This window comes from Vulpes vulpes, chromosome 12 (genome assembly GCF_048418805.1).
Source record: "Vulpes vulpes isolate BD-2025 chromosome 12, VulVul3, whole genome shotgun sequence".
NCBI lineage: Eukaryota > Metazoa > Chordata > Mammalia > Carnivora > Canidae > Vulpes > Vulpes vulpes.
In genome coordinates this window covers 112663863-112952220 of record NC_132791.1, presented here as the reverse complement: position 1 = coordinate 112952220, position 288358 = coordinate 112663863, and the positions used below count along the sequence as shown (strand labels likewise).

The 288358-nt window shown below is 45.0% G+C and overlaps 2 protein-coding genes, 1 long non-coding RNA gene and 1 pseudogene across 4 annotated transcripts; 3 read left to right on the top strand and 1 right to left on the bottom strand.

Moving 5' to 3' along the window:
- Positions 1 to 93650: 93650 nt before the first annotated feature.
- LOC112920214 (anaphase-promoting complex subunit 15 pseudogene) lies at positions 93651 to 94015 on the top strand (annotated as a pseudogene).
- Positions 94016 to 100619: 6604 nt separating this feature from the next.
- UBASH3B (ubiquitin associated and SH3 domain containing B) lies at positions 100620 to 239310 on the top strand. 2 transcript variants are annotated; one of them, XM_025999032.2, is made up of 14 exons: positions 100620 to 101024; positions 205279 to 205336; positions 206097 to 206283; positions 207542 to 207740; positions 210827 to 210996; positions 215284 to 215492; positions 219759 to 219888; positions 221272 to 221392; positions 222010 to 222132; positions 223625 to 223717; positions 224895 to 225039; positions 231780 to 231886; positions 233401 to 233510; positions 234750 to 239310. In XM_025999032.2, exons 1-14 carry the CDS (start codon positions 100973 to 100975, stop codon positions 234885 to 234887), a joined length of 1842 nt encoding a protein of 613 aa, XP_025854817.1. In that variant the 5' UTR covers positions 100620 to 100972; the 3' UTR covers positions 234888 to 239310. The 2 variants fall into 2 exon arrangements, with proteins under 2 accessions (XP_025854817.1, XP_025854816.1); XM_025999031.2 differs by having other exon boundaries at positions 100678 to 101024; positions 205279 to 205332.
- On the bottom strand, positions 103252 to 108155 carry LOC140594685 (uncharacterized). Its single transcript, XR_011995789.1, has 3 exons — positions 107363 to 108155; positions 105293 to 105390; positions 103252 to 104887 (listed from the first exon to the last, which is right to left on the bottom strand). It is a non-coding gene; the product is annotated as an uncharacterized lncRNA (long non-coding RNA).
- A 10853-nt stretch (positions 239311 to 250163) lies between the features above and the next one.
- On the top strand, positions 250164 to 280161 carry CRTAM (cytotoxic and regulatory T cell molecule). Its single transcript, XM_025998862.2, has 10 exons — positions 250164 to 250255; positions 256996 to 257142; positions 259989 to 260141; positions 262388 to 262531; positions 263500 to 263661; positions 268800 to 268880; positions 271305 to 271388; positions 273164 to 273310; positions 274765 to 274851; positions 277315 to 280161. Exons 1-10 carry the CDS (start codon positions 250210 to 250212, stop codon positions 277443 to 277445), a joined length of 1182 nt encoding a protein of 393 aa, XP_025854647.2. The 5' UTR covers positions 250164 to 250209; the 3' UTR covers positions 277446 to 280161.
- The last annotated feature ends 8197 nt before the right edge of the window (positions 280162 to 288358 follow it).

Here is a 288358-nt window from a genome sequence, read left to right as displayed (position 1 = left end):
ACTGACATGGCAGCAATGGGAATGATGAGAAGTGGACACATTTAACAGTTTTAAAATTTGGAGCCAACTATCCTTGAAAACAAAGCTAAGGATATAAAGGAAGTGAAGGAGAGAGGTGAGCCGGAGTCTCTGATGGCATTTAGATTGCTAATTTGTGTGAATGAATGGATAGGGATGCTTTTTTAGGAGGAGGGCAGGTTCGGGGGGGCGGGGCAGGGGGAGATAATGAACTTGCCTATGGACACACTTAGTTTGACATGCCTGTGGAATTCAATGTGGGGGTGCCTGGCCTGTCACTGGATGTGTGGACATGGAGCTCGGGAGACAATTTGCAGCCAGAAACATAGTTGGGAGCCTTCAGCATGAAAATGAAATGAACAAAGTCACTCATGTATGGGTCAATATTCAAAGAGAAGGATCCTGGCAGCAAACACCTAGGAAAAACTAACATTTAAGGAATGGTTTAGGACTAGGAGCCATCAAGGGTGTCCAGAAAAGTAAACCAGGGATCAGAGAAGCAGGGGTTTGGTCCAAACAAGGGTACAAGGGTTAGAAAGAAATGTACAAAATGGAATTGAGAATTATCCTTAACATGTAAAATGAACATGGGGACCTGGGTGCTCGGTTGGTTGAGCGTCCAATTCTTGGTTTCAGCTCAGGTCATGATCTTGGGGCCATGGGATCAAGCCCCATGTTGGGCTCATGCTTAACTCAGAATCTGCTTGGGATTCTCTTCCTCTGCCTTTCCCCCTGCCCCTCCCCACTCCTTTTCTTTCTCTCTCTCTCTCTCTTTCAAATAAATCTTGTTTAAAAAACATGTAAAATGAACAGAGCTCTCCAATATCCTAGATGGGGAAATAAGGGAGAAGAAGAGATCAAGATGACTCCCAGGTTTCTAGTTGGAGTGGCCAGTTGGCTAGTCCTGTAGAACTAAGAGGAGGTTACATTAACACTTAAACACTAGTGTTTAAGGTGCTAGTGGAATATCCAGTAGAAGAACTGTGGGCAGTTGGAGTTGAGGAGGGCATCTGGATAGCCTTCAAAGTAGTCAGTGCAGAGGTGAGATAGTTACCATCAGGGAGAAGAGGAGTTGAAATCAGAGCCCCAGGGCTGCTCTCATTTAAGGAATAAGCAGTGGAAGAGGTTTCAGCAAAGGAGACTGTAAAGAAACTGACAGCAGGAAGAACTGAGCCAGTCCTTCACAAGAAAGCCATCTTACCTGTAGCAGAGAGTGTTCTGGGATATTGATCCTCGTACATTTTTCTGCCATCAATTTCCTCATCAGCTTTGGACTTGGGAAATCTAATTATATAATGACTTCACACATCTTCTAAATTCATCCCAAAGCTCATCAAAGGCCCTAGGACCCATAGGAATTCTTTAGTTTCCTAATTTGCCTTTGGATAAGGGACTTTTATGGGTTAAAAGAAGTGGACCACTTAATCAAGAAATGGCTCAAATTTACTTCCATATTTGGAAATACTTCAATCATTAGGGTTGAGCAGAAACACACAGCATCCTTCAAACACTGTTCCTCTTTCTTCACATGGTATTGTGAATGGCTCAGCAAGTGGGCCCATCATTTTCTTGCTAATTAATTTAGGTCTAATTGGTTTCAGCCCACACAACAGTGCAGGTTGTAAGAGAGGGCAATAGAAGTCATATTCCACTAACAGTACCTGCCAGCATCAAAGCCTCCACCATTAAGCAATTCACTACAGAGGGAAGAGCTCTTCAGAGCTAAACAAAGTGAATTAAATCCCCCCCTCCCAATTAGCTTCAGAAAAATCTCAAAGTGCTCAGAACTCTGTCAAAGCACCAGGAAGCATTTTATCTTCTATCACCATTCCAGCATAACACAGTCTTGCAAGGAGTTACCAAACATTTACCAGCCTGCATGCTGAATATTGCTTGAGAGGATTTCAAGTTCTCCAAATGACTGCTATCTCCATGGGTGGCACGACCAGGACTGGTTTTGTTTATAATTTTATCCCCAGAGACCAACACAGTGCATAGAGAGGATGCACAATTAATATCTGTCACACAAACGAATGACTGAATGAAAGGAAAGAGAGAGGATGATATGAGGAAGGGAAGGAGGATTGATGTGTAGAGCTAGCCACGTTCGAGAAGTCATAAAGAACCAGTCCCATCACCAACAAGCTGTGTGACCACAAACAAGTCACTTAACCTCTCTGAGACATAGTTTTGTCTTTCATTGAATGGGAATCACGTCTGCACTACTTACCAGGAAGAGTTATAATGAAGCTGAACTCATGAGCCAGAAAGCATTTTGTCCACAGTAAAAGCTCTTGCTATTAACATTAGGGGCTCCACTTTAGATTGTTCTCGATTATGCCCACAGTTAGACCATGCTCCTGTGTCACATAATGGGATTTCAGCCTCACAGAACTTTCGAGCATAAGTCCCGAGTGTATAAAGAAGAAGAATGCAACCGAGCTACTGTCCTTCAGGAACTCACAGCTCAGTGTGGAAGACCAATGTGAAAAAGGAAACTATAATTCAGGGAGGATGAACATGCAATGGGGATGTGGATGAATGAGCAGCTGGAAGTCACGGAGGAGGAAGAGTGATTGTACAGAGCAAGTGAGTCCAAGACTTGAAGTGGTGGGGCGGCGGGGGGGTGGGGGGGCGGTGCAGGGTGCCATGTCACCTGGGTCATAAAGAATAGTTGACACTTGCCAAGTGGAGACAGAACAGGATTTGGGGGCTTTTTAAAAGGATTTCATAAATAATATTTTACTGTTATGTATTTTTCATCCTTCTTTCTACACTCAACATTATGGTTTTTACATTTACCCATATCCGGGGGATACACCAGTATCTATGGGTTTTCTGACTTTTTCCTATGCTTGGAAAGTTTCAAGACTAAAATTAATTCTTCAGGGAACAAAGAAAGGTCCATGGCTGGGGCAAAGGCCAGGAGGCGGTTGAGAAACGGGGTTTGGGCTGACCTGGGCCAGAGTGGGGAAAATACTGCACGATGGAATGAGTATTTTGCATCATGTTCTTTGAACAAATGGGAATCAATGTTAGATCAAAAACAGGGGGGCACCTGGGTGGCTCAGTGGTTGAGCATCTGCCTTTGGCTCAGGTTGTGATCCCGGGGTCCTGGGATCGAGTTTCACATTGGGCTCCCATGGGGAGCCTGCTTCTCCCTCTGCCTGTGTCTCTGTATCTCTTGTGAATAAATAAATAAAATCTTTTTTAAAAATTACAAAAAAGAATTGAAACAACTTTTGTCATTGCTACTGTAAGGCAGCAAAGTAGAGTGATGACAGAGAACTCACAAGCTGATGGCAACCAGTAGAGACCTGGCTCATTCACCGTTTGCTTACAGTTTCCTTGAACAATGCCTTCTGGATTCTAGAAGTAAACCAGACAAGAAAAGATCATTCGGACCTAGAGGACTAAGGGTGCCCTGGACGTGTTTAAGCTGGCTGCGGTGCTTGCAAGGGCAGTACACGAGGAGCAAGGGCAGGAAGCGCATGGAGCCAGGCCGGGCATGCAGAAATCTGTCCCTGTTCGCTCTGACGCTCCTCATTCCCAATAAGTCATCCTTGCACCGCCTTGTCCCACACAAGGTCCCACCCAGCCCCAGGATGGAAGGCCAATTGTGTGTTGCTGTGACAGCAAGTATTTAAAAGGAAAATAAAGAAGTGACAAGCTGTGACATCCTATCATTAAGTAATCATAATTTCCTCCCTATATTACGACAATAGATGTCACTCTCTCATCTGGAAGGCAGGCCACGTAGAGAAACACCATGTCAAAAACCTTTTCAGACAAAGACAGAGGGGGGTGAGTTGGCTGGGTGCAGAATAGACTATTTTGACGGTCGCATCCACCCCACTTCCCACCTCCCAACTCCAATGTGCTTTGATAAAAGTCAGATCGGTAAAGAACTTCAAAGGCTTCCCCGGCTGACAAACAGTAATAAAACAAGAAACTGGAAAAAAAGAAAAAAATCTGCCAAAGTGCGTGGAGGAAGCAAAGCTGACAAGTGTTATGATGGTTCTGTTTTAGCAATCACCAGAGCCACGGCGGGGCACTTCCTCCTCGCGGGAAGCCCCGTCTGGGCTGTCAACTGTGAAGGAGTACAGAAAGGTCAGGTGGCTAAGGGGTTCGACGGGGGCCCGGAGAAGCCATTGCACATTCTTCTGGCCATTTTTCTCCCAGGCCGCATCCCCCCACCACCTCCCCAGGTGCAAGGCCTGCTCCGGCCCAACTGTCCCCTCCTCTGCTCTCTTGCCTCCTTCTTTCCAAAGAGAAACATGTGAAAAGCAAAATCAGTCTGGGCTCCCCTTCCCTTCCTCCATTTAATGGGGGTTTGGGGGTTATGGGAAGCGTGCAGCAAGGAAATAGGTCTGGAATCCAGGACATCTGGCTTCTATTCAGCCCCAATCACCGGCCTTGGGAGCATATTGAAAGCATTTGGCTGTCTCAACAGTCTAAAAGAAGCTATTTATTTCAGACTCAGCAACCAACCCAAACATATGCTTCCATTTGGAAACAATTGGAGGTAAGACAGAGTTCTTTTTTTTTTTTTTTTAAGAGGAAGGTGGAAATAACACAGGACTTTGAGTCAGAAGACTGACCTCCGTTCCATCCGCCGATCTGCCACTTGCTTGAGACAGCCGTGTGACTTTATTTGGCTTCCTTAATCTCTTCTGCAATTTTAGTTTCCCAACTGCCAAGCCATGATCAAATTCCTCTCTCACGGAGTTATTAAGGATTAAAGAGCACAAGGTATCCTAAGGACCTGGTGCGGTGCCTGGCATACGGTTGCTTCCTTCTCAGACACGTGTGTAGCCGCGGCATAGCCAGTGAACACAGAGGTGCCTGTTCAACCTACCTCACCTAGTGCCACAATAATGTTGTGGGCAACATACATCTAAGGGTCTGGCAACTTTAAAGTGCTTGGCAGTTGGAAGGGATTCTGCTTGGGAACATTATTACACCAATAGTGTGTTAATGACGGGTCAAAGCCAATGCGTTGATTCCTAAACCCAACCCAGGGGAAACTGTAGATGAGAAGTTCCTAGACAATCACTGGACATTTAGTCAGCCAGGTTGACGGCCGACTCTGCCTCCATAGTCTCATCATTATCTGGTTCTCTGGCATCTCCTGGAAACTGCCTTCCCCATGGCTTCTGCTTCCCTGAATTAAACTGAGAACGTGGGAGTGTCACTGGCCATGTCTGCTAAAATACAAGGTACGCACTTTGTCTGGGGCATGGTGAGAATTGCTTGCACCTCCCCATGTCTCTGAGTCTGTTCCCAACATGTTTTGTAGCCTTGGTAAAGGTAAGGCCTGAGTCTTCCATCCTGTGGCCAATGGTGGGAGCCAACGTCTCTAAGCTTGATGCCACTTTCAGAACATTGCTAAACCATCAGATCTCTAATCTCTATGATTGAGAAATCCTAAGCCCTAAGAATAAGGGCTCTTCATATCATGTTTCAGAATGTGTCCTCTCACCCGATCCTAAAATCACCTTGTAATTATGTGTAATATCATCGCAGGGCACTGTAGAGCTCCTTACTCAAATTCCTCTGCTTCATATGACAGCTTCCAATCAAATTAGTGAGCACTGCCCATGTGTGGAGTGAGGTGTGATGGAATCCCAGGATAGGAAAGTAACCAGGAAAAGCCAACATTCAGTCATCATGAACCCCAGAGGACGCTCAGGAAACACAGGGAGGTATTCAATGAAGACCCTACATGGCCTCAATCAGTCCCAAGTAACATCCTCCCCTACTGAGGAGTTTGGCCCGGTGAAATTATTCCCCATACCCATCCCATGTTTACCTAAAACAAAGTATCGATCCCTATAATTGTGGAGAAAGAAGAAGACCTGCAATGGAAATATCTGGCCTCCAGACTTGGGCACAACTTGTCATGTCCTTGCCCCAGACTATTTCATGTTTCTGGCTCTGCTCTGGCTTGGCCCCCTGGGTTCTCAGCATACCCATGACATTGAGTGACCTGCTGTCTGACCTGCCTCTGAACCCAGTTCATGCTAATTTATATTTTCTAGGCCTCCAACAAGCTACCAACTAAGTCTTCTGGAAGGACTTCTAGTATCACTAAAATGTCATCAGAGTCCACCATGATTTGTAGCTCAGTGGAAGAAGCAAATTAAGGAAGTACTTTTTCACCTTGCTCTAACTTAGATGCTGGCTCCTCTGAAAAGCCTCCTTTGAATGCTTCTTCCCCTTTCAACTGCTCCCTTGGTCTGAGGTGCACTCATATGCACCTCCATGGTGCCCTCCACTTTCCTGGGAGGTAGTGCTCGTCCTACTGTGTGTCATAAGCATGAGCATGTCTATCTGTCACCATCCACTCTCGTTAGCCACTAAGTCCTTGGTCCAATGTGCAATGTCTTTAACATGGTAAGCATTCAGTAAATGGTTGATGAATGAATAAATAAATGAACTACGTTGTGTTTTTTTAAAGCCTCTGTAAAGACAGGGACTGTAATAAGATGAAAGATAAAAGGGCTTTGTACATGATGATATTAAGTGATTTGGGTTTTTCTTTTTGTGATTTAAAAATATTACTCATACTGCTCCAGCCCAAAAAGAGAGAAGACACGCTTCCAAAATTCTTATAAGGTAAGAATAACACTGACACCTGGCGACAGATACTAAATGAAGCTAAAGAGTCTTACTTTTCAGAATCCCTCACTAGCAAGGGCTCCTTCCAAAGCCTAGACTCAAAACTTATGTTCATAATTTTATATTTTTTTTAGAGTGCAGCCCAAATTGTATAAGCTTCAGGCTTCTTAAAACTTAAGTCCACCCCTGCTGAAATCAACAACCAGTCAAAATAGCACAAAAATAAGAAGACCACAATACAATTTCACTTATGAATATCAACACAAATAATCCTAAATAAAATTGTATCACACAGAACTCAGCTATATATAAAATTATGACTGAGTGGGGCAGCACAGGTGGCTCAGTGGTTTAGCGCCGCCTTCAGCCCAGGGTGTGATCCTGGAGACCCGGGATAGAGTCCCACGTTGGGCTCCCTGCATGGAGCCTGCTTCTCCCTCTGCCTGTGCCTCTGCCCCGCCCCCCACCTCTCTCTGTTTATCTCATGATTAAATAAATAAAATCTTTAAAAAAATTATTACTGAGTGGGTTTTATTCAGAAATACAAGAAAGGTATAGTATCATGAATCTACTAATTTATTGTTATGGTATCTCTAAGAAGATAAAACATATATCTTCATAGCTACCAAAAAGCTGACTTAAAATATAATATTCATTTTTTAAAAGATTTTATTTATTTATTTGAGAGTGAGAGAGAGAGAGAGGAAGGGGGAGAAGCAGACTCCTGGCTGAGTAGGGAGCATGACCTGGGGCTCAATCCTAGGACCCTGAGACCATGACCTGAGCCGAAGGCAGACACTTAACCGACTGAGTCACCCAGGCATCCCTATAATACTCGTTTTTTATTTAAAAAACTAATTAAGGGGGATCCCTGGGTGGCGCAGCGGTTTGGCGCCTGCCTTTGGCCCGGGGCGCGATCCTGGAGACCCAGGATCGAATCCCACATCAGGCTTCCAGTGCATAGAGCCTGCTTCTCCCTCTGCCTATGTCTCTGCCTCTCTCTCTCTCTCTGTGACTATCATAAATAAATAAAAATTTTAAAAAAATAAAAATAAAAAAATAAAAAACTAATTAGGAGAGTGTGGAGGTTCCAAGGAGTTAAAAATAGAGCTACCCTATAACCCAGCAATTGCACTACTGGGTATTTACCCCAATGATACTGATGTAGTGAAACACCAGGACACCTGCACCCCAATGTTCATAGCAGCAATGTCCACAAGAACCAAACTTGTCCTTCAACAAGATGAATGGATAAAGAAGATGTGGTCTATGTATACAATGGAATATTCCTCAGCCATCAGAAGAGATGAATACCCACCATTTGCTTTGAAGTAGATAGAGCTGCAAGGTATGATGCTGAGTGGTCAATCGAAGAAGGACAAACATTATATGGTTTCACTCATACATGGAATATAAGAAATAGAGAGAGAGGGATTTAAGGGAAATAAGGGGAAATGAATGGGAAAAATCAAAAAGGGAGACAATCCATGAGAGACTCCTAACTCTGGGAAACAAAGGGTTGCAAAGGGGGAGGTGGGTAAGAGGATGAGGTAGTTGAGTGATGGGCACTGAGGAGGGCACTTGATGGGATGAGCACTAGATGTTATACTATACGTTGGCAAATTAAATTTTAATTTTAAAAATGTAAATAAATTAAATTAAAAATAAAAAACCAATTAGGAATAGGTAAATTCCCCCTTCATGTTACAAAGGTACATCTAACTTTACTAAAAAGCCAGCGTTCTGGTTATCTATGGCTGTGGAACAAAACAGCCAAAACCAGCAGCTTTAATACCCTAACAATTACTTAACGTTGCTCACAAATCTAGGGGTTGCCCAGGTCAAACTAGGCAGCTCTTGCCAAAGTCTATCTGGGATGTGGTCAGGGATGTCTGGGGCTCGGCCTTCTCCAAGGCTTCTTCACATCAATGTCTGGTGCTCAGGCCATGAACACTGAAACAGCTGTCATGTTCCTAAGCACCTCTCCTGTGTCAGGCCCCCAGGTAGAGACCTCAGGGGTGCTAGATTTTTTTAAGTGGCAGCTGAAGGTCCCTAAAGTGAGCGTGTTGCAGGACAGAGAAATAGGCCTGGCCCTTTTTAACCTTGCTGGGAAAACCAACAGAGTGAATGTTGCTGTACTTTATGGCTGCTGAGATAGCCATAAAGCCCCATCCTGGCACAAGGAGAAGTGACATAGAGTCCACCACTATGAGAGAGTGCCAAAAGTTTACAAACATTTAAAAAACCATCATGGTATCATACTTAAATGGGAGATACCTGAAGCATCCCATGAAAGTCAGAAACAAGACAGGAATGCCCACCGTTAATTATGATTTAGTATTTGACATTGTTCTAGCAAACAGATGAGCAAATCTTTTCTATAAAAGGATGGATAGTAGATATTTAAGGCTTCTCAAGCCAGATTGTCTCTGTCAAAACTACTCAGCTCTCATAAAAAAGGCCATAGGTAAATATTTAAATGAATGGGTATGGCTATGATTCTCTAGAATTTTATGTACAAAAACAGGTGGCAGCTGGGTTTGGCCAATGGGCTATCATTTGTTGACTTCTGTTTTAGAGGTTCTGGCAAACAATTATTTAGAAAAAGAAAGAAGTATAAATATTAAAAAGGAAGAGATAAATCATTTTTTGCAGATTGTATCCTATAAATCTGAAAAACCCAAAAGAATCCACTGAAAAACTGTAAACAAAAAGAAAATTCAGAAAGACTGATGGGTACATAATTGGAGAACAGAAATCTATTGCTATTATACTGTGATATAAGAAATAGATATTTGGTCTTGGTCTGGGTTCCTGACACAAGAGCTTTTAAAATTTTTAGTTTCCTGAGTGATAAGGGTGAAGGGAACATATTTTGTTATTCATAATAAGTCCCTGTCAACTATACCTGAATTCATGCCAGTGAGGTGACTCTTGGGGGGCCCCTAGATAGCTTGAGGGGTGGCGTTGGTTGCCAGAGGAACCAATCATGTGATCAGATGGTTGGAACTTTCAGCCCCAAAGAGAGGACAAGGGATGGAGACTGAGTTAATCACCAATGGCTGATGATTTAATCAATCGTGTCTATGTAATGGAACCTCCATAAAAATCCCTAAACAATGAGGTTTAAAGAGCTTCGAGACTGATGAATGCCTCAAAATGCTGGAAAGGAGATGCTCCCGCAGAGGTTATGGAAGCTCTACACCTCCCACCCCATACCTTGTGTTAGGTACCTCTTCATCTTGGTCTGGCCCTATGTACCCATCCTTTGTAATATGCTTCATAATGAGCCAGTAATGGTTAAGTGAGCTGTCTTCCCTGAGTTCTGTGAGCTGTCCCAGCAAATTATGGAACTTGAGGAGGAAGTCATGGGGAAACCCCAATTTATAGCCAGTCAGCCAGAAGTATGAGGAACTTGGGACTTGCAATTGGCATCTGGAGTAAAGACAGCTGGGGTCTGCATTAACTCAGGGCAGTTGGTATCAGAATTGATTTGAATCATTCATTCACTCGGTTATGTCTGGAGAATTAGACAATTGGTTGTTGGTGTGGGAAAAACCCACCTATTTGGTGTTAGAAGTGTTGTGAATAAAAACAGATCAGAAGAGCTCCTAGAAATACAAACATTAGAAGTTATATTGAAACAGTAGCAACAGAAGCTACTTGAGAACATAACTCAAATACCCAAGAAGCCAGAATTGTGTATTACTGATGAGAAAAACTGAAAAACACTTCTGAAGAATGTAATTTATTCTACATACTCACTTCTGAATATGAAAAATGCAAACTTATATATTACAGTACTTTCAAAATAGCAAAATATTGCAAACAACCAGTCCAGCAAGAGAGAAGTGGTTGCGTTAGTATACGCACATCCAATAGAATAGTAAGCATCCATCGGAGAGTGAGGAAGCCTTTTGTGTATTGTCGTGGGATTGTTTTCAAGATATATTGTTAATTAAACACACATGGCGCAAAACATATTTGTCGTCTTCCACCATTTGTCTAGAAAAGTAGGAGGAGGAAATGTATAGAAACACACACATATATAGGCATTTGCTAAAACATTTGAGGAACAACACAAAAGAGACTAATAACACTGTTTGCTTCCAGAAAGCGGAACTGGATGGCTGGGGGACAGAGGTGGGGAAAGACTTTGCCCCAAATACCCCCTTTCTATGTTTTGATTCTTAAACCATATGAGTACATTAACTTATTCAAACATTACATACCACCTTTAAAATATTATTTATACACTAAATAAAAATCAAATGCTTTTAAATCTCTTAAGACCTTCTGGTTCATTTTTTAAAAAAAGGTGGGGGGGCACGTGGGTGGCTCAGTCGGTTAAGCAGAATCTGCTTTTGGCTCAGGTCATGATCTCAAGTCCTGGGATTGAGTCCCGCATCGGGCTCCCTGCCTAGCGGGGAGACTGCTCCTCCCCCTGCTCGTGCTCTCTCTCAAAGAAATTTTTTAAAAAATTTTTTAAAAGACCTTTGTGGGACACCTGGGTGGCTCAGCAGTTGAGCATCTGCCTTCAGCCCAGGGCGTGATCCTGGAGTCCTGGGATTGAGTCCCACATCGGGCTCCCTGCATGAAGCCTGCTTCTCCCTCTGCCTGTGTCTCTGCCCCTCTTTCTCTGTGTCTCTCATGAATAAATAAGTAAAATCTTAAAAAAAGGAAAAAGACCTTTTTGTTGTTATTTACTTTTCTTCACAAGTTATCACACACCCAAGACTCTGGGGTCACACAAATCTGAACAGGCACATAGAATAGTGGTAAGGCCACAGACTCTAAAGCTTCAGGTTGCCTGGATTTGAAACCCAAGCCTGCCAGTTATAATCTTGTCCTCTTGAGCCAATTAATTAACATCTCTGTGCTTCCATTTACATACCTGTGGATCAGCAGTGTTGAACTCCTTTGTAAGATAAACAGGATGGTCCCTGTTCAGTCTCATAAGCAGGGTCTTGATAGGACTTACGACGTCATAAAATTATGCTGCAGGGTCTGTCAAAACAAGCAAAAGTTACAATTGGAAAGGTAGGCTTATTTCTAGGAAAATTTATCTTAGAAGCTAGAGAAACACAGTCTTTGGCCTTAAAAGTGACCTTACACTTGAGAAGTACAACTCCCTACTATAACTTCCTATCAGAGCTTTACAACATAGGGTAGGATACCTGTTTGACTTTATTTAAATCCATCTGTTAAATGCAGGTGTTCTCAAGCTTGTTTGAAATGGCACCTTCGACCTCTAGAAAACTATTATTATCTTTCAGGAAACTACTGGTCAGAACAGAGCTTCCTAGGGCACCTGGGTGGCTCAAGTTGGTCAAGCATCCAACTCTTGGTCTCAGCTCACGTCTTGATCTCAGGATTGTGAGTTCAAGCTCCAAGTTGGGCATGGAGCCTACTTTAGAAATAGATTTATTCTTCCATTCATCTTTCCATTATTCAAGTACATTGACTTGTCAAATTTAATTGTATTTGCACTTTTCACAGGACAGGTTTTGTTAATTAAATGTACCAGTCAACTTATTATGCAGCCAAGGCCAAAAAAATTAAAAACCTCAACCAACCCCAATAATAGTGACAGACTCCAAAATTTACAACAGTGCATACAGTTTGCTTCATATGAAAACAGCAGCAAAACGACATTGGCATGACCTTTATTAATTAGATATTCTTTATATTTTGTAAATCTTAGGATAATGGGCGGAGCCCTGGATTTAGAACTGCTCCCATTTCTGAACTTTAATTTCTCCATCTATAAAATGAGAGTAATAATCCACATGTCAGAAAACTTAAGTAGAAAGTGTCGATACAAAGTGGTTGGCATTTAGTAGTCAACACATTAATTTTTTTAAAGATTTATTTATTTATTTATTTTAGAGATAGGGCAGGGGCAGAGGGAGATAGAAAATCTCAAGTCAACTGAGCTGAGTACCGAACTCCACACAGGGCTCGATCTCAGGACTCTGCAATCATGACCTTAGGAGAAACCAAGAGTTAGATGCTTAACTGATTGAAACAGCCAGGTGCCCTATCAATACATTAATTTTTGCTTGAGATAATTAAAGATTGCATTTATTTAGGGGTCCATATCACAAACTTTAGCATGCAGCTGAATTTTCTAGAGAGCTTGTTAAAAGCATAGAAAGAAACTCCCAAAATGTCTAAAATGGTTAGTCTGGATCCAAGAATTTGCATTTCTAACAAATCCCCAGGTGACGCTTTTACCCCAGAGGCCACACTTGACGAACCACTGCTTTGGAAGAAAAGAGAAAAATGTGTGAGAAACTGTATACATTGATAGAAGAGGCTATTGTGATACACAGTGCTCTGCCACAGTTCTACTGATGGGACTTTGTGATACAGCATGATTTTTTGGAACAGATTTCATTTCCTAACTCTATTACATTCAACCTTTTGGATTTAAGTTTCAGAAGCACCTAAGAAAAAAGAATCCTAGAAAAGTGCTGGTTGACATTTTTTCTAACACGTAACTTAAAATACAAAAATAAAGCCTCGTTTTATTCAATAGCGTTCAGATGTTTATAAATGCTTGAAAATACATTATTCCATGTAGTACTAACAATCATCTGCTTGGGAGGTAGGCAGAGGGAAAATCTGTATCTGAATTTTATAGGTGAGGACCCATGGCACACAGAGATTAAGTCATTTGTGCACGGACACTAAGCTGGTAAGAGACCCAGAGGTTAAACCTGAGACTTGATTCCCCAGCCTGGGCTGTCCGCACTAAGCCCCACTAACTTACGGGATGATATTCAATTATATACCTATTTGCTCCTATGCAAGGAACTCCCTTTTCCCCTATCTCGCTGTTTTTGTTCTTATCGCTCTATAACTCGCAGCCATAAATGTGTAATTGAACTTTAGTATTCCCGAACTTCTCTTAGGGTTGATTTTCCAACCATCACTCCAAACCTTGACATTTAATGTGTATTCCCAAACTACCTACACCCTCAAGTATTGATGACTTTAAAAATGTATGTAATACAAGACTCAGGATAAATTTCCATGCATTTTAAAGCCTTCAGTCCTATAGTTGTTTTTGTCTCAATAACTAAAATGCATCACCAAGATTCATGTTAAACAGTAACAGTTCATTTTAAAAATACATTGTTGACCCCAAAGACAATGGGGGTATAAATCAAGGAAAAGCATTTGAGGGCGTGGTCTTTGGGACTGCATTTTGGGAGACACAGAGTTGACCAATCAAAAGCATGCTTAGAATTGCAAGTGGTGGTGCAAGCTTATAAAGGCAAAAACCAAAGGTTACACAAGTTGTTTGGGAAGAATTATGATTGGTGCTGTCAGATAACCTGACTTCCTAATACAAGGCTGGCTATTTAGTTACCAGGTGTCCCGTTATTTCAGCCTAAAATCCTATTCGAGGCAGTGATTGAAATGCCTTGACAAGTTTTTAATTTGACAATAGTTCTGAGACTTGAAGCAGAGACAGGTATAGGCCCTGCTTCCTCGATATGCTTCTGATCCCATTTTGAATAACTTTCTTAGCAATGCTTGTCTCACTTTAGAATCTTCCTTCACATTTCCCCCTTTTGACCAAGATCTTTCTGGCAGGAAAGCAGGATCAATTTCATGGTCATGTATCCATTTCATAATGGAACAGTTGGCAACATGGCTCCATATCCATCATGCCCCTCAGATGGGGCAGTTTCATAGTTGGTTGACATTTGATATGTTCAACAAGCATGCTAGGTGAGAGTCTTACGGCCACACTGGGTCACCAAGAGGTTTGGGGAAATAAGGTCTAGATGTCAGTTAGGCTCTCATTTCTTTTAGCTAAAATGTAGATCTGATAAATGGCCTCAAGTCTTTGAGCAATCATCACTGTGACATTTTGAGTAACCAAAACACACACACACACACACACACACACACACACACACACACACACAGAATAAGCAACTGGAAAATAGCACAGAAGGCACAAATTAGAATAATATTCAACAGTATAATTTGTGAACCTGAACATGAGAACCCTTATGTTGCTGAAGGAAGCCAGCTTAAAAATGCCAGAAAACTTAAAATTAATCCATTCTTGGGTAAAACTCATATGTCCTTTTAAGGATTTGGCTAGTTTGGGTAACTTGGTGGTTTCTACTCATACCTATCATGAAGTGTTTAAGTACAACAAGATATATTAACTATGGCACAAACTCCTCCTTGGACTGCAAGGGAATAATCTACAACAATTTTGTTATCCAGAACAACCCGAGCTAGGGAATCGAAAGATCCTTCTGATGGCTCTGGTGGTGGTGTGAGCTATCCTGTTACCCGTTCTGGTAAGATTTCTCATCCTAACTTCTAAGCCTGCTATGCCTACTGCAAGCTGTGAACCTCCAGTTCTAAGGTCAGGGTTGAACTGACCTCCAGAGTATCAGGCAGGAAGGTCACAGCCTTCACTGTAGCCATAGGTGTTGCCTTCCTACTTGGAAAGACCCTGACCAGGGTAATCTTCTACTATTTATAAGGCCATTTTTCTTTTCAAGTGAAATCAGGAATACTGGCTATAGCCATTTTGAGAATAAATAAAGTGGGATGTTAAGTGCCCCCCAAAACATGTGTGCACCAGAGCCTCTCCAAGTATCAAGATATTCATAAGCCCAAGACGGCTGATCATATCCACAAATAAAAATACATCCGTTAGGCACACAGAGCAAACCAGACATGCTGACACTATAGATTCATTAGCAGGCAATGAAGAAGAAGCAAGGTCAAGCCAGAGGTCAATCTGGGGAGGTGCCCAAAAGTTTTATTAAGCTGGCGAGCTTGGGGCCCAATGCAGAGCTCCATCCCAGGACCATGACCTGAGCCAAAGGCAGCCAAGGGAAGCGGGCTGCATCAGAAAGTCTTACAGACTGGTGAATTCTTCTCAGGAAAAGATAGGTCCCTACACTCACATTGCAAGTCTAAGTGAGCCTGGAAACTCCCCCCTTCCAGGAGTTTCTGATGGGGGGGAGGAAGATGGATACAGTGTAGGGTATCAAGAGAAAGCATGGAACAGGAGTTTGGGGGCTGAAAACTTGGACTTGGTAGGCAATAGCAGAAGGCCTTTTATCAAAGGTTACAGTAAAGTTGGGACTATTTTGAGACGCCTGGGTGACTCAGTGGTTGAGCGTCTGCCTTCAGCTCAAGTCATGATCCTGGGGCCTGAGATCGAATTCTGCATCAGGCTGCCCACAGGGAGCCTGCTTCTCTCTCTGCCTGTGTCTCTGCCTCTCTCTGTGTGTCTCTCATGAATAAATAAAATCTTTAAAAGCTCCTTTAAAAAGATAAAGTTGGGACTATTTTAAAAATTAGAGATTTTTAAAGCCAAGTAGTGGATCATTATTTTTTGCTAAAGTTCCAGTGGGGAAATGATGTGTAGATCCATTGATCAGATAGGTTGCCAGATGAAGCTAAGGACTGGGACATTGAACATTATCCTTCCAGGTTCATGGGGTAGAGAAGAGCAGGGAAGAAAACTAAAGGATTTTATAACTTCATAATGTTGGATAGATGTAAAGGCAGAGAAGGGACAACAATAAGTCTATAAAAACCTTTAAGATTTGATCACCACTGGTGAAGAAGTCCTCCTGAGTATAAAATATTTCTATTTTATCCTAAGAATTCCTACACACACACAGAAAAAAAGAATTCCTACACAGAGAAACAATAGTGTAAAGATCTCTGTGAGTCTAGGAGTTTCCATTGGGTGTTTCAGAGTTATTTTTTTCAAGATTTTATTTATTTATGAGAGATAATAAGATTAAGACAAAGAGAGAGAGAGAGAGAGAGAGAGAGCAAGAGCAGGAAGGAGGAGAAGCAGGCTCCTCAATGAGCCAAGAGCCCAACGCAGGGCTCCATCCCAGGACCCTGAGATCATGACCTGAGCCAAGGGCAGATGCTTAACCGACTGAGCCACCAGGCACCCCAGTATTTGACAGTTATGAATTATTGTACTGGCCTGGAATCAAGAGTTGCACACGCTCTTCCAGCTGAGCCAGCCAGGTGCCCCTGGAGCCTTTTCTAAAAAAACATGAATCCACGAGTCGATGCCTTCTAGTTTAGCAGTACAAGGATTGGTTAGCAGTACCCGTTACAGTCCCTTCCAGCGAGGCTGGAGGAAGTTTCTTGTGGAGGCATCTTTTCCAATAAACCATGTCTCTAGGTTGAAGGCTGTGGTGTTCGATGTCTTCATTTCCCAGGAGCGTAGTGTAGAAAGACTGTTCTACCAAAGTGTGATTCCTCTCTATGGATGTGATTAGGCTTTTGCAAAATTGAAGTATGTCCCTTTTATCCAAGGGATAAAGGAATCCAAGGAAGCAGGGGCTAGGCGTGTTGGACATCCTGCCACGAGGAGAACAGATTGAACTTCTATCAGGATTTTAGGAATTTCGTATCAATTTTGGAACATTTTTATTAACATACACCTATGTAAATCAACCCAAAGAAAGTTCAGTATTACTTATTTGACAATGCTCCCTATGTAATTTAATATATTAAATAAGCCTAAGTAGTTCAGTAGATCCTTTGGAATGTTCCAGGGACCCTCTGGAAAAAAAAAAATCCCAGTTTCCTCCAGATCAAAAAGACTTCACTTAAAATTTGGTTTTGAGAAGTTTATAAAAAAATATCAAACTGGTTGCCTGGCTAAATAAGATCACAGAACATTTTGAAGCAATACTTAATTATTTACCTAAGGTGACAAAAAAATTTCAAGAACAAATATAGAAGATTATGTAGCTCAAAAGCCTTAGCTTTTTTCGAATAGAGAGGTCTCAGGTTTTCCAAGTAATTAAAGATGTGATAAAGACAAAAACACAGAAGACAAAACATGGGATCTTTGTTTCCCAGGCAGATTAATGATTTAAAAACTTTGTTCACTATTTCTTATTAAGAACAGACCAACAGGAATGCCTTGGTGGCTCAGCAGCTGAGTGTCTGCCTTCCTCTCAGGTCGTGATCCTGGGGTCCTGGGATCGAGTCCCCCATCAGGCTCCCTGTGTGGAGCCTGCTTCTCCCTCTGCCTGTGTCTCTGCCTCTCTCTCTCTGTGTCTCTCATGAATAAATAAATACATTTTTTTTTAAAAAAAAAAAGAACAGGCCAATAATCTCAGGACATTTTGTTGTTTTAACAGAGAGAAAAACTCTTATTTGGTATCAGTACAATATTGAATTTCATTTTTCAAAAGCTATAAATAAATCAATTCAATCCTAGCCAGCTTTGACCATGCAACATAAAATTTCTTTCTCCAAACTTTCTACAACTTCTATGTCTATTTTGGTTTGTCCCTTGTTCTTTTCATTTCCAAAATAGGACGTTAGGGCAAAATTGCTTTCATTTCCCCCCAGAAAAATGCATTTCCATTCCTCAAATCTTCTTTTACTAAAAACACACATCCTGTGTCCTTGCATACTTTTCATTATATAGTCATTTCCTTTCATCCTTATTGTCTCTAGTTGTGTTATTTTTATGTGTATTAATTAGAATTCTTTACCTTTAGAATCCTTAATTCCCAGCAAAAAACTAAGAAGTCAGCAATTGTAGACTGGCAAATGTATAAATAAATACATGCTTTCTCAACAAGGCATAGTCTGTTGTTTACTATGTTTAATAAAAGACCCAAACATTTTCAATTTCTCTGTAATAAAAGCCCAAAGGAGATAATCCTATGCTCAGTGTTTAAGCTTGTTGTTCTCTATCTCTCTATCTCTCTCTCTTTTTAAGAAAATACAGTTTTATTCATTGCCCTGAGATCCTATAGAAATTATATTCCCCCTTCCTTGTGACTCATGGATGGGGAGATGAGAGCATTAAATGGGGCAATGAATTCTTTATGAATAATCTTGACAGGTTTGATTCCTTGGATTGCTTCAGCACTTAAAGAGTATTGTTTGATATTGGGCAGAGGCTTTCTTTTATCAATCTGGATTTTAATGGGTGATGCAGAAAAAATACACCCAATTTCAGTGGCATTTCTTTGACCAAAGAGTCTCAGGGATAGAAGCCAAAAGGGGTTCAGTGTTACAGTTTTACAGAAAAAAATGGGGATAGACATTAGGTTGCCAAGATTTTCTTGAAGTTTGGGATGCTGGTTCGATATTCAAAAATATTTACCCCTTTTGGGAAAAGAAGAACATCCTGATGGGCTTCAAGAAATGCTCCGCATCACTTGTGATCAGGGAAATACAAATCAAAACCACAATGAGATACCACCTCACACCAGTGAGAATGGGGAAAATAAACAAGGCAGGAAACCACAAATGTTGGAGAGGATGTGGAGAAAGGGGAACCCTCTTGCATTGCTGGTGGGAATGTAAACTGGCACAGCCACTCTGGAAAACTGTGTGGAGGTTCCTCAAAGATTTAAAAATAGATCTGCCCTACGATCCAGCAATTGCACTGCTGGGGATTTACCCCAAAGATACAGATACAGTGAAACAGCAGGACACCTGCACCCCAATGTTCACAACAGCAATGTCCACAAAAGCCAAACTAGGGAAGGAGCCACAGTGTCCGTCGACAGATGAATGGATAAAGAAGATGTGGTCTATGTATACAATGGAATATTCCTCAGCCCTTAGAGATGATGAGAACTCACCATTTGCTTCAACATGGATGGAACTGGAGGGTATTATGCTGAGTGAAATAAGTCAATCAGAGAAGGACAATTATTATATGGTTTCACTCATATGGGGAATATGAGAAATAGTGAAAGGGATTATAGGGGAAAGAAGGGGAACTGAGTGGGAAAAAATTAGAGAGGGAGACAAACCATGAGAGACTCCTAACTCTGGGTAATGAACAAGGGGTAGTGGAAGGGGAGGTGGCCAGGGGGATGGGGTGACTGGGTGATGGGCACTGAAGGGGGCACTTGACAGGATGAGCACTGGATGATATGCTATATGTTGGCAAAGTAACTTCAATTAAAAAAATTATATATATATATATATATATATATATATATATATATATGAAAATCTTGACCTCAACATATGCAAAGGAGCCAAAGGTACCAGGAGAAATAGATGATGTCCCTGACTAGGACTGGAATGGAATGGGGAAAGATCTGAAAACCATCATAGGGCATTAAGAACTCCAACCATTTATATAGTTTAAGTACTCTGAGGAAGGGGATGGGAGAAACTGGTTAAGTTTTGAACTGATAAGATTGCCCTTGTATCTATTGGGGCCTTAGTTATCTCTCCCCTATGATTAGGTCAACTGCCCCCAAAATGCTGTCTGGAAGAAATAGGAAATACCCTCTAGGTCTTTGAAGCAGCCCTGCTGGGGAGATGGGTGGAAGGGGCCCTTGCAAAAGAGGCTGAAGAGACTGACTATCCTTGCCTTGGGTCCATCCTTTCAGTTTTAGACAGTCCTTTAAAAAAAATTTTAAATGCCCTTTTTGCAGTAATAATAAGTATCCTGTGGAGTAGCAACAGAGCTTGAAATAGGGTTTTGTGTCTATTTGCAGGTAGCTGGTGAAGTTGAAGGTTCATGGTTTGCATGGCTTTCTTTTTTATTGTGTTTTTTTTTTTTTAAGATCTATTTATTTGAGATAGAGCAAGTGGGTGAGGCAAAGAGAGCAAAAGGAGCAAAGAGAAAATCCCAAGCAGAATCCCCACTGCTGAATGGGGAGCAGAGCCCCACTCCAGCTCCATCCCACAACCCTGAGATCATGACCTGAGCTGAAATCAAGAGTTAAATGCTTAACCCACTGAGCCACCTGGATGCCACCTTTTTTGGTTTTTGTTTTGGTTTGGTTTTTGTTTGGTTGGTTTAGTTTATTTGTTATCTGCTGCTAGTGAGACAGGGCGCATGGAAGCAGAACAACCATGCACCCTCTACCAGCTGGTCTTAAAACACAGGACCCTAGCTCCAGAAAGTACCAATGAGCTGCCTGAGTTGCTCCATACCAACCAATCAAGATGGAGCACTTTTTTGTATTTCCCTCATTAGCATATTGGAAGAGTGGAAATCTCTGTGGCAATCTGAGCAGGGGCTTTGTCTGTATAAGCAGGGCCTCTACTCTGTTCCTGGAGGCCACTCTAACTGCTCTGTTGGTACCATGTCTCCCTTCAGTTCAACCTGCAGCCCCAGTAAAGCCTAGTCTGTGCCTTTGACCTTTGGGTCCAGCCCCGTTTCTAGTGTCAGGTCCAAGAACCTGACTCCTGTAACATTAGTTGTTTAGCTAGGTTAATGAGATCAGGAGTTTGCATAGTCTGCCAATTTAAATGGGTTCACTTAACAAGTAATAATAGTTCTTCATCTAAGCCATCGGCAAAGGTAGAATTAAAAATAATATAGCTGGCTTGGGCCGCCTGGGTGGCTTAGTCGGTGGAGGGTAGACTCTTGATTTCAACTCAGGTTGTGATCTCAGGGTCCTGAGCTGAAGCCCTGCTGGGCTAGTGTGCAGTGGGGAGTCTGCTTCTCCCTCTCCCTCTGCTCCGCCCCCTGCTTGTATGCTCACTCTCTCTCAAATAAATAAATAAATAAATAAATAAATAAATAAATAAAATCTTTAAAAAATCATCATCATCATATAGCTGGCTCGATCAGTGGCAGAAAGGCCAGAGTGTTCACCAAAGACTCTCTCTAGTCAGTTACAATAATCAAGAACAGATTCATCAGGCCTTTGAAAACCTTGCTGAATCTTTCCCCAATCTAAGGATTTGAGGAAGAAAGCCTTGGGAATAGTTTCACAGTCTTTTTCCCAGTTTAAGGGCATCTGGTTCTGTCTGGCTCTCTGCTTGGAGAAATCTCCTAGTGGGTTATATTAGTGAACTAGTTGCATTCCAGCTTCTCACCCTGCCTTCACCAACTAGCTTTATAATTAGTTGATATAAACCAGAGAAACCAAGGTCATAGGTTTGGATCACAGTGTTAAATTCCTCCGCAAATTTACAAAGGTCTTTGGTGGCTCTGGGAAATTGTTTAGCTATGGCCCAAAGTTCAGCTTTTGACCAGGGTGTGAAGGAAGTTTGGGCAGCTCCTGCCTCCCCAAGTTGAACCTTAAATGGGATCCTGTAAGATTAGCAGGCTGTCAGGGTCTCAGGAGGAGCAGGGGCATTCAGCGAAGGAAGGCTACAGAGAAGGAGATGGTAGGGAAGGAGTAGGAGGAGTGGTGGGGGTGGGTGAGCAGAAGGAAGAGGAAAGGGTTGAGAGGCATTGGCCAATGTTTCTAGATCTGAGACACTCTTGGAAAGGTCTGATTCATTTTGCTCAAGTTTGGGGTTCACAGCCAAAAGGAAAGCAGAACTTAACAGTGCTTCTTTTGAAGGCCTCAGGATACCAATTAGAAGAAGCTTCTCCCTCATTTTGTTTGGTCTTACAACCCTTTTCCAGCTATGTGTGCAAGTAAACTAACTTGGGGATGTCAAAAATGCCCTGTGTGGGAGTTATAACTCATCTCAGGTCGTGTGTGTCCAACGAGTCCAAAACATTACAGCAAGAAGGGCCATATTCCTCAAACCTAAATCCTGCAGCAGTTCCAGCAGGAGGCTATCAGAAGTCCCCTTAGAAGAATTATTTCCCGTAACCGAGTACTCACCAAGAACCTGAAACCAGAATCTCCCACTCAGCATGGGTGAACCCAGAATTCTCCCCTCCGAAATAAGTGAGGACAGAGCCTGAATCCTGATTATTTTCCAGGAGGTGGTGGAGGTGCAACTGCCAAGATGCAATTGGTTAAAGTCAAAAGTTGGGCCTTGTGAGACTTGAAAGGGAGCAGGAACACAGGCCCCGCTACCTCAGTAATCCTCCAGAAGGCGCTGTTTTAAATGACACTCTGCAATGCTCACTGCATTTTGGGATCTTCCACAATCTCATCACCGAGAGATTGTAATTATGACAAGCCCACAGTATAGCAGGGTTCTGATATTTGGTTAGGATGCAACTAAAGTGAGGCCTTCTAGCGTACTAATAATTAAATTTACATGAGACAGATGAACAGGAGGGAAAAAAAAAACGGGTTTTATTACGTGCACACAGAGGCCCAATAATGAAATTGAGACCTAAAGAAACAACCAAAGCAGGCAGCTTTTAATGCTTTTTTTAGACAAAGAGAATTAATTGGTGAGGAATTGGCAGGGTAAAGAAAATAGGCGTTTGGGAGCTTTAATTAGCAAGGAATTCTTAAGTAGAATCTGGGCTGAGACAGTAAATTAGAAAAAAAGACACAAGGTTTATTTCTACACCTTTCCCTGCTTTAAAGTCCCTGTCTCTGGTGATAAGGATGTCTTATTATTTTAGTACAGGGAGGGTGACTTTCAAATGGGAAATTTATTTCCAGCTCTCAAGCTGGACAGAGGAGGGTCTGAGTTTCCTTACAGTGGTGGTTTCCTAAGTAACCTTTATTTAAAATAATCATTATGCCAAAGTGGTACATTTTGGGGCAGCTTGCCCTGGGCCCCTACAAGATCAACTCCTTACTTAAAAATCTCTTACTTAAGGGGCACCTGGCTGGCTCAGTGGGTTAAGCATCAACTCTTAATTTCAGTCAGGTCATAGGCTCAGGTCATGATATCAAAGTCGTGAGATAGAGCCCCACTTCCAGCTCTGAACTCAGCAGGGAGTCTGCTTTTCTCTCTCTCCCTCTGCTGCTCCCCTCGTGCAGCACCCTCCTCTAAAAATAAATAAAATCTTTAAAAAAAAATCTCTTACTTAAACAATAAATAATACATATCTTTACTCTTGTATTGAGTATCTAAGAATTATATCAGTTCTCCTCAAAGGTCATACTGTGAAATCATGAACTCCGAAAAGTTTTGAGGATCAGTTATATATATTTTGTATATTTATATATATTATATATCATATACATTTTATTTGTTATATATGTGTGTATATATTTAAACATAGTGCAATATTTCTGTTGTAGAAAGCAGGAAATTTTTTAGAAACTCAGATATAACCTGAAAATACTCAGGCTGGCTAGATGCTATACCTGAGCAAGGAAGGCTGGACAATGGATATTTTCAGAGATATTTAGAAATACTGACAGGAGGAAATGATGGTTAGTCAGAAATAGAACTGGTTCGCCAGGAGCGTGTCATGTCAGATTAACCCTATTCTTTGCACTCATGGGATACTTGCGCTGAAAACAGATTTTATCAAGGCATTTGACAATGGCTTTCAAAGATATCCTGCTGAGAAAAATAAATAAAGAAATATGTGTCTATGGGAAGATAACTAAGGGTCTAGAAAATGGTGGGACAAATAATCAAAAAGTCAGTTTAAGGAAGACTGGTCCATTAGGAGGTTCCTGCTGGTAGATCCGGAGCCAGCAAATGAAGACTAACCTTAATGTCACAGGAACTCAAGATAGTTGCCTTAAATGTCATGTAAAACCATATAAGAACACTGTTTTTGTATGTCAAAAATGTCCAAATATTCAACCTAATAGGTAGGCAGTTGTCCCATAATAACACCCACTCTTTTAAATCTCTTGATAGTGAATGCTTATTGCTCACTGATATATCTTCAAATCCTCAGTCCATTTTGCAAATTAGCCCCAACCTTCTGGATCCACATCCCATTATTGCTCCATCTATATCCAACATGTCAGCCAAATTGGATTGTATGCCATTCTCCAAATATACCCCAAACTTTCTTGTCTCTGCCTTTGTGTTACAGTCTCTAAAATTCCCTCCCTCTATCCCAGAACCCTCCTCTGTATGGCATACGAGGTGGGAAATCTACTCACAATACACTCGCATGTGAGAGAAAATGAAGCTTATTTATTTTGTGTCCTACTGGGTCCAGTGTTTCTCATCAACCCCAACCCAATGGTCAAGAAGGAAGATGCATCTGCCTAGATTTAGTGGAGCTCAGTACAGTAACCTAAACTGTCCCCCTTGGGAATACTTTATCTCTATATGGAAAATCAAACACCTGAGCCCTCAGATTGCTCAGCCCCCTGCCTCCCTCCCAGCTCTGCTCTGCAGTGGCATCCCAATGAATGGTCAGGAGGTGGGGGGACGCAGGCAGGGAGTGGCTTGCTGGACCACAGGGTGGAAGCAAAGCCTGAGATTCCTGAATGTCTCAACCTCAGGCAGGAGGGAGAAGATGCAAGGTGGAGTCTGTCTCCTCTTCTTCTCTCCCTTCATTTTTCTCCCTTGTGTTCTGTGTACAAGAATCCTGATCTGGGGCAACTGGGTGGCTCAGTCAGTTAAGTATCCAACTCTGAGTTTTGGCTCAGGTCATGATCTCAGGGTTGTGGGATTGAGCCCCAAGTTAGGCTCTATGTCCAGCATGGAGTCTGCTTAATATTCTCTCTCTCCCTCTCCCTCTGCCCCTCCTCCTGCTCGCACTCTCTCTCTAAAATAAATAAATAAACAAACAAACAAACAAACAAACAAACTCTTTAAAAAAAAAAAAAGAACCCTGATCTACTTGTAGGCAGATGGATACCTGAAACCAATAAGAAGAAGGTCGTGTACTCAGAGAGCCTAAAAAATAAGAATCGATACTTACCCTCCTTCCTAACCACTTTGTAACACCTCTTACTGTTAGAAATTGTATTGTTTTGCATTGCTTAGGTGCTTATTGTGTCTCTGCAGGAAAGACATCAAGATGACAAGCACAGACATTCTAGAGGGACCAGACCAGGTGTGACAGGATGAGGAGGAGAAAAGTGAAAAATTATCCAACTAGAAAGTTCATGAGAGGAAGGAGAATAACAAAGGAGGCAGAATGGCTTTGGCAGAAAGAGCCTTTCCTCCAAGAAGCCTTCTTTGATCTCCTACTCTGTACTGGATGCTTCTCTTAATGTGCTTCCCCTTGTGGGATACCCGCAGCAGTCAGACTCAAGCAGTGAAGTCAGAAGTCTTGGAAGCTTGTCCTATGTTCTGGATGCAGCATGGTGACAGCAGGACAAAGGCCGGGAAAGGACAACCTCACAGACACTCTGGCCACTCAGCAGACAACCATCGACCAGAAGGGCCTCCCCAGGGCACTGGCTGACCTTTGGACCTTTGCATGTTCTTGGAGAGAGGAACTCCAATAATGAGTGAGGTTTCATTTCCTGCCAACAAGATGATTGGAGCTTTTGAGTCAGATGCAATTTGATTTAAAGGAAATTAAGAAATCCGATCTGCTTTGCACACCTGGGTTTGTATTCTGGGCTCCATTCTCACTGCAACCGGCGAGTTTATCCTGAGGGAGTTTGAACCTGGGGGTGAAGCTGTGCGTGTGGTCTTTTTATCGAACTCTCTGCTCTGGCCTTCCTGGTGACCAGTCAGCTTGGGTGTGTGCCCAGGCCACTCTGATGGCCTCATTACCCCATTATCTCATATAGGTAATATGAACACAGCAGAGTGATGCACAAGAGAAGGTCTCCTCGGCTCTTCCCTCTTAAGGCTTGCCACCACGTTGGGCACCCCGTACGCGTCAGAGCACCACACAGGGCAATATCTTGCCTGTTTCCACCAGTGTTGGAGAATTAATTAACCTTACTTTTAAGCCTTAATGCATCTGTGCCAAATGATTCCTCTCTTCTCCTTCAGGCAAATAGAAGGTTCTAGATACCCATGCTCTGAGTCAGGTTGCGGCATATAAATGTTAAACAAATGTGTTCAAAATCAAAACTCCCAGAAGTTTCTAAGACCTGTGGAATCCTGAGGACTTTCCCATGCTTCCTTCAAACTCCATTTCCAGCTTCATCTTCCTCCACCTATCCTAATACACCCCTGCACCCCCACACCACACCTCACCGCACTACAAGTTAACCATACCCAGCTCCTTCCTATCCTGAGTGTGCCAGAGTCATTTGCACCTTTGTGCTTCCACACACACGATTCCTCTGCTGGGAATGCCTTCCTGCTGGCCTCCCCCTTCACTGGATAACACCAACTCAAACTTCAAGATCCACCCTCAGACGTCACCACCTTCCCTGCCTCAGGACAAGCTAGAAGTCCCTACTCTGTGGGCTTGGAGCATTTTATGAACACTCTGGTCTGGAACATATATGTTACAGCAACTGGGTTGTCTGCCCTGGTCACTGGCCCATCAGCTCCCACACAAGGAAGGACTTGTTGCCCTGCCCATCTTTGTATACGCAGCACAGCACAGTGCCAAGCACACAGCAAGCACCTGATCAGTATTTCCAGGAGACAGGTGGGATAGAGCACCGGCCAGGCCAGAGGGGGAGCCCCTCGGTGGCCCTGGTGATGCTGCGTGTGGGGGCACCATGTCAATCAAGGCTTTCTCTACTTCTAACAGCTCCCAGGAAACCAAACTATCAGAGGGGCTCGACTTGATCCCAGGTTAACATTCTAGAACAAGAAAGAGAAACTCTTAATTAACAAGTGAGAAAACCATCCAGAAGGCTAGTTTCTGCTGGGGTGATATAGCAGCCACAGACACCAGACGTCACCACCCTCCCCCTCGCCAGGAGTTTGAGCTGCACGACCAGAAGGCACAGCTGGCCAGTCGGCATCCTTGGAAGCCCCCTCTCCCCACAGTCTTTTACAGATTCTGCTCTTGTTCATCGGCTCGGTCTCTATAACAGAAGTGACGCCCCTGGGTATATGGCAGAGTGAAAAGCACTTCATGCTGCAGCCTCAGGTGATTCTCATGATATTCCTAAAGCATAATCCCTGCACAGTTCCGGAAAGGTGGGCTGGAGCCTGACTGACACCGTGAGCCAGGTCGGTAGCTGTTTTCCTCCTCCTCTCGTGCCCAGGATCGGGCTTTGTCCAAACTTCCAGCCTCTGCTGGACACCCCTGAGACATGGGCCAGATCAGCCCCCAACTCCCCTCCAGCTTGGAGACATGGGCTGGATCAGTCCCCAGCCCCCCTCCAGCTTGGAGACATGGGCCAGATCAGCCCCCAGCCCCCCTCCAGCTTGGAGACATGGGCCGGATCAACCCCCAGCACCCCTCCAGCTCACCCTTGGATTCTACTCACCTGAGTGCTTCTCTGGTGCCTCAGATCACAGCTACGAGGAGCTCTTCATCTGTTTCCAATGGTAGTGCCTCCTCCTTGTCCTGTTTCTGTTCAGGGGCCACCTCCACCAGCAACACCAGTCAGAATCTCCCCCATCCACTTTCATCCTGACCCTTCCCTACCAGCCAGCTGGGTCTGCACACCGTCTCCTGCTTCTGCCCTCAATCTCCTGCTCCGCAGCATGAGGGACATCCTCCTGACCCGCCCCACCCTCCCACCCATCCTCCAGACATCTCATCTAGACTTGACACCCCCACCAAGTCCTGAGGGGCTTGCCTGTCTCTGGTCGCTCTCTTCTGGGCCGCTAGTTCTATCCCGGCATTAGTGTCACCCCTGTTTGCAGTGTGGGAGCATGAGACGCTTTACTCCCTGCTAGTGAATTTTGCTTATTGTCCCGCTTTTCAAATTTTTTTCAATATTTTCTCCTACTTCTTCTCCGAGGTGAAATTCAGAAGTGCAGAGTGATTGTGATTTTGATAATGTTGCCTACCCCAAAACTTTGAGTTTCCCCGATGTGAGGCATGTACTAATACATTCGATGCCCCAATAAGTGTGTTAGATTAGGTGTTATCATTAATTCCCAACCCACAAATGAGGAAGCTGAGGTACTACCATTCTCTTCTGGTACCGCGTACCCTGAGTTCTGGCAAACTCCACAGGATAAGGGGCCCGGTCCCCAACAAGACTGCCCTAACTTCAAATGCCAGCTGCTGCATCTGCCCCCCACCCGCCTCCCAGGCCACCTGCACTTCTGACCAACTGGATATACATGCAGGGGTTCTCATAACCTCCTCAGACTTGATAATTCACTTGAAGGACTCACAGAACTCAGAGATGCACTACATTTATGATTGCAGTTTCATTATAAAGGATCAGGACCTGTCGAATAAAGAGACCAGAGGGCAAGGTTTGGGAGGGTCCTGAATGCAGAGCTTTCATGTCCTCTCCCTGGAGTGTCAGGACATATCACCCTCCTGGCACATCAATGTGTCTACCAACTAGGAGGACTCCATTGAGCTTTTTATTGGGGTTTCACTACCTGGGCATCATTTATTGAATCATTGGTGATAAGACCAAACTAAATCTTCAGCCCCCCCCCCCATCCTTCCCAGAAGAAATCAGACTGATAAAGTTCACGTAGGTCATCTTTCAGGAAGGACTAGCCCCCATCCTGAGCTCCCATCCTGAGCCATCTCATTAGCATAAATTAAGATGTGATCCAACAGACCACCAAGAATAACAACACTTAGAAAATCGCAAGGATTTAGAATTTCCTTCTCAGGAACCAAGGATGAAAGTAAGTCAAATTCTTTATTGTACAACCAGTGGATAAAGACTCATTAGTTACCTGAAGTCACATAGTACGTAAATGGTTGAGATGGGTCTCCAACCCAAGAAATATGGTACCGAGCCCACATCTGAAGTATTCTCTTGCAGTAAACATTTTATAGTTGTTTTCAAATGGATCTTGCCCATCGCCAATCAATTTTATTCTGGGATAGTTCAGTTGGGGGGTTTATTGCGATTGAGATCATCTTATTACATTTCTAAATAACTACCAAGGGTATATAAGAAAATCATTGGGTTATATACACTCAGCATACAGTTACTTTACTAAATGTTCTTAGTAACCTCTAACAGTTTTCCTGTGAATTTTCTTAGAATTTCAAAGTGAACAAACATGTCCTACCCTAGTAGGGATTTATCACCTCCTTTCCAGCACTTATGCTTCAGACTTCTCATTACGTCATCTGCTCAGCGCCTGCCTGCTTTTCTGCAAGTACCTGCATTGACCCAAAAGCCCATCCACATTCAAAGGAGAGATCGAAACCATGTGATGATTGTCCTTCTCCGATTGACTTATTTCACTTAGCATAATACCAGTAACTGGGTGATGGGCACTGAGGGGGGCACTTGATGGAATGAGCACCAGGTGTTATACTGTATGTTGGCAAATTGAAGTTAAGTTAAATAAATGTAAAAAAAAAAAAAAAAGACAAAAAATAATAAAATAAAATAAATATTTCCTGGAAAAAAAACAAAAACAAAAAACAAAGGAGACATCGAAAGAGATCTTTGGAACTCAGGAAATTGCTCCCCAGCAGAGGGAGCAGTTGAAGGGACTCTTGAAGGAAGAAGTGGCCATATGGGCAGGGGTGGGTGGGGAGGTAAGTGAGGACAGGACCTAAGGGGGCTGGACGTGTGACTACCCTCAGGTAGGCCAGACACTGATTTAGGTCCACCCGGATTTAGGTAGAAGATTGTAGATGGTTTGAAATGCATGTTGCAGAATTAGATCCCCACACAGGGAAGCTATTGATGCGTTTTGAGCAGAGGAGAGACAAGAAAACAGTCTACACTGAGCAGACGGAGCTTATCGGGGAGCATGGAGCACAGGAGGATTTGGGGCTGAGCTGGGATGCTTCTATTTTCCATTTCATATTCTTTAACATTCTGTGTCATATATGCTTTATAACATACACTGTGCATATGCACGTTATGAACGTCATAAAGTAAATATGCATATAACAGTTGGTAGGTGTTCAAACTTGAGCACCCAGGAGCCCCCAAACATGATTTTCACAATCAAAATTTAGAGACAAGAACACCAGGGAAACAACACATTACCACCAGTAAATCACTGGGATAATACTAGATTGAGGCAATTTACTCCTAAACCATGAAAAGATGGAACAAATGTGAGAAACCCACAGGAATCTCAAAGACTCAGAAACTGTGAAATAATGACAATTCTTTTTTTGGTTAAAAATAGCTACTACAGACAATTTTGAATAGGGTGGTTTAACTCCAAGTCTCTATGTGAAAATGTTTCAGTGATATTATAATATTTATATTATTAGAAATGATCTAAAATAATTGCATGAACTGTTTTAGGCTGATGATTCTCAAATGTTAATCCTTAGGCCAGTGCCAAAACTTGGTAACATTTTCACCTCTTTTGTAACAAAATCATAAAACAACAACAAAAGTAATGATATTTCCATTAATCTAAGTGTTCAATTAAGCGGGCTGTCTTTTTTTCTTTGAGAAAATGAATATACTCTTAGGGGGGCATTATTCCCCTTTAAAAGTAAGATGATAGTAACCATAGGTGATAGATTTTTTTTAAAGTACTTGGCAAAATAAAAACTCGGCAACCACGCATTGCTTTTACTTATTTATTCAAGATTTCTTTGTGGGTAAGGATTTTTTGCTTGATTTTTTGTTTGTTTGTTTGTTTCTTGCTTTAGAATTCATAAACATCTAAAAGTCTGGGAACTGAAGAATAAAGATCACAAGTTGCAGGTGCAAGGCTGTCCACCAGATGGCAGAGCGGCTCTACACTTAACTTCCCTCGTCTGCCTGCTTGTCCTTGGCAAAAATCACCAGTTTACCTTTTGAAAACTGACTTATTTCCTCTTTTTTAGGATTTTCCCTCAATAAATATTTTGACCAGAAGTATTTTACATCTCAGCCTAGAAATGAATTTCTCTTACAGAATTATATTTAGGCTTGTCCTCTAGTTGTGTGTGAGTGTGTGTGTGTGTGTGTTATATAAATCTCTCTTAATAAAACAAAGACCTAAGGAAGCTGTAGCAGAGCCACAGAAAGACCATGTGAGTCAGGGAGAGATGGGATGGATCCTAAACGTTTATGCTTCTGATCCACGACCAACACACACACGCAGCTGAGGCTCAGAATGTGTAGGGACAGGGACATAAGGCACGGGGGAGGAAGGAAAGAGCCCTTGGGTGGATTGTAAAGAATATAATTCCTTAGGTCGGGAAAATATCAGCCACTTAGCAGAAACAAAGAGGAACACCATACTGCCACCCAGTGGCCTGAACTGTTTCCAGATTGATGCAAACAAGACCTTCCTACTTATACTTGGGGTGGTGTCACCATGGCCCCCACCACTCTTCGATCACCACCAGTACCTGATGCAGGTGTTAGGCCTGAACCCAGTGGTCAGCATCTTCGTAGACCTTGGCCATCCAGTCGTAGGCTTGTCTGAATGCTGGGCTGGTGAGGATTTACTCAATGTCTTGCCATCTTGCAGTTCCATTCATGCACACTGAGAGCCAGAGCATCAACCTAGGGCAGGATGTGGTCAACTTCCTCTAAAATCCCCCATGTCAGGGACCCCTGGGTGGCTCAGTGGCTGAGCATCTGCCTTTGGCTCAGGTCGTGATCCCAGGGTTAAGCGTCTGCCTTTCCACTGCAGTCATGATCTCAGGGTCCTGGGACTGAGCCCTGCATTGGGCTCCTCCTCTGCAGGGACTCTGCTTCTCCCTCTCCCTTTGCCCCTCCCCCTTCTCTCTCTCTCTCTCTCTCTCTCTCTCTCTCTGTTAAATAAATAAAATATTTGAAAAATAATAAAAATAAAAAAGAAATAGGGATGTAAATAACCTAAGAATAAGCTTAAGCTGACAGAGTTCAATGAGCTGCTTGTCTGGAGCAGCTCATCTTTTTTCTTTTTCTTTCTTTCTCTTTCTTTCTTTCAAGTCAGAGCTGGTCTTTTGACATAAGGTTTTCCGAATCATTTGATTTTAACTACAGAACTTTGCTAAATATAGAAAATAATGAAATGTTTCAAAGCATACATTTGAAACAGGACAGGTGGCTCAGGTGATCTGTTATTCTGGGAGCCAAAGGAGATGCCCTGCTCTATGCCTGAGGAGGTCAGGTCCCCAGTGCCTCGGACTGAGCTGGCTCCCTTTGCTTAGAATATCAATTGTGCTAGGCTTTCAAGCCCCTTTGACAGCCCCAACAGAGCCTCCATTCTTTTATAGACTCCCTGCTTCAGCCAGGTTAATAGGCTCTTTTCTGCACAGAAATTACTTCCTACCCCAGGGTGTTGGAATAATGCCTCTTGCTGAAATACTTTCCATGCCTGTAGCATTTTTTCCCCACACCCTTCTGTTATAACAGTCTTCATAAGCCACTTTACCAAGGTGACTCCTCTGTGTGGCCTCACCTGCTTTATTGTACTTCTCAGCATATTGAGACTTATTTACAGATGCATTGATGTGCCCTTGATAAGTTTAGCACCTGGCAAAATGCTGGACAGCTAGCTGGTACTTGGTGAATATTTATTGACTTTTTTCCCAATCAATATGCTTCTTATATGTCATCTGCATTTGGTCCCTCCAGCCAATGAGTCATCCTTTTCTTCTATTGTCTACCATTTCTAGTCACCCTGCCTAGCTAATCTGGGTAGGGTAATGAGTGAACTAAAAAGCTAGTGCTACAGTCCTTCTGGGGCTGCCTAGCGTGTGTCCTTGCTTCATAGTTTCTCAAATCATGAGTGTTCTCTCCTGAAATCTGTAACAAAAGAAAAGTGTCTTGTGGTAGCCAGTCTCTAAAATGACCCCAATGATTGCTGCCTTGGATAGTCACATCCTATGTAATCCTCTCCCCCTGAGTGTAGGCTTGACTCATTGATCGACAGCTAGTAAGTAAATATGGTATATGGGATGTCACTTAAAGGTTAGGTTATAAAAATACTATGTCTTTTTTTTTAGATTTTATTTATTGATGATAGATACACACAGAGAGAAAGAGAGAGAGGCAGAGATAGAGGCAGAAGGAGAAGCAGGCAGAGAGAGAAGCAGGCTCCATGCAGGGAGCCTGATGTGGGACTCGATCCCAGGACTCCAGGATCATGCCCTGGGCCAAAGGTAGATGCTAAACTGTTGAACCACCCAGGGATCCCCCAAAACACTATGTCTTAAAAAGAACAAAGTCAGGGGCACTTGGGTGGCTCAGGTGTTTAAATGTCTAATTCTTGATTTTGGCTCAGGTTATGATCTCAGGGTCCTGGGATCAAGTCTCATGGCAGGATCTGCACTCAGCGGGGACTCTGCTTGAGATGCTCTCTCTCTCTCTCTCTCTCTCGCTCTCACTCTCACTCTCGCTCTCAAATAAATAAATAAATCTTTAAAAAAAAGAAAAGAAAGTCAGAGAACTCACACTTCTTGGGTTCAGAAATTACTATAAGTCTACATGTGTGATTTCACTTATATGAAGGACCTAAAGGAGTTAAATTCATTGAGATAGAAAGTAGAATAATGGTTACCAGGAGCTGAGAGGACAAAGGGGAATTATTGTCTAACTGATACAGAGTTTCAGTTTTGAAAGAGGAAGAAGTATTCTGGAGATGAATGGCAGTGACCTTGCACAACATTGTGAATGTACTTAAAGCCACTAAAATGTACATTTAAAGTGGTTAAAGGAGTGGGGCGCCCAGGTGGTTCAGTCCATTGAATATCAGACTCTTGATTTCGGCTCAGGTCATGATCTCAGTATCCTGAGATTGAGCCCTGAGTCAGGCTCTATGCTGACCATGGAACCTGCTTAACATTCTTTCTCCCTCCCCCCTTCCCCTGCTTGCACTCTCTCACTCTTTTCAAAAATAAAGTAAAATAAAATTAAATGGTCAGTCAATTTATGTTATGTATATTTTACCACAATAAAAAGGTAACTTTAAAAACACTGTGTCTTCCATCTTGGTCCTTGTCTCTCTCATTCTCATTGCTTCCCCTGGGAGAAGCCAGCTGCTATGTGGAAAGACAGCCCCAGGGAGAGGCCCATGTGGCAATAAACCAAGGCCTGCCAGCAATCACATAATGGGCTGAGAGGTGGATCTCCACAGGCTTGTCAACAGCCATGTGAGTGAGCCTACCCATGGATGCTCCCAGATGGAGCTCTGGGGTGACCGCAGTCCTGGCCAATACCTTGTTTGCAGCCTGTGAGGAGTTAAATTCATTCCTGGGCCAGAACCACCTGACTCAGCCATTCTCAGATTCCTGTCCCATGGAAAGTATGAGAGAATAAATGTTTGTGGCTTTTAGCTATGATGTTGTGGAGTAATTCGTTACACAGCAATAGGTAGGCTATTAATAGGTCCAGTAGGCTGCATGGTCAAGTACATTTGGGAAATGTTTTAACCTATATACCTCTTTTGTAGAGTCAAAAAAGATAGAGGTGTTAATTTATTTATGTATTTATTTAGGTATTTATTTATTTTTAAGCTTTTATTTACTTATTCCTGAGAGACACAGACAGAGGCAGAGAGAGAAGCAGAGACAGAAGAAGTAGACTCTATGCAAGGAGCCCAACATGGGACTCAATCCTGGAACTCTGGGGATCACACCCTAAGCCAAAGGCAGACGCCCAATCACTGAGCCACCCAGGTATCCCTAGAGGTGTTAATTAAAGAAGAAAAGAAGAAGAAGAAGAAGAAGAAGAAGAAGAAGAAGAAGAAGAAGAAGAAGAAGAAGAAGAAGGAAGAAGAAGAAGAAAGAAGAAGAAGAAGAAAGAAGAAGAAGAAGAAAGAAGAAGAAGAAGAAAGAAGAAAAGGAGGAGGAGAACTGTTTTTCAAGAAAACCCATTAAGGGGTACACCTGGGTGGCTCAGTGGTTGACTGTCTGCCTTCGGCTCAGGGCGTGATCCCAGTCCAGAGATTGAGTCCTGCATCAGGGTCCCTGGGAAGTCTGCTTTTCCCTCTTCCTGTGTCTCTGCCTCTCTCTCTGTGTCTCTCATGAATAAATTAATAAAATCTTTAAGTAAGAAAAAAAAAGAAAACCCATTAAACCTGCTGATCCCAGTGTTACTCAGATTCACTCTTGTTATGGAATGCCTATTAACAATACATAATATAATGCTATTCCAAGAAACATAATTTGGCCAAAAAAATTATATATATGTACATATATATGTATATACATACATAGATGTGCCATTTATATCCAACTTGTAAATTATTTATGATTAATTAGTCATTTTGGAAACCAGAGGAAAGGAGAAGTATTGGGCATTCATCTACAAATAACAGAAAACTGAAATTTTAATAGTTAAATAAAAATACAGATTCATTTTCCTGGCTTAAAAAATCTGGAGGTGAGTACCTGCTAGCACTGGTTCAGCAGCAGGGTGATGTCAGGGCCAAATTCTTTGAGCTCCTTCTCTTTCCCTCATGTTCAATGCCTCCAGGTGGCAAGATCGCCACACCAGCTTCAGGTACAGTAGAAATTTTCAAGTCAAGAAGAAGACAAATAACAGATTGCTGCCAGTTGTGTCTATCCTTTTTTCTCACAGAAGGCAAGTACTTTACAGGAAAACTTTCCACTTGTATTTTATTCCCCAGAACTGTGTTACCTGGCCACTAATATCTGCAGGAGAGGCTGGAAAAGTGATTATCTTCTCTGAGGCTGTGTACATTTCTGCCTTGAACAGAACTGGGATTTATTAGCAGGGGAGAAGTGAATGGATATCGAGGATGCAAAGAATTGCATCTGCAGCAGAGGGCATGAAAGGCGCAGCAGCCTGGAAACACAATTCAGGGTCCCTGAATCTACTCATGAAATAGTTAAACTACAACACGGTAACAAGAAATTAAATTCCTTAAGCCCAGCTGCTTCAGAGGAACAGATATTTAAGAGGGGGATATAGGAAGCAGTGGTGGGGTAGAGAGTTTATAGTGGTAGGATGGAAATCTCTGGGGAATAATTGAGCTGGGAAGTTGTTCTTCTCCTGCCAAAATTCAAACATTCTAAAAATCCCCTCACTTAACATCCTCAGAGGGTTGAGATGCAATGAGAAGAACAGAAATTTCCAGAGCATTGCAAATCCAGGTGGTGAACTTGAAGCCATTTCAGGGTGAATAACCAAGGCCTCTTTGCTATCGGTATGTCCAGATGTGAGGTGAAAAGTGTAGTGGGCACTATTGGGGGCACACAGGATAATCAGAAGTGACCACAAAAGGGGAAGAGGATGGGAGGACCTTGACCATAATCAAAACAGACATTTCCCAGTCATTCCTGACCAAGAGCTTTGTGAATATCCTGGCAAGGTGATATTCAACTGGCCAGAATCAGTTCAGCATGCTATCTTTGCAATTATTGCTCTGTAATTATTGAGTACATCCAGTAATTACTGAGTACATCCCATGGCCAGAAAGAGAATGAGGTGTTTCACCTATATGATCTTTATTTTCACAGTGCCTTTGCACATAAATAAATACTATTTTCCCCCAATACACAAATGAAAATCATAATATTCAGAAAGGTTTAGAAATGTGGCCAAAACCACATTGGTAGTAAGTGCAGAAACAGGATTCTTTTTTTTTTTTTTTAAGATTTTATCTATTTATTCATGAGAGACAAAGACAGAGAGAGAGGCAGAGACACAGACAGAGGGAGAAGCAGGCTCCACGCAGGGAGCCTGATGCGGGACCTGATCCAGGGACTCCAGGATCACGCCCCAGGCCAAAGAAAGGCGCCAAACTTCTGAGCCACCCAGGGATCCCCAGAAACAGGATTCTGACAAAAAATCTGCATGTCTACAAGACCCAAGCATTTTCCACTCTACCCACAGAGCTGCCTCTGATCATTACAACACAGGCCATCTCTACTGAGAATATTTTCTTGTTTGTAATTTGTTGAATAGCTCTTAACTGCCCAGTAAATTTGTTTCCATGTAGTCTTGAACGCTTTACTATGTGATCATTTTATTCTTTAATTTAAAAAGTCTAACTCCTGAGAACTTATTAGAGACTGTCTTGGTCTGCCAGGGCTGCCATTAACAAAATACCACAGAGTGTCTTAAACAACAGAAATGTATTTCTCAAAAAAAATAATAAATAAATATAAATAAATAAATAAATAAATAAATAAATAAATAAATAAGAAAGAAAGAAATGTATTTCTCACAATTCTGGAGACCAGAAGACCAAGATCCAGGTGTCATGGGGTTGGTTTCTTCCAAGTCCTTTCTCTTTGGCTTGCAGACGACTGCCTTCATGCTGTCCTCACATGGTCTTTCCTCCGTGTATGCACATGTCTGTGTCCAAATTTCATCTTCTTTAAGGGTATCAGTCATATTGGATTAAGGACTGCTCTAATAGCCTCATTTTTAACTTAATTACCTCTTGAAAGGTCTTATGTCCAACTTAGTCACATTCTTAGGTATTGGAAGTCAGGACTTCAACATACGAAGCTGGGGGGACAAAAGTCACAGAGACTCTAAGTCAGATTCTTAAAAAACCTTATGTTACGCAGAATATTGACAGATATTATCCATCATCTTGGCTACCAGGACCCATCCTCAAAGTTTTGGTAGTTCTGACTCCCAGGGAATCCTGGGATGAGAATTCTGGTCAGGGATTCCTGGGTGGCTCAGCAGTTTAGCACTTCAACCCAGGGCATGATCCTGGAGTCCCGGGATTGAGTGCTGCATCGGGCTCCCTGTGTGGAGCCTGCTTCTCCCTCTGCCTCTCTCTCTCTCTCTCTCTCTCTCTCTCTGTGTGTGTGTGTGTGTGTGTGTGTGTGTGTCTCATGAATAAATAAATAAAATATTTTTTTAAAAGAGAATTCTGGTCAGAGGATTTATGAGAACATAACACATCATGGAAATTAGGTAATACTTCTTTTTTAAAATACAATTTTATTAATTTATTTGAAAGAGAGAGCATGAGCAGGGGAAGGGGCAAAGGGAGAGGGGGAAGCAGACTCCCCACTGAGTGGGGAGCCCAATATAGGGCTCAATCCCAGAACCCTAAGATCATGACCTGAGCCAAAGGCAGACAATCAACTAAGCCACCCATGTGCCCCGTTTAGGTAATGTTTCCATTTCAATATGAATTAGATAAAAGGGTTTTCAAAAGATTTTACATGGACTCCCCAGCACCCTTCCTGATCATGCCCTCTATTACCATGTAAAACCAATTATAAGGAAGACTTGAAGACCCACTGACATCATCATGTGACAGGTCTTCACTCTTGTGGTAGAAGTGTCTGTTGTTCTTACATAAAGTACTAGAAGGATCTATGAATGCCTTCCCAGAAGAGAAGCTATAGATTTGCAACAAAGACAAGAATACATCATGTTTGCCAATTTCCTGTGAAAAGTACATCTTTGCCCAGAAATTATATGTACTTGTTTTCTGAAGCTTTCGTTAAAGAACAGGGAAGGAAAATCTCCCAGTGTCCAAATGACATTTTTAAATGTAACTTGGGGTGTGATGTCTCTATAAAATCTGCTTCAAATTATGTAAGAGACTTATGTTTGAATAACACAATTAGCCTACAATTTCTGCACTGAGAAGCACAATAAAAGGGGTCAGAACACTTCCCTCCTTCAAGGTGGAGCCCTGATTATAATGGCAGGGATGTGGCTGCAAATACAGCAGCCATCTCCTCTGTCATCTGCCTTCAAAGACCAAGTAAATTGTACCTATTCTGGGGCCCCAAGCCATTTGGGTGATCAAAGACGTCCACCTTCAGAAAGAGGGCAGGAATTGTGCACAGAATGTAGAGGCATTTCTTGACACAACATTTCAATGTTCTGACATTTTCATCTCATTGAGATTAAAGTAATCTAGTTATGATTTGGACCCAACACAGGAGTCCCGCCTTGTAGCAGACCCTAACACAAGCCCTTGTAGGAAAGAGGCAGAAACAGATTCCAGTCTAGGGGTCTTGTCTTTGCTCTTCCAAGGTGTATGAAGACATTGATAAGTTCCATCTTTTGAGGAAAAAAAAAAAAAAGCAAGTCCCTCTATGTAATTATAGGTGAAGTTGGTTGTTTTCAAGGAGATGACATTGGAGGGGAAAAAGTAATATACAAGAAGAGAATGTACAAGAAAAAAATAAGAGTGGCTCCTGGGTGGCTCAGTCAGCTAAGCATTGACTCTTGGTTTTGGCTCAGGTCACGATCTCATGGGCTGTGAGGTGGAGCCCCGCATCGGGCTGTCACTCAGCAAGGAGTCAGCTTGAGGATTCTCTCTCCCTTTCCCTCTGCCTCACCACCCCACTTGAGTGAAGGCACTCTCTCTCTCAAATAAATAAATAAATCTTTAAAAAAAAAGAAGAACAATAGAAAGTTTCTAATGCAACTGTCTATCCATTCATATCCTTTCTGGAGGAGCTCAGTAGCCAATAGGGTCTGTAGGAAAGTGTGAATGTTTCCTGTTCTGATGAATTATCAGGACTCTATGAATTGTCAAATCTCTCAGGGTTTTTATTATTGCTCAACACTAATTAATATAAGGGGTGATCAGAACCACAGAATGTTAGAACTGCAAAGATTCTCCTAGTCCAGTGTTTTTCAAACTCCATTTATCTGTAAAACTCATAATTTAAAAAAAAAAAAAAAAAGGAAGGAGGGCGTAGAGGGTAAGAGAGATAAGGAAAAGAAAAGTAATCATTACTTAAAAAGTAAAGCAGAGGAAAGACTGCGGCTTATCACAAAGAGCTGAGCTTCCACCGTTTTCTCTAGAAAGGCCTCTGAAAGTTCTACAGAACGTACTAGTCTTATGAAGCACAGTGTGTACACCAATCACTTTAGCCCAATCTTTCCCTTGAACGGAGGAAAGACCTGAGATCCCTGTGGGGTAACCACTTGTGCAAACCAAGAGCTAGAACTCAGATCTTCTAGCACCAAGTCCAAGACTTAGAGAAAAAAATTCCCCCCCTTCAAATAGCTAGGATGGAATGGTGAATTCCCTGATAGAAAACATGAGAGTAAATCAAGATTAAAACAATAGCGAAATGGATCTTCAGCAAGACAAAGAGCATGAGAAAGTGTGTTTAGAAGGTTTGGCTGCTGGGGCACCTGGGTGGCTCAGTCGGGTGAGCACTTGCCTTTGGCTCTGGTCGTGATCCTGGGGCCCTAGGATTGAGCCCCATGTTGGGCGCCCTGCTTGGCAAGGAGTCTGCTTCTCCCTGTCTCTCTGCTCCTGTCCCTTCCCTGCTTGTGCTCTCTCTCTCTCAAATAAAAATAAAAAAATAAAAAGCTTAAAAAAAAAAAAAGAAAAAAGGAAGAAGGGAAGAAGGTTTGGCTGCTGATTCATGTGCTGTAGGCACCAGAGCTTCAGAACCAAGGTGACAGTGAAATAGGTTATAACGTCCAAGAACCAGTCTCACACAGCTCCCTACTGACAGAGAAAACTTTTTCTAAGTTGGTTCTTTTGGATGAAGGGTATTAGCTCACAAAAGCTTAAACACGAATTAGCATCTCATCAGCACATGAGAATGTCACAAAGATCAAGGCAGATGGCTGGCCTTCCGTGCCCCGTTTTTACGCTTGGAAAACTCATGATCATACACAAGCTTAGTCAAAATGTGCGCACTGTGATTAATTTTAGAAGGAAAACGTTCAGAAGCCCCACTGAAGCAGGGCCCCTGAAAACTCGTAGGTTTGCAGGGAATGGGGCTGCAGAAGAATCGCATGCCAATAACCCTCTCTTGCAGGTTCCCAACAAGATTTGAGGCTGCTCGGGGCTTTCTCTCCGGGCTTGGACAATACTGCCCCAGGGAGGGCATAGTTAGGCAGCCCCAAAGCTTAGCATCTTACTTCATAGCAAGTGGATGCACTTACTCTGTGTATAAATTCCTTTGGGGGGACTTAAGAAGTATTTTAGAAAGGATTCCCTCTTTTTAATTCCTTACAAAGAATGAAGTTCCGTTACGCGTTGATATCCCTAGGAGATCCCCACGCAGCAGTAGCCATGTCCTCTGCACACCCACAGTCCTCCATCTCCCTCGGTGACACTGTTCTCCTAGCCCTCTGGCCACCTTGTGTGGCATCCAGGTTCTTGCAACAGATAAGAACCTCTCTTTCCTTCCCTCTGTTTCCACTCCCTTCTCTATTCTTTTATACCTCCTATGATCTAACCATCTTCCTCATTCTGATTTCTCCAACTGGTACCTTTGGTAGCTTTTTCCCTTTATCATCCTCTGTAAATAAAACAATCCAAAGGGAAGCAAAAAGGAAGGCCAAAGACCCTGCTCAGTTTCACTCTGTAGACATAGATGTGTTCCCCATCTTGGTGAGTCACAAACTTGCTGTGCATTCAAATCACCCAGGGAACATCGATGCCTGGGCTCCTGCCCAACCACACTGATCTACTTGGACAGCGTGCAGACTGGGAATCAGGATTTCTGAAAGCTGGGATGGGCAGGATGATTCTAATGAGCAGCAAACATTGGGGCTGTCTTCAGGCATGAGACCTGGGTGCCCATCCCAAGTACGACCTTCTGTCTCAATGGCAGATCTGAGAAATTTGGAGTCTATAGGGGTCTCCTCTCCTGGAAGGCAACAGTGGAGTCCACACTGTATAAATGACAAGCTTGAAGCTCAGGCAGGTGAAATCATTGACCAGGGTCATTCAGTCAGTTCACAGTAGACCCAGAACTGCAAAAACTCAGGTGTCCTTTGGAATATTCAGGCAACTTAAGAGTGCCATCAAGACACGGCTGGGTGACTCAGTCTGTTAAGCGTCTGATTCTTGATTTGGGCTCAGGTCATGATCTAGGGGTCAAGAGATTGAGCCCCAAGTTGGGCTCCATGCTCAATGAGGAGTTTGCTTAAGATTTTCCTCCTCCAGGGATCCCTGGGTGGCGCAGCGGTTTGGCGCCTGCCTTTGGTCCAGGGCGCGATCCTGGAGACCCGGGATCGAATCCCACATCAGGCTCCCGGTGCATGGAGCCTGCTTCTCCCTCTGCCTGTGTCTCTGCCTCTCTCTCTCTCTCTATCATGAATAAATAAATAAAATCTTTAAAAAAAAAAAAAAAAAAAAAAAAAAGATTTTCCTCCTCCAGATGCCTGGGTGGCTCAGCGGTTGAGGGTCTACCTTCAGCTCAAGTCGTGATCCCGGGGTCCTGGGGTTGAGTCCCGCATTGGGCTCCCCAACAGGGAGCCTGCTTCTCCCTCTGCCTGTGTCTCTGCCTCTGTGTGTGTGTGTGTGTCTCTCATGAATAAATAAACAAAATCTTTAAAAAAAAAAAAGAATTCTCCTCCTCTCCCTCTGCCCCTCCCAACCTCCCCTGGTGGTGCTCACATACTCCCTCTCTCTAAAAAAGGAAGGAAGGGTGGTTGGGTGGCTCAGTGGTTTGGTGCCTGCCTTCGGCCCAGGGCATGGTCCAGAGTCCCGGGATCGAGTCGCACATCAGGCTCCCTGCATGGAGCCTGCTTCTCCCTCTGCTTGTGTCTCTGCCTCTCTTTCTCTCTGTGTGTCTCTTATGAATAAATAAACAAAATCTTTTAAAAAATAAAAATAAAAAAGGAAGGAAAAGGGGAAGAAAATAGTTTTTTTTTTAAAAAGTGCCAACATACCTCTCCAAGCATTACTATTATCTCACGAACAACTCGTTACAACCACTAACGTTTACAGCGAAAAGTACGTGGCTGCAGCGCTGCCCGCAGACAAGAAAACAGTGCGGGCCGGCAGGTGGCCCCAGCCGTAGGGGAGTCTTGTATTAACCTTCTGCATCTCCACCGTGCTCCCCAGAGCACCCGCTTGGCCTTCCTGCTGATGACACCACAAACTTTTCAGTAGAAAGTGACCCATTCCTTGCCTGAGTGCCTGGGTGGTCCCGACAATAGGTCATTGGCTCAGGTACACAGTCCGCCACCCAGCGCGAAGGCCCTTCCCGGAGTTCCTGCACACTGACTGGCAGCCTGCTGGGGAGGAGGGCACCCAGCCGGCACCGAGCCACCCATCCCAGCCCTGGCTGTGCCCCGGCAAGCAGTGTGGTCTTGGCCGGCCATGCCCGCTGCTCATCTGGAAAATGCAGGCCCATCTCAGAGGACCCTTCCAGCTCTCAGATTCCTGGATTCCGTGATCTGACTCACACAGCAGCCGCACAGAGCCAGGCCGACTCCGAAATTTGCAGCTCCCTGGAGTTCCATAACCTTGACTGAGTGAGCTTCTTGGAGGGGATTCAGAAGTTGTGGAGATTCTACGCACCATTTGATGACAGGGACAGCTATGTGTGAACAGAGAGAGGTGATGTGAGTATAGACAAATCAAAAGTTCAGATTTTCCAAGACATTTCACCTATGGGTTAATTGTTCTCTCCCGTTGTCCCATAAATATGTCTTACTTGTCAGACGATAGTCTCAGATAGTCAGATCACAGAGGACAATCCTTATTGGCATAAATCTTTCAGAGCTGCCCGGGATGCCCACTCTGTTCCTCAGCCTTGACTTACACAGGACAATGCGTACATTCTTATTCTGTTTCATTCTGTAGAGATGAGACATTCATGCATTTCGTCTCAAAATGATGCTTTTTTTTAGGACTCCCTCACATGTATTATCTACATTTATGGTTTTAGGGATTGTTTTCTTTGTCAATGAGCCCTTGAAGAGAGCTGGCATAGTATGCTATGCTGTTTTACAGATGACAAAACTGAGGTCCAAGAAGAGTCTAGTTTTGTTAAGTTCATATGAGAGTCTCTGTTTCAACTCTGGTCTTTCAACTTCATTTCCTATTCACTTCTAATTCAGAACAATAGCTGTCTCTACCCTTAGAAGATTTAGCTACCACTTGATTTGGGGTCTCAGATTTGTCAGATATAAAATAGACCTACTAAGGTGAGACAAGGGTCAAAAACTGGTTCATACTTAGAGTCAATGACTATAAACTAGTATGGAAGGCTCAAGGTTGGACTCAAAACTCGGTTCGGGCCCACTGATTCCGATCCTTTTTTTTTTTTTTTAAGATTTTATTTATTTATTCATGAGAGACAGAGAGAGAGAGAGAGAGAGAGGCAGAGACACAGGCAGAGGGAGAAGCAGGCCCAGGGCATGGGGGACTTGATCCCAGGACTCCAGGATCACACCATGGGCCGAAGGCAGATGCTTAACCACTGAGCCACCCGTGTCCTGATTCCAATCTTTTTCAAAAGATGTTATTTATTTATTTGAGAGATTGAGAAAGAGCACGAGTTGGGGGGTGGGGAGCAAAGGGAGAGGGAGAAGCAGACTGCCCGCCGAACAGGGAGCCGGATCTGGGGCTCGATCCCAGGACCCCGGATCACGACCTGAGCCGAAGGCAGGCGCCTAACCGACTGAGCCCCCTGGGCGCCCCTGGCCTTTGTGGTCCTCTAGCCCTGGAAGCAGCAATCCTTCGCTGACTCCAGTTGCCATCGTTCTGTATGCTCGCTCTTCAGGTGTGGCTCGGCAGCACAGTGTCACCTGGAGCCGACTCTCCGGTCCAGCCCAGAGGCACTGAGTCATCATCTGCGTTTTAACAGGGGCGCCAGGCAGGTGGTGCACACAATCCCCTTGAGAAGCCCTTCCCTGCACTCCCTTCCATCCACGAGGTTGCACAGGCAGTGACCGGTGAATGCATCTCGTTCAGCAGCCTTTGGCCGGTATGCCAGCTAGTGGGGGAGTCGTGCAAGTCGTGGACACCGAGAGTATACAGACGGGCCCCCACACAGAGGCTGCCTCCACGCAGAATGTCCAGCTCTGTACGAGGCAGTGGGCGCCCTTCGGAAGTGGCTGGTTACTCCCTGCGTGGGAGCGCCGGGACCTTCCAGGCCGCTGGCCTTCCTCAGTGGCCCCTCGAGCGGGGCAGAGGCGAGACTCCCAAGGCTGGCATCGCTGAGCTTTCTCACCGCCTGGCCTGGCCTAGGAATCAGGAAGCCACTTTCCGCCCTCCGTCCTCCCCTTGTCACTTCTCTGTTTCCTACTGGCCCTCTCCTAGCCTCCCTCCCTTACCTGATGTGCTCCCGCCCTGCCCACCTCCAACACACACACGCAAACACATGCATGCACAGACACACAGAGTTTTATTTTCAAAGTTAAAGAAATGTAAAGACCATCTCTTTCTGATGAGGACCCGGGAGAGGAGCGGCTGCAAAGACATTTGCATTAATTACCACATTAATTTCTTGTCCCAGGGAAAGCTCAGCAAACCCCGAAGCCTTCCTGCAAGTGAGCACCTGTGAGGCCCGCCGGCGGGTGCAGGAGCTCCGGGGTAGGGAGGCGGCAGCGAGAGCCCTGGAAGGGAGCCCGCCAACGGCTTCCGCGCAGGTGTCCGGCATCACGGGGTGTTAATTGGGTAACAGGTGGAAGCACAGAGGGTGGAACCGGCAGCGGAGAGAACAGGGCAGAAGCCGACTCCATAACCTAATTTTAAACAGAGTGGAACTTTCCTTCTCCTTCGCCCAGTTTGGGCTGAGAAAGCTTAGTGACAACAGGACTTCTCAGCACACCATCGTTCATGACAACTAATATTCACAGCTGCTTTCTAAGTACCCAGCACTATGCCACGGATGTTACACGCTTTATTCCAGTTCCTCAAAGCAATTCTGCAGGATAGGTATGAGAATCTTGATTTTTTTTTTTAAGGATGCAGAAGCCAAGGTTCAGAAGGAGACAAAGACTAGCTCAAGGGCACACAGCTAGCATGTGGCAGAGTATTCTCTGTGCATTAACCCACTGCATGCTACTATCTCCCTGTATCCACGTTCGCACGAGAGGCAAGAAGCCTTGGGACTGTGTGTTGGTCACCCTCATCTGGAGGGTCTTCCCTAAACCTGGAGGCCACATTTAAAAGGGCGTAGAAGGACAAGGGAGTCGATCAAACATAGGAGGCTCGGGAAAACATGAGAGAACTGGCTAAAGCAGGGATCAATAAACGACTGCCTGAACCCCAGCCCACCCCTGTTTTTGTTAGGAGGGTTTTATTGGAACAACGGCCATGTGGCCTGTGGCTCCTTTCATGGGCGACATGTGCAGGGCCGAGTAGTTCCAACAGAGACTGCATGGCTCACAAAGTCGCAAAGCATTTACTACCTGACCCTCCCAGGAAAAGATTGCCAGCTGCTGGGCTAAATGAATTATTGCCCCCAAACTTAATTGCAGGCACCCTGCTCTAAATTAAGACTCAATGCTGCCAAAGAAACTGGGCACATTTTACCCAAAACAGAAAACTCAAGGGCTCATATTTGACATTATGTAGAAATGGATTTGTTTGCAAGCCAATGGGTGGACATTTTTTTTTTTAATTTTTTGCCCAACCTCCAAAATTTTTTGCTCTTAATGTTTATGAGGGAACTTGTAAGGTAATAAGCTCTCCATCACCAGAAGTATTCAAAAAGCCAGATGAACACCCATCAGATACATCATAGTTTGTCTTAAATGATGTTTCTTTACAACTTACGATTTTACAACTTTCAGTATGAATTTCAACGTGACTGATGCGCCATGGGACATTTTCTTGAGTCTCTGTGTCCTCCTCTACTAAAGCTTATCATCCCCTCCTCACCCCATGAGTGTAGTAACAGTTAACTTGTCAAGTGTTGGCAAAAAATAGGCCTTGTACTTATAGGAAGTTCCAGATAACTGAAGTTCAACCTGCTGTCAAGATGCATTCATCTTGGGAGGAAAAAAAGGTACATTCATCCTCATGTGTCCTTTTGTTAACCAAACTCAACAACAACAAATTATTCTTAAAAGGCAAAAAACAAAAACAAACAAACAAAAGACATAGCTGTTATCAAAAACATTAATTTGTTCATTTAATAAATATTTATGGGGGGGCACCTGGGTGGCTTAGCAGTTAAGCATCTGCCTTTGGCTCAGGTCGTGATCCTGGGATCCTGGGATTGAGTCCCACATCGGGCTCCCCACAGGGAGCCTGCTTCTCCCTCTGCCTGTGTCTCTGCCTCTCTCCCTGTGTCTCTCATGAATAAATAATCTATAAAAAATAAAATAAATGAAATAAATAAATATTTATTGGGTGCCACAATGCACAAAACCAAAAGCAAAACTGTAAGTAGGACCTGAAGCCCCAGGCATCTGCTCCTCTCCTGGGAAAAGGGCAGAGGGTCTCCAAACCTTGCAGGATAACAAGCAGAGGAAGGGCCAGAGCCAGGCTCATGGGCAGGAAAGGGGACCTGGAGAAGCCGTGGCCGGTACCTGGGGCTACAGCTTATGTAAAAGGTACCTGTGGTCACAGGAAGAGAGGGAGGTGAGAGAGACCCACACGAAGCCTGGGCCAAGGCATCTGCTGGTCTGGAATAATTCCCCATTATCACCAATGTGGACGAGCCCCAGGCTATTAGGATAAGACCTAATTTCTAAACTGGAGGTTCCAAGGGAGCAGGTGGAGATAACCGCAAATCTACAATAGAGGAAAGAGTGACCGTGGAAAGCAGGGGAAACTCTCGCTCAGAAAGATGCATTTTCAAATCATTCTAAGCTTGTTCTATTGTTCAGACTTTATTGAAAGCGAATTCAGCTTCCAAACATTGATTTTGTCAGCTGTTTTTCAAAGCATGTGAGAAAAATTAACACAGAGACAAGAACCAAGAAGGTCAATCCTAATAAAATGTTACTAGAACAATCTCAACACGAGTTTTAAATTAGTGTACACAGGAGCCTCAAAAAGATACCAGGATAACAGGTCTTTAAAAAAAAAAAAAAAAAGGATGAAGGGCGGCTTAGTTGGTTAAGCATCTGACTTGATTTTTGGCTCAGGTCGTGATCTCAGGGTCTTGGGATCGAGTCCTGTGCCAGGCTCCATGCTTAGCAGAGTCTGCTTCTCCCTCCCTCTCTGCACCTCCCCATGCACTACCTCCCTGCCTTCCCCCCCGTAAATAAATCTTTTTTTTTTAAGATTTTATTTATTTGAGAGAGAGAAAGCATGAGCAGGGGGAGGGACAGAGGGAGAGAGAGAAGCAGACTTCCTGCTAAGCGTGGAGACCAACACAGAACTCGATCCCAGGACCCTGAGATCATGATCTGAGCTGAAGTCAGATGCTTAACCGACTGAACCCCACAGGCGCCCCATACCATCTATGTTCTCAACAAATTTTGAGGTGCACAGTACCAAATGTGTTCACTATAGACGCTATGTTGCACAGCAGATCTCTAGAACTTAATCATCTAGCAAAACTAAAACTCTGTAGTGGTTGAACAACTACCCATTTCCCTCCCACCACTACCCCAGCCCCTGGCAGCCGCCACTGTGTTCTCTGTTTCTATGAATTTGACTATTTCACATATATGTTGAGTCATGCTGTGCTTGTCTTTCTATGACTGGCTTAATTCACTGAGCATGATGTCCTCCGGGTCCATCTGTGGTGACTGACACAAATGGCAAGGGTTCATCTTCAAGGCTGAATAGTATTCCACCATATAAAGACACCACATCTTCTTTACCTGGTCATCTGTCCTCTTTCTTTACTCGGTCATCTGGACACATGTGTTGCTTCCATGTCTTGCTATTTGAAAAAGGCTGCAAATAACATGAGTCTCTATGAGATCCTGGTTTCTAGTATTTTGGATACATGGATACAATACCCAGATGGGGTATTGAGGAACGACTAATTTTTAATAGGGGATCAGAGAAGTCCTACAGAGGTTGTAACACTGGAGCTTGATCCTGAGGGATGAGAAAGATTTTGATTCACAGTATAGGAAGGGGAAGGTATGGTGAACGGAGGGACCAGCACAGGAAGAGGCTGTGTTAGGAGTCCTCACAAGAGAAAACGCTGTAAACACGGAAAATTTCCCTTGGCCTCTTTTATTAGAGAAAAGCTCTTGCAAGAGCAGGTTACTTTACTACGAAGGAATAAGCAGCTGCAACTGGGAGCCAGGATCTCAGCAAAGACTGACTCAGGCCTGCTTGCTCACACAGATGCCAGGCCTGCGATAGCCTGAATGCTGGCATCTTCCAAAATTCCTATGTCAAGACCTAATCCCCAGTGTGATAGTATTAAGTGGGGGAACCTTCAGGGACAATGAGGTCACGAGGGTGAAGCCCTCATGAATGAGGTTAGTGCTCTGATAAGAGACTCCAGAGGGATGCCTGGGTGGCTCAGGAATTAAGCATCTTCCTTCGACTCAGGGCATGATCCCAGGGTCCGAGGATTGAGTCCCACGTCGGCCTCCCTGCATGCAGCGTGCTTCTCCCTCTGCTGTGTCTGTGCCTCTCTCTTTGTGTCTCTCATGAATAAATAAACAAAATCTTAAAAAAAGAGAGAGAGAGAGAGAGAGAGACCCCAGAGAGCTGCCCTGCCGCCGCTGCCAAATGAGGGCACGGAGGAGATGGCCATCTATGACCCAGGAAGCCACCTCTCACCAGACACCTTATGTGCCGGTGCCTTGATCTTGGATTTTCTAGCCTCCAGAACCGTGAGAGATACTTTCTGTTCCAACCACCCAGACTATAGCACTTCTGATACAGCAGCCCAAACTGACTGAGGACGCCGACCAACCCCGTTGGCCTCTGCTGGTCCTCTCCACGCAGGTACAGCATTCAGAACTATGTCCAGCACAAAACCCAATGCTACCAAAGGGAGTGCTGTGGTCTGGCTGTGCCCGGGGCCCCCTATCCCCAGGTGGGAGCTGTGTGTGACACCTTCAGAGCTCAGCTGCATTGCAGGCTGCATTTTCAGCATTTGTCTCCCACATGGCTGTCCTCTCTCTGCCTTTGGTCTTCACCCCACAGCCAGAATGGGTTTCTAGACTGCAATCCCTGGCACGCCATTTGTGTTCACTATCTATTCCCTGGCAAGAAACAACCTAAAAGAGTGGATGAAAATGATAGCAATGATCCATGATTATTATTTCTCATGCTCCTGGAGTCAGACAGGGCTCAGCTCCACGGTTCTCACGCAGGGTCCCACCAGGGTTGCAGCCAGATGGTAGCTGGAGCCAGGATCACCTGAGGCCTCTCTAATTCCCATGACTGGTCCCCCGGACTGGAAAGACCCCACTGTCTGGGGCTCCTGGAGCAGGCCTCCCTGTGTTCACACCATCTCCGCGTGTGGGCCCTCCAGGGTGGGAGACTTCTTGCAGGACAGGACAGAGCTCCAAAGTCAAGAGCCATTGGAAGCTCTATTGGCTCTTCCTTCTGAGCCTTGGAAATCATTCTCTGTCATTTCTACCACTTTCTCTTCAATAGAACTGAGTCACTAAGTCGGGTCCACATTCAAGAGGAGGAGAATTAGACTTCATCTTTTTTGAAAGGAAGAGCATCTGTCAAGAACTGAGCTGAACTACTCTATGAGGTTGCCACCTCAGTGTCCAGTTTGTTTGGCCTGGTGGCCTGTGGGGCCTTTAACTGACTGGAGCCCCTCATGCAAGCGCATGTCCTAGATAGCAGCCCTCGGGATCACAGGCACATCTGAGTTCCTGATGGGATTTGCCCAGCAACCCTGTGACCAACAGTCTCCCCCACTGCCCAGGGCCTTCCCTGTCTACATCTCTGAAGCCTCCCAAAACCCCACACTTCCTTGGTTTGGATTGACCGGTCGATCCAGCCATAGCTTGGAAACCCCAAAGCACTCCCTTCACAGATCTTAATAAAGGCATGCATCCCAGTCCTGCTGTTCTCTCTGCCTGAACGCTGCCTTGACCTCCCTCCAGGCATGCTATGTGCTTTCTCTAGGACCTGTGAGTAATAAATATTTCACTTTCCCTTATGGTCTTCTCTGGAACTGCAGCACGCCATCCGAGATCCCGGGGCTCTACTTAATAAGTATTTATTTTACAAAGTCACAACGGTGTCATCAACTTTGAAGACATATTTTAAAACTATGACACCATCCCAAACTTAATATCCATCCATTGTCCATCACTGTCTTCAGAAGAAACTCAAGCTCCCTTAGGCTTTCAGGGTCCTTCTTGATGTGGACATTGGCTGGTTGGCTGTCAGCCTCAGCACTCAATGCCCCTCTTCCTTGCCACCTCACACTTGAGCGCCAGTCATGCCAAATGACACTCGGGTCCCTGCCTGAACATGCCAGGACATAGCCAGCTTCCATGCTTCGGTACCTGGGCACCCCCTTTGCCCAAAGTGCCCCCATCTCCCATGGCCCCCTTGCCCCCCTGCAGCTTACTTGAAAGCATTCACAAGGCAGCGCTGAGAGGCTCCCTCTGGTCACCATCCCATCCTGGGGTCTGGTGCCTGTCTCGGTTGCCCCCTCACATACGTGTGCACTTGTACCCATACTTCCCTGCAACGTACCTGCCTCATGCTTGTCTGCATCCTTCACAACACAGTGGTCTCCTTGAGCACATAAATCAGGTTTTTTTCAGCATCACCTCCTAGCTCCTGTCAAACTCAGCATATGACAGGCCCTGAAAACATGACGAATGAGAGTCATGAGAGTCACCAGTCTTCAAAAATCCTGCTATGGTGCCTAGAATTCAGACTGATAGATTCTAAAGACATAGATCTTTGTATTTACTCTTTATAAAGCTATATGGCCTTATAGCGCTGTGTTTATTCTTACATATGGGAAAATCATCCTGAAAGCTGCTTAGTCACTCTGATATATTCTTAGCAGTGTTTGGCTAGGGCTTTCTAGAAAACAGAGCCTGATACTTCATGAGATACAAATGTAGGGCAGGGGAAAGGAGGTAAAAGGAAAACAAGACAAGAAAGTTTTAAGGCAATATGTTAGCATTCTGGCTACTGTTCAGGACAACCATAAAGAGACAGAGCAGATCTTTGAGGGTGTGTTTATTTGGCATGTGGGATATCTCCAGGGAGGCTGTGTAGAGGAGACGGGAGAGCAGGGGCATTGGCTAATGGCTCTTCCATTGGTCGGAGGTCACTCCACGGGGAGTTAATTCTCCCACATTTTTTGGAGATTTATTTATTTTAGATAAAGAGAGCACACAAGCAGGGGGTGCAGAGGGAGGAGGAGAGAGAATCTGAAGGAGACGCCGTCCTGGATACAGAGCTTCAAACAGGGCTCGATCTCAGGACCCCGAGATCACTACCTGAGCTGAAACCAAGAGTCGGAGGCTTAACAAACTGCGCCTCCTAGGCATCCCTCCCCCACTCCTAAGTTGCAAAAAAAAGAATTTAAGTTGCAGTAAAGAAATCAGAAGAGATGCCAAAGATGTGTAGTGTATGCAAGCAGCATGCCACAGAGCATGCTACAGGACAGTTGTTCCTGTAAAAATTTACAGGTTTAAAAATTTCCAACCTATGACAGACTGATAATTTTGTAACATACAAATAATTGTGTGACATACAAAACATTTTGTGACATACAATAAAAATGATTTACTTGAGGGGCCCCTGGATGGCTCAGCCAATTAAAAGTCCAACTCGTGATTTCAGCTCAGGTCATGATCTCAGGGCTCTGGTGCTCAGTGGGGAGTCAGCTTGGGGATTCTCTCTCTCTCCCTCTCTCTCTGCACCTCCCATTCATGCTCTCTCTCTCTTTCTCTCTCCACTCTCTCTCTAAAACAGGACCCCACTCATGCTCACACTCTCTCTGATTAAAAATGATTTACTTGAAAAATGAAACTTGTCTCCCCACTCAGAGGGGAGCCTGCTTCTCCCTCTCCCTCTGCCCCACCCCCAGCTCAGGCTCCACCTCCCCTCCCCCCAAACAAATAAATTCATTTTTAAAAAATGAAACTTCTGGGTAGCCTGGGTGGCTCAGCAGTTTAGCACCGCCTTCAGCCCAGGGCCTGATCCTGGAGACCCGGGATCGAGTCCCACATCGGGCTCCCTGCCTGGAGCCTGCTTCTCCCTCTGCCTGTCTCTCTCTCTCTCTCTCTCTCTCTCTCTCTCTCTCTCTGTGTGTGTGTGTGTGTGTGTGTGTGTGTGTGTGTCTCATGAATAAATAAATAAAATCTTAAAAAAAAAAAAACTTCTAAAAACACCTACAAAATACTCTCTGAGTAGTACTGCTAAAGAACATCTGAGTCACTCTTGGCGGGGGCCAGGGAGGAGTGTTAAGACAAAATAAATGTGAAAACACTGTGTGCTTACTGTAGTCGGCCTGTGAGCATCTCTGTGTGTCCAGGTTATGAGATATCCTGCAGTACAAGCGCGGGAAGGACTAAGAGGGGCCATCCTTGCCTTGTACCTGACCTGAATGCAAAAACTTTGGGCTTCTTACTGTTAAAGATGATGTTAGCTCTAGGTTTTTGGTAGATATTCTTTATCAAGTTGAGGAAGTTCCCCCCTCTATTTCTAGTTTATGACAGTTTTTATCATGAATGGGCGGGCCTTGGGTATTGTCAAATGCTTTTTCTGTATCCATCAATAGGATTGTGTGATTTTTCTTTTTTAACCTGTAGATGTGATGGAACGTATTAATTTATTTCAAATGTCGAGCCAGCCTTGCATACCTGGAATAAATCCCACTTGGTTATGGTGTATAACCTTTTTTATACATTGTGGGTTCTGATTTGCTAATATTTTATTAAGGATTTTTGTATTTGTCTTCATGAGAGATACTGGCCTGTAGTTTTGTTGGAAAGTCTTTGTCTAGTTTCATATTAGGGTAATGCTGGACTTAGGAACGAGAAGAGTTCTGTTTCTATTCCCTGAAAGAGATTGGTATAATTGGAGAAAATACAGAGAATTGGTATAATTTCTTCCTTAAATGTTTGGTAAAATTCAGAAGGGAACTCATCTGGACCTGGTGCTTACTGTTTGGGGAAGTTATTAATTATTGATTCAATTTCTTGAATAGATACATGCCTATTCAGTTTGTCTGTTTCTTCTTGTATGAGTCTTGGTTGCTTGTGTCTTTCAAAGAATTCGTCCATTTCATCTACACTATCAAATTTGTGAGCATGCAGTTGTTTATAGTATTCCTTTATTATCCTTTTAATGTCCGTGTGTTCTATAGTGATGTCGCCTCTGTCATTTCTTTTTTTTTTTTAAGATTTTATTTACTTATTTATTTAAGAGACAGAGAGAACACAAAGGGGCAGAAGGGGGAGGGACAGGGACAAGCAGACTCTGCACTGACCCTGGAGCCCAACACTGGGCTCAATCTCATGACCCTGAGATTGTGACCTGAACCAAAATCAAGAGTCTGCTGCTCACATTGAATGAGCCATCCAGGTGCCCATCCTCTGTCACATATGGTATTGGTCATCTACACTCTCTTTATCAGTTTGGCTAGAGGCTTGTTAATTTTATTGATCTTTTCAAGGTACCAGCTTTTAGTGCCATGGATTTTTTTCTATTTTTCCTGTTTTTAATTTCAGTGATTTTGCTCTAGTTTTTATTTTCTTTTCTTCTGCTTACTTCAGGTTTAATTTTCTCTTCTTTTTCTAGTTTCCCAAAGTGGAAACATAGTTTTGTTTTGTTTTTGAGATTTATTTATTTATTTATTTATTTATTTTTCAGGGAGAACAGAAGACAAGCAAGAGGGAGAAGCAGATGCCTGTTGAGCAGGGAACCAGATGCTGGGCTCAATCCCAAGACCCTGAGATCATGACCTGAGCCAAAGGCAGACACTTGACCAGCTGAGCCACCCAGGTACCCTAAAAACATAGATTATTGATAGTAGATCATCTCTTCTAATAAGTGTATTTAATGCTATAAATTTCCCTCTACGCACTGCTTTTGCTGCATCCCACAAATTTGGTAAGTGGTGTTTTCATTTTCATTTAAACAAAATTTTTAAATTTCTTTTGAGAGTTCTTCTTCGACCCATGTATTATTTATAAGGGTATTGTTTAATATTCACTTATTTGGAGATTTTCCAGTTACTGGAAAAACTGACACTGATTTCTAGTTTAATCCCGTTGTGATCTGACAGCAAACATTGCATAATTTCTATTGTTTTAAATCTGTTAAGATCAGTTTTGTTTTGTTTTGTTTTGTTTTGTTTTGTTTAAGATCAGTTTTATGATCTTATCTATGACCCAGGTACCATAAAACTAGGTTAATGGGCTTTTTCTCTCAAAACTTGAACTATTCCATTCCACTCTCTTGCTGCTTGCAAGATTTTTGAGAAGTCAGATATGATTCTTATCATTGTTCGTATATAGGTAAGGTGTTTTTTCCCCTCTTCTTTCAGAATTTTCTTCCTCTTTGATTTTCTGTAGCTAAAATGATATGCCTAGTTATAGTTTTTTTTGGCATTTATCATGCTTGATGTTCTCTGAGATTCCTGGATTTGTGGTTTGGTGCCTGACATTAATTTGGGGAAATTCTCAGCCATTATTGTTTCAAATATTTCTTCCATTCCTTTCTCTTTCTTCTCTGGTATTCTCATAACCTGTGTTATACCTTTTGTAGTTGTCCCATAGTCCTTAGATATTCTCTTATGGGGTTTGGTTTTTGTTTTGGGGGTTGTTTTTTTTTCAGTCCTTATTATCTTTGTTTTTCAATTTTTGAGGATCCTATTGAGATAACCTCAAGCTGAGAGGTTCTTTCCTTATCCAGGTTCAGTCTCCTAATAAGCCTTCAAAGGCATTCTTCATTTCTCTTACAATATTTTTGATCTCTAGTATTTCTCCTTGTTTATTTCTTAGGATTTCCATCTCTTTGCTTACTTTGCCCATCTGTTGGTCTTACATGCTGTCTACTTTATCCATTAAAACCCTTAACATATTAATCATTATTGTTTTAAATTCCCACATCTCTGCCATGTCTGGGTTCTGATGCTTGCTCTGTCTATTAAAATTGTGAGTTTTGCCTTTTGGTTAGTCTGGTGATTTTTTTTCTTGATAGTTGGGCATACTATGCTAGGTAAAAGGTATTGCTGTAGAAAGCCTTTAGCAATGTGGGGATGAAATGTGGGAGGGAGAAGTGTTCTATAGTCCTATGATTAAGTCCAGTCTTTCAGTGAGCCTGTGCCTCTGTGCCTCAGGATTGTGAGCTTCACAAGTGTTTCTAAGGTTTTCCTCCTCCCTGCTTAGTGGGGAGAGGATGACTGGAGTGGGCTAGAATGAATATTTCTCTCCCCGAGGTCAGTTAGCCTCTGGTAATACCCCAGGAGGTTAAGTTCCTATTAACGAGTTTCCCCTGACCAATAGGCATTGTTAAGAAGGGTTATTTCAAAATGGTTCTTTTTCACCTTTCCCTGTCAGAAGCACTTAAAGACTTTTCTCCAGAATGTTCTGTGGGAACCCGATCAAGCTCTTGGAGGTAAATCTCAAAATGTTATGGGAGTCCCCCTATGACTAGGTCTCCCTGAAGTTTTCATTCCCCAATTCATCCACACTGAACCTCCAACAGTTTGTCAGTTACAGCTCAGGGTGTTTGTTTGTTGTTGTTGTTGCTGCTGTTGTTGTTTTTACCCCAGAACTGGTTTCCAGGGCAGTTTCCACTCACGAGTCTTTGCTCTGGGAAGCTATGACTCCCTGTATTCATCTGACTTTCTCCTATCTTGGGGGTTATGGTTTGCCTTGTGTCCTCATCTGTCTTACAGAACCTGGAAAAGTTGATTTTTCAGTCTGTTCAGCTTTTTACTTGTACAAGGAGAACTAGAAACCAACAGTCCTTACCTTTTTTTAAAGTAATAATTTTTAAAGCAATAAATAAATAAATGCAAACTGCATTTTGAAAGTGCCATAAGGGATCCCTGGGTGGCGCAGTGGTTTGGCGCCTGCCTTTGGCCCAGGGCGCGATCCTGGAGACCCGGGATCGAATCCCACGTCGGGCTCCCGGTGCATGGAGCCTGCTTCTCCCTCTGCCTGTGTCTCTGCCTCTCTCTCTCTCTCTGTGTGACTATCATAAATAAATAAAAATTAAAAGAAAAATTTACCTGAAAGTGCCATAAAGTTGAAAAACAAATTACAGCCGGAGAAAAAATATTTTCATTTCACATAATATACAAAGTCAAATTTCCTTAATAGAAAAGTGGACAGAGGGATCCCTGGGTGGCGCAGCGGTTTAGCGCCTGCCTTTGGCCCAGGGCGCGATCCTGGAGACCCGGGATCGAATCCCACGTCGGGCTCCCGGTGCATGGAGCCTGCTTCTCCCTCTGCCTGTGTCTCTGCTTCTCTCTCTCTCACTGTGTGCCTATCATAAATAAAATTTAAAAAAAAAAAAAAAAGAAAAGAAAAGTGGACAGATAACAAGAATACAATTTACAAAATAAATAAAAATGCCTTTTAAGTATTTAAAAAGATGTTTAAATGTAGACAAAGTATTTAAAAACTGCTTATTTAACTAGTCCCTGTTTTTATTGTTATTATTAAATTCCTAAATAAAATAAATCCAAATTAAAGCTTTAAGATTTCATTTTTTATTTCTGATTGCCAAAGATTTTAAAAATTGGATAACATCTTTTGGCAAAGGTATGAGCTTTTCTATACTCTGTTATTGAGGATGTAATGTGGTATAATTTCTTTGGAAAGAATTAGCAATATCTATCAAAACTTAAAAGATATATATCCCTGATACAGCAATTTCAATCCTAGGGCTGATTCCTCAGATAAATATGTGCCCAGATATGTATATAGAAGAATATAAATTGTAGCATCTTTAGTAATATAAAATCTGGAAACAGTTATATACACCATGATATAGCAATATAATGAAGTATCTATAACTCTTTAAAAGAATAAGGTGGTGCATTTGCTTCAACGTGGATGGAACTGGAGGGTATTATGCTGAGTGAAATAAGTCAATCGGAGAGGGACAAACATTGTATGTTCTCATTCATTTGGGGAATATTAATAATAGTGAAAGGGAATATAGGGGAAGGGAAAAGAAATGTGTGGGAAATATCAGAAAGGGAGACAGAACATAAAGACTCCTAACTCTGGGAAACGAACTGGGGGTGATGGAAGGGGAGGTGGGCAGGGGGTGGGAGTGAATGGGTGACGGGCACTGAGGGGAGCACTTGACGGGATGAGCACTGGGTGTTATTCTGTATGTTGGCAAATTGAACACCAATAAAAAATAAATTTATTACTAAATAAATAATAATAAAATAAAATCTTTAAAAAAATAAAAGAAAAGAATAAGGTGGTGCTATGGTATGACCATGGAGAGATTTTGAAGATGCAATATTAAGGGAAAAAATACAGAAAAAGTCTATGTATATTCATAAAAAGGTATTTCTGAAAGGGGAGGAAAGAAAATGTTAACAGTGCCTGGCTCTAAGAAGTAGTAGGCCAGAGATAAATGAGGGAAGACCCCCCCATGTCTTTTCATGATATGCTTTTATTATTTATGAGAGGAAGAAAGTGAGAAGGGGGTGGGACTTCCTACAGTCTGTAGTGTTTCTGACTCCTCTGGAGGAGGTAAAGTTAAAATGTATTCAGAAGATAAGAGAACTGGTAGAAATAAAGGTAAATTTGAGTTATGTAGCCTGAGCCACAGGCATCAGCTGACTTCAGAATGCAGATCAGTAGTTCCTCCCAGAGAGAGCCTTGCACATGTGCGCTGAGCCTCCCAGGCTCTGAGAGGGGTGGCAAGGGGGATTGGCACTGCTTCTGGGGAATGGGGGGTGGTGGTGGGATGATGCTGCAGAAAAGCCATTACCTGGAGGACCTAGAACAAAGGGAGGGGAAAGCACAAGTCCTTCCCCTGGAGGTCATGTACTAATAGTGAGAGCCCAATCCGGCACATTTGTTCATTCATCCATCCATTCATTCATTCAAATACTCATCAGTCTTTCTTTCCAGTCATGTCAGTAAATATTGAGGATCTACTATATTCAAGGGGCTGGAAAATTAATGATCAAAGAGCAAAACAGAGGTCCTGCCTTCCTGGAACTTATAGTCTAAGTAGAAGAACCAGTATGGAGCAAACAATTCTAACATACATTACACAAAGGGTGCCATAAGGGACTAGATAATGTAATAGGTATAACTCTTGGTCCACATACTCAAGGCTACAAGAAATTTTAGACTTCCTTACTTCATCAAAACCAAATTAAGACTAATTTCCAGAATATATAAGCAACTCTTACAACTCAGCAATAAAAAAAACAATTTAATTTTCAAAATGGCCATTTTTGTGGGGTTTTTTTTGAAGATGTATTTTTTTTTATTTTAGAGAATGCGAAGGAGGGGCAGAAGGAGAGGGAGAGAGAAACACAAGCAGACTCAGTGCATACCAGAACCCCAAGATCAGACCCAAGCCAAAACCAAGAGTAAAATGCTTAACCAACTGTGCCACCCAGGTGCCCATCAAGGTGACCAAAATTTTGAATAGACATCTCTTCAGAGAAGTTATGCAATTGGCCAGAAAGTACATGAAAAGGTACTCAATGGCACTGGTCATTAGAGAAATGCAAGATACTATAGGAAACTTCATACCCACTGGGAAGGTTATCATCAAAAAAGACAAATGATAGTAAGTGCTGGCAAAGATATGGAGAAATTGAAATGCTTATCCATTCCTGGTTGGAATTTAAAGTGTTGCAGCCTCTTTTAAAAACAGTTTTGCAATTCCTCAAAAAGCTAAATATAGTTACCTATGGCCCAGCAATTCTAGGTATACACTCAAAAGAACTGAAAAATAGGGACCCATGGGTGACTCAGCAGTTGAGCATCTGCCTTTGGCTCAGGGCATGATCCCGGGATCTGGGGTTCGAGTCCCACATCGGGCTCCCTGCGAGGAGCCTGCTTCTCTCTCTGCCTATGTCTCTGCCTCTTTCTCTCTCTCTCACATGAATAAATAAATAAATCTTTAAAAAACAGAAAAAAAGAACTGAAAAATATGTCCACATACAAACACATACAGAAATGTTCATCATAACATCATTATAAAATGCAGAAACCACGCAAGTGTCCATCAACTGACGATGGACAAAGAAGATGTGGTTTATGAACACAATGAACCATCATTCAGCCATAAAAAGGAATGAAATACTGATACATGATACAGTGTTGGTGAACCTTATGCAAAGTGGAAGAAACCAGACACAGAGGCTACATATTATATGATTCCTTTATTGAAATATCTAGGATAGGCAAAATGGAAATAGAAACAGAAAATAGATTAGTGATTGCCAGAGGCTGGGGGAAAGTGGTGGATAAGATAGGTACAGAGCTTTTTTTTTCTTTTTAGGATGACGAAAATGTTCTGGAATTGCAGAACTCTGTAAATATGCTAAAAAAACACCACTGAATCATATACTTTAAAAGCATGATTTTTGTGATATATGCATTACATCTCAAAATTGTGAGAAAAAAGTCAAATCAAATCTGACCCTGAACTCCCATCTTCCCAGGCTGGTGGGAAATTCCATGTCAGGGCCTATTAAGGCTTCATCGTCTCCCTGAAGGTGCACAAGAATTCCTGAGGCTGACAGGGACCTAGAAAGAATACAAGAATACAAGAATCCTTGTATTCATTTTCTAACAAAGGCTGCTAATCTCCTTATTGTCCTGACCCACATGGTACCTTGAAGCCTTCTGGTTCTGTTACTTACGTGCCACATAAGAGACATGGGCAACTAGGGCCATTCTTGCAACCCTAGTGCTTCTTAGAGCCCAAAAATCCATCCCCACTCAACTTTGAGTTCTTTACACCTCCTTCTGCTCCCTAAATAAGACAAATCTCAAGTCTCTACTCTAGCAGAACCTGTGGACCACTTTCCCCTCCTTGAGCTTGAGAAATCTCTGTCCTGCTTTCCCCTCTCCAAAATATTGCTTCTCTCCTTCAGAAACATTTCACATAATGAGTTAAGATTTTCCCAAAGGGAGCACCTGAGTCTCAGTCGGTTATGTGTCTGCCTTCAGCTCAGGACATGATCCTGGGGTCCTGGGACTGAGCTCCACCTTGGGCTCCCTGCTCCACGAGGAGCCTGTTTCTCCCTCTCTCTCTGCCCTTCTCTCCGCTGTGTTCTCTCTGTCTCTGTCTCTCAAATAAATAAATAAAATCTCTAAGAAAAAAAAAAGATTTTCCCAAAGGACAGGATTAGAGAGTACCCACCTCTCTTCCAGTAAATGAATATAGAGGCCTGTCTTCCTGCTTAGAATGGAGAAAATGAACACTTCTGGGAAAAATGAAATTATGATCTCAACATACACTCCTGGTGTATCTATAAGGTGGAGAACCCCTCTCAGCAAATAATTTGTCTCTCCCCAAGAGATTTTTCCTCATTAGAGGCTTTGGGTCCAGAGAGGAAACCATGGAGATCTTGGTCTACTGTCTCCGAATCAGAGCTGACCTAAGCTAATGATCTCAAGTCCAGGTAGGACAAACTATGTTCATCCAACACTTGTGAAGGAAAGAGGGATGTAGCCGGAGAAGGCTGGGAACTCCATAGACTGTGACTCAGGAAGGAGAGGAGGAAAAGAGGTTGGGAAAAAGCATCCTAAGTTGCCATTAAGTTTAATGGATGCTTCCTGAAGACCATCTGGGAGTTCTTGAGCCAAAGTCAGCAGATGCCAGGATCCTAGGTGGGTCAGGAGCGCATGTGCCTTAGTACCCCGGCCACTCAGTCATGGGCAGGAGCAGCCCCTCTAGAGGTGTGCTGATGAGATCTCCCCATGCAGGAGCTGAAGCCCCAGTGAGTTGTGCTGCTCCTGCAGTAGGTCCCCGGGGCCTGCGAATGCCCACCCGAGAATGATGGCGGGGCTGCAAGGGCAAGGGCCTGGCGGAGGTGTGAGGTGGGGGACAACATGTGGGAGGCAGAAGAGCCCTTCCCTTCCATATGTGTCCCATTGATGAGGAACATAAAAAGGATCTGAGGCTTCAGGATGGTTTTCCGGAGGCAGCGTGGGGTCATGGGAAGACCCCTGGCTTGGCAGTTGGCAGAAGATTCTGAAAGAAGATGAGCTGAGATGAGAAAACTTCTTTGCTTGCCTGGTTACTGTCTTTGCAAGGGCTCCAAGGTGCTCATGCTATAGGTATTTACAGAGTTTTTGATAAAACAGTTCTTTCTGTGTTGCTTCATCAGCAGTCCCTGTCCCCCCATCCCCGTCCTTCCTGGAAATAGAATCCAGGGGCAGGGTGAGCACAGTTTGGGTGGCATGCTCTCCTCTCTGTCCCGGGGGATGTGGTGTTGATTTCTGCGGGCCAGACTGCTGCATTCCTCTCCCGAAAGTCCTTTCTCAGGAGGCCCCTCATGCAGACAAGCCCCTAGAGCTCAACCCGCCGGGTCTCCAGCCATGTCCCTACAGGTCAGAATCCTACACCACCTATTCCTATTTGGCTGCAGGAAGCTAGACACTACTCTGTCTTGTTTTGTTTTGTTTTGTTCTTTTCTAAGTCCCAGGTTCTCTCCAAACACTTCCCAAAGGGAATCCCTAGTAAAAACTCGTTTGAAGAGAACCTGCTCCACTGCCCCATTTCTTACCACTTTTTGAAACAGAGAGAGGGGAGAGGACTTGGCTTCATCCCCCACGGCCACACACCTCCATCAAAGTGAGACTAAAGCCAGAGGCCCTTTTAAGGATTATTCCCTGAGAAACAGAGACAGAGAACCATTAAAAGCTAGTGTCATCCTTCTGTGATGTTGCCAGGCCTTTGCATTGAAGCAGAAAAAATTCCAAATATTTTTAGCATCATAACACGGACAATCGTTTAAGAACAGACACAGAGCCTTGCTTACTGGAGGGAATGTTTTTTCACATGAATGGATGTATACGATACTGTCTTCAGGAAAAAATCTAAGGTTTGTCTTGGAGGGATGCTCTTAATTGACAGGTCAACCAGTGAAGAAATGGGCTACAAAACTTCTCACTGGTAGAGAGACTGAAAATGAACTGGGCACCAACATCCACTACCAACCGTGGTGCCCAAGCTCATCCTCCCCCTAGAACAGGCAACACTGGGCAGACATAAACTTGCTGCCCATCTGGCAAAAGCCCAGGGTGACAGAGAGATCATTAGACTAAGGAAGGAGCCAGAAGTGAGATCTCTTCTGGATGAAATAGGGCTTCCCTAATGGATCTCAGAACAGTGGCTTTTAAAAATCCTGCCTCAAAAAGTTAAAAATACGGGGCACCTGGATGACTCAGTGGCTTAAGCATCTGCCTTCAGCTCAGGTCATGATTTTAGCCACCTGGGATTGAGCCCCACATTGGACTCTGCTCGGCAGGGACTCTGCTTCTCCTTCTCCCTCTCCCCCTGCTCCTGCTGTCTCTCTCTCACTCTCTCTCTCAAATAAATAAATAAAATCTTAAAGAAAAAAATTAAAAATAGAATTACCCTATAATCCAGCAATCTCATTACTGGGTATTTATCCAAGAATACAAGAACACTAATTCAAAGAGACACATGCACCCCTATGTTTATAGCAGCATTATTTACAATAGGCAAGATATGGAAGCAGCCCAGACATCCATCAACAGGCTAATGGACAGAGAAGATGAATGGACACACACAATGGAATACTACTCAGCCATCAAAAATGAAATCTTGCCATTTGCAACAGCATGGATGGAACTAGAGGGTATTATACTAAGCGAAATAAGTTAGTCAGAGAAAGACAATTATTATATGATCTCACTCATATGGAATTTAAGAAAAAAGTCAGAGGAGCATAGGGGAGAGGAGGGAAAAAATAAAACAAGATGAAATTGGAGAGGGAGACAAACCATAGACATTCTTAATCATAGGAAAAGTGGGGGTTGAAGGGACAGAGTAACTAGGTAAGGGGCATTAAGGAAGTCATGATGTGATGAGCACTGGGTGTTATATGATGAATCAATGATGAATCACTAAATTCTACCCGTAAAACTAACAATACAGTATATGTTAATTGAATTTAAATTAAAATTTAAAAAACAAAAATACACATAATGGAATATTATTATTCAGCCATTAAAAAAAATGAAATCTTGCCATTTGTATCAACATGGAATGGAACTAGCCAGCGTAGTATTAAGTGAAATAAGTCCAAGAAAGGCTGTACCATAAATGTCACTTATATGTGGAATTTAAGAAACAAAACAAGCAAAGGGAAAAAAATTAGACAAACCAAGAAACTGACTCAACTATAGAGAACAACTGATGGTTACCAGAGGGAAGGGCACTGCAGGATGAAACAGGCGATGGGGATTCAGGAGCACACTTGTCGTGACAAGCACCAGGTGTCGTATGGAAGTGTTGAATCACCATACCATACACCTGAAACTACTATAACACTATATGTTAACTGGAATTATCATAAAAGCTTTAAAATAGATACATAGACACACAGATAAAATCATGCCATATGTAACAACATAGATGACTCTGGAGAATATCCTGTAAATGAACAGACCAAAGAAGGACAATTCCACCTATAGGAATTGGTGCACGATTCCACCTACAGGGGGGATCTGAACTGGTCAAACTCAGGGGCACCTTGGTGGCTCAGTGTTGAGCATCTGCCTTCAGCTCAGGGTGTGATACTGGGGTCCTGGAATCGAGTCCCACATCGGGCTCCCTGCATGGAGCCTGCTTCTCCCTCTGCCTGTGTCCCTGCCTCTCTGTGTGTGTGTCTCTCATGAATAAATAAATAAAATATTTTTTAAAAAAATTTTAAGGAGGTAGGGATGCCTGGGTGGCTCAGTGGTTGAGCATCTGTCTTTGGGTCGGGTCATGATCCCTGATCCTGGGATCCAGTCCCATGCTTTTCCCTCTGCCTGTGTCTCTGACTCTCTCTGTGTGTCTCTCAAGTATAAATAAATAAATACAATCTTAAAAAAAAAAAATTAGGAGGATAAGGGAGCCTGGGTGGTGTAGTCAATTAAGCATCAGACTCCTGGTTTTGGTTCAGGTTGTGATCTCAGGGCCATGAGGTAAAGCATTATGCCGGCTCTGAGCTCAGCAGAGTCTGCTTGAGATTCTCTTTCCTTCTCCCTCTGCCCCTCCCACTTGTTCTCTCTCTCTCTCTCTCTTTAAATAAATAAATCTTTAAAAGAATTTAAGAGGGTAAGGAGGCCTGGATGGCTCAGCAGTTGAGCATCTGCCTTTGGCTTGGGGTGTGATCCTGGAGTCCCAGGATAAGGTCCCCCATTGGGCTCCCTACAGGGAGCCTGCTTCTCCTCCCTCTTCCTATGTCTCTGCCTCTCTCTGTGTGTCTCTCACGAATAAATACACAAAATCTTTAAAAATGAAAAAAATAAATTTTTAAAAATTAAAAAAAATTTAAAAATTTAACAGGTAGATCTCATGTCAAATATTCTTACCACAATAAAAATAAAAAAAAAAAATGTGACCAGAGACCAGAGTATGTTTGATGAGTAAATACAAGTAGGTAAATAAATACATAAATAAATTTGTTTTTTAAAAAGTAAAGTCCAATACATGTCAACTGGTCATTATCCTGAGCATAATAGCAGATCATAGCACCAGGATCCATAAAGAACCAAATTAAACACCAGTATTTGTTTTTCAAACTCAGTAGACCCTAAAAAAGAAAAGTCAGGCCCCAATAAAAGTAGCTCTACCTTTCCTACATTATCTAGCAAAGCCCTTTGCATATAATAGATACGCAGTAAGTGTTGGCTCTGGGCTTCATTAGGTTTTCCTGACAGTGAACATTAATTTATCTGGGTTTATACTTACGACAGATTTCCTCAGTTAAAACTTCTGGATAAAATCTCTTCGAAAATGTAAACATCATTAAAATTTCACCCCATGGCTTTCAACTCCCTGAGGTCAATCGGACCAGTCCTTTTCATCTTCTGCTCAAGTACAAATTAGCTCTTAGATCAGATGGCTGGTATAGGCCTGTGCTCTTCTTTTCCAGAATAATCGTTTAACGGTGGTTGGAATAACCATAGGGCTGTTATCCGCAGTGCAAGAGAGCGCAGGGGAAAGCTGTGAGCAGCCTTCGTGGGTTGGCAGATGCTGTGATTTTCATCCCAGATTAGCAGTTGTGTTGAGCTATATGTTTCGGCATAGACACATTCCCTTGGCAAACAGACTGTTCTTTTTGATGTATGCCTCCAACAGACTGGTGGCAGCGCGCTCAGGAAGGGAGAGTCAGGCTCCTCCAGGAGTGTGAGCCAGCCCCGGGATGCAGGGCCCGGGTTGAACCTCAAAAAATAAGCCTCAAAAGGTGTGGTTCTGACTCTTGGTTTCAGCTCAAGTCATGATCTGTGGGTCCTGAGATGGAGCCACATGAGGGGTGAGGAATCTGCTTTTCCCTCTCCCTCCCCCTTTGCTTCTCCCCCACATACATATATACATACATAAAATCTTTTTTTTTTTTTTAAAGGTCTGGTTCTGTGGGTGAATGCATAAACAAAAAGAGGTTTTTTGCACACAATGGAACGCTGGTCAGCCTTCAAAAGGAAGGAAATCCTGACAGGTGCTCTAATATGGATGAACCTCAAGGACATGATGCTAAGTGAAATAAACCAGTCACAAAAAGACAAATAGGTAGGATCCATTCACATGAGGTACAGAGAATGTCAAATCCAGGTTGCCAGGGACTGGGTTGGGGGGAGGAGCGGGGAGTTATTGTTTACTGTTAATGGGTACAGAGGTTTGATTTGGAAAGACAAAGGCATCCCCAAGGAGGAGGTGATGGTGGTGGTTGTGCAGCAGTGTGACTACTGAATGTTGCCGAACTGTACACTTTTGAAAAAGATTAAAAATGTCCTGATTTTTATGTCATGCGTGTTTCATGTTCTGGATATTTTGTGACACTTATTTGATCATTTTATGAATCAGAACCTCTTTCTCTCTCCCTCTCCACTCTCCCCTGCCCCCCTTGGTTTTTTCCTATACCTCATCTCAAATTTTTCATTAAATTTGAATGTTTGGTCCATATGTGTCATGTAGAATACTAGATGTAGGTCAGAGATGTCACTATATAGAAAAGCAAGCAAAAGCAAAGCTTACTACCTCCCCGTGTTTCGGAGGTAGTGACCCAGTGATGAACTTTATAACCACCACACTTCCTCCTGGTGGGGAGGCCACAGAGTTCAGTCTACACACTGGCACATGTAAGTACTCTTCCTGCCAGATGAATCAATTGGTTGAAAACATTAATTATTTGAGTAGGCATTTTAGAATAGCTCTGGGAGAAAAAAAAAATCCATGACTAAAAGCAGGTCAAAAAAATAAAAACAAAACAGCATTGGTTCCTCTATTTCTATTTGAACTTGCCCGATGCCTTTAGATAATTCGTCTGACGCTGAGTTCCCCTCTGTCCCCAAAATGAATCTCTTTCTTTGTTCACAGTCTCTTCCCTGAAACTCTCACCCTGACCCACTGTATATTATCCCCAATCTTCCTGAATTCAGAACTTAAGTCTCTTTCCCACCTCATAGTTGGGTAATAACACTTGGCATCACATATGGCTTTGGTATTGCTTTGGATTGACTTGTGTTTCACCTCTTGCACCACAGCATAGTTTTCCCCCAGCATCTGGCCACCATGACCTTGAATTTACAGTTCCACCAGGAACTCAGGGATAGTGTCCCAGTGTATTCCCCACAGCCTTCGGACACCTTCTTACCTCTTCTATTTCTTTGGCCATGTTGCCAAGGTAACCGGGACATCAGCTCCACCAATCTTAGGTACCTGCTGTGTAGACATGATTGCATGGTAGTTCGCATGTAGACGTGTTTCTGGCTGGAATACCATGTGACAATGACTAAACCAGGTAACGTGTCCCAACACGACTTAGATAAACTAAACATGTCACCGGGCAGTCCTAAAAACAGAATTTTTTTAAAACTGAAGAACAAAAAGGGAACATCTTTAAACCAGAAAGAGCAAGAAGAACATCTAGAGAGAAAAAAAATAATCCATATTAGAAATCAGGTAGATTTCTTTAACAGTAGAAGTGAGAGAAGAAGTGGAATTTGGGGAAAATAAGCAAAAGGATCCAGTCCCAGTGAAAAATGAAGTCAAGCCTGAATAGACTGATCCAATTTACCCTGGGGAGGCAGGATAGTATAGTACATATGGGTGTGGGCCTGGGAACCAGTCATTTCTGAATTCCAAACCCAGCTCCTCTGTCTACTGTTTAGGCAAGCTACTCATCCTCACTAAGCCTGAGGGTGCTCACCTGTAGTAATAATACCTAAATCTTGAGTTTGGGAGAATTACAGGAGACAATATTCTCAAGCAATTATTGCAATGCCTGGCACAGAGTAAATTCTCAATTAAAGATAATGATCATTGCAACTAGGCCAAGTGAAGAATCAAGTGAAAAATGAGAGAGAAGGGGGTGCTTGGATGGCTCAGTCAGTAGAGCGTCCAGCTCTTGGTTTCGGCTTAGGTCATGATCTCAGGGTCATGGGATCCAGCCCTGCCTCCACTCTGCACTCAGCATGGAGTTTACTTAAAATTCTCTCTCTTCCTCTCCCTCTGCCACTCCCCACCCACATTGCTCTCTCTCTAAGAGAGAGAGAAAGAGAACTGGGCTGAAGTTTTCATAGTGAAAAAACAGACTCAAGAGCTATCTTTGAATGTGCAATGGGCCATAATGTGGAAGGGGGGCTTAAAAGTGTTTTGCTTTCCTTCAATGGGTAGATTTTAGGTCCAAGGTGAAAGCTAAAGGAAGGGAACTTGTAGCTCAATAAAGAGAAAGTCTTCTTTCTGACATTCCTGGGGACCAGAGTCATTCTGAAAAAAAGGGGATGAGCTTTGGCAGGACTGTTGTCACAGAAGTCAGGACTGGACTGGACGTTGTGAAGGTTCCTTGCAGTGTTGGGATTCCATTTTGTTCTACTGCTTATCGTAAATAGTATCAAATATCATTGGTCATTTTTCTTATTGATCATTTTTTGAGTATCATGGTGGGGTAAGAGGAAAAGAAAGGGGGTACAAGGAAGTAGAGGATAAAGTTCCTGTCTTTGAAATATTTGCACTACCCTTAGGCAAGCAAGATACTATATGTCGTAAATAAATATTTATTAGAGCTGAGTTTGAGGTTAGGCCCATGCTTGTTGGTAGAAATTCAGAGGAATTGAGACAGCCCCAAGGATCCTGAAGATGTACACATTAGAATAAACAGTATAAAACAACAAGATGGTATATGCTAAGGGCTAAGGTTCTTGTAAGAGGTCTACGTGAATTCAGAAGGAGAAATTGGGACTCCTGGATGGCTCAGTCATTGAGCATCTGCCTTCAGGTCAGGTGGTGATCCTGGGGTCCTGGGATCAGTCCCACATTGGGATCCCTGCAGGGAGCCTGCTTCTCCCTCTGCCTGTGTCTCTGCCACTCTCTGTGTGTCTCAAATAAATAAATAAATAAATCTTTAAAAAATAAGAAGAAAAAAATTAAAAAATTTAAAAAACAACAAGAAGAAAAAGAAATCCTTTATTTGAGCAGAAGCATATTTATGCATAAGCAGTGTTGTCTTAGTGAATACTTGGTTCACACCACACTCCTGACTAATCTCAAGAAAAGGTGTTTGTATTCTGATCTGAGGCCTTATTGCTAAGAATAAGGTATAGGACAGAAAAAACAGGCACTTGTCAGATGTCCACAGCCAGAAGAAATGGTAGGTCCTTCTGCCTCCTGGAGTAGTGACAGTGAAGTAGGGGAGATGGGAAAACAGGAAGTGAGCAAAGGGTCCCCTCTAGGCATGACAGTGAATGAAAACAATATTACGGACTAGTTTTTCATTTTTTCAAGTTTGGTTGATTTGTTATTACGTAGGTAGCTTAAAGATGACTTGATAAGTTCCCATTACATCCCACTTGTCTCAATTACATCTTAATTCTTTCTTTGTGAGAATTTCTGTCTTCTTTTTTTTTTTTTAATTTTTTTTTTTTTTAATTTATGATAGTCACAGAGAGAGAGAGAGGGAGAGAGGCAGAGACATAGGCAGAGGGAGAAGCAGGCTCCATGCACCGGGAGCCCGACGTGGGATTCGATCCCGGGTCTCCAGGATCGTGCCCTGGGCCAAAGGCAGGCGCCAAACCGCTGCGCCACCCAGGGATCCCAATTTCTGTCTTCCTTAGAGAAAGAAGAAATGAATGAGAAAGGGAGTAACATTTTTCTAAGCCTGGACATCAGACACTTTACCTACTTTATCCTTTTTTCTCCTGAAAACAATGACGTGAGTGTCATCAGGACCTCTACGTAGAGCAGAAACTGACATACAAAGATGGAAGTGACTCACCCAGGGGAACAGTGAAAAGAATTCAAATTCAGATCTGTCTGGTTCCAAAGCTGGTTTGGAACTATCCTACGCTGTTTTCCCATTATGCTAATGCTGATGGTGAGGATGATGGTGATGATGGTGATGGGGAGGGCGGGTGGGGGATGCAGTAAGCTGAAGAACTGAATTGCCGAATCATTGTATGCTCAAGGTTCTAGAGGCAGAAAGAAAAGAAGACAATGTTAACAACCAACACAAGAGGGACCTGTAACACCAGACTACAGGGAAATAGACCCAGCTGAAAGCAGCCTGCCCACTCTTGAATCCCGGGAGAGAAGCAATCCTGGTAATGGAGTTGCTGCCAATTTAGCCAGTTCAAGATTTCATTTTTCATCCTGATTTCTTTTTCCTTTTTAAGATTTTATTTATTTATTCACGAGAGACACACAGAGGGAGACAGAAACACAGAGAGAGGGAGAAGCAGGCTCCCTGCAGGGCCCCGATGCGGGACTGGATGCGGGACTCGATCCCAGGACCCCGGGATCAAGACCTGAGCCAAAGGCAGTCACTCAACCACTGAGCCACCCAGGTGCCCCTTTATCCTGATTTATAAGTCAACTCTTATCCTTTGGTAAAATTTAAATAAGTCTGTTAACAAGACATTAAGGAGTTTGTGCATCGCCTTCAACAAAACTGCATTTGGTTTCGTCGGTCATGATTTTATAATTATTTTACTTTATTTAGATGCATTTATTACTTAGACCAAATAGAGAAACTTCATTTTCATGAAAAAAAAAATCTTTAAGTAAACAATCCAAGACACCTATTTTGAGTGGGAACAAGGAATGCTCTAGTTTTAATCCCAATGACAAAACCCCAACATTCCCATTAAAGCAAAGATAGTCAAATAAGGTCACTATGCTCCCAGCTGAGCTGTGAGTTCTTAGGGTGAGGGAGAGGGGAGAAGGAAAGAAAGCCAGAGAAGAGGGAAAATAGAATGAGAAACAGATGGCCTTCAATTTCCAAACCCGAAACTTCTTTTTTTTTTTTTGGTTGTTTACTATTTGTAATCTGAACCAAAAACAGGAGGTAAATCCCATTGCCTTCAAGTGACAATTCACAAATCCGGAGGCTGGAAGTCCTGCCAGCAACTTCCCCAGGCGTGGAGTGAGGTAAGAGGGGGCCCTGGGGCGCTTTGCCCCATCCCACATGTGGTCCTGGTCACAGGCTCCTGCTGGTCCCATTGCCTTCCAGTTTAGGGCTTTGGGCTGACTGGGAATCAGCCTTGCTCTGGGCTCTGCCTGTGGGGTTCATACTCAGCCCAACCCACAGTGTGAGGAGTGCACAGACCCCAGTACCCAAATGTAGTGAGTGTGGGTGTTGTGTCTTCTAGTTCTGAAGAGAGAAATAATGTCTTTCAAGTTCTAATTCATCTTTCCAGCTTGCTACCATGCTGGCTTTTCAAATGCAACACGTCCAAAATTAATTTTGCAAACCCCTCTCTTCCTGCCCTCAATTAAGTTTCTCTTTTCGAGGATCCAATTTCTGAAAATGGCAATTTCTTTGTCCTTGAAACTCAAACATTTTTCATTCACTCCCTGTATCCAAGCCATTCTGATCCTCTACAAGGTGTAGATTTACCTCCAAAATATCTCTGGAATCTCGTTTTTCATTTTCAACTGCACTGCCAACATCCAATTCAATGCTCTCACTTGGGTTTTGTAACATTATAATCAATCTCTTTTTATCCCTGAAAATGATCCTGAGTTTACATCAGAGAGAGCAAAAATCCTACGATCTTTCAGTGTTGATGAAATCCATTTTCTATTATGATATTTAAATATAAGCCAACATAAAATTATAAATATTTTACCTGTAGTTATTATACAGTATAACTAAAACATTTTTCATTAAATTATATAGACATGCAAAGCTAATAAGACTAAAATACATTAATTATAATATAGCCTATTGTTTTATTGAAACTAGAATTTGAAAGGTAAATTAAAAATATCTTTAAAAAAAAGAAAGGTAAATTTTTTTTGTGTTTCACTTGCTATTAACTGAATTCTTCCCCCCCCCCATTTTTTTTTTCTATTTGGGGAGGGGCAACAGGGGGCAGGGGAGGAGAGAGAGAATCCCAAGCAGGCTCACACCCAGCGTGAAGTCCAACACAGGGCTGGATCCCACAACCCTGAGATCATGACCTGAGCTGAAACCAAGCATCCGAAGCTTAACGAACTGAGCCACTCAGATGCCCCTCAACTGAATTCTTTTGCTGTTAAGTGTGGCAGGTCCCTTTTGGACTTGGTGTCACATTTTTTTGGGTTTTTTTTTTTTTTTAAGATTGTATTTATTTATTCATGAGAGACACAAAGAGAGGCAGAGACATAGGCAGAAGGAGAAGCAGGCTCCCTATGGGGAGCCCAATGCAGAACTCGATCTCAGCATCGTGGGATCACGGTCTGAGCCAAAGGCAGACGCTCAACCACTGGGCCACCCAGGGGCCCCTGTCACATTGTTTGTTTAAGAATCATCCCTTCTGGGACACCTGGGTGGCTCAGTGGTTGAGCGCCTGCCTTCAGCCCAGGGCGTGATCCTGGAGTCTGGGATCAAGTCCCACATCAGGCTCCCCACAGGGAGCCTGCTTCTCCCTCTGCCTGTGTCTCTGCCTCTCTCTGTGTCTTTCGTGAATAAATAAATATAATCTTAAAAAAATAAAAAGAATCATCCCTTCTGAAACTGTCCCTGGATGATTTTTAATAGTGCGCTCCATAATTGAAAAACAAAAATTGAAATTGTAATGCTTTCTTATTTACTTGCTAATGAACAGTTGCAGGGTAAAATGTGCAGACACGGGGTGCTTGGGAAACCTCTACTTTCACGAGGCTCCATGTATCCAGCTGGTGCTTTAGCATCTAGGATCCCTACACCCCCAGGTGTCTCAGTTCTCTCGCTCAAATATTTTTATTCAATCTGCTTCACCACTTCGGCCCTTTTCTGATGCCCTGACATCATGTTGCCTTAACTCGGTGCCAATGCCATCCTAGCCACAAGTTCATACACTGGAAAGTAAACTCCATAAAGGCAGGTGTTCATTGTTTCTTCCCTTCTTTTGGGGAAAGAAGCGGAACATGCACAGAAGTAAGGAGAACAGCGTGAGGAATCTCTCTGCACCTTTGCCCGCCTACTCTAATCGTCAAGTCCTGGACAGTCTCACTCCGTCTGTATCCTCACCCACGTTCCCTCACTCCCCTGCCCCACTGGACACTTCTTTGTTTTTTTAAGATTTTATTTATTCATGAGAGACACAGAGAGAGGCAGAGACACAGGCAGAGGGAAAAGCAGGCTCCATGCAGGGAGCCCGACATGGGACTCAGTCCTGGGACCTGGGATCACGCCCTGAGCCAAAGGCAGATGTTCAACCACTGGACAGGCATCCCCTGACTGGACGCTTCTGAAGCTAACCCCAACGTCAGATAAATTCATGCATGAATATTTCAGTATGTCTAAAAGATAAGAACTTTTAAAACATAACCACGTATCATTACTATGTCTTAAAAAAAAAAAACAAACCTCCGTTAACTTCTTAATATTGACAAATATCCAGTTAGTGTTCAAAGTTGCAGAAGGAGACCTTCGTTTTGTCTACCGCTGTACGCCCAGTGCTTAGAACGATGCCTGGCACATAGTAGGTGCTCAAGCAATACTTCCTGTGCCGGCGTGGACATTGACCTTCCGTGGAAGAATTCTGTTACGTGGCGTGGTCGTTCAAATACTCCAGAATATTACAACACTTGGAGGTTCTCATTAGAAGAAAATACATACTTTGAAAATGACCCTAGAATTTTCAGAGCTCCCTGAATATGTCCACGGACCCCAGTTGACTGATATGGATACCCTGCCAATGACTCTTCAAGCTCTTCCCATAATTCTTTTGATCTTAAAAATTTAGGGGCACCTGGGTGGCTCAGTGGATGAGCAACTGCTTCAGCTCAGGGTGTGACCCCGGGGTCCTGGGATCGAGTCCTGCACTGGGCTCCCCACAGGGAGCCTGTTTCTCCCTCTGCCTGTGTCTCTGCCTCTCTCTGTGTCTCTCATGAATAAATAAATAAAATATCTTTAAAAAAAAAAAACTTGTAGTGCTCCCCATTACTTGCTAAGTTAAATCCAAATTCCTTGGCCCTCAGTCCCCTGGCTTCAGTCCACCAAGCTCCTCTCTTGCCACTCCACTCCCCAGCCTGGAAGGACCTAGTCCGAGGGGGCTGTCACCTGCCCCTCTGGTGTCCCTCCTGCACCAGCCCTCCCTCCAGTCAGCCTGGACCCCGGGTTCCTCACATTCCCCATCACTGCTGATTGAAATCCTTCCTGTCCTTCAACAGCCTCAAATAGCATCTCCCGCAGGAGATCCTTAATTACATTCCAACTGAATTGCAATATTCTCTTTCTTGAATTCAGCTAACATTGGATTGTACCTCAATTATCAGTTTCAAAATTCTGCCTGGTTCTGGGTGGTTTTTTTTTTATTTTTTATTTTTTGGTTTGTTTGTTTTCATTTTTATCTTTTCTCTCTTCCTAGACTGTGAGATTCTTAAGGGGAAAGCTTCGGCTGTTCTTTTCTGGGTATTCCCTACTAGGCTTGGCAGAGAGCTTTGTGTGGTTCTTGTAACGATTGTTTATTGATTAAGCAGAGCTAGCAGAGGCTAGACATCTCTTTTCTCAAATTCTCTCTTTTTCTCCATCCCCCTTACTCTTTCTCCTCAATTTCCTGTTCACCTTGGGTTAAGTTTAAAAGCCTCTGCGGGTTTGCCACAGGCTTCGGGGAACGGTCTGACTCCTTGGCGGGGCCTAGGAGGCCTTAGCACCATCTGTTCCCTGCCTGTCTCCAGCTTCCTCTCCAACCATCCTGCCAACCACCCCTTCTTGCTTCGGTTCCTGAGCTTCCAGCCTTCGTTTGCCTCTAGCATTTACACATTATATTCTGTGTGCTTGAAACACTTTCCTTACCCTCTTAATTGAGTAGCATCATCTAGCTGTAGACTTACTTAGATATCACCCCCCTTGGGAAGTCCTCCCTGAGTTCCTAAGTCTGGCCCAGGTATCTTTCCTCTACGTTCCTGCAAACCCCAGAACGTCACTAAGAAGAGCACTGATCTCTCTGCACTGGTACTGTCTGTTTGCCTGTCTACCTTCAAGAGCACTGGCACATGTCCAGAAAGCAGGGTCATTGCTTCACTCATTGTTGCGTTGAATGGGAGCAAAGATTATGTGTGTTGGTAGTAATGGTTACATGACGTGTTGTGAAAGAAAACACAGGCTATAGTAAGAAGGGTCTTGACTACCATACCAAGGAATTCAACTTTATCCTGAGGGCAGTGAAGAAACCTCTTTAGCTTGGGAAAGACAGGAATGCATCTCCTGGTAAGATTTCAGAATGAGTGCTTTACCTACAGTGTGGAGGATGGATGACAGTCCAGACTGACTCCTTTCCTAACTCCACCTTCAAGACTGTCACCAGGCTTGTCCTGCCCTTAGGCATTCCACAGTCTGGGTCTCTCCAGAACCCCCTAACCCCCACCCAAAGCTGACTGGCCCTGGAGCTTTGGGGTCTGGTTCTGTGACAGCAGTCATATAACTGATCTGCTAATGTGCTTATAGGGATCAGAGTTCTTCCAGATAAGGAAGTAGGGTGCAGAGAACATAGTCCAGAGTCAGGACACCCGAAGTTGATTTTGGTTTCAATTATAGCCAGCTATGGCACCTGGGGTGAGACACTTGTGGCCCTACCCTCCAGGCAGGGTTGCTGCGACGATTAAAATCAAAGTGACTTTGAGTTTCAGAGAAGAGAAAAAGGGGTTTTTTTCCACCAAGAGGAGAAGGGAATTAGAAATGTTTCATGGAAAAAAAAAAAAAGAAAAGAAAAGAAATGTTTCATGGCATAAGTACCATTTGAGCTATGCAAAAGCCTAGATCAGAGTACATGGGAATTTTTGAAGGGTTTATTCTCAGGGAACAGAAAATAATTTAAATATCATCTCAAGATTGTTATAAACTGTGTGTTCTTTACCTACCCTCCGCCCCCTCCCCAAACTCATATGTTGAAACCTAATTCCCATTGTGATAGGATCTGAGGGTGGGACTTTGGGGATGATTTGGTCATAAAGGTGAAGCCTTCATGAATGGGATTAGTGCCCTATGAAAGAGACCCAGAGAGCTCCCCTGCCCCTTCTGCTATGTGAGGGCACAGCAAGGAAACAGCCATCTAGGAACCAAGAACTGGGCTTTCGTCAGACACTGAATATGCTGGTGCCTTAATCTTAAACTTCCTGGCTTCCAGAACTGTGAGAAGTAAATCTCTGTTGTCTGTAAGCCACCCAGTCTATGGTATTTGCTTGGGTTAAGACAGAGATCCCGAGGAGTAAGATTTGATCTCAAAATATTTGTCCTAGGGATCTAGACATCCTGGCTTCTGAACAAGGCTCAGGTGGTGCTGGTTTTTACTGTTTTGGCTCCCTTTTGCTTATGCTTTTAGAAGACCACCCTGCCCTGAATTAATACACTATTATCTACAACTCCATTCCTAATTTAATTGATAACATGACAGCCACTTATTAAAAAATAGATTTATTTACTTACTTACTTATTTTTATATAGAGAGAGCACGCACAGGCAGGGGGAGGAACAGAGGGAGAGAATCTCAAGCAGACTCTTCCGCCCTGAGGGCGGAGCCTGACACAGGACCAGATCTCATGACTCTGCAATCATGACCTGAGCTGAAACCAAGAGTTGGTGCCCCAAAGGACTGAGCCACCCAGGTGCCCCCAGACAGCCCTTTTAACATTAATCATGTTCTAGGCTCTTGCTTGGATTTGGGTCAAATTCTGATTATCTTAACACAGGTGTAAGAAATCTTCTAAGTGAACAAATGTGTGGATGAGCTCAAACATGGCTGAGCTCATGTTTGTTCTACTGGATTCTAAGTCATATGGTGGCATTTTCCAATTCTATCCTTCCATCTGAGAGAAAGGAAGACACTACCACATTCAGGATCCACAGGCTTCTGCACACCTCATACTCTGGATGGAACCAAGTAGGAAAGCCAGATACTTCCATTCATCTAAGATAATACGTTTTTAGGGGGTGCCTGGGTGGCTCAGTCATTTAAGTGTCTGCCTTGAGCTCAGGTCATGATCCCAGGGTCCTGGGATTGAGCCTCACGTTGGGCCCTCTTCCTGGTAGGGAGCGTGCTTCTCCCTCTCCCTCTGCCTGCCTCTCCCCCTACTTGTGTTCTCTCTCTCTCTCTCTCTCTCTCTCTCTCTCTGTCAAATGAATACATAAAAGTCTTTTTTTAAAAAGGTAGTACGTTTTTCGGTATCTCCTTAACTGACCAAAGCACTGAGAAATGCTCATGATTTTTCCAACAGTGTGATTCCAAATTTCCTTGAGAAACAAGACAATGCTTGGGTTAGTGGAGGGGTGGTATGTCTAGAACATTTCCACTCTTTTGTGGATCATTCTTATTCCAGTTCTGTTAAGGTGCAAATTTCATCAGAGAATTGTCTCCTTCCACCTCACACACACTCACCACTTCTCTCCTGAGCCAGACATAGAAGAGAAGGGAAAAGTCAGGGTTTGGAGCCAGAATCCCTGGGGTGGAACCCCTGTTCTGGCACTTACAAGCTACGTGATTATAGGTTAATCTGTTCACCTCACAGAACCACAGTCTCCCACTTGTCCAATGGGGCTAACAATAGTAGGAGACTTTCTGGGGTCCCACATAGTGTCATGAATGCAGAATGACTGTAAATGGTGGTGTTCAAATGCTCATGCACTTGCCATTATCTCTCCTTTTTCAACCCCTCTCTGTCTGCATAGCTCAAGTGCAACTGAGGTAGAGGCTGATGAGTTGATGAAAATGAAGGACTAAGAACCCTGGGGTAATGCACGATCCAAGAAGATGCTGGGGATGATGTGATGAGGGTGAGCAGAGTAGAGGCTGCAGCAAGCATAAGTAAATGGGAAACCAGCCCCCCTTCCTTTGTTCCTTCCTCCCCTCCCACCTTCCTTCTCCCCCAATATAGCCTTACTTGAAGAAAGTGATTAGAGAGCAGACACTGCATCTTTCATCCAGGGCCTCTGCAGTCAGGTAAGAGGAGGGTGGGAAAAGGGGGCTTGCAGGGACAAGTGGGGGCATGAGTGGCCCTGCAGGTCATGAGCTGGCATCAGCAGTGCCCCCTGTGGAGAACCCGATGTGTACGTAAATGGGAAATGGCTGGAAAGTGCAGGTGTTCTGTAGAAAATGCACTTGCTGGGGTTGTTGCACCAGATGCTGTTCTTCTGGAACCCTCTTGCAACAACATGTCTTCTAGTCATTTCTAGAAAACCCTAAGAGTAGCTTACATGTGTGTGTGTTTCAGTTACAAGGTATTTCATTTATTTTCAACAACTTTATGCTCTAAATGGTATGATCTCCATTTTACGGGTGAAGAATCAGAGCCCCAGTGGTTACGTGACTTACCCAAGGCCACCCTTCAGGAAAGCAAGAGAAGCCAAACCAAATATCAAGCCCAGAGACTAAACCCAGTGACTGAGGGCATCAAACCATAGGTGCTGCTCAGAAACCCTTGAACTTGCACATGAGGAAGCAGCCTTCGTGGGAGGGGAGATAGTCTTGAGCCACCACCCCTGTGGCTCTTTCCCACTCTCCTCCTGTGCTCTGCTAGCTCTCTTCTCTCTCCAGAGTGTCCACCGGCCCACACCATCCCCCACAGCTGCAGTTCTATGACCACAAAACACTTCCCACTTCACATCCTGCCACAGCCCTAGAAGAGCAAGAGCCACCACAACAAAAGGAAGCAGTTGAAGTAGCCAGTCCCACTGTGTCTCCTTCCTTCTCTCTTCCCCACACAGCCCCTCCATGTCTACCTTCTACATACAGCAAGGCTTCTAAAACTCCTCAGACTCACAGTGAGGGACGTCAGTTAGGGGGCTTCTGGAACTGGCTTCTCTCCCATCTGATGGGCCCAGGAGATTTGAAGTTACCAGGCATTTTCAGAAACTTACTTATTTTCATTTCTGACCCATCATTCCTGCAAAACCCCGCACCCAGCTTTCATTCCATGGTTGTTACTCAGAGGGATCAGTATTACACAGAGAACTATCGCCCTCAGGTTTTAATGAGTAAGAGAAGGAAAACTCTGGAATTTGCAGGTGCATGGGCCCAGACTCTGTTTTTGCCCAAACCTGTTTGTTTCCTCTTTTCCTGTCCTCCCTCCCAGTCTAATCCCGGTATTACTGGCCATCAGCAAATCAGCTGGACTGAATCCCATTGTAAAGCCTGACTCCTCTCTCTACAGCAAACATCTGCCAACCAGATGCCCTTTAGGGGCAGCCTGACTTTAAGTGTCATGTCTTATTGTCAGGTCATGTCAGCTGACGTTGGGTCAGAAGATACCGTCACCTGGTTTATAGGTGGCTACATACCTTCCCCTGGGGCCTAGCAAGGCTTATTTCCCACCATATGTTTCTTGGAGAAGAAAGCCAGCCTGGCTGCCTCCACCTTGTCTTCATTTTTGAGGTGTGTGCTCTCACTTCCTGAGTTGAAAGGGGCCTTAGCAATGAGGAGAAGCTAAGAAAATGAAAGGCGCCTATGTGAACATCCACAGTCCAAGTCCTTATGAGCGACAGCCTTGCCCTTCAGTGGCTCCCCATCCCCCCCACCCCTGGTAGTGGAGGCAGGCATGTACCTCACATGTAAGCATGGTCATTTCAGGCATGTCGTAAAGGTGATCCCCCAGTGTCCTCATCTGTCAAATAGCAGCAGTACTGCAAACTTCTCAAGGCTCTTGGGGTGTAAATTTTTTAAATATTTTATTTATTTATTCATGAGAGAGACACACAGAGGGAGGTAGAGACATAGACAGATGGAGAAGCAGGCTTCCTGCCTGATGCAGGACTCAATTCCAGGACCCTGGGATCATGACCTGAGGCAAAGACAGATGCTCAACCACTGAGCCACCCAGGCAATAATTAATTATTCAGGTGTAATTAACGTGATAACTGTAAAGCACACACAGATGAGAGCTGTCCCAACGCCTTCAGTACCCTGAACAACGAAGGAGTCCTATGTGCTGCCAGAGCCAGCAGGGCCATGAATGAAGAAATAAAGAAATGTAAGAAACAGTGAGTGAATAAATGAAAGTAATAGTTTTTTTGGTCCGCATAGAAGGAATGATGTGCTCACTCACCTTTTATGGGATTTTATAGTCTGCAGGGCACATGTACACACTGCCTTATTTTAATATTCAAGGCCTTTTACATAGCTTTTTACTCGTTTCTTTCTGCAGACTGGAAATGTGAGATCCAGACTTGTCTACAATGAACGAGGTGAGAAATAGCAGAATGGTAACTCGAGCTCAGGGCTTCCCCACTGAAGCCCAGCACCACTGCCATTCTCTGGCATGTCTATACCTCCTGTTGAATATTTGGGTTTGAGCTTCAACTTCACCTCTTCAGCGCCAGCCTTCCCTGTCACTTATCTTCGCCAAGTGTCCTCCTCTATCTCACCCTCTTTCCTACTCACCTGTTTTACATCCTTCACCTCATCACCACTGCTATTTGACATCATCATTGTTGTTTTTAAGTCTATAAGGCATTCTCTGTGCTGACTTTGACCTTCATTCTTTAATAAAAGAATCACAAGAGACTTAGGAAGCTAGTACACTTTTATCTCTGTGTTACCCATGCAAAATCGAAGTTTATGGAGTTTAGGTTACTTTCAATATTTTTTAAGGATTTTATTTATTTATTCATGAAAGACACAGAGAGAGGCAGAGACACAGGCAGAGGGAGAAGCAGGCTTCCTGCCTGATGCAGGACTCGATTCCAGGACCCTGGGATCATGACCTAAGACAAAGGCAGACGCTCAACCACTGAGCCACCCAGGTGCCCCTCTGAGTTGAAATGGTAATAGCAGAGCTAGTCTAAAAAGAAGAGTTCAGATATTTACTTGCAAAGGTCACAATTTTCAATTCTGCACAGTCTCCTTTAAATGCCATATGGTTGTTTTTACAACAAGGGTGTTCGCCGTTGTTATTTTCAGAATGAATGTGCAACTTCTACAATACCTCTTAAGAAAATTGGTGACATCCTAATATCTACCGACTTTGGGAAGATTGAGAGTTATTGAAATCAGTGATTTCATTGATGGATACAATTACGGAGTGATTCAAGTGATTTTTCAGAATAATGGAGACAAGCAGTTGTCTGGGCCTCATTAATATTTGGCTTGAAAAATGCATGTTCTGATTCTTCCCTACAGATTTTACTGAAGATCATTTCACTAGAAGCAGACACTGATTGGCCCTGAGGAGAGGATGGCCCAAATATGTGTCTGGGGGTGAAAGGAAATTAGCAATTTAAAACCTGCTGGCTATCACCTGTCAAGCAAGTGGTCACTTGTGTTGACCATAAATTACTGGAAACAGTAGACAGAGCATGGATTTCACTGTCCAGTCTTTCTAACCATTTTGGGTAAGTTCCCGTACTCTCTGAGTTTACTTTTCTTATCTGTAAGATGAAAAAAAAAAATAAAGCCTTATTTACAGGGATGTTATAAGGATTAAATTAAACAACCTAGTGTGCAGTTGGTGATAAGTTTGCTCAGAACATTTCTGGAATGCTTCTCTCTACCAGTCAGAACTCTATGCAGAAGATACTCACAGGAAGTGAAATCAACAAGTGGTTATTCATCCATCACCGATTATTACTCATCCTGAACAAGTGAACGAGTGATTATTTTTCAAAACAGACCAACAGACAAGCAAGCCACAACACTAACACCACTTTACTGAGTGGCCATTCAGCAACCCCATCAAGTATCACTCAACTTTCCAGAACTTTTGCCAGATATGCTCAGAGAAGAAGCACTCCTTGGCGACTTCACCAAGGAACCACTTTCTAAATGGGGAAGTGGATTGGCCTGAGGACCAAAGCATGTATTAGTCACAGGAGGTGAGAGATGGTGACATTCTTGAAAATAGAGGGGACCAGAAATAGAATTACAAATATCTAGAACATTGTTTTCTCTAGGGAAAAGTTCAAAGGCACTAGCTTTGATGAGGAAGAGTTGGTGGTGTGTAATAAGGCTAATGTGGGAGTGAGACAGCCCCATTTCAGGGAATACAGCTTCCCTGGAGATGGTCTCAAGAGTCCTTATTTACAGAAATGTTTGCTTTGACTATGAGCATCCTGAAGAAAAACCACTTTAGTTAGATTTCAAAGGCCGACCATGTGGATGCTCTCAACTAGTGCTTGCTAACTAGATCTGTGCATTTATGAGAAGCCTGAATCGTGGTGTAAAAGAGGAAAAGTCCATGAATAAGAAGCCAAGCAGCAAGAATGGCTCTGAGGCTTTGGGGCTCTTGCTGCTTAGGCTAGGAAGACCTACATCTCCAATTTCATCTCTAGCTGTGCTAGCTCTGCCCCAAGGCCACAGATCATCCCCTGTTGGAGTTTGACGTCTTTCCTGCAAACACATCACCACTACTAGAGAGAACCCAAAGTAATTTGCAAGGCTTAACTGCAATTTCTTACTTTTTTTTTTAATTTGAAAATTTTCAAACTCATAGGAAAGTTGAAAGAATAATATAGAAAATACCCATATGTCCCTTTACCTAGGTTCACCAATGGACACATTTTTGCCGTATCCATCTTACTTCACCCTATACATATTGATACATAGACCATCCTTTATTTCAACCATTCAAAAGCAGGCTTTCCCAAATCATGGTATTTCACCCTTAAAAACCAGCTTGGGATGCCTGGGTGGCTCAGTTAGGTAAGCATCTGACTGTTGGTTTCAGCTCAGGTCATGATCTCAGGGTTGTGAGATCGAGCCCTGTACTGGGCTCCATGCTGAGTGTGGAGCCTACTTAGGATTTTCTCTCTCCATCTTCCTGGGCCCCTCCCCAGAGTACATCATCATAATTAATTAATTAATTAATTAAAATGATTAAAATTAATTAATTAATCCTCACAATTAATTAATTGATTGATTGATTAAAATAAATGAAAAAATAAAGGGGCACCTGAGTGGCTCGGTCAGTTAAGTGTCCAATTCTTGATCTTAGCTCAGGTCTTGATCTCAGGGTCAAGAGTTCCAGCCCTACATTGGGCTTCATGCTGGGCAAGGCCTACTTAAAACTAAACAAAATCTTCAGCTTGCATATCCTAAGGACAAGAATATTCTTTCATATAATCACAACACCACTATCACCCCTAAGAAAACCCATGGTAATAATATAATAGCATCCAACGTTGAGCCCATACTCACATTTCCTAAATTGTCCCCAAATGTCCTTTAGAGCATTTTTTTTTTTTTGATCTAGGATCACATCAAAGTCTAACATTGCATTTGGCTGTTATGTCTCTCTACCTTTCCCAGTGTAGAACAGTCCTCTGCTCATTCCAATGTCCTTGGCACCATGTCCTTCCATGAGCTACCTGTCCTGTAGAAGATCCCACATTTAGGATAAATGACTATTTCCTTGGGATTAGATTCAGGTGACGATCCTGACAAGGGCACCTCATTGGCTGTGATGAGTCCCTCCCAATGGCATCTCATCTCAGGAGTCACAAATCAGGCCACCCCACAATCGCCAATGCCAATGTTGAGTTCTTGGTTAAGGAGGGAACTACTAGATCTCTCCATTGTAATGGCCTGTTTCTCCCTCTGTAATTAATAAATAATCTATGGTGAGGAGCGTATTTGTGGTGATGAGCACCAGGTGTTGTATGGAAGTGATGAATCACTAAATTGTACACCTGAAACTAATGTTGCACTATGTTAACTAACTGGAATTTAAATAAAAACTTGGGAAAAATGTTAAAATACATGAAAAAAAATAATCATCTATGGGATGATACTTTGAAGCAATGTGAATGAATATCCTGTTCCCTAACAACCCTTCTACTCAGTGATTTTAACATCTATTGTTATTCTTACCTGAATCTGGCATTACACTGAGGGCTACAAAATGGGGACTTTCTAATTATATTAACATTTCTATATTTATCTGTCAGTATTAAAGAATAGCTTTCCTCTTTCTCTCCCTACTTTTCTCTCTCTCTTTACCTATTAGAGATCACTATGGACTTAGGGATATTTTTTTTCTGCTACAACCTACTATAATCCAATATCATCATTTGGGGGCAGGAAGAGGAATGACCCACATGGATTTGGCTGTGGGAGTTCCTTCAAGCTGGCTCCTGTATCTTGTTCATATAATCCCACTGATCTTAGGGGAATCCCCTACTTTATGGCACAAGATGTCCCAGGCCAAACTTGTGGTCTCCCTATCTCTGACCTGGAAGCAACATTTTTTCTTTCCATGGAGCCCTGGTTCTTTTTAGTAGGAAATTGTACTTAGCGATCAAAATCCATGCACCTGGTGTGCTCTCAGCTGCAATTTTTCTAAAGATTTCATTTATTTTTTTGAGAGAGTGGGAGAAAGAAAGAGTACAAGCAGAGGGATGAACAGAGGGAGAGGGAGAAGCAGACTCCCCACTGAGCAGGGAGCCCGATGCAGGACTCGATCCCAGGACTCCAGAATCACGACCTGAGCCGAAGACAGATGCTTAACTGACTGAGCCACCCAGGTGCCCCTCAACTGCAATTTTGAATTCACTTGGCCTCACCAGAGAGATCGGTCTACAGTGCTTTAAGGAACTTGCCCTACCCTTGTGAGAGTACCAAATCATAAGACATTTTTGGAAGCAGTCCAAGAAAGAGAGCGGACCATTACTAGAACGGCTTTCATCTCTGAAAAAGTTGAGTTTAAATACTGACTTACTCTCCTGCGTCACTGTGGTATCGTGGGTCTGTTGCTTCATTTTTCTGAGCTGGGTCCTTTTTTTTTTGGTTCCTAAGAAAAATGTATTTAGTGTAACTTCTTCATATTGTTTTGTTTTCTAAAGAGGGATAATAATTAAACAAGATACAGTGCCTGAAAGTGCTTAAAAATTGTAAAGAGTGATGTAAACACAGAATAGGAACAAGAGTGCAACATTTTGGGGAGGCAGAAGCAGCATAGATCATTGAAGTTCAAGAAAAAACTCAGTCCCCAGCTCTGTAATTAGTTTTTAACTAAGGGGCTGATTTGAACTTGTATTTCTTCTTCTCTCTTGGCTTCTCTTTATATGAGCTTCCCACTAAGGAGCAGAGAGCAGGCTGTAAGGAAATTCTAGGAGTGGCCTGGAGGCTCCATTCATGCTCACATGGGACATTTGACCCCAGGAGCACCCACACTTAGTTAGCCTGGTGGGAGGACAATGACTAATGTAAAAGTCAGGGCCTGAAACAACAGAGTCATTGTCATCTAGAGACACATGTCTCCCAAACCATTCTTCCCCCTGGACATTGGAGATTAACTGTCACTCTCTTCCTGGTTCAGGCCAGCCCATTCAAGGAGGGTCATTTTCCCTCCTATGGTCTCTACCAGCTTCCTGTCACAGGATCACCACTCCCGGTGTGTGCCCCTGGGACCTTTCCACAAAGACTGCTGTGAGGACACTGACTTCTGGGCTGTTCACAGGATTATCAGCAGCAGAGACACAAGCTAGGGATGAAGATGTATTAAATCACTGAGGAAACTGAGGCAGGGAGATGAAGATTTTGATCAGGGCTCTGAGCCAGGCCAGCCAGGGTAGGGCTGAGGGGTGGCAGAGGGAGTCGCTTGGCCTTGGTTTCAAAATCAGAGAAGCGGGATCCCTGGGTGGCGCAGTGGTTTGGCACTTGCCTTTGGCCCAGGGCGCGATCCTGGAGACCCGGGATCGAATCCCACGTCAGGCTCCTGGTGCATGGAGCCTGCTTCTCCCTCTGCCTATGTCTCTGCCTCTCTCTCTCTCTCTGTGTGTCTATCATAAATAAATAAAAATTAAAAAAAATTAAAAAAAAAAACAAAATCAGAGAAGCGAGGAAATGTAATTGCACTGGTACTGCCAGGATGCCTTTCATCTCAGCTGGAACGCAATTCAAGTCCGATCAGCAGACATTTATTAAGCACCTACTGAGAGCGCATCTCTGGGCAAGGCACAAGGAATTTTAAGGAGCTTACATTCCACTCTGGAGGGGAGCAGTAAGTATATGATATGCCTTTCACTGTGCTTTGTGCAATTATAAAGGGGGCACAGAGGACAGGTGGGTCATAGATTTCACCCATGCGGTAGGGGCAAGGAAGGCAGGTGAGGTCAGGCAAGGCCTCAGAGGAGGTCAAGGGAAGGAAGGGTTTTAGACAGAGGGAACAGGATAAATTGAAGAAGGCAGCTTTTTCTAGAAGGACCAGGAAAGTATGAGTTACTTACTCATTTCCTGCCCCTCTCCATGATCTATCTCCACCCCTTTACCCAAATCATGAGCTCCAAGAAGCTTCTTCTGAGCCATGAAGTCCATCCAGCCTCCAAATTAACTGCTGTAAGGAATACTAGTACAGTAGGCTAAAGAATATCCGCCCACAGATAGCAGGTCCCCATCTCTGGGGAGTGTAAACATTTCTTTATAAAGAAAACAGGGTTCTTGCAGATGTAATGAAATTAAGAGTTTCGAGACAGAGACATTCTCCTGGATTATCCGGGTGGGCCCTAAATGCAATCATAGGGTTCCCACAAGGAAGAGGCAAAAGGAGATTTCAGACAGACGCACACAGAGGAGAAGGTGACGTGAAGATGGAGCAAAGGGAGATTTGCAGATGCTGCCTTGAAGAATGGAGTGACATGGCCACAAGCCATGAACACCAGCAGCCACCAGAAGAGGGGAGGCAGGAAGTGGATTCTCCCCTAGAACCTCCAGCAGCAGTACAGCCCCACTGCCAGCTTGATTTCAGCCCAGTGACACTGATTTAGGGCTCTGGCGTCCAGGACTGAGAGAGAATAGATTTCTGTTGTTCGAAACCACACAATTTGTGACGATTTGTTATAGCAGCCACAGGAAACAGCAGATTCCTACAGAGATCAAGCATCAATTTTGCCCAGTCTTTTGAAAGAAAGAGGGATAGGAGAGAGAGAGAGGGTAATCTGTTGCTTGCTTTATTAATTTTGCTCTTTATTTTTCAAGTGGTAGTCTGGCCACCCACGCCAGAGGTGGATCTGGGATCCACCTGGGATATTAGACAACACTGGGGGTTTCCATTCTAAAGAAACACACTTGTGTAAAGACAGTCCTGTACTTTTGAAGATGACAAGGCTATGTCCTCTTCTCTTCTGGGCTTTTCACACTACCCACTCGGGGCACAAAAATGCAAGCAAATCTACATTACCACGCTCTTCGGTCACTTGCCCTAGTCCCAAGTAGCTGGGAGCTCATAATCCATTGAGCACTGTCTCCATCAATGACAGTATTTAAGGGGCTCACATGAAAGGTAAAATGTGCTACAGTGAGAGTGTGTGATCCCTACTCTTGAGTCATTTAGAGGTGATTTAAGTAGACCAGACCATTGATTATCAATTTTACTAAAAACGATAGAAGGAAATGTGTTAAAATGTTACCTTGGATCACTTCTACTTGAAGTGATTTTTCCTTTTTTTTTTTTTTTTTTTTTGGACATTAACTTTATGATAAATAAATGCCTTATTGTATTGCTTATATATATATATACACATATATATTGCATATATATATTTATATCTTTAAAGTATTTACATTTAAATGAGAGAATGAAGAAGTAAAGAGATGAAAAAGGCAGTGTATTATACATTATCTACAAGATCTTAGGGTTTATTTATTTTTTATAAGATTTTATTTATTTATTTCTGAGAATACACAGAGAGGAGAGAGAGAAGCAGAGACCCAGGCAAAGGGAGAAGAAGGTGCCATGCAAGGAGCCTGACGTGGGACTCGATCCTGGGTCTCCAGGATCAGGCCCTGGGCCGAATGCAGCGCTAAACCACTTGAGCCACCTGGCTGCCCAAGATCTTAGGGTTTAAAAACTACTCTGAGGCGCACCTGGGTGGCTCAGTAGTTGAGCAGAAGCCTTTGGCTCAGGGCACGATCCTGGGGTCAGGGCATAATACGACGGTCCTGGGATCGAGTCCCTCATCAGGTTCCCCACAAGGAGCCTGCTTCTCCCTCTGCCTATGTCTCCGCCTCTCTCTCTGTCTCTCATGAATAAATAAATAAAATCTTAAAATCTTAAAATATATATATATATATATATATATATATATATATATATATATATATATAAAGTACTCTGAGAGTTCTTAATAAATGGGCCTTGGGAAAACCTTCTCAGAAATTTCAGGACTTCAGTTGAACCTTGAAGAATGAGCAGTATGTTGAGATTGAACTTTGATTTGCCCTTGTGTCTTAGTCTGTTTAGCTGCTGTAACAAAATACCACAGACTGAGTGGTTAATAAACAACAGAAGTTTATTTCTCACAGTTCCAGAGGCTAAAAATCTGAGACCCGGGTGCCAGTGTGCTCAGGTGAGGAGGGCCCTCTTTGGTGTTGCAGGCTTCTGCCTATGCCCTCACGTGGTGGAAGGGGAGAGGCAGCTCTCTGGGGCTTCATTTTATAAGGACGCTCACTAATCCCATTCATGGGGGCTGTACCCTCATGACCTATCACCCACCCACACACCCCACCCACCAGCCCCACCTCCTACTACCAGCACACTGGGGCTTAGGATTTCAACATAATAATTTGGTGAAGAGACAAACATTCAGACCATAGCAGCTTGGATTCTAAGTGGCTTTGGATTGCTACTAGTCACCAGGTAATGATGGATTTCTCAATAGGGTGTCAAAGCCAAGTAGACATCAGCTAGGGAAATATTACCTGTAAAGAAGTCTGGTGGCACAGACTTGTGTGGCACAGTGGGTTGAGCATCCGACTCTTGGTTTCAGCTCAGGTCATGATCTCAGAGTCCCCTGTGTTGGGCCCCAAGCTCAGCAAGAAGTCTACTTGGGATTCTCTCTCCCCCTGCCCCCACCCCCCAACCCCCGCTCTGCTTCTCCCTGTGCTTGCTCTTTCTCTCTCTAAAATAAATAAATATGTATATATTTTTAAAATAGGACTCTGGTTCTGTAGTAACCTAAATTCTCCAACCCTGTGCCAATATCTGAATTTCCTTCATTCCCTCCAAACCCTGTTTCTGCCATGTATGTCTTCACAGAAAACCTGATCCCTCCCATCTCTGGCCTTTTTAGTGTGTGGTATATTTCCTGCCAGGGAACATCCTTCCTTTCATCTCTTTCTACCCAGCCTCACCTTACCCCTACCATGCCAGTCTTTATCTCGTTAACTTCTATTCAGCTCCCAATGTCCAGCTGGGTGTCACCTTCCCTGGGAGAGCTCTCTAGGCCTTTGTTCCAACATTTTGCCGCAGGGCCAACCTAAGGCAAACATCTATGTCTCTCAATCATCCTGTGTGGTCAAGGTTTGGTCATGCCAGTCGCCCTGTAAACTTGGGGCCCCTTGAGGCCAACACTCTCTTGGAGCCCAGTGTCCAGATGGAGTAGGTATCCAATTACTGTAGAAGGGAAGAAAGAAGGCAGAGGGAAGAATTTGGTCACCTACTTGTTAGTCACCTGAAGACCTGATGAGTTTAGTAAAGGTTATTTTGATACCAGATTTGCTGCATCCACTTTGACTCATGTTATCTTCACCAAATAGTCTTGACCTGTGGGTTCAAGCAGTCATGTGGTTCACTGAACTACATTACCCACTGAAATGAGTGGCCAATTAAAATATTTTGATTGATATTAATTTCACGAAAGCTAATTGTAATAGATCCTGATGTCAGATTTAGATGTCTTAGTTTTTCATGCCAGTTCCAACACTTAGTGGCTGTGTGACCTTGGGCATGTAAAATAACCTCTCTGAACCTTACCAGGTGGGTCAGTAAACTGCCTGTATAGATATCTGCCTGACACGTATGAAGCAATGATATGTGAGAGTCTGAGCCTAAAGCAACCACTCAACATATGTTTGTTCTTCTTCCTCCAAGGACCACCGTGAACGGAGTGTCGGAGGGCCACGAGGCTGCGGAAGGAGCTTGAAAATTGGCAGAAACAGGCCAAGTCTCTTTCATCATTTTCATCACACTCGGCATGTGCTCTGGGCTTTATGCATACCAGCTCATTTAATTCCCACAGCAACCCCTGGAGGTTACATTCTGAGAGGTTAAGTAACTGGGACTCACTTTTTAACTGCATCTGTTCACAGACTCACGCTCAGGGCCGGTGGGGAGCAGCCCCAAGGAAGCACTTGCCAGGTAGTAGTGTAGATACTCCCACTGTGGCTGAATTCCAGCAGCTAATGGTTCCACCACTGGCTCCAGGTACTCCCAGGGATTTGACAGGGGGCTCTGACACACCTGCTGTCTGCCTTAACTCTCCAGACACCACACAATCCCACATCCGTGCCCTTCCTTATGTTCCTTTTTTGGTTTTTACATTTTTTATTTAATTCAATTTAATTAGCATATGCTGTATTATTAGTTCAGGGATGGAATTTAGTGATTCATCAGTTGCATATAACACCCGGTGATCATTCCATCACATGCCCTCCTTAATGCCCATCACCCAGTTACCCTGTCCCTCCTCTCCGCTCCCCTCCAGCAACCCTCAGTTTGTTTCCTAGAATTAAGAGTCTCTTATGGTTTGTCTCCCTCTCTGTTTTCTTTATTTTATTTTATTTTATTTTTTCTGTTTTCATCTTATTTTGTTTTTCCTTCCCTTCCCCTCTGTTCATTTGCTTCTTAAATTCCACATGTGAGTGAAATTATAGGGTATTTGTCTTTCTCTGACTTATTTCTCTTAGCATAATAACCTCTAGTTCTATCCACATCAGTGTAAATGGCAAGATTTCTTTCTTTCTGATGGCTGAGTAATATTCCACTGTATATAGATACCACATCTTTATCCATTCATCTGTTGATGGGCATCTGGGCTCTTTCCATAGTTTGGCTATTGTGGACATTGCTACTATAAACATTGGGGTGCAGGTGCCCCTTCGGATCACTATGTTTGTATCCTTTGGGTAAGAACCTACTAGTGCAATTACTGGCTCATAGGGTTGCTCTATTTTTAACTTTTTGAGGACGCTCCACACCATTTTCTAGAGTGGCTGCATCAGTTTGCGTTCTCACCAACAGTGTAAGAAGATACCCCTTTCTCTGCATCCTTGCCTTTGAACAGTCTCACCTGAGAGCTTCCACATTTGCTGTGCCCTCTGCCTCCAGCTCCCACTGTCCACATCTTCATTGGCCTCTCCTTCTTGTCATTCAGATCTGAGCTCTGAAGTTCCCTCCACACAGGTGACCCTCCCTACCTACATGGGCTAAAGTAGCTCCACCCTCAGTCACTCTTTAGCACATCATGGCTTTCCTTTCTTCATAGCACATACCACTGTATGGAATGTCTATTTACTCATCATTGTCTGCCCCTCCCTAGCAATGGAGACTCCGGGGGAACAGGGACCTTATCTTGTTTATTTCTGTGTCTTCAGCACACAGTAGATGTTCAGTGAATAATTGTTGAGTGGATGAATTTGTTCAAGGGTCACATGGCTAATAAGGAAGAAAACAGAAGTCAAACATAGGCCCCATATTCTTCTTCTTTTTTTTTCTTTAAAAATTTTTGTTTAATCATGAGAGACACGGAGAGAGAGGCAGAGACATAAGCAGAGGGAGAAGCAAGCTCCTCCCAGGGAGCCTGATACGGGACTCAATCCCAGGACCCCAGGATCATGACCTGAGCCAAAGGCAGACACTCAATCTGAGCCACCCCTAGGTGCCTCTAGACCCCATATTCTTGATCTCTCTAACAATATTACCTCATCCTCAAGTGGCTTGTAGAATAATCTAGAACATAGAATAATTACTTAGCTACAGGAAACTACAGTGCAAAGAGATCTCTTATGTGCTGCTGGTGGGAATGTAAATCGGTGTAACTGATCCTGGCAGAGCAGTCCAAGGACCGAACAGGGGTCCTGCAGGACCAGCTGAGAAGGTCTCTGGCTGTGCACAGGATAGAAATCAAATGGGAGCCAGCAGGAGGCGAAAGCAGACTTTACTGAAGGTCTGGAGAGAGTGCCAGTAATGAGTGTCCAGGAGACTCAGAAAGGAAAGCAGGGAGTCTTGCCTATGTTCAGGGTCTGGGGTTTTTACTGAGGATGACAGTCTAGAATATGTGTCTTCTCTGGCATTCAGAAATGGTGAGAACAAAGATGAGGGCACAAGTGTTATTCCTTGGAGCTAGAGAGTCCTTGGCATGGAGATGTCCATGCTGGTGGTCTGGAAGATGCATATGATGGCTTCACCTTGTCATTCTCACCTGGTCCTTCCTTAGATGTTATCTGTTCTAGAGAACTCATTCACTCCTTGTCCCTTACAAGGAGGACAACACTATTTGCATTATGACACATGTATAAAGTAGGGGGTGCAGGTTCTAGCAAGAATAGAAACAAGAAAAGGAATAAAGTGCAGATTTTTATGGACTCCTGCAATTTCGTCTTATAACAACTTTGGAGAACATTTTGCCTACCTTCTAAGTTGAAGATGATTTCTTCTAGGAATATACCCAAGAGTAATTCTTTTAATTTTTTTTTTCATTTTTTTATTTATTTATGATAGTCACAGAGAGAGAGAGAGAGGCAGAGACACAGGCAGAAGGAGAAGCAGGCTCCATGCACCAGGAGCCCGATGTGGGACTCGATCCCGGGTCTCCAGGATCGCGCCCTGGGCCAAAGGCAAGCGCCAAACCACTACGCCACCCAGGGATACCGCCCCCCCCCCCCCCCAAGAGTAATTCTTATACGCATATGGCTGGAGGCAGTGAACAGTGTTCATAGTGGCAGAGTCAAGCAAGCAAAAATGTATAAATAATCCAAACATGAATGAGAAGGAGAGTGGACAATCATACAGCAACCGTGTCAATGAACTACCCCACATTCACCAGTCTGGCTACACTTTGGCCATACACTACTGAACAAAAGACAGGAAACCCCAAAGGACTTCAAACAGCATTATATCTTTCTGTGATATTAAAAATATCTAAAAAATTTTAAATATCCTTTTTAAGAATACTTACAGATTCACTAAAGTTAAATGAAAAGGAAAACAAGAAAATGATGACTATAAAATACAGGATAAAGATCCTGGGCATAAGGAAGGCAGGGGATGGGCTCCTTGGGGGGAGAGAGTGGTATCTGGTAACATGCAGATTATTGTCAAGGTCCTAACCTTTGCTTAGATGAAGGGTTTGTGGGTGATTATTGTATTTTTAAGAATAAACTGATAGCTGGCTGTTGCGTTCTGCATAAGGAAACCGAGGTTCAGAGGAGTTCAGTGACTTGGCCGAGGTCAACCAGCTACCAGCTGGTTGTGGTAGAGCTAGGACTCAAACCCAGGTCCGTCTGACGCCCACAGGGAATAGGTACTTCTCTGCTACCTTCAACTCCACCCCATCCCCAAATCATACTGTAACCAAATAAAAACCCAAACTAAATACATCTGAAAACTGGATTCACCTGACCCTTTACCTCCATTTAGAAGCCATGCCCACTTTTTTTCCCTCACTCTTCCCCTGTATGACTGAGACACTGTGGTTTAATCTGGATCAACTCTGTGTGGATGAGATGGAGCCACAGCAAAAGCAAGAACAAGCCCATTGGGCCTGGCTCTAGAACATCACAGAGACCACAACCTGGTACCTATTGGCAAGCTGGCCTAAGAGCACTATCACGACCAGAAGGAGGAGGAGGAAGAGGATGATGAGGATAATAAAGAGGACTCAGAAGACAATGAGGACGTGCAGGACAGGGATGAGATGCGTGACTACATGGAGTCACCCAAAGTTGGAGAGGTCAGTGAGGTGGACAAGGGAGGCAATGAACAGGATTAGGACCAGTGGATGATCTAGGTAGACAAGGCAAGTGGCCGAGCCCAGCTCACCCTGCACTCCCTGCAGAACCAGCTGGTTGCCTGGGTGCCTGAAAGCTCACCTTTGGGTATCTCTTCAGGTGCTGCCAGGAACTGGTCTCCTGGGCCCCTCCAGGGGCCATTGGTTTGCCTTTGAATTCCCAGGGCCTGAGCCCACCCCACCTTTCTGCCCAATACCTTACTCCTTAGTTGCCAGGTATAGTCTCCTTCTAACTCTCTTTAATAAAGACACAGGATTTGAAAAAAATAAAATAAAAATAAAAATGAACGGATAACAGAAACTAGCTAAACAGCTAAAGTTAAGCCCTATGGGCCATGGATTGGGATTAATTTAATTCTGCAGTCCTAAAATCTAATTAAACAAAGAAACTACATGTCATGAGAATGGGAAGGGGGAGTCGTACATAGGGCAAAAACAGTTTCATTATGAGGGAGGTGTTTTTAATATTTTCATCCCTAGAATGAAGATGTAAGACATGTTGATGGGGGAACAGAGGACTAGTTGAGGACAAAATGCACTGACAAATCCTTGAAACACGCAGAGTGACATTCCTCTAGGGACTCAGCTGCCTTGCCATATTTTGCTAAGGGCAAAAGGCAATCTTAGCCCAACCCCCAAGATCCTGGAAGTCTACTTTAACATATAAAAATTCCTTTAGAAATTTCCTTTATCTCTAAACCCCCCAAGATACATGTTGACAATCATCCCCCAAGCACATGGCCCACCAATAGACATCTGAAGGGTCTCATGACTAACGTCTTATTAGATGGTAATAAATGACCTTTTCCCAACACTAGCTAGCCCCCTCAAGGTCCTGGAAACCTGGCTTCCAAAATTCCTTAGAGAGTATGCTATCCCCAAGCTTCTCCCAACTCCCAGGTATATAATCAGCCACTCCTCACCAGCCCTGGGCAGCAGCTCTTCCTGCCCACGGGTCCTGTCCCCATGCTTTAATAAAATCACCATTTTACACCAAAAACATATCAAGAATTCTTTCTTGGTCGTCGGCTCTGGACCTCACCCCACCAAGCCTCATCTATATTCCAAAACCTCATCGATATCACTAGCCAGAGTGTCATTCTACCTATGGTTTGGCTTAAACAAAATTTTCCCTATTTGTATAGCTCATAAGTTATTTATGTTTATATTATTTAGAAACAAAATTAAACTGAGTAAAAGTGAAGGTCAGATTGGGTTTATTCAACCATTTATGAATTGGGCAGCATCCCATTCAGCACGGAGAGAGGGACACCCAGAAGCTGTGCGAAATGGATGGATTTTTCCAGGCAGAACCAGGAAGCGACCAGGGGGTTAATTAGCAAAAGAAAAGCAAGGATTGTTCAAGGCAAGGTCACCTTCCCTTAGGGGGAAGGCAGGGGTCTTAGGTAGATTACTTCACTAGTGCTGATCAGCATATTCTGGACTGATTGGTTTAAAATTCCACTCCTGAGAGAGGCTGAAATTGCAGTTACGTTAATCTTGGTGGGGTTTAGCAAAAGTGACTCCATCTGAGGCTCGTTGTTTCTTTTTAACAACATATTATGCATGAATTAGATATGAAACATATCTAAAGCAATGTACACAAGCCCACAAAGATTCACTAAAATGTCTTTTATAGAATTTTAAAGTAAACTTACATTTTTAAAAACAAATATTCAAAAATTATATCTTGCAACCCCTGAGATCACTGCATTTTTATTTTTCATTTTATTCATTTATTTTTTATTTTCTTAAGTAGGGTCCATACCCAGGATGGAGCCCAACTCAGGTCTTGAACTCATGACCCTGAGATCAAGACCTGGGCTGAAATCAAGAGTCTGGCACTGAACTGACTAAGCCACCTAGGCACCTAGGCACTGAATTTTTAAAGGTTGAAAATTATTTTTCCAACTATCTTGGTCCATGACTATTGTTTCCACTCTTTTACTTTTTTTTTTTTTCTTTTGTAATATTTTCTTTTTAAGTAGTCTCTAAACCCAACAAGGGGTGGAACCTACAACCAGTGGAAAAAAGTGGCATGCTCTATCTACGGAGCCAGCCAGAAGCTTCTCCATTCTTTTAAATCAAGGGGAAGGTTTGTCTGTTTGTTTGCCTCATACCTCGCTATTTAATTTTATTCTATTTCTTAGAAATAAAATTTCCCTTTTGCTGCTTTTACAAAAAGGAAGTTGTGTGAGAAGAGGGAAAACCTTTTTTTTTTTTTTTTTTTTTTTGTGCTTGTACCATATTTCACAATACTTCTATTGTTCTGCAGCAAGTCAGAAACACAAACCCTAGGGCAATGACATTTGGGATGAGGCCTTTGCCAAGAGAAAACAGGGACAATGGAGTGTCCCCCACAAGGATTCCAGAATGACACACTGGGATTTTTGCTCAGAGATGGGCAAAAGTAAATTAATTAATTAATTAATTATGCTCCCTTCCTACATCCCCCACCCCGCTTCCTTTTGCAATGGAAGGAGAGATCTTAATTTTTCCAATGTGTGAGAAAAATATAAGGTTTTTGTTGGTTTGGAGTGATGCTCCAAACTGTGTTTCTGTCTTAGTTTTTCCAACTCTGTGACATGGCTTCACAGATTAAACGACTCATCAATAATTGTAGAAACATTACCACAGACTTACTATGTGCCTGTGCTAAGTCCTAAGGACGAGTATAACACTGTGAAATAGTCACCAATCTCCGGGTCCTTGGATCTGTTAGGACTATGCTTCAGGATGGGGTAGGACTGACATGAGTTTTTTAATTTTTTTTTTTCTATTGAGGTGTCATTGTCATATAACATAGTGTAAATTCAAGGTGTATAACACATGGATTTGATACCATTTATATTGCAATATGATTCACATTGTAGCGTTCTGTTGAGTCACGTAATTATCATTTCTTCTGGTGGTAGAGTCTGTTTCTCTAACATGTGACCTGTTTGGAACCTTCTCTCTCTCCATCCCACCCCTCACCTGTCCATCTCTTCCCAGCAGCCTCCTCCCCTTTTGCCAAATCCACTCCATTCCTCTTGACTTTCCCTTTTATTAAACTATGGTCTCTGTGAACTAGACTGGGTCTTAAAGATCAGCTAGGTTACTGGTTTTCAAGATGTTTTTTGATCCTCTAAACCATCTCCCCACAGAAAACCTTACATAAAATGCCCATGATACCCGTACCCACTCCAAGAAGAGGAAGAGAAGGATGCCATGCTTCACCCACACAACCTTCAGGTGATAACCCCAACAACCCCTGTCTATGAAGGGTCCCTGAGCATCCATTGGCACAGTCCACGGGCTTCCTGTCTTAAACCAACACCCTCATTTGGCAGGTTAGGAAGTGGAAGCCCAGAAATGGGCAGAGAACATAACCAAGTCACAGCCAACACCTCGACATCCCAATTCCTAGTTCTGGAGTCTTCTCATGCCTGTCCTTTCTTTTCCTTCCCACACAGTTTCAAAATCTTCTGGCCATGAGGAATCCCCTTGAAGTTTGGGGGCTAAATCCATGCCCGGTGACTCAATAACTGCCTTCAATTGCCAAAGCAACATCCCAACCCTTGGAACTGGGAACATTTTGCAGTCACTTGACCTTTTCTCAAAGACAGAGAGAAGAAAAAGGCATGAGACAGGCTTCAGAACTTAGGAGCATGGTTCACTGGACTCATCCTCGGCATCCCTGTGTCCAGGAGGGCACCACTCCAAGAAAGTGTCTGGGGACAGCAGAGTGGACTTACACAGTGCTCACAAGAGCAAAAAGAAGTTCACGGGCCAGGGTGGACTCTGATATGACCTGTTGGTGCCGGGGGGACACGACGGTGTGCTTTCCCTTGGTGCTGATGTGTTGGGACCCCTGTCCTGCCTCCCTCCTCCCCACTGCTGTCAGACATCCTGTCTTGTGAACAGTCACCCCTCTTTCCTGTGTGATATAATGATATGGACATGTATAAAGCTTCCCCTAGTTTTTCAAAGTTAGTACAATTGAAATACAAGTCATCCTAATTGCCAGCCCTCCATCCCGTGCAGAACAAACGGCAGCAGTCCTAAATCTAAGGAGTGCCAACACCGAGCTGAAGCAAGGAAAGGAAGCCAGGCTGGGATTTCTGTAAAAGTGCTCCAGACCAAACAGTTCCCATTGAAGGAGTCTGGTTTTCCATGGTGATTTTTCCAGGCTACCTAAAACTATTTTTATATCCATCACTTCCTCTCACAGTTTGCCTCAAGGCAGGGAGAAAGACAATTAATTCAATTTTTCTGGAGAAACAGAGATTCAGCAATTTTGTGTCCAGGGGCGTAGGACGAGTCCAAAAGGTAACCAAGTTCTTTTAATGGTTGACATCTCTTCGCCATCCTAACAGTGGCAGTAAGTGGTTGTTTGGACACATTTTAAGAGTTCAAAACCTGGCTCTACCATTTACTAGCACTTTGACCTTGGACAAGATGCTTGACCTCTGTCTGCTTCAATATCCTCGCTGGTAAAGTGGCCAAGTGACAAAATGGCAGTACCTACTTCAGTGTCTTGTCAAGGGATTAAATGAGTTATATATATATAAGAAGCTAAGAACAGCACCAGCATATAGTAAGTCCTCGATATTATTTGTTTTGTACTTCCACAAAATGCTTCCACAGACATTATTACCTCCTGACTAGCCTCCAGATCGTTTGACTCTCAGCCCAGGCATTTGGAAGAAATTCAGAATATTGGGAAAGGTCCAGCATCCTTTACTGAATACGCTCCCCAGAGGCCAGTCTACTAGGTATGGTTTCCTCAGCCCAGTACTGTCTTTTTGCTTCATGATCTGGAAAAGCACTCTGCAAGGCTCCAGGCAGCTTCCTCAACTCTGGCAGAAGCCCTCACCCAGGAAGCATGAACTTTCCCTCATCCCTTATACAAGCAGAAGGGAAAATTATGCACATGGGTGCTTAATCCCTGGTAGCCCTTATCTCCCCATTTTTAACATCACTGGACATTCTTTAGAAAAGCGATGCTAGCCCCAGAGATTTAAGCTGTGTCATTTCCCCTGGTAAAACCTTTTAGATGCCTTACAAACCAGCATCAAAAAAAAAAAAAAAAAAAAAAACTGTTCTGTGAGTTCTGGTCACCATCCCTTCCCCATGCTCCAGGCAGGGAAAGGAGTTGACTCTTCTGGAGAACCCCAGGTGCGTGAGCTAGGTTACTATGCTGCACACAGTTGAGGGCGTGGGGCTGTAGAGGACAGAGAAGCAACTTACCGGGGCACCACAGTGGATAAAAGCTTTCCTTACATACACTTACCAGCTCTCTATGATCTTCCTCAAGCTTTCTGAGCTGAGTTTTGCCATCTGTAAACCGGGGTAATTGTACACACCCCATAAGGGTCATAAACATTCAATGGGTCAATTCATTTACTATGCTTAGCACCATGACTGGCACGAGAGTCCAATAAACGGTAGGTAGCACTATTATTATCATTACCTGAAAAAGAGCAGCGAAGGTTTACTCTTCCTCTTTTCCATGAAACCAAGCCCTTGTCCTTGACTGAGGACGACAATAAGTTTGCCTCCAAATGAAAGAGCATAAAGACCCCTAAGCCCAGTTCATGGTGTGTGGTTATGGGGGGTGTGTGGGGGGGGTGAGTGTGGTTCAGACTCCCGCCTTCTTTGGGGTGGGAGTAGTTTTGTTCAACCTACGATGCAAATTCACTTACGTCAGCACGGAGCAAAGATGACTAGTCTTTCCTTGAATCCTTTCATTGACGAGGTGCTCACTCCCTAACGAAAACCTACCCCTTCCCTTTTGAACACCTTTTAAAATTAGAAAGTGTTCTTTCTCTGTTCCTTCTTCCGCCCCCTCCTTCCACTTCCCACTTTCCCTGTCCTCCTCCTTCCTCCTTCCATCTTCCCCTTTCTCTTCTTTTTTTAAAATTTTTTTTCCACCCTGCCCTCTCTCTCTCTCCTTCCTTCCCCCTCCCAGGCCGGAGAGCCCGAGAGCTCCCTATCTTTGTCCCGAAGTCGCTATCTCAGCCCTGGACAGCCTGGCAGGTGTTCAGGGTGGCCCGTCGGCCGGCTGGTGGGGGCTTGGCGCCCAGGGCCATGACCGCGCTCCGGATGTTGCAGGGTCTTTCGGAAGCAAAACCTTTTATCTGGGCTTGGCCTTCTGGGTCATTAATGCCATCCATCAGTTCGCCCAATTTCCATGATTAACCCGTCTGGAACCGCAGGAACCACACGAAACTTGGCGCGGCTCGCTGCGGCGTCCGGAGGCCCCGCGGGCTGCAGGCGCAGGCGGCGGCGAAGGCGGGGCCCGGGCGCGGCTCCCCGGGCCCAGGCGCGCGCGCGGCCCCCGGCGGTGGGGACCCTCCGCGCCGCAGCCCCGCCGCGCCCGCCCTGCCCGGCCCCGGGGCGCGCTCGGCCGCGCGGTCGCTTTAAGAGAGGGGCGGGGCCCGGGACGGCGAGGCAGGGCCGGCCCACCGGGCTCCTTTTCCTTTTTGATCCATTCAAAAATTACTCATTGCAAATTCCCGGACCGCTGGGAGCGGAGAGGGAAGGGGGCGGCGGGCCGAGGGCTGCTGCGGGCGCCGCGCGGGGGGCCCCGGGGGCGCGAGCAGCTGACGGCCGGCCCGGCCCGTGCAGCCCGGGGGCCTCACCAGGAAGCGTCCGCCTCGGCCCCGGGGAAGCTCCGCGCGCCGCCTCCCGCTCCCGCTCCCGCTCCCGCTCCCGCTCCCGCTCCCGCCGCCGCCCGGCCCCCGCGCCCCTCCGCGGCTCCCCGGACGCTCGGGCTCGGGCTCGGCGCCGGCCCCGGCCCCGGCCCCGGCCCCGGCCCCGGCCCCGGCCCCGGCCCCGGCCCCGGCATGGCTGGCCGCTGAGCCATGGCTCAGTACGGCGCCCCCGGGCCGCTCGGCATGGCTGCGAGAGACGAGCTGTACAGCAAAGTCACCCCGCGCAGGAGCCGCCAGCAGCGCGCGGGCACCATCAAGCATGGGTCGGCGCTGGACGTGCTGCTCTCCATGGGCTTCCCCAGAGCCCGCGCGTAAGTGGCTGCCCCGCGCCCCGCGCCCCGCGCCCCGCCCCCGCGCGCCCGGCTTCGCCCCGGCTCGCCTCCCCGCGCCCGCCGCACGGGCGGCGCGCTCCCCGCTGCCCCCACCTGCCGGGGCGGGGCGCGCGGGCGGCCGGGCCGAGGGGCGCGCCTGCCTGCGCCGGGCGGGTCCCCAGGTGCGGCGCCGGGTCGCGCGGGCTCCCCGGGGAGGCGGGGCCCCCCTCCGGGTGCGGGACGCTGGGCCGCCTTAGGGCCCTCCGAGGGCCGGGAAGGGGCGCGGAGGGGCCGGCGCTCTCCGTGCCGCGGCTTCCAGCTCCGGACGTCGCTCGGGTTCGGGCCCCCTCCGGAGTAGGAGGAGCGGGAGCGTGGGTGTTGCTGCGCGTTCATTGATGGGGAGATGGAACGAGAAGGAGACGCGATCCCTCCTGGGGACCGGGTGCTCGTCAGTGGTGACGGCAGCGCGGAAATCTGTGGGTGCCTGAGAGTAGGGAAGGGAGCTGTGGCCCCGCATCCTTCTGCCCCCGGAGGGTGGGGTGGGGTGGGGAAGGGCCCGGAGCGCAGGTGGCTGTCCCTGCAGCCCGCTGGGAAGAGGCCTGGCCGCCCGCGCAAGGCGGCGGCTGCAGGAGGCTTCTCCAGCTCCCGAAGCTGCTCAGCCGAGACGGTGGGGCTGGAACCCTGCCGAGGAGGAAGCCGTGGCCGGGTGGCCCGGTGGCCGGGTGGGCGGGTGGCCGGGTGGCCGGGTGGCGGGGCGGCCGGGCCCTCCTCCCTTGGTTAATTTCTCCGTGCGGATTTCTTAGGTAGGGGACACCAGGCCTGCGATCCGGTGGGGGCGCTGCTTCTTTGAATGACATCACCTGAACGGCAGAGTTGGGCAAACTTTATCAGAAAGGGCCAAGTTAATGAAAAAAAAAAATTTTTTTTTCTCCCTCTTTTTTTCAGGTAGTAAGTCTAGGTTACCCTTCCCCAGCCTCTGGGCAGATCTCGCTTACTCTATTCTTTGCAAACTTGGCTGTGAACCCGGAGCCAAAAGCACACCCCTGGTTTTACCTTTCCACCCAGCCGGCTGGGACAGTCAGGAAAGTGGGCCCTTGGGAAGACAGGAAATAGGCCGATGCTTTTGACTTGGGTTGACTTCCAAGCAGTGGGGCTCGTTTTCCATTAAGGAGGGAAAATTCGGTGGGCTCTGCAGGGCTGTGTCAGGTGTGGATGCTGCAAGGTATGCCCTGATTCTGGCTGATGGACGTGCACACCTCTCCTTAAGCACGGGAGGTGGGGCCTGGGGAGTCTGCTGGGCAATGCTGCAGAATTAGCACAGTCCTTGGCATCTAGGCCAACATTAAGGACCTAAGTTGCTCAATGTAGGGAAGAAATACTTAGGTGAACTCCTCAGACTGTCGTGTTTGCTATTCAGACCTGCTTTCAAGGGGCATCTTTCATCCTGCACTGGGTCCGGGAGGCCTCGTCCATGTCCCCACAGATTAGCATGATGGTCTAATTTTGACTGGCTCAACCCCTGAGATCTCCTAACGGCTAGCATTTGTTGAATATTTATGATATACTATTCTAAGCGCTTTACCTTTATTAACCATTGTGCCCTAGCAACACAGTGAGAAAGCTAACACACATGCCCATCTTATGCATTTAGAAACAGAGGTTTAGTAAGGTTATATAACTTGCCCAGAGTCACAACACCAAGCAATAAGGTTGAGATTTGGATCCACGGTGCGTCTGCTTAACCTCACATCCAGAGCCAGTATGTAATGAGTTAATGTAAGCGAAATGCTTAGTTGCAATGCCTGGCACATTGTGAAAGATTATTAAGCGTTAGTTGTTACCGCATTCGTTTCTGTGGCTGCTAGAACAAATGACCACAAATTGGCTGGCTTAAAACAACAGAGATTTATTTTCTCCTGGTTCTGGAGGCGAGAAGCCCTAAATCAGGGTCACTGGGCTGAAATCAGATGTCAGCATGGCTGTGCTGCCTCTGGAGGTTCCAGGGGAGAATCCACTCCTTGCCTCATCTAAGTCTTGGTGGCGGCTGGCATTGCTTGGCTCGTGGTGGCATCACTCCGATCTCTGCCCACCCGGTCCCATTGCCGAGCTGTCTGTGTCAGATCTCCTTCTGCCTTTTTACTTTAAGAGTGACTGCTCTTAGGGCTTCTCCAGATAATTCAGGTTAGCCCTTCCATCTCAGGATCCTTTATCACATCTACAAAACGGGTTTGTTTTTTTTTTTCCTCTTTTTTATTTTTACCATATGGGGATGTTCACGGTTCCAGGGATTAGGACTCGGAGAACTTTTGGGGAGCTCTTTTCAGCCTATCACAGCTCTGAGCATTCTGACTAGCACTGCCTCTTTTTACTGAAGGGGTGACCGAGTGGGTCCTGATGGAACAGTCTGAGCAGGAGGGAAGTTGGCTTTGCTGTTCGGTCTCCATCAGAGCCCCTGCCTGGGAGGGGGCGGAGCCCTTGGCTGTCACCTGATCTAGTTCTCCTCTCACCAGGGCTGCCAACTTGAAAAGACAGACAGCCAGGGCATCAGGCTGAGCTTCTGAGAAGCCTCTTTCTTAGGCCTTACGCCTGGAGGAAGGCACATGAAGAAATTTGCAAGCAGCAGGGAGCAGAGACAGTTTCCTGGGTTGTGGGTGATCTGGCTGGGATGCCTTGAGAAGGGATGAGAGCGATGTCTGGAACATGGCCCTTTGGAGAGGCTGATGCAGTAGCCAAGGCTACAGCTCTGGTTTCCCTTTGGGTGTGACCAGGTCTGGTGTCCTGCAGCAGCAGGAAGGGACCTTCCACGGGGCTCTGAGGGGCGGGCAGAGAGCTCCGGCCAGCCAGGCCCAGGTCCCATTCCAGCCCAGGCTGTGGTCTTGGATAAGTCACCTACCCTTTCCAGGCCTCACTGGCTCTCTCTGAGGGGAACGGAATTAATTAGTACATGCTTATTAACTGCTCAACAGAGCTAAGGGAGAGGAGTGCTGAGCCAGCAGGGTGACCTCAGGGTATGTTCCTTCTAGCTCATAACTCCCCCGAGCTGTGTTAGGTTTTTTCCATCCCACCCTATTACCTTCGGTTCAAAAACACTGCTGTAGAAAGACCTGCCATTTGGAGGATTGACAAGTGGCGGTTTTTTCAGGGTGTGTGTGTGTGTGTGTGTGTGTGTGTGTGAATGTGAGCATAAGGTGAGGAGGTGTTAGGGAAGCCTCAGGGAGGAAACCTTCAAGGGACCAACATGATCTGTCCCTCTCCCCCCCCCCCTTTTTTTCTATACCTATCAGCTCTTCTAAAAGTTCCTGTTCCGAAAGTTCTAAAAATAAAGATCTAGCTTGGTCAAGACCAGAGGGAGATTGGTCGGAAGGAAAGGGAACCATGTGCATAGCAAAGGCCTCGGGGAGGAGGATGCCCGGGGGTCAGGAGAGGAGGCAGGAGGGGAACTCTCATGGGGATTGTTGCTTTGCTACCTGTTTCCACACCTTCCCCTACTGGCCTCTGTGGTTTGTGGGGGAGTGAGACTCTTATCTCTGATCTCTTCTGCAGCTTGAGGCCAACTGTGGGAGCATCACTTAACCAGTGAATTTGAGGAGTCTTTGCTGATACACCTCTGACCTTTTATTTTGTTTTGTTTGGGTTTGTTTGAGGCTGCCTGTGACGCTAGAACTCTGTCTCTAGCAAATGACTCTAAGGTTTGCTAATGATCGAGAGATACAGTCTTGCAAGAGTACACGGTGGCAGGGATTCCATGGCCCAAGTGCTAGTCCAGCTCCTGACAGAGGAAGCTTGTAGGACTTCTGTTTTCCTCAATATCCTGATCAGCTTCTGTGCACGGTGACACCTGTCCTGTGTAACTCAACGAGGCTCTGTGAAGACAAAAATGAGTCACGGGCAGGAAAGGACTTAGAATACTTAAAAATATAATGCGGACACTGGACAGATAGGATTACGGTATCATTGTGTTGGATGGGAAGAAAAGGAGGTGGGGTGGTTGCTGGCTGTAGGCTCCAGCAAATATTTACATGTGCTATTAGGCCGACCTTCTTTCCTATGGAGAATATTTGAACAATGCCTGGTTCAAGAGCAGGACGGTGGAAGAAGGAAAGTGCTGGAACAAGCACCACTGACTGCTTTGAACAGTAGTGGCGTTAGCTATGCCTCGCTGCCCAGAGATAGAAACATCCTCAGAGCTGGCGGGACGAGGAACCGACAGGCACCTTGCAGGGCCCATGAATGAAAGTATCCAGTTTCTCAGGCCTTCTCCAGCTTACCTGCTAGGTTGACAATGGATCCTCTCAAAGTACTTGGTCCACTCAGCGTCTGACGGGTGGCCGGTCCTGGGTTGGGGCCTAGTCGCTTTCCCCGGGGCCTTGAGTAGCGAGAGAAGGCAAACCGTGGCCCACCTGGAGCCAAAGGGACCTTACAGGTGGACAGCGCAAAGAACTCTCAGCTACCCGGCCTCACCATGCACCCACACAACAGCCCTCTACATCTGTGTGTTATTTTGCAGTTGGAAAATGGCTCTCACCTGCACCAAATAGCCCATTCTGTTGGCACTGCAGTCCTGTGAGGTAAAGCACAGGATGAAAGCCTTGTTTTATTATTTTTTTAAGATTTATTTATTTGAGAGAGAGCAAGAGCACAAGCAGGAGCAGAGGGAGAGGGAGGAGCAGGCTCCCCCTGAGTAGGAGTCCGATGTGGGGCTCGATCCCAGGACCCTTGGGTCATGACCTGAGCTGAAGGAGGCAGAGCTTAACCAGCTGAGCCACCGAGGCATCCTGCGAGCCTCATTTTTTAAAAAATATTTTATTTATTTATTTATTCATGAGAATACACAGAGAGGAGAGAGAGAGAGAGAGGCAGAGACCCAGGCAGAGGGAAAAGCAGGCTCCATGCAGGGAGCCTGACGTGTGGGACTCGATCCTGGGTCTCCAGGATCAGGCCCTGGGCTGAAGGCGGCCCTAAACTGCTGAGCCACCCTGGCTGCGAGCCTCATTTTAAAGATGAAGAGGCTGAAGGTTTGGAGGAGCTTGGGAACTTGCCTTGCGAGGGGCCCGGTCACCATGAGAGTCCTGAGCTAAAACTGCAAGCCCAGTGCACTTCCCAGCCTGTACAGAGGCCTTGGTTCACAAGGGGAGACTTTGACGTGCATTTTTATTTTTAGCTTTATTGAGTTATCACTTATCTACCGTAAACTAAATCTATTTACAGATTGACCCGGTTGACAAATGCATACACCCACCGCCAGACCCAGCACCTGCCTGTCACCCCTAGAACTTTCCTTGTGCCCCTTTTACAGTCCTTCACTCCTGCACCCTCTTCCTGGGGAACTATATATTAGTATTTGCATTTTCTAGCCCTGCATGTAAGTGGAATCCTACCATGCATACTCTTATGCCCACCTGGCCTCTTCCCTTCAGCTTAGTTTTTTTTTTTTTTTTAAAGATTTTATTTTTTCATGAGAGACACAGAGCGAGAGGCAGAGATACAGGCAGAGAGAGAAGCAGGCTCCATGCGGGGAGCCCGATGCGGGACTCGATCCCAAGACCCCGGGATCATGCCCTGAGCTGAAGGCAGACACTCAGCCACCAGCCACCCAGGTGTCCCTCTTCAGCTTAGTATTTTCAAGATTATTCCATGATGTTGCCCGAATTGGTAGTTCACCTCCTTTTATTGATAGTAGATCTCTATGTATCTGAACTTGTTGGTAATGTCATTGTAACCCCTTGCACAGAGCTTCTATGGAAATTCCACAATGCCCTAATAATATTACCCTAGGTTTTTAGGCCACTTTAGAGATGACAAAGCAGATTTGTATGCATCACTACTATCAAGGCTCAGACATTGATAGTTTCATGAGAAAACTAAGGTTCAGAAGAGTTAAGCGCCACAGTGAAGAGCATCGTGCTTCGTGACTCTGCCCTGTGGTTTTTGTCACCACCCCGCCCCCTGGCCTCAGCTGCCTCAAACTCCAGCTGCTTTCCACTGAGTGCGCAATAATTAGTTCTCAGAGCTAATGGCTTGGCTTTTCAGAAAAGCAACCAACCTAGGGAATCTGCATCTCCTGCCAGCTCTCCTCCGGCCGGTGACAGTGGTGGCAGAGGTGTCAGTGTCACCAGGAATCCCAGCAGGCACCTGCTACGCGCGTGCGTCTGTGTGTGTGACGGGGCGTCCCTCTGCCTGGGCGGCGGGGAACCGAGGAGGCCCCCCCACTCTCTGCCTGAGACACAGAAGTCTAGACTGTGGCTGGTCTGACAGCCGGGGACACTTTGGGCGAGTTGCTGGCAGGGCCAGTGCTTGAATTTCCTGGCCTGTGAAATGTTGATGATAACAGTACTTACCTTGAGGGACGGTTGTCAAGCAAGGCCAGCGGTGCCATTCCCTGCAAACAGCCCCAGAGTCTGTGGCTTTCACAGGCTGACTGTCACGTCCACCTGGATGTACCTGCTACTCTGGGGGCGAGGCTCCTTTGTCACCTGGTCCCTGGGGATGGCTCCGCGGGTCCTCTCCCTGGTCCTCACTGCACAGTGGGCGTAAGGTAGTGAGGAGGAGGTGGGGCTGCGCCTTCCCTCGGTACTTGGGTTCAGTTTCCCTGCACCCAGGTCTGCAGAGCGCCCCGAGGGGTGCTAGGCTGAGTAGAAGCAGGCCCACGGCACAGCCAGTGCTGCCCAAGCTGCTGATTATAATAAATGGCCTGGGTTGGGGATTTGCGGAGTGCCATCTGGTCGTCTTCTGATTAGTCTCAAATGGAATCAGACTCCAGCCCTGGAGAGGGAGGGGAAAAAAAAAAAAAAACCATCCCACTCAAGGATGGCTTCCCTGCACTGTGATGGGCACAGTCCCAGCAGGACCGAGTGGCTGCTGGAGAGTGAAGATGCTTGTGGTCCCCATCAGGGCTGGAAGCTCTTGTCTTCTTCTTTGGAGGATTTTCTCAGGGGCCACCTCTGGGTGTCCCTCAGAGGCTTATGGGAGAAGTCCTTGGAGGAGGGATGGACAGATGGAGCGCTGGCCGCAGGCCTCCAGGCCTTCCATCAGGTGCTCAGGGTTTTGGGATAGGAGACCTTTCTTGTTGGCCCCTCTCGCTCTCATCCCCATTTTCCTGATGACGCTTTGCCCGCATATTCTTTGCCACCTACTGTCTATGGCGATGCGGCCTCTTGTGACTGCCTCAGATGAACATCTGGAAATTGCCCCGAGCTCTTACTATGTGCCCGGTATCCTACTAAATTCTGTGTGCTTCTCAGGAGGGAAAGATGAGTGCCAAGTTTCACCACCTGGCGCTCTGAAGTCAGCTGTCAGAGGCAGCCTGGCACTCTCTCTAGCTGGCTGCGCATCCCCCACAGTGACCCTTTGAGGAGCAGGTGTGCTTTCTCTAGGCCTGGGTGAACAACACTTTACAGATAGTGTGAAGCCTCTGCACTCAGCTCACACCCCACCAGCAGCCCAGTGGTAACGGAAAGCAAATTTAGTTTGTCTTTCTTTCAGACCCTGGCTTTGCGCTCTTGCTCTGCCCTCCCTTACTGGCTGTTTGGGTTTACCCCCATCTTTGCCCTTCCCCAGGCCTCAGTCTTCCCAACTCTAAAAGTGGGTTTACCCTCATCTTTGCCCTTCCCCAGGCCTCAGTCTTCCCAACTCTAAAAGTGGGTTCACCCCCATCTTTGTCCTTCCCCAGGCCTCAGTCTTCCCAACTCTAAAAGGGATCGAAGTCAATCGCATCCCAGGCATTCTGGGGACTCGAGGGTGACACGGACAAGTGTTTTTGGACAGCACAGGAGGTTTCCACTGCTTCTCGTAGGCTTTTCAGTTCCAGAGCATTTAGCTTTTCAGTTTTTGTTTTATTTTCCCCGAGTGCTTTACCGTCAAATTCTTCTCTCCTCCCTTTAAAGAGAACTCTTCAGGACTGATTATTTATTATTATTATAAACAGAGTAAATAAACAGAAAGAACGATAGGAGCGAATTACAATGGGGGGGTCATTTAAGTAGTATACAATAGTATAATTTTCAAATTGGTACATAATGTGCTTTCTTGCATAAAACAACCAAAGTGCTAGTTAAATGAAAGAAGAGGTTAGTGCCTTGAGCCCAACCCCTGGGGGGACATAAATTGCTCATGGGCACCGTTTTTGTTTTTTTTTTTTTTTAAAGATTTTATATATTTATTCGTGAGAGACCCAGAGAGAGAGGCAGAGACACAGGCAGAGGGAGAAGCAGGCTCCCTGCGGGGAATGTGGGACTCGATCCCAGGACCCCAGGATCACGCCCTGAGCCGAAGGCAGGCCCTCCACCACTGAGCCCCCCCAGGCGCCCCTCTCACAGACACCTTTTAATGAAAGGGCCACCTTCCCTCCTGGAAGCCACCAGCTGTTTGTGTAACAATTGACATTGTGTTCGTTGCCCCAGTGGAAGTGTGAACATTCTCGTACATGAAGCAACAGTGGCAGTGAACTCCACCAGGACTAGGGCTGTTGCCACACACGGTGGGACGCTGGAGGAAACACCGGCAGTGAGCAGCGAGCAGCAGTCTGGAAAATGCCAAGGGGAAGCTGATGGCACAGATGGCCAGAGGCAGCCGAACATTTCAGATTTCTTTTTAGGTTTTGTGGGATCAACCTTCTCTGTGAATCAGGTAGCAGGCTTGTTTAGGATCCTGCTTCCGTGTGGCCTGCGCCCCACTCAAAAACATTTGCGGTGAGCATTCACTCTCTAAGCGTTTACTCTCTGATCTTGGCTAGGAGGCACTCACCGAGCAGGGAAGGAGTCTGCCTCCGACGGCTGCTTTTGTGTGCAGTCCATTGAAACAGGGACCCACGCACTCAGAACGGCAGAGTTGCTGGAGTCCTGAACCAGAAGCATCTCCTACGTCATCTCTTAACTAGCCTGTCCTTGAATTGACTGGGGGACCCAGCATTTGTCTGCTTTCTGCCTAAGCAGATTCGCCCACCCTGGGGAAACCAGTTCAATCACAACGCATTTGCCTTCTCTTCCCTGTGTTTCCCTCCCTGCCTCCCTTCCTCGTTATTCCTCTCCCCCCCTTTTTTTTTTTCCTAGTCCTTTCTTACCCAAACCTTATTAGGCTTCACCCTATGAAGCAAACAGGAAAAGAGAGAGGGTCATCCCTCTATTGCCTGCGAGGATACCAAATACTTTGTCCAAGGTCTGTAGCCACTTCAACCCAGTGTGATTTTTTTTTTTTTTTTTTTTGTGTCTTCGGGGGCCTCTTCTGATATATCTTGACAAATGAAATCCAAAGAACGAGACAAGAAGAAGAAGAAAAAAAAAATCCAGGGGGTTACCATATGGTTTTACATATATGTAAAAACTAAAAGACAAAACCAGTGAATCAACAAACAAACAAAAAGCAGAAACAGGCCCATAAATACAGAGAACAACACTGATGGTTGCCAAAAGTGGGGGGATGGGCCACATGGGTGGAGGGGAGTGGGAGATACAGGCACAGGCCTCCAGTTAGGGAATGAATAAGTCACAGGGGTAAAAGGCACAGCACAGGGAATATAGGCAATGGTACCACACGTAGTAGTGTTGTATGGTAACTGACGGTGGCCGCACTTGCACAGCATCACATACAGTCTTGCCAAATCACTATGTCGTATGCCTGGAACTCATATAACATTGTGTGTCAACGGGACTTCAACAAAATTTAAAAAACAGCAACCCAATATGGCATGTGTCTCCATCAAACGTTTCCTTGGCAATGCCATTTTTTTTTTAAATATGTACCTACTTCACCACATATTTATGGGCAACTATGATAGCCTGTTGCAACGGGAGCGAGAAGGAGGACAAAGTATCCTTATATATGGTCTCTGCCCTCAGGAGCTGGCAATCTAGTGTGGAAGGCAGAAAATTATGATAACATATGATCATGTGCTCCAAGAGATAGAAGCAGGGCGTGTGTGTGTGTGAGGAGAGGAGGAGGGGGCTGTAAGCAGACCAGGGAGCCCTGTGGGAAATTCAAGGTGTGAACAAGATTGGCAGCAGTTTGAGAGGTGGGAGTTTGGGAAGATCAGTGGACCAGTTGAATGATTTCATATTATACCACATGTGAAGACAGAGCAGATTTCAATTTAAACTTGGGTATCTTGGGGTGCCTAGGTGGCTCAGTGGTTGAGCGTTTGCCCTTGGCTCAGGTCTTGATCCTGGGGTCCTGGGATTGAGTCCCACATCGGGCTCCCCCCAGGGAGCCTGCTTCTCCCTCTGCCTGTGTCTCTGCCTCTCTCTGTGTCTCTCATGAATAAATAAATAAAATCTTAAAAATAAATAAATAAACTTGGGTCTCTTGACTCTACTCATCACTCTTCACCTTCTCCTTCTGTTACCATCTAGCTTAGAAGAGGAAACATGGTGGCTACTAAAAGACATAGCTGGCCCATAGTTGGGCCTGACTTTATTGACGTTACTTTGTTCGCTCTTCCCCTGGACATTTACTGAGTGCCTCCTCTGTGCCAGGAGCTTGTTAGGGATGCGAAGGGTATCTTTCTTCTCCAAGAGCTCAGCCTTCCTCAAGAGAGAAGGACATAGAAATCTTAAATGTGATATAACAGTAGGATTATTGCTGTAGTTGAGGTTTGGAAAAAACCCTGTGGGATCACAGAAAAAACAATTAGTGTAACTTGAGAGAGTTGAGGAAAGAAGAGGAGGTGATAATTAAGGCAGACCTTAAGTAATGAGTAGGGATTTTCCTGGATGGAGAGGAGAGGAGGGGGGAGGGATTCCAGTCGAAGGAACAGCTTGACTTCAGAGCAAGCTGCCCAAGGGGCTGGGGTTGGTGGGAAGGAGGCAGCGAAGTAGTAAGAGGTGAGGTGGTGAGATTAGTTAGGACCAGACTGCTTCCTGGAGGTTGTGGGAAATAACTTCTTAAAGAGAGAAGTCTGTAAAGAGTGGGCCAGAGCAGGGATGCCTGGGTGGCTCAGTGGTTGAGCATCTGCCTTCAGCTCAGGGTGTGATCTCGGGGTCCCACAGGGAGCCTGCTTCTCCCTCTGCCTGTGTCTCTGCCTTTCTCTCTCTCTCTCATGAATAAATACATAAAATATTAAAAAAAAAAAAAAAAAGGATGAGGCAGAGCAGAACACCACCATACATGGAAGCCGGTGAGAAGGTTCAGGTGGAAGATGAGTAGTACTTGGATTAAGGGGAACAAGGACCAGATTCTAGAGATATTTTTGACATTGAATTGATGGGATTTATGAGCCACTGAGTGGGAAGAAGAGGATAGCAGAGAGGTAGCCCAAGGTTTCGAGCCTGGGAGACTAGAAAGGTGGAGGTGGAGATGTTACTAACCAAGTTAGGACACCCAGGAGGTTGGGTGACGTAGAGGATGAGGTGATGAGTGTGCTCTGAGACATGTTATAGGTTCTGTGAGTACACAGATCAGGAAATAGGGCTCCGGAGCTCAGAGGGGAGGTCGGGCCAGGAACCGATGGCAGCAGAAGGCATGGCAGTAGGTGTAAAGAATGGAGTGAAAAGAAAAGGAAAGGAGCCAACCCACCAGGATAGCACTGTGGGGGACCAGCTGGTGGGTAGAGAAGAAAGAAGGTGAAGGAAGCTAAGAGGGATGGTTCAAGAGGCAGGGAAAGGACAAAATGACAGGTGTTGTGGAAGAAGACAGGGGAGAAGAGAGTTTCATGAACAAGATTGAGGTCAACAAAACCTTCTGTTACCTTTGCAATTCCAAAGTGAGTGAAGTTGTTGGTTGTGAATGAGGTGTTCCCAGATGAAGATTCCAAAGCCTCTCTGTAGGGTTTCTGGTAATCCTCTTGGGCACGCCCAAGCTCCTGAGGATCAGGACCCTGGGATCCTGCCCCACTCTCTCATAGCTCCCTCCTTGGACAGCTGGAATCTTCTTTCTGAAACAGGCAGCTGAGATCTGACTGTAAATTACCTGGAATCTCTGATGGAATAATCATCTTCCCTTTAGAATTCCCTCCCTGCTAGAGATTTTACATGCTCCCCCTCCTGTACCTCGGTACCCCCCCCCTCCACCCAGCCATATCTGAACTTACCTGCCCTCACTGGAACCCATGCCGAGATCACCTGATCATCCTCACTGGAGCTCCCCTTCCTTCACTTCTTTATTCAACAAACCTCTCCCGATGATCACTGCATACCAGTCAAGGCATTAGGTGCTGTGGCTCAAGCATTGAGAAACCTTCTCAGCTCCTCCTTTCTTTGGTTCCCAACTGCTGACAACTCAGCCTGCCATGTTCTAAGCTCATTTTCTCCAATTTCTTCTCTTTAGTAAGCTCCCGCCACCAGCACCTCGCCATCAGAAATAGCTCATCAAGGAATGCTGGGGATCTATGCTCTGTTTGTGAGACATCAGGATTCATGAGGTGGCCAGTGGCCAGGGACCAGAGCAACTTCTGTGTCCCAAGGGAAGGTGTTGTCCAGTCTTCTAAGTCACTGCAAGTTGTCCTGCGCACATGGGTCTCCTGTGCTCACCTACAGCCTGGAGATGAGTGGGGATATGTGGAATATGAATGGGCAGTGGCTTTATTGGGTGCTCTGGAAGGAAATGCTAGAGGAAAGCAGAGGGAGAAGAAAACAAGCAGAAGACCTTGAAATGAACATACTTGAATCAAGGCTGGCGAAAGTACATCTACCCCAAAGAAAGGGAAGTTGTACTTTACGTGGTAGGTTCTATGTTTGTGGGAATTGAATTGCTTAGAGCTGATGGACATGGGCAATGCAGACACAGAAGATCTGGTTTTCGCTTTGGGTGATTTGGCGAGTGAGGACTCTTCACGGGTTGCCAAAGGTTGTGAAGATGAACAATGTCTTGAACACAATACTTTGTGAAAGCTCTAGATCACAGAAAGTGTGAGTAGATAAGGGTGTTTAAGAAATGTTAGTTATTCACATCTCAGACTGTGCCTCGTATTTAACTGCAGGATAGAGATCACTGGCCCCTGGCTTGAGAGTTACATATGACAGACGAGAAGAATTCCTTCAGGGTGAAGAAGCCCATAGAAGGGTCCTGCTCTAGAATAAGAAGCTCATAGAAGGTTCCAGTATCTCTCTTAAAATAGAATATTCCTGCATAGAAAAGACCAGTAGAGGTAAAATCTCAGAAATCTATAGCTAGAATTGCCGGCGGAGCTTATCCAGTCCAACTTCCTCTTTTCACATAGAAATAAAATGAAACAAACAAATGAAGTGACTTTTTCAAGACCAACAGCTGGTCTGTGACAGAAGCAGACCTTAGGCCTCCCGACTCCAAGGCCAGAACATGGTTTCTTTTTTATATACACCAGGCTACTTCCCTGAGTCTAGGCTCTGCCTCTAAGAAGGAGATTGCTAACAAGGCTTTTTGGCTCTGTTTTCGGAGGAATGGTCTGGACTATTATCTTGATTAACCCTGTCGCATGGTTCCTCTGCCTTTTCTTTCTCTTTGGCTCCCCTCCTTCTACCTGCCATGTGTTTAGATCTCAGCCTGTGGAAGAGGCAGCTAACTTGTCTATGGCCAGTTGGAGTGGTCACCTCTGAGAAGGAGGGTGGGCTGAGTGGGTGAGGGAGTGTCACACCAGTGGTAGGGGTGGTGTTGGAGGGGACCCATAGTTGTCTCGGTCACCTGCCTAGGAGGGTAAGAACAAATGTTGCCTTCTGCTATGGCGGAAAGAAGACTGGCTTTAGAGACAAAAGACTGGCTTCAAATTCTGGATCCATCACTTTTTCAGGATGTGGTTTTGATCAAGCATTTCGATAGGTTGGATGAATCAAAATGAGGCGATGTATATACGTATAATAAAAATCACAAAAGTCATGTACATGTAAAGTGATACTACTTGTCAGTGATTGGGTCCTGGTACCTTGAGGCTCTTGCAGAGAGTCTGTGAACTGTTGGTTTTGTGTGACATTTGGTGAACTGCTCTAGTCCTCCCTAACCAAGCTCTGTTGCTTCGGAGAAGCTAATTTTGTGAATGAGGAACATGAGGAGCCACTTGACAGGCTAGTTCCATCAAAGTGAACGCTTCCTTCTGGAAGCTTAAATTTTCACTGCACCCCTTTTAGGAAGTAGGGACATGAGTCATAATGAGTTAGCAAGTGGCTTTTGTGAACAACAAGAGGTTTTGTGAAATACAGTACATGTGACCAAAAGCATCTGTAGTATAGTTTCCTATTGCTACGCAAAAAATTTACTGACTTAAAACAACACACATTTGTCCTCTTAACGTCAGGAGATCAGAAATCCAAAATGGACATCATGGCCTAAAATCAAGATGGCAACAGAGCTGTGCTCTTGCTGGAGGCTCTAGGAGGGAGCCTGTTTCCTTGACTTTGCCAGCTTCCAGAGCGCACCTGCATTCCTTGGCTCATCGTCCCTTCCTCCACTGGCAGAATGCACCACTCCCATTTCTGATTCCACCTGTCTCTGCCTCTCCTGCCTCACCGTCTCCCTCAGAAAGACCCTAACAACTGCAACACTCTAGCTCAAGATGCTGAACTTGGCCATGTCTGCAAAGTCCCTTTTGCCCCAGAAGGGAACATATTCATAGGTTCTGGGGATTAGGACGAGGCTATCTTTGGGGACCATTGTTGTTCTACTCAGCATGTGTGTGTGACACTCTCAGTCTGCATGTCCTCTTAGTGCGTGATGTTTCATACACAACAGAGATCCACCAAGTCTCTTCATTCGCCTTTCCTATTCCTAACTCCTCACTGGTTGTCTCGTTGCCCTCGTCACTACAACCCCAGCACCTAATATACATCGCTAATCCTCGCTGACTGCCTACTGTGCGCCAGGCAGGATCTTAAAGCTTTGCATGGGCATTAATTTGTCGATTCTTCATAACAACCTCATGAGATGGGAACTGTCATCATACCCATTTTACAGGTGAGAGAACTGAGGCACAGAAATTTTTGAGTTGCCCAAGACCACACAGCTAGTTAGTGGTAGACCCAAGGGGCAAACCTCAAGTGGTCGGATTCTCAGGTCTGAGTTCCTAACCAGCACCCACTGTGTTGATGTGTAGCTGGTGTTTAGTAAAGTTTGAGAGTAGCAGGAGGAAGCAAACTTGAGGTCCAGAGAAATAACGTGGTGTCCTTAGATTCGTAGAACTGGGGTCAGGAAGGCAACCTGATTTGCTCATTGGTTTAATCCCTTACTGGGCCCAAATAGTTGCAGTGTAGTTGGCTGTCTACTGATTTCCTATAGAGTTACAGTGATATCATCCTTTCTGAAAGCGTGTGTGTGTGTGTGTGTGCGCGTGTGTGTGCGTGTGTGTGTGTACACTACCCATCTCACCTCCAGACTTTGAGAAGACAGGCACAGGATTATACTCAGGGAGTTTACAGAACCCTCCTGGCTGCTACCTGTGTTGCAAATTGAACCCTCCACAGTAGAAATAGGAAGTGTCCTCCTATTGCGTGGCCTGCATGAGGGGCTCCTTGGACAGAGTATGTGGTGGTTTGCCTATGAAATAATACACACAAAATAGTGCAGAGCCCAACTCTTCAGTGCACAATAAATAGTAGATATACGGTGGTTCAGATCACTAGCTTTGGAATCACAGGGTTATATGGGACGCAGTCAGGGGGACTCTGGGTATAAGTTAACAAGCCACTGTAAATCTGTGCATTCCTAAGTTCTCTTCCCAACATCCTTAAGACCTGGGGCCTAGGGATGATTTGCATTGCATTCAGTTGATTGGATAAGTGTTCTGGGGAGGGACAAGGGGATGAGAGGAGTTGGTCCAGGCCTGTGGAACGGCTCTTTGCCCTGGTGCAGAACTCCACGCACAGCCACACCACTCCTGGCTCACAAGTACACAGAGCTACTCTCCTTCTCAGGAAGAATTCCCGACACGTCAGCAGTGCGGTGATGATGGCAGGGGACCCCGGGGAGTCAGCTTTTAGGTGTGCTTATAGATCAACAGATCATCAAGATGAGCCTTTAGGGACCTCCAGCCTCCCCCATACCTTCAGCAACTCTGTGCATCAGGATGGAGGAGCACGTTTGAAGTTCTTATCTTCATCCAACTGTAAGATCACAGGGCTCTCAACTGTAAGGCTGAACAGACGGGCCTACCCCTCTGCTGTCTGACTGCTTTAGGCACCGCAGACCTCTGGGTGTCACTTCATCCATCAAAACATGGCAGGGAGGCAGCAAGGGCGCCTGTCCTGTCATGGCCTGTGGCTGCCAGCCTGCGGGCCTGCAGACTGGGGAGGTGGGCCAGCGGGGGGAAGAGGGGCTGGATGCCAGGGAAACCACTTCAGCAACATAGCATAATTGGTGGAGGCTTTCAAATCGAATGACTCTCAGGGGACCTTGAATAAACAAAGAAGGTTGATGCTTGCTAGACAGCTGGCTCTGAAAGATATGGGAGATAAAGGGGCGAGTCTCATTTGAATTTCTTAATTTCTCCTTTCCATCTTAGGCACGCTGGGGAACTAGCCACTGCTTTTTTCAGTTGACCCAGGAAACAAATAGTGTGGGGCTGTGTTTAGTCTGAAGGTTTTTTGTTTTTAAAGATTTTATTTATTCATGAGAGACACAGAGAGAGAGGTAGAGACATAGGCAGAGGGAGAAGCAGGCTCCCTGTGGGGAGCCCCATGTGGGACTTGATCCCAGGGCCCTGGGATCACACCCTGAGCTGAAGGCAGACGCTCAACCACTGAGCCCCCAAGCATCCCTAGTCTGAAAGAAGATCCTATAATTCAACAAAAAGTTACTGAGCAGCGATTTGGTGCCAGGCACCTGGGATTTGTGCTGAGCGTTGGAGGTACTGATATGAGTAAGACCCTGTCCCTGACCACAAGGAGCTCTCAAGCTCTTGGGTAAGATAGATGCAAGCAGAAGCCTGCAATATCATGTGATAAGATAGAGAGGGAGGAAGGTTCTCTCCTCTGATGTCTAGAGGGCTGCCGTAAGAAAAGAGGATGCTTATTTTGTGGACCTCAGTGGGTTAGTTACATTGCTGGGGGTGAGAGGAGTGGTTTGGTGGGGGCAGACTCTAGTTCACCAGAAAAACAGTTTGGAAACCAGTGGCCCAACTGTGCTGTGCTCTGCATCCCAAGGTAGTATTTTCTCTGCCAGTTATGACTGTGACTGAGCTTCCTTTTCAGCCTCCTCAGAAGGATTGGAGTTCTAGGTTGGAGAGCATATCTGAAGTCCCTGCAGGGAGTAGGCTGGGCCAGCCTGGGATCTGAGGTCTGTGTGGAAGGATATGAAATCTGAGGGTGTCCTTTATGAGGAAGCTTCTGGATAGGTGCTTTCACATGCATGATTCTACAGCTCTGACTGTATAGCCGATCATTTCCTCTATTTAAAATATGGATGGGTGAAGGGATGGGGTACCTGGGTGATGGGCATTAAGGAGGAGACTTGATGGAATGAGCACTGGGTGTTATATGCATTTGATGAATGACTGAATTCCACCTCTGAAACTAAATAATAATAATAAAATAAAATAAATAAAATAAAATAGGAAAAAAGGCCTACAGAAATGAAATGCACCCAAAACTATTAAGGGGTGCAACTAGGCAATCCCAGGATCATAAGCCTACAGATATTGGATAGCCAAGAGGTAGGGAGAGCTAGTGAGGGAGTGGATCTGACCTCCAAGCCTGCTGTCTTTAAAATGTCTTGATGCCAAGTCTCTGGATTCTCTGATCACCCCCTTCCCAGGCATCCTTTTTGGAGCAGCCCCAGCAGGGTTGGTTAAAAATGGATCATCCAGACGCAAGGGTTGAAGGGACATGTAGTGCTGAACTCAGGGAGTCAGACGAGGGGCTCGGAAGGGTGAGCCTCAAGCACTCACTTGTTGGGCACATACTCACTGATGTGGAATCAGCTCCAGGCATGTGATCACTTTGGGACGGAGGGAGTGGGCAGAGGGTCAGAGAAGCAGCAGCAGTGAGCCGCATGCAGAGGAGATGTACAAGTCCAGTGTAACCAAGTCAGGGTAAAACAGCCGCCCTAAGAATCGGCCCCGAGAAAGAACTTGTAAGTTGGACAGAATGGGCAGGAGGGTGGCTTTGAGTTTATAACACATTTAGGAGGCTGGAGATTTCAGCCATAAAAGAATTAGCCTTAAGTCAGCCTTGAACTCTTTGCAACAGAAAATTCTAGAAGGGCTGATGTCCTTCCCGTTGTCACTGCAGTTTCTGATGATGGAGAGAACGTATGTTGCAACACGTTTTGCTAAAGAATCCAAGGTTATTTCCTTGTTTGGTTTTCTTTGCTCTGGGATTGCCTTTCTACAAAGGGAGTTTTCTCCTTTAAACGAAAAGGAAGAAGGTCACCATGAAGGAGGAAGTACTACCATGTTTTTTTAGCCTTTCTCTGCTCACTGCTGGATTCCTGCCAAAATGTTGGGAGCACCATCAGAGAGTTGTATGTCGGGGTCCAGGGTGCCTCTTTCTCCCCCGTGCACCGATTTCCTGTTCATGGAATGGTTTTGTTTGTTTTTTCAACACACAATTATCAGGCTTGCACTCTGCCAGGATCAAAAGAAAAAATGATGCGTAAGGAATGGCCCCTGCTGCCTTGGTGCCCTCAGTCTATGAGGGAGGACCGAGACGTGATCAAATAAGTGCATTGCACACTGCTATGTGCCAAGAAACAGAGATGTAGACTGTGCTGTGGAATGGCCTAGGAGCTAGCAAATCACTCTGCCTGGAGGCCCATGGTTCTTCCGAAGATCTGGACAGTGTGAAGTGCATTTTAAATACTATTTTTTAGGGGATCCCTGGGTGGCTCAGCAGTTTAGCGCCTGCCTTCAGCACAGGGCGTGATCCCAAGGTCCCAGGATTGAGTCCCACATCAGGCTCCCTGCATAGAGCCTGCTTCTCCCTCTGCCTGTGTCTCTGTCTCTGTCTCTCATGAATAAATAAAATCTTAAAAAAAATAAAGAATATTTTTTAGAGGTGTTTTAGGTTAATAACAAAATATAGAGATTTCCCATTACCCCTTGCCCCCACACATGCCCCAGCGTCTCCCATCCTCAACACCACTCACCAGAGTGGTATCTTTGTTACAACGAACGAATCTATAGTGACACATGACAATCACCCAAAGCCTGTAGTTTACCTTGGGGTTCACTGTTGGCATCATATATTTTTTGAGTTAGGACAAATGTAAAATGGACACGTATCCTTATAGTGTCATACAGAGTATTTTCATTGCCCTGAAAAAGCCTCTGTATCCTACCTATTGCCTATGCAATAGCAGGATTTGCTAGCCCCTACCCCCCCAACCCCAGGCATTCCTCCTCCTGCAGCCACTCCATAGTTTTGCCTTTTCCAATATATCATATAGTTGGAACCCTACACCATGCAGCCTTTCCAGATAGGCTTCTCTTACTTGATAATATAATTTGATGTCACTCCGTGTCTTCATGGCTTGATAGTCCATTTCTTTTGAGCACTGATTAATATTCCAGTGTCTGGATGACCACAGTTTATTTATCCATTCACCAAATAAAGGACAACTTGGTCGCTTTCAAGTTTTGGCAGTTATGAATAAAGCTGCCATACACATCTGCGTGTAGGTTTTGGTGTGGACATAAGTATAATCAACTCCTTTGGGGAAACATCAAGGACCACGATGGTAAATGCCATTTATAATCATCTCCTATGTGCCAGTCACTAGCCTCAGCGCCTTACAAACACTATGTCGGTTACTCTTCACTGAAAACCCGTGCAGTTAGTATTAATAGACCCATTTGCAAATGAGCAAATAGGGCCTCAAAAGGTGATTTACCATGCCTCATGAATATGTGACAGAGCTGGGTCTCTAACCCTAGGGTTTCTTTTCTTTTCTTTCTTTCTTTCCTTTTTTTTTTTTTTTTTTTTTAAGATTTTATTTATTCATGAGAGACACGGAGAGAGAGGCAGAGACACAGGCAGAGGGAGAAGCAAGCTCCCTGTGGGGATCCTGTCCTGGGACTCGATCCTTGGACTCTAGAATCATACCCTGAGCCAAAGGCAGATGCTCAACCACTGAGCTCCCCAGGCGTCCCTAACCCTAGGGTTTCTGACGCCAAAGCCCTTTCCATTAGACCTTCAGTCAGGGTGCCTCAATTGCTGCTCTACTGGTTTATTTTTGTTCCTGGATGACAGCTTTAAGCTCACACACAGAGCTCTAGCACCCTGACTGGCAAATAAACGTTACTGGCAGCTCAGCCAGCTGCTGCTTCCTGTGTTTATAGCCCACATCGCAGGAAGGTGTCTTAAGAGTTGTTTCGAGTGTTGTGTCTGCTTCTCCTTGTGAAAGTGTGGATGCCACCTCTGAGAGGGAGGAAGATGACATGGGCTGCTCAGTGTTGGGTGGCAGTTCCCATGTGGTGGGGACTTGGAGAGGAATGCGTCTGTCCCCGGATGAGATCAGAGGCTTTGTTCTGTTTGGTCTGTAACCATGTGGTCTCAAGAAGTCAATGGACTGTGAGGTTAAAGTTCTAGAACGTGCTCCTCGGCTGATCTTTCCTGTGACTTTGGGTAAGACGGTTTACGTCTGCTTTGCCCATCTGTGCAATTAATTATCCAGAGTTTCCAGGAGCGCCTCGGATGCGCCCAGGGTCATGTAGATCGACGAGCCTCAGACAAACAGGATGCATTCCTGGCCCCCGTGGATCCCTGAGATTAGGAGAGGGGCAGACAGATACAAAACCAGTGGATAATCACCAAACAAGGAGGTAGGACGCGCTGCAAGGGGAGCCAGCTTTTCTCCAAGCTTTCAAAGGGCTGTCTTGAGACTGCAGTTTTTTTTTTTTTTTTCTTGGAGCTTCTTAATTAGAGATAGCTAGTAAGATCTTACTTTTGTTGTGAACCTACTGTGTGTGTGTGTGTGTGTGTTACTCTTTTCTTCATCCTGAGGGGACCAGTAGGTAGTGTTTCCATTTTACAAATGAGAAATGCCAGGCAGATCAATCAAAAACTTTTTGTAACTTGTGAATGACTACACCAACAAGGCCAGGTCAGGCTGGTTTTGGAGCCTTTCCCTTCCCACCTCCTCCTAAAGATTCTTTGAAGATTTCATTTTAAGGGTTCAAGAGTACCCAGCAGGCCCATGGCGGGCTGCTGCTGAAAGGCCTTCTGCTACTTTCCCTTTGGCTCCCTTGTCTGTGTTTCCAGGTATCATTTAGGAGGTGATCACCACTTGGTGGTTGCCTGTCCTTCCAGCCCCCTCATCCTGCCCCCCCCCACCCCCGTACTCTGTAGAGCTCAGCTGTCTTTGCTCAAGTTCCCACAATTTGAACACTGTTAATCGATGAATCAACAGGAGCCTTCTTCCTGGGTGTGCTTTTTTCTCAAGTGAAATCATAAACGTCCTTTTCACACGGGCCACCATTTGAGAACATTTCTCAGATTGTAGTACTCGTTTCTCACTTCTGGGTCAGGCTGTCCCCACTGCCATCCTGGGGCAGGACGAGGGCGCACAGAGGTGGTGGGTATATGTGTGAGCATGCACATCTGTGTGTCCTGCCCCAGCACGCTAGATGTGCCCCATCCCATGCCTCTTTGGAGTGCTTTGCCTATCACATCATCATGGTTGGTTTACACGTCTCTCCCAGACTGGACTGCGTCTCCTTGAAGTGATGGTGCCTTAGTTTTTCTGGTTTCCCTAGTACTTTGCATGGTGCTTACTACTTAGTGAGCACTCAGTATGCTCATTCCTTTATTAACATTTATTATTTCTTCTCTTTATATATTTATTCATTTGAGAGAGAGCAAGCATCAAGAGCACCAGGGTGGGGGCAGAGGGAGAGAGAGCCTTTAAACAGATTCCACTTAGCGTGTAGCCCTTTACCAGGCTCAATCTAATGACCCTGAGATCATGACCTGAGCCCAAACTAAGAGCTAGATGCTTAACTGACTGAACCATCCAGGCGCCCCAACATTTATTATTTGTGTGCTCTATACTACGTGCCAGGGGGACAATGGCAAGCAGAACTGGGCTGGTCCCTGCTGCCTTCATGAGCTTAATGATGAAGGTTCATTAAAGGAAATGGAGCTTGATCAGATTATCTGTGAAGGGAGGCTGCGGTGTAGTCACCCCGGGCTGCCCGGATAAAGTGCCACGGACTGGGCAGTTAAACCACCGTCAGTTACTCTCTCATAGGTGTGCAGGCTGGAAATCCAAGATCAAGGCCTGGCAGGGTTAGGGTTCTGGCAAGGGCCCTCTTCCTGGCTTGCAGATGGCTCCCTCCTCCCCGCATCTTCACATGGCCTTGCCCTGAGCAGGTGCCTGTGGAGAGAAGTTCCTCATCTTACACGGACCCCGAATCCTATCAGATCTGTGCTCCCCGCTCATGAGCTTATCTAACCCTCATGGCCTCACAGAGGCCTCATTTTCAAATACCATCAGATGCTCACGTTGGAGGGTAGGGCTTCAACGTGTGAGATTGGAGGGGACACAATTCAGTCCAATCCATAGCAGCTCTCAATGGCCTTCTGGAGAGAGCAGCTCTGGGAAGTTAAGGATGGAACTTTCGGTCAGGTGGAAGAGAGGTGGGGAAGATGCCACACCAGGCATCCAGCACCCTCCACACAGACTCCCCCCGACCCATCCCCCCAGTATCCTCCACGCACACTCCCCCCGACCCCCCCTCCCCAGCACCCATCCTCCTTCCCCAGCCCTCCACTAGCTGTGCTGACGGGATCGTGGCGCCTGCCCTTCTGTCCACTGGGCCTGCGCTCCGCCTCCATCTGGCCGGCTGATCCACATTCCTCTGGCTTCAGGTAACCAGCGAAGAAAGAGAAACCACAAGAAATGAGAAGGGAAATGCCTTCGGCCTCAGGCATCTGCTCCCGGAGCACTTCTCGGGAGCACCTCGCCGAGTTAGGCCCAGGACCAGGGTCTCCCCGCCACAGGTGGAGCTGCTGGTACCAGGCCCCACGGGCTCCGAGTTCCAGGGGTGTGTTTGCAGGAGCCGCTCCCGGTTCAGGAGTCCTCTGACTCTGCAAAGGGGCCAGCCCCAGGAGGAGGCTGCTAGCCCCAAACTCTCTGAGTCTCAGAGCATAGGCTGACTTTCCGTCTCCTTGAAACACTGATACAACTAATTCCTCCATCAGTTGCAACAGAGAGCATTGACCTCGGAGGCCTGGCTTGGGGAAAAGCAGACACGCACCAGGATTCAGACAGCGCAGGCTGCGGCCCCAGCTTTTCACTGGATGTGCTGGTTCTACAGGTTCCTCGGTTCTACAGGTCTCATGGTGTCTGTGGGCATTTCTGTGGTTCCATTCCAAATAATGCGTGTTGTACCCCTGCCATGTGCTGAGCGCTGTGCTTGCTTAGTGGCCGTGCAGGAGTACGTGCCACGGCCTCTGCTTGAAGGACACAGGTCCTGGGGCATGTGATTCAGGCCATGAAGAGGGTCAGGAGGCACTAAGAGACCTCGCTAAAGGGCTACTCAACTCAGCCTCAGGGAATCCAGGAGGGCTCCTTCCTTTTCTTTTTCTCTTTCTTTCTCTCTTTCTTTCTTTCTCTTTCTTTCTTTCTTTCTTTCTTTCTTTCTTTCTTTCTTTCTTTCTCTCTCTCTCTTTCTCTTTCTTTCTTTCTTCTCTTCTCTCTCTTCTTTCTTTCTTTCTTTCTTTCTTTCTTTCTTTCTTTCTTTCAAGAGACACAGAGAGAGGCAGAGACACAGGCAGAGGGAGAAGCAGGCTCCCTGCAGGGAGCCTGATGTGGGACTCGATCCCATGACCCCAGTATCATGACCTGAGCCGAAGGCAGATGCTCAACCACTGAGCCACCTGGGCACCGTGGGGAGGCTCCTTTCAAAAGAGGTGCCCCTTAAGCTGAAACATAAAGGGCAAGAACCTGGACAGTTGGACACGTCTAGGGTGGAGGGATGGGGAGACGAGAGAATGTTCTAGGCAAAAAGGCCCATGAGTGCCCAGGCATGTGAATGTGAAAGCCCGGTGCATTGGGGAGCAGAAGGCATGTGTGTGGATGTGTGGGAACGTGTTTCTGGATGTGTGTGTGAGATGCACGGGGGGGGGGGGGGGGGGGGGGGGGGGGGACAAATGAAACCGGACAGAATTGCCTGGTAGTAAGGAGTCTGAGTTTATTTTGAAGGCTCTGCAAAGGCACCAGAGGATGTTGAACAAATCATGGCATAACCAGATTTGGCTGATTAGAACCTAGCCTTGCCACTCAGAATGTGGTCCCTGGACCAGTGGCTCCGGCCCACTCTGGAGCTTGGCAGAAATGCAGAACCTCAGCTCCACCCCAAACCCACTACTTTTTTTTTTTCTTTTAGATTTTATTTATTTATTCATGAGAGACACAGAGAGAGAGAGGCAGAGACACAGGCAGAGGGAGAAGCAGGCTCCCTGAGGGGAGCTCGATGGGGGGATTCAATCTCAGGACCCCAGGATCATGCCCTGAACCAAAGGCAGATGCTCAACCACTGAGCCACCCAGGTGCACCCCCACTACGCTGTAATAAGATGCCTAGGTAATCAGTGTGACGTTAATGCTGGAGACCTACTGTCTGTGATAAGGGTCAGCAAACTTGATAAAGGACCAGAGAATAAATATTTTCAGTTCTACAGGCCTCATGGTCTCTGTGGCAACTATTTAAGTTCACTGTCGTTGTCGTGCAAAAGCAGGCAGATGATATGTAAACAGATGAGCATGGCTGTGTTCCAATAAAAGTTTATTTATGGACACTGAAATTTGAACTTCATGTTATTTTCACCTGTGACAACAATATTCTTTTGGCTTGTTTTTTTTTTTTTTTTCTTTCAACCATTTAAAAATGTAAAACTCCTCTTCTCTTGTGGGTTGTAGGCAGGAGATTGGATTTGACCACAGGCTGTAGTTTGCTTGCTCCTGACTGTAGGATTCAGACCTTCGGCTTTCATATGATGGCTCCTGACCTTTATGCTGTATTGTGAAAACCCAGTGAACTGGGAATGACATGCAAACCCTCATTTTCAGATGAGGAAATGGAGGCCCAACTGGGAAATTGACTTTCTCACAGTAACACAGCTACTTACTGGTTAGGACTCAAACACAGACCTGCTTCCTTCCAAGCAAATGTTCATCCTTTACACCAAGTATAACCAATTTGAAAGGAGAACTAGAGCCTTATCTTTTTTTTTCCATGGCATAAGCAGAATAAGCAATGCTTAAAAGGCAAATTACCTTTTTCTTTATGATAAATTACAAACAATTAGTTACAGGCTTTTTAATGTCAAAGCCATGAGCAGCCTGTCCTGGGAAAATGTATGCTTCAGGGTGAGACCCAAGGCTTTTCCATACCCAAAATAAGATATCAAGCCTCTTTGTCTTTTCTTTTCTTTTTTTTCTTTTCTTTCTTTTCTTTTCTTTTCTTTTCTTTTCTTTTCTTTTCTTTTCTTTTCTTTTTTCTTTTCTTTTCTTTTTTCTTTCTTTTCTTTTCTTTTCTTTCCTTTCTTTTCCTTTCTTTTCTTTTCTTTCTTTCTTTTTTTTTTTTAGCAAAATAAAAGAGTAGGTGCTACTCCATAAGAAGTGAAGTTTGGCTAGAAATTATTTCATGCATACCTATTTGCTATTATTTTTACCTTGTTCTTTACAGTTCTTATTTACAAGCATAATAGAATGAATGAAAGGAGTGTCCCACTTGTTTTCTTGCACAACACTGGAGCAAGCCTAAAGGATTCTTATTGCAAAATCCAAGGCGTTGTAAATTGTTTTTTAAGAGTCCACCAGTAAATTCCACATCCATAAATACACATTCCTAGCTGTCACCCCTCTCTGCCCAGCCCGACTCCTCAGTCAAACAGGAACAGTCACTCACAAAGGAAATGGAGCTCTTGCCTCCTTGAACCTCTTGTGCTTCAGACAGTGATGACATTCAGAGTATGGTCCTGGATCACTCAAGCTGAATGTACTCCACTCTGAAACCTCATATGCAGGGAGGTCCTCCAGGAACATGACTGAGCACACCTCATAGTAAAGTGGGGCCCAGGAAAGTGGGGGTCTTGCCAGCTGTCTTTCAGGTGTCCTGTTTCCTGTTCTTCCACTCTGGCACTGAGATAGTGCCTGGCCCCGCTGAGGTAATGGGTGTGGGTTTACATGCATTCTCCAGTACGTACACACACATATGCATACACACCCATGCACGCATATGCATGCATGTCCCTCTTCCTAGCTTGGTCCCTGCAGTTGGGAAAAAACATGATGCTGCTACTCAGAACCTGGAGAAACTGGTGAGGTGGCTGAGTGCTGCGGGGCACAGGGACACAAAGAGACAGTCATCTGTTGCCATCATACAACCACCACTTGGTCAGGGCATCCTAGCTGCTCTGCTTCCGCTTGAGAAGCCTTGTGTGCTGAGCGTGGCGGCAGCAGGGCTGATTCATCCCTGCCACCCGGGGTGGCCCAGCTGTCAGAACAGGAATGGCCCATTTCCCTGCACTCTGCAAAAAGCGACTGGTGGTGGATCAGCTGCCTGCATTGAGCTGTAAGAGAAGCTCAAAGGTTAGTGGCGAGGACAGCCCAGTGCAAATCCTCCTCCCTGGTAGTACCCTGCTGACTCAGTTTGAGGCCTCGAACCAATTGCTTTTCCTTAAATAATTAATTGTAACGGTGTTCATTTATTTAGTACTTGACTGTGTGGATGGTACAGCGGAGCCACAGTTCAGACCCAAGGATCCAACCCACCGTGTCACGCTGCCTCTCGCCACCCCATGTGACATCCCATCTTCACACCAGTATCTCTGATACAGATGGCAGCCAGGTTCCCGTTTTCTGGATGAGATCACTGAAGCACTGAGAAGTTCATTGGTTCCAGTCATGGGGAAAGGAGGGAACCCAAAACTTCTGATTCCAAAGTCCATCTTCTTTCCAGTCTGCCTTTCCTGAGCATTTCTTTTTCCATATGAGAAATTGAGAAACATTTCTTTCTCCCTCCATGGGTTCCCAGAGCCTGAGATACACATCTCTATCTAACTGGGAGCTTCTCTGAGGTAGTTGTGTAGTCAGGTCTCCAGAGACCGGCTGTCCTCTCACTGTATCCAGGCAGGGCTGAAGAAATAACCCCGCTCTGGCCACTGCAGGTGGGCCCCCCCTCTAGGGAGGGTGGCCACCGAGTACCTGCAGCATTGGCATGGGGTAGCCTGCCCCATCGAATTCATCAGAGTCACCCCGTAGGGATCAAAACTTTCATGAACTAAAAAAAACAACTTTTGTAAACTACCAATTATTTTATTTAATGGAAATATTCAAACTTGTATAAAAGTAATAAGAACGGTATAGGGGAAACAAGTGTATCGAGTCCTTGCTGCTTGATCTTTGGGCATCTGTACCATGCACTCCCCTACCCACTTTTCTGTTCGAATTTTTGAAAAGTAAATCCTAGACAGCATACCACTTTGCCTGTAAATATTCCTGTATGTACCTCTTGAAGATTATAACTTTTTAAAATACAATCACAGGTTCATTATCATACCTGAAAAATATGTCAGGTATGTAGTCAGTGATCACATACCCTCTATGGCCTTATAGTTTTGTTTTTTTTTTTTTTTAAGATTTTTCTTTATTTATCCAGAAATAGAGAGGGGGAAAAGTGGAGGGAAGCAGAGAGAGAGGGACAAGCAGACAGCACTGAGCACAGAGCCCTACGTGCAGCTTGATCCCACAACCCCGAGATCATAACCTGGGCTGAAACCAAGAGTGGGACGCTCAACCAACTGAACCACCCAGGCACCCTGCCTTATAGTTGTCATTTTTTAAAAATATTTTTTGGGGGTGTACATTACAGAACTCATCATGATCAGAGAATTATCAGTTTTTAACGTAGATTTCATTTGGATCAAAACCTCACCTGACCAGGAACTCTTGGTAAGACACCAGGTACAGAACAAGTCCTTACAGGAGAAAACGGAAAGTCTTTGAAGAATAAGCTAAAATAGGGTATTTGTCCTGTTAAACCAACTGGCAAAGTGTGTCCTATAGTCTGTGTTCATGTTTAGCTCATCTACTAAGTTGACTGTAGACACGAGATTGACCAATGAGAAGCAATCTTGTGAACAAGCATTTATTGAGTGCCTACTATGTGACAGTAGATGTTGGGGCTTCAAAATCAAATGGAGCATAGCCCTGGCCGAGGATGCTTTTCCTCGAGCCAAGGACAAACTGACAAGTCAGGGATGATGGCATATCATGAAAGTGCTGGATGGAGTTAGAGACACCAGAGCTGCGGAGAAGGGGGATGTCAGTCTCATGGGCTGACACGAAGCTTCCCCGAGGAGGTGACATTATGAAGGATAAGAGACAAACAATTTTAGAACTGAAAGTATTTTGTGCAGTTTCCTGGATGTGGAAAAACAAGAAGTGAAAGGATGCAGGCCTATATTCCTTTTTAAAGATTTCAATGAAAAAAAAAAAAAATAAAGATTTCAATGAAAAAAAAAACAAAAACAAAAACAAAAGGGAAATAAATAAATAAAGATTTCAACGAGGATTCCAAGCTGAGGTTAGAAATCCTCACGTAACTGGGAAATCATTTGTCTGGATCTCTCATGCCTTAACTTTTCTGGCTCATCAATGTTTTATCATGTCACCGTGCCAAAAATATAGACAATCAACATGTCCTCATGTGCCCCAGATCTGAAACTATGCATCTTGTCCTGGCAAGGGCAGGGATTAACGCAGAGTTTGTGGCCAGTGCTCCTGCAGCCTCAGGATGAGAAGATGGGCAGGATGAAAGCCCCCTTGCACCTGTAATGGGAGGAAAACTTATCTTAATCTTGTCTGCTTGCTTGCTTATTCTCTGCTTCCTCTCCCGCTAGAATGTAGCTTCCTGAGAGCTAAGTCCTTGACTATCTCCCTCCTCACCCAGACCCTACAGTCTGCCACAGCACGTGCTCCGGAATATTGTACAGTTCATCAGTGTGTCCATCCTTGTCCGCTCCTTGTGCTTCTCCCAGGGGTGGTCTTGCCCTCTGGATGTTTCTTGGTGGGAGTGCTCCCATGTGTAGGCAGAAACAGACTTCTTACATGTAAAGTGTTAGAAGCAGAAACATCTCCATGATCGTGATGACTCCTCTCCTTGTTCTAGCACATTACAGTTTATGAAGCATTTCTGTTTTTTTTTTTTTTTTTTAAGATTTTTTAATTTATTCATTCATGAGAGATACAGAGAGAGAGAGAGAGGCAGAGACACAGGCAGAGGGAGAAGCAGGCTCCATGCAGGGAGTCCGATGCAGGACTCGATCCTGGGTCTCCAGGATCATGCCCTGGGCCGAAGGCAGGCCCTAAACTGCTGAGTCAGCCAGGGATCCCCAGCATTTTATTGTTGTACACAGCAGCTGTGTTAAGGTGATGGCTGAACAGATACTATCACTGCCATTAACGGATGAGAAAACCAAGGCTCCGAGGGGCTGCGGTGCACAAGGATCCAGAGGCAGGGAGGGGTGAGGCAGCATCAGAAACCAGGCCTGGCTGACGCCTCCTAAGCCAGGGCATGCTCTCCAGTACCAGGCTGCCAGACCAGTGGGAGCAGCTCCTTTCTCTGCTCATGGAAAACACAGACCGACATAAAGCAGGTTTCATCCCAGGCCACTCAGAAAGCCCTCTGGGGAAATCTGAACCCATCTTCAGCATTAAGTGGTTTGGTGTGTTTAGGGGAACACAATATTCGGGGCTACCTAAGTGCCCGGCAGAAAGTCTGCCAGATAAAGCCTAAGTGGATCTGGGAGGAGCAGACTTTTTCTCCATTAGGCTGAGTGAGGTCAGGTCAGAGACAAATGCCCACAGAAGAAGAGTATGTAAAAAACTGGCCACCATGTGTCCTGGTGTAGAAACGGCGAGACTCACGCACAGTTCTATGAGGGAGCTCCGAGAGCCCTGCTGTGGGGCTCCCAGCTGCAAGCAACTGTTGCTTTTAGCTGGCACTTTGGGGTCCTGTGGGCTGTGCGGTGGCAGATTTACCAGAAACATTGAAAGGGTGCTGACGTGGTCTTAAAGGTTGGGAAAGTGACTATAAAGCATATTTAGGGGCTAGATCTCTGCAGGCTGAGTAGGTTGTTGGCCATGAGGCACAAGGAAAGAATGTGGCCTTGGAGGAAAGGCCATCTGGGCACGTGAATAGGGCTCAGGGTGGTGGACTTGAGGGGGAGAGTAGAGGGCAGACTATTCCATCTCCTCTCCCTGTCCTCAGTGGAATAAGTAGCCCAGGCATTAACTTGCACCCTTCTCCTGGATCCCCTTCTTTCCCCAGCTCCACTCTCCTGTGCCAGCTGATCGCAGACAAGTCAACTGATCTCTGAGTGAGCTCTATGTTTTCCCAAAATGAAGGTGTTTCCTGTTTTTCTGCACCTCCAGGGAGGTGAAGTGCAATATGAAAAGTTGAAAGTTTATCCTCAGCCACACAAACAGTTGATGATTTTTTTAAAAGATTTATTTATTTGAGAGAGAGAGAAGGCGTGCTAGAGAGAGCATGAGCAGGGGGAGGGGCAGAGGGTGAAGGAGGCTCCCCACAGAGCAGGGGGCCTGAACACTGGGCCCCATTCTGGGACTCTGGGATCATGACCTGAGCCAAAGGCAGACGCCCAACCGACTGAGCCACCCAGATGCCCCAAACAGTAGATGATTTTGATACCATCACTTCAGATGCTTTAGGAGGATCTAATAAATGGGGTAAAACTGTGACATCTCCAGGTATGCATAAGATGGCAGTGGCCATTTGTGGGATCCTGCCTGAGTCCCATCTGGTAGGGATGGCTAATTACATGACTTTACACAACTTGGCCCTTCGACTCAAACCTTCTATTTGAGATAGCCCGTCATAACACTGGGTTTCAAATGGGAGGCTTTGTGCTACGTTCCCTTGGGGGGAAGAGTTTAGAACTTGAGGATGGTGGAGAATAAGTGTGTTGTCCTGGGGAAAGGATGGTTGAGGAAGAGCTGGGAGAGGCGGGATCAAGCCAATTGCATGTCTCCTGCTACGCTGTACATTCTGCACACTATGTCTATTCCTTTGGATGGCCCCTTTAAGCCCATCTTACAGATGAGAAAGTTAACAATTCGCCCAGTGTCACCCACTTGATAAATGGGATCAAGGTTCCAACTCCTGTCGGCCTGAAGCCAAGGCCCACTTCTTTTCCCCACAATCAGAGCCTTGTCACTTCTCCATGACCACTTTACTGGTGCTCCCAGGACTCCAGGCTGAGAGAATTTTCCAAGTCATAAAGCTAAACTAACTCTGTACTGTCTCATCTCCCTATCTAGACACTAATGCCTCATTTAAGTAACTGCTACTATTACTGATGATGATGATGATGATGATGATGATCACAATAATAATAATTGAACAGAGACAGTGTTTGTGAATTTTGTTTTTTTTTTTTATTGGGTGGCTTCATTTTGGATTCTCTGCTTGACTTCTTTAGGGTGTAGCCATGGGGCCGGTTGGTATGGTAGAAGCCACAGCCATAGACAGAGAACTGTCCTTCTGCCTTCAGTTCCCACTCAATCCCTCACTCATGCACTGTACATCTCTGGAATAAGGGGAGCAGCTGAAGAGGCCTCTTGGTTCTGGTTGAGGAAATGTCTATTATCTAGAACTGAATCCATTAGAGAGGACCTTCTCCAGGATGCAGACACTAAGTGGGAGGGGGATGGGCTCTTGGTTACATCTGATGGGCCTTTAAAAAGCCCCACAATTTAAAAAAGTGATACATGTGTGTTGTGCACATTTTGGAAACCAGAGAAAATTACAAAGAAGAAGAAGTGCTATATTCTATATATTATATGTAATTACATATGAACTGTTGAGACTCGTACCTAGCAATTTGTTGTGACATATTTTTCTGTCACTAATTATTCTAACATGATTTCTCATGCATTTCTAGTATGCCATTAGATGGAAAAGCTATTTAATCAATCCCCTATTTTTAGAAATCTGGGCCATTTTGTGGCAGTGAACATTCTCACGCATACATCTTTGTGTCCTGAATAGCGAAGTGAGATTAGGGGCATTAGTTTTATCTTTTGCAAAATGGAGGTAAATAACACCATTTCAAGGTACTGTCACAAAGGTTATATAGAATAACACATATAAAGTACTTAGCAGAGTGCCTTGCACACCGTTAGCTACCCATAAATGATAGCTCTCAAGACTAGCTTACTTTCCACCCAATTATTTTCATAGGTGCCAAAAAAAGTAGGCTTACACTCTCAAGGTTTTTGCGGGCTATGTGGTTTCATTGTGTTAGCCTATCTGAAGGTCCTCGGGAAGAAGAGCAGGTGAAACAGGAAGCCGGTGTGTCATATCTGCTCGGCCATTGCTTAAGCCAATTAGGTAAGGCACCCATTGGCCCACAAATGGGGTCATGGCAGCCAGACTGCCACTGTCCCCGGCATCCCTGGCTGTAAAATATCCACAGATATTTTACATGGCCCAGCGGCTGCTAAAGTTTAAATATATGCCCATGAGAGCCAGTGAGAGCCACCCAAAGCCATCCCTCCCTCTAAAACTCATCCTTGTCCCCTTATTTCACATCTTTGTGCCTTAAGTATGAGGAATGATGGCTCAGGATGGTGTACTAGCCCACCAATTATCATTGCTGCTACTGGAAGAAGACTCACCTTAGGGTGGGAGCCCTAAGAGTGGGCCACACATGTCCTCTTACTCCATATGACATTCTACCTACTAGCAGAGACATCCAGAGCTGAAAAGAAACTTCTTGATAATTGGGCCTGATCTCGTCCCTTCTGGGAAAGACTGTAGCCCAGAGCGCTTAAATGATTTGTTCAAGTCATAAAACAAATAAGTGGCAAAGCCAGAACCAAACCCCAGGTCTTCCGGAGCCCTCCCTGGCCAGGATTTTTCTCCCTGGACCATGCTTATTTCCAACAAAAGGAAAGAAACCCAGGATTAGAGGTCACGGTTAACTTGTCGTCCAGATATGTGTGCCTCTCTTTCCAAAGTGAGTGCTTCTCCTGAGAGGTTCATCATTAGAAAAACGAAACCACATGGCTGTGTTGTCCTGCCCTCTCCCTGTGCTGGACCTTTCCTATAAAGAATCTGTTAACATCATCAAGAAGCAGGAAGGAGCTTTTATAAGATGCCTCTCTTTTCCCCCCTTCCTAAATTTCATACCACGTTTGAGGCTGGTTTTTGTAAGATAAAGCCACTGTGTTGTGCACGGAAACTTCTGCAGCCGAGCAGCGTTTCTCAAACTGGAGGAAACTGGCCTTTGTTACCTCAGATGGTTGTTGATACAGGACTGTGAAGACCAGCTTTGGCCTTCTCGTGCGGAGAGAATGCAGTTATAGAAACAGTGCCAAGACTCGTCCTCCCCCTTGGGTGCTGCTGGACTGCCACTTAGCTCTTTGGTCAACTTAAAATCTTCAGGGAGTATTTTTGGGGGTGCCTGGGTGGTTCAGTTGGTTGAGTGTCCAACTCTTGGTTTTGGCTTAGGTCATGATCTCAGGGTCATGAGATCGAGCCCTGCATTGGCCTCTGCGCTGGGCATGGAGCCTGCCTAACATTCTTTCTCTCCCTCTCCTTTTGTCCCCCTCACCCTGCTCTCTGTCTCTCTCTCTCTCTATATATATATATTTTTTTTTAAAAAAAAGTGTTTTACTGAGATTTAAAAGATAGCAGTTCATCTCTTATTGTGGAAGCCACTGCCATTTGCAGGAAAATCCCTAAATGTCAACTTGTGGGTTGTTTTACAAATGAAAAAGAGACACCTCTGGAATCAGTGAAAGGCTGCCTTGATTGGCCTTCTGCTGGGTAGGTGTGGAGCTGGCAGTTTTGCAAAGTTCCACGGCTCAGGCAAGAGGCCATGGTGGCTGTTTTGAGGCAGGGCCTGCTTGGTGGCGCAATTGTACTCCCAAAGGACACAGTCAAAGCTACCCTCCATGGGCCCAGGCTCATCTGCCCAGGATTTGGCTTCTGACCATAAAGGAGGGCAGTGGGTCGGACAGAGTAGGGTCACAGACTGGGCCAGACAGGGAGTTAAGAACACTGGAGACTTTCCAGCCTGGGTCCATTCCTTGGCTCTGCTACTTATATAACCGGGGACAAGTGACTTCATCTCCCCAAGCTCAGATTTCCTCACCTGCAAATTGGCATCAACAGAAATGCCAACCTTGCAAGGTTGTGGGGATAAATGAGAGAATGCTTATAAAGAACCTGGCAAATAGGAAGCACCCTAGAATGTCAGCAGTATACTTAATATTGTGATGTTTTTACTGACTGTGACTTTAGGGAGTTTTGGAATTGATAGGAGGAGAGGTAAATAGAAAAATATTTTTGTACTAGACGTTGATCCCTTCAGAAGCTATGTAGTGATTACTCACTCCATGCCAGGCACTCTCTAGGCCTTGGGGATGCAAAATCAAGAAGCTCCGAGCTTACCAAATTGTACAGAAACACAGAATTGCACTGACCAGGGGTTAATCGTACAGTACAAGGGATACCAGGAGGCATTGTGGTACAGTGGAGAAGGAAGGAAGGTCACAGCTGGCTCTGGCGACGGGGCTCCTCGGAGCAGGAACGTGGAAGGGAGTTTGCGTGTTATGGAAGATATTCCAGGCAAAGACAGAGCCTGCACAAAGGCTCAGAGAAGGGCAAGGCAGCATTTGTCTGGTGCAGCAAGAGCATCCAGGGAAACAGCCTGATAGGCTTTGATTGAGCACCAGAGATAGGAGGCAACATTTCCTCCCCTCGAGTTTAGGGACTGATAGACAAGGATTATCCTATTACCATGTGATAATCCCAATAATCAAGAGACTGAAAAAGATTCCTAGTCTCTCCACCCAAAGTTGTAAGGAAAAACCATGAAGGGATGATGACACAGCTGAAAGACTAGGAAAGTAGAGTTCATCAGTTGGTGGAGTGGGGGAGGAGAAACATTCCATAAAGGGCACAAAATGGAAAGGGACGTGGAGGTTTGTGAGTGGGTGTAGGTCACCGGAGGGCACACAGGCCAATAGGTATGGCTAGAAGAAAGAGGGCTGAGATGCACGCCCTGATTCATTTGGCAAATATGTGTGCAGGGCCCTCCGTGCTCCTGCATCACTCCCGAGGCTCCGGGGATGCAGCTATAGAGACCCAATCCTGAAGTGCAGGAGGAAGCACAGATGGTATGTGTGGACCACGGGGTCTGATTTGGGTGATATGCAGGCATAACATTAAGAAACAATGAATCACATGATGAGCAATGACTCCTTTTCTGATTCTGTTTACAAGGTTGCAGGGAGAGTCTCGTTCCGAGCCAGTCAGTCGAATATTCATTTTTGAATACTTATTCATCTTTCTAACAGGGAGCCCTTGGCCTTATGCTCAGAGCACTGGCAGGCAAGAGTGTGCAACTGGAATTTAGTAAAAATATTGTGTTTCCTGGGCTTTGTTTTTGTTTTTTAATCAGTGGATATTTTCTGTTTCTGGCAAGTGGTGCTTGTTTTCTCTTCCTGGAGGTTCTATGAAATTTTCTGTACAATGTATTTTGAGTCAAGTCAATCAGAGAAAGACCATTATCCTATGATCTCACTCGTATGTCAATTTAAGAAACAAAACGGAGGAGCATAGAGGAGGGGAGGGAAAAGTAAAACAAGACAAAATCAGAGAGGGAGATAAACTATAAGAGACTTTTTTTTTTTTAAGATTTTAATTATTTCTTCATGAGAGACACAGAGAGGCAGAGACATAGGCAGAGGGAGAAGCAGGCTCCCTTTAGGGAGCCCAATGCAGCACTCGATCCCAGGACCCTGGGATCATGCCCTGAGCCAAAAGCAGATGCTCAACCACTGAGCCACCCAGGTGCCCCCATAAGAGACTCTTAATCATAGGAAACAAACTGAGGGTCTCTGGAGGGGAGATGGTGGAGGGACAGAGTAACTGGGTGACAGGCATTAAGGAGGGCATGTGATGGAATGAGCACTGGGTGTTATATGCAACTGAGGAATCACGGACTTCTACCTCTGAAATCAATAATAATACATTATATGTTAATTGAACTTAAATAAAATCTTTAAAAATGCTTATAATCAAAAAAAGATATAACACTAAAATAAAATAAAATAAAATAAAATAAAATAAAATAAAATAAAATAAAATAAAATAAAAATTGTATTTGAGTTAAAGTAAATGAGTTAGAGGGAAATTACATAAATACAGTAGAGTATAGATGCAGATGTAGCCAAACTAATAAGCTGATAGGGGAATGGCTGAAGCCTAGCAGGCACTGCTGTGGCCAACGGGAAACCACTGTAAGTAAGCACAGGGGAGGAAGATTTGCTAAGAGAGACTTGTCTGGGTGGGAGCTCCTTGGATGCCAAAGTTTAGTGTGTCATTGGTGTTGAGGTCTCAGCTCCTAGCATAGAGCTTGGCACTTTGCGTGGGCTCAGTTTGGGGTATCCTAGGGCATGACACTCCCAAATGATCTGCATTCAAATAGAACACTTGCATTTATTCCTTCCACTCTGATCATCACTCTGTTGCATGGGTGCTTGGAAGGAGCTGGAAGCTCTGACGATGGCAGGACAAGAGTTCTTGAATGAGGACCAGCAGAACAGAAAGCAGGTGCACTCTGGTCATCCTCTGCAAACATGTCAAGTCCTCCAGACTGTGTGGTGATGACTCCTGGGAACTGTCTCCTTGGAGCCCATGGTGGTCTCTCCATTGTTTTCAGAGAGATGACACCCAGAGATGGTGGGTGCTGATAAGCAACTAATACTGTTGCCATTCCAGTAGCTCTAAGAGACCTTGTGGGGTTTCTTTTTTGTTCCTTTTAAAAAAAAATTTTTTTTCACGACTTAGAAGCCTTTATGTAAGCATGTCATGTTTTATGCATCATGGTCCTCTTCGCCCTTGGCTATGTTGTTTGGACCCTTATCTGCACTGTGCCTCTCTCCCTGGAGGTCCCACGATGCTCAGGAAAAACAGAAAAGAACTGCCTTGCAGCACTTTTGTCCTAGCGCCTCGGTTCCTGCAGCCCTGCCAGGTCAAAGGGGTTTAAAACGAAGTTTCCAAGCTGGCAAGGAAAGGAAAAGGAAAGAGAGCACGGTTCGGTTTCTATAATGGAATGAAGCTAATTGCACGACCAGCTGTTCAGAACATATGAAAAAGGTTTCACTGCATATATTAAAAACTAAATAAGTTAAATAAAGTTTTCAAAGACATCACCTGGGGCTTCCCGTAGTGTAGAGCCTTCGGGAAGTTACTGAACACACACACTGAGCTTACAGTTCTCCGCCTGATGACCACACAGTTTTTAATTCCTCAGTTCTGAGCTGCAGGTAGGATTTGAGCCTTGATGATGATTTCTCCAGGGGCACTAGGCCACTACGAATATGCTTCAAAATGCAGTGAGAGGCGAGGGTGAGAGAGCTGGCCGTGTGTGTGTGTGTGTGTGTGTGTGTGTGTGTGTGTGTGTGGCTGACCTTCCCCGGGCCAGGCCAGGTTGGGTCACCACATCTGTCTGAGGGCAGCGCTGCAGGTGCAGCCTCTGGGCCCCCCTCTGGGCAGAGCACACGGAAGGCAGCCCCGCTCTAGGGAAGGCCCGAGTCTGTTGACAGACAGTGCTCCTTATCTTGTTTTCACATCGGTTGCAGCATGATGTGTGTTCAGAACAAGCGTGGGTGGGGGCTCCTCCTGCCCGGCCCTGTGCTGGCTGTTAAAACAAGAGAGTAGTTTATCATACTGTTTTTCAAGTTTTCAGGCCACCAGGAATTGGTGATTCCGATGGGGCAAGGGGGGAGGGGGGATTTGGGGATTGCAAAGAAAAACCAACTCAGCTCTTTGGGGAACACGCCCACCATCTACGTGTGATAGTCATTCCGTGTTGGAGGTTAGGGTTTGTTTGGCTGCTCAGGGGCACTAGGTACAGGGCCCAAAACACTTGAGGTACAATTTCCACCCCAAATCATCACATCAGTCTCCGGGAGTCCTAATATGCCATTGACCGCTGGGATTCCAGTTGTACTTTGCAATCAATCCACAGAGCACTTTTATATACGGTTGGGATGACAACACCGAAGCTCAGAAACATTAAGGAAATTTTGACCACAGTCCTATGTTTTATAGCTAGTGACTGGGTCGGGTAGAAATCAAATCCAGGCCCTCCGGCCTCCAGTTGTGGGTCCTTTGTCCTCCACCTGGCTGCCCACATCTGGTTCCATCTTGTCCAGACTGAGCTGTCCTTTAGGCACTTCAGCGCCCTGAGGATTGAGGATTCGGGAGGGTAGGGTAGCCAGGCAAGATAATTGGGAATTGACTCAGTGCATTGAGCCACAGATCCAGAATCCCTAAGTTTACAGTGACTTAGAGATAGAAGTAAGGACGGAGATGAATATTTACTGAGGAGCAACCAGCTGCTGGACTGTGAGCTTCCTGGACCTGTCATGTCAAGAGGGCATATATTGAAATACCCTCTCCCTTGATCCTCCGCCAGCTTCTGGAGACAGGGCCTCTTGTCCCCATCTGACAGATGAGAGCACCAGAGCCTAGAGACACAAAGATACTTGCCCAAAGTAAGTGGTGGGGCCTGAATTCGAGACTAGGTTGGTCTGATTCCAAAGCCAGCCCAGTCCAACCCCCACACTCCATCGCTGAGGAAATGGGAGTGGTGGAGCCGCTGCTGTGATCTCTCAGCAATCACGGAGCTGGGTGTCTCCGACGTGATCCCAGTCCTCTTCCCAGCTCAGTTGGCGACCTCCTCTCTGAGGGTTGGGATTCCCCTCTGTCCCATCAGATGAAACGTTGTCAGCATCACAGATGACCTCCCCTCCCCCCACCTGTGCCCCTGCCCTGGAGTCATGAGAGGTTTTTTCTTTTTTTTTTTTTTGCAGTTCACACCAGCCATTCTTTTTTTCACCTCCTGTTGCTCTCTACCTTCCAGAATTTTCCACATTCCTCATCTAGGCCTTGACAAAAGTTGTTCACAAGTAACCCCATTTGACCATTTGATTTGTCCATTTTCTTCGTACCTTGCCACCCGCTATGAGACTACGGAAAAATAGGAAAGCATAAAAGCAACGTAGGTAGTGCCCACAGTATGAGAGAGTCCACTGTGAGGAAGGCACCAGCTTTGAGGACACCAGAAACAAGGCCCTGGGGGACTATGGGAGCCATTTGGAGAGGCTATGAAGGCCAGAACCTAAAGCTGACCCACCCCCATCCCCAGTCCCACAGTCCTCCGTGCTCTACTCTTGTTACACCTGGCACACCCACCCCCTTTGGAAATCACCTTGCTTCAGTGCTGTTTTTGGTGCTCCTCCTAACCTGAAGCTGTGCAATAAATGCATAATGTAGGCAAACCAGGCACTGGGATTAGTTCTCAATCTCTTGGTCCTGGGCAGGGGCAGTGAAGGGGTTGCCTGGAAGGGAACTGGTATCTATTAGGTGCCTGCTGTAAGCAAGTTATTTCACTCAAGCCTCACAACAACACTGTGAGGTGGGTTTTCGTCCCATTTAACAGAGGAGCAGACTGAGGAGCTGACAGTGGTAGGGAATTTGCTCAAGGTTTCCCAGCTAGCAAGTGGCAGAGCCAGGATCGAGACCCAGCTCCCCCTCCAGGGCACATACTCTTTCCACTTTGCCAGCATCAGATGTAGCAGAGAGCCCACCTCCAACATCTTACAGAGAGGAAAACAATATGACCTCCGACCTCAGAGAACTCACAACCCACAAGAGTGTGTCACGTGGAGCCCCAGAGCTGGGTTTGAGTCTTGGCCCAGCCCATTCCTGACTGCATGTGATTAGCGTGTCCTTGCCTTCCTTCTGTGAAAGATCTGTAAATAATAGTGTCTACCTTCCAGGATTATTGTGAGAGGACAGGTTTTTCCATGATGTGTGATCTCTTAAGCTCTCCGTCAACGGTATTGTTTAATTTTCAAACTCCGTCAAGGAATGAATTGACTGGTACCTACAGGCCAGTGGTGGGGCCAATCAAGGCCTTTAGTCACCTGGCCCCACCTGGTGGGCAGGTGTGTGGTGTGAGCAGTCAGGTGTGGGTATTAGAGGAAGCCCAGCACGCTGGTGATTTGGTGGTAGGCCTAGAAGTTATTCTTCACAGATCTGGTTTGAGACCCGATTCCACTAGGCTTTTTTTTTTTTTTTTTAAGATTTTATTTATTCATGAGAGAGAGGCAGAGACATAGGGAGAAGCAGGCTCCCAGGAACCTGATGTGGGACTCGATCCTAGGACCCCAGGATCACGACCTGAGCCAAAGGCAGACGCTCAACCGCTGAGCCACCCAGGCGCCCTCGTCTAGGCTTTTATTTAAGTGCAAAGCCCCCAGTGCTGGGTGGTGGTTTTCCGATGGTTTAGCATCAGAAGCCTTGTCCCTTCCTTGGTTTGGGCCCTGACCAGAGTTCCGGATGGTGAGTACTTTTTTTCCTTTCTATCCTTCTCCAAAGTGAGGATTTCTGGTTAAACTTTTACAGTTGAGTGGATAAACTTAACATTTCTCTCTTTGATTTTTTTTCCCCCATTTTTCCATTTTGATTTTTGTGTGTTCATCTTATTTGCTCTCTTAATTGAATTCTGATGTTGACGTCAGCAGCTGGGGATGTAATTTGGAAGCGTAGAGCTGACGGCGAGGGAGAGCTTCACCCCCGGGGGTAAACGGTGCGCTGCCCCCGAGGATGAGCTTCGTGCCACGGGAGCAAGCCCTGGGAAATTTGGGGTCTGTGTGTGTTCAGAGCTCAGAAAAAGTCACTCTGTTCCACATTTAAACAGAACCATCTTGTTTCATCACAAAAAGAACACTAGTGCTGTGATTATCTCTGTTTTATATTAAAAATTAATTCCCAGCCCCCCACATCATAATCCTGTCCAGCCCATGGGCCTGTACTAATTTGCATGGTTGTGCGATTCCCCATCTGCTTTGAATTTCTTGGCTTCTTTGTCCGAGGGCATTCACAAATCTGGCTGTTTGTTGGGGGGGTCTAGGGACAGTATTGATTGATCTTTGGATTGCAAAGAAACAAAAAGACAGTGGGAAGTGTTCTAATTGGTCTTTTTTCTTGTGTGCTGTAGGCTGAAGTCCCCCAGAGTAATTAACGCGAAGTGCAAAAAGTAAAATGTTCCAGTCTAAAAGGCAGTAGAAATTGCATAGCACGGAAATAATAAAATGAGGTCTTATTAATGGGAGCGACGCACTTGCAGTGGCAAGTTCTGCTGGTCGCCCGATGGGCTGGGAGCCTTTGCAAGCTGCTTTTTGGGTAACACTCACAGTTTCCGACATCTGTGGGCTTTTTAGGAGGAAGCGTGTTCTTCTCTCTGACACCCATCTCAAGGCCCTGAGCTACGCAGAGGGGAGAAGTTTACCCAAAGGTGCAGGGGTGCATCTGTACGCACCACTGTGGCACCCATGTGCCAGCTCACTGCTTCTCATGAGGAACTAAGGATGTTCAAGGTAGAATGGATGGAGGGCAGAGAATAGGACCAGTTCTTTCCTTTTGACTTTCACTGGAGGGGTCCCTGCCTCCGTCTCAAAACCCGTCCCGGCAGCTTTTGCCAACAGTAAACCATCTCCCCTGAATCCTAGGTTGTAAGTAGAGAAGTTGGCCTCCCTTATGAGGCCTTGATGCCCAGTGGAGACTACAGCCTCCATGAGGGCAGAAGCCATGTCTCCTTTTGCTCTAACCTGTGGCCTGCCAATACTATAGTGTATGCTGGGCAGAGGGATCAGCAAACACCCTGTGAGAAGTGGCGCTTGTTCCTTAGAAAATGGAATTGTTTGCTAGAATAATGAATCCAAGCGCAACGCATTTATGTGCATGGAAACCTTTCATCCAAAACATTAATGACCTCAGCACAGAGAGAGACAGAGAGTCTAAAATAAAGATCTGTTGAAAGTACTTTTAAAAAGGCAGAGAATATTATCACATAAAACAAAATATAGGACTTTATCCCCCAAAGGCATGAAGACTCCTTGCTTTCATTATTCAAGGTCAGATTTTAAGACTTCAGAGAAACTCAAATTGCTGAAGATTCTAGAAGCCAAAGAAAGATGTGTTTGGGGTTTGAGGGGGAAGAGAAAATACATTACAAAGAAGAGCCATCAGATTTTAACTCTGGAAAAATGTATATTCTCCTTCCTCCTCTTTGGACCGTATTAATCCAATTAAATGAAGGAGAAAAATTGCTATAAAACGTATTGTTAACCCTGACTTTGCATTCCTTCATCATTCATTTGGTCATTTGCTCCTTTAAAAACCTCCTGCACTCCCTGAAGACGAGTACTGTGTCTGGTTCATGTTTGGAATGTCTTCTTCATCCTCCTTTTCCTGAGCTTGGCTCAGAGCAGGTCCCTACATACAGTTGTTGAGTTGAGTTGGTTGCAGACTTGCCACCTACTACTTCAAAATTTCTTCCTTCTACTTTTCAAAAACACTCATCAAATGGTGCTAATCCTCTTGAAAAAGATGGAAAAATCTGCTCCACTGAGGGTCATAGGCAAAGTTTTGAACTTGGGTGGTTTATTGATCTCAAAAAGTTTAGACGATGACTAAATAGAAACATTTAGACACTGTGCATAGGTAGGGCCATGTGAGACTCTGGGATTTTTGGCATAAGTATAATGTATTATCTTATTGTAGGTTTTAGCCCTTCTTTTTGTGAGGGCAAGCATCCTGCCTCCCAGGACACAGGAAGTGACTAAGGTTCTGTGAAAACAAGGACTTGGACCTGGTACTGGTTTAGAGATTGATGGAAAAGCGCATTTTTTTTAGGGTAGACGAGACGTTAGCAATGACATGGGCCCTGAAGGGTACACCTTAGAAACCTGGCATCCTTGGCATGTGCCCTACTGGCTTCTGAGTGGTCATTCCTCCCTATCTTGGTGGACAAGAAGATCCCTCGGGGGCCACCATCCCCTACAGGTCAACAGTCATGGTCTCAAGAATGACTCACTTGGACTCAGAAACCAGTCTGGTTTGCTCAAAGAGCCTGCGGCTTTAAGGTCCCATAGAGACCAAAGCAAAGTTTTGCCAACAGTGGCAAGTGCTTCGTAGGCTGTGTGTGAACTCAAGAGAGACCGGAGCTGGTTGACCTTTTACACAGAGGCTGAGTCCTTGTCCTGGGGAGCCTGAAACCTGAGACTTGAACATTCTAATCTGGCCAAATACGAAGCCTCTGAATCACAACCTCCCAGTGTCTTCCTTTGAGATGGTGGCTGGAAGAAGTTTAGTTTTCAGCTTTGAAAACAACTGCTGCTCTTTGCCTTGGTGGAAGATTGTTTTGTGACCTTGTGAAAGGTCACACAGGCCAGTGGGTATGAGAATAGTTTCCATGGGGACCTGAGCATAGGGGATGAGGAGGCTTTGGTTGTAGCTGATCATAAGAGCACTGTCCAATTAGAAGGCTGGTACCTGATTTTCAGAGGCCACCTTCTCCAGGGGGATTATGGGCTGATATCTCTGAAGAGAGTTGGTGAAATTGTTTGTTTTTAAATCGAGAACTTTACTCCAGGGTTTCTTTAAGGGCTACACTTGCTAGAGGTGGCACTGTGGGTAGAAACAATCAGCCCTCTTCTGTTTTCTTCATTGTGGAGGTTAGGAGAAAGGAAAAATCACCCAGATCTATGGTTAAAGAAGGATTTATGTCAGGGCTCCAAACCTAGTTACTTAAATAATCGGAGAGAACAGGTACTAACCTGGCCAAAATGATCTGTTTGGCCATATCCTAGCCCGTTGGCCCTGCAGGGAGAGGAACTGCTCCCATGGACACAGGTTACCCTGCTAGCTGCTGGCCAAATTCTTGAATTCCAAAGGGAAGTGGCTTTGAGGTTGCAGCTGGCCCAACCTAAAATCCTCTTAACTCCTGACAATCAGTCTAAGAACCCACAGCCCACTGCCTGAGGGCCAGTGACCTCCCTTCCCTTTTTGTACTATGGTCACGTCTCATGGAAACTATAGAAAGTGAAGCCTGCCTTCCATTCCTAATGAAGATGGATTGTTTTCAAAAAGCTAATATCCCTAAATGTGCTTGTGCTCTTGGGCTTCTTCACCAATGACATTGAATCTCACCAACCCAGTGGGGTATCCCCACCTCCAACCACCTCATGTGGTTAGTTAGCAGGGAGGCTGAGCAGCCTTCTGAGTGGGTGAGGTGAGAAAGAACACAACTGCAAAGGGGTTCTCTCTGACCTCCCATCGTTTCCACTCAGCTGGGTCACAGGACTTTGTACTTCCCTTGCTCGCCATTCACCCCTCAGGGGCTAATCTCCTTTTATGAGGGAAGCGGTTAAAGAGCTGGAATCCTGTGACCTCGGGTATCGGGGCAGTCTCCACAAGTCACGCTGAGGCACTAGTGCACATGCTTCACTTGCCTGGGTCTGGACCTCAGTCTGCACGAATGTCCTAGGGGTCATACCTGAGGAGGCCAAATGTTCATTGTGAAGGAAGAAAATAAGAACATTCCTCCTTATTTGTCAAAAGCTTTAGTTCTTAATGCCACCCTCGGATTCAGATCTAGGGCTTGGGACTTGAGAAAGTGGGTTGTGTTTGAAAGAATCCATCCCCTTCTCAACAAAGTTGAAAAAAGAGATTGGAGAACCTTCTCCTCAGCTACAACCTTTTGGTAGCTTCTGTAGTCTCTGCACTCAAAGGCATTCAAAGGTCTTGTTTGTACATCTGGCTGGCTGTGGGAAAGTTCCTCCCATAAAGGTCTGGAGAAGTGGCTTTGTTGCCAACAACTTGTGTTGTTAGGCCAGAGTGTACATTTTGCATTTTACTCCGGTACCCTGGATACATGCTTCCCTTAGGAGTTACTGATCCTCCTGAGTGGGTTGAGGAGGGGCTAGTTTGAGCATAGTCTTCAGAATAATGAGTTTTAGGCTTGTTGCTCTCCTGATGCTAGAACTTAAAAGGAGTGGAGTTCTTTCAGAAGCACTATGTAGATGGATGGTTCTAGAGATCCTTGGCTAAAAGGGGTACCAAAAATCACGTACACAAAAATAACTTAGGTTTCGTTCAAAGACTAAAAGGGGACACTCTGATGAAGAATTTCAGCTGCACGTACCTGTAGATTGTCTTAGGTATGCCAAGCAGAACTTTGCACCATTCCAGATAAAAGAATATGGTTTGCCTCTACTTGAATCTATGGAAATCGGGATCCCTGGGTGGCGCAGCGGTTTGGCGCCTGCCTTTGGCCCAGGGCGCGATCCTGGAGACCCGGGATTGAATCCCACATCGGGTTCCCGGTGCATGGGGCCTGCTTCTTCCTCCGCCTGTGTCTCTGCCTCTCTCTCTCTCTCTGTGACTATCATAAATAAATAAAAATTAAAAAAAAAAATCTTGAATCTATGGAAATCTAGCAGGGCCCATGGGTGATATTCTTCAGTCAGGACTTGGGTCCCAATTCCTGTCCACCTTGTCATCAGTCCAAAGTGAAATGAGTATAGTAAAAAGAATACTGCTGGAAAGTTTCCAGATGGTCTTCCTCAGGAAGAAGAGCCCTTTATCCTGTGATTGTATCCTTCCTAATTTTTTTTTTTTTTTGTATTTAAACATCCTTTCTTTTGTGAACGGAGATGATTGGTGTTGGGGATTTTAGAATAAGTTGTTAATTGAGAAAATCAAAAGTTAACTCCATTCGATCCACCTGCATCCCACTGGCCCCTGCTCTCAAAGCATATTAGTCCATACACTGCAACTATCTGGGACCAAGTGCTCTACCCACGTTCTTGTAAGCCACCAGGCAGATAAGACTTTTCTGCTCCCTGCCCTGAGAGAAGACTCACCTCCGTAGCCTTTTCCAATACTTTCTTGCCCCTGTTGGGGAGCAGTATACTTTTGCTAGCCCATGCCTTCTCTGCCTGATGCTTTCATTCCTTCTCTCAGTGAAACCATCTAGAAATCCCTTGCAAGAGAGCTAATTTGCATCTTCCTCCTCTGGGCTGCCCAAGTGCCTTGTCTGTACTTTTGTTATAACCCTTACCATGATAAACAATAGTTATTGAATAGTTATTTGAATGGACCTCTTTCTCTGATAGTTTACCTTTTTATCTTTTTTTTGTTGTTTTGGTAATTTCTAAGCAAAACACCTGCTAAATATGCATTTGTTGAATTGCATGTTGCAGTTCAAACTTATCATCTCCTTTGTCTCCCTCAGTAGACATAAAGAGCTAATATCCCATATAATAATCCTTATGAAGCAGAACTACTGTAATGGATTCCCCCTTTTGGTCATCTCTTCTGCGGGCATAAAATAATACTAGTGGAGAAGCAGTGGGACCAGGAACTGAAACCCTGGGCTCTAATTCTGTCTCTGGACCCTTTGGAAACTCTGTCCTCTCTGTAAAGGAAAAGGGATTGGGAGCGATTATCTTAAAGGTTCTCACCATCCTCTAGAGGAGAGAGGGCCTCAGATGTGAGATGCAGGACTCTTCTCTAGGGAATTTCACTAAATTATTTTAAGCATCATTTTACTTTAATTTTTGGTAACCTAGATGTTCATTCTTCCAACAAATTTTGTTGTCTACTTTAATTGCCAGTTTTATTTGCTTGTGTCCCTTGAATGACCTACACAGGTTTGAGAATGAGAACATCTTCAAGTTTGATGTTTGAGTCCTGGCTTTATGTTTCGGGAGTCATGTGATACAGGGCAAGTCCACTCTGGGCCTGAATGAGCAGAATGTTTGTAATAATCCCTCTGTCATAATTGTCAGATATGAAAGGAGCAAATGTATATAACACATCTAGCATGGTTCCTGGTGTATAAGTGTTCAACACATGGTCCTTTCCCGTCACCTTCCTTAACGCTTCTCATGACCATCCAAGAACCAGCCAACTGAACCCTTTATGTGTATGTTGGAAAAAGTAGGCTCTTTGTAGAAGGGATTTCAGAAAGCAAGCAAACCCAATACCTATCCCAGGGGAAGAATTTGGTAATGATGGAATTTCAGGAGGGAAGGTTTGGGTAAAAGAATATGGCTTGGGGGGAAGAACTAGGATTTTATCACTTATGGGAAAGCCCCAGTGGAAGCCAAGTGTATTCCCTGATGAGTGAGCTTTAGCCTCAGTAAATCAGAAGAGGAAGGGGAACATGTGTAGGTGTTGGAGGGATCAGAGATTCAGTGCATGTGTGTCCTGCTACTTTGATCCCTTATTAAAGACCATGAAACTATCCCCAGCAGCTGACGGTTAACTCTTTCCAGGTGTGGGCCTATGATCAGCAGAAATATTTCAAATCATCAAGCACCTGACATCTTTGGTAGACTTGTCCAGTCCAAGGCTTTTGCAAATGGGGCACTTGAGTCCCCACTCTTTTGCCAGAGACTGGGAAGAGGTTATCACAACATCTCAGAAGCTAGAGCTCTAAGCCATTTTTTTTGTTTGTGTTCATTCACTCACTCACTTACATATTTTCCTGGGATTGAAAGTGCATTCTCAGGCATGGATATAAGATAATGGATAATAAATGGCCTGGCATGGCTTTCCAGCTCTCTTTCACAGGTGGAAGGTGAGACCGACAGAAGTAAAGTTAGAAGACATAGGTAAATGTGGTTGAGGGCACTCAGGCAAAGGAGGAAGAGCGAGTTTGAGAGTGTGCTGATTGCTGTGGAGGGGAGGCCGTGATGATTGCACAGCCTTATTCCACACTAGGCACACTGCTGTCCCTGCATACATTATGTCACTCTGCATCACTATCAATCTACTAGGTGGGTCCAATCTCCTCCCATTTTGCAAGAAGGCAGCCCAGAGACGTTGAAGGCTATATTTGATGTCCTACATCTGAAAAGTGGTAGAGCTGGAAATGAAATCCTTGTCCAGCTGGTTGATGGACACTTGTCTCAGAAAATAAGGTCACCGGTAAAATCATGGGGTTAGGGCGTGTGGGAATCCTGTCACTTGAGGACTGTTGGAAGCAAGACTCATGGAAAGGAAAGTGTGAGCACTCCTGACTTTGTGCCTCTGTATCCAGGCAGGATCCCCATTGCTCCTCTTTTTTTAAAAAAAAATCTCTGGCAAGGAAACTTCTCCGGCTTGCTGTTCCAGGCTCCAAAAATCTCTGCAGCAGACATTTTGTTTTGTTTTTGTTTTGGGGGTGGGGGACCCCATCCTCTGTCTAAGCCCTGGGATTCTTCATCTTTCTAGTTTTTTAATACTTAGGGAAAAGAGAAGAGAGGCAATAGCAAAAATCCAACTCCTTCCTTTTCCCTTGCCTTACTCTCCTGCTAGATGGGTCTCAGCCCAAGTCCTCAATGACAGGATGGCCCCTGGAGTCCCAGGCGGTCTCACAGGACTCAGGATGGAGCTGAGCTCAGGCCAGGATGTGGAATTGTTGAGCAGGTCTGAGGGGTAGGCAAGGAAGGCTGGGCGCCAGGAACCCTCAAGTGCCTTTTGAGGACACATGCCAGGAATCCATATGTCTGTGATTCTCTTGAGCATGCTCCGGGGCCCTCCAGCCTGGCCTTGGCCTCAATTACTACCTCATTCTGCGTACTGGGCAACAGATGCATTGTGGGAAAGAGGATGGAGGTTTCCTGACAGAACTAATTTCCTGTGTTTAAGTTTGGGGAAATACTCTACTTTCCTGGGGCCTTTCTTCTTCTGCCTCTAAAATGGGGATACTGATTTTGTCTCTGCTGAACACAGATACCCCTCACCAGGACACTGTGAGGACAAGCGAGTGTAAAAGCAAAGAATTCCAAGACTGAAAACTGCCCTGGGTTCATTTTGTCCATTCTCTACCTCCAGCCAAGTTCTCTGCACAACAGTACCCAGACCAGACCCAAAAAAAAAAAAAAAAAAAAAAAAAAAAAATGTGCCAGGGCATAAAGACCACCTAGGAGGAAGAACCCACAGCTTCCCCTTGGCTTGAAGCCAAGTTGGAAGTTGTCATGCCAGCTTTTTTTTGTGGCATTGCTGTTCATCATCAAGTAATTCAGGCCATTTGGAAAAAAAAAATAAAAAAATAAAAAAGCTTCTCTCAAAATGAGGGAGTGATTTGCAGCATCTGTTACTTCCTTTTTAATTGAATCTGTTCTTCTCAGATACCAGGAGCAAGTGCCAAAGTCAGCAGTAGAATTCAGCTGTGTACATTTTGAAGGCATTGGGAGATAAATTTATGTGCGCTGTATGAATGCAGATTGTACAGAAACCAGATGGCCGAGGTGTCCTCAAGGTCCTGTCGAGGAGGGTGGCTGATCTAAAGCTCTAGGGTTGAGGAGGCAGGAGGTTAGTTAACTTTGCTGGGGAGCTGCCTTGGTAGATACATGCCAACATGGACCTGGAAGCTCCCTCCAGAGGGTGGGGGGGCAGGGGTGTCCCACGAGATGGGCTTTCTCGGCAGGCCAGATGGTCCCAGAGGTTCCCATGTCTCCCTCCATCGTGCCTCTGAGTCAGTGCTGTGCTTGGTGCAAGTCTCTTGCACTCTCCGGCCCTGTTGAGTACCAGGAGAGCTCCCAAAGGAGGCTAGGGAATTTCCTGTGCCAGGGAGTACCTTGACTAGATCTAAGTGCTGGGGTGCAAGGGGAGGGGTAGATGGGCTTTGTGGGTCCCTTCCTACCTATGATGTTTAAAGAAACAAACAAAAAACCTATGCAAAAGAAATCCATGAAACACATAAAGCTTTAGTAGCCTCCAGCCTAGCCACTTAAAAGCAGTTGTTTCCAGGAGAAATGGGGATTTTGCTTGAGAGTAGATGAGCAGTGGTGAGCCCTAGATGGTTGGACATTCACCTTCCTTCTCTAAGATGCCTCCTTTCTGGTCCTTCATCACCAGAATTGAGAGGTAGTGACGAGTCCACCTTTCAGCCTTCCTTTGTGCTCCTGTGCTGTGAGACCACACAAGGTAGCTTGGTGTTGGTGTTCCTTGTCTCAGGAAAGAAGGCTCAGAATGGGGCTGAGGCTTTCCTTTGAGCACAGAGAAGGGAAATCTTAAGAGCAGCACCCCACGATGAAGGGGGGGTCCTTGGTTTGAGAAGTAAAAGGCCTTGCGCTAGTCCAGCATTGTGGCATTAAATAAATGTGCACAAAAACACGGATCTCACCTACCTGAGGAGGGCCTAGGATTATCGTAGGCTGTGGTAAAGATCTGTAGATGCAAAAACCCTTGGAAAGGAATATCCTGTGGAAACAGTAGGTATCTCAGAACTTTAGCCTTTGGAGAGTATATGTCATTTGTCCGAGGAGCTCGCCTTCTTGTTAGCAAATGTAACTACACTTGACCCTTGAACAATGCACCTCTGGGTCCTCTTAGACACAGATTTTTTTCGACACCGTACTATAGATGTATCTTACAATTGTCTTAATAATGTTTTCTTTTCTCTAGCTTAGTTTATTGTAAGAACGCAAGATAGAATACACATTACATACAAAACATGTGTTAATCATAACACATAAACACAACGTGTGTTAGTTATTGGTAAGGCTTCCGGTCCACAGGAAGTTGATAGTAGTTAGGCTTGGGGGAGTCCTGAATTACATGTGGAATTTCCACGCTGCATAGGTCAGTGCCCCTAACCCTTGCATCGTTCAAGGATCAGCTGGATAGACATCTTGCATTTGCCTGAGAGCCATGCCCAAGCTCTTGGTAAGAGTTTTTTCAAGAATCATAGTATTTTATTTGGGGAACTGTAGAGATTATTTATTCCAGCCTCTTCCAAATCTGGCTACATGTCAGAATCATCTGGGGAGCTTTAAAATACATAGATTTTTCTGAGTACACCTCTGAAGGCTCTGCTTCAGTAGGTTCTATTGAACTTGGGAACTTAGAATCTGTATTTTCACTGAGCTGTGCCAGTTGCCGGTTGGTGGCCAACTCGGTGGCTTGATCTAATACAGTTTTGAGTTAATTGCTTATATCCCCCTCTGGCTAACTTAGAAGATTTTAGGTAGCTCATATAACTGATCTGGAACTTGGATAGCCAGTCTCTGAAAACAGGAACCAAGGACACTTGCCACACTGCATTTCGGTTGTGCTCATTTCTGTGCTCTTAAGATTCTATGTCCTTGATGGGAGCAGTTGAGTGGCTAAGTCTAGGTCATAACCCCTGGGTGTTATCTGGCAGGAAGCTGAAAGAGAACATCTGCCCCGTCAGCTTCCTTACCGGGGCTCCTCTCTCACTTATATTGGGATGTCCCCTACATATGAAAGTTTTCAGATATTGGAGAGCCAAAACAACAGTGCTCCCTACAGATTTCCTCTCCAGAATCACCAGATGTTTACCAAGGTTGTGCTTGAACTTGTTCATCATTGGGGAACTGTCCACGTTACAAGGCAATCCCCTCACCTCCCCCCTCCCCCCGCTTTTTTTGGCCATATTTGGTGATTAGAAAGTTCTTCACGAATCTGCTTCCCTGAAATTGCTACTCACAGGCCTCAGGTTCACATCTTTTCTAAGATCCCGGCTAAACCCATTTATGAAACATTTAAGAAAATATGAATTTCCTTTTCTGTCTTTAATATGTGACATGTTTGAGAGGCAGACCCCTTCCTCCAGCCATTCGGTCCAGAGACAATGTGATAAAATGGAGAAAGCACAGGACTGAACCCAGGCTTGCTGATTCCTTGCCAGTTTGGGAACAGTCATGGCTCTGCTGTCAGGGTCTGTTAGGAAGGAGATAGGGCATGGGCTGCTTTATTATGCTTCCATAGAGGCCATCCAGAAAGTCTGATTCAGTAGACCCCCATGAGTGGTATAGTGTCAGCTGAGCTATTTGTCTTTTAGGGCCATTTACCCCATTTGTCATGAGAAGGGACAGCAGACCTTGCTGGAGAAACCCCACTCAGGAAGCCCACAGTGATAATGGCCACTCCTCTTGTGTCTACTCTCCCTGCCCCCTTCAGAGCACACACGTGGACACACAACCCCTTTTTCGGTCTCTCCCAAAACAGGGAATAATTAAACAACCCAAATCCAAACATCCAGCAGAAGTTTATGCTTGAGTCTCAGAACACAACATATGGCATCCTAGTCCTTGCCAGGTTCTGCAAACCACAAAGCCAGGTCCTCAGCTTCCACCACGGCCTCCCAGTTGGAGGACCCATTTGCAACCAAGACGGCACCCCTCCCTCAAAGACTAGGAGTCATGGAGTTCAACCCCTTGAATTGGAGTCAAAATGACATTTTCTTCTCTTTTGAAAATGTGCCAAGGATGGAGGAGATTCAAGGGTTTGTCTTCCCTCTCATCCACACTAGCGCTCACCTTCTGGCATTGGGTTTGGAGGCAAGAGGACCATGCAGAGGGGACTCGGAGGTGGGATGGTCTGATGCTGTCACAGTGGCCCTCTGCAGAGGCAAAAAAGCTGTGTGGTTGTGAGTCCTGCCCTTACAGCTTCATCTCCTCCTTCCCTCCTGCTCCAGTCTCCTTAGTGCAGCCAAGACTCCAGGATCACAGTGATACAAGACCACATGAGCAGCTCAGGATCAGGGCTATTCTTAGGATCAGCCCCATCTCCCAGACTTCCCTTGTGGCTCCTTCTCGGTCTGGGCCTGGCTGCCTCCACATGGCAGAGACCCTGTCCCCCAGGTCTCCTAGGTTCCAGAATAATCTTTAAATACAGCCAGACTCCTTGAAGTCTCAAGCATAAGGTGGGGAGCTCCAGAGACAGGGAGCTTCTCTCTTCCTCTTCCTTATAGGGCCTACCTTCCAAATACCACTGTCCCTGAAGCTGCTGTACCCCAGACTGGCTGACAGTGGGACTATCAGGTTCCCTACCCCCTTTATCCCTAAAGAAGTGACCATACCCTAGAGTCCAGCAAGATAATCCCATCAGGACCTAGTGAAGGACCTAGCGAAGGTCGGGGGGTGGTGAGGTGTCCTCACCCCCACCCAGGCTGTCTGGACCCTGTGGCCTCCACCACATGCATTAGGCGTGGCTGTGGCTACAGATCAGTAGAGGGAGAAGCACTGCGAACAGAAAAGGCACTTAGAAATGTCAATTGCCCTCGGAGGGGGCTGGGGACCTGGTGGTTATAATTAGCTTCTCTAGTGCTCATGTGCTCACAGAGGGGGAAACAGCCCCTTGGAGATCCGTACATTTTCCACTGCCACACCCCGTGATGTCACCGCAGGTGCCTTCTGGCTGACCCCAAGATTCTGGTGGTTCTCAGGGACTGCTGTGGCTGTTGGTGGCAGTTCTGTACCTCTGAGAAGTCATAGGGGCCCTGGTCAACCACCAGAAAATGATTTCCTGTTCCTACCCCTCCTGCCCCCCAACAGCCCAGCCCCCATGAACTGTTCTGTGAGAATGTATTCAGCTGCAAGTGAGGATTTCACACCTAGGTCTTCAACCTCTCCAAGAAAGTAGATGCACACTTACTTAGCCAGATGCTTAAAATATAGTTCAGGGGTGCCTGGGTGGCTCAGTGGTTGAGCGTCTGCCTTTGGCTCAGGGCATGATCCCGGGGTCTGGGATTGAGTCCCGCATAGGGCTCCCCACAGGGAGCCTGCTTCTCCCTCTGCCACAGGCAATTTAACACTTTGTTGAGCATTTACCATGTGCCAGTGTCTCTGCATTTCTCATGAATAAATATAATTTTTAAAATTAAAATAAAAAAATAAAATAAAAGTAAAAATGTTTCCCATTCCAAAATGACCTAGCAAAGCCCTAGAGGCCTCAGATTGCTGGCAGATCGCTGGGACCTTGGGACCGGTGTCCCCACTCAGTGCTGGGCAGGCTCATAGAAACAGCGAGGCTCTGGAGTCCGAGGGACTTGTTTGAAATAAGCTGCCATGACCCTATGACCTTGGGCACGTTATTTAGCCTTTGAGCACCAGCTTCTTGACCTGTAAAATGGGCTAGTTAAATTGCCTCAGAGGATCGTGTGAGGATTAAATAGGATACATATATATAGAAGCAAATTAACAAAACGCTCATCAGACCCTTGGTAATAGTCCTTTTTAATTATTCTTAATAGCATGGAATAAAGAAAATCTTTTTGGCTAGAGCTAATGAAGGGATAACAGGCGCAGAGATTAAAAGCTCATTCATGGGTGTCTTTTGTGGAGGGAAGGATAATGTTCAATGTCAGGATTCGTGTCCTATTGGAGTAGAAAGAGGATGGTCTTATCTTTTCTTGCTACTTTGTCACAAATCTGAGTGACTTATCCAATAGAAATTAAAAATAATGCTTTCTTCGGGGGGTGCCTGGGTGGCTCAGTGGTTGAGTGTCTGCCTTTGGTTCAGGTTATGATCCTGGGGTCTTGGGATCGAGTCTCACATCGGGCTCCCTGCAGGAAGCCTGCCTCTCCCTCTGCTGTGTCTCTGTCTCTCTCATGAGTAAATAAATAAATTCTTTAAAAATAAAATAACACTTTATTGAGCATTTACCATATGGCAGCCACTGTTTTGAGAATCATGCCTATAATGATTCTCTTAATCCTCATTATAACCCAAGATGGTGGGTGTTATTATAATTGCCCATTTTACAGATGGGTTAACACACTGAGGTTAAAAGTAACTGCCCACGGGGCACCTGGCTGGCTTAGTCAGTGGAGCATGAGACTCTTGATCTGGGGGTTATGGGTTTGAGTCCCGCATTGGGTGTAAAGATTACTTTAAAAAAAGAAATCTTAAAAAAGTAACTGCCTGAGACCATACAGCTAATAATTGGGAGAGACAGAAAGTCGGTTCCTCTCTCTCTGAGCTTCATTTTCCTTATCAGGGGCTTGGTTCAGATATGCACAAGTGTCCAAAATTCTACGTCTGTGCTAAGCTGACCCGGGGAATCTCCTGGAGTTTGTAAGCATTTTAGAGTCACTTTAGTCTGTTAGTGATGGAAAAGAAACCACGTAAAGAAGCTTTAAATGACCTGCAAGTCTTTAAGAGGGTTTTATCCCTTCCTCCTCCTCCTCAAGGTAAGCCCCCGAGAGGGAAAGACCTGTGGCAGCGGAGGCTCAGCAGAACCGGGCCTCTGTCCCGGCATGTAGGCCAGGGAGTCTCTGGGCAGAGGCACTAAGTCAGGCTTAGCAGCTCGAGGGGGATCACCGTCGCGGTTTCTCTTCTTGCAAAACCTAAAGCATTAAGGACAGATTTCTTGAAGAGTAAAACTTCTCGAAGCGTTATAGGCGCTGGCTCTTTCCACTTCCTGCCCTCCTCTTCTCTCCTACGCTCCTTGCACTCAGGCGCCTGCCCTCCCTCCTGCCAGACAGCCCGGGCCAGTGCCTTATCCCCCCACCCCCCCACTCCCCAGGTCGAGCCTCCATCCTCCCCGAGTCCGCCCATGGCCTTTGATGCACCTGACCCCCGCTTCCTTCTGCCCCTGCTGAAGTCCCTGGCTGCCGGGGTCCGTCCTCGCTTACTGGCCCTACCCCAGGAGCTGCTTCGGCTCTGAGCCTTGTGCCGGTTCCTGCCTGCTCCCTATCATGGTTGGAGGGCCCCCCAGCTTGCGGCCTCCAGCTCACCCCGCCCCCAGCCCTCCAGCTCGCGGCCCCCCCAGCCCTCCAGCTCACAGGTCCCCCCAGCCCTCCAGCTCGCGGGTCCCCCCAGCCCTCCAGCTGAGACATGCACCTCTTCTCTTCTGTCTCATCAGCCTCCAAGCTTCAAACATCAGCCCTGTGCTGACGACCCCTCCAACTCCTCCTGGTCCCCAGCCCAGGTCCCTCTGTTTCCTGTCCTCTGGGTGGGTGTCCTTAGGCCTTTCAGTAATGACTCCGCCCACACCATTCTGGCTCCAGGTGTGGCCACCCCAGTCCTCCAGGTGTGCCCGCCCCAGTCCTCCAGGTGTGCCCTCAATGCAAGCCTGTCCTCCCACCACCCTCCTCTCCCGTTTGCCTCCATACAGCTGGCCCCCCTGCCTTCGCTTCCGCTTCCCCGCCAGTCAGACCTCCTCACAACCACCAGAGAACCTTCCAGGAGGTAGGAAAGGTGGTACTAGCCACCGCTCAAAACGCCCCCGTGTTTTCTCGGTCGTGATCAGAGTGAGCTCTGAGGCCTGCAGGTCCCCACCGGCCATGTGCCCTTTGCTGCCTGTGGGGCTTATGTCTCCCATCACTGTCCCTGCTCATCCAGCTGGAGCCACAGGTCCTCCTTGTTGTGGCTCGAATGCATGGAACTCGCCACTGCCTCTGCCAGGCCTTTGGTACCTGCTGTCCCTCTGCCGGGAATGCTCTTCACATAGATGGCCACGTGGTTCACGCCCTCCCTGGTTCATTTAGGATTTTCCTTGCCCACCCTGCGTAAGATCCCCTCCACTTTCTCCACTTACTGTGGTCCAATACTTGCTGTTAGGATGCACACATGTGTATATTTATTTGTCTGTCCCTCTCCAACAGTGTAAACTGCTTGAGGGTGAAGACTTTTTGTCTGTTTTGTTTACTGCTGTATCTCCAAGGCCAGAACAATGCCTGGCACAAGGTAGATGTTCAGTTAATATTTGGTTGTGGGGGATTTATTTATTTATTCATTGATTCATTGATTCATTCATTCACGAGAGACACAGAGAGAGGCAGAGACACAGGCAGAGGGAGAAGCAGGCTCCTTGCAGGGGCCTGATGTGGGACTCGATAACAGGACCCCGGGATCATGCCCTGAGCCAAAGGCAGAGGCTCAACCGTTGAGCCACCCAGGCGTCCCTCAGTTAGTATTTGTTAAAAGAATAAGTGACTATGTGGCTCAGTTACAACATCCTAATGACTAGCCAAGCTCATTGTGGGATTCTGTGCACAACGCTGTTGGGGTAGGGGCAGGAGCAGGGTTGTGGGGAGGGCCACCAGGCCTCTCTGGCTCTAAATTCCTTTTCTGGGGGATGGGCTCTAGCATTCCAAGACTTTAGCTCCAGCTGCAAGCTTGCCTAGAGATACTTGTCAGGACGAACTTGCCTGAGAATTCAGTGACTCTCAAGATGATTTCCCTGTGAGGATCCGAGTTGGAACACCATCCCTTTAAAAGTCCTTAATCCAGACTGCCTGTTCTGGAGACATTCTCAGATGCATTATTTAAAGTTATTTCCAGGGGTGCGTGGGTGGGAGGTGGGAGCTACATTTGTTACTTAGTGGTTTTGAAAAGCCTTCCAGGATCTCTTTCACTTTTAACCCTTCTTTTTGGAGTCACCTAACGTAACCCCTTAGACCTCGCAGAGCCCCCTCAAATCTCTTGGTGTGCTTCACTTGCGCATCCGTCCCGCAGCAACTGAGAGCCAGGGCCCAGCCGGGCCCTCCTGGGGGGATGTCTCTCAGGACAGTGAGGTTTCTTTCCCCTCAGGAGGCGACGCATGACCTTCACAGAGGATGCTTTTTTATTGAATGAATCCATTGCGTAGACCTTTAATTCTTTGGAGAAAGTTCCATGTTGGTGGTAGGGTGCGGTAGTTGTCATACTTCCAAAGAACAGAAACGTTGCGCGGTATTTGCGTGGCTTTTCATAATCCTCTGCAACCCTTCCCACCTGTCTTTTCATTTGATGCTCATTCACCCAGCTTCCTGTAGCAGACGAGTTGTATCCACATTTCTTTCTTCTTCTTCTTTCTTTCTTTTTTCTTCTTTCTTCTTTCTTCTCTTTTTTTCCTTCTCCTTCTTCTAAGATTTTGTTTACTCATGAGCGACATAGAGGGTCAGAGACACAGGGAGAGGGAGTAGCAGGATCCCTGCAGGGAACCTGATGCAGGACCGATCCCAGGACCCCTGGGATCACGCCCTGAGCCAAAGGCAGATGTTCAACCACTGAGCCACCCAGGTGCCCCTGTATCCACGTTTTACAGACAGAAGCAGAGGCACAGTGAAGGTAGTGGTTTGCTCATGGTTGCTCTTCGTTGGTGGCCCAGTGGGCTCCAGTCCCAGGGCTTCTGCTCCTCAATATGGATAGGTGTCCCCCTGGGGTATGTCTGCCCATATAGTTCTCTGGGCCATGAGGCCTCAAACACTTGATGATTGCCTTCTGTCAGAGTCCCTTTGGATACCTAACGGATGACTTATGCCAGTTTCTGAGACCAGAGGGGTGATGTCTGTGTTTCTCTGTGTATCAGGAAACTATTCTTTCATATGAGACTGCTCAGAGATAGGAGGAACCCTCTATACCTCCATGGAGAGCTGCCCTCCCCAAATTCACAGGTTCCCTGAGCTCCAGCTCAGCAGAGGGTTGGACTTCTCTGAACATCCATCATGAAGTCACCTGCCCACTTGTAAGTTGGGTGGCTCTAGGAGGCTCCCTGGGAGCATGGTACTCAGACCAGGTATCTCTCCACAGACTTACAAGCACTAACCATTATATGGTGCTTTAGGATTGTGGCTGTGCTTTAGAAGCACCCAGGTGGTCTTTGAAAATATAGATTTCTGAATGCCTCCTCTGGAGATCCTAATTCAGTAGGTTTGAGAAGAATCCAGAAATCTATAATTTAAGAGAGAAAAAAAAAATCCTTGGCGATCCTGACAATTAATGAGGCTTGGAAACCGCTGTTTAGATTACAAAGGCCTTTTGTATATAATATTTCATTTGTTCCTCACAACACATGAGGAAGCTGTTAACCTCTTTTGCAGATGTGGCCTAAATACGGTAAATAACCTATCGCGAGCGTCTCTCCGCTAGGGAATGGTGGGGCCCAGCCTGCAGCCTAAGGTCTCTGTCTCTGACCCCCAGTCTCCTTGTACTGCATTTTGCCTTGGGAAGCTCATTCCCCCATTTCTCCATTACCCTGGGGGGGTGCTGGTTTCGCCCCTTACTCTGCTCACTAGCAGTCTCACTCACGAGATCCAACTCTTCTTCCTTGAGGGCAGCTCTGAGCGGGTTTGGAGAAGACCATGGAAGTACAGGCCCCGGAGGAAGCATTTTGGGCCTTCCACCCATCTCCGTTCTCTGGGACTTGAGACAACAGTAGTGGATGGGCAGCAATGGCAGGCAGGCCAGTCTCAGCCTGAGGGAGGTGCCCTGTCAGCAGTTGAGTGGTGCGGGGGCCCCAGACAGGCCTTCATGCCCAAACAGATCCTGCAGCCCAGTTCCAAGAAAAAATTCTGAAGTGCATGAGCAGAAACCACTGACCACTGGCATGGAGAGTTGGCGGTAAAGCTTTCCTCTTTCCATGTGCATTGTATTTGGAGCTAGATCATCAGGAGGAAACCTCAGAATCTCAAGATTCTTTACGATGGGAAGGATGCAGGGTGGCCCTGGGGGTGGATATGGGAAACTTTGAGTGGGTTTTCTGGTGCTTGTGGATAAGGAGATGTCAGCGTGGAAAAGTAACCAGAGAGCTGGGCTCTTAGGCTCCAGCCGGCCCCGTACCGTTCTGAGCTCCTGCAGTTGCAAGTCTTGTGTTGACTTTGCGGGTGCCCTCTTTGCCCAGATCCCCCGTATGCTGCTGTTCTTGGGACTTCACAGATTGGAACCTACAGGACCTTTGCCTTAGGAATAGGTGTTTGACTTCTAGCTACTTTATTCATTTATTTATTTACAGGTATTATGACATCGTTGTTAAAAGTAGGGCTCTCGGGAATGAGGGGAGAGAGTAGAGCTCTCGAGGCAGATTACCTGGACTCAAAATCTGGCTGTGCCACTTCCTGGGCTTATAATTTATGTTGCTGTGCCTCAGTCTCCTCATCTGTAAGGTTGCACTAACAAGAGTACCCACCACCAAGGGTAAAAATGGGGAGGTTGATGGAGTGCTTGGAATGGAAGTGGGCACAGGGAAGGGGTCGCCTTGTGCTAGGTTCTCTGCTGTTCAACAAACGTCACATTCTGTGTCCACCGGTGTGGCCTAAAGGACAACAACCATCGACTCCCACCTTGCAGGAATTCACTGGGAATTCCCAGTTCACTGGGAGGCTGACCCAGACATGGATTATTACCATGTTAAATGGCCCAGTTGGATGGAAGTCCTGTGATAGGGATCGTTCAGAGAGGTGTGTCACAAAGGGGCTAGAGGCTGCTTCTCAGCAGAGCCAGCATTTGGTTTTAAAGTCTCAGGAGGAGGGCACCTGGGTGGCTCAGTTGGTTAAGCATCTGCCTTTGGCTCAGGTCGTGATCTCAGGGTCCTGGGATCAAGCCCTGCATTGGGCTCCCTGCTCAGCTCCCTGTTTCTCACTCTCCCTCTGCCTCCCCCCGCCTCACCCCACTCATGCTCTGTCTCTGTCTCTCAAATAAATACTTTATTTTTAAATTTTTATTTAATTAATTTATCAGCAGGGCAATACCTGGCTGCCTTAGCCAGTAGAGCATGCGGCTCTCGATCTCAGGGTTGTAAGTTCAAGCCCCATGATGGGTATAGAGATTACTTTAAAAAAAAAAAAAACTTAAAAAAAAAAAAACGAATAAAGTGTCTGGAGAAATTCACCAGGTGGAGGAAAGGGGAAAAGCATTACAGTAAGAGGGAGCACATGAGCAGGGCCACAGAGCCTTGAAGACTCTTGCTGTGTGAGGCAATGAAGTGAGATAGAGAACAGGAAACACCAACAGGAGGTGGGAGGTGAGACGGGAGGAGCCAGTGGGCGTGATGGCAAGAACCTTCAATGCCAAGGGATTTTGCACTTCATCCAAAGGGTGAAACGAGTCATTGGTGCCTTTGAGCAACACGATCAAGTTTGTATTGTAACAAAATCTTTCTGGTTGCTGTGAGGAGCGCAGAACAAGACAAAAGGAAACCAACCATCTGGATGACTTGAGTTTCTCGCGCTCTTTAAACGTGAGTTGAAGGTTGTCCACCATTTCCGAGAGGGCCCAACACCATCTGTGGCCAGCAGGCAAGGCTGTGGAGGATTTCCTTCTCCTGTGACTTTCAGGGTGACCTTGAGAAGGTCCTACCTCCTGTCCTCCCCTCATCTTTAGATAATGTGGGGGCAGTGCACTGTACTCTGGTCACCCCAAGTGTAGCCTACTCAGAAGGAAAACTGAGGGTCCCTTGCTTGTTTTTTATCTTTATGTAGAATAAATTTTCATTTGCCTTTATTACTTAATAGGAAAGCAGCATCATGATTCAAAAAGCAAAGTGACAGTCTTGCTCCTACTCTTATACCCATCCACCTTTTTGTCCCCATCCCTATCCCCCAAGGAGCCACTGTTACTCATTTTCTTGGGTACCCTTCTAGAATTTATTTATGCGAATCCAAATTTAGATTCTTACTCGACCCTTCTTCTTATGGAAATATGGGCCATATTTAGAATACATGCCCTCTCTTCAGGCAGAATTATCAACAAGCTCTTTGAAAAAATAAAATAGTCCTTGTTAAGGAATTTCTGACCATTCCAATTATTCCTTCTAGAATAGAATAAAGGAGACTGGAAGCTTTGCTGTGACTTTGTCTCCCCGCTGTGCAAAATAGAGACAATATTCTGCATTGATTCCCATGTGGGAAAGTTAGAAGCATTTTCACATTCATAAATGGCTTTGAGCTTTTTGGTGGAAGGGATTCTCACACTTGGTGCTCTTTTGATGATTTCTCAGTGAAATAGTTCCTCTCATCCTCTGGTCTCAGGACCTTCCTTTTTTTTTTTTTTTAATTTAGACTGCTAATTGTTAACAAGTCGTTAGGGTTTTTTTCCTCCCCTCCAGCTCTTCCTCTCAAAACTTCTGAGCCTTAATTGGCATCCTTGGTCTCTGCTGGGGCCATGTGTGTCTGATTTTAAGCTACATCCTGCTGGATCGTCCTGCCTGCGCACACACACACACACACACACACACACACACACAGCTTCAAGGGTTTCCCATGGTATCTGTTGCAAAGTTCTTGATTTTCCCCACCACATGTGCCGAGTTACACAAAGCACAGTGCAGCAGTGAGCCAGCACTGGCAGCCACCGGCTAGGATCTTAAACTCCTTCTGGTCAGAAAGACACAGCATCTGCACTTGCTGGGGAGAATTTCTCGCATCTTGGAGGGTTGCCGGGGAGACCCAGAGAAAGGAGGTTGTCTGTGAAGTGGTGGAGGGGCTAGCCTCGATGATCTCTAAGAGCTCTGTAGTTCTAAAATTGTGCTGTAATGACATGGTCTGGAGGCTGCCAGTGCCAACACCAGGAGTGAACCGTTTCGTACAGTACACGTTTACCGGACGGTGGGATGGGAGAGAAAGGACGTGGATGCTGTTGTTTGGAATCCACAGAACGCAGTTAACGTTTTGAGAGGGATTTGGGTTTTGTTTTACTGGAAAGCTTCCTGGAAGTCCTTTCTCAGTAGTATGTTTATGTTGGCTCTCAGGTGGAGCATAAGCCACTGTCTCCCAGATGAGGACTTGGTATTAGGGGCTTTACTTCTGGGTCGTGATTCAAAACCTTGCCGGTGCCAGCTTTGTGAATTCAGGAAATTCTTGTCCTACCCAAGGACCAGAGGGACTTGGCACAGTCACTTCACGCTCCCCTCCCAGGCAGGACAGCCGCCAGTGGCATGTTCCCAATGCTGAGGCCTCACTGGAAATCTGCACACTTGGGACCCTCTCCTGCCCTGTAGTTTTAGCCCGTGGTAGGTACTACGCAGTTGTCCTAGGTCAATCTGTACTCAATTTTCAGGAGGATTCGAGAGTCCTTGGGTTTGTGGAGCTTTGGAACTTTGAGCAATCTGCATCATTCCCGTGGGCCTCCCTCTGGGAAGGCTGACCCTTAAAAGGGCTCTGGGTGCTGCTTGGGGGATGTCCCCCTTTGTAGATTGGCACAGGCAGCCTTCTGCACTTTAGGTTTGCTAGGACCACTCCTGTTGGGTTCCTGTTGGATTCCGTGGGTTTCAGTGTGAGAAGCAGGAAACCTGTATGTTGTGGCCACCAGGGCAATGTGTATATTGTAGGTCTGAGCTATTCAGACCCACAACCACTTCTGCTAGAGAACTTTCCTTCTCTGCCAAACAGCTCTGTCTTGAAATATCAGAGATATTTGTGAACCCTAACCCAACACAGGGTCTGGTTCATTGTGAATATTCAATAACTGGTTGTCGGATCGTTTTTCACTCAACAACATCATCGATTGAGTGCTGACTCTGTGTTTGGCACTGTGCTGGGGTCTGGTGCAGCCAGAACAAGGCACAGCCCCTGCCCATAAAGAGTTGAGAGTCTAGGAGGGGAGGCATCTGCATACCCCCACATCTATCACAGGGCCGGAAATGTAGGGGTTACTTGGTGGCTTTTTAGCTTGGAATTGTAGAGTGATAAAGCTGGAGGGTCTTGGGGATTACGAAGCCCCTCCCTCTCACTTCAGGAATGAAGGAACAGGTGAGTGAGAGGCTTGGGGTCACGGAGTCCAGTCCCATGGGGTAGAGAGACACATTGTCCACAGTCCCTGCTTTCCGTTCTTTGTAGCGCCCCATGCAGTTTGCTTTTGGCCTTTAACTAGAAAGATCAAATCCTGAAAAGTAGAGGCAGTACCCAGAGCACGTAGGAGCCCAGTTTCACTGAACATCTGCTGTTACTCAGTGACCCAAACCTTGTAGGTACTTGGAGACTCTGGACATTGGTTCTCACCCTGGGACTGCAGATCTAGCTACTCATGGGCAGTGGAGGCTCAGCCACCTGCAGCTCCCACTGGGACATGGTTCTGGAGAGGCCAGAACCCCCAAAATGAAAGCTCCTCGGTTTTGACCTTGTGGCTCAGTTCCACTGAGATGCTGAGTGGTTTTCAGGATGAGGGAGAGGTGCTGGTTCTTAAACCACACAAAAGGGCTTTCCATCCAGCTAACATAAGGCCGGACCTTGTCTGATCCTGATTTAGTCAAACAAAATGAAAAAAGACCTTTTTGAGGCCATCGGGGGAAAAGACCGTGGGCTTGGTATTCAGATATCAAGGAATGATAGAAAATGTTAGATATGATAACAGCACAGTAGTTATGTTAAAGAAAAAAAACAGTTATTAGAGATGCATACTGATGCTTGTGTTGTTTTCAAATATTCTGGGGGTGGGGTGGGGAGAAGTCTTCTAATAAGTGTTTTGGGGTGAAATGGTATGATGTCTGGAGTTTGCTTTAAAATATTCCAGGGCGAGAGAAGTTGAGGAAGAGATGAACAGTTTGACAAAACATTGATCATTGTAGCTATTGGAGCTGGGTGATCGTTGTAATTATTGAAGCCGGTTGATGGATGTGGGGTGGGGATGGGGGGGATGTTATTACCATACTCTCTGCTTTTGTATGCATCTGGAAAATTCCAGGATTAAAACCAAACAAAAAGTTAGGGTCTGGATGTCTACACCTGGCGGTCCCTGCCTACCAGTGAAACTCCTGATAGAATGGAGGCTGGCACTGCAGTGGCCGAGCAGATGAGGATGAGGCTTCAGAGGCCCCAGGGGAAGTGTCCTGAGTCCCCAGTTATCTCAGAGGATATAGGAAAGGCCTGGAACACTTCCTTTTGAGCACGTTTGTTCCAGGTCCTGCGCGATGTCCCCAGCGCCCCGTAGCTCACCCCTGACTCTGGAAGCTGCTCTTCTGCCGCTGGGGGAAGACAGTGCCACTCTTGGTGGTTTCCATTCCTGCTGCAGGCCAGCCCCTCAGACCCACCTGGAGAGGCCCATCCTGAGGCAGTTCCCTTGCAGGGCTGTCACACACCGCATCACTGACACCAGAGCCTACCTCCTTAGTCCACTGTGACACCTTCTCTGACTCCTTATTCATTCCTCTTGTCTGCGTCTGCCCCTTTTTTCTCCGACCTCCCCCAACGGTGACGCCGTCACCCCATCTACCTCCTGATGGTTCGACAGAAGGATCTGCAGTCACCCATAAGCCTCTACAGTGTAGGGATTTCACTATTACTCATTCATTTCACCTTTTTCTCTCTCCTGTAACTCATGAGGCTTTTGTACCCAGATCTGCTCTTGGCCAGAAGGCTCCATTCCGGGCTTCCTATGGCCTTGCCCTTGAGTACAGAGTGAAGACTCCTTAGGTTCATGGAAATTTGCCTACCTGGAGCCTGTGCCCCACAGGTCCCCTCTCACATCCACCCTCGCCCAACACACACACTACATATAGGGTTTTGGGGACCCAAGTGATTGAGAATCTGTGTCTGGGGTTTCTTCCCCACGTCCAGCCTCCCAAGGACAGACATGTCCAGCCCTGAGAATGACCAGCTATTCATGGATGTAGAGACAAAACTTTGACATCCCCTGGGGTGTCCATGCACATGCATGTGGAGCCCTTCCTGGAAGCCAAAGAAGCGAGGGGCAGACTATAAAGTGGGTGGGGGCACATCACAGGTGGAGGAATCAGGGAGTGTCAGCTGTGGTCTCTGGTACAGAATGCCAAGGAGTCTGAGAAATTTCACCAGGCCATTTTGAAGGGCTATTTGTCAAGTAGGAGGCTAAGACCTATTTAATTTACCAGTTTGTTCACTTGATTTATTACTTCCAAACATTTAGTCAGCGGGTAGCTGGGCCTCCCTTCTTCCTCCTGCTCAGGCCCTGCACATTTCAGGTACCTAAGTTCTAACTGAGACTCAGGAATTTTGCTCCTGGCTGCACTTCATCTCGCCTTAAGGTAGGCTTATGTTCTCCCGTGGTATTTCCTGCAGCTTGTAAAGTACAACCGGGGAAGTCCTCTTGTAGCGCCACTCATTTCCTGTGTTTATAATGGAGGTGAAATCATGGTTTGTCTGCCCACCGCCCCTCTTCCCACTCCCAGGAAGCCTCAATTATGTAAGCTAACAAGCCACTTTAAAATTGCCTTAGAGTGAGGGTTGCCTGAGTATGCCAACAACTTTATCATAAAAGGCTTCCCCTGAAATTTCCTATGCCCCTTCAAAGGAACTGACAGTGTTCTGGACTCCATTCAATAGGTATTAACCATAAGGCCTAAAAAGTTAAGCTATTTTTAAAATTCTAGTTTCCCCAAATGACTCTTTCTCTTCAAATAGTACTAGAACTCCACCTTTCCTCCCTCTCTCCCTCCAATGAAACATATTCAGCTCTTCCAATAAGTTGTATTGAAATTCCAGACTTACTATGGTACACCCATCACTGAACTTACATAATATCAAACAGAAGTTGTTTTTTTTTTTTGTATGTTTGTAAGATTTTATTTATTCATAAGAGACACACAGAGACAGGCAGAGACATAGGCAGAGGGAGGAGCAGGATCCCTGTGGGGAGCCCGATGCAGGACTCGATCCCAGGACCCCGGGATCACAACATGAGCCAAAGGCAGACGCTCAACCATGGAGCCACCCAGGTGCTCCCAAACAGAAGGTTTTAAAGACCTTTGGGATATTAGGGTCAATGTCTCTCACCCATATTGGTTATTTTAATGGGCTTTCCTCTATTTAGGGACCCAAAGCCTTGTGCTAAATAGGAATTGAGAAAGGACTGTGGATATGGGGAGTGAGTTTAGGGGTGGGGTGAATAAAAAAGGTGACTTCACACAGAAAATGAGCTCTCCTTTGCACAAGAAAACCTACCTTTCCTTCCCAGTCACTCCATCTCAAACCCAATTAAATTTTAATCCGAATTGTCACAGATGCAAAGTGCTTTCTTCAAGCTCCTTTACTTCTGGAGCTCCCTGATGCCCAGTTTAATAAGTGCTTCAGGAGAAGAGGTCTGGTGGTGACTGAGAATTGACTTTGGAAAGGGGAGTGTTAACATCCTCAAGTATGTCACTGATAAGTCACTGGAAGCAAATCCCAGCCCTCTAGTCTGCTTGTTTATGTGGCTTGGGTGTCTTACACCAAAGCTCAGCCCAAATCCAAGTCTCACATGGGAAATAGCTGCCATTCAACTTGTTTGGCTCTTGTGTCTAAAAGGGTGTCAACAGGGGCACCTGGGTGGCTTAGTTGGTTAAGCTTCTGCCTTCTGCTCAGGTTATGATCTCTGGATCCTGGGACTGAGCCCCACGTCAGGCTTCCTGCTCAGGGGGGAGTCTGCTTCTCTCTCTCCCCCTGTCTTCCTCCCCACCACTTAAGTGTTCTCTCTCTCTCTCTCTCTCTCTCTCAAATAAATAAATAAATAAATAAATAAATAATCTTTAAAAGGGTATATAACAGACAAAATCTACTTCCCACAATCACCCTTCATTCAGAAGTGCATTCATTCATACTTTGATTCCACAAACATGTATTGAATAGCTTTGTGGGAGGATTGGCGGAAGAGAGACTTCCAGTCCTTGACTTGAAGGCACCCCAAAGTATGCAACCAGCTGATCATAGTAACGATAGAGGAGTACACGAAAATAGAGGTATGTATAGTAACCTATTAACTCAGGAGGAGTAGTGGCTTGCTGCCTAGGAGAACTGGATGAAGTATGAGAGGAGGCGGCATTGACTTGGGTCTTGAATGATACACAAGAACAGGGACAGCTGAATGGGGCAGTCAAAATTTAACTTCTCCTCTCTTGAAATTTATATTTCAAAAGCCTTCGGTTTCATGAGCACAGAAAGAAAGCTTTGGAAGCCTGGAGGTCCACTAGGGCCTTGTCATCAATTGTAGGAGAGACAGAGAGAGAGAGCGAACTGAGAAGAGTTTAGGACTGGCTCAGCCAGAGGGAAGAACTCTGCCTGGCAGATGGGGATTACCAAGGAGAAAGGAAGGAGTTCAAGGCCTTACCCCACCCTTTTGCTTGAGCAGCATTCATAGGTTGACTGGCTGTTGATGGTTTCCAGTATGCCACTGGGATGGGAACCAGCTGTCCAGAAAGGCCAGTGGGAACAGTTGTCAGCAAGCTGTTCATCTGGCTCAATTCGACATCCTACAGACATGGCGTGCTTCACATATGAACCTCACTACAGCCACCTCCTTGACTTCACATCTTGAAATAACTCCTCATCACTGAATGAGTATTTTAAGATGCAACTCTCATCAAGAAGTTTCCATTAAAGCAATTCCAGTAGGGTGAATAATCCTTTTTCCCCTCTCATCAGACATGCTTGTCTTACAGAATTATGAGGAGTTCAATTCTCACTTTTTTAGCCCTATCTTAAAAAACAGAAACAAACAAAAAAACAAAACCTCAGAGAAATGAATGATCTTGCATCTGTGTCAAAAAGTTTCCCTCTGCATTTTCAGATAGTCTTTTTGGGTCAGCATTTCTCTGTCCTTATCACTTTTTTTTTAACTTCCTGTTTCCTATCAAGCTTTATATAAACTCATTTTATCATTTCTTAAGCTATTTAGGAGTGAACTTTTCCCCTTTTTGGAGGCCAGTACTTTTTCTTCACCTCCTTACTCACTGTATGCACAAAGGTCGCAGCTATTTAAAATGTTTTGACAACCCTCAATTATTTGCACTTAAGTTGAGTAGAGAAGGGGGAACTGCATAAATGATCAGCAAAATGACATTAGAGCAATCACTCACATAGATGATACCAATGGCATATATTCCTCATTTGTTTATTTGCCCTTGCAATGCACTTCAGATCTTGTTTCAGAACACGAGGCTGCTTTCATTTGCAATTCTTAAACATATAGTAGATGGGCAACAGAATTTACTGTGGATTGCCCATCAGTGTATGGGTACCAGAAAGCTAGAATAGTAGAAGTCTTCTCTAACAAGAACTGTTTGTTGGGGCCCCTGGGTGGCTTAGTAGTTGAGCATCTGCCTTTGGCTTAATGTTGTGATCCCAGAGTCCTGGGATCAAGTACCACATCGAGTTCCCTGCAGGGAGTCTGCTGCTCCCTCTGCCTATGTCTCTGTCTCTCTCTCTCTCTCTGTGTCTTTCATGAATAAATAAAATCGAAAGAAAGAAAAAAAGAAAGAAAGAAGGAAAGAAAGAAAGAAATCTGTTTGTCATGAAGAGAAGCTAAATACCTAATTTTCTAATTAAGAAACAAAAGCCTAGACAGATAGGGAGCACTCTTTCCACTAACCTGACTCACAAAGACCTAGACTTTTATTGAGCACCCAGTATATGACAGGTGCCAGAGAGTCAAAGAAGTAAAAGACACTGTTCTATCTTCTTTGGGTTCAGTAAAGGAAAACACAGCTTCACAGATGCCCAGACAGATCTGTGAGCCCCTGGTGAGGACAGCTAACTCCACTAAATTGCAGAGAAACACATGGTCTGGGTATAGAGAATTGTGTGGAAGACCTGCCATGTGGAAATGGGGGAGCAGTGTCCCAGCATGTGCAAAGACAAGGATGGGAACCATGTATTGAGGGGGAGAGAGAGTTCAGGGTTGTTGAAATGTAAGGGGTATGGAAGGGAAAGGGCATGGTTGAGCCTAGAAGGGTAGATTTGGGCACCATCATGGAACACCTTGGATGCCATGTGGAAAGATTATATCCTGTAGCTAACAGGGTGTCTAAAGGATTAAACAGAGGTAATACAGTCAAATCTATGTTCTAGAATAATGACTCTGCAAGCAATGAGGATGGTATATGAGAGAGAGAAAAGGCTAGGGAAAACCAGAGTGGACTTGACAGGTAAGAGCTGAAGATACTCTGGCCCAAGACAGAGCAGGTGCTGACGGAGCAGAGGACGGACAGTCAGCCACACTCAGGATGTTCTGGTAGCTGTTTGAGGAGTGGGCATGGGAATGATGGGAAAGTCCTGGATGGTTCCTAATTTCTGTTTATTTCAATGGTATGGTCAGTTTTTTCTTTTTTAAGATTTAATTTATTTATTCATGAGTAACTCAGAGAGAGGCAGAGACATAGGCAGAGGGAGAAGCAGGCTCCCTGCAGGGAGTCCGATGTGGGACTTGATCCCAGGACCCAGGAATCACGGCCTGAGCCAAAGGCGGACGCTCAACCACTGGCCACCCAGGAGTCCCAGTATGGCCAGCCTTTAAAGTGCAGTTACAGATGTCCACTGCCAAAGCACAGCTTCTGCTTCTCTCTGCTCTTCCATCTCCTTTGTGAAGTGGAGAACTCAGCTCTAGAGGTTTTTGGGAAACAATCTTATTCCAGGTCTCTGACTTCTTTGTAAGGCACAGGGCTTGTAACGTTACAGGGCTTAGACTTTTAGCTCTTCCCTTGTTAATTCAGTATCATTCTTGGCACCATGCAGGACAAAGACCTGGTCTTCTTCCTCAAGAAGCTTATAAACTCACAAAGGAGAAAGGCCGGTAAAACAATAAACATTAACCAAGGCAGAATGAAAACCGAAGGGCTATGGGAGCACAGAGTGAAGCCAGAGGGAAATTCAGGAGGATTTCACATAGGTGATTTGCACTAGGCTGTTTATTTTTTTGGAGCATCTGCCACGTGTCATGTATGACTCTTGGCACTGAGAATCATAATTATATATATATATATATATAGAAAATATTTGACCATATATATTTACCCATATATATATATATAATATTTGACATGTATATGGTCAGATATTACAGATGAATTATTATAAGCAGGATGAATAATGGAAAAGAGAAATTCACCGTGTCATGAGAATGAATAACGTGAAATTAGTCTAAGCTATCTGGGAAAGCAACCCAGAAGATTTAAGCTGAGATAAGGAAGGTGAAGAGAGACATGGACAGAGGGACGTGTTCCTGAAGAGAGAAGCACATGTTCACTTGCTCAGTTGTGGGAAAACGAAGCATGTTCAAGGAACTGAAAGAAATCTAAGGTGACTGGTGTGTAAGAGCAAGGGAGTGGCCTGAAGGAAGGTGGGAGGGGCCAGAACACAGATCATATGGTCTCACTGGCTGTATTAAGGTTCTGAAATTTTATCCTAAAGGATATAGGGAGCTATTGAGGTTTAAAGGTTTAAAGCAGGTGTGATTGTTTATATGCGAAGAATAAATTGCAAAGGGCAAAACTGGAAGGAACAGATCTGCTAAGATATGTTTATCGAGTGACCTGAGACAAGTCACTGAATTTTGCACTAAGCCACACCCATGATTTGGAGTGATTGGAATGATTGTTTCATATTCAGATCAGCATCTAAATGTTCAATAAATAGTGGCCATTATTTTTCACATTATTTTTGGCATGAAGAGCCTTGGAGCACTTTCGTTTTTATTTTATCTTTTTTGAGAGAGAGAGTGCAAACCTGTCAGCCTCGACCTGGGGTGGGGGGAGCACAGAAGGAGAAGTAAAGAGATAATTTTAAGAAGCAGGCTTCATGCCCAGTGTGGAGCTCAACACGGGGCTTGATCTCATGACCCTGAGATCACACAACCTGAGCCAAAGTCAAGAGTTGGACCTTCGACCTACAGAGCCATCCAGGCACCTCTTGAGTACTTTTAGTGGTGAGGTACCAGATTACTAAAGCTTTTAGCTACTAGGGAAAGTGAGATTGAGGATTGGGAAGGATCACAGAGATGTAAAGGAGGAGTTCCCAGGGAGGAAGAAGGCGAAGATACAGAAGATGCGTTGGCTTTCAGTGGGAATGAGGCAAACAATGCAGGACAGGCATGTGCCAAGGAAGCTGAGGCATGGACTGATGCAGTATGAAAATGGAACGTGGTCAAGTGTGATGGTTGCGAAGAGGCAGGATGAGCCACAGGAGGGAGGATGAGCCTATAGAGAATGTTACATTAACAAGTTTTAGAATTTTTTTATTCTATGAACCTAAGGGAACTGCTGACCGTTTTAAAGGAGGATGGCGCATTAGCATACCTTATTTTAGGAAAATTAACAGGAGGGAGGAGGATAGATTACAGCAGAGGAAGATTTAGATAAAAGCTCTCCACACTATGATTGGTGATGGATGAACTTTAAGACAGAGCAAAAAAAACACTTGTGAGCATTTGACCTTGCCTTGGTCACTTAACCATGCCGAGACCCCATTTCCCCATCAGTAACGTGGCAATGATACAGTTTACCTCTGAGATTCTTTTAAGCGTTATATTTTGTGTCTTGTGTCAAGGATCAAGGATGGTGGTTGGCATGCAATGAACTCTTCAGTTGGTGTCCTTCCTATCTGCACCCCCCGCCCCTGCCATAGATACCTGCAGGTCTTGCTCTCACCTGATTTTTAAGAGACCTCACTTTGCTTTCCACAATTCTGTGCTTCACTGAAATAAAACAATAATCTTGTCTTCCAAGAAGTTTCCTTTCAAGAATATGGCTAACTTGCCATCCCTGCTCCCTCCCTGATTTGACAAATGGGGATCCTTGATTTGCTTTGTCCCAAGATGTCTTGATGCAAGAGTGTTTGTGTTTGGGGCTGGGCAGTGACTCAAAAATATCCCCTTCCCATTAAACTCCTGAGGTCCTTACCTACAGATGGATAACAAGCCTTCCTAGAAAGATAGCAAAACCGTGAAGCCATTCCCCTAATTTTTCCTCCAATTTCTCTTTTTCTCCTGTGTTCCATGACATCTGATTTGGTTAAGTTCGTTTCCAACCAGAAATAACTGGTTTCTGGAAGAGATCTAATATGGATTATATTTCTCTAAAGCCATATGCTCTATACATCCTGGCATCCACGCAGATGCCATTTGATTCCATTTTGTTTTATTCATTCAATAAATATTTATTGAGTGTCTGCTTAGGTGCCTGGCAGTACATATGCAGTGCAAAGAGGAGTAATATTCAGTTCTGTGCTCTGAATGTTCCCAGATTTTGTGGAAAAGCAAGACCCGACAACATAATTTCAGTAGATTATGGTTAGGTTATGTAGGAGCTTCCAAGCAGCTTTAAAGTGGGTGGGGGAGAGGCAGCTACAGGAAAGGGTTTTAGCAAAGCTGGTATTTGAACTGACTCTGGAAGTGTGAGCTTGGTTTTCCCAGGTGAAGAAATAGGGATGGACTTTCCTGACATGTTTCCTGATGAAACAGCATGTGATTTGAAAGAGGACGTTTGGCCCTGAGAAGCTTGAATCATTTGTTGTCACAGGATTCGAATGCCTGCAAATGTTCACAGAGAGTTCATCATGTGCCAGGCTGGGTGCTGAGTTTTTGGGGGGTTTTTCTGGTTTCACTTGATTCACGGAACAACCATAAGAGGCAGGTCCCAGTATTGTTCCCATCTTAGACAGGAACTAAGTGATGCTCAGAGAGGTTGAGTAACATACCCACAATCATATAGTGACACAACTAGGATCCAAACAGAAGCCACCCTACTCTAGGGTCTCTGGACTCTGAAGCACCATGGCATGCAAGCTGGGTGCTGGTCACCCCGTGGGGTGGGGCGGCAAGCAGAAGGCAGAGGGGGGATGAGGCCAGCTTTGAGGTACTGAACACTTAGAGGGGCTCGTAGATATACCTTTGCATGTTTTTTTTTTTTTTTAATGTACTTGTATTACTTTTTAAATGAAGCAGGACCCATCATTTAGACACCATTTATAGCAGAAGTCCTGCTTTGGTGGGAGTTAATTGTGTCAATGTGATAAGAGTTTTGGGATGAGATCGCTAACTTAAGAGCCGGTTGTTCTTAGTGATTTTGATTCCTGCTTATTAGAAAAGTACATATGGACACACTTCATTTTCAAAGTAAACCCCTATAAGGTAAAAGTACTTCTAAGTTGTTCATTCTCTTCATCTTAAAAATGATGGAGTTTTTTTTTTTTAAATTAAAAAATCAAGGAAAAGGGGCACCTGGGTGGCTCAGTTGGTTGAACGTCCGAGTCTTGGTTTCAGCTCAGGTCATGATCCTCAGGGTCATGAGATTGAGCCCTGTGTTGGGCTCCACACTCAGCAGTGAGTCTGCTTGAGATTCTCTCTCTCTCTCTCTCTCTCTCTCTCTGCCCCTCCCCTACTTGCTCACTTTCTCTAAAATCAATCAATCAAAAAAAAAAAAAAATTCAAGGAACGAAGATGGCTTTAGCCTCCAGTTAGTTTAAGGACTGACATTGTGGTGTGATTGAGATTTCTACAAGAACTTGCACAAAAAAAGAATATCTGTTCAATTTACTCCTAGTTCATAGAATATTTTGATGTTCTGGGTGTGTTTGGTTGGTTTTTTCTCATAGTGAATTTTCAGAATCATGAATTTGATCGTGGTACAAATATATTCATGACCTACGTCAAAAAGGAAATGAACCTGAACAAACAAAACTATCAATTGACCACAAAAGTAGCACAGTCGTGTTAGCTGTTTACTAATAAACACACATTGGGTTCGCGGCACAATGGAGCTGACCCGTGTAGCTAGAGATCATATATGTCTCATTTCAAGTCCCTCCCTTTTGGATCTATCTCCGTTCATACAGTGGCTATTCTGTGTGCCAGTTCCCAGGACCTAATGCAACAGTCGAATACTCCAGATTTGCAATCTCAGTCAATCTCCTGGTAGGTGTGCTGACCTCCTTGGATGGTGAAGCTCAGTGAACTTTGCTTGGAAAAGCACAGACCCATAGCGAGGAGCCCAGCTGTTCCTCTTCCTCCCACCAGGCCCCACGAACATGAACTTGCTGAACTTGGGTGGCCAGGTTTCTGGAGTGAGCGGCCCAGTTTCCCTCCCACGGGTTCTGCTTCCTGGGCCCTTTTGCTGACCAATGAAACCAGCCTTGAGCAATTGCTTGGTGTGTGACCCAACCCGAGCTGGGCTGTCCAGCTTCCCTAGGAAGCTTCCCCGCCCCTGCCCCGATCTCTTCTGGAACCCCAGACCACACTCACCACCCACACAGGCTGGAGCACAACCACTCCTGTCAGATGCTGGAGCACAACCCGAAGTCTCTCCCCCCTCCCAGGCCTCCCAAGGACAGTACAGTGACATCGGTGACATTGGAGGTCAGAGTTGGGTGGGGTGCTGGGTCCTCTGGGCATCCGCTTACTCTCTGTCAGTCAGCAAGACTCTGGGGTCATGGTCTCTGGCCTCAGGGAGCACCAAGGCCTGGAAGGGTCAGGAGAGGCTTCTAAGAAGAGGATGGGACTTGGATGGAGAAAGAGAGCTTTGGACAGCTTTCCAGACGGGGGAAGGGAGAGAAGCCAAGGAGAGAGCAAGAAACCCTCCCGAGTACAGGAGCCTCTCCTTCCAGTCCTGAAGATCTCCAGGAAAGGAAATTCCAGGGCTTCCCTTGAGTCTAACCCATCCTTTTTCCTGTGACCTCCGATGTCCCGTTTTATAGGTCCCGGCTGTGCAATCTGTGAAACCTGGAAGGAAGGGCAACAAGGAAAGCAGGCCGTGGTCTGACGGAACTGCTAGCCTGGCGGAAAAATCCAGGCTGGTCTCGGTTTTTGGTTTTTGGGGTTTGGGGTTTTTTGGTGCCCTCCTGTCTCCTTCCAGCCGCATACGTGCTCTCACCAGATTTTACTCCCCTGGGCCGGCCGGGAGGGCGGACGCAGACGGCCCCGCTCTGCACCCCAGCACCCCCCCTGGCAGGAGGTACAGTCTCCTCTGCAAGGTCACTGCCCGGGGGTGGGGAGACACTGTCTTTAACCCCTTCTCTCAGCCAGCGAGAGAAAGCAGAGCTCTAGAATCGTCCTTGGCCCCCAGAAAGGCCCTCTCACTAGGGCTTCCCTTCAGTCTTCTTAGGCTATGGAAATCAGCCCCAACTGCCTCGGGCAATTAAACTGCCCCCCTCCTGGTGCCAAGCCAGCTAGGATTTATTTCTCTGTGTGTGCGTGTGTATGCGTGTGTGTGGTTTGCTGTGGGTGTGTGCATGTGTGTGTCTGTGGTCTGCTCTGTGTGTGTGTGTAAGCGTGTGTCTGGTTTGCTGTGTGTGTCCATGTGTGTGCGCGTGTGTGTGTGGTCTGCTCTGTTTGCGTGGATGTAAGCCTGTGTGTGTGGTTTGTGTGTGCCCGTGTGTGTGTGGTTTGCTTTGTGTGTGTGTGTGTGTGTGTGTGTGTGTGTGCATGTGTAGATGTAGGAGAGACGGGGAAAGCCAGTGCGTCCACGCCCAGGCTGTGCCGGGCTGCTTGCCAGCCCGTGGGCACACCTTATGCTTTCTTGCCTCTCAGCCCTTCCTACTCCGGGTTTTGCCCCGGCTGCTCCAATGCACCTGGCCCTCCTAGACACCCCTGGGGTTCAGAGCCAGGAAGGAGGTAGGAGCTGTGACTTTCTGGAAGACCAAGAGTCAAGGTCAGAAGGTCTGCCGTGGAAGGCGGGCACGTGGGACTTCACCTCTTTGCTGTCAGTCTCTGCATCTGTAAAGTGGGCCCATGGTTCACAGCGCGGGGCAGGGGGTGGGGGGGTGGCGGCCCTGAAGATTGAAGGACATGCTCATTGTGAAAAAACTTTGGGACACACGATGTGCTGCAAGGATTTGGTAAAAGAAAACAGGCCCCTGGTAAATTCCACGTTAGAATGGGGGGTGGGGGCGCAGGGCCCAGGGCAGGCTATTCCATTGCAGAGGGGCCTGGCTGAATAAGTAGCAAAGGCCTGAGGAGTGTGAGGAGCTCCCCGGAGTTAGTCCTGGAGGGCTCCCAGAAGAGGTGATTTCCAAAGGAGAGAGGGGCTCCCCGTGGCAGCCAGGAAGTCCTCAGGTGCTCCCTCCTTCCCCCCAGGAGCCCCCTGTCCGAGGGAGAGATGCCATTTGGTCTGGGTGGTCTTGGTGGCTGCGTCACTGCTGCGGCCTGGCCCTGGACTGATGCCACTTAGGGGCTGGGCTGGGCAGGGGGACTCTCCTGCCCCTGGAGGACTGGGGGTCAGCGAGATGACCCTCCTGGGTCCCCCCAGGCACCTGGGCCTCTTTTCAGCAGCTCTCACTACACCAGCACCTCCCCTGCCCGCCGAGGCTTCCTGTTTTGAAATCACCAATAAGTGGAAACTGTGAGTGCTGTCACTTTTAACAGCTCCGGCTGGGAGTGTGTGTGTGTGTGTGTGTGTGTGTGTGTGTGTGTACACGCACATGCGCATGCGAGCACCATGTAAATGCATGCGAGTTTGTTGTGAGAGTAGGAGGGTGCCTGAGAATGTGCAAGGGGGCAAATGTGTGTGAGTGTTGGTGCATGTGAGCGTGAAGTATATGTGACCACGTGTGTCTCTGTGTGTGAGCATGACTGCACCGCACGGCCTGAGGTGGGGGGGCTCCCCGTCACAGGGGACGCCAGCGAGGAGCAGGCTGCAGGGAGCTCTTACCCACCCCACAGACCCATCTGCCTGAGCAGAAGAGGGGGGAGCACCAAGAGGAATGACTGCAAGCACCCCAGGAAGGTGGCTGAGGCCTTTCCTGTCAACTGGAAAAAAACTCCTCTCTCAGCTTGCAGAAAGATCTTTTTTTTTTTCCCCCTAAGCTGTAAAACAGAAATAATTTCTTTCCAGTCCAAAACTGGCTCCTTAAGGAACTCTAGAGCACAGGAGAGTGAGACTCCAAGCCTCCTCATTTGAAAGGCAGGCAGCGTGTCTGGTCCATTTCTCTACCCCAAGTACCTACTATAGCTCCTGGCAGGTGGCAGGAGTCCAGTGAGTTCTTTAAGTATTTATGGGCTGCTCACTCTGTACCGAGCAACCGCAGGCTCCTGAGATTCCACGCAGGTCATCACAAAGTGTCTGCCCTCAGGTAGCTTACGGTCACCAGGGGGAGACCGTTGCAATCCCACGAAAACATAAATAGGTCATTGCTGCTAGTGTAGGGTGAAAGAATAAATTCCTTTTCTTTCCTGAGCTTTTTAGTTGGGCTTCTGGCTTTTTCTGGCAAGTGGCAGAAGGAAGGCCATAATTAATATGCCTTTTCATAGTCGATGTTATCACTAAGATGATATGATTGACTCACAGTCTTTTGGAAACAAAAATGTTCCCCCAGAGAGAACATGTACCTGGGTAAGCATTCTCTCTCCTGCCACACCCCCTCCCCTTGGCTACATTGCACCTGCTGTTCCTTCTCCCTTCTTGTCTGGACGGGAAATTCCATTCATGCATCAAGGCCCACCCAGCTCAGATCCTGCCCACTCTGTGGGCAAAGTGAATCTCTCCCTCTTGGTCACCCACCAGCACCCTGTAAATGACCACGGACGCACATCACTGGGCATTGTGATTGTCTTCTATCTCGGCCGAGCTCCTTGAGGCCAGGAATTATGTTTTCTCTGTTGTGGAATTTCCCAGGGCCTGGCACAAAGCCCGGTCCTCGGATGCTCAACATGTGTGGGATAGATGAACAGATAGGTCAGTGACATTCCCTCTCTTTATGTAGTGAAGGGCCCTATAGAGACATTGGCCTACAATGAGATGGGCAGATTAAGGACCTTGCAAGAGATGGAGTTTGAACAGTGGATGATGCTGACTGAGCTTGTTTTGTGTTTTTTAAGGGTGTTGAAAAGTTATCCTTTTTAAAAATTGAAGTATAGTCGACATCCAGCGTTAGGTTGGTTTCAGGCGTACAATGTAATGATCTGACAATTCTATACATTATGCTCACCACGTAAGTGTAGTCATTTCCATCTGTCACCACATGACATTATCACTGCATTATTACTGTGTTGCCTCTGCTGTACTTTTCATTCCCATGACTGGGCTTGTCTGACATATTTGTGAATGATCTGGAAAAGGAAATTCAGAGCGAAAGTTGCATATCTGTGGATGACTCAGAGCTCCATGCCAGTGGGGTAGACTGTCGGAGGAGCTCCTGAGCTAGGAGTTGACAGACAAGTGAAAGGGGGCTTCAGTGTGACAAATTTAAGCCCCTGCATTGAGGCAGAGGTAATCTGAGGTATAAGATGATGCCTCGCTGTGATTAGCACTGGCAAGAAAGAGCAAAGACCTGGGAGTCACGCCATTCAATTAATTAAACACCTACTATGCGCTGGGCTTTTTGCTCAAGACCGTTCCTCCCACCCTTGAAAGATCTGAGTCTAATGAAGAGTATTTCCAATATAGTGAGGAAAACAGACACAGAAGGGGAAATAGTTGAGGACCAGCAAGTACTAATAAAAGAATATTATAAACTGCTATGAGACCTCAGAAGATCGCTACGTTGCTGGAGTTGGGAGCAGCAGGAGAGGACTCATTCATTCATTCCTCGGTTTCAAGGCTTTTACTACGATCTGTATTTCAAAGGCACAAAATTAAACAGATGTAGAGCCTTATCTCCAAGGAGCTTACAGTCCGGTGGAGGGATATAGAGAAGTAAAGGGTGGGAGAGACAATGAAGGAGAGGTGTGATTCAGAAGGAAGTTCTGGAAAGATTCCTCTAAGGAAGTGAAGTCTTGGCTTAGTCTTAAAGTCATCCTTTAAGTTCTTTTTTTTTTTTTATTTTAAGATTTTATTTATTTATTCATGAGAGACACAGAGAGAGAGGTAGAGACACAGGCAGAGGGAGAAGCAGGCTCCATGCGGGGAGCCCGATGCGGGACTCGATCCCGGGACTCCAGGATCACGCTCTGAGACGAAGGCAGACGCCCAACTGCTGAGCCACCTAGGCATCCCCTTTAAGTTCTTTAGACAGAAAAGAGGAGGTATGGACAATTCCAGTAGAAAAAGCCAAGGGGGCAAAGGTTCAGGAGAGCTTCAGGGTATTTCAGGCAACTACAGGGGTCGTGTGGCTGAAGCAGGGCTGTGTGGTGGAAGGGTAACAGGTGCGGTGTGGCGGCAGGAGAGGCAGCTAAGTTGACGGGAGCCAGCACAGGGGGCTTGAGGTCAGCAAGACCATGACATGATCCAGGTTTATTCAAGGAAGATTGTTCTGGCCCCTGTGGGGGTGGGCTGGGAATTGGGAGGTGGACGTGGGGTGCAAAACCAGCAGCCAAGAGAACCTCTAAAATCATAAAACATCCAAGCGAGAGCGTATCCACTGAGAATGGAATGAATGCACTCAGAGTGACTTTGGGGGTGAAACTGGCCTGGACATCAGCCAGTAGGCTTGAGGGAACATTATTCTCTCTCTGGACCCGCAGGGCACCCTGTGGCAGGGACCGTACTGAGACAAGTACCTAGAAGCAGCCAGGCTGGGACGGCGGAGGGGGCACCAGAGGCGTAGGGCCTGGGCTGCACCTGGGTCTGTGACCTGGCCGGCCTGAGCCCCCACCAGCGCTGCTGGGAGGATGAAATGACGTAGCCTGAGGTCTGTGTAAACAGCAGGGGCAGCTGCTGGGTGGTTTGGGCGCCTGCACGTTCAGAGAGAAAACAAAACCAAACAAAACCCAGTGCTGGAGAAGGTCCAAGAGAAGGCACTGGGCTGACTAAGGGGTTGGAAAGGTTCCTTTCTGGAGACGTGATGAAAATATTGGAGCTCCCCGGTCTGGAAGAACAAAGGGAGCCTGCCAGGCTCAGGAGCAGCGCCGGGGCAGACAGGGCCTCGGGCCAACTTCCTGGGTTCGAGTCCTGACTTTGCAATTTAAAGTCCTCCTGTTGGCCCAGCCGCTCAGCATCTCTGAGCCTCTGCTTCCCCATTTGTCTAGGAGGTGACGGCCCCAAGCCGATCGTTGTGAGGACCCAATGCCACAGGAAGGCGAAGCGCTTCATGCGAAGAGTGACACCTGATAAGCGCTTCTATCAGCGTTCCCGTTAACTGGGAAGAGGGTAGCTGAGCCCAGAGTCCCCAGATCCTGGAGATCCCTCTGGGGGAATGCGTGCGGCGAGTAAGGGGAGGTAGAGCACCCTCATGCGGGGGTTGGAAACTGCAGAAACCCTCATTTCTCAGGGCCGTGGGCAGCTCCGAACTCCCATCCTGCAGGTTGGAGGGCACTTGGAGGTGAGACGCCGCTGCCTTCTGCGCAGCGCCCCCCATGCCCTAGTCCCGGGGTCACTTGCACACACCAGAGCTTCGTGCTCATTTGCCACCTACCCATTCTTGGCTGTCAGTGCGGGATGGGGGGAGAGTCCTCAGCTTCGGCCCCGCTTAAATGGACAAAGTCTTTGCAGCCGGGCAGTTGAGGGTTCTCCTGGCCCCGGGGTGATGCCCCAGCCCCACACGGCAGTGTGTTCCCCTCTCCGTGGGAGGAAGGGCTTCTGCTGACACATCGGCAGTCCCGAGGTCCGATCCCTTGTGGCTCTCGCTGTCACCAGAAACCCTCCCCTGAGACACGGCCCAATCATGGGCTGCGGGTCTTTAGTCGGCCTAATTGGTAGGGCTGGCAGCCGGGAATGTAGTTACTGCAAATGACCCTAATCTCTGAGCCGAATTCCAGAGCGAAGCTGCTGCTGAGGATGCTGTAATTACACGAAGCAGATACTCATGATGCATTTACTATATGCCAAGCGCTGCACATATTGGCCACCCTTGCCCAAAGCCTAGAAAAGCATCACAACTGTTTGCACGCACATTGTGCTTCACATCTCCTGCCTGTCGCGTTAACCGGGAGAGTTACCGAGGGCCCGCTATGCACCAGGCACTGCCAGCGAAAGCCGCCAAACAACACCCTGATTATCGTTACCATTCTCTGGTGTCAGGCGAGACCTGCGGTCAGCTACAGTCAGTAGATTTGAGCACGTGAGTAGGGGGCCGGGATTCAAATCCAAGTCTCTCTCCTGAGGCCATGGGTCTGACCATTATGCCACACGGTCTCTTACCTCTAACAGGAGCTTTGTGAAGTAATCATTACCATTCCACTTTTCTGGCTGAGCTCTCAATGCCCAAAGAGGTTTCCCCTAAATTGGTCACTAACAGAGCCAAGGCTCAAAGCCAGATCCTCTGATGACCTCGTGCTCAGTATATTCATACTCCTGTCTCTCCATCAGAATGGCTGGGCCGTTGATGAAACAGGCTTGCCAGTGTGGGTGCCCCTGGCTGAGATGGGGTTCATTTGCAGGCACCCCCCCTTCTGGGCTACTGCTCAGGCTGGATGGGAGGGGCAAAGGATTTTTTTCTCCACTCACCGGGCACAAAAGTACCCTCAGTTACACCCACCTAACACTGTTGCTGTGGTTTTGGCCTAAACCCCAAAAGCTACGAAGATCGGCACTCAGCCAGTGGTATGTGACTGATTATATCACCCAACATGAAGTGGGGGATCAAATCCATCCATCTTTTGCTAGTGCAGAGAACCAGAAGCAGCATCTCCACCCCCTGCAGAGAGCCCAGTGAAATGATTCCAGAGAAGCTGCGAAGCCAGGCTCCATCTGGATTTAGCCCAGTGCTTATTACTCAGTGGTCCATGTGCAGAGTGTTCCCATAGTCAGCTTCGAGAAGATGATCCTGAAGCTTGTGTTTTACGGTCCCCTTCCAAGCTCTAGGGGATCTGGGCCGTGTCATGTGAACACTGAGCCTCCATTCTCCACCAGTAAGTTACAGACGTCTATCCCTCTTGTCAGCCTCTTACGAATGTCGGACCGATGTTCCTAGGATACTACAGAAACTCATCGTATGTCAGTAGCACTGAGAAAGGCATATTAAACACCAACAGTGCGCCGTGATCGAGGTAGAGCTGAGTGAATAGCTCAGTGCCTGGCAAGAGGATGAGCACCTGCTGCCAGGAGGAGAAGAACTGTGTTTTGGGCCTTTTGGGAAAAGCATATAATCTATTGCAGCCTTTCGCCAAGAGCAAGGAGCTTTGAAGTTACTCCTGATAGCATTTATTTCTTAGTCATTCTATGAATCAGAGATTCCATTTTACAGATGAGACAACAGGGTCCCAAAAATATGAAATCCTAATTGTCTTGCACCAAGGAGCATCATCCAGGAAGCTGCCTAGATGTTCCTGGGGAGAATGCTCTCTCCATAGGCCTAGGAGCTACGAAATGCCTTATTCATCTGTCCACACGGAAGCTCATTCCAGTCTGAGGCCAGCAGTGGCTGATCTGGGAGATGCTGGCAGCCTGTCTGTCATCAGGCTCCAGGGCCACCAACAAAGTCCCCCTCCTGGTTCTAGCCAGCCTGCCCTGTAATTAGGTGTTTTAATTGGGCCCTCTGTTTATACTCAGCCAGAACTGTTGTGCTGGCTTAGGCCTCACACAGGCGGCGGCTGCCTGGCTATAATCCTGCTCTGCCCTGGGGAGAGGCATTTATTACAAAGGGGATGAAGTGTGGGGTCACACACTTGGGCCTTCTGCAATAGATTGGGAGGCTGAAATCTTCTGGGATGATCTTGGCTAATAACCGTACTACGCTTCTCCCTAGAATACCATCTTAGGTCCCAAGCCCCTCATCACAGCTGTCATTGCTATACATGAGAGGTCTCTAGATGAATAGTGGGTGTCCTAGAGGTTTGATCCAGCGTGAGGTCATAACTATAACCAAAACAGTCCAGTCTCTAAAATCTTTTTTAAAAGATTTTATGTATTTACTCATGAGAGACACAGAGAGAGGCAGAGATATAGGCAGAGGGAGAAGCAGGCTCCCTGCAGGGGGCCCGATGCAGGACTGGATCCCAGGACCCCGGGATCGAGACCTAAGCTTAAGGCAGATGCTCAACTGCTGAGCCACCCAGGTGCCCCCAGTCCGGTCTCCAAAGTAAAACGTCAACTAACTAAAATTTTATGTTCTTTTGATTGGGCTGAAACTACATCAATTGCTACAGTATAACAATTGGGGGAAAGAATTAATTATTAATAAACATAAGGTACTTGAAATGTTTAAACTAAAACATGGAATCCACATAAGGAACGGCAGAGTTCACCTGTACAAAGCCTGTTTTTTCAAACCTGATTTTCTTCTTGGCTTACCTCGTTCCCTATCCCTCTGGCCTCATCTAAATCCAGGCCACCAGTGTTAACCACCCTGTCCCCATTCCGAGGTACCCAAACACTGCTTCTTTGAGTATTGTCCAGGGTTGTGGAGGAGATGCCACCATGAATCAAGCAGAGAACAACCCCCTGTGGGGGAACATATTATATAATGTGCAAAATGAGAGCCTTGCTGAGAATGCTGGAGTTACTGGGGGCCAGAGTTATAGACAGGGTGACCTGAAGGGAGCAGGTGCTATTTGGAAAGGTAGAAAGAGGAAAGACATGGGTGACGCAGAAGCACATTTGTACCAGGAATAAGGTTTTCCTGCTTTGGGAAGGTCCTGAGAATTGCGAAATAGGAGCTCCCTAAGCAAATGGAGTGTGTGACGGTATCAAATATTAGAAGATGGAGATTGGTCTTGATCTTATGGACACTAAGGGGCCATTTTGTATTGGGAGGCATGGTATTTTAGCAGAAATATTTCCTTGCAGATGTGCATGAGGGATCGAAGTAATGATCCCTTGGGGAGGCGGCATTTGGAGAAGGCAAATTTTTTTTTTTTGTATATTTTTTTATTGGAGTTCAATTTGCCAACATATAGTATAACACCCAGGGTTCATCCCGTCAAGTGAAAGGCAACAGGACTCGGAGACAACCTGATGGCAAGGTCAATAACACAAACATCCAACTCTTTACTACAGTTTCCATAGTATTCTCTGTTATCTCATTTGGTTCATACAAACCAGTGCTTGGAGGTAGTATTGTTAGGCCCATTTTACAGCAGCAGAGACAGCTGACTCGCCCCCACTTGCCCTTCTGAACACAGTCTGGACTGGAGCCCGGCCCTTGACTTTCCCAACACTCTGTTCCTTCTATTACATTTAACACCCTCTTCTCTTGGTGGTGGTTTGCATATCCTTCGTTGGGGATCACCGGGGAGACCCAGAAACCTCTTAGAGAATGAATGCCAGCATTTCTTAGAAGTCTGCTGTGCAATGTTGAATTACTAGCCCAACCATACAGACACTATATCCTATTCTCTGCAATTGTCCGACCTGCCTGTCCATGAATTCGGTATATGCGTTTGAGAAACTGAGGGCCAGCCATGTGCCAGGCACTCCCTAGGTACTGGAGATCCAGGAGCGAACAAGGCCAAGCCCCTGCCCTTGGGGAGAGAATATCCTGGAGCAGCGCTGTCTGGCCAAACGTCCTGGGGTGATGAGAATGTTCACACCTGCACTGCCAACATGGTAGCTGCCGGCACTTGAAATGCAGCGAGGGTGATGAACTGAGTTTTTAGGTGTAGTTAGCACGTGGCTAGTGACTAGCACGGTTGTGAGTGGGATGGTTCTGCGGAGCATCGTGAGACAGGATGGGGTTCCACGTGGTGCACTCAACTGCTAAGAAAGACCAAAGTACTGGGGTTGGGGGGAGGGGAGGAAGGAGTCTTCTTCTTGGAATAATGGGCCTGCCCTTCTTGCACATCACTGCAGCTCCAGAGGTGGAAGGGCAAGTCAGCGCAGGGGTGAGACGGAGCAAGGATGGCTTGGACAGAGGAGATGGTCCTTGCGAGGGAGGATGAAGCAGAATGGGGCTCGAAGCGGCCACCTCAAGAGAGGAAGGCACCTTGAAATGGCAGTTTTTGTTGTATTGGGTATCATGAGTGTGGCTCCGGCTGTGGTATCTGGTGTCCCTTCCCACCGAGGACTCTCAGGACCCCCCACTGTCCCTCCCTTGCAGACCGCTGGTCATGGTCAGCCTGCACCTGGACCCTCAGCCTCATCCCTTATTCCTTCTAAGGTTAAGGAAGCAGCCCAACCGCCTCCCCCTGTGGGTAGAGGAAGAACATCCTCAGGCCGTTAGAACTGGAAGGGCCTTCGCGATCCATCAGAGTCCCTCGCCATTTTCCCATAGTCCTTGGAGGGTGAGGAGGACTGGCTCTGGGGCACACAGTGACAGAGCCAGGACTCCAAGCCCGGCTGTGCCACCAGCTCGGTCCTTCCCCCAGGGCGGCACTGCACACAATCCAGAGGTAGGGGAAGAAGGTCTAGGTTGTGGTGGAAGAAGGGGGTATAACTAGGACTCGTTAAGTCCCAGGTTCTAAGTTAAGCTCTGCACCAATTCGCCATGACCGTCAAGAAGTCGTGTTTCCTCTCCCCGCCTCCGTTTCCCTGCTCTATAAAATGAGGAAATGAAGACTGCATGTCTCCCCTTCACAGTCCAGCAGCGAATGTATGTGGAGATAAATATTTGAGTGGAGCCCCAAAGGTCATAAGCACATTTAATGAAGTTAATACCCACAGCCACCTTAAACTGCACATCACTCTTGTTGAGAAAAAATTCAGTGCAGTATACTTATTTTTGTAAGGATTTTATTTATGAGAGCGAGAAAGTGCACACATGGAAGCATGAGGGGGGTGGGGAACCAGACTTCCCACTGAGCAGGGAGCCTGATGTGGGGCCCAATTTCAGGGCCCCGAGATCATGACCTGAGCCAAGGGCAGGTGCATCACGGACGGAGCCACCCAGGCACCCCCAGCTGAGTCAATTTAAAGATCTAATTGGCTTTGTTCAACAGTTTGTGAGCCAAGCAGCATCTCATCCGACAAGGAGGGAGGAGCACCAAGGAAGTGTACGAAGTGGAAAGATTTTCTAGGCAGAAACAGGACGGGGTTTATTAGTGAAAGACAAGAAAGGATTGTTCAAGGCAAGGTCACCTTCCCTTGGGGGAAGGCAGAGGGTTGGTTTGTCTAGTTTTATCAGATGGATTACCTCGCTAGTGCTGGTCAGGGTACTCTAGACCGATGGGTGTAAATCTTCTCTCCCGGGAGAGGCTGGAACTGCAATAAGAAAGTCTTGGTGGGCTTTAGGGGAAGGGACCCCATTTGAGGCCTGTTTCTTTGTAACCCTGTGAGTTCAGTTTAATACATAAGCACAAAGAACATGTAGCTTCTTCCCCTTCCCAGCATTTTGCTTGTTTGTTTTAGATTGATTTATTTATTTGAGAAAGAGCACCAGTGGTAGGGGCAGAGGGAGAGGGAGAGAATCTCAAGCTGACTCAACGCTCAGCTGGGAGCCTGACTCTGGCTCCATCTCAAGACCCCAGGATCATGACCTGAGCCAAAACCCAGAGTCCGTTCCTCAACTAACTGCACCACCCAGGCACCCCATCCCCTCCCAGCTTCTTGATGTCGCACATTGCCCATTAAAAGAATCAGATAAGCTCAGATAGCAGTTGACCCTTTCACTTGTGGCCTTCTGTGGAAAGGGCCTGAACGTTTTGTTATTTTAAAGGAAAGTGAGGATCAAGCTATGGGTCGAGGGGAAGCAATTAGGGTTACAGAGTGTGGCCATTCGCAGTGACGGTCTGGCACCAGGGGCTTTGCCAGAAGCGCTTACAGTGTCTAGTGTTTCTGCTGAGAAAGACATGCCCTCTGCTGCTGAATAATGCCAAAGTGGTTCTCAACCCTGAGCTCCTGACCATTCCCTCCCACTCGGAGGGAAGGCTTATCAGGCAGGAGGGGGAAATGAGTCATTGAGGATCCTCTTCTGAGCTGGGGACAGTCAATTTAGCCGTTAGGCTCAAGGAAATAGGATTTTAAGACTGGATTTATATTTAGAAAAAAGAACACGGACCAAAAAGCACTTTTGTAAATCTATGGTTACAGACAAAACTGGTCTAAACACAGGTAGTTAATTATAAACTGCTTTTGGTTTTTTGCTCATTGGTTAGTTTGATTGTCATTTCCCTGGGTTTGGAGCTAATTGCAGGAACCCACTGTAGCCCAACAGTGCAGAGCCCCTCTCCCTGTCACCACAGAGGACGCTGGACATAGGATACAGGTGTTCCTGGGTGATTCATGAGTTGGTGAAGGGAAGAGAGTTGCTTAATTCAGACAGAAGGAATCAAGCCTGACATTTAGGCAGGAGCGCTACCACATGTTGGCGTAAGAAGGCTCAAGGCTGGCTGCAGTCAGGGCTGACATTTGAAGGTGGCAGGAAGAATGAACTGTGTGAAAAATTCATACAGTTGGCCTTGAAACACCCATGCAGTTACCCAGAGATGAGTCAGGTCTATATCGTCACAGGACAATGTCTCAATAATTGGAGCTTGGGACTGGACTGGATTTTTTTTTTAAATATTTTATTTATTTTCTCATGAGAGACAGAGAGGCAGAGACACAGGCTCCCTGCAGGAAGCCCAATGTGGGACTCGATCCCAGGACCCCAGGATCACGGCCTGAGCCAAAGGCAGGTGCTCAACCACTGAGCCCCCCAGGCACCCCTGAACTGGATTCTTGCATGTCCATAACCCTAAACCCTAATGTTTATCTGCCTCCCTCACCAAGCTTTTCAGCATCCTTAGCTTTAAAGCCTACCTGGAAGACCTTCCCAGAAGCTAAGGAAGGTGCTGTTAATGTGAGCAAAGGTACCGAGGCCAGTGTCAGACAAGGCCTTGCAGTGCTTCCTTCTCCTGCCTCGTCCCCACGGGCACACCATTTGTCTCCCGCATCTCGTCCCCAGAGCCCACGGAAGGGGGCACGTTCAGCTAGCTCTTTGCACACTCCGGCCTTCACATCAACGGTGGTTCTCCAAGGCTGCAGTGCCCCGGTGTGGAGGGCCGGGGTAGGGCCTGGGGTGACCAGGGTGCAGAAGTCAAGAGGTCAGGAGGTCCGGGCAGCGACCTGCTGTGGAGCCCAAGGCAGGCCAACAGGTGGTCTCTTGACCCAGCTCCCTGTGAATGGGGGCGGGGGTGGGGGGGAAGCTCTCGACAAATTAGCACCTGCTCAGGAAGTGGCACTAGATCAAAGGAAATTAATCATCACAATCTATGCAAAAAAAGGCACAGACACAGCAGTGTAAGGTGCAAAGAGCACAATGTGGGGCCTTAGGAAACCCAGCTTCCTGTGCCTATCAAGTCACTTACTTCGAGGGACCCTCATTCCTTCTCTGTAACATGAGAGGGTTGGAAGAAGTGATCCAATCTTAAAACCCTGAAATTCTCTGACCAGCCTAAATGTTGTATATTTTTTCTAAGATTTTATTTATTTATTCATGAGAGACAGAGAGAGAGAGAGAGAGAGAGGCAGGCAGAGATGTAGGAAGAAGGAGAAGCAGCCTCCCTGCAGGGAGCCTGACATGGGACTCGATCCCTGGACCCTGGGATCATGACCTGAGCTGAAAGCAGACGCTCATCCCCTGAGCCACCCAGGTGCCCCCTTAAATATTGTATCTTAACGCATAAGCTATTAGCGTATCCCAAAGTCGCTGACACACACATGCGTAGTCATGCTCAGGGTCGTGTCAGTCCCCCTGAGCGTGAGTGAACATCTGGTGAATCTGGGTAGTCCAAGCTGTGGGATACTCAATGAATTCGCTGCATGGTCTCTATCCATGATGTAAAATTAACAATTGCCTTTAGGTCCCTCTTTCCTTCTCTCCAAAGGCTCAGGAGGCATAAGGGCTCTAAGCTCTTGGAAGCCCCATGGGAAGTAAGAGATCTTACTTTTATTTTTTAGATTTTTGAAAGAGATTTTATTTATTTGAGAGAGAGAGAGAAGACAGCGACAGAGATAGCAAGACAAAGCAGGAGCAGGGAGGAGAGAGAGAAGCAGAGTCCCAGCTGAGCAGGGAGCCCGATGAGGGGCTCTATCCCAGAACCCTGAGATTATGACCTAAGCCGAAGGCAGATGCTTAACCAACTGAGCCATGCAGGTGCCCTGAGATCTTATTTACCAAAAAAAAAAAAAAAAAAGAAAACCCAAAAACCATACTCAGCCACTCCTTTGAGTGAGACTTCCTCAGGGTCCCCGGGCAAGCAAAGGTGGCAGGGTGTTTATTGCTCTCCAAAGCTCGTCGTGATACTAGGTTCTCTGAGCTCCCAGAGCTGAGGCCCAGGAGGCAGGACTGAGGGGCAAGGGGCCTGGAGCCTGGGGTAGAGCGGAGGGGGACAGAGATAGTTGGCTGGAGAGTTTGGTAAAGTCCCCTTTGGGCCCTAGAGAGCACCCGCATGGAAGGGGGAGGACTAAGTCATTAAGGAAATTCAGCCTAATTTTTCAGCAGTGTTGACACAGGCAGGTGGAATTTCCTAGGATCTTAGCCACAATACAAACCTCTGAGGCACCAACCAGGGACTCTCGTCTTAGGGAAGGAGACCATCCAGGAGAATCCCAAAGCCCGCTTACCCTTAGCATGGAAAGCTGGAGAAGGCAGTCAGCGGGGTCACAGGGGAGCCAGTGCCCGGGAACACAGACCTCGAGTAGCCACTTTCTGCCATTCCCATGACCATAATGGCTCGATATTGAGTCTCTGGGGACCTAGGGGGCTGAGCTGAGGGAGACGTTAGGTCGTTTCCCCCAGAGTCTCACATCCGTCGAGCAGCGGCTGCAGATCCCACCCCCACTCTGTCTAACTCCGAGTCTGTGTCCAGGCCAATCCAGTTTACCGTCTCCCTTATGTACCACTCTGTGACTCTTATCACAGACAAGACCATGTAATGATCTAAATCAGGTGTAAGTGGTGGCAGGAATGAGATGAGGATGTATTTAAGGGGAAGGAATCAGGTCAATTAGTTCTGGGATTGAGCCTTCCCCCCTCCTGCATTGGTTGGATGCCTGCATCGCTCCCGGATGCTGAGGCTGCTCTCACCAGCTCGTACCAGCCAGCGCTCAATCGGTGTTCTTAGGCCAAGACACCAAGACTCAGTTGGACACCCACACACCTTTGAGAGGCCAGGCACTTGAAGCCACACTTCCAAACAGGTGCCCGGTCTTCTTTTGTCCAGGAGTGATTCCTGCATAAAAAGGCCAAGGAAACGGGTGTCGCTAAAAACTTAGATCCAGGGCAGAGGCTCCAGGGGTGGGTGTTGCTTTGCTTCCTATTTCCCCTTTCCTGAAAAGCTGGTCATCCAGGAGTTTTCTATTACTCTGCACTAGCAACTTACTGGCTTGAAACACACACATTTATCTTTCTCACCGGTCTCTGCCAGGAGCCCGGGCTTGGCTGGGTTCTCTGTTTAGAGGCTGGTTGCAATTAAGCTGTTGGGCAGGCTGGGTCCTCCTTGGGAAGCTTCACCAGGATCCTCCTCCCCCTTCACTCAGGTTGCTGACAGAGTTTGTTTCTTTTTGGTTGTAGGACTGAGTGTCCCAGCTTTTTTTTGCTGGATATTGGCTGGAAGGTGCTCTCTGGTCTTAGGGACCACCTTCCTCCCTCCATAAGTGGTTCATAGCACGCTGCTTCATCAAGGCCAGAGAGCAAGTCACTTAGAGTCTTCTATGCATGTATCATGGTGCAGTCACGGGAGTGGCACCATCCCCTTTGCCTGTTCTAAGTCTTGGGTCTCATCTTCACACGATGGGGGAGGGGATTACACAGAAGAGTGAATAGTAGAAGGCAGGATTATTACTAGGGTGTCACCTTAGAGCCTGTCTGCCTTCAACGTCTTCATGAAGTTCATGTTTTTTAAAAAATGTATTTAGGACCCACTCTGTGGGGCACCTGGGTGGCTCAGTCAGACGTCAGACTCTTGATTTCAGCTCAAGTCATGATCCCAGGGTCCTGGGATCGAGCCCCATGCCTCGTTCCATGCTACACTTGGAATTTGCTTGTTCCTCTCCCTCTGCTCCCCCCACCCTCCACCCCACCCCCCACGCTCTTACATATATATGACTATATATGTGCTCTCTCTTTCTGTCTCTCAAATAAATAAATAAATCTTTTTTTTTTTAAATAAAACCTACTATGTGCCAAATTCCATGTCAACTATTGGGGCTACAAGGAAAACAAGTAATGGTCTCTTCTTCAAGTAGCTCACAGTCTATTGTGGAAGATTTAAATCAAATGTGGAATCACTTAAATCAAATGTGGAATGTGCTATGATACAGTTGCATACAGGGTGTTTGGGGCCAGACCAGTCTGAGGGCCACTTCCCAGAGGAGATAAAACATACGTGGAGTAGGTGAAGGATAGGAGGCAGGAGCCAGATAACTGACGGTAGAATGGGCCTTGTAGAAAAAGGAACAAACAGGAGAAAGGTTTATGTGTGAGACAGGAGTCAGAGAATAAAGTACTTGAGGGTGAAGCGGAGTCCATGGAGGGCTTGGCATGCATGGTAGGGCGTTTATACACGTTCTTGGAGATGAAGATCTTTACAAATCAGATGGGGATGTTCTATATTGGACCCTGGATGGCAGCAGGTGTCTACAGTAGCCAATCGCCTTTGCTCTAAATCCCTGTAACCCTTACTGACTCCTCTTTTTGCCCCTTTACGTCACATATATAACTATATTGGCCATCACTTCATTCGGCAAACTCTGAGACTGTCCACTTCTTTTTCTAGTTTGCATTTTAATCTCCATGAATCTCTTGAATGAAGCAGTCAGCAAAATGGGATCTGATCTGGGAGAGATTTGCTCTGGTGGAGTTTGTGACACTTGTAAGACTCAGTGGTGTCCCTCTGCCTTATATTCTGCTTCAAAGTCCACTCAAGAATCCCATGATAGTAACTCACCCTCCTGGTAGGAAACCCTCATGTTCTTCAAATTCAGGGCTCAGTGTTGTTTACCCAAATAGACTCCTTTTGAAACTGACCTCATTTGATGGAGGGAGAGATGAGGGGCAGTTAGGGGGTCGGAGGGACTAGCATGTGAGTTTGAAAATAGGGCCTGTTCTGACCTTATTTCAGTACAATTTGTTGGAAACAAAGCTCACGTGAAGTCAGAGGAGGGAGTTCAGTTTGGGCTTTGTCACTGATGTGCTGAGCGACCGTGAACCATGTATTGATCAGAACCTGCCATGAAGAGGTTTGATCACATCATTGTGTAATAACTTAATAGTTGATGAAACTTACTGGGCATCAGTTTTGCATATGTGGCTGTGCCAACTGGCAATTGTAATCATATGTATAATCATTTATTTCATGAACATCTGTCAATATCAAACCCTGTGGATTCAGCTAAGGCCTTTAGGGGGGAAAAAAATCTCAGAAACAGAAGACCAGAGTCTCTATTCTTGATAACTATAATATATTCTGGATTTTCTGTCTAGGCTATTTATTCTTAGCCCTGCCTCTGCCACTAAGTGACAACATTTATGGCTTCTTTCTTCCAGGAAATGTGAATGTGTAGAGAATAGCAATTCACTTAGTGTTAGCCTAAGTACGTACAAGGAAGCTAGTCTACAAAAGAAATTAAATATCATGTTCTCATAAAAAATTAAATAAGACCTGTTTTGATCCCAGGACTGTCACTAACTGTATGCCTTGAACGATGTTCTTAATCTTTTTACATCAGTGTTTCATCATGTATAACATGGAGACAATAATACCGACCTCACCAAACTGGTTTAAGGATGAAATAAGATCCCTGTAAATTGCACAGCACATAATAGGTACTTTTAAGATTTATTAAAAAAAAAAAAAAGATTTATTTGTTTATTTTGGGGGGCACAGAGAGAGAGAGAGGGAGAGAATCTTCAAGCAGACTCCTTGCTGAGTGTGGAGCCCAACGTGGGGGCTCAGTCCATGACCCTGAGATCAAGACCTGAGCCGAAATCAAGAGTCAGATGCTTAAACTGACTGAGCCACGCAGGCACCCTAGGTGTTGGGTTTTACAGAAATGTCACCGTGCTTCACCTTACCATGATCCAGAAACAGCGGCCACCACTGGTGCCGACCTCCATCCGCTTGGGAGGACATGTGACCCAGTGGCTTGAGCACACACTTGAACAACACACCTTCCTCTTTTCAGCTGATGGACCTGGACCAAGTTCTACAATCTCGCTAAGCCTTGTTCAGTGAGGGAAATAATGGCTCCAGCCTCAAAGGGTTGAGTAAGGAGCCAATGAGATCATTTATATTTAAAATGTTTAGTGCAGCACTTGCTTCCTAGTAAACTCAGTACCTGTTAGCAAGTACAGTACTTACGGGAAGAGGTTCAAAATGATGACAATGGCTCTGTTTGGTCTGTGCTCTTTCCTCTGACCCACCAGTGTTGAGTCAGAGCCTCTTCTGCAGCTTCGAGCTGAAACAATTTTGAAGCACTAGAAATCATCCATGTTTAAGTATTTGTAGGCAATTCTAGTAGCTTAAAGAGGAGGGAAGTGGAAATAGAAGAAAACAAATGACTTTTATACCTGAAATTACTCATTTTCTTTCTTTTTTTTTTTTCTTAAAGATTTTATTTATTTATTTTTTCATGAGAGACACAGAGAGAGAGGCAGAGACATAGGCAGAGGGAGAAGCAGGCTCCCTGCGGGACTCAATCCTGGAACCCCAGGATCACGCCCTGAGCCGAAGGCAGATGCTCAACCACTGAGCCACCCAGGTGCCCTGACTCCTCATGTTCATCTATTTTTCCCAGATCCCTTTGGTGGGAGGTGGGGGGTGGGGCTATACCCTCTCTGTTTGAAATCCCACCTGCTGGTTGGTAGAGCACAGACCCTTCCCACTCCTCTGCCCCCTGAGGCCCGGGCATACCTCAGAGCTCCAGACCAGGAGCAATAGGCCCGAGCCCCAGTCCCAGTTCCGCCCTATACAGCTGAATGTATCTCTTCACCCCTCTATTGTCTCCTTTTTCTCTTCTATGACAGAAAAATAACAACAGTAATCTGCCTGCCTCTCAGGGCTGTTAGGAGGATCCAGGAGTGATTACATAGAAGTCTTAAAAGCTTCTTCACTATGGTGATGCTGGTACTACACACCGTTTTTATCAGTGAGCTCCATCCTTTTCCTGGGCATGTCCTGCCTCCCTGAGGGCAGTCACTGCCTTCTTGCTGCTCTGGATCTTCCTGCAAAAGCTTTCCTGCCTTCCATGCATGTCGAAGCACTTCTGCACCCACCTGCCAGCCCAAAAGGCATCTGGGAGCTCACTGTGGTTCTGTATTAACCCCCCGCCTTCTCCAGTGCCCCATGGGGACACACCCTCTTTTATCTGGTGACATCTTTGCCCTCAACCAGCTGGACTTTCCTCTGCAGGGACTCAGAGACTCTGCACAACAGACACTGCCCCGCCAGGGGTGCCTGATTTCCATGGTTTTCTATAGAACCTGTAACCTAAAAACAATCTTCTGGGCTGAGCACAGCCTGAGCCTTGCTGCCTTAACTGTGGAGCTGAACCAAGTGGCTAGGTGAGGCACCAACCCACGCTCCATTGTCAGGTATCTCTTAGGGGAGGAAAAGTGTGTGAAATCAGGCAAAAATGGTAAAGTTCCTGGAGAGGGAGATAGTCCTAAAAATATGAATCCTGGCCATATTTACTGAGCACCTATTATGTCAGAGGACTGTGCCAACTGTTACTATAACATTCATATTTTCATTTGCTCTGGGTCTGGGATCCTCGTGTCCCTGGCTTGCTGTGTTGTCCTTGGGCAAAACAAAGGTAACTTCTTCTGAGCCTGTCTCTTGGGGAATAGCCCTAGTTCAGCAGGTATGAGGGACTGAACTTTTGGAACTGTTATTCTATTCCCTTGGGAAGTACTTTAGGCAGGGAGGGATGAGTACGACTCAGCAACCCCAAGGACAGCACTGGTAACTTAGGATCTTCGAGGAGAAAGAGGAACCCTGGCCAGCCTCCCTGCAGTGCATGACAACTGTTGACCCCCTGCTCTGGGCTGTCCCTCTGGTGCTCAGAGCTGACCTTCCCTCCTGATCTTTTTTTTTTTTTAAGATTTTTATTTATTCATGAGAGACACACCGAGGCAGAGACATAGGCAGAGAGAGAAGCAGGCTCCTTGTGGGGAGCCCGATGTGGGACTTGATCCCAGGGACCCGGATCACGCACTGAGCCACCCAGGTGCTCCCACCTTCCCTCCTAATCTAACCTGAACTCCCCTGGCCACCTCCTGACCATCTGGGTGGTGTCCCTCTCTCCTGCATACTTCCTTTACAATAGTCACACGTCACTAGCTGATTTCCCCTCTGTGCCTTTTCTTGTGTTTTTATCTGGAGGAAATCTTCCCTCCCGCTGCAAATCCCATACACTCCTCAAGACCGTGCTGTGTGGTTTTCGATGGTTTTAGCAGAGAACGAATCTGGGTTTTCTGATGCCCAGTCTTGGGATATACCTATTAGCATGGAACATACATCTATCTGTTCTAGGAAAATTGCAGAGATCGTTAGATAACACACATAGGCATGTGTGCAGTGTAATTTTTAAGTGCCTACTATATGCCGTATGCTGCACAGAGCTCTTCAAATTATCTGATATGGATGTTAATCAGAACCATCCTACCTTATGAATTAGGTACTGTTATCTGCATTTAAGAGACTGGGAAAATGAATCTTAAGATAATTAACTTGTCCATAGTCTCATAACTAGTAAGGGTTTGGCTCCCAAAAATGTATGCCTTTTATACTACACACACTCTACATGTGTCTCTGTGCAAAAACTCATTGATTTTGGTGGGGGAGGGGGGTGGAAAGATATTGTCTAGATCCTAGGGAGACTTATAACAGAAGCAGAAAGAAATGTGTTTTATTATGTCACCACCCATGGTCTAATGGCTGGTTTCCCAATTACAAACTGCTGCCTCCCTGCAGCAGAGGCCAGAGCTCCAGCCCCTTTTTAGAAAGAACAAAACAAGGTCTCTCCATATGGGCTGCTGGGCCCTGCCACATAAAAACATCGGGGAACCTACACAGCATTTTCCCTGCTAACCACCCCCCGAGGAGGGCTGCTTAATAGGCTCTTTATGGGTTGGAACATAGTCTTGTTGAGAGAAGAGAGAGACGAGCGTCACCACAGGTTGGATTTCTTCAACTGGAAGGCCTTCTCAAAGCCCCCAAATAGCTCAAGCACTTTTCCCCCCCTTCTCTGATTAGCTTTATTTAAAAAAAAAAAAAAAAAGCCCACAGCATTTTCCTTCCTGTTGGCCAGCCTTTTGGTGGTAGCGTCCCCAGCCCCCCTGGTAGGCCTGATATGCCATTGATTGTTAGATGTGCAGCTCTGAAACAGGCCCCAGCAGCTGAAAGCATAGGCCATTAGCCCCTGCTCGCTGAAAGGGTTCACCGCCAGGAGACTGGTTCTGAAATTCGGTCTTTATGATCAATATATCTTTCTCCATTAGGTTCATTTCCTCCAAAGGAAATGGGGAGGGCCATTATGGTTTATGTTTATTGACGGGCCTCTCCACTGGCCTTCTCAGCTTCATGGGGAGGAGGCCACAGGAGGCAGAGACCTCAGAGATGAGGTTAAACTGAACCACCTGGCCTCTTGCAAACCTATCTCACTGGCCTCGGTGACTAAAAAAATTTTTTTAATTAAAAAAAAAAAAAGGAACTGGGATTGCTTGTGTGAAAGTGATGGAATATGTTATTTTGCTGTGTAGGAAAGAGTGGCCAACTTTACCAAGTACAGAAAAGGTGGCATGAATTTGGGCCCAGTTGGAAAAAATCCAGATACATGGAAGAAATTTTGGAGCACATGGTCCATTAGGTCATCCAGAAACACAGTAGGATTCCCCTTACGGTCTATAAGGTCTCTAAGATTCCTTCAAGGGTACATCCTCAAAGTAGTACAGCCTTATCTGGTCATAAGGAGGAATCTAGATCCTTTGCAAGCACAGAACCCCTGTTTATGGTTGCTGCCGAGGACCTCACAACACTCTATAGATGTCCCATCTTTCTTTTCTAACCTCCCTGCATGGGCGCTCATCACTTTCTCTTTGAAGACGAAAAACTAAAACATCAAACTGGCAAATCACTTCCTTTGAGGAAAGAGCACCTGAAAACCCATGCCCATGTCTCGGCTCCTGCAGGGACCCACTAGGGCCACAGCATTTGACCAGTCCTTGATTTTACTTCTGTCAGGAAGCTTTGGCTAAAATACCACCTCTGTTGCACCTTAGCTTGTGTGGCTCTTAGCTATTCCTCAAATGTTCCCCAATATTCATTTTTCTTCTGACCATCAGTTAAAGGTGGGACTAGATCTATATGGATCTTATAGGCCACTAGTAGCTGAGAGGGTAACTATGGCAGAAAGTGAAGTCTTGATTAATGGTCAGTGATGGATGAGAAGAGCTGTATGTGAATTTAGGGGATCAAGTTGGGTGGTCTGTAAGCATCTCCCGTCCTTGGCCTCAACTCATGTCAGCTCCGTATTCTGTGTCCATTCCATCCTCACATCTTACTGCCCTGCGCATAGGCGACACTCCATCCCTGGAACAACCCAACCCAGCAGGAGAGAAAGAGGAAGCAGGCTGGTTACAGTTGACCAAACCTTCACCAGAGGAGAAAGTTAGAATCCAAGAGGAATGGGTATTAAGCAAAAGCCCAAGAAGCAAATCATTTCTGATACATAGAGGAATGATAATAGGGGGAGCTTCTCCTTTTTAAATTAGCATGGATTTTTTGGATTTTGTTTTTTAGTCATAAAAGTTTTCTTCCTGTCTAGATTTTCTTCTTCAGAGAATAGATTCCGTTTTACTCACTTTTATTTGAAGGAAAAGAAGGAAGGTCTCTGCTGATTGACCTGAGGTAAATGCACAGGAAGGCAGACACTAATATTCTCAACATCTCCAACTCCCTTTTCTGCCAAGAAACCCCATTCCAACCTGGAAGGTACCCATAGGTGGGAGCAGATCTCCATGATCATACCCAACAAGAGGGGTAGGGCCCACTTCATCCTGGGTTTCCAGAGAAGAAGAAGCTTGGAGGCAGTTGGCAGAAATGCTTCCCAGGGCTATAGGCTCAAAGCTTTAACTATTCAGTATACTCCTTTCACTGATTCAGAACTTAGCCACAGCCTCCAGAACCAGCCCCTGGATTGGGACAACCACAGAGATGACCAGACAGCTGACCCATCAGGCAAGAGCTGCCCAGGCCAGGGAGGCTTCTTACCAATACCAGTTTCACCGTTTTTTCATGAAGGTTTAAGTCTGTGAAGTACCTGGTGCATGGAAGGCCTCCAATCATTATTGACTTACTGAATTTCTCCTTTCTACTGGAGAAAGAGATACAGGATCACCTGCTTGCCTGTGTTCTCAGGAGAGCTGTCAGCCTCAGGCAGGCCGTTAACCCACCTCAAATCCTCCTGTGAAGAAGGTCTGTGCTGAGCCAGCAATTCTCCATAGAACACAATAAAAGCCTCTGATGTTTCTACCTAAAACCACATCACAAAACGTTGTCTACTTCTCAACACCCTAGAAGAATCCCTCAACTCCATTTAATGGGACCGATGGCCCCTTGATATGACTGGACTCTCCAACCAAGAAAAATAGAAGTTGGGTTCTACCTAAGTTATGTGCACTCCCCAGTCTGGTGTAGATCATTAAACTAACTCTGAGGAAAGAGAATGAGGAATCTGATTAATTAGGTCATCTTTTAATTGAATTCAAAGTATCAGATGTAGAAAATTTAACAACTGGTATCCTGGAGGTTGAAAACATTTTTTTTTAAAAGTCCTATGGTGAGCATTGAATGTCGCTAATATTTGCGATCGTCTTAGCTACATGAAAGATCTAATTTTCATTGCATGGGGAATTTCATCCACTTGAAGGATTGCAGACTTGACCTCTCATCTTCTCTTTTCTGATACAACTAAGTTTTTGGTCACAGAGAACCAAAGCATAGGACAAACACACTCTGGAGGCCACAGGTATGTGCTGGTCAACAATCCAAAGCCAAGGACAGAACAACTTCAAGTCATTGGCATGCTCGACTTAACTGAATCAAGGTCTTATTGCTTTGACAGAGTATGTTTCCTTTTCTCTTAGTATATATGTTGCTTGTTGTTTTTTGATTCAGGTGTCAGATATTTGAGTTCTGTCAAGTGTAATAAAATAGGGGGAGGACTGTCTTCCGAAGGCACATAGAGATGAGCCACCCTGGAGAACCTGGGAGTCTGGGCCAACTGGTCTATCTGAGCCAGGCATGCCTTGAGTATTTACTGATGTCAGTACTGGGTGATTTGGGAGCTGAAGGTACTCCTTAGACAGGAAATAGGGACTCACTGCATAGCCTAAAAGAAATGTCTGGCTTACAAACAGAAAGAGACAAGGAATCATAGGTTAGGTAACAGAAGAAGCTTCTGGAGCCTGGTTCCCACAACTAGAAGCGGTGTCTGGCAATGATACGTTGTCTAGCTATCGGCATAGAAAGGTAACGGAAATTGCTGATGCTCACCCCAGCCCAGATCTGTCTGTACTGTACGCTCACTCATCCCACACAGACATTCAAGCTTTGTTCAATCAGCGACCCAAACATTTTCCTACTATTCCCGTTATCCTTCTGGTTCAACCTCTCAACGTCCCCCTTCCGATCCTTGCCAAGGCCTTCCACACAGCCTCGGGGATACACTTTCACCTCCCTTAGAGCCACCCCTCACATGCAAATCTGATCCTGCCTCTTCAACTGCCCTCCCATCATTTCCCAATGGGTAGATCCAGGCTCTTTCAAGCAGCACAGATGCCTGTGAACTGTTCCCCTACCTACTTTTTAAGCTTCTTTAACCTTCTTCTAGGTCTACCATTTTTTTTCTAGCATCACCAAATTAATTTCCCTGAGTTCCCTGTCTTCTTGTCTTAGCTCCTGCTATTTGCTCCACTTCCACTGCCTTTTTTTTCCTCTAGCCAGCTCTTAGAGCACCTTTTTTTTTTTTTTTTCCTCCCCTCTTAGAGCACTTTTAACATCCTGGCCAATGTCTTTTCTTCTAGGACAAATTCCCACATTTTCTCAGTTTACAACACTTTCAGCAGCTCGGTCATTTTTACATTGAGCACGTAGGCAACATAAATACCTAATAGTTCGGTTTATTTAGCAGTTAGATCCAAACAACTTAATGAGTATTTACCCCTTTCTAGCTTAAGAGCATGTGAAAAATACACAACATTGAAAGAAAAATAATTTTTTATTTCACTCTTAAATAACCACAACTACTTATTAATGGGATGTGTGTGTCTGTCGGGTACTGTACAACTGTTCAAACCCTAGAATCAGGTTGGGCACTGCACTCTCCTCTCCTGTTCCACCTTGGTTTTCCCGGGCACTTTTTATTCTGGCAGTTAGCAAAATCCCAGCTTCACCAAGAAAGAATGCAACACAAGCTAATAGTGAAACTAACTCTCTCTCAAGCTTATGGGATGACAGATGATGAGAATTGCTAGATTTCCCTCAAAAATTGAGAATATTCCATGGCACCTCTTGCAGTTTGCTGTAGGGTCCCAACCTAGGGTAGCTTGGGATACAATTTAAGAACCTCAGCCCCAGAAACCCCCTTTCCTCTTCTTCGTATGTCCAATGCCAATACAGTGCCTGATGTACAGCTGGTGTTTGGCTGAGAGGAACCCGAACTACCCAGGGGGTCAGAGGTCGCAGTGGAACCCCCAGAGAGCCAGAGGGGTTGCAGAAGAAACCAGCCTGCGTGACAATTAAACAGAACATCCCAGTCAAGCTCAAAACCTGTGAATCTGGGAGGGAACAGGGATCCTGCTGGGCTCGGTATGGGGTGGAACCCAACCATGGGACCCAGAGGTGATGGTCTCCAAAAGGACACCCACCAGTCAAACTTCATTGACTGTAGCTTTCTGATCTCAACCCTTGGTTGTGTTTATGGTTTTCATTTGGTTTCCCAGTAAGAGTTCCTGGGGTGGAAGTGAAGGAGGGAGGAAAGAATGCCCTCTGTCTTAGGCAAATGGGGATGAGATTTTTCCTTTCCAGCCCTTGTCCAGACTTGAGGGCATCTCTGTGACCCTTGTGATGGGCCAGAGCAACCTGGAACCTAAAATTCAGCAGAGCTAAGAGCAGCCAGTGGGAGGGAACCCAGGCAGAGCGAGGGAAGCAAAGCCATTGGTGGGTGCTGCTGGTTTCTCCCTCCTGGGCCAATGTCACCCAGCTGCTTGCCTGAGTTTTCAAGGAGCCGTTGCTTTGATCTCACTGGTGCTGTTCTTTCCCCACCATTAGCAGGACATCAGATTTTGCATTGTTTTTTTTTTTTTTCTTCTTCTTCTTCTTCTTCTCCCACCTTCTGTCAAGAATGAACCCTAGATGTAATTGAGAAGGTCAGGAGCAGGGTCAGAGATTAAATGTGGGTCCCCTAGTAACAGCTGTAGCAGCCCACGTGCCCCAGGGTCTCTAACCATGAAGGTCCCATCTGACTAATCAGCTGCTATGGTGGCTGGACCACTGGCCTTTGAGCTTAAAGGGACACTCTGCCTTTATTTGCTAGAGGTCGGCCGACTTCTGAGTCACTCTGAGAGTAGCAGCTGCTCAGGCTCAGCCTGGTATTTGGGGTCCACCCCCCACACCCTGCTGTTCTTGGCATTGGCCCCATCGATGGGCCATGGAGGTGGGAGCACTATGGCAACAGTCTTCCTTCCACGGGGTGGAGGGGGGAGATGTGTTCTGCGGCTGCCCCTGTTCAGTCTGTTCTGTGGGCAGAGTTCTGGGAACAAACTCCCCCCAAATCACTGTCAGCCTGGCGGTGCGGGGAGGAGCAGCAGAGCTCTGCCTGTGGCTTGTGACCCTGGAGAAGTGGTGATTTTACTCCTCCTCCCACCAGCCTGCCTAGAGAATCCCATACCTCCGAGGCAGGTCACTAATGGCTTTCTAGAAACTTTCTCCCCTAAAAGAGGAAAAGAAAAGAATACCCTCTAATTTTTATAGTACCTTCCTGTGGGAAAGTTCTTTCTGGTATCTACCTTGAGCCCTTTGTGCTATAGCCAAAGCTTATTTTACTTTGGCTGACCGTCTCGTACCTCATACATCAGATACGAGAACCTTCTGTAAAATCGAAGCTTTCTCAGACTTGTCTTCTTCAGGAAGAAGAATTTGGGTTTTCTTAATCTTTCACCAGAGCCTTATCACCCAAACCTTTCATTATCTTTCTCAATTATATCTTTGAACCCTCTCCAGAACCTGTCTTTTGAGTTACAGGAACCATAACTTAATTAGATCTTTCATTTCCAGAGGATACTCCTAGTGCTTAAGGAAAAAAAATGAATTAAATTTCAGTCAGATATATTTCACTGGGGGAAGGGCCTAGGAAAAAAAGAAAGAAATTGGATCCTATATATAAATAGCCCATTATATCACAAATGAGTTTTTCTTTTCCCAATTTTTGAAACAATGGATCCTTTTGGGGAGGGGGCTGAATTTAATTCCGCAGAGATCCTAATCTAAAAGGCCATAATTTGCATTCTTTTGTGGGTATGTGGCTTCTGGATTCAAAAAGAGCGTTAAGATGTGTGCCTCTGTCTAGTAAGTGGTAAAGGAAACACTGCTGGCAACGTGGCAGCAATTAAACATCTTATTCAGGTGTGGGATCAATGTGTGTGTGTGCGTGCGTGTAGTGGTTGGGGGAAGATGTCCCTGGATTTCCTGTCTTTTCTGTACCAGTTTTTTTTTTTTTTTAAGATTTTATTTATTTATTCATGAGAGACACAGAGAGAGGCAGAGACACAGGCAGGGGGAGAAGCAGGCTCCCCACAGGGCTCCATCCCAGGACCCTGGGATCACACCCTGAGTCAAAGGCAGACGCTCAACCACTGAGCCACCCAGGTGTCCCTCTGTACCAGCTTTTGTTCTGAGTGGCTCAGATGCGTCTGTCTTGCTTCTCCATAACGTCAGCTTACTGCAAGCAGCCTTGCTTCCGTAATGCTGCTTTACTAGTTCTGTAAGGCTGTGTAGATTTCTTGATCCTGATCGTTTGGTGTTTGTGCTCAGAGTTTCATGGGGGAAAGGGTATTGACTGGTCTTGGGCTGTGGAGCAGAGTCACAGAGCCATGACCGCGGCCAGGCTGTTTAGAGCACGTTAGTTCGCTTCCTTCACCTGAGATCCCCCTGTGCAAAGTGAAGAAGCTGAGCTCACAGATGATCTGATGGTCCTGCCCATCTGACCCCTGGGATTCCCAGCCAGCCCTTCTTGTTGCTCCATAGAGGGCCCAGAAGATAGACAGGGGAGCTGGGTTCAGCAGCCCATTGAAAAAAAGGGTGCTCGGAGAGTGTCAACAGCAACTGAAAGAATTCCCTCCCCCTCGCCTCTCTCTTCCAAGGAGCCTGAAGCTGTAGGGTGGAAGGGATGAAAATGGCCATTTGTTGGTCACCTCCATGGTGTCAGGCAAGAGTTCAAGGCTCCTTATCCTCACCCCTCACTACGGAGTAGACGTACTGAGTGTCTGACACCACAACCACCACCCTGCCCACCCCTGCCCAGGGGAGTCTACACTCCTCAGATCCCACTCAAAATGTCACCCCCCAGTGAAACCTTCCCTGACCCCTCAACCCAAGCTCGATGTCCCTGTCCTATATTCTTATGGTTCCCTCTGCTTTCTCTTCATTGCACTCGCCACCAATGTCATTATCCATATAATCAATGCTTTCATGTCAGCTCGAGCAAAAATTTCAGAAGGGCCAGGACCATATAAGTCTCATTTTCTACTATATTCCTAGAGCCTAACACAGTGCTGACAAAATAGTAGTTCAGTAAGCATTCGTTGAGCAAACGTAAGCATGAATGCAGAACCAGTGGATGAATAGCAGAGCTGCCTGCAAACCCAGAACTATCTGGATCTGGGACACCAGATTTCAGATGCTCTACTTGCATGCATGTGCACAGGGCCTCACTGCTGTCACCTTCCTGTGACAAAGCCCCTCCTGTAACTAGGGCTTTGATTCGTTTCCCCAGCAGGGGGAGTGATGGCGGGCCCCACTCTGGCCCTAAACAACCTGTGCTACTTGTCCCCAGGGAGGTCTAAAATAGTTGGGAAGACTATGGATCCAGGCCTGAGGCTGTTGGTGGTGGTTGGCGGTGGGTGGGAGGAGTCACTGAATTGCACCAAAGTAAATGTCCTTGTGGGCATTAGCCCCACTTTCTAACGTGCTTTGCCAAAGGGGCTGCAAATTTTAAAAACTGCTCAGCAGGGGATCTGGGTCAGTAGGAGTGGGTGAAAAGGAAAGAGGACAGACCAAGACATGACAACCTTTAGGGAAGCAAAAATAAAATTCTAATGTGGAAACTGCTCAAAATAGATTGCATGGCTGTCAGGCTGCATGCAAATTGAGTGCTAATTACATGGAAATTAATTACAAAGTCCTAATTTCCATATGCCTTGCTATGACCCTAGGGGCCGGGGTGGGGGTGGGGATCCTGCCGCAGGTGTCTCCCCCACACCACCAAGGCGGCTGTGATGTCGCCTACTTCACACTCCTGCCATGATAGTGAAAAAAGCTGATAGGAGGCTAAAAATACTAACAATAGAAATTTGATTTCTTCTTCCAGACAAAAGGCCTTGGCATCCACAGGAGGAAGAAGTGTTCAGGCAGCATGTGACTGGTTGGTATGAAATAAATAAATAGAGAAAATAGCATATAATTAACTCTGAGTGTATGTGGATGAGCAGGGATGTGCAGCCTTTCTCTAATGGGCTGGGCGGGGTGGGGGGGGTGCTGGCAGCACGAGCCAGAAGACCACGTGACAAGCCCATGTATCAAGCCAGTTGCCTCCTCTGTCTGGGCCCCAGCTGTTTGAAAAAATTCAAAGCGTGTCCAAGGTAGAGCCCTTATCACAATATCTGTCCCTGTTCATCACTTAAAGATACACCTTAGGTACGTGAGTGCTAGGTGAATCAGCTTTAAAAAAAAAAAAAAAATCCTATCTGCTTTGTATGACATCACTCCCAGAGCAGACCCCACAAGACTATGCTCCTGAAGCTCTCCTGATGTTTGGGGGCATGTGGGTTTAACTATAGGCTGAACTGGAGGGACAGGCAGGGTTGGAACAGTGCTGATGGGCTGGAAAGGGATTTGGGGTTTATCTGAGGATATCTGGAGTTTATCCGGAGTGGCTTTAGGATTTTTTTATGGAGTTGTGGGATGTGGGTATGCAGCATGATAGGCAAGAGAAGTTGGTACATCTGAGAGCTGGTTATGCAGTATGAGCTTTGAGGGATGGACTTCTTTAAAGCATACAAATGAAAACCCATCCCTTTGCAGGGCCTGGGGTATGGAGCATTTGGAGAGTGGATCTGTCTCTTTCGGGTCTTCCTTCCTTTCCATTGGTCTCCAGTGAGGCCTGCTTGGCTCCCTTGTCTCTGGCAGGTTGTTCTCTCACGTCGGCGACCCCTTCCTGGATGACCCCCTGCCCCGGGAGTACGTCCTCTACCTCCGACCCACCGGCCCCTTAGCACAGAAGCTCTCCGACTTTTGGCAGCAGTCGAAGCAGATCTGTGGGAAGAACAAGGCACACAACATCTTCCCCCACATCACCCTCTGCCAGTTCTTCATGGTGAGCCACAGACCCTCCCCAGCCCCTGCTCGGGGGAGCCTGGCTGCCATATGCCAGCCAGGGCCTTGCGACCTGGAGTCACGGTGCAGAGCCTCCCAGGCAGCTGGCAGAAAGAGCCACGGGCTCCTAGGCTTGGATGCACCTTTGAGGAATGAGTAAGGCCCAGAGCACTACAGGTGTGACGTGCCATCACGATGACGGCTGTTCCTCAGGACTCTAGGGACAAGCCTGACCCTCTGAGTGAGGATCTGCACAGGCAGCCACAGCAGTGAAACTAATGCAGTGTCTGCCCTTGTCCGTTGTAGGGGGAGAAATTGGCTGGGACCAAGAAATGTGGCCTATAGGTAGGAGGAGGTGACCTTTGCCTCATGGACATTGTCCGCAGGTCTGTCTCACCAGGTCTTTCTGGAGACGACAAAGATGACCTCTGACCTGCCCTGGTTACCTAATCCATCATCCTAGCCATCACAGAGCTTCCTTAATGACCAAATTAATTCCCCTCCTATAATAAATATCAATACATCTCATCTACTTCAGTTCTCTGTGGAGGAGGAGCCGAGCTGGCTTATCCAGGCATATTCAAGAAGAAGCAGACTTTAAGATTATTTTGAGATATTTTTTCCAGATTTTCTCTGTCTCTTTAAGGTAAAAATGTGTTGCTAACACTTTCCTTCTTACCGTTCACTTGGAAAATTAAAATGATTACCACTTCCTCTTAGTCATCCCAGGATCTTTCTCAAAAGCATTCAGAGTTCTAGAGACACTCTTTTTTTTTTTTCCTCTCCAGTGCTCCAAAGAGGGTGGGAGGATGACATCACAGCTGAGCCCCATTCTTCCCAACTATCATGGGACTGGCAGTCAAGTCAACTTCTGATCATCTAAGGGGAATAGGCATGGCACAGATGGTGGGAGGAGATGGAGAGCATGCCCTTCACCCTGGATGCTGTGCTCTTCGGGAACATTCCTCCACTCCTCCCTTCCACTGGACCAGTCCCGCCTCCTGGCTGGGCTCAGGAGCACAGCAGGGCAGGGTGGGACAGAAGAGTTGGTCCCTGGCCCTCGTTTGATCTACCAGTTAAGCCACTTCCAGATCACTGGAGCCTGCAGGTCCTCTCCCTCCTCGCGAGCAGACGTGATGATTTAGTAATGGCATCGTCAGCCTCCAGCTCTGACGGTGGAGGATGCCACATGCTCAGGCCCAGTAGGTAGACCTCCACCCCCACCCCCCTCTGAATGAAGCATTTGCTTTCCCCACCAGTGTGAGGACAGCAAGGTGGACGCCCTGGGGGAAGCCCTGCAGACCACCGTCAGTCGCTGGAAATGCAAATTCTCGGCCCCGCTGCCCCTGGAGCTCTACACATCCTCCAACTTCATCGGCCTCTTCGTGAAGGAAGACAGCGCCGAGGTCCTCAAGAAGTTTGCCGCCGACTTTGCTGCAGAGGCCGCATCCAAAACAGGTGAGCTGATGGCTACGGGGTCCCGTTAATCAAAAATCTGGGGAGGAAAGGGGTAGGCGGGTATGGAGGAGTGGGCTGGGGCCAGGTGGCGGGATGGGGCAGGAGGTCCTGCAGGAACGCACAGAACATGACAAGGGACCCCACCCTTTCCTTCACCCCTTTGCTCCCTTTTTAACACGGCAACTACCGTTTTGCTCAGCCTCCTGCGAGAACGTCCGTTGCCTGCCCCCAGGCCCGAGCTGAAGGCACGCACATGGCTGTTCCACACTGAACCATGAGAGCATCCTTTGTAGCTCTGCAGTCTTTCCAATGCAGAGTTAAAGAATCTTGCTTCCCCCACCACCTCCCCGCCATGCAGGCATTGGTCTGGGTCTCACAACTCTGTGAGGACCCAGGGCTGTGCTGGGGGTGGTGATCCAACAAATGGTAGAGTGGAACCGCTTAGTATCAAATCATACATCCATTGAGCCAATGTCCCACACTCACTGAAACCCATCAGATGGGTCCCTAAAGCCTCAACAGTCCAAAAATGTCACTCTTTCAAGATGTTCCTTGCTCCTTCCATGGCAGGTCTTAGTTCAAGCCAACTGAGATTTCACAGCAAAGGAATTAGCATAGAGAGAAACTCAGGATGTATGTTGACGTAGGCGGGAAGCACAGAAAGGGGACAAATGTGAGAAGTTGCTAGGGCTTTCCTGTCTGCCTCCCGGTTCAGACGGGCTCACGTAGGTCAAGGAGAGCCTTGCCTCCTGCAGGGGGGCAGACAGACAGTGGTGGTGGAGGGAGGAAAGAGTTGGCAGGGGGAGGTTTTGGTGACCCCCACAGAGAGAGAAATCACAAGTGGTGGGTATTTATTAGGGATCCACTATGTGTTTATCCATGAAGCATGCAACAGAAGAAGTGGTTTCTCCTGGCCAGAGGTGCAGGTTCAAGTACAGGTGATAACGGAGCTCTGAGATGAGAAAGGCCACCCCAGAGCCGAGTGGTTCCACCATCAGGGAAAAACAGGAAATGCACACTGGATGACATGGGTCCCTACCATGGAGGAAGGGCCCTGCGGGTGGCACCTGCTATTTTGCTCAGGGCTCTTTACCAGAAAAGCCCCCAACAGGGCTCAGGATTCTAGAAAGAGCATGATGAAGGCTCAGCATCACCAAGCAGGAGGGCAGGGAGGGCTCCACTCTCAGAGGGGCTCCGGCCCTGAAGGTACCTGTTCTATGTGGGGGAGCAGGGCCTCCTCAGAGCTCCTGCCCAGGCACACCTTCTTCCCCAGGGACCAGGCTTTGCTCTCTGACGGCCCTGGAGCCCACCATTTCTTAGCTTAATAATTCAGAGAAATAACATAATAGGCAAATTATTTCCTGTTCCTATCCCTCTAACTCAGGGAAATGGCTCTTTTTCATCCCACAGTAGCTATTACCAAAACCACTAAAACTCCCACAAGACCCAAATCTGGTGTCGTAGCCACAAAACCCAAATCCCTCACAAATGCATAGAGCAGGTCTCAGCCAGGACTACGGCCGATTCTGATGGCCCATGATGAGCGAGAGGCCAGAGGCCCTTGCTTCCTTTCCTTGCAGGGAGAGGTAGGGCCAGTCCTCTCCAAGACCTGGGGCCACTCTCTTGAGGAGCCCAGCCAGCTGGGTTCCCTGCCCCTGTGCGGCCCCCTGGTGGTGACTGGGACAACTGGGTGGCTGCTCCAGCTCCTTGCCTTCTTGTGTGCAGAGCTGGCCATCCCATCTTGGCCCTAGAACTCAAGCCTTGTTATTCTAGAGTTTTGGGCAGATCCGATTCCTTCTGCAAGTAGATTCAGTGCCCATCATAGGTGGTTTAGGGAGATTCATGCATGTGTATTCAATCATCTACCGAACACTAAAAGCCTATAATGTTCAGAACCCTGATATGTTGCGAACAGGACCCAGAAAGCCCTTGCCTCATGGGGACTCACACCACAGAAATACACTCCAGTGTAACAGAAAGAGAGCCAGCTGCTACTTCTATCTCCCTGTGACATGTGCAAGCCGCTTAATTTCTCAAGTTCCCTACGTTCCCTCTGGTTGTATCTTCTTGGACAGTAGATGGATCTCCCCCGTGCAAGGATGTACAAAAGAGAAATAAAATCCATTTGTCTATGTAGGGAGAGTGGTTTCTTTTTTCTACTATTTACAGGGTCTTAGAGGAATAGTCTGTATACTTAAAAAAAAAAAAAGAAAGGAAACCACTGGTTTAAAGATTTTATTTATCTATTCATGAGAGACAGAGAGAGAGAGAGGCAGAGACACAGGCAGAGGGAGAAGCAGGCTCCTTGCAGGGAGCCCAACTTGGGACTCAATCCTGGGTCTCCAGGATCAGGCCCTGGGCCAAAGGCAGCGCTAAACCACTGAGCCACCGGGGCTGCCCCTAAACCAGTGGTTTTCAATCAGGGAGGTGATACCTCCCAGGGGACATGTGGCAATGTCTGGAGTCATTTTTGGTTGCCCACAGCTCAGAGTGGGTGCTACCCGAATCTAGTAGGGAGGGACCAGGGATGTAGGTAAAGACACACACCCCCCCCCCATGAAGAATTATCTACCCAAGTGCTGCTGGGAAACCCTGTTGTGAATTTTGAAAATATTCCATCTTATTCCCTGGTTCCTCCATCAGAGTCACCCAGACGCTAAGAGACCTGGTCTCAAAGTGCAGGCAATATAGCTTTGGCATTCACATAATGACAAAACTTCTTTATTTCTACATAAATTAGCTCACCCTTCCATGTCTTGGTTTCTTCATCTGAATGGTGGGCTGGTGATAGTGTGTTGGGAGGAAAAGCCGACCCAAACGATGAGCCCTCAGCTGATCCACAGCTCCTATGGAAGAGCCAGACTGTAGCTCTCAACCTCTCAGATTTTAGGTTCATTCAGGATCCTTTACCCCCTCCGCTCCCCTTATTCTGCTGCTGTGAAGGAGGGAAATGGGTTTTGTCTGGCCAAGGGACTCCCTCCTTTGTCACTTAGGAGAATTTACAAGGGCACCCTTCTGTGCTCCTTGAGTCTCCGCCATCGCTATGATGACCACCTTCTAATATCCGTTTCCTTCCTTCCTTCTAGAAGTCCATGTGGAACCTCATAAGAAGCAGCTTCATGTAACCCTGGCTTACCACTTCCAAGCTAGCCACCTACCCACCCTGGAGAAACTAGCTCAGAACATTGATGTCAAACTCGGCTGTGACTGGGTGGCCACCATATTCTCACGAGATATCCGGTTCGCTAACCATGAGGTAACGTCTCACCGTGGCTTCTGACGCCACTGGAGGTGCAGGGGCACAGACACAATCAAAAGCACTTTGCAGCTCACTGCTGTAGAGAGATGGGTGCCAAAGGAAAGCAGCGAAGTGAGCACCACCAGACCAGGAGTCAGTCAGACCACAATTTTCTCCGGGATCTCCCTGCCTCCCCCGGGAAGCTTGGAGCTGGCACCCTTCCTCCCTGGGTCCCAAGCGACTCCTCTGTGTACTGCTCCCATTGCTTTTTCTGCCCTGCCAACCTCACTGGGCTGATGCAGAAATGAAATGGGAGGATAGAAAAGTATGTAGGAAAAATTTTAATTCTATAAATTCATGGGGTCCATGAAAGACCTCAGCCAGATTTTAGGTGAGGAGAATGCAGAAATACCGGGGAAAAAAAGAAAATCTGTGATCGCATAATTAACAGATACTTGCTAAGTATCGATGCCATGTAAGTTACCATGGAACATACGAGAATTTTAAAACATGGTCTTGTCCTCAAGGAGTTTGAGTCTAGTAGGGGAGAGAGAAGAGACACACGAAATAAAAACAGAGACCACATGTTGTGACAGTCTGTGTGCTTCCCCCGTGGGAGGCAAGAGTGGGACCACTGGCTCCCAGTGCATGTGGAAAGGTTGGCATAACCCCAGCATCCTCCTTTGGAGGGAATCGGTATTGATTTCCAAAACAAGCCTGCGTGCCACTCTGAAGAGTAATATTGCCCTTTATTTTCCTGAAGGAGAAGCTGAGATCCAAAGAGAATAACTGGCTGGTCCATAGCAAACTAGCAATTTAGGGCCAGAGCTGAAGCCAGAACCCAGGGATCCTGAATAATAAAGACAAGCAACACATCTTTAAAAAAAACAAAACAAAAACAAAAACAAGCACCACAGTTTGATGAAAAATTTGTCATCCAATTTAATTACATTTATGAAACAGTATTTGATTTGCTTCCCAATTTTTCAACAGCAAAAGGACTGACGTTGTTAGTTTACCAGCTTAAAAAAAAAAAAAAAAACATCTCTGTTAGACATTAAAAATATATGAAAAACAGTTGGAGTCTCAGGGTCTCAGGGTCTAGAGAGTGGGAGTGCTGAAAGGAGCCGACCCATAAACCAAGGGCCTGTGAGTGTCAGGGACATGCAACTCTGTCAGACCCTGCTGACGGGAATGTTGTGTCCTCCTTCCAAGTTCATTTGACGGAAGTTTCTGGAAAGACACAACAAGGAGGCGGGGTGGATCTGACTTAAGAATTGTGACAGCTCCCGGAATTGCTTAGGAGGAGTCCTAAATATAACGGGGGGCGGGGGGGGGGGTGGCTGACTAGGTTCCTTACAAAGACAGAGCAGGGGGGAGGAAAAGTCAAGGGTTGGGTGTAGATGGACGGAGGGAAGTCACCTTTCTAGGAGAAGGAAGGTGGCAATGGAATTTTCCAGGAGTATCTTCTAATCAACACTGCCCTCCAGTTAACTCAGAGGGTAATTGCTTTTCAGCCTGACCCACATTCCGCTCAATTGGCATGGAGGAAAAGAGGCAGCAGGCGCCCACGCGAAGTATTTTCTAAAAATAACTTGGCCTCTTTTATCTCGTATTTGTAAAAGCTCATTTATTACCCTTCCTTCTGATACAGCTGGCTCTCCGAGGTCATCTGGCTCTACCTGAGCCCCCCTTGCATATAAAAACCTTCCCTTGTCTGCCTTCTTCTGTCCTCCGGGAGGGAGGTTGGATGGATCATGCCAGGGAGGCCAGCAGACGTCCAGAGACGGACAGCGGTTTGGACAAGGGCACTCAGCAGGCCACACTTAGGAGCGCATCCAGGGCTCGGCCCTCTGCCGCCGCCCACTTTGGTTTTGGGCTCGCAAATGTCTCTCTGTACGTTGTGTAGTCTTCCCTGTTCATGATGACGTGAGGCCACGCCGGTGTTCTATGCCAAGTGATAGAAATCTGAAGGAGGACAGCAATACACAAAAAGCACCCATGGCTCCAGATCCTGGCTCCATCCATGTGGCGGTCGTTAGGTTCGCTTCTGTAGCTCCTAGAACACTCCCATCCTTGGTTGTGTCATGGTACAGTGGCGAGAGTATTTTGCTGGACTGTTGCTGTCGTGTGGGCTCCACGAGAAGATGACGGAAGGGTCCTGGTAGAGGCAGCACAGCGTGGCTGCAGCAACAGAATTGCTGTTGCTACGAGAAGCTTCGAAGTCAAGGAGGTTAGGTTCCTACAATCACAAAGGGCTGCTGCTGCCCGTACAAAGGGAGAAAAACTAGACTCAACCATTCTTACAGGTAAACACTAAACATAAAGAGGTATAATGCGGTGCAGAACGGGGCCTGTGTCCTGCCAACTCTCGAACGTAGGTTGACTTTTCGCATGTGCTTCTGGTAAGCGGAATGGGCTGCGGGGACACGGGCACCAGTTATGATTTGAGATTTGTTGCTATGTCTTATTTTATTGTTTATCCAGTAAATTAGAGTTACCTTCTGCTTAGGACACACGGCCCCCTAACGTTCCTTGGTTGTGCCTCTGTTTCCCGGGAGGCAACCTAGAGATAGAAAACTCACCCCCACCAAGCGATCGGAGGAAGGAGTTCTCATCCGAAGTCACTTTGAGTTTCTCAATGGAAAAGAAAGTTCTTGGCCAAAGGCATAATTAGTCAAAACTATGCTGTTCTTGAGTATCTAAGAGACATGAGTTTCGACTTGTTCCCCCTATGACTTGGTACCCCTCTCCACCCTGTTCCAGGAAAGGGAGGGTTCCTTTGGGTGCATCATCACATACCTAGCTTAGAGAGTTGGTTTTTTTTCTTCCCTAAGCTGTTTTCACAGCCCAGCAGAAAACCTCCCTGGCTAGTTCGGAACGGCGGTTTGAGCGCGAATGTGTCGGAAAAACAAGGGAAGGAGTGGGAGGGGAACAGGGACAAAGATCTGGAGCTGAAAGATCTGTGTGTTTTCACTTCCATTCTCTGAGGAAAAAAAAAAAAAAGATCACCTCTTTTTGCCTATGCCCTCCTTAGAGAATTCCAGAAGGAAATCCGTTATAACATGTTCCGATGTGTCTCCTTGACAGACACCGGCGAGCTGGTTAGCCCACAAGCACAGAGTCCAGGGGTCAGGCTAGAAGGAAAAATCAGGCGTCAGGGTTCAATAGACATAATTATGCACCTTCTGTGTACAGGCTCTGACCTATAGAGTTTTTCCTTAGATTGTCTTATTAACTTTTATAGTCCAGGCATTATTTTACAGATGAGAAAAGGGAAGCCAAACAGGGTTAAAAACCTGAATGTGGAACCAGAAGAATTAGCCTGCCACTAATGACTTCAGGACTGTGGGAAAGCATCTCCCTCCATCATTGTGTTCCATATGAAATAAATAGGAAAGGAAGTATTTTCCTTACTATGGAGGGCCCTTGCTATAAATGAAAAAACAGGAAAATGTTTTCTAAAGCATCTTCATGCTGATGCCATTTATATATATATATATATATATATATATATATATATATATATATATATATATATATTGAGAAAGGAGGCAAAAAATCAAATAAGGCAGCCAAACAGCGTGGCCAATGGTTGGCTCTGAAGGCTCTTTTGGAGCCCAAAGAAGGAAACACGTGGTCTCCATCTGTTCGCTGGTGAAAGCTGGTTACATGGACAAACACACCGATGGCTGTGAAAGATATTTTTCTTTCAAGGTCTTTGTGAGAAATGTAGGTTTAAAGAAAGCTCCTTGAAGGCAGAGACTGTCTTGTTGAAGCCTCTGAGATACACATAAAGGGAAATGCATCGGTCCCCACGCCTGCCTACAGAAGAGTGTCCCCACACAGCCCATCTGTAACCCCCAGATGGAAGACTGACTTTCCATAAGCAGAATTTCAAGTGTCTATTATGGTGCCGACCCCAGCACATGGAGAAGGGGAAACCAGGTCCAACCCCATATGTACAGCAGCTTAATAGAGTGCCTACGGGCTTGCAGATGAACTCCCCAAAACTGTATGTGAATCCTGACAGGAAGAAAGACATGCCCGAAGGAAAGTCTGGAGCCATCTAGTAGCACCAGGCACACACCCATCATACCCTGGGAAAAAAGGACGGGGGTGGGGGGGGGGGACATGTTTTCCGATCTGAGTCCAAATCTATTCCAAGTCTGCAGACCCCAGGGGCGCCTGTAAATGTCAACATCTGGATGTGCGCGCCGTTAAAGTGGGACACACAGATGTGCCCTGGAGGCACTCACACTGGGTGGGATGTGGGCCTTACTCCTCCTTCTCTTCCTCTTTCAGACATTACAGGTGATCTACCCCTACACCCCACAAAATGATGACGAGCTGGAGCTGACCCCGGGGGACTTCATCTTTATGTCTCCCATGGAGCAGACCAGCACCAGCGAGGGCTGGATCTATGGCACCTCCTTAACCACGGGCTGCTCTGGGCTCCTGCCCGAGAATTACATCACCAAGGCTGACGAGTGCAGCACCTGGATATTTCATGGGTGAGCAGACTCAAGGTCTTTGCCCACTGCTTTGGGAAGAACACTGCAGCCTGGGAGGAGGTGGTAGGGAAGCAGACGTGAGCCTGGCCACACGTGGCAGCAGAACAGGAAACAAGTTCGTGGGGAAGAAAGCTGTAGGTTCAGGGCATTCGGGATAGCGCTGGTGGGGGGGGCATGGGAAAAATGATGGATGGATCCACTCTCCTGCTGTCTGCTGAATTCCTGATCAGAGACTACCTAGAAGCTGCTCGTTAGGGTCCATCTCTCTGGCTGAACTGTGAGGCATCCCAGTGCTGAGACTTCATGGCCGTTGGGCTTCTGGATCCTTCGTCCTGGGTCATTGCTCAAGAGTGGTCTGACTCCCCAGAACAGCTGGGCAGGTTCCCATGATGCCAGCCGGACCAGTAGTGAGAGGGTTTGCAAGGCTCAGGGGACCTACCTGCCCCTCGCCTGTTGGGCAACCCTGAGCAAGTCCCCAGACTTGGCACATAAATGCCGAGATGAGAGGGACCGTCTAAGGAAATGGGCAACTGCCAGAACCTTAAGGTGACACACGGTGGCCCTAGTCCTCTTTAGAGTCATAACTTTGCACCCACCTCTCACTACTGTTTTACCCGCCAAACCAAACTGGTCCCATGTTCAGAGTGGCCTGTGTCATATGGCCAGCTTTGTCTGGATAGATAAATCAGGAACGAGAGGCACCTTCTCATTCTTCATCAGAGCAGCGCAAAGCCAGCCCTTCCCTGGCGTACTCGGGCATCTGGCCAGGGCTTGCACGCTGGTTTGTTTTTCCTCCCTCTTGTTCTTGCCATGTGCCAACGTGGCTGAGAGCCGGAAGCTCTGAGCACCAGCTGCGTGGTGTGTCGAACATTGTTATTACTGCCATAAAAGAGAAGCAGAGAGGGGCAATTTTCGTGAGTGTTTTGCCTGGAGGGAGAAAAGAAAAAAAGGTTCTCTACCCCAGTTAGTGGCAAGCAGACAAACCACAAACCCAGAGATGGGAAAGAACATCTTCCTTAATGATCCCCTGCCCCGCAATCCCTGCCTCTTCCGTCCAGCCCTCCCCTATCCCCGCCCAGGAGCATTCTGTGGCACCATTGGGAGGTCAAAGCTGCCTCATGTTCCCCCAAACGTTTGTTGTTTGGAAAGGTTTCTGAACATCTAAGTTGGATTTCCAAGGTCAACATTTTATCTCCATGAAAACAAGTGAAGCGTAATACATGAATACAAGACGAGGAAGATGATTTGTCTGGTGATGCACAGCTCTCACATCACTTTATAAAGTCAGCTTCTAAGTGGGAGAAAAGGGAGAGAAGCCCTCCTGACCCCTTTCAGATCAGTGTTTCCAGATCCGCTCCCATCCAAACTGGAGCTCAGGCCGAAACATGGGAACACTGGTTCATGGACCACAGGGAGGTTTTCGTGTCCTCTCCTTTTAGTTGAAGAGATTACTAGCGATGATATTGACCTGGGAACCATGTCTGAAACTATTTTTTTTAAGATTTTATTTATTCGTGAGAGACACACAGAGAGAGGCAGAGACACAGGCAGAGGGAGAAGCAGGCTCCCCATGGGGAGCCAGATGTGGGACTCGATCCCAGGACCCCGGGATCATGACCTGAGCTGAAGGCAGGTGTCCAACCACTGAGCCTCCCAGATGCCCCACCATGTCTAAAATTAAACTCTCAGCTGTCACATCCAATGCTGGTCAGAGTGGGGAAGTACTAACTAGGCTTTAGGACACCGTAATCAAGACTGAGTGTTTATTCCAGTAGTTTCAGGTTCAATTCCTAACACTCCTACTTAAAAGCTGTGTGACCTTGGCCAAGTTACATCACCCATCTGAGCCCCTGTTCATTAATCCATAAGATGGCGATAACAATTGCATTTGCCTCACAGGGGTGTTATGAAGATTGCAAGAAAGGACTTTACATTGATCAGTGCCACAGGTGCAACAGCACTGAGTCTAAAGAGCCGTCAGCTTTTCTTTTCTCTCCAACTTGTGTTTTCCAGTCCTCTCTTACATGCTTGTCGAATCAAACATCTCTTCTACAGAGGTGACCCTACAGAAGAACTGCACTTTCCTATTTAACCCCAGAAGCAGAAATGACTTAAGGAGGCTCCCTCTAAGACAGATCTTCTCTCTCCCCTAACCAAAGTTAGCCTTGAGGGGGGTGGGGGTAGAGCCCCACAAGATGCTCAAATCACCTGGCTGCCTTGATGGGAAGTTGCCGAGGGGATCCAAGCAACAAGTAGGGACGTAGGGTCAGTTACCCTTCACAACCCTTTCTTTCTGCCCTGTTCTTCTTCTAAGTCCCTCCTAAGGAAAGTTTTTCCTACCACCCTTATTAGGGCATCTTGCCCAGTTCCAAGTGTCTCTAGGTACTTGTCAGTTGGTGAAGCCCCATCATGTCCTTTGAAGTGCAGGTGTGGGCGGCTGGCCACCCTTCTGGGCTATCTATACAGGACTGATGTGTCCTAGGGAGGTGCCAGCGTCCCCCCTTGTACTTGAGATGTTCTGGGTATCAGGCGTCGGCTTCCTCCCTATGCTACTCTCAACATAAAGCCTCTGACTATTGTCTTATTGGAACTGACAGCACCCAACTGTCTCAGAGTGAGTCAGGTCCTTTGATTACAATGACAGTCGAGAAGGAGGTTGGCATTCTCCTTGCCAACGGAGCGGAAGGAGAGGGAGAGGGAGAGAGACAGAAGGGATTCTTCAGTGTCTTCACAGCTATAACAAAGCAATGAAATTAAGGGACGTGTACAAGCAAGATGTCAAGACGATTCCATCTATCCAGACATTTCAGGTCCTGAGGCTTTGATGAATCAGACAGTGAAACTGAATTTTCCTTAATGGTGATGTTTGCAAAGAGAACGCCTGTCTATCAGACTGTGCAAATGGCACTAGATTTTCTTGGTCTATGGTTGCTTAATTTTTTCAGCAGGTCTCCTGGGCTGCACATCACACTTGCTGACGCAGCTTTGTTAGGCTGCTGCTTCCCAGGTCCCACCCCAGATCTGCTGAATCACAATCTGTGACAAGTCGGGCCCAGGCTTCCCCGGTGACTCTGATGTGCACAAGGGCTGAAATGTCTCGTTTTCAGGGCATGAGGCTTCTGAAACCTTCGTGTCTAAGCAGGATGAGTCTGTATACAGTCACAGAGGGGGACACTTCAGAGTCCCCAAGTTATTAAAAATCATAGCATTTAAAAAGATGTTTTCCCGACAACCACTTAGCTTTATTATATTGAATATAAAAAGTTGTTTTCCAAGCTGAATTTCAAGGACTACTACCGTGTTAAAATTAAATATACCTGAACAGATGAGGTCAACAGGTACAAGCCAGGACTGGGCTGAGCCAACTGGAATGAATGGCTCCCCTAGTTCTAAAGAAGCAGGAAATCTAAAATGTAAATGGTCTCCTTTGAACACTGCTCGGTGATGCAGAAGGAGATGTTCATTGGATTTGCCTCATGACCATATTTAAATTGCAGTGTTTATTAGATAAAGCCTTTTGGAGGCCCTGTTAATCAAAATAATTTAAACATGGCATAATTTGCTGCCTCCCTGTCAGCGAGACCTCTTTGGGGCTTCTGTAGTTAGTGTTACACCCAGAGATGAGAGTTCTTGGCTCACAGCTCTCTACATCTGGTGAGAATGGCCTCCTCTGAAATAATTCTGTATTTAATCGTCTGGTTGGAGGTATTACTACGATGGGGAGAAGGGCAGGGCGAGTGAAGACCGAGGAATGGGGGAGAGTGACCACAAGGCTTCCCTGATCATTAGGACCCGCAGGCCAAGTGGTAGCGATAGTAAAAATCCTCCCTCTAATTTGTCAGTTCCGATGGAAGTCACCATGGACAAATTAAAGGCAACAGGGATTGGGTGGTTTTTTTTTTTTCTTTTGAGCCAGAGGAGTAGCTGGAAACAATGGTACAAAATTGATAACTCATTATTCTTTAACATGCCTCGGCGCCAGGCACGCCTGTGGCATGCTGATTGGCACAAAATCAGGGTCCCTTCCCCACCCAGAGAGACGAACACATCTGTTCCAAGTACAGAAATCCATCCACCCCTCATTTAGTGAGTGCAAGGCTGCAGTATGAAACAAGATGTTCCTCTCCAGAAACGGAGTGCCCTCTGCTCAGCTGCCCTGCCCGGGGCCTGGGTCCTGCTACCTCCTGCATTCCCATGGACCTCGAGGGTGACTTGCTGATGACTTCCACCTAAAACAGATACCATCTTTCTTATCTTCTCCTGCAGTTCTTACTCAATCTTAAACACAGCATCTAACGCTCTCTCATTTGGTGATGGCGTGTTGGAGAGGCGGCAGTATGAGGACCAGGTTCTGGGGGAGACGGCACCCCTGACTATCATCTGCCAGCCCACGCAGGTAACGCTGACCGGCGGGGTCACATCTTCAACTCTACTGAGGATTCACTGGGCACTTACTTGCTAAGTAGGAGGGCTTGCCCTGGCTGCCCCAAAGGGTCCCCGATCTCTTGGAGGAGAAAGGGGCACAAAATCATAAAAGATATACAGGAATTCAAAGCTAGGAAGAGCCATGTAGGTGGTCCTGGCTGGTAGAGAAGGTGGCTCTGCAAAGAGGAGGACGTGTTATCTGTAAAGTCATAATGGTTCTACCGCATGTGGGTCTAGGCTGGTAGAGAAGGTGGCTCTGCAAAGAGGAGGACGTGTTATCTGTAAAGTCATAATGGTTCTATCTCAGAGGTCAGTGTGAGATTTAAAAAAAAAAAAAAAAGCCCTTTGCACAGTGCCTGGCACATGGTGAGTGCTCACGTATGTCTGAGGGCTCGATATATGCCAGGAGCATTGCAGAAGGGAGGGGTGGGGGTGGGGATCGTTCTGAACAACCAAGACAAAGGAAAGTTGAGGATCAAGAGACTAGATCATGTTGGCTGGAGCCCAGGGCTTGAATCAGAGGAGAATGGGAAAAGAAGCAGGAAAGATCATCCCTCTATCCCACATATTAACCCTGTCTGGGCAACTAACCGGCCGCAAATGTAAAGTGCTGGCCACACTAGCAAGACTGGGAATAGCCGACTATCGGAAAGAAGGAACATAGAAACATCTATAAGGATCCACCCAGCAGTGATAGAATCCAAAGTCATTTGGACATGCCTTTGACTAGACAGGCCTATTTCATCACTCAGAGGGAGCAACTGTCCTCCTGAACCATTTCTGGGAACACCAACAACGCATGTAGTCAGACGACAGCGCCAAAAGTGAGATCAGGATACTCAAAGCTGGGGGAGACCATGAGGCCAGATGGTCTAATCACCATGTGTTAGAGGTGAGGCAGACCGTTTTGTGATAAAAGTCCTTGCTCCCTGAAGTTGTTGATGAAGTATCCCTTTAGGGGAGGACTAGATGGCTGGCTGTACATACTGGCTAGTTTTCCCTCTGGGCCATAACTCAAGTGGTCTTCACATTTTAGTACTGGCCAAATGCTACTCCTTCTAACCACCACAGCAACAGCAAGGGTGAGACGTCTTTGCAACCCTCTGGTTTTGCAAAATAGCTGCAATTCATCTCATTCAAGCCTCAGAATAACTTGTGAGGTCTGTAGGATGAGTCTTACTGCCCCCATTTTACAGACAGGCCAACCTAAATCCGAGGTAGTTATGGGATTTGCCCTCGTTCTACACTGGTAGAATTTGTTCTAGAGCTCAGCTCTGTTCATCTGGCACCTGGCTCCAGGACATGTTCACTTTCTTATGTGCTTCCGCCACTAATAGCCTTTCTTTCCCTGCAGCCTCTGAGGGTCAGTAGCCAGCCCGGCCCTCAAAAGAGATGCCTCTTTGTGTGTCGGCATGGTGAGAGGATGGATGTTGTGTTTGGGAAGTACTGGCTATCCCAGTGCTTTGATGCCAAAGGTGAGTGGTTAGTTGACCTGCTTAGCATTGGCATACCTATTATGGCCTCTGGGGGGCACAATCCAGCTACATTTGTCTAGATGGAGTCCTTTATGGTCTCTGAGCTATAGGAAATGCCTATAATCTGCCACAATGTAAGTCCTTCCTAATGGTCTTGAATGTTAGTGAATAGGAAAGTGTCCTTGTCCCCATTCTATTAACTGGGACACTGGGGACCAAAGAAGGCAAATGTCTTGCCCATGGTCATTTGGCAGAGGTGTCCTGATTCTGTGGCCAGAATTTCCTCCATTAAGTCACCCTGGATAATTTTGGTGCCAATTTCATTTGAGTGGCATATCTAAGACTGGGAGGTTTGCATCTCTCAGAATCTTCCTGCTTTAGGGTGTGTGGTTGTTACTTTCACCTAAAAACTATCTCTTATCACTTTTGTCAACCAGAATGCAGGAGTGGATTCCCAGACTCTACCAAAGGAAACGTGTCAGCTTCAATATTTTCTAGAAAAGTTCAGTTCCCTTTCTTTGGCCAAAAAGGAATAGAAATGGAGGGCCATCGGGATCAACAACAGAAGTCCTAAGGAAAACAAAGTCATCCTTTCACTGACTTTTTTTTTTTTCCAGGCCGCTACATACGCACCAACCTGAACATGCCTCATAGCTTACCTCAGCGGAGTGGTGGTTTCCGGGATTATGAGAAAGATGCTCCGATCACCGTGTTTGGATGTATGCAAGCAAGACTGGTGGGTAAGTTTCCTGGAGTGATTGCACAGCCTTTCCTGGCTACTTCTACAAAAGACTGGTTCCAGTGTGTATGCCAGGACACTTTCTACAGCTTTCTACAAGTTTCCTACAAGTAGTTTATTTCCCCAATTCAGAAGTGATTTATTTATTACACAACCATGAAGTTCCAAACACTGTGCTTGGCACTGGGCTAGTTTACCATAGTGAATGAGGTATGATCCCTTGAGGGCTGTATGGCCCAGTGAGGGGGCAAGGTCAGCGTCTAGTGCAGGGGTGAGGAAGAGAGGAGAGAAGCCTGGAATGGTAGATATAGGGAAGCCAATTGATCCTTTGAAACTAGTCGGTTCTGGGGTGCCTGGGTGGCCCAGTTGGTTGGATGTCTGCCTTCGGCTCAGGTCATGATCACAGGGTCCTGGAATTGAGCCCTGCATTAGGCTCCCTGCTCAGAGGGGAGAGTCTGCTTCTCCTTCTGCCTCTGCCCTTCCCCATGCTTGCTCGCTCACTCTCTGTCTCTCAAATGAATAAATAAAATCTTCAAAATATGAGGAAAAGAAAGAAAATGGTCAGTTCTTACAGGTCTATTCCATACATACCAGGTGGAGACAGCAGCCCTGTCCTGTTCAATCCTCTAACACATTCACTGATCGTTTACTTTGTGCAAGGTCCCATGCTAGGTGTTGGGGATCCAAGTGAGAGCCCCTACCCTCAGAGAAACAGCTTAAAAGTGAATAAATATCATACATCTTGAATAGAACTGTGTGCAGAGTATTATGGGAACATAAAACACACACACACACACACACACACACACACAGAAGAGGGGAAGAGAAGTCACCTGGACAGAGAAGGAGCAGCAGGGTGGGAAGTGTGTGTCTGGTGGGGAGAACCACAAAAAGTCATAGACGTGGGAAGTAACATTGAAAGTACTTAGAGAAAAGCTCTCTCCTTCTAGACCATGGCTTGTGAGCCACACGAGATAAGGCTGGTGAGCTGGATAAAGACAAGTTCACAGAAGACCTTGCCCTGCATGGTTATCCAGTAGAGAAAAGAAGCATGTTCCGTGAAGAAAGTGTTGAAGTATCGGGTGTTGGGATTTACCTCTGTTATCTAAGAAGATGACAGGTTGAGATCTTGTTTAGCGCAGGATAAAAGTAAAACAAGATCTAACTGTCACAATATGAACCATCTCGTTTATATCACAAGTGTGAAATCAGAGCATTCTCATGTTTCTGGATCTCTCCTAGATGGATATTTTCCTGCTTGTTAGCTTCAGAGAGAAGGAAAGAAAAAGACAAGAGGGGTCTTCCCTTTGGGCTCTTTCACAGAAATGCTGATGAGGGGATGGGCTGGAAACAAGGCTCAAACTGTTGGCGTCTGTGAGCCTCCATTGAAAAAAAGAGGTTTGCAGGGTCTGCCTGCCACCCGCTCCCGCGTTAAGCTCCAGTGGAGGCTGCATAAATCCAGCAAGCTGATTCTCCTCTGCCTTCCTTTGCAGGGGAAGCCTTATTGGAGAGCAACACTATTATTGACCACGTCTACTGCTCCCCATCGCTGCGCTGCGTTCAGACCGCATACAACATCTTGAAAGGTTAGACTTGATAAAGGCCCACGGGACTGTCCTTCTGCCTCTAGACAGCACTACGCCTAGATTATCCTAGACTTGGGGAACATGCACCAATTGAAAGCTTCACATTTGGAATTTTTAGCAATGATTCTTTTGGAAGGCATCTGTGCAAGAGTCCCCAAATCATACTCTGGTGGCATAAATGAGACAAAAGGAGGTAGAGAGAGAATTTTTCTCTTGAAAATGTAAAGCCCTCTTGGATGAATGGTAAGCTTGTGAAATATCGTTGTCTGGCAATAATTTGGAGCCTACAGAGTGTGATCCTTTTTTTGCAGTGAAACAGTGAAATCATTTCCTCCCACTCTGCTCTGTTTGCTTCTTGTTTACAGTAGCAACGGTGCTCCTTAGTATCTACAAATCTTAATCATCCCTGTTTTTTTAGTTAATTGGATGACTTTAAAAGCACCGTTGCTATAAAGATCCTCAACTTTCACCCTATAGGGATCTCCATCCTCATTTCACTGGAAGGAAAACTAATAGAAACAGAGTAGAACTGTTCGCTTGTACAAAACAAATGAATGAGCCAGAAATAGCCAAGCCAATGAAGAATTTATACTACCTTGGAGGCTTCTATTTCTTAAGTAAACCAGAATGCATTTATGTATTAAAAAACTGGGCTAAAGCAATATAAAGAAATCCAAACAGGGACTGGTCGAGTGTGATTACACTTCCATAAAACACCAGACTTGTGCACTGGCACTTGCAAATATTCAAAATTGGATTTTCTGCTGAAGAAAATGAATAATTTACGTGATAACTCAAAAACAGTGTAAGCTATTGTGGAGTGGTGGATGCTGAGAGAATATCTGAAGTCTCTTGGTGAGGCAATCTTGGGACTTAACCTTAGAAAAAGAAAATCTAGCAGTCACAGAAGTGTATACATTATATGGGTAATGACATGTTCTTTTTTCAAAGTCAGAGACCACTTAAAGCCAGCATACATCCTGTTGGTGTGGCCAGAGTATTAAACTCGTATGTTTGTCACACACGGAAATTAAAACCCCTTGACCAAACCCACATTCTTCCACTTTCCTTTAACCATCTATAGCGACTGGTAGAAAAGAGAATAGAATTTTTATAACAGTTTGGCCTCTGAAACACAGTGCCCCTTCCTTCATCTTTGTTTTATCTTACCTCTAAGGTTTACAACAAGAAAATCACTTGAAGATCCGTGTCGAGCCCGGCTTATTTGAGTGGACAAAATGGGTTGCTGGGAACACATTACCTGCGTGGATACCTCCATCAGAGTTAGCTGCCGCCAACCTGAGTGTTGATACAACCTACAGGTAACCGTCTGAGCTGCTGTCTCCCAGAGTCAATGTGGAAGTACTTTTCTACACCAGGTCAGGCTGACTAAGGAGATGAAGGACCAGACCTAGGCCATGGGCAGTTGTCCATATTGGTGGGCGTCAAGTTATGATCTGAAAAACCACAACCGGCGAAAGCCAGCATTCCCTTGTATTTAGTGTGAGTGTGGGTTATATCTCCCTGCACACACATTGGGCTTTCTTGACTTTTATTATATCTCTTTCAGTGAATGATAAAACCACTTTGCATTCCAGGATTATGTACCAGCTAAGGATAGTGCTGTTCCAGAAGCTTGTTGGGGAATAAGGGAAATGACAAGGCCTTGCCTTGGACTGTCATTTTTCAAAGCATTTTTAATTATCTTTATCTTCATTTGTTATTGGCTGTAACCCCAGAATATAGGCAAGCCACTTTGGGAAAGCCACTTGTACTCTCTCGTATATTAAAGTCATACATTTAGTGACCACACAAAACAATGATGGCAACAACAACTAACCCCTATTGATCATTTTCTGCATGTCAGGTTGCACTCTGTAATCTGCTTTACTGTCTCCACATCCCTAGTCCTTTGCTTTTTCCATTCGACCAGACTGTACTGGGAGTAAAAGGAAGTGTTTGTAGACAGACTGTAAATGAATAATCCACATGTAAGCAATTAACGTAACTATTTTATTGGTTAATTCTTAACTATCAAGACTCCACTCAGGTGTTTATAAAATGTCCCTGAGAAGGGATATTCATGCCCATTATAGCGGGGAATTAAGTTCATATTTCTCAAGGCAGAAGTTGAACCAAGTGACCAATATAAACAGCAATTTCCTCTTTATGATATCCTGTGACCTTTCATTTCAAATACCTACCCAAACCATAAATGAAGGAATGTGAGCTTCTGGCCAAGATAGGAGAAAGTATCTTACTTCCATATTCCTTTTCCTCTTCTATAAATAAAACTTCGGATAACTCCATATCCAAATGTGTGCTACTTGCTTAAAGGAATTAGCATTCTTCAAAAATAAAATCAAACCAATCAATCAGATCCCCTACTAATAATTCAGTTGACCCTTGAACAACTCAGGGGATAAAGGGTGCTGACCCACACACAGTCAAATTCACATATAACTTTAGATTTCCCAAAACCTCAACTACTAATTGCCTACTGTTGACCAGAATTATTACCAATGACATAGTCAATTAATACGTATTTTGTATGTTTTATGTATTCTACTGTAGTCTTACAATAAAGTAAGTTAGACAAAAGAAAATGTTAAGAAAACCATAAAATAAACTTACAGTACTATATTTATTTTTTTAAAAATTCCACATATAAATGGACCCACACAGTTCAAACCCATGTTGCTCAAGGCTCAACCATACTTCACATTTTGCCCAATCTACCCGATGGCAACTGTTTTTTCTGCCCTTTGGGGAAAATGTTGTCCCCATGCCAACAGCCCTCATTCCTCTGGACTGGAAAGACGGGGAGTTATTGCCAACATTGGCAAAATGACTTTCCTCACTCACCACTCAGCCCCTCCCAGCCAACCTGGGCCAACCACGTCTTCAGTTCCCCCCTTAATTGCATCCTGCAAGTCTTCCCAAGCTCATTTACAAAGTTATCTAGAATCATTCTGTCTGGGCCTTTCAATGCATACGCAGACACACGCACCAATGGTCATACAAGCAGAAGAATGAACATCAGGAACTCGAGGGCCAGGACATGGTTCTCATTCCAGATTTTCTTCTACAGAAAATCAAAATTCATTTCAACCACTTTGCACCCAAGGAGGAGAAAAGGATCAAGCCTAATTCTATAAATCAATTGTGAACATCGACAATAAAGCATGTGAGAGGCACAGCCCCTAGAATTAAGTTACCCTCTGAAATTAATTATGCCAAATGAGCAAACTTTTTGAAGCAAGTAGTGATGCCCAAGTGATTGAATAAATATGGTGAGCAGAGGGACAAGGACTGGCAGTATTAGAAGTCAAGCAAGCACCGCTTGAAGAGCCCTGTGACCTTGAAACAAGAAGGAGGTGGGATGGAAGCCGGTTAAGGAAAACCAGCCTGGTGACTAATACCCAAGCGTCATCCACAGGCACCAAGACCCAGCCTGGGGGCTGGGTGTAAAAAGCAGTCCCAGTCTTTCGGAGCTGGGCCAGAAGGATTAAGATAGAAAAAAATAAAACCTACCGCAGCTGGATAGGGCTTCAGAACAAGCTCTAAGGATGATAGGGGAATGGCATGCAGATGGGGCATGAGTCCAGAATGTCAGAGGGGCAACGAATCATACTCAAGGCAGAAGCCTGCACTATAGCTTAGATCAAAGAAGAATAGGGAGTTGAGCATGTACCAGGGAGGATACTATTCCAGGAATGTGATCTGAGCACCCAGTCTCTGGATTCCAGGTCTAGTTGGTGGTTGGAGGCCTACCTGACTCTGAGTACAGTACATGAGTCCTACAGCTGTGGCTAGAAACATGGTTCATGCTGGAAGGAAGCCTAGGGAGTCTAGGAAGCCTAGACTCTGTCCTCCCACTGTCAGAACTAGTTCAACCATGGAAGCCTTTCATAGGTTGGACTTCAAGACAAGAACTGCCAAAGGCAAGAGCTAACCAAGAGAGACTGGACCCCAGCATCTACCTGCATCTCAGACAATATGATGTGGTCTCACCATGGAAATGACTCCCTGAGCCATACAAAGTCCCCTTTTGTCACCATGTAGAGCTCCTGGGAGACCAAGTGATGTAAGGGGTAATGGAACTAGATGAGAGGTGGGGATAGAAGAGTTTGCTCCAGAACAATGAAGGATGTCCCTAAAAGTGGTGATTCATGCCTCCCTCTCTCCGCCAGGGTGTTCTGAGACTCAGAAGGTTGTTTCCTAGAAGTATGCTTGCTGAGGGGATGTGATTTTGATGAGGGTGGGTTTCCTTCAGATGGATGACGATGGCTTTGAGAATGCCATTCTTCTTCTCTAGACTGTAAATCCAAGTACACAGAACGGCATCCTTGAGGGGACATGCTGTCAAAAGCCATCCACAATGCCTCCAGGTTAACAGGTAGCGATCTTAGACCCAGATTCAAATCCAGGGCCGAAGAGTTGCTAATGGTATAAGTATAGGCATATCATCTCTAGCCTTCCTGAGCCTCAGTTTGTCAACCATGAACAGCATTTGCAAAAGGGTTGTTAGAAGGGCTACATTAAAAGAATGCAAGTAAGGCACTTTGCACAGGGCCTGGCACATGGGAACCTCTCAGTAAATCTTTGTAGTAGTAGTAGCCGCAGCAGTAATGTGATCAAGATGCCCCGTGAATTCACTTTGAGAACTCACTACCACCTCCATTCACCATCCACAAAACATCAACAAGGAAAGACAAAATACAGAAAATATGACATAGTTGTACTCAAAAACCAGATCCACATCTCCTAGACTAGTAACTCTAAGTAGTAAAGGGAGATGCAAGCAGACAGAAGTGGCTGAGATGGGTGGGGTGCCTGGGTGGCTCAGTCAGTTAAGCATCTGCTTTTGGCTCAGGTCATGATCCCGGGGTCTTGGGATCCAACCCCGCATTGGGCTCCCTGCTCAGTGGGGAGTCTGCTTCTCTCTCTCTCTGACCCTCCCTTCTGCTCTTGTTCGTGCATGCTTTCTCCCATTCGAATGAAAAAAAAAAATCTTTGAATACATGCAGGGTCACCAAGATGAGAGGGCCCTAAATAGATCATCCTCTTATACTCTTTTGTATGATGTGCATAATTATCATTTGCATCAATAGCCTATATGCTCCAATCACACACTGAGCACAGAAGCTGGGTTTTCTTCATCTCTATGTTCCCTGAGCTTTTCCTATTTCCAAGTGTATGGTCTGTGTTCAAAATAAGAAAGAAAAGGGTAAAGACTGATGAAGATTCTATAAGTTCACAGATCCAACAGACGTAATATCTGCTTTTAAAATCTATCCTTACAATTCCCTCACTCCTTTTACAAGGGCAGCATTACCCTGATACCAAAGCCAGATAAGGATACTGTAAGCAAAGAGAACTACAGTCCAATATTTCTAATAAATATAGATGTAAGAATTGTCAACAAAATATTAGTGAACCAAATTTAACAGCACATTAAAAGAATCCTACACCATGATCAAATGGGATTTATCTCTCAGATGCCAGTATGGTTCAACATACACAAATCAATATATGATGTACTGCATTTGTAGAATGAAAGTTAAAAGTCATATGCTCAACTCATGAAGACAAATCATTTGATGGAATATCCCATATTTTAACAATAAAAATGCTCAAATAGTGTGTAAAAGGAACATATCACAAGATAATAAAGGCCATATATGACAAGCCCACAGCTAACATTAAATTTGTGGTGAAAGATTGAAAACATTTCCTCTAACATCAGGAAGAAGGCCCAATATTACCACTCACCTTCAACAAAGTACTGAGAGAACTATCCAGAGCAATTAGGCAAGAAAAAGAAATAAAAGGCATCCAAATTGGAAAGAAAGAGGTATAAATGTCTTTGTAGGTAATATGATTTTATACATAGAAAATCCTAGACTCTGTCATAGGACTATGAGAACTAAACAAACTCAGTAAAGTTGCAGAATACAAAAAATCAACATACAAAAATAATCTAACAACACATCTGAAGGAGAAATAAACAATCCTATTCTCAAGAGCATTAAACATAATAAAATAATTAGGAATAAAACTAACAAAAGAGGTGAAAGATCTACACACTGAAATATACAAGACTGATTTAAAAAATGGAAAAAGACACAAATGGAAAGATATCCCATGTTCATGGATCTGAAGAATAATATTAAAGTGTCCTTACTACCTCAAAACTATCTAGAGATTAAATGCAGTCCCTATCAAACCCCCACCGGTGTTTTCCACAGAAATAGAAAAACAATCCTAAAATTTGTATAGTACTATAAATGATCCTTAAATTGCCAAAGTAAACCCAACAAACAACAACAAAGCTGGAAATATCACACTTCCTGATTTCAAACTATACTACAAATCTATACTAATCGAAACAGTATGGTACTAGCATAAAAATAGTTACAGACTAATGGAACAGATTTGACAGCCCAAAAATAACCCCTCAAATATACATTCAACTAATATTTTACAAGGTTGCTGAGAATACTCAGTGGGGAAAGGATAATAAACAGTGGTAGGAAAATTGGATAATAGCATGCAGATATACCAGTCACAAAAATTAACTAAAAAATGGATTAAAGACTTAAATATAAGAACTGAAATCATAAAACCCCCAGAAAAAACACCGGGACAAAGCTCCTTGGTGTTGATCTTGGCAACAATTTTTTAGATGTGACCAAAGCCCAACTAACAGCCAAAATTAATAAGTGAGACTCCATCAAACTAAAAAGCTGCAAGGCAAAAATGAAAATCAAAAGAATAAAAATAAAAAGCAACCTATAAAACAGGAGAGCATATTTGCAAATCATATATCTGACAAGGTGTTAATACCTAAACATGAAGCACTTCCACAACTCGATAGTAAAAAACCAATCTGATTTAAAAATAGGCAGAAGAACCTAACGGGTATTTTTCCAAAGATAACATATAAATGGCCAACAAGTACAAGAAAAGATGTCAACATTACTAGTCATCAGGAAATGCAATTTAAAACCAAAATGAGATACGACCTTGCACCTGTTAGAATGGCTGTCATCAAAAAGACAAGAGCTATCCAGCGTTGCTGAGGGTGTATACTGGTGCAGCCACTATGGAAATCAATATGGAGATTCCTTTAAAAATTAAAAATAGAGCTACCATAGGATCCAGTAATGCCACTTCTGGGTATATAGTCAAAGAAAACAAATACAGGAGCTCAAAGAGATACCTGTACATGATATATATGAAATCTAAAACGCCAAACTCAGAGAAACAGCAGAATGGTGATTTCCAGTGACCCAGGGGATGGGCAAGATGGGGAGATGTTGGTCAAAGGATACAAACTTCTAGTTCCAAATTCTGGGGATCTAATGCACAGTGTGGTGATTACACTTGATAATATGGTATTCTATACTTGAAAATTGCCAAGAGGGTCGATCTTAAATGTTCTCACCACAAAAAGGAAATGGTGATTATGTGACGTGATGGAGGTGTTGGCTAACAGTCTGGTGGAAATCATTCTGTAATGTATATATGTAGCCAATGAACACCTTTACACCTTAAACTTACACAATGTTAAGTGCCAATTCTATCCCAATAAAACTGGAAAAAAATCTTTAAATAAAACCAATCCTTACAGTTTATTGTATATAAGGCTATAAAAGAGGGTGTTGGGAAATCTCCAGTGATCTGCAGAGAGAAAAAGACCTAACCTCCGCTTTGCTTCCTGTTTGCTGTGTGCCCTTGCACTGATGGTCAGTGATAGTAGTCAAACTACTTATGAGTCATCCTGCAGGTGGTACAGGCACTGAATGTTTCACATTTCCACTGGTCACTCTGACACCTGGCATGCACAGCCTTTTTTTCTGCACATTCTGTGCATTTCAACCCCACTTCCATCAAATGAAACCCTCTTCCTGTACCTCCATCCTTTTCTAGGGAAATGGATAAACAGAAATATGGGAACTCTAGAAAGGTCTTGAAATATACATTTAGAATCCTATCAATTGCTTTGTCTTGGGATCAAAATGTTTTCATTGCCTTTGTTCATTTTTTTCTCTTACAGACCTCACATTCCAGTCAGCAAATTAGTGGTTTCAGAATCCTATGACACTTACATTAGTAGAAGTTTCCAAGTAACAAAAGAAATAATAAGTGAGTGTAAAAGTAAAGGTAGGTGATATCATTTTGGACTCTATATTTAAATATGTGATCATTCCTCCATCATGGTCTATAAGCTATTCAAGATGTTTCAACTTGCTTTAGCAGACCTGCTTAGTAAGAAAGAAAAGTCTTTCCCAACTTTCTTATAGACACGTTCATGTTGAATTTATAGTATTCTCTCAAGTACCTAAAATGCCATGGGAATATTCCAAACCTAGTTACTACACGAAATAACTTCAAACTCTGCATTACACCTATTTATCTTGCACTCTATGACTATGTTTTGACTAAGTAAAAAACTTCCAGAAGTATTTCAGGGTAACATTATGGTTGCCTGTGATTTGATCCAGAAGCGTGGACACCCACACACAAGCACACCTTCACCAACACACTGTCAACTGCTACCATGAACCAAGGGCAGGGTTCTGGAAGACTCAAGTCCGTTACTGAATTTGATAAACACTGAACTCAAATATTTAATGATACATAAGATTATTCATTATCAATTTTTAGAGAAGGAGAGATTACAAAAGTATATGCACCTTTCCGTGCCTTTTTAAGTTATCGTCATAGAGCAAAAACTGGAATTCTATGCACCAAAATGTTAACAGTGGATAGCCCTGGTCAGCAGTGTCGTGGTTGATTCCCACCTCTCAGTATCCATGATCCACTCATTTCATTATTCCCCCCACTGTAAAGATACTCATTAGCATATTCTATGGACCAGAAGGTATCAAGTGCTCACAGTCTACAGTGGCAACATTGAAAACTCTAGAAGTTGCAGGTAGCCCTGTAGGCATAGAATAGTGTTGTATCTTGATTGTGGTGTTTACAAAGAGTTACACATGCAATAGTTAGATGAACCTGGTGGAATCTAAATAAACTGTGGGTTGCCCCGGCACCCATTTCCTGATTTTGCTAGGGTCCCATAGCTAGGCAAGGTGCACCCACTGGAGGAGGCTGGAGATCCAGCCTGGTATGTGGGACCTCCCTCATGTGCATATGCGTCTATATACTATATACTAAACTATACATATGCTATACACACACACATAATATGTGCATCTATATGTGTGTATACAAATTACACAATATGTAGGTCATAAATCTATAATTGTGTACAGATACGTAATTTTGCACATTGTATATAGTCACATATTATATACGCATCTATAATTATTTTAATATTAAAAGGGTTTTTTTTTAATGATATTAGGCTGCCTTAACAACACAAAGCATTTCAAAATATTACTTCGACAAATTGTCTCATTCTTGAGAATGTTTGTCCCTCTCTGGAACATTTGGCCTCCAGTGTTTACAAAGTTCACACACGTCTTTATAGAAATGGTCTTACCAGGAGCACCTGGGTGACTTAGTCGGTTAAGCATCCCACGTTGGGCTCTGCAATCAGTGGGGAGTCTGCTTGAAGATTCTCTTCCTCTGCCCCTCACCACTACCTCTCTCAAACAAATAAATGCATCTTAAAAAAAGGTCTTCCCAGTCCTTGCTCTTCTCCCCCCCAGGAAATAACATCCTGATTGTGGCTCATGCATCTTCCCTGGAAGCGTGTACCTGCCAACTTCAAGGTCTGTCACCCCAGAACTCCAAGGACTTTGTACAAATGGTCCGAAAGGTAATTCATATTTATATCTCAGAGGCCCGTGGTGCCAAGCAGTTTTAGACCAGTTGCTTGAAGTATGTGTTTTCTCTGAGCTGGGAAGATGCATTTATTGATTCACTCAACCAAGCTGTACTGAGTGGTGCTCTGTGTAAGGCACTTCAGTAGGCCTTGTGAAAGAGAAGAAGATGTGTTTGAGCTAGTTTTGGTTTCTAAGAGCACAAATTTAGGAAGTAGCTAAGAACTGTAAGCAAATTGCCTGGATTTCCCTGAGGGGCCATGGATTAGATGAAGAGGGCTGAGTGGACCCACACAGAGCATCTAGAAATGATGGCCTGGCTGGTAAGCCAAAGGAGGCGGTGGTTTAAAATGATCAGGCTAAAAGGCAAACCAGGAACAAGGCCATAAGACAAAACCCATGAGATTGACCAACACATCTGGTTTCTTCCTTTTCATGCCTGTGGGAAGAGACTTTCCCATCAGCCCTCCCACACACTTCCCTCCAGGCTGACCTACATGCTTCCTGTATCTGCCCCCAGAGAACCTGATTCAAATGCGATTAGGATACTCTTCTCATTGTTTTTTTAAAGCTTATTTATGCATCTGTGCCTACCCATTACTCTATAAGCTGCTTGAGGGCAGAGACTTTTGTCTTGTCTATAACTGCAGCTCCAGTCCCATGCACAAAAATATGTTTAGAGATGCCAAGGCTACTGACGTCAGGAAAGAAGGGCACACCTTCAGCAACAAATGTTACCAAAAGCCATGCCAAAAAGGGGGAAAAAAAAAGATGAAACTGGGTGAAACATTTTTTAAAATAGAATAATCTCTCCCATTGTCCAAATATAATTTCTGAAATGTCTGAGCTGCATTTTTAACTTGATTCGCAATTAGGAATTAACTCTGAGCATTTTAGCTTTCTATAGGATTGTCCTCTCTCTTCCCACACTATCAAGAAGCAAGCTATAAACAATTACTTATTTACACTAGAGGTGCTCACTGTTTAATGAATCTTTCTGATGAATCCCCTTGCAATATAAATACGCTTCCCTCTAATTTGTCAATTTTATCCATTTCATTTTTCTTTATCAATTTTTGGAAGAGATGCAGATCTACGAAGCCCCTATCAATTCCTAGGACTCTTCCTTATTCCCAAGGGCTACCCGAAGATCTTTGTGGGTAGGTCAAAGTGAAAGCACTAAACCTGTTTTTTTTTTCCCCCTATTTCCCCTTTTTGTACTACTCTGACTTCAGATCCCATATTTGGGGTTTTGTTCCTGTGAAGAACTAGGAGAAACTGGAATATGGCAGCTGACAGACCCACCTATTCTTCCTCTTACCCATGGACCAACTGGGGGCTTCAACTGGAGAGAAACCTTGCTACAAGAATAAACCACACCAGTGAACGGGAAGAAAAGGCTCTAGAAAGCCTTCGGGAGCAGTGTGTTTCTGTGTGTTTAGTAACCGTGGCAAAGTCTGCACCGCCTTCTAAGTGGACAGCTCAGAATAATTTAGCAGATTTCCTTTCGTGCTTTAAAGCTCTGATGGTGAGACTGTGTCAATGAGACAAGGACTTGATTCAGGGATAAAATTCATTGTCTCTGGATGCTTACCTAGCTAACAAGGCTTTCGAGAATTGTCTTCATAAATCAAGGCACCTGCTACAGCAGAGGACGTATTCTTCCTTCAGTGCTTGGCTAAGGAGTCGGAGTGCTCTCAAAGGGAGCACGGCCTGCTCTAAGGAAGAATGCAAGAGGACGGAGTGTGTCCAGAATGCAGCTGGAGAGACACTGAGCTGCCAGTTTGGTGATGGGATTTTCTTTTTATCTCCATGTTCCAGTTAGGCAAAGCCAAGCTGAGGAATTCTTTTAAGGTTATTAGAGAACATGCCCCTGCCGAGAGTTGTTCTTAGATTACACATCAAACTCTACCCTCCATATGACCCACACACCAGTGCTGCTGGCTCAAGATGCCTGCTTGAGGACCCACAGCTACCCCGTTACTGCCACATTTTCTCTAGAGCAGCTGGCTACAGCTTTTTGCTACGGCCCTTCCCTTTTGCTTCTGTGAAACGGGGAGACGAAGCACTTTTGGATACTCAGGAGGAAGATAAATGTGTGAAGTATTCAATTGCAGGAGCAAAGGACTTGCAAAATATAAAGTGACCTGGAATTATCTGTGTTTTACAGCACTTCCAAATCACCATGATTTGCTTGTCTTTGCCCCTAGAGTCTAGCCTGTGGTAACTGGTTAAGGATGTTGGGAATTTGAAAGCATGTACGTTCGCTCCATTATTTGAGTCAGCAAAAAGCTCATTCCTGTGCAATATGGACATCTTTACAAACCATACCAAGGGTCAGGTCATTGTACACTTAGAGTACCTGTCAATCATAACAGAACATCCACCAATGCATCAGTTATACCAGGGATGTATAAAGAAGTCAGGGAACTAATTTAAAGGATGACAGCCACGTTTGCTGTCTGTGCTGTCGTTTTTATTTGTTTGTTTGTTTTTCTATAACTTAAAATATGTAGGTAGGGCTACTTAAGAAAAGGTGGGAGAGCCGTATCCTGTGGTTTCTCAGCACACCTGCTTCCCAAATTCAGAGGGAGTTTATTTAAAAGAAAAATAAATGACAATCAAACTAAAACATCAGTTATCAATGTGTATTTAATTGTGTGACTAGCTGACTGTTGGCAGCAGACAATGGTCTGGTGCGGTATAGTTCACTATGTATGTGCAAATAAAATCCCAGACACTTAAACAGTGTAAAACAAATCAATATACGTGGTAGCACTGACTAAGCTTCAAAACCCAAAAACATATAAAACCTGGTATATCAAAATAGATTTATGCTATTTGAAACTGGAATTTGAGGATCTCTAAAAAGAAGGGGAAGCGAAAGGATGCTGGTTATGTATGTTAACAACAAGAGGGTTACAGTTGGGGGTTTTTCAGGCCAGTTAGACAAATAGATCATGAATTTTAGATTTTAAGACACCAGCACGATTTATTCTAGCATTGCACAAACATTCATCCAGCTACTGGGTATAAAAATACTCTGTGCTGATACTATTGAGTAATAGAAATGCTTTAACCTTAAAATGGGGGAAATATTCCCATTAAAAGATTCTAAAAGAAAAATCACATTAAGGCTGATGTAATGTCACTACTATTCATTCTTTTATCTGTAATGAAATGAATCTACTGTTTAATCAGATCTGTAATGTTTATTAGATTCTCCACAAGTTTTCATGGACTTCCAATGTTCAGAATAATGCATGAACGCCTTACCTCTGATTTCCTTGAAAACTGTAGCAGTGTGTTCTGGGCAGCATCTCTACCTGAACAGAACAAAGTTCAGGATAGGTTATCTTCTCCTTCCCTGTTGGCTGTCTTGGTCCTATGTCGACCCATGTCCTTAGCACAATAGGTCAGAGCCTTAGGCTGTCATCTATGCGAGCAGGAGGCAGAGATCTGAAATCATTTTCTGGATAATTTAGGTGGAAAACCCTGAATTAAAAGGTTTATTCCTCTGCTTTTGCTTATCAAAATGGCCTGAATGATCTGAATTCACATTAAACTCTCTTTTCACGTATACCTATTTAAAAAACTCAGACTCCAACTGAGTTCTTTGAAAATCATGTTGAATCTATGTGTAGTAAAAGGAATGCACAAGTGTATTACATGATTTCATTTGCATCCAAAAATTCTAGGTTGACATCACAACCTGAAGTTCAGCTTGGTTCTTTCTGATCTGAGGCTGATGCTTATTAAGAACAAATGTTGGGGGCGGGGAAGACAGAAAAGGAAGGAAGGAAGGACATCAAGATAAGAAGAACCAAATGTTTCTTGCAGAGAGGATTTTTTTTTTTTAATGTAGAAAATTATGTGAAACGGAGATGAAATTAAGTAAAGGACTTAATCTGGGATTGAAACTCTGAAACAGTTTGCTGCTCGTACAAGTGTGCCCCATCAATCCGCTAATGTCCCTGTATTATTCATAGGTAGGACTTTGGTTTTGGTGATTTTAACATGCCACATCTATTCCTTGTGGACTAGAATAATTGGCACATTTTAATGCACAAGCTGGGGTCTCGCTTTCCCAGGCCCTCTTCTCCATCACTGCATCGGTAGCTAGGAGCTCATTGCTTTACCCCAGTGTGGAGTTAGAATACAGTGTTTTCCATTACATTTAGATTCACAGAATCTGAATGGCTGATTAAATGGCCATCTGATGGCTGAAAGAGGGGGGTATTTTTCACCCTGTAGTGAAAGGCTTGAAGGAGTTTCTACTTTTTATTTGAATTATACTTTAACCAAAGAATTATTTTAAAATAACCTTATATTTAAAAGATGATTTTGCAAAAAATAAAAAATAAAAAAAAATACTACTTCCTGGAGTCATGTCAGTTTGGTAAATCACTGTGGATAATTTTCTTGCATTTTAGGCTGATGTGGTCATTTCCCTGTCAGTGGTATTTGGATGCATATACACTGTCATCCAACTGTGCTTAGCATTACCATAAATGTATCTTTTCCACTCAACTAGCTGTGTTCGTGTTAAAGGAGGTCTTCTATTTGAATTACCTAGTGTCATCGGGAACTAATTGAAGATCTACAGAAAGAGAAGTTCCTATCTCATGGTCTTGCTAGAAAAGCAGCCCCGAGTAACAAAAAGGGAGGCATTCCTCCGTAACCTAGGCACTCTGCAACTCCAGTGTTTAAATTTGAAAGCAGTGATGAATTGCTCTCTTGAATCGACACTGAGTAACGCGTGTGTTCGAATACAGATGAACCTCCCCTTAATTTTCACAGGCAGAGTCACAACTCTACTGTGTCTGTTCGAACTTCTCAGATAATGAGGCTCGGGGTCATTTGCATTTAAATTGTAGTCCTAGCACATTTGAGAACTGAGAGGCGCTAGTCAGGTTGGGGTGCCTTGCCAGGAGGGATGACACTGGCCTTGGAGTGCAGAGAAAAGAGCATTTTAACATCTACTTAGGTTAATATTCACTTTACAAAGGTAATGGTGGAGGGGGGGGGATATTTTGTTCAGTGACGGCAGATGCTTTTCATGTTTAAACATAGGATTCAAATTGGATTTGCTTCTCTTTAACACTTCAGTGTAATGAATTTTCCTAGGAAAGTAACCAGCTCTAATGAAAATTTAAGGGAAGGGGGAAAAATGCCGCTAAAGACAGAGGAAATAACTTGATCTTTAAATACGTATAATATTATGTTCAGTGTATGTAAGTTTAAAATTATAGTGAGGAGTAGTCAAACTTGATATACAATCAGCTCTTAGGAGTGTTTTACACAGTACCACTTAGCTGCCATTACCCACACAAAAATCAGGATTTTGCAGATGTTTAACTATTCTTGGACTCTGTACAGGATACATATGTATAACAGGAAATGTGTGCTGGTTCTTTCTCTGATTGCCACTCAAGATGGGAACACCATCCCAAAGCATTTTGGTTATGCATAGACCATTCTCAACCTGCTGATTTGAGAGGTATTATCGGTTTCTTTCTCATGTATAATGTTATTGTACCTTTTTTGTTTATTCTATGTGATTCAGCTGTATTTATTTGAAGAAAAAGGTCTGTAATTATAAAAAAGGAAAACCACACCGAATTGTATTGCCAAATTCCTTGTAAACTACCTGTGGCATTTGCGCTTTCCTGGCTGTGTGCTCTTCCTCTGGATACAGCTCTGGCACCATTGTAATTAGATCATTCCATTCCATGAGCATCTCCGTTTAAGTGGTTCACAGATGATTTAATAAAGAGGAACTGTGTCCTCAGTCAATCCAGAGCAATCTCCTCTTAACTTCTGAGTGGTCTCTATTCCTATCATGTTTTTAGATGTTACTGTGGTCATTATTATTTCATAAATGTCCATTAAGAGTGCGATTCCTCTCTCAGAGGGCCAGAGGGGCATTTGCTGCTGATGGAAATGGAAGTATGGTCCTGCAGCACTGTGGGTCTCTGGTCCCCTCTGATGAGGCATCTCTCTCTCAGTCACCCAGGCTGGAGAGGAGACACTCACCCAGGAGTGAGAAAACAAGCTCCAAAATGCTCCCACTGCCCATGTGCAAGCCTTCATCCCTCACCACTGCTCACCTGGAGGAGGTAGGCGTACCAAGAACAATTCATAGATAAGAATTTGGGAGGGATCCCTGGGTGGCTCAGTGGTTGAGCATCTGCCTTCGGCTTAGGCTGTGATCCTGGGGTCCTGGGATCGAATCCTGCATCAGGGTCCCTGCAGGGACCCTGCTTCTCCCTCTGTCTGTATCTCTGCCTCTCTCTGTGTTCTCTCATGAATAAATAAACAAAAATCTTTAAAAAAAAAAAAAAAAAGAATTTGGGTAAGAAGGGAAATCCAGCTCAACCTACGTTCCACATTACCAAAAAGCCATAATAGACCTCCTCTTTTTTTTTTTTTTTTAAGAGAGAGTGTGTGAGCAGGGGGAGGGGCAGAGAGCACCTCAAGCAGATTCCCTGCTGAGTGCAGAGCCTGATGCAGGGCTCAATCCCACAACCCTGAGATCATGACCTAAGCTGAAAAGCCACACATCAATAGACAAACTATACTCAAAGGAATAGATGATGTCAAGGGGAAATTTTTTCTTCAACTATGAGCAACACTGCACGCTGTTGTACAACTGGTATATTACAATAAAACATTCCACACCTCAAAACCACTACTGAAGATTCTCACCTCTCAAACTGCCTTAAAAAACTGTCTACAATTCTCTGGTTCAGCTGAGTGGCAAGTGGACCCTTGATGCTCAGTAAATTTTGAATGACCTCACAATAATCTTCAAACAAATTTAAGTCACTCTTCTATATCTGTGGTAAATAATTACATTTTTAATACAAATTACTTACAGATCAATTTCCATTCTTGAGGAAAATGTCACTGTATATAAAAGTTGTATATGAAATTAAATACACAGTTGCTCTATAAATCTATTCAGGTAACATTTAATAAAGTATACCTTTAAAGTAAAAAAAAAAAAAAAAAGAGTTGGACATTCAACTGAGGCACCCAGGTGCCCCCGACCCCATTTTTGAAGTAAGGTATGTGAGGCTAATAGAAGTTAGAATAAGCCATGTATGCAAATTTATACTCAGGACATGAATGCAGGTTTTGGGCTTTTTTAAAAAATTTTATTTGTTTACTCATGAGAGACACAGAGAGAGGCAGAGACACAGGCAGAGGGAGAAGCAGGCTCCATGCAGGGAGCCCGATGCGGGACTCGATCTCGGGTCTCCAGGATCACAACCTAGGCCGAAGGCAGGTGCTCCATCACTGAGCAACCCACGTGTCCCAACAAATACAGGTTTCCATGGACAGAGCCAGCTCTGGACACAATTTACTTCCTGTGGAAACAGCAGCTAATGCTCATATCTGACAAAAGACCAAGCTACGTTTAGCCTTGTGGCTGGTTCTCGGTTATTCTGAATAACTCAGTTCTCTGCTTGACAGATTCCCAAACTCCTTTTGCCCTCTTGTGCTGTATGTAAAGTCGGCCTGCACATCCAGAGAAAATGAACTCATGTGCTTTGGATTTGTTTAAGCTGAAATCAGCAAAATGTTTTTTTTTTTTTTTAATAAGTTGAGAACCAAAAAAAAAAAAAAAAAAAACCACAGTCTTCCTTCTGAAGAAACGGAATACTTCATTTTGCCAGAAATAAACCCAGAGTTGGTAAATAAAAAAAAAAAGAAAGAAAGAAATAAATAAACCCAGATGGCTTGCTCCTGGCCATGAGAAGCTCCAGGTGTAGATAGCTACTGGGTACCACTGCGTTGATGGGGCAGTCCAGAAGATCTGTGTGTCACTGGAGAAGAACTTCATGCTGTACCAGAGAGGCAGCCCTACTTCTGGCATCAGACAGAGCTGGGTTATTATCCCGGCTCAGTTGCTTACTAGATGCCTTAAACTGTTTTCACCCATAAAATGGGTACATGGGTCTTAATAGCATGGTTGTATGATACGGGGTAACGACTATAAGATGCCTAATTGGGACGTCTGGGTGGCTCAGCCAGTGAAGCGTCCCACTCTTGGTTCCCACTCAGGTCATGATCTCAGGGTCCTGGGATCAAGCCCATTGTTGGACTCTGTGCTCAGCATGGGAATCTGCTTGGGATTCTCTCTTTCTCTCTCCCTTTCTGTCTGCTCCCCACCCTGTTCATGCACGTTCTATCTCTAAAGTGAATGAATAAAATCTTTAAAAAAAAATAAAGATTTTCTCTCTCTGCCCACCCTCTCTTGCTCCCTCTCTTAAAAACAATAAAATAAAATGCCTAATAGGACATGCTAATAAGATACTACCTGCTAATAAATAAAGAATTGCTTTTGCTAAGGCCAAAGTAAAAATATCACACATGTAGCCGTTTTCTTATCTGTGGAAAATATCAGGGACAAGGAATGAAAGTAGCCTCATTCATACTGGCATTACTTTACTATTATCTCCCTAGGTTAGCGTCCGCACAGTAAGAGAATGTGTTGGTCCAATTCTGGGGTTTACCTAAGAGGCTGCCTTAATGATTTACCACCTTCCTTTTAAAAACATATTTTTCTTTGATCCTCATTCTACAAGGTAAGGAGGGCAGGTATTATAAACTCAATATACAAAAGGAAAAAAAAGACACTGAGGGCGTGGACTCATTCATCATTCTACAATATTGATTGAACACGATGTTCTTGGCAGGGTGGCAGGCTGGTGCTCCAGGAGCAAATAAAGCAAGGTCCTTGCTCTCATGGAGTAGAGAGAGACACTGAATACATAAACAAGATAATTACACAGGTGGATCAATGTTGTCTACAAAGAAAACTGGGTTACCCGATAGTAACTCTGGGAGGGATGTGGGGCAGGGTGTACTTTACATAAGGTCAGGTGTGGTGTCCCCAAGCAGCTGGCAAGGAAGCTGCCAGCTAAGGTTGAGTAGAAGCTGGTCATGGTGAAGAGCTAAATGACGTTTCATAAAGACAACAGGTGGGGCACCTGGGAGGCTCAGTGGTTGAGCGTCTGCCTTCAGCCTCAGGTCATGATCCCAGGGTCCTGGGATTGAGTCCCACATCAAGCTCCCTGCAGGGAGCTTGCTTCTCCCTTTGCCTGTGTCTCTACCTCTCTGTGTCTCTCATGTCTAAATAAAATCTTAAAAAAAAAAAAAGACAACAGGAATGCAGATGCCCCCACATGAAAAGGAGTTTGTTGGGTTAGAACACAAGGGATCAGGGAGCTAAAGCTTAGTAAGTGCAGCAGAAAGTGAAGAGAAACAAGACTGGAGAGGTAGGTGGACCCAGACATAGGATCCTGTATACCAGGGGTTGGCAATCTACTGGCCCACAGCCTGTGTTTAAATGGCCCATAAGCTCAGAATGTTTTTACAATTTTTTTTTTGTTTTTACAATTTTAAATGGTTAAAGAACACCAAAAGAGGAATGCTAGTCCTTGACACATGCTAATTATGTAAAATATAAATTCCACAGCCTATCAGTAAAGTTTTATTGGCATATAGCCATGCTCATTCATTTACATGTTACCCAAGGCTGTTTCCAGCACACAAGGGCAGAGGTTAGTAGTGGAGGGCCCATAGCCCACAAAGCCTAAAATATTCACTACTTGGTGTTTTACACAAAAAGTTCACCAACTTCTGTTGTAAACTGTGGTGAGCCATTTGGATTTTATTCTAAGCCCAAAGAATCCAGCATAGAAACTAGTTTCCCTGGCATAACAAATCAATAGATTGGTCATGTTTAGAGACTGGCAAAGTGATAGCCAGCATTTGTTGAGTGCCGATGTGGATCAGACACTCTTCTAAGTACATAATGGGTGTAAACCTCTTCAATCTTCTTGACAACCCTATTCAGTAGATACAATTATTATTCCAAGCTTACAGAAGAGGAAATAATCTTACAAAGATTCAGTAACTCACCCAAAGTCATATGGCTGGTTCGTGTTAGTGCAGAGATTTGAGCCGTCAGTCTGGTTCCAAAGCCTAGACTAATCGCTTACGATATTTCTGCAAAGAAATTTTAAGGAAAATATTGCCCAACCCTGAGGCACCTGGGGGATACTTGGTTGCTTCAGAATGCAGTTGGAAACCGCTGGTCTCATTTAATCCCCTCCTTTGCAGAAGACCACCCCCTGGGAAGTCATTTGTCCTGGGAAAGATGTGTCAGCTGAGACATGAAGCTGCCACTTGCCGGCCTGTGGTACATTCCCCCAAACCACAATCATCATCTCTTCTTGGGTTGTCTCTTCAGCATGCTCCAGTTGATTTAATTCTAGGCAGAATTCTTTAGAACAAAAGCCTAGCAGACTCTCCTTTTGCAGGCACGTCTAACCTACCATGGTTCCTGTGGGCATGAGATGGAGCCCCAGCCACCTGGGGTCTTCAGATTAATGGAGGATCTTTTATGTGCCACTGCACTGGGCACTTGGGATGCTGTTTCATTCATGCCTCCCAGTCACCTTATGCTGTAATTATTCTCCCTATTTTACAGATGAGGAAACTGACACCAAGAGGCAAATACGTCAAGGGCTACAAGGCCACTAGTGACCGGGCCCAGGTGACAAGTCCGGTCTGTCTGCCTCCTACTCTCCACCTCATACTCATCCCACTAGCCTTCACTGCTGCCAAAAAGCCTTTTCTCAATAACTAACTACAGTGGCTGCTGCTCTAGTTTAGAAACTCTGCAGCCACTCTGTGCCTCCTGCAAGCTCGAAGCCTCCCTCCACCAGCTACGAACTAGCCACCTGAGGCATCTGCTGGGAAATGCAGGCAAGGCCACTTCTTGCCCTGGCCTTGGGAAAGGCCACAGGTTATTCACTTCAGCCAAGAAATGTCAAGAAGAAAGTTTAGGCCCCTCTCGTAATTACAACAAAAACCCCAGTGGCATCTACACATGGGGAAATCCCCTATCCTTTCTGACCCTTAAAACAGTCCATCTTTCATGTATTTAATAAATGTCTCCTTTTTCAGGTTTTTATTCCCCCTCTGACAACCAAGGTTGACCAACGGTGATGGTGGGAGAGAGAGGATGTTTTATTTCTCTAAAATCTGTCCCCACACCACCACCACCCCCACCAAATGTGACTTCCTATTGGTACTGGAACACACAGTAGGAGGATTCATTAAGTGAAGATCAAAACGACAACCGGCTGTCAGTGGCAAGGCTTCACCCACCAGGTGGTCAGCAGACACCTTCCATTTGAAAACAGGTAGGAGGTCACTCCCTGACCACCGCACTCCAACCTCATCTTTTCCTTCCGCTGGGCTAAGCAGCCACAAGAGCACCTTCCTCTGCTGAATCCCCGGGGGGCCACAGGCTGAAGTGGGGGCGGGGAGGGGTTAGGAAGAACCGTGCAAACCACAACTACTTGTCATTCTCAGTCCTAAGCCTCCTTGTGGCTCTGCCCCCACAGACCATTTTAAACCTCAGTCCAGTGGACTTTCGTGACGTCTGTCATGGTCTGTGACCAGTTCGATGTCACAGCCGTGGGTGAAAAAGATACACTCATCATTGCCCACAGTGCAATCTAAAAAAGGTAGGGTCTTCTTTAATGCTCTGAAAGAATTAGAAATCACACATCCTTTTAGGCTTCAGAGCAAAAAAGAGCATCTTAAATGGAGAGTCCATTCTTCCATTCACTCGCTCACTTGAGAATTTATTTCACCTGCTGTTGAGGGGCCAGTGCCCCAGTTCTGATGTTCAGATGGAGATTTATGTGCACAAGTTTAAGGACAAAACCTGTGAAAGCAGCCAGACACGGTGGCCACAGAGGCCTTCCCTGAGCCCAATCCCACAGAGGGCTCTGGAGCTAGAATGTTTCCCTTCAGAGTTGTTCCACCTTGAGACAAAGAGGACACAACCACTTAGCCCCCTGCTGGGTGCCCCACGGAGGAGGGAGGATGTTGGGTGAGATGGGTTTCTTCCAGGGACAGCAATATCCAGAGAGGGACCCAGCTGGCATGTCCCATCCTTCCAGCCCCTGCAGGGGAGGGAGATCAAGGGAGAGTCAGGGGGTGCACTCTAAGTGCCAACTAAAGACCAGCACTTAATTGAACTAACCTGAACTTTTTTCTCTGAATTAGATGATCATGAAATGTGGAGACATATCAAGTTCTCCTTAAAGTGACCCTACAACTGATTCAACATAAGACACAATCATTAAAAACTCTCCTACTGTAAACAACCCGGAAATCAAGCTACAGGTGAACAGGTCAACAAACTGGGGTGTGTTTACATAATGAGCCACTACTCACAGCTAGAAATGAATGAACCCAGAACACACGCTACCTCACGGATGAACCTCCAAATAATTATCCGAGTGAAAGAAGCCAGACAAAGGAAAGTGCACACTGTATGATTCCATTTATGTAAACTTCTGGGAAACGAAAACCTAATCGGTAGAGACAGGAAGCGGATCAGCAGTGGCTTTGAGAGGGGAACTGGGGAGGAACAGGAGGAAACTTGTAGGGGCAATGGGACTGGGATGTTCACGATCTTGACTCTGATGACACTTTCATGGGTGGATGCATATGCCAAAATGTGTCAGATTGTACACTTCAAATAGGCACAGTTCATTATGTCAGTTATACCTCAGTAAAGCTATCTGAAAAACAACTGTACCATGGAAGGCTCCATGCCAGCCCTCAGGAACACCAAGGTAAATGAAACAAACTCTGCATTCAGGAAGCTGGGAATCTAGCAAGGGAGACAGATGCATACTGAATGGAGTAGAATGCAAATCAGAATAAAAACTGGTATGATAAAAAGAAAAAGAAAAACTAATTATGGGGCAAAGAAAAGTGGAGAGGTGATTTTTTTTCTAGGAGTACAGAGGACAGTCATGGCTAACTATGTACCAGGCACTATTAACTTCTTTTTTTTTTTTTTAAGATTTTATTTATTTATTTGACAGAGAAAGAGAGAGAACAATCAGGTGGAGGAGCAGAGGCAGAGGGAGAAGCAGGCTCCCCACTGAGCAGGGAGCCCAACACAGGGCTCCATCCCAGGACCCTCAGATCATGACCTGAGCCGAAGCCAGATGCTTAACTGACTTAACCAGATGCCCCTTAACCTCTTTCATTCCTACAGAAACCATATGAGTGCTGTCATTGTACCCATTTCACAGGTAAGGAAATAGGCTCTGTCTCCAGAATCCATATTCTTAGTCACTAGCCTCTAGTCCTCTCTGAGAAGTGCCACATTTGATCTGGGTCATAGAAGAGGACTGGAATCTCCCCAGAGAGAAAAGGCCATTTTTGGCAGAGAGGGCAGTATGAACTATGACCCAGTAGGACCACAATTACCAAATGTACTGTATGCTTGAAATGTGGCAAGAATTTTCTATGAGCATATTTTGGGTCAGGATAGAAAGGAGGGCCTGAAAAGTAGATTAGGGCCAGGGGGTGAATGGTCTTTGATGATTTGCTAAAGAGTCTGGACTACAATCTTCAGGCAAAAAGAAAAAACTGAAAGTTTTTGAGTGGAATAATATTTGTGTTTTAGAAAACAGAAAAGCTACCTGTCTGCAGTTAAATGAACACCTGGAACATTTCATGGAAACCCATTCACAGGTATTGCACTAAAATCACATTAAATCAATAGATTGGGGCTGGACTACACTGTAATTTTAATTATGATCTCAGAATATTTTATTCTGTGGTCACATGAGTCCTATATTCATTTTGTTTTCACCTAAGTTTCCATTAGTTTTTACCCAACAGAGAAAATCACAGAAGATCACCGTTGGAAAAGAGAGAAGCAAGGGAGGGTACCTGGGTGGCTCAGGTGGTTAGGCATCCAACTCTTGATTTCAGCTCAAGTTGTGATCTCAGAGTCCTCACTGAGTTCCTTGTCAGGCTCCACACTCAATGGGAAGTCTGCTTGAGAATTTGCTCTCTCCCTCTTCCCCGGCACATGTATATACACTCTGTCTGTCTGTCTCTCTCAAATAAATAAATAAATCTTTAAAAAAGAGAGAAAAAGCAAAGTGATCCTTCTCCAAGCCTCTACTGAATTTAATTCAGAGCTGGACCAAGATATTTTTTCCACCAGCTTAAAATGAAAAGTCCCATGATGACATTTTTACTTCTATTTCCTATAAAAGTGGTTTTTGACCCCCTCATACATTCAAGTCACAGAATATGCTCACGATCTGGAAAATAAGCATCTAGGTCCAGACATGGATGCTAGCTCCATGATGGCCCATGTGACCACCAGAAGTAAATTCCTTTTCCTCTGTGCTTTGACAGGAGTGTCACAAAACCCTACAGGGAATAGCATTCTTCCAGGTGAAAATGTGAGAAATTATCAACTAACCACAGGCAATGCACATCTCCCATGGGAGGCCCAAAGAGACACCTTATGCCCCATTTTTGGGCTTTCTTAAGGAGATTGGAGACAGGGTACAAAAATGAGGGATCACCCTACAGCAAGGACATGGCAGTAACAGGAAAATTAAATGCTTAGACATGACAAAGCCTTAAATATAAAAACTGGAAGTATCTGGAAGGAATTTGCAAATGCAAAAAAAAAAAAAAAAATCAGACCAAAGACTGAAGTCTTGGCTTATCTTCTCAGCTCTACCACTGACTATATTACTTCAAGTGAATTCCTTAATTCCCTACTTTTATTTTTTAAAGATTTTATTTATTTATTCATGAGAGACAAACAGAGAGAGGCAGAGACATAGGCAGAGGGAGAAGCAGGTTCCTTGCAGGGAGCCCGATGTCGGACTTGATCCCAGGACCTTGGGATCATGCCCTGGGCCAAAGGCAACGTTCAACCACTGAGTTACCCAGGTGTCCCTAAGTCCCTATTTTTAAAAATGGTAGGATGCAGCCTATCCATTCCCTGCTTCCATAAGCAAGTCAATATATGTTAATATAGTCAACAAGCAATTTATGGAGTCTCCTCTGACCCTGGCACACCAGCTGGTAGCAGAGTGAGAGCTAGCTCCTTTATGTCTTGATTTCTGTTCCACAACACTATCACTGTGGCTCCAACTTGACTTATGATACCCCAGAGAGCTTGTTAAACACACAGGTGGTTCCTTACTCAAGTGAGATTCTGATTAAATCACTCTGGGGCTGACCCTAGCAAACTGCATTTTTTGGCTGGAGGCCCAAAGCATTTATATGATCATACAGTTTGGGAAACATTACCTTCTATCATGCTATGCCCTACAAGAAAATTCTATTTTCCCTCCTCTTTTCATCCTATATGTTAAAATGGGTAAAATATTTGAGGGGTGCCTGGGTGATTTGTTCAGTTAAGTGTCCAACTTTTGACTTCAGCTCAGGTCGTGATCTCAGGCTCCTGGGATTGAGCCCCACACTGGGCTCCACGCTCAGCCCAGAGTCTGCTTGAGATTCCGTCTCCCTCTCCCTCTGCCCCTCCCTCCACTTGCACACACTCTCACTCTCTCTCAAATAAAATCTTTTAAAAAATAATAGGTAAAACATTTGAAAGACATTTTTGATGAATAAAATTCTCTACTCAAGGTATCAACACATTTACAGAATAAGCAACACTTATTATTTTTTTTAAGATTTTATTTATTTGAGAGAGAGAGTGTGTGTGTGCGAGTGTGCTCAAGCAGGGGGAAGGGGAGGAGCAGAGGGAGAGGGAGAAGCAGATCCCCCACTGAGCAGGGAGCCTGATGCGGCTCCATCCCAGGACCCTGAGATCATGAGCCAAACTGAAGGAAGCCACTTAACTGATTAAGCTACCCAGGCACCCCCCTCTTTTTTGTTTTTAAATTTTATTATTTTTAAAGTAATCTGTACACCCAAGTGGGGCTTAAACCCACAATTCCAAGATCAAGAGTCACATGCTCTGCCAACTAAGCCAGGCAGGTCATTTTAATTAGAAACAGTAAATATTATTTCCTTTATGACTTTCCAAATACTGCAGTCTAGACTCTATCTTTTAAATAAGCCTATTAGTATTTTCTGTGTGGCCTGGAAAAAATGAAGTAGTATATCTCAATTTTCCCCAATTAATGACAATTAAATCCTAAAATGGTTCATTTGCCTATTATGGACTGGAGTAGTCCCCCAGTAGATCATATTCTCCTCAAAAACAAGGAATTGATCTTTTACATATATGACATCTTAGAACAATACATGCTAGATGTCTGGATAGATGTAGATGGATGGATGAATGGATGAGTAGGGAAGATTGATAACGATTTTTTTAAATGATCAAATAATGTGAATGAATGAGTTCTGGCCCTAAATACCATAATACGTTGTTGTAGAAACAAAACATATTCACAAAGATTTAGCAAAAATTGTCTTGTTATCATTGTCTAATATACTAGAAAAGTAAAAACAGGGTTACCACTGCACAGGGAAATTTTAATCTCTCCCCCACCCATCCTCCCCCCAAAAACCTTGCTACTAGTTGATTTATCAGTACTACCCACATGTGGCAGAATGATTTGTGCCACCAACACATCACTCACATCTCTCCACAATCGAGATGACACATGCGGTTCCCTAAATGTTCCACCTGGAGGTATTTTGGGGGCAGCTAAGAGGGGGCTTCCAGAACCAATGGAGGAGTTGAGACACATGAGGTCACAGAGCTACTGCCTCTCCCCCTTCAAAAGAAACCACTCTGCTCCCTTTATTTCAGAATCTAGAGGAAGTTGACAAAGTGTGACAACAGCACGGCACAGTATGTGGTGGAGACTTTGCAGCTTGCTGGCTTGGTTCCCCTTACAAGGTAAGGATTTAGAGCTAATTTTTTATGATACTCAGTTGACTTGACTTTACCAAATTTATCAGTTGACTGCATTCGCGGAGGGCCTACTACAGAAGACAACCCAGGTAAATATGTTATTACTTTCCAGGCTGTACCACGATCACACATGGGGGGATGTTACCCCTTTATTTAATCTCTTGTTCAATTTCTAATGGGTATGGGTCTCTGTGGGGTCCATGTTATGGCAAAATGTGACAAGCTTATCAGGCTCTGTCTTTTAAGTAAGTGTAAACCAGGGGCAGAGCAGAGTTTTGGATTTTAAAAACTGCCTTGCTCTATAAGCCTTAACCAGATAATTTAAGTGCTCTGAAAACTCAATTTCTGCATCTTGAAATGAAGATGATTAGCAATGTTCAACTACCAAGCTCCCCAGATTTTTTAAGGGATCAAATTCCAAAACATGAGAGCACTCTGAAGATGGCAAAGTGCTATACAACTCTTCATTAGTTCAGAGATCATAATGAGCCCCGTGAAAAACTTGTGCTTAGATGAGGCAGCTATACTTGACATTTTATTATAATTTTCAAATTTGATTTTTGATGCTTACTTAATTCTAACGTAGCACATGAAAATTAAAGACACGGTTACCTTTTTAGCACAGGTCAAATTATTCCTGCTCTAAAGGGTGGGGGGAGGGGCCAGGGTGTAGGTGTCTCTAAATCTCTGATTGCAACTTGTACCAGATTGGATTCTCGCAAAAGAACCTGTATGTACATGTACTGCTTGCTTGTTTTGTGTACTTCCGAATATTTAACTGAATTATAGTTATATTTCAGGTAACGCACCTACCCTTCTAAATCTCCATTCACCATAGAACTGCATCTGAATAACATGATTTTAAAAAGCTAGATTTCTTGTTTTATGGAGTATTTCAGTTTCTTATTTTAAACAATTAAATTAAGTGCGTTCTTTTTTGGTCCCTTTGCTCTGAGGCACTTAATATGAATTCAGTATTTGGTAATAAATAATATTAGTTTCTTCAATAAGTGGCTTAAAGGACAGCTCCTACATTCAGGAAAAGTACACTTAGACAGCTAAAATTAGTAAGTTTTCAATGATTCCAAAATTTAAAGCCCTTCACTGACTTTCACTTTTTTTGAGGATTCAAGTTATTGCCTCATAAAAATACCTTACAAAAAAAGTTTTAAAATAAAAACAATAATCATGACTTAAGGCAATCCTAAAATAACTCTTAGAATACAGATTATTCAAATACTATTTATAGAGACAGGAGAAAAATATATTCATTGTGCCAGGCACAGGAGTGAGCACTTTATACTAATAATATTTCAGCCTAGCAAATTGACTGAGGTATTAATGTCCCCTACCCTAATTTCCATGAGAAAATAGAGTTTAAAAGCAGTTAGGTAACCTGCCCACATTTTCATAGCTAGTAAATCAGCCTGCACAGCACATATATAAGAATTATCTCATGAAACATTTAGAGTGTGTGTGTGTCTTTCTACTAGATTATGGTAGAAAGTGTTTCTTAATGCAGATCTAAAGTTTGAAAGCCACTGATTTATACAATTTGGAAGATCTGTTATTGAAAAACCCCAATCTGTAAGCTCACCCAAAGGGCCACCCAAAAGTCAGGTACGCTCAATGAATACAAACTGTCCCCTCTGACTAACCTTGCTCAGGCTAATCAGAGTCCCAAACAGGGAAGGAGTTGACCACGTTGCTTTCTTGTTACCAAAAAGTCATCAAATCATCAATTTTGGCAACACTTTACATTGCCAGCTGTCTTTAGCTATGAATCATGGGAAGATCACTGTACCTTCTACTAAGCAACTTCTAAGGCTGCCAAGAATTATGGGCAAAAGTCCCATAATCTTGGAGCCTGCCTCTTTTCAAGGTCACTACTCATATAGATAGCCTCTAGATGGGTAAAATGCAGTAAGAATGAAGAATCTTTCAAAGTGAATCCCATTCACCTATATCGTAGATGATGAAAATCTACCAATTTGAACCTTCTATTCTGGCCTTTACAAAGAACAGCTGCATATTTAAGGTTCTGCTGAGATTCCTTTTGACCATGTTTGTTGTTTTTGACCATGAAAAGGTCCCACTTTTCTTGACACTTTGAGATGTCTTCTTGAAAGCCATACTGGAAATAATTTAATTTTGGCACAGCCAGATTCATCTGTACCCTTGCGATTTTCTCTGTTGAGTCAATCTAAAAAAAAATACTAATAATCCTTTTTTATAATGATCTAAATTGAAGCATTTTTGTTTACGACTTCATAATAGTCATGTACGTAGGGCTCTGATTTGAGACACTCATCCTCTGTCTCTGGTTTAACTTAGTGCAAGTCTTTCTTATATAACATAATGATAACAGAGCCAGGGTGGCATCCTATTACATTGTTTATTACTGACTATATAAATGTCCATGTTTTTAGCCATTAATTCAACTAATACTTAAAATATTATTTTGAAAATAAAATCTTGGTGTTAGGTCCTGGGACTATAAAACAAACGAATGGCAAACAACTTTCCTATGAGAAGTTTGCAAACTCCACAGAAAGATACTTATAAGCAAATATAAAGCAATGTGCTAAGTGCTATAAGAGAAGTCCATTCAAAACCTTTAAGGATCTGGAGGAGAGGGCAGGTCATCATGGGGAAGGAGGAGGCTAAAGACTGGTTAGGTGGATTTGACAAAAGTGGTGTAATTTGAGTTGAGTCTTGGAGGAGGTAAGAAAAGTGTCCAGGTGGTGGCATGGCACCTCGGTGGCTCAGTCAATTAAGTATCCAACTCTTGATTTCAGCTCAGGTCATGATCTTAGGGTCATGATGATCTCAGGGTCCTGAGATGGAGACCTGCATCCCCGCATCAAGCCTCCAGGCTCCTCATTGGGAATGGAGCCTGCTTAAGATTCTTTCTCTCTCCATGGCAACCTTCTCAGGTCTCCTCCCTCTTCAGGAGCTTAGTATTATCACTCAATAAACTTTGCTTTGCTGCCCACTAGAGAGAGAGAGAGAGAGAGAGACTGAGACTCCTTCTACCCTTCACCCAACTCTAAAAAAACAAAGAAAAAGATATCCAAGTCAGTAGAACAGTATGAACAAAGGAAAAGGAAAAGTGTCTTCTTGAGACTGGACCTGGCAGTGGCTGGTGACCACATCAGATACAAGCAGAAGTGGAATGGAGCTGGTGGTGTATCTGTGCTAGGTGTGTGTGGAGCCTAGGGGGACACAAGAGATGATGAGTTCCAATGGGACAACACAAGTTTGGGGGCCCTACAGGACAGGCTCATTTGATTCTGGAGTTTTAAAATTTATTGCATGTAATCATTAAGTTACTAAGGTAAGAAAAAAAATAAAATTTTACTCTTTCTTAAATCTACCATGATAACCTCTCATAGAGAGGAGATCAGACACTGCAACTCCCAACATCTTGGAGGAAAACCAAGGAATCTTAAGAACTGCTCAGGTTTTATCTATGCAAGCTCTGGTAGATGGTTGTGACTGCTGCTTGCCCTTTGGCTTGAGGGTCAGTCACAGGTGCTTTGGCATGAATCCACTGCCCTGACAGGACCATTAGAGTTCATGAGATTGCGGGTGGAGATGATGAAGGTCACAGCTTCTATTTCTATATATAAACCAGTCACAATCTATAACCCCAGCAGCCTCCTAACACATGGCCTTGCATGGATGGATGAATCTAGTCAGAAGTCAATAATCCACTAAGTGGGGAACCTCCCAGGAGAAACACCCCCGCTATTCACTGCCAAGCTTTGCACACTCAGCATCTGTGGAACCACATAGGGCTAACGTGCAGACTGGAACTCTGAAGCCCAGCCAGGGAGCACCAGGAAGGCTCACAGCACTTGGGATCTACCCAAGAAAGGCTAAGGGCTCATACGGATATCCGTGTTTCTAGAGCCTGCAGGGGAGGAAGTGGTAAACAGAGAAGGTAACCCACACCCCACTTCTCTGACAAAGGTGAAAGTAGGACTCCAAACTTAGGTGGGAAAAAAAAAAACATAAAAGGTGGTTCCAGTTTAGTTTGCAATGACAATGAGAGAGTCCTGGGGAACTTCCCCTTAGAAGATGTGCCATCAAAATGCAGGTACAGGGATCTTCCTCTTCCATGCTTGAGCAGAGCCTAGACCCGCGGAGCTATCTTTTTAAGCACTTGCAGCTGAAGCAGTGTGAGTCTGTGGCTTCTCTCTGGGGCTATTCTTCCCTTCTACAATGATTTCCTGTCTCTAAATCAAACATGGGTCTACATGATAACACTGAACGAGAAATCAGCCTGTAAAGCTAAAGGCAAGGCTTGGAGCAGAGTAGAGGAAGCAGCAACTATCCCAGGCCTCAAGCATCGTCCTTTCCAAGTGATACCCAGGCATTTATATTTGTGGTCTGTAGGCTGATATTTAAATTCTCGACAACAAGAGCAAACACTAATCTCAGGAGATACGATTCTTTAGCATATGCTAAAAAGCCCCCTTACATTTCATGACAATGTCTTCAGCATTATAAGAATCAAATAACAATTTAATTCAAAAACACATATCCCAAGAAAAAAGACATCCTTAAAATGGATGACATTTATTCATAGACAGGCTGCAGATAAATACCACTCCCATTTCCCCAGATGCAGGCTTCCTGTCTAGACAATCACTTTGCCAAAGGTAAAAACATGAGCAAAACGTTTTAGTATCAACTTCTGGACTGGAGGATGAAATCAGGGCATGTTGCTTAACTGCAGTCTTTTTTCTACCATTGATTCAACCTAGTAACTTCCCTCCTGTCTCAGTATTCTTATTAACAACAGGAGACCAAAGACCTGTCCATCACCTGCTCTATGTTGCCATCATGAAAGCTGGCGCTAAACCATTACTTTCCAAGCTCACACTGTGATAGTTTCTATAAGGAATGAATTTTAGAGAAATATAGTCACTGCCCTCTAGAAACTTCAACCTGTGGGAAGCAGGATAATACATAAGAACTAAAAAATAGAGCAAGAGTCACGATGGGAATGATCATGGAAGCAATGGAAAGTAGACAGTTCTAGATTCAATTTCTTGGCTCAGAAACTCCTTAGCCTTAGAAGAAATTCCATTGTCATTTCAAAGCATCTCTACTAATATTATCTTTATTACTCAATTATGAGTTGATTTTATAGATAAAAGTATTTCCAAATGACACAACCTAAACAGAATTCTGGGCTTATGCTTCAATGCGCTTATGAAAACACAGTATCTTTTTATTGACTCTTCATTGTTCATTATAATATTGGTGATGATATGGGTATTTTTCCATTACAACTCAAGCAAACTTTTTTCCCCATGAAAGTCAATACGAATACAATACAACGATTCTGGGTTATTATTGCCAGAAGCTAAATTGAAATTAATGGCCTAGGAATGGGACAAACTAAAAAGTCTACATCAATTAATTCCCAGGGCTCTCCAAAGCACTTTTCTTAATACTTGAAATTCATCACAAGGAAATAAATTCCTTGTTTCTTTCTCTCTCTCTTTTTTAAGGTTTCAGATGATGCAGTAAAACTCATTACCTTGGCTATTCATAATTTATAACCCCCACAGTATTCTTCTGTTTATGGAAGTGTTTTGTACTTTCATTGATAAGAATTGTCTAGTCCTCAGAAAAAAAGTTTTTTTTTTTTAAATTTAAAACTTGAAGAAATAACGGATGGCAATAAATGTGCCAAATCAGCAGCAAAGCCAATTTATTTTTTTTTTATCAATTTCCTTTTTGGGAGAATACATTTGCAGCTGCTTACAATCAATTGTTTATCATTCTTTGGGGGTTGTGATTTGGGAAAAATAGATTCTCATGTTTGCCTGGAGAAAGTGCTGCTGTGGAAAATTGAATTGGAAGAGATCTTAGAACATGCTCCCTCTGACATACAATCTCTTCTGCAGGTGGGGCTTAACCACTCCCCGTGAAGGTGCTCACAGGAGCACTACTTGGGATCCTAGACACATAACTTAAAGCCACAAGTCACCTGTTTCATAAATTGAAGCCATAAAGGTTGAGTTTTCTGGGATCTCATCATTTAGACAGTCTGACCTAGTTACAAGACCATGGACTTTGAAGCCCATAGACATGGGTATAGATCCCAGCCCCAGGACCTGTGTCACCTTCAGCCTCTATTCCTTCATCTGTAGAGCCAGAGAGATAATTCTTTCTTTACACAGTTAGTTCAAAAGCCAAATTAAATATAGGTTAATGTGGCTGGGTAGAGTTCCTGGCCTATAAGAGAGCAAGTGCCCAATACATGTTGTTCAACATTTTCCTTCTTTCCTATCAAAAGCCCACTCTTCATTCAGGCCTCCTTCGGGTGACATCTCCTGCTCCTAGGTAGGAAGCTTGCTCCTTTATACTGATTTATGTTTTGTTTCTCTAGGAAGTATGTAATGAGGGGGCCCCTGATTGGCTCAGTTGGTTAAGTATCTGATTCTTGATTTTGGCTCACGTCATGATCTCAGGGTCATGAGATCAAGCCCCACCTTGGGCTCCATGCTGAGCATGGAGACTGCTTAAGATTCTCTCTCTCTCTGCACCTCTTTCCCTGCTTGCTCACTCTTGCTCTCTGAAAAAAAAAAGTATGTAATGAATGACAGAATGAATCCATGGGTTGTGTTGAGAAGATGACCTTGGCTCAGCTTGGAAGTGTCTTGGCCCATGCCAGCCTGACTGTCCCCAATTCTCTTTCTCTGCAGAAGCCTTTCTGACTAACCACATGGAAACAGTCACCGTGGAGGAAGGCCAGACGCTCACTCTCAACTGTGTTGTTTCTCCAGAGAAGACCACCTCCCTGCAGTGGCTGACCCCATCAGGGTTCACCATTTTTTTAAATGAGCATCCTGGTAAGTGAAAGAAAAAAAAAATCGCCACCAGACCTCAACCTGAGGGATTTTCCAGACAGACAAGTTGGTGGGATAGAAACCAGCATGAGTCATCCAAAAGGTGGGCTTGGCCCACCTACTATTACATGGGGATCACACCCAGAGGCCTATCATTTTACACATGGCTGCTTTTTCTGACAGGAAGTCTGAAATGGAAACCCCACCAGAATGGTTAGTAAAGGGGGCTCAAGTTACAAAGCACATTTCCTTGCCCACACCTCACTGCCACGTCACTCTTGTACTCAGCAGCCATGAAACTGCCAGCAGCACCAATGACAGGCCGCAGACTAACCGGAGGCCTTTTGTCCTTGAGCAGCTAACACCATCGCCCCACATCTGGAGCCAGCTGCTTCGTTTTTCATCTGTGCAATTCAAAGTCCCATCACAAAGCTCCCTTCCAGATATTGCCTTTTCTCCTGCTGGTCTCAACACAAAAGCAAGATCCCTGAGCACCTGAGGAATGGACAGGACATAGACTTTGGAAGAGAGGGCACGCATTCCTATTTTCACAAATACACACTGAGTCCCAGATGTCTGAGAAGGAAAGGGACTCTTCCCCCGGCCCCTAGTTTTATTGAGATCTAATGAACAGATAACACCGTATAAGGTGTAAAATGATCTGATATTTCGTATATACTGCAAAATAACCACCACAGGAAGTCTAGCTAACATCCATCACCTCACACAGTCACAAAGGGGTTTTGGGTTATTTTCTGAAGGAAAGGGATTTTTTTTTTTGAAAGGGATTTTTAAAAGTCTCTTTAGTTCATCTCTTTGGGCAGGATTTTACTAAGCCCTCCCCTTCATAATGAGACCATTGTAAATCTCCATTTAATATTCTGAACTGCCAAATGCTTGGAAAAGTCTCTGAAACAGAGAATTTCATTGTGCCTTGTGGAAGTAGAGCCTCTAAAAACCTTGATATGGTATGAAACATTATTTTTTTAAAGATTTATTTATTTAGAGAGAGAGAGAGAGCATGGGTAGGAGGGGCAGAAGGAGAGGGGGGGAGAGAAAATCTCAAGCAGACTCTGCACTGAGCATAAATCCCAGGACCCTGAGATCATGACCTGAGTGAAAACCAAGAGTCAGAAGCTTACTGAGCCCCCCAGGCACCCCTCTGCATGAAACATTATTAAATCTCACTATGTTCAATGTAAACTAACCATATATTTCAAGCTAAGTAAACTATCCATAGTAGATTCCAATAAAGTAAGTAGATGTGAATTGTTCTGAGAGAAAAACTTTTAGTGGAGATCATTCCTGTTAAATAATGCTTTCTCGTGTTTCAGTTTGGTTTTTAGTAAACTGAGAAGATGAGCACTGTCAAATTTCTGCAGTAGAATACCTTGATTGAACTCGGTGATGTCCAACTGAGGGTCATTCTTGCCTTCAAGGGGACATCTGGCAATGTCTGGAGGGAGTTTGGATTGTTGTAACTGGAAAAAGGCAGGGGGGTCTGGCATCTAAGGAGCAGAGGCCAGGATTGCTGCTAGACATCTTCAGGTGTACAGGGTAGCTCCCACAACCAAGAATTATGAACTCAAAGTCAATGTGCTGAGGCTGAGAATGCCTGAATTCTAGCCCAGGTAACATCAGTGTCAAAGGACACACAACCATTAGTTCAGATGAGAAACAACCTTCCTTGGTCTGCCACTCAAGGTTTAACTATTTTTGGCTTATGTTACAAACCTAGGAAGGAAGGAAGGAAGGAAGGAAGGAAGGAAGGAAGGAAGGAAGGGAGGGAGGGAATGAGGGAGGGAGGGAGGGAGGAAGGGAGGGAGAGAAGGAGGAGAAATGAAGAGAATGAAAGGAAGAGAGTACTTGATTCGGCAGCACATATACTAAAGTTGAAAGAAAGAGAAAGAGAGAAAAAAACAGTCATTTCAGGAGCCTCTGATTTGTTAAGGGACCTATAACCTGAGATATAGAATCAAACAAACAGCAACAACCTCAACACTTGCTATAATTTAGGAAACTATAGGGGCACTTGGGTGGCTCAGTTGATTGTCTGCCTTCGGCTCTGGTCATGCATGATCTCAGGGTCCTGGTATCAAGCCCCATGTCAAGCTTCCCTGTTCAGCAGGGAGCCTGCTTCTCCCTCTCCCCCACCGCCTGCTCATGCTCTCTCTTGAGATATCTCTTTCTCTCTCTCTCTCTCAAATAAATAAATAAGATCTTTTAAAAAATATTTAGGAAACTTCAACTAATAATAGACCTCTAAAAAATTAAAAATAAAAGGGGGTGCCTGGCTGGCTCAGTCAGTAGAGCCTGAGACTGACTCTTGCTCTCGGGGTTTTGAGTTCGAGCCCCACATTGTATGTAGAGGTTACTTAAAACCTTTCAAAATAAAAAGCATCCAAATGGAGTAATGGATAGCCATACATTTATCATCCACTCTTCACATCCATCTTGACAAGACAACCTCAGATCAATCAGATTTCAAAGAGGTAAGTCTAATGGGGCATTTTTTGTAATGTAAAAAAAGAAAAGAAAATTTAATCCTCCTGCAACCCGAACCCTTCACCAGCATCGGGTTAATCTCCTACGTGCACAAATAAAGCAAATGGTCTATTTCACAGGTCCCGGTATCAAAATATTTCATTTCCTAAACTAATGTCAAGCTATTGAGAGGCATCCAGCTGGGAACACTAGGATTTGGAAGGCAGCTCAATCGAAGATGGGACATTTGTTCTGTCGAAGTGTGAAATTCAAAAGCCATTCCTGCAAATAATCAATCCACTGAGAGATTAGATTCCTCAGATCGCTTTCTTCCTAACAGCTCTTTTTTCCCCCCTCTTGTCCAGCTTTACAAAATTCCAAATACCAGCTTCTTCACCACTCCACCAATCAGCTCTCCATCAGCGTGCTTAACGTCAGCCAGCGGGATGAAGGCGTGTACAAGTGCTTACATTACAGTAACTCCGTGAGAACAAAGGAAGTAAAAGTGATGGTGCTAGGTAGGTGCCTGACAGCCAGCAAACCCCCGCACGGGAACAACAAGACTTAGGAACAGGACAGATCGTTCTCAGACTTTACATTTTACTTAGAAATATTGCCTAGCGCAGAGCATTTTCTAGGACACCTCCAACCATCTTTTGTTGAAAGGAAAAACGGAAAGGAGCATTTTGACTGGCGAACCCTAGATTAAAATGTGACTGTGAAATTTGTCCTTGGCATCAACTAAGTTTCCTGTCTCGGAGACTAAGAGAAAGGAGAATTGATAGATGATAAGCTGCTACGAGGCGCCAGGCACTGTGCTAAGCTCCAGGGAATCAAAGAGGAACCAGGCACATCCCTGCCCAGGGGGGTGGGCACACGAGATTAGGAAGGCAAAACATGCATGTAAATAAAAGTGAACCCCACAACAGCATATCCTAAGATTGAATGAATTCAGATGTAACTGCACTGGACACTTGGCTCAGGTCCTCTGCCGAAGCCAGTTCCCCTCTTCCAGTGGGATGTGGGGTTGGGAGGTGTGGGTAGGAAGTGACGGCGTCCTGATTGCCTGGGACTCGCTTAGTTCTGTGGATGGTCGGCTGCGTTTGGCATCAGTCTTTTTTTTTTTTTTTTAAGATTTTATTTATTTATTCATGAGAGGCACACAGAGAGAGGCAGAGGCATAGGCAGAGGGAGAAGCAGGCTCCATGCAGGGAGCTGGATGTGGGACTCGATCCCAGGACCCAGGGATCACACCCTGAGCTGAAGGCAGACGCTTAACCACTTAGCCACCCAGGCCTCCCTGTTTGGCATCAGTCTTACCCTCTTTACTTTTCTGCTTTTTGTGACGGACCAGATCAATTATAAACATTGCTTTTTGTTAATCTCTAAGTGATGCAATTCCACATATCACAAGTGAGTTTCTCAGGCTTCTCCTGTTGGATGAATACAGCGGGGGGCCTGCCATAAAGTCAAGGCACAGTGACAAAGTATCTGGGAAGGAACGGCTCCCTAGGGGTTTTGAGAACCAGTGTGACTCAACCCATCCTCCCGGCCACCCCCCATAGCACTCTGGCTCACACTGCTTGTGTGCCCTTCTGGGCTCTTGTGCCACTCCACTCGTACCTCTTTCCCTGCCCTTAACACATGATCCTTTAACTAACAGCTTAGGGGCTGAGTCTATCACACTGTTAGCTTCTCAAAGGGCTTTATCTTTTCCATATTTGTACTGTCAGCATCGAATGCAGCCAGCGCACACTTGGAGCTGACTTTGCCATCTCAATGGCAGATAAATGAGCAAATCAGTGTGAAAGGGTACAGGCCTGGACCAAAGTGTGAAGTAGAATGGGAAAGAGGAAGAAGTTAGCCTCCTTGACCCTGGAACCACACAGGTTTAAATTGTGCTGGTGCACTTATATGCAATTTTTTTCGATAAATACAGTCCAGTACTATGAATGTATTTTCTCTTCCTTGTGATTTTCTTAATAACATTTTCTTTTCTCTAGCTGGCTTTGTTGTAAGAACACAGTACAGAATACATATACAAAATATGTGTTAATTAACTGTTCATGTTATTGGTAAGGCTTCCCATCAACAGAAGGCTGTTGGTTAAGTTGGGAAGGAGTCAAAAGTTACACAAGGATTTTCAACTGTGCAGTGGTCAGGGGAGGTGTCAGCACCTCTAATGTCCACATTGTGTCAAGGGTCAACTCTATTTCCAAGACAGGAGTAGGAAAAAAAAAGACAGATGGGCCCTTTATAAGAGAAATGCATCTTTGATGTTAGCAGGGAACAGAACTAACTCACCTCGAGGTGAATCATACACTCAGAAAAGTCTAGAACCATAGCAGCCAATTCATAAACCAACTCCTTCGTGTCACAGACAAGGAAACTGACCCACCAGGATGTTGAGGGACATACAATAGTTCTTGCAATCGCAGGTGGACCTAGAATTCAGGTCTGTACTCCTCACCTAGTGCTCTATCAATCAACTACAGTCATACATCAAATGTAAAAATTGTTGTTGTATCACTGGGAATTTCCAGGGACTAATCATACACTGGGTAACCAGCAATGTGACCAAGGTAGCTTTACAAGTACCTAAAAGCCCTTTAAACTATAGTCTGAGAAAGATCAAGTTTAAAAACAAAAAATGCCCATTATTTAGACCATATGGTACAACGATCCCTTTAGATTATTAGATTCCATGCTTTCCTGGGATATGTAGACCAGCTAACTGAGCACAGAAAAATCAATTCTCTTCCAGCAACACCTTCCATGCCAACCCTGGAAGCTTCAGTTATCAGAACGCAAAATGGAAAGGAACACGTTACACTTAGATGCTCCACTGTGAGAAGTAAGCCCCCTCCGCAGATAACCTGGATTTTAGGGAATGACATAGAGCTCTATGGTAAGTGGGGAGCTGCTTCTGTTTCCTCCTTTGTTTTCCATCCTACTTACATTTCCAAGGAATTTTTAAATCCTCTGGCACCCTCTGGTGGCATTAGGTGCCCGAAAACAACACTCAATAACTCTTCGGTTCTTCTCCAAATTATCTTTGGAGATATCTTTGGAGCCAATCAAGATTATGTTTTCGTCTTGAAAGCCTATCACAAATAATGTGATTACATATATATACTTAGAGTAGAAACTTAAAATGGAATATTATAGCTTCTTAAAATTCAACAAAAGTTCATATCTAGGTACAACTATTACCTCAGCATGAACTTGTTAGCAAACATAGAACTGAAAATGCATTTAACATGATGCTTGTGTATTGGAATAGGTAAGATCCTCCTTATACACTACAATGTTATACCCTCAATAAACATATATTATGGAGAAAGAATCTAAACTCTGAGTAGATTGAAGCAGGGTTCAATGGACTGAAGCAGGATAACTACTTCAGAACTGTTTATAGTTTGCTGACATTGTAACATTTGTTACATTGGATTTTACATAGAGAGAGGTTCAGTCCAGTGCCAATTCTACACCATTATAAGACCTCTTCTTTCATTTGCCTTATTCATTCAACCTGAGTAAAGTCTTGGATCTTTGTGTTTGACAACATCAGGCTGTCCTTATGTAACCACAATAAGCTTTGGAATTTTTTTTTTCAGCAGTGAGGGTTTATACCAACCTAATCACTGTTATTCACCTGCTTCCCTCTGTGACGAGGGCCAAGTGTGTATGAGGTTGCTGGCTGAAGCTAGAATGAGCTTAGAAGTCTAACAGCTAAAAAAAAATAAAAATAAAAAAAATAAAAAAAGTCTAACAGCTTTGCGAAGATGTCCCAGCCATTGGTCCCTGAGAGAACTAAACCCATCCAGTGGTATTACGTAGCCACAACCTCATACATCTCTTTAACTTGCTCCATAGGTGAAACCCACCATGAATTTGAAATGGATGGGAAGAAATGTAATAGCAGCAGCCTCCTCAGAGTCCACACATATGGCAAAAACTCAACAGTGAACTGCATCATCCGACACAAAGGTCTACAGGGCAGAAAACTGGTAGCACCTTTCCGATTTGAAGATTTGGGTAAGAAGAATGAATGACGGTCTTTAATCATTTTTAATTTACCCTAACATTACATTATCAAACAAAATTAAGTGTAATGGGAAGAGTCCTTCAGAATGAGATCACTGTCCACAAAGCTCTCCTTAGCAGCAAATTCCTTTAATGATTGAAATTTCTCCAGCTGGGTGCTAGAACGCACCTGTTCCAACATTCAGAACCCCAGTTGTGCAGAAAGCCTAGCAGGGCGCCATATGCAAATAGTGTCATGATTCCTTTTTGGTAGTGACAGCTGGCATAACTCGGCCTTCAACAGTTTTATTGCAGTAATGTTTTCAGAGAGGTATCTGTGCTTCAGATGGCCTCTGTGCTTTATCTTTGTAGTCAACCCAAAAGGAGATAACAGCGATTGAAATAAATCTAAACTTGCTGGCGTCACTTTATGTTAATATAAAAGACTCACACAGTCAAATTAAGCCACAATTACTCTTTAGATATATTTTGTTATGAATGTTTTTGCAGATTTTAGTTTAACCATGTTAATATTCTGGGGAGAACAAATAGTAACACATAAAATGCCAAATGGGGGATCCCTGGGTGGCGCAGCGGTTTGGCGCCTGCCTTTGGCCCAGGGCGCGATCCTGGAGACCCGGGATCGAATCCCACATCAGGCTCCCGGTGCATGGAGCCTGCTTCTCCCTCTGTCTGTGTCTCTGCCTCTCTCTCTCTCTCTCTGTGACTATCATAAATAAATAAAAATTAAAAAATAAATAAATAAAAATAAAATGCCAAATGGTAAATGTGAAGAAGAATTGCCTCCATTTTCAGAATGGGTTCTGCAATTTCTTCACCAAAAGCAAATAATAATAATAATAATAATAATAATAATAATAATAATAATAATTTTTAAACTCTAGAAAACTTTCTCTTTTTTTTAAAAAGAGAGAGAAATTGTGAGGGGGTGGGGGCAGAGGGAGAGAGAATCTCAAGCAGACTTTTTGCCCAGCACAGAGCCTGAGGCAGGACTCGATCCCATGACCCTCAGATGATGACCTAAGTCAAAAATCAAGAGTCAGACACTTAACTGAGCCACCCAGGTGCCCCTAGAAAACTTTTTGATCCAAGAAGTATCTAATAAGAAGTAGCATGAATCACACATCTATAATTAATAAGACTCTGACCTTTGTGATTTGTAAGGTGCTACTCAGTGTAAAAAGAATTCCTGAAGTGCAAGGATTCACTCACACTAGTGAAGGAGGGAGCTGGATGAGGATATGTTTGTTGAGAAAGCTCTACATGAAATAACTGCTCATGCAAGACACTCATTAAGGAGAATACCATCATGGGAAAAGCGCCCTGCAGCCCTGTGGGGGCTGCTGCTGTGGCTAACAGCTCCCCTCTCACTACCACATGCTTTCCATCAGTCACTTTCTCAAACCAAAAGTAGCAAGTCTTGAGGAAGTTGTCTCTAGAAGCCTGGGGCCCCCTACCCTGGGCTGGCTACTGTCATCTGATGCAGAGAGTCCAGCCGCTCCTTCACTGTTCCCCTCTAGCCTCTATGGTCAGTGGAGCGTAGTGCATGCAGGGCATGCTTCTGAAAAATATTCAGGTTATTATTATTTTTTAAGATTTATTTGAGAGAGGGGGAGAGAGAGAGAAAGAGAGAGCACATGGGGAAGGGGGAGGGAGAGAATCTCAAGCAGATTTCCCATTGAGCATGGAGACTGACGTAGGGCTTAATCTTACAACCCTGAGATCATAATCTGAGCTGAAACCAAGAGTCAGACGCTCAACCGACTGAGCCAACCAGATGCCCCAGACATTCAGATTCTTAAACAAGAGAGCCAATGATGCTGAAAAAAAAAAAATATATATATATATATATATATATATATATATTTTTTTTTTTTTTTTTACTTTTTAGCTATTGTTCAGGCCATCTACAAAAATTACTCCTGAGTGGAAATGACAGTTTCTTCTCCATTATGGCCATGGTTCTGTAGGACTCAAAATCCCAGCCATAAGATGCTTCTAATTAGAATAAGACTTGACTTTTATTTCTGATCTATCGATTACTTAGCACCCACTGCCAAGATCTCCATAAGTATTCAAAGAGCAACTTCAGTATCAGCTATCAGTCAGTGGCTTCCATTTGTTTACAGCTTTTTTCTCTTTGGCAAACTATTACACTGACATACAGATATTACACACGTTTTGTTCATCCAATGAGTTTAAAAAGTTTGATTAGCTGAAAGGTGCTTTAAAACAAATTTACAAGTAAGGATTCTGACCCCTTTCCTTCCCACACTCTGCATGGTAGGACCTGGGAAAATGTAAGCATCATATCCAGGGCTATGAGTAGTGTCTTCCTTTGAAAAACCCACACTTAGATATTGTGAAAGTGTGATGCTTGGAGAAGGAGAACAGAACAGGAATAGAATCAGACCCTCCTCAAAATGATTTACTTCATTTATTTAGTGTTCCAAAGTGAGGGATCTTGATTTCCTATTACTTAACTGGAGGTGAAATAAAAACAAAAACTTGAGTGACAATTCTCAAACTTACTGATTTCAGGACCCCTCTACACTCCTACAAATAATTGAGGACCCCAAAGAATTTTTATTTATGTGAATTGTATCTGTCAATATTTACATATTAGAAATTAAAACTGAAAAAAAGTGTGAATACTTATATATTTAAAAAATAATTAGTCCACTATATATAAACACAAATAGTATATTTGTGTGGAAAAAATAACTATTTTTCAACAGCAAAATATTCGTGAGAAAAATGGCACTGTTTTTCATTCTGAAAATCTCTTTGGTATCTGGCTTAATAGAAAATAATTAGGTTCAGGGCACCTGGGTTGCACAGTTGGTTGAGCGTTTGACTCTTGGTTTTGGTTCAGGTTGTGATCATAGTGTCCTGAGATCAAGCCCCATGTTGGGCTCTGTGCTCAGTGTGGAGTCTGCTTGAGATTCTCTTTCCCTTTCCCTCTGCCCCTCCCACTCATGCTCTCTCTAAAATACATAAATCTTTAAAAATTACATTCTCATAACTTCAGCATTCAATCTCTTGCAATACATTGTTTTGCTTGAAATATATACAAAAATATAGCCTCACACAAATAGGTAGTATATTAACACACTTTTCAGATAATTGTGGATTTTCTTCTTTGATACCACCCTAAAATTCAACAAGAGGTGATTTCTGAAAGGTTAGTTGCTATATGGACTCTGGAATTCTATCAATGAACTTTTCATACTCTTGTCACATTAAAGTTATTTGACAAACTTGCACTTTAGATAAATCTTTTGTCCAGGCATGATTTTGTAACATCATGCTTTGGTCGTTTGGAAAATATCAATTTACTGATTTATACAGATCTTTCAAATGTTGACACATTTCACTATCAAAATCCCACTCATTAATATCATCACTGAGCTCATCAGCAATCTAAGCATTTAGAAGCTATCAAGCTCACAGTGGTGGATACAGGTTTTTCAAAATGGAAATGAGGCTGGTGCAACTGAGCAACTAACTAAATTTTTAATATTAATTTGTATTAATTTAAGTTTAAATAGTGTAGCTAGTGGATGCTGTATTAGATAGCACAAGCCTAAAACATTCTAGCCAACTAGAGAGAGCAATCATAATGTACCAGTAGCCACTTAATCAAAACAAAATTCAATCTAATTGAATCTATTCACTAGTTTGTTAATCGTGAGGATAAATCAAAGTAAATATGAACTCATGTGTATCTCCTCTTTTGTACAAAAGTATATAATTATCTGAATTCATATAGTACCATCTATATTACTCCAGAAGATCTTGATCATTATTGATAATTTTTCTTTGTGACCCCAATATTTCCCATATTGTGCTCTTCTTATAATTTGCCTCCAGTACTTCGAAGTAGCTTTCAAACTTTTCCCTCTTTCCATTGCCAGTAGCTCTCTCTTCAATTTCCTCTGGCATCTTTGTGGTCACAGAGCTCATTTTAGCCTTAGAGTATAAATTACTATTTCTCTATCATTTCCTTACTGGTGGGTCTTCCTTTTCTCAGAGCTCTTGCATGCACCTCTGGCATTTTTATAGTTTCCAAAATTTTTAAATATTTTATTAAGAAAGTAAGGTTTCAAAACCACAGAAAATTATTTGATAAAATAAAAAGCTGAGATGCACTCTCAGATTCCATAAAGATATTACCCACCTGTCTCATATCAGTATCAATATTTATAAAATTTCAGGCACCTTTTCTATATATTACCAGGTTTCAGGCCTGTTCATTGGTCAAACCTATGTTAAGCTGAATGTCTGGAATCATTACCAAACATTAGGGTTTCTTTGTTTGTTTGGGTTTTTCTGTTTTATAGAGAGAGAAGGGGGAGGGGTAGGAGGAGAGGGAGAGAGAGAATCTTAAGCAGGCCCCATGCCCAGCATGGAGTCCAATGCGGGACTCGATCTCACAACCCTGAGATCATGACCTGAGCCAAAATCAAGAATAGGATGCTTAACTGGCTGGACCACCCAGACACCCCAAACATCATATTACATTATACAATAACATTTGTAAGCACTGTGCTAAGCCTGTTGTATGAATTAACTCATTAATTCTTACAAAAAAAAAAAAAAAAAACCTCCAAAAGTAAATGCCATTAGTAGTTCCGTTTTACAGGAACTGAGGTTCCTGTACTTTTACTAGGAAAAACTGAGCTCTCAAGAGATTAGGCATCTCGCTCAAACTTACTCAGCAGAAGGCAAGTTAACAGCATTAGAATTCAATCCAGTCTGCACCTGACTCCCAGGCCACCTAACCAATAAGGAGGGAGATAGGTGACCAGGGAGACAGACAGACAGAGGGACTGATGGATAGATGGGGACAGAAAGAGGCAGCATATAGCTTTGCGTGCTACTGAGAACACACAAGCTCCAGATCCAGCATGCTGTACTTCTCAGCCAGGCAGCCTAGCAGATGGGCAACCAGCAGGATGCAGATTCAAAAACCAGAGCAAAGGCTGCAGAGCACGGAGTGCTGAGGTTTGTGCAGAGCCTCCACAAGCGGGTAGCAGCCAAATATACTCTCCAGCCTATTGTCCTGAGCACCATGTGGGTGAAACTGCTCTCTGTAGTTGCTGATTTCTGTTTTTCCCCTTTCCTAGTCACTGATCAAGAGACGGCTTCAGATGCCCCGGAGAAAAGCTCCCCATCCTCTCAAGACCCTCAGCAGCCCGCTAGTACCGGTAAGTCAACCCATGAAGACTTAAAAAAAAAAAAAAACATGCCTCCTTGAAAAGGGTCACTTTTCCGATTCTCATTTCTAAGATTTTTTTTTAATTTTTAAATATTTTTTTTAAAAGAGAGGAGAGAGAGAGGTAGGGTAGGGGGCAGAGGGAAAGGGAGAGAATCTCAAGCAGGCTCCACACCCACCATGGAGTGTGACCCGGGGCTCCATCCCAGGACCCTGAGATCATGACCTGAGCCGAAATCAAGAGTTGGACACTTAACTCACTGAGCCATCCAGGTGCCCCTGAAATTTTAACTTTTAATAAGACTGCGCGGGACGCCTAGTCCTGGCTCCAACTTCGTGGTGTCCTGGAGGAGCTCCAAACCAGGACGCTCCCTTAGTGGGATGGGCTTCAGGGTAACTAATGCCTTGTAGGTTCAGTGCTGTTTTGCTTGATACACACACACACACACACACACACACACACACACACACAGGATTGTGACATTTGAATTTCCTCTGTGGTAAAGGGCAAGGTTGAATTCATTTACGGGGAGACACGTTTCTTTTGTTTTCTCATCCAGAACAGACCAAACACAAAATAAAGACTTGGTTTCAGCAAAGGGCAAAGAAGCAGGATCTGGAGATTTGGGGCTTTTTGCCGTTGAATAACAAAAATCACCTCTGAAAGCACATCAGTTCCTTGGTTGTCAAGAAACTGAGAGAGTTTTTGATGACAGGATTGAGCTCTAAATGCAGAATTTAGGAAGCCCAGGATATAATTCCAGTTTTTTAGACAGTGAACCCACCAGGTGGTTAGCCCTAGGCAATGATCATATATTTAATTTATCTTTGTATTTGGCATAGCATCTGGCACTAGCAGGTACTCAGAAAATGCAATAAAAATGAATAAATACAAGTATGAATACATTTGTTTGTTACGGTGTTTTGAGCAAGATAGCCTCATCCAGAAAGGGCATAAATGCCTACACGGCCCCTTTCTGTTTCAAATAGTGTGTCTATAAGAATTTCCTTCTGTGGAATAAGTGCTTTCATATCATTATCATGTTCATAGTTCTGAGGATCAGATCATGTTTAAATTTTTTTTTCTGGAATAACATTTAAAAGTAAATGTTTGGGGGTTTTAACCACCGATAAAAACAATACGTACCATCCAGTGTTTTGATGGGCAGTGGAAATTGAAAATAAGCTGAAGTGGAGCAGCCATATCCCTTGCTTTAATAATCCAATATTTTTAAACGTGTTTAGAATCTACTTGTCTTTAAATTGGCTCACAGCGCCACTGAACAACCCAATTTTCTGCCCTGCTTTTTCATATATAACATAAGATTTAATATGGTTTTGAAATTTCCTTTCAGCTTTCAATTTCTACGATTTTATTACTGCTAATAATACGCATTTCTAGTAGAAGGGGTGGTTTCGATCCCCGAGGGATCCACACAGTGGCGCTGTGTAATGGACTAAAAAGCAAGAGACCCAGGAGGGGTGGGGGCAGGAATGGGGAAGATGAGCAACCAAATCAGAAAACAAGATCTTTTAGGGGTCCCTGGATGGCTCACTGGCTGAGTGCCTGCCTTTGGCCCAGGATGTGATCCTGGAGACCTGGGATCAAGTCCCATGTTGGGCCCCACATTGGGCCCCACTTTGGGCTCCCTGTATGGGGCCTGCTTCTGTTTCTGCCTCTCTCTGTGTCTCTCATGAATAAGTAAATAAAAATTCTTTTTTAAAAAGTGAGATCTTTTATAATTGTGACTTCTCTCACCTAGCACAAGCATCACAGTACGTGCCCCTTCTAAGGGGAGAGGCAAGCATAGGTCTGAATGGCAAAGGATCCTATTTTTCAACATAAAAATCACTGCTTCCCAGGCTGTTGGGTTTTCTTTCCACAGAGCTTGGGGTGCCAGGCTTCAGTGTTCTGGCATCATCATGTACCGTTCTGAAGACCTTCTCACCAGTGGGCCTGACTCAGGAAGGAAGTGCAAGACAGTAGTTTACATTTTGCATGCTGAGCTTCGGCACTGGCTCTGTCTCCTACTTACTCCCTGACTTCAGACCATTTATTTACTGAACCTCTCGGAGCCTCTGTTCAGAGCCACAGTGAGAAACCTACCAAATGCTCTGCTTGGGGCTAAGCCCAGAGGTGGTGTTCAGCAAACATCTACCTTTTAAAAATAAGGCAGAATGAGCCTGGCCATTTGTAACTATTTCTGGAAGAAGTCAGCAGTTCAAAAATGGTCTCCTTGTTCGTTTGTTTTGTTTTGTTTTGTTTTGTTTTGTTTTGTTTTGTTTTGTTTTTTAAGGAGGACCACCTAATTGGATTTCCCAAGCTGTTTTGCTGCTTTGGGATGGCCATGTATATATACACACTATTCATATATAGTCATAGGTATATGCCGTGTCTTCATTTCTTTCAATCTAGTTGCAGTAATGGAAGATTCTAGTACAACAGAGAGTGACAAGGAAGAGAAAGAACAAACCACTCAAGACCCTGACTTGAACACTGGTAAGCATCCCCCACAGTATTTAGAATAAACACTTGGCATTTTAACCTCTTAATCAATGAATCCAATGGCTTTTTTTTTTCAGTCCCCATTTTTCTTGACCTTTCTATTGGTTAATCACTCCCTGGGTTCCTGACTTAGCTGCGTCCTGGTTCCCTTGATGTGCTCTGCCTGGTTCTGTCTCTGTTTGCTAACCACTCCTCCTCTGTGTCCATCAACGCATCCCTTCCTCCTCTGGCTTCTTATATATGGATCTACTTCTGACTTGACTTCTCCATCCTTGATTCTTCACTGAATTCTTCAAGAGTTTACCTATTCCCAAGGTTGTTCCTATTGCCACCAGGAAGAAAAATTCCATACTTCCAGAACATTCTCTTGAGAATTTATCTCTGTTTCATTCCACCTCCTACATCCCTGTTGCTGAATTTTTCTGCCGTCTTCTCGAACTCAATATCACTAAAAACCAAACAGCACCGTTTCCTACAAAATCAGCTTGTCCAGATGATTACACAGGCCCTAAACCTTGGTGTCATCCTTCACTCCTGTGTGTATACACAAAACACATATAAAATCAACTCATCTCCAAGGACTTGTTAGTCCTTTTTTGCCATCCCTGGTCCAGACCCCCATCATCTCCTGCACAAAGTCCTGTGACTTCAACTTCTCTTGTGGTCCTTTTTTTAGGACTATGATCAAAACATCCCTTTGTATTCTGCACACCTGTGTTCAGAAAAACATCTGCGGCTCCCACAGTCTACCAGGCAGAGCAGGAGCCTCCAAGCCTCCATCGAGTGTCCTCTACCCCCTGCCTCTGTAGTCCTGTCTCTAAAGTCCCAACAAGAACACACATTTTTCTCCGACAACATCATCTCATTTTGACTGACCCAGCCCTCGCCGGCCTGAACTGAAGAATAGAAGAGCCTCATCTTCCTTCTCCTTACCCTTCTTCCAAGGCCAACATCTACTGAGAACTTTCCTGACTAACACAGGGACAACTCTGGCCTCTGAATCCCTGAACACATTATGGTGTTAACACATATGGATCTAGAATTTGGCATAGATATCTGAATTCTGTTGATTAATTGATTTGTCTCTATAGAGAGAAAGAACTACCCTCTAAATCACAGGGACTGTGTCTTATGCAGCTCCAAGCACAATGTTCTACACATAGTTAATGCTCCTTAGCTGCTTGTTGGTTGAGACAAGGCCAGGACATCTGGGCAAAACTGGAGCCCACAGAATCAGAATGTGAGGTTTAGAAAAATCTTAAAGACTTCACCTAATTTATGTCCAAATGCCTTCATGTAGGACCACATTTAACCTAGCCAACATTTACGAATTTCATTTTATTTGTATAGTTTTTCACACTCCTTAACAACCTCTCTTGCTGATTAACTGCACCTTGCTGAAAAACCATTCCTTCCAGCTCCTTTAAGTCCCCTGACTATAATTTAAGTCAATATTCTTGCATGTTTCCTCTAGAAATGAAAAATCACAGCTTTGATATCTACGTAACTTAAGAGCATTTTTCAAATCACCTCACAGAATTGCTTTGTTTGCATGCCTGTTGGCTTGTTTTCAGAGAATGAATAACATGCATCTCTTTCCCTTCAGGGTAGGACTCTGTTTATCTGAGTTGCCTCTCAGCCAACACAACCTTTTGAACCTATTGGACAAATTCCTCAGTAACAATAACAAACCAACTTTGAACTGTCTAAATTCTCTCCATTTTCCCTATAGAAAGAAAACTGTCTAATTCCTTTCATTTTCCCTGTAGGAGCCAATCTTCAGTACTTGGGAGTGGTACGGAAGAAAAATGGCATTCTGCTGCTCACACTCGTGTCCTTCTTGATCTTTATACTCTTCATCATCGTCCAGCTCTTCATAATGAAGCTTCGGAAAGCACATGTGGTGTGGAAAAGAGGTGAGAGGCAGTGGACCCAATGGGGCACCGATGGGTGCTGTAACACTTGGCTAGGACAAAGGAAACTCTGCCAACTAAAGCTTTTCTGTTAGATGCTGCACAATATGTTTGATAAGTGTTGTCATTCAAATAAGCAATTGCTTGTTCTGTAGTAAATGCAGAATGTGAATCTCCAGGGGCTATAATCAAAGAGGGTACAACCAAGAGAAATTAGGGTAGCTCTGGGAATTGATATTAAATTATAAAAGCTCCTACTCACAAAAGGATACTGAGTAGAAAATTCATTCATTCATTCAGAAAGCATTCAATGAGCACCTCTCATGTGCCAGGCACTGTTCCAGGCCCTGGGGATACCTCTGTCACCAAGAGAGACCAGGTCCCCGCTCTTGAGGAGTTCATATCCTAGGGATATGGCCACCCCTGATGAAAAAGTTATCATTGGAAACTATATAATTTATCTAGCATGGAAGAAACCTATTAAAATGCATAGATTCAACACGTATCACCGCTGGAAGGGGCCTTAGAAAGTTATCCAGAATACCTGTCTACTTGATTCATTCCATCAATGTGAACGAGGATTAAATCCCCTCCTTAATTCTGAGTGATCATTTAGACCTATGCTGCCCAGTGCAGTGGCCACAACATGGCTACTGAGCACCTGAAATGTGGCAATCGCTTTTGAGAGGTACTGAAAGGATAAGATAGTCACCCAACATTGAAAGCTCAGTACACATACACACACACACACACACACACACACACACACATGAATGTCTAATAATAATATATCGGATTTCCTAGGTAAACATTAATTTCATCTGCTTCTTTTTGCTTTTTGAGCATGGCCACTAGAAAACTTAAAGTTACACATGTGGTTCACATTCTAGTATTGCTGGACAGTGCTGATTTAGCCATGCAGGACTCCAACACCTCTAGTAGCAGAGAACTCATTATGTCCCAAGGCAAAATACAACCTCTTTATATGGCTCTCACCCTATTAAAAATATACCTTCTCTTAGGGTAATGTCAATCTTTCTATATATTCAGTTGAACTAACTTTCATCATATATGGACCTAGAGACAGGGTCTGGCTTTTCAGCTGTACCTGCACAATAGGCAAATGCCATAGTATTGTTTCAAAATCTCCCATTAATCCTTTACCCCCATAGTTCTTTAAGGGCTACCAGAATTATTCCATCTCAAAGAAGAATACTTGATTCTACTCTGCTGTCATTTGCTTTCCACAACTCTTACACTGCCCAGCATAGTGCTTGGAGGGATCAGAGCAAAAGACGGAAAGAATTCTCCAAATGAATGAGGACATGAGGTATGGGAGGGGGTGGTGGTAAGTCCACTATTGTGTAGACAGAGGGATCATCTTATTCAAACATACATCTGCATGCATAGGTGATGTCTGGCACCAGAAATTAATAACATCGTTTTTTTTCTTGCAGAAAATGAAATCTCAGAACACACTCTAGAAAGTTACAAATCGAGGTCAAATCATGAAGAAACATCATCCCAGGAGAAAAATGGCCAAAGTAAGTCAACTACATGACCTCAAATTTGAAAAATGAGGTTCATTAATTTGTTGCCGTTAAGGAGGAGGGTAAAAATCAAAGTCTACTTTTTAGCACTAGAAAGTCAATCCCCGGGATCCCTGGGTGGCGCAGCGGTTTGGCGCCTGCCTTTGGCCCAGGGCGCGATCCTGGAGACCCGGGATCGAATCCCACGTCAGGCTCCCGGTGCATGGAGCCTGCTTCTCCCTCTGCCTGTGTCTCTGCCTCTCTCTCTCACTGTGTGCCTATCATAAATAAATAAAAATTCAAAAAAATATTTAAAAAAAAAAAAAAAAAAAAAGAAAGTCAATCCCCTAAATCATCTTGTAGATCATAAGCGCATCTTCCAAAAATGAAAAGTAGCAAGCGTTAAAATCCTAGGGCTGCAGATATGCCCCTTTGGGAAGCCATCCCAGAGTTCTCCCTGTCACACACCAGCACATCCCTGCACTGTGTGTCCCTCTTGTGCCCTGGGTATCTTGCACACAACTTAACAATCCGGTACTTTCCACATCCTACATCCTCTGGTCATTTTTAATGTGTTGATTTAGCTACCACAGTACTCCTCCAGGTGGTGAGTAGCTGGGTTTATCTATGTGTGTCTCCAGTGTCTAACATACGGCCTATGCAAATGGAGTGTTTGATAAGTTGGTGTTGAATAAATGAACACAAGACTTAACTTATTCAAGCAGAGACGTTTCGGGTCTTTTGGATGACTCCGTTGTAGTTTCTCAAGCAAAAGTTGTAAAGAAAGTGAAAGGAAGAGTTTCTAAAAGGAGAGAGAGAGAGAGAGAGAGAGAGTTCATTCTTGACAAAAATCTAGTGGAGAGCAGCTCCAGGAAAGCAAGAATCTTCTACCTTTCCACCATGTTTGTTTCCTCCATGCAAATTACCATATTCCACCTCCCAAGATGTGCAGAAAAGCTCTGCTGCTAGTTTTTATTGCTTTCACTGAGGTTTCTGTAGGAAGCTGGCCTTTCACAACACCTCTGCCTTTTTTTTTTTTTTTTTTTTTTTTTGCTTTGACCTAGTGGGGTGTGAAGTGGAAAGAATCATTGTACTAGCCAGGCAGGGGAACAAGAGGGCAGACAGTGAGAACTGGGGGTGGGGGAGGGAAGAGTGTGCAAGAAGCAGAGAGTCTGTGGTATTGCATATGTTTTCTAGAACGTCAGTGTTCTTGCCTTTGACAAGTAGGAGAACTTTGTCAGTATGATGTATTAGTTGGACAGTTTCCTATGCCAATTTTTTTAAGCAAGGGGAACAAAAAGTGGGCGTAGAATAATAACTTTTAGCAGGGAGAGAAAAGACCTTGGCCCTGCTGCTGAACAAGCAGAAAGCCTTAACATCTCAACTTTAAGAAAGCTGAAAATTACTACCTTTGGGGCACTTCAGTGACTCAGTGTTTTGAGTGTCTGCCTTTGGCTCAGGTCATAATCCTGGGGTCCTGGGATTGAGTCCGGAATTGGGTTCCCCGCAGGGAGCCTACTTCTCCCTCTGCATGTGTCTCTGCCTCTGTGTGCCTCTCTTGAGGAAGGAAAGGAAAGGAAAAGAAAGGAAAGGAAAGGAAAGGAAAGGAAAGGAAAGGAAAGGAAAGGAAAGGAAAGGAAAGGAAAGGAAAGGAATGAATGACTACCTTCACTCAAGGCTCTCTTCCCAGAAAGGTCCATCTGTAGGGGCTGGGCCACAGATTGTGGGAGATGGTTCTTCCTCCTGGGCTCTAACCTGCACTTCCATCTTCCTTCCCTTGGCACCCTCAAACCCAGGATTTCAACTTCACTATTTTTGCTCACTTAAAGGGCATCCTCTGGAGCTGTCTCCACCCTCTATAGAATTACATGGGCTTTGAGTGGTCAGCCTCAATCCTATGTTTACCATTTACTGTTACTTTTAGTATGAAATATGCTGAATTACACTGTGGGTTTTTTTTTTGTATTTTCAATGGCAGAAATGTCTATATATGTTATTTCAGGTTTATTAGTACATTTATGTAAGAAGACTTTTTAAAAAAAAAATGTCAGGCTATAACAATGCATTCCGACCACTGATGAGATGCATCAATTTCAGATTTGACTTTTTTTTTTTTCCGATTTGATTTTTTTTTAATTTTTTTTTAATATTTATTTATGATAGTCACAGAGAGAGAGAGAAAGAGAGAGAGAGAGAGAGAGAGAGAGGCGGAGACACAGGCAGAGGGAGAAGCAGGCTCCATGCACCGGGAGCCCGACGTGGGATTCGATCCCGGGTCTCCAGGATCGCACCCTGGACCAAAGGCAGGCGCCAAACCGCTGCGCCACCCAGGGATCCCTCAGATTTGATTTTTTAAGACATTAACATACGAACTTAAAAATACCATGTGTAATCAAACTGTCTCAAATAAATGTGTGTCTCAAATAAATGTGTGCAGGATTGTTCAAAATAGTCATCTTTGACATGTTTTTCTTTCAGCTTTCCACTCTAAGAGCTACATTAACTACATCACACAGTTGTACTCAGAAGCAAAAACGAAGAGGAAGGAAAACGCACAAAATCCAAAATTAGAAGGAGAGCCCACTCATATACCAGAGAGCATTGTGTAGTGCTTCCTGCAACAGAAAACTGGATTTCAGGGCAGCCACATCATCACAGTGGAGCAGCCTATGGGAAGGAGCATCATTACTGTCACATGAAAAATATACTTTGCGTGCAATGCAAGATGGTGCCTTGCCAGGGCAATCTGCCCTGGATTCAGAGCTGTTAAATGAGGACCAAACTGTGGACACAAGGCTTCATAGTTAAAAAAAAAAAGAAAGAAAGAGAGAGAGAGAGAGAAGAGAAAGAATCAATTATGCCTGACACGACTTCCGAGCAGGAGGATTCTCCTAAGCCTTGGAGATCTGGGTTGATCTGGGCAGCAAACATCTTACCCTAAACGGAAAAGGAGGTTTTAGATGCTAGGCTCTTAACAGAACTACTTAAAAGAAATTTTTCTAAAATCTTTCCTTCTGGTCTCCAAATAAAATCTTTAGGATGAAAAGAACCTAGAGGAGGTCTGTATTCCTAGGAGCTTACTTTCAAGATGGACTTTAAGAAGATGTAAGCAGTATATACAGCGTCTGGAGAAGGGGTGCATAACAATGAGTGGGCACTGAATCGTGAGCATGAATGCCCCAAGATTCATGCCCTATGACTCAAGCATCAGTTCCAGGTAGGCCCAGAGATTCCATCTTCTAAGGGTTTCTTGCTAAGTCATAAGACCTGATCTAACAAAGTTTTCTCCAGGACACTTCATTACAAAAACATACACAAATGAAAACAATGAGCCTAACTTACTATGATCTGATGAGTGCTTTTTAAAAATTATTTTAAAAAGAGCTGAATATATGTTTTTCTAGTCACAAGTAGTCCAAGTTTTACTTGTGAAAGTGGCATGCCTTTTTTCCCCCATCAGTTTATTTATCTATGACATTTCTCAGTTTGGTTCTGAATAATTGTAAAATAATATTTCCCCACTCTATCATACACACTCATATTATGAGTTTGTTACAGGGCCAGATCCAGCTGTGATTTTTTTTTCTCTTTATTAAAAAAAAAAATTAAGTAATTCCTTCATCCAACGTGGGGCTTGAACTCATGACCTCAAGATCAAGAGTTAGATGCTCTACCAACTAAGCCAGCCAGGTGTCCTGAAAAAAATTTTTTTTAATAATCATAAAATTACTGAAAGGCATCAGAACAGAGCACTTCTCCCTCTGAACCATTTGAGAGTAAGTTGCCATGCTGCCTGGCGCCCCTCACTTGACCTCTATGTCCTATGAGCAGACACTTTCCCCTGGAACCACAAGGTGACTACTGAAATCAGGAAACAGACATTGGTGTATTCCTGCTACCAGTCTTCAGACGCAAGTTTCTCCAATGGGCCCAGTTGTCCCAGAGGATCCAGTTGATCACAGATTTAATTTTAGTCTCAGTCTGTTTGGAACAGTTCCTGAATTTTTCCTGCATATTCACGACATTTTGGATACTTTTGAAGATTGCAGACTAATTATTTTGTAAATCGCCTCTCAATTTGCATCTAATTGGTTTCTTCATGATAAGATTTGGGTTGTGAAAAACTGGGACAGGACTGTCACAGAAGTGATGTTTGGGTTACCTCACTGTGTTTTATTTACCCCTTTACTGATGTCACTTTAATCACTTAAGGGGCTGTCTGCCGGGACTTCCCCCTGCAAAGTTGCAAAGTTCTTCTTTTCTGTAAGCTAATGTCTTGTGCAGAGATGTTTTAAAAATGTATAGATATCCTGTTCCTCATCAAACTTCCAAATTACTCATTTATTTATATCCGTATGGACTCATGGTTTCCTGTTATTCAATGAGACACAATCTGTTACTCTCCTAGCTCACGCACTGGGTTATAATCTGTTACCATCAAATTAATCTCTTGCTAACTTGGATGATCAAATTGTGGAACCAGGTTTTTGTGTCCTTATTCTCAACCTTGGAGCACTTTCTTCCTTTCTGGTACAATATATTCCAGGCTCAACTTTAACTTCTTCTGCCCCAGCCCTGTCATGAGCCATTTCTCCAAGGATCCCTGGTTCCTTTTCATGGAAAATGATATTTAGAAGCCAAACTCCAGGGTCTGTGTATACACATTGCTTTTGGGGTATCATTTTCAAGTCATCTGAGTACACAGAGCTACGGAATATATGAAAAAGTGTGCATATTGCTGACCCTTGAACAACATAGGTTTGAACTGTCGAGGTCCACTCATATATAACTTTTGTTCTGAAGAGTCAACAGCAAAAGCCACAGGATATTTATTTACAACTGCCCGCCCCATTCTCTCAGACCAAATTGAAGGTAACTGGTGTAAAGGTCATACCTGCTGCCCTGTGAGTACCGTGGGAGACCCCTGGAGACCATCAGCAGCCTCCAGAAACCCTAGATCCCTCCCCCGCCCAAGTTCTCTATGATCAGGGTTCCCTGCTGGTGCTAGGGTGGCTGCAGGCCTTGGGCCCCTCCCAGGCAGGGCACAACCCCCTCCCCCAGCAGCACCCTGGCCCCATAGCCATCAGGAGGCTGGAGGGCTCAGATGTGGTCACAGCTGCCCACCACCCCTGGCAGTGGTGCACCTGCAGGCAGGTGGGGCGGCTGTACTGCATTGCCAGGTCGCTATCACTGCCTGCAGCACCAAGGCCATCAGGCTGTGAAACATCACCATCCAGGGGCCAGACCTCTCACTGCCACCACCTCTGTCCTGGCCCACCCATCCTGCTTTTTTTTTTTCAATAAATATATGTACAGTATTACCAATGTATTTTCTCTTCTGTCTCTTTTTTTCTCTAGCTTCCTTTATTATAAGACTACCGTACATAATACATAGAACGTACATAATACATGCTGATTGACTGTGTTATCAGTAAGGCATCTGGGCCACAGCAGGCTATTAATAATTCAGTCTGGGGGGAGTCCCAGTCATACAGCAATTTTTCATTGGGAGGGTTGTTATACCCCAAACCCCGCGTATTCAAGGGTCAACTATATATATGGATATATGTGTCTATGTGTGTGTTCGTATTTAAATCTATTTAAAACCATGGGTATATTCTAGTTTTCCCCCTAATTATATTTGTAGCTCCCTTTTCTGAGAAACCCAGTTTCATTATCCATAATGTACTTATTTGCCCAGTCCTCTGTAGACATGTCATCTCCCATCTCTGCTACCTTCCTATTCTCCTGGACCATATCTCCCCCATTCCTGTGCAAATGCAGACTCCACCTGCTGTGCCCCCACCCCACCAGGTGGATGCTGTCCTCACCCAGCTCGGGCTCTTACACCGCACACCAGATCCCCCTGCTCCACAGAAGTCCTGGCCACACAGCGCTGCGTGGCAACCCCCCACCCACCCACTCAGGTTCAGGCACCCATGCAGGGCAGCCTTCCTAGGAGCACCACCTGTTCATCAGGCTCGGAGCCCCCCTCTCAGCCTCCACAGCTTCCCCACCAGCCCCAACACAGACCCCCACTTCACTATACCCTACCCCCTGGCTTTAGGACTGGACTGTTCAAGAAGAGAGGAAAGTGAGGAATTCTGAGAAAAGGAATTAGCCAGAGGTCCTGATTTTTTTTTAAGATATTTTTAAATTTATTGATGAGAGACACACAGAGAGGCAGAGACACAGGCAGAGGGAGAAGCAGGATCCCCATGGGGACCCCAGTGCAGGACTTGATCCCTGGACCCCAGGATCACGACCTGAGCCACCCAGGTGCCCTGGAGGTCTTGATTTCTAAGAGACTTTTAGCATAACATCGAAATGAGGCATGCCATGTATAGTTTTGTAGCAGCTCGGAAGCAGAAATCATTCACTGAGCCATTTGTGTTCTGAAAACAATCCAGAGAGACAAACAGTTTCACTTCAGAGATGGTGCTCATCCCAGCTGGTTAAACCTTGCTTGCACCATGCTACTTCAAGCCCATGTTTGAAGTTGATCCTCTCCAAAGATGCTCACTGGGAACATTTCCATTGCTTTGGTGCCTTTTACACAAGAAGCCAAACTAAGGTGCCAATGTTACAGCACCATGCAGAGGGATGCAGACTTAGCCAATCGTCAGGATCGCCTGAGAGGAGTTCATAAAACTGGGATTCCCAGGTTTGTCCTCAAAGATTGGTCTCGGGGCACCTGGGTGGCTCAGATTGGCAAGCATCTGCCTTTGGCTCAGGTCATGATCCTGGGGTCCTGGGATAGAGCTGAGCAGGGAGTCTGCTTCACCCTCTGCCCCTCCACCCTGCTCATGCACTCTCGCACTCTCTCAAATAAAATCTTTAAAAAAAAAAAAAAGATTCATCTCAGTAGACCTAAAGATGGGGCTTTGGGGTCTGTTTCTTTTTAAGCTCCCTAAGTGATTCCAATAGGTGAGGGTGTCCTCTTACAGCATAAACCAAATTTTTTCAAAACACAGCTGAAGCAGATATACTATCATCAAAACTGAATTAGGAATCGTATTTCAGGGCAGCCCGGGTGGCTCAGTGGTTTCGCGCCGCCTTAGGCCCAGGGCCTGATCCTGGTAGACCCAGGATCGACTCCCACGTCGGGCTCCCTGCATGGAGCCTGCTTCTCCCTCTGCCTGTGTCTCTGCCTCTCTCTCTCTGTCTCCCATGAATAAATAAATAAAATCTTTTAAAAAAAAAGGAATCGTATTTCAAAATATTATATTCTGGAGGCAAAAGGAGCTTATGAGTAATCAAGTCCTACCCAAGGTACAACTACACCCCAATACCAAGAGCAAACACATTCTGTGGGCAAAGAGCATCCAGTTTGTACAGAGCCTAGCTCAAGGTAAGTTTCTCAATTTATATTTGGCAAAGAGTCGAGGGAAGACAGGAAAATGAAAGATTTCTGGGCTCAAATAAGGTTGAAAAATGCTGACCGCTATATCTCCCTAGAGGTGATGCACACTAGTATAGCAAAGGCTCTGACAGGTCTTCTTATAAAAGTATCTCTTGGTTTATCTAACCCAGCAAAGCTCAAACTTAACCATCTCGAGCAATTCATGATGCCTGCCCACCCAGTGACCATTTGCCAATGTCTTTCTCCTTATTCATGGATCTGTGATTTTTGTTCCAGTATCCAACCCACACTATGTAATCCTTTTGGTAGGTGAACCTCATCCCCAGCCAAAAAGAGAAATTATTATTGGTCTGAACCAATCATGGTTCCATCCCCTCTGTTTGTGGTTAGTTCGTGCCACATATATCACACTTTGGGACATGAATGAATGTTTCCAGAAGGCTTCTGGGAAAGCTCTTTCTTTCTTTCTTCCTTTCTTTCTTCCTTTCCTTTTACTGTCCTTTATTTCTCTCCTTCCTTTCTTTCCTCTCTTTCTTTAAGGGAGAGAGTACATGTGCATGTGCACATGAGCCATGGGGGTGAGGGGGTGAGGGGGTGAGGGAATGAGAGAATCTTAGCAGTCTGCATGCTTAGCGCAGAGCCCAATGTGGGGCTTGATCTCAGGACTCTAAGATCATGGCCTGAGTCACAATCAAGAGTCTGACACTTAACCAGCTGAGCCACCCAGGCACTGGGGTGGCACAACAGAGAAACTGTTTCTTAATGATTTTTTAAAAAAAAAAAGGTACTCAGCATGAAAGCATCTTCCATCCCCCAAAATGTTGTCGTAACTCTGAATGATGCTTGGAACTGCTACAGCCATTGTAAGCCCATCAAGGAACCTGAGCCAACATGGTGAGAAAGCCACAGAAAAGGAACAAAATGACATGGAATCTTTGATGATTTTGTTAAACTGCTAAATATTTCAGAACTTTTCGTTAAGTGAGATAAAGAGCCCCCTATTGTTATTGAAACTAGGTGAACTGGATTTTAAATTACTCTCAGCTCCAAAACAGAGCATCTTTTGAACCACAAAACAGTTGTTTTATGAAACATCAGTGTACTAACAAACACAGTTTGGGAATCACTGATCTAGAGCAATTCTTTCGTATTACAGATGAGGGCCCTGAAACGCAGAAAGCTTTCCTCTGCCATCAGAGACCACACAGCAATTTAGTAAGATAGCTGGGATTAGAAACCTGATACCCTTGGCTCCTAAAAAGACCAAAACAGGATCCCGCTTCTCTCCTTACTATATAACTTAAATCCCCAAGAGAGCATTTCATGCTCACATATTCTTGTTCATCGGAAGATGGAGCTAAAGAACAACTCAGAAATTTCCATTGAATGATCCTTCTTAATATTACTTTTGGGGAACTAAGTCAAAAGGCTGCTTGTATTACATTCTCAAAAATGATTTAAAAAAAAAAGCCAAATTTTCTGGCTCCAAGCATCATTTGTACCACCTACCATTAGGTGAACATAACTGAGAGCAAAAATTATACTACCTAACAGACTGAGCACACATCAAGTAGTGAGGCTCCCTGCAGATGAAAAAGATGGTTTGAACTGCCAATCACTCATGAGTCCACTAATTTAGCCTAACAACATAATGTCCTGTTACTTCCCCTGGTTGAGGTCATGGTAATTTGCTATATTTATAATGGGGTTTTGATCTAGATGAGAGGTAGTTCTATTTTTACATTACACCTTCTCAGAGAGAGCCCTTCCTTCCTGTGATGCATTCATGAGCAAACCTGTCATCACAGGTCATTACTCCAGACTGACCGGGTGAATATGTTAATTTTTTTCCTACCTTTTCTTCTCTACACCTGATTTTCAGACAGAAGCAAACCAAAAGGAAGCCAGCAAAAGCTTATATTCTCCCCATCTCCCTACCCAAAGTCTCACAGTTGATCTAAAAATGAGAGTGGGGAGAGCTTTTGCCTAAATGCAGACAGAGGGCTAACTTTGGGAGAGCACCCTGTATAGACATTTTAAAAAAGAAAATAATTCTGTTAGGTCTTCTGCAAACCCATGATATGATGGGTCACAATTTTTCATTAAGTCAGGACATCTCTTTTAAATTAAGTGCTAATTTGTGAAATAAAAACTGTGTCTCGGAAAAATACTAAACTCTGTGACTTCCAGTGTGGTTTGAGGGAGACTGAGCCTCAGTTATCCAGACCAAACTATTAAATCAAATTATCCCCTTTACTGGAGACAAACATAGAACAAATATTTCTTATTTTTTTAAGACTTTATTGATTTGTTCATGAGAGACACAATGAGATCACAACCTGAGCCAAAACCAAGAGTCGGCACTCAATCAACTAAGGCACTCAGGTGTCCCTATATCCTAATTTTTAAAAAGTTGAGTCTTGTCCCTTTCCCATTAGGGTTTTTTTTTTTAAGATTTTATTTATTTATTCATGAGAGACAGAGAGCCAAAGACAGGGTCAGAGGAAGAAGCAGGTTCTCTGCAGGGAGCCCGATGTGGGACTTGATCCCAGGGCCCCAGGATCACGACCTGAGCCAAAAGCAGATGCTCAACTACTGAGCCACCCAGGTGTCCCCAAATATTTCTCTTTAAAATGAGAGAATGCTCTCTCTTTTTTGGTTTCCCCTAATTCCTTATTCCCAAATTGTTGTTGGTTGGTTTTAGTCATGAATAACCTCTGGTATCTTCAATTTATTCATCTGTAAAGTGGGGATAACAATTCTCCTCACACAGGATTAATGTAAGGATCAAATGAGAAGATATAATGCAGGCAGTGTCTAGCCCAATATTAAATACATAATAAGTATATAACAAGTGTTAGTATTTTTCTCTTCTATCTTAGATGGTTTTCTCCTTGTATTAGTTTGAGACAATGGTATGGAGACCACAGAGTCTGGGTTTCTTTCCTTAGAACACCCCCAATAACTGATGATGCAGAAGTTTAAAGCTAAAGGGCACAAAGGGACTGCTACTGAAGACAGGCTCACAGAAAGACCCAGTGGCACTGAAGACTTTTGGTAATTTGGTCATCTCATCTCATAATAAATCAGCAGCAATTATAGGAATAGGTTTTAATGTTGACTATCAAATGAAAGTGTTACATGTGATACAGATAGTATCTCAAATCAGTAGGAAAAGATAACATTTTACTAACTGGACATCCATACAGAAAAAGGTAAAGTCAGAAGTATTGCTTATATCATAAACCAGAAATAAAATCCAAATGGATGCAAGATTGAAATGTGCGGGATCCCTGGGTGGCTCAGCTGTTTGGCGCCTGCCTTTGGCCCAGGGCGCGATCCTGGAGTCCCGGGATGGAGTCCCGCGCCAGGCTCCCAGCATGGAGCCTGCTTCTCCCTCCTCCCGTGTCTCTGTCTCTCTCTTACTGTCTCTATATCTATCATGAATATATAAATAAATCTTTAAAAAAAAAAAAGACTGAAATGTGCAAAATGACATCAGAGAAATACTAGAAGAAAACATAGATTGAGCGCTCTATAACCTGCAAGTGAGATAAAGTTTCCTCAAACTGACTCAAAATCCAGAAGGAAGGGGGCAAAAGATTGATAAATTTGACTACACAAATTTGACTACTTAATGCCTTTTTGTGGCCAAAAAAAAAAAAAAAAAATGTAAACACCAAATGATAAATTGATAAAAAAAAATCCTTGCAAATTATACCACAAAGGATACTTAGGGAAATATAAAGAGAATTGTGGAATCACCATATTGTACACCTGAAACTAATAGAACACTGTATATTAAATATACTTCAGTTAAAAAAAAGATAAGAAAAACAAATACCATTCCACAAATAAAAAGGCAGGAATAAAGGCAAATTATTTTTAAACATATAAAGTGATACTTACATAAGGCAAATGCAAAATTAAAATGGCACTGAAATACTATTCCTTATCTGTTATACTGGCAAAAATCCAAGCATTTCACAGCAAGCATGCTTTGTTGGCCAGGTGGTAGGAAAGCAAGCACACTCATATGTTGCTAATGGGAATGTAAAATAATACAGCCTCTATGAAGGGGAATTTGTCAACCTTTAGTAAAATTATGTTAGAACTTACTTTTTGACCCAACAATCCCACTTTTAGAAATCAAACCAAAAGGTAAATGGCAAAATTACAATTTGACATACGTACAGGGCTTTTATGAACTGTTTGTTACTCACAAGACGTCAGACAACAAATTCGTGGCTTTTTTCCCCTCCACACCAACCAAGTTTCTAATTCTCTTGACGTTAACCGGGTGTCCTACAATTCAATTCAGTTCTGACACTAAACACCTGGCATCAGCCCAGACCCCAAAAGTTAACGGTTCAGTCCCTCAATACTGTCCCACTTCAGATGCCAATCACAAGGTCCAGGCCACCTGCACTTCTGACCGACCAGCTGTAAACCATGGATTCCCAGGGCCTCCCCCTCAGGTTCTAGAATTTTCTACAACCACTTACAGAACGCAGGGAAACACTTAACTTACTATCACTAGTTTATAATAAAGGACATTGGAGGTGATACGAATGACTATCCAGATGAAAAGGCACACAGGGGCAGATCTTGAAGAGTCTCAAGCACAGAAGCTTCAAACCCTGTGGAATTGGGTTGCATTACTCTCCTAGCACATGGATGCATTCACCAAACCAGAAGCTCCCTGAGCACCATTATTTGGGGATTTTTATCAAGGTTCCATTAAGCAGGCATGACTAAGTCATCAGTCATTGGTGATTAACTCAATCTCCAGCCTCTCTCCCAAGTCCTGGGAGGTGGGGTAGAAAGTTCAGACCCTCTAATCACATGGTTGGTTCCTCTGACAGCCGTCATCCTAAAGCTACCCACCAAGAGTCACCTCACTAACATAAACTCACTACCATAAACCCGATGTGGTTGGAAGGAGTTTATTATGAATAATCAAAGATACTCCTCTCACCTCTATCACTCAGGATCTTCCAAGGGTTTTAGCAGCTCTTATCTCAGGAACCTGTGACAAAGACCAAATACAATAATAAAATATGCTCCCATCATCCTTACTGGTCAGGACATTACAAGTGTTTTAGGACTTCTGTGCCAGGTGTCAGAATGAAAACCAAATAGATATTTATTATATCACAACATCACAGCTACTTATTGCAGCACCATCTATAATAACTCAAGTATATATCAGTAGGGAACTGATTTGGCACACAGGGGAGTATTATACAACCGTGCAAAGAAATGATAAGATAGTTCACTGTATATGTCTCTCGAGTCATCTCCAGGATATACTATTGAATGAAAAAAGAACAAAGTACAGGAGAGAGTATGTATATTCCTTTAATCTCAGAAAGAGGTTAGTTAGAAATATATACATATTGGATTATATTTTTTAAATATAACTAATCTAAAAACTAACAAAAATCATCACTGTATATGAGCTAAGAGGCGATTGAGTGAAGGGATTGGTAATAGAAATTAGACTTCTCAGGCAGCCCGGGTGGCTCAGCGGTTCAGTGCTGCCTTTAGCCCAGGGCCTGATCCTGGAGACCCGGGATCGAATCCCACCTCAGGCTCCCTGCTGAGCCTGCTTCTCCCTCTGCCTGTGTCTCTGCCTCTCTCTCTCTCTCTCTCTCTCTCTCTGTGTTGTCTCTCATGAATAAATAAATAAAATCTTTAAAAAATTAGACTTCTCTAAATGTCCCTGGCTTTATAGTTTTGACTTGGGAACTCTGTGAATGACTTACATAATCATTTTAAAAATTTAGGCAAAATTAAAAATTAATTTGGTAGGAAAGTATAATGCTTCAACCACCTGGGAAAAAGAGCTTGGCAGTTCCTCAAAAAGTGAAACAGAGTTACCATAGGATCTAGAAATCCCACTCTTAGGTATGTATATACTCAAGAGAACTAAAAATATATATCCACACCAAACTTATGCATGAATGTGCATAGCAGCATTATTCATAATAGTGAAAAGGTAGAAACAATACAAGTGTCCAACAGCTGGTGAGTGGATAAATGTGATATATTCATACAGTGGAATATTATTTGGCAATAAAAAGGAATGAAATCCTGACACATACGACAATGTGCATGAACCTTGAAATCGTGCAAAGTGAGAGAGGCCAGACACAC

Coding starts and splice junctions, on each gene's coding strand:
- UBASH3B (XM_025999031.2), top strand. CDS start 100,864: ATGGCTCAGTACGGCGCCCCCGGGCCGCTCGGCATGGCTGCGAGAGAC. Junction 206,284..207,541: donor CCCTCTGCCAGTTCTTCATG/GTGAGCCACAGA, acceptor TTTCCCCACCAG/TGTGAGGACAGCAAGGTGGA. Junction 225,040..231,779: donor AGTGTTGATACAACCTACAG/GTAACCGTCTGA, acceptor TTTCTCTTACAG/ACCTCACATTCCAGTCAGCA.
- CRTAM (XM_025998862.2), top strand. CDS start 250,210: ATGTGGTGGAGACTTTGCAGCTTGCTGGCTTGGTTCCCCTTACAAG. Junction 263,662..268,799: donor TTTCCGATTTGAAGATTTGG/GTAAGAAGAATG, acceptor CCCCTTTCCTAG/TCACTGATCAAGAGACGGCT. Junction 274,852..277,314: donor CCAGGAGAAAAATGGCCAAA/GTAAGTCAACTA, acceptor TTTTTCTTTCAG/CTTTCCACTCTAAGAGCTAC.